The sequence below is a fragment of the Typopeltis vanoorti genome, chromosome 10, assembly GCF_054136105.1.
Source record: "Typopeltis vanoorti isolate ZY-2024b chromosome 10, IOZ_Tvanoo_1.0, whole genome shotgun sequence".
Classification (NCBI taxonomy): domain Eukaryota; kingdom Metazoa; phylum Arthropoda; class Arachnida; order Uropygi; family Thelyphonidae; genus Typopeltis; species Typopeltis vanoorti.
Window position 1 is genome coordinate 83,667,152 of NC_143558.1, and position 275,150 is coordinate 83,942,301.

Below are 275,150 nucleotides of genomic sequence, written 5' to 3' on the forward strand. Positions count from 1 at the left end.
CAATTTGCAGAATAGGTATCTTCAACATGACATCCTATCAGAATGCGTCTTTCAAACTCCGTCAGTTCCGTTCTGGCAGTCATTTATTCGGACACAAGTGCAACGACTTGGGAGCGTCATGTTCTTCCAATTTATACTGGCTATAAACACGTGACTCGTTACATGACATGGTGCACCTTGCCCATGAGGTTTCCGTTGACTTCTTTCTAAACAGTGTACAGCTGATGATCTCTCAATATAGATATAGATATAGGGAAAATTTTGTAGCACAAAGCAGGCGAGGGGAGGAGGTAATTCGGGTCATTCCCCGAATGTAAGTAATGGTATAATCAGGAAATATGTAAGATCCAGGTTTTTTTCATGGCATGGAATGAAGAGTGGAATAAGCAGCCACTGGATATTTTCAGTGCGTCTTTGGGGATTCTTTTCAAGGAAAGATATTTATAGGTATGAACGAATTATTACGCTTTCAAGCGATCTCCTTCGATGAGGCTCTGATTTACTCGATGTGCTTATGATAATAATTCTCCAAGACTGTTTATCTGTGTTCTTAATTTTATATGTAATTCACTGAATTATATTGACATACGTCGGGGAACATCAAATTATCATTTTAAATGCTTCAGAATTAATAACGAGAATTTCTAGCTATATTTTTATTTATTGTAAAAGGAACGAATAAATCAAATGTGTGCTTTCAACTGGAAGAATGTTTTTTTTTTTTTGCTAAACATCTTCTCGACATGTTAAGGACTTGGTGCATTTAAAGTTTTATTCTCGGTGTCTTAATGAATAAAATATGAAACTTAATTACAACGATTTCGTTTAAAAAAAATATTAATTCAATAGCAGTGCCGCGCAGTCACAGTATTATTATAGTAAACCTTATTTATTTGACGTGAAGGTCACTACACATTTCTCATGCATTTTTCTTAGTTTCGAGAAAGGCGGCTTACAAAACGTGTTTTTCTCTCTGCCAGGTGATAATAGAGATTTATTTTAACACATTAAACTGTTCAAAATATGTATTTGAAGATGAATATTATTGTGGCATTCGACACATAATTTGTTTTCATGCATAACTTATTCTGTTTGGCACGTTTTTTAATATAGGTAAAACTTTCTTCTTATGAAATTGTATGCTTCCTGTATAATCGGTTATTATTTGGTATTATGAAACTGCTTGTGTGTCAGATATATGTTAGTCGCGATGCCTCAGTTTAAGTACTTACGATATTGTGAAACTTATTTTACTGTCTTAATACCAAAACCACTATACATCGAAATGACAGATCAGTGGAATTATTACGCTTTTTTTTTGGCTTATTTTGTTTTACATTGAACTTCGATAATAGGACACTGGTAGCTGATATGCTCTTATGATAGATTTGTCCGTTCAGCTGAAAGAAGAGGGAACCAGTGGCTTAGATGTGATGTAAAGGTGTGGACAGGTTAAATTAGGCCAGATGAAGGATAATAACTGAAAATTCTGAGTAAATTTGCTTACGGGAGTAATGCGGAGATTGATATTGGATAGCAGATTTCAGCATAGTATATAAATTGTACTTGATAAGCAATTATATTTTTGTTTCTTGTCAAGTATAGTTTACTTTTTAATCAAGCAAATAATATATTATGCTAATATGGAGTGGAAAGACAGAATGACATAAGGTAAAACACAAATCCATTTTCAGTAATTCTTGAGGTAACAGTTATCTTAAGCAACATGTGGTGGGAACATGAGGATCAAAACTATTGGATTTTGTTGTATATTCAGAGGAATTGATTATGACATCGTTTCATCACTTTGATGAAACAATGTCATAATGTACTTAGTACATTTTGTACTAAGATTTTTTTTTTCATATTCTTATAAATTATATATTGTATGTTTCATTTATTTGTCACATAGCCCAGAAACCAAAATCATGCTCTAGAGATTAAACATGGAGCTTTTTCAAACCACTTCAGTCCTCCATTAAGGGGCAATGGTATCACACTGGGCGATGAATTTCATCGCCCAGTGCGACACATCTGCATACAGTAATCCAGATGCAGTCTTATCAAAGTTTTGTAAAATAGGAGAATAACTTTCTTATATCTGATGAGATGACTTGGTCATACGATCCCTAAATTTTAACACACAGCTTAAAACAGTCTTCAAGTCTCTAGTTTTATTTACTACTCCCAACGAATGCTCATCAATATGATGCCCTGCATGCGAGTCAAGCTTTGTAACACCTTTAATACTTTTAACTTATCTGTCTCTTTTTGGCCACTTTTCCTTCAACATCTAGAGAGTTAATGAATTGGCCTGAAATAATATACCTTATTAAAGTTGTCACTTAATAAACCAGCTATTTCTTGTATATCTGACACTTTTCTCTCATTTGCATTCACTAAGGTCATTCTTCTTTTTATTTTTATCTTATATTTGGCAATAATGAATTGACATTTACTGTCGTTTGCCTATATAACTCATTTATCCCAGTCTATTCAAATCTCTAAATCTTCAATCATTCTCTATCAGCTAACATTTCTTATTAGTCTTCCTAGCTTAGCATCATCAGCAAATAACTGAAGAAATACACACTCAAATGGATGGGTTTTAAAGATCTCCCTTTACCTGGCCTCCTCAGGCCCAGAGTGCAATACACTGCTTTGAATGAAGTCAACAGACACCATGTGAGGAACAAAGAGCCATGGTGTCTCCCTTAATGAGATGTAGGACTCTTTTCACAGCAATGACTGTAGCAATCCTATGGAGCATACTTTTCACAAGCATATGATAGCAATCAATGGAAATATTGAACCATTCTTCCTGTAGGCATGTAATGAGGTCTTGGACTATTGTAGGGGAGACGTCCCTTGACCTCACCTGATGCTCAGTTCATCCCATAGATGTTCAGTAGAGTTGAGTTGGGGCTTTGTGGAGGCCAGTCAAGTGTGTTGATGTTCATGTCCACAAATCATGCAGTCGCAGCAGCAGCAGCCTTATAACACAGTGCATTGTCTTGCTTTCTGTAGAAACACCAAAAAATAAGAGAGCATTACATTGTCCAGAATGTTCAGATACCTCTTGGAGTTAGACTGTTCTTTTTATTTGCTCTATTGTGATAACTTCTTTTGGATTTTTTTTTGGCATTTTGGCTAACTTTACATCATCTGATTTTACTTTCCTCATCATGGCCATCACTCTTCTTGCTTGCACTTTATGGCTTCCAAGTCTCCATTGTTTCATGATTCCCCCCACCCCTTTTTTTTTTGCATCTCTTGCTTTAAAGTATTACCCATCACATTTAACTAATGTAATTAATTCATCCAATTTTGGGGATGCAGTTACATATAGTTTCACAGTTGGGTAAAATAATCACATTAATCAAATGAATGAGTAACACTTTAAAACAGAGATATATATATATATATATATATATATATAAAAAAGGATATCATGAGAAGAGCCGTCAAATCCATAAAGTGCAAGTAATGGTGGCCATGGTGAGGAAGGCAAAATCAGATGATATAAACTATGTGCTACCTCAAGTTGCCATCTCAGTTTATCATAATCACCTTCCTTATAGCTCCATATATGTCCGTTTTTAGTCAAAGCTGCTACTTATGTAGAGGGCAGTTCATTCAAGGCTGTTTGGTGTGAGATAGAGATCAACAAGGCGAAATATGTAATCGGTTGTTGTTATAATTCAAGGGGTATAAGGGAGAATGTAGACAGTACGTATTGGCAAATTAGCAGGATGAGTGAAGGTAGCGTAATCATTATGTGGGATTTTAACTTTGGGACATAGATTGGGAGAAGGGATAGTTACAAGGAACAAAGGAAATGGAGTTTATACAGTTGTTAAGCGATAGCTACCTGAGACAGCATGTAATGGAAGGGACGAGAGATTTGAGAGTGTTAGATCTGGTCATAACATCGGAGAATGTATCAATAAGTAATTTAGTTACAGTCTCCACTTGGGGAGAGCGATCATGTGGTCTTGAACTAGGAGATTGTAAGATGTGCTGAGTATTCTGTTAAGAATGGGTATATGTGGAATTACAAGGCTTGTGATTATGACAAGCTGAGAAGTCAGCTTTCAGGAGTGCTAATGGCATGAGAATTTGTAGAGGAGAGATGTTGATGGTGTGTGGGAAATTGTCAAGGAGTATTTAAAGAAAGCTGTATCAGACTGTATTCACAGAGTCAAAAGGAGAAATCAAGTAGGGATAAAATGGATGAATAATATTATTAAGCAGGAGTTGCAGATAAAGAAAAAAATAGGAGATGAGCATTACCATGAGCAGTACAAGGTACAGGTAAAGAGAATAACCTGTATGGCAGTGTTACTCAACCTTTTTTGGATCATGCCCCACCTCAATGTCTCAAAGATTTTGATGCCCCCCCCCCAGCATAATAGTCAGCCAAATTCTGAAAAAGTATAATATAAATATGTAAATTTTCTAATTGCCCCCCAAAATATTCAAATTGCCCCCCCCCTGTGGGGCATAGGCCCCACTTTGAGAAATATTGCTGTATGGTAAGGAAAGCCAAAGCTAATTATGAGGGGAAGCTAGCTGATGAATCCATAAGAAACCCTATGGAGTTCTTTCACTATGTGGCAAGTAAAAGAAAGAATAACCATGGAAAGATTACTTTAAAAAGTGTTGATGGTAGGGAAATTACAGAAGCAAATCAAATAGTTGAGTTGCTTAGTGATCATTTTGCAAAAGTGTACCATCTTGGTTGTGATATTGCAGTGTGGAATGTCATTGACTGATGAGAGTCCAGAGATAGATGAAATAGAGGTGCTTAATATATTAATGCCAATACTGCCATTGGGTTAGATGGCATATCAGCCTATGTGCTACAAGAATATGCAAGAGAATTAGCACCTCCTCTAACTAGGCTGTTTATTTTAAGCCTCAGTTCTGTTAAAGTACCAATAGAGTGGAAAGAGAGGAAAATAATTTCACTGCATAAGGGAGGCTCCAAGACGGAGGTTGCAAATTATAGACCAATCAATATATCTGGAGTGGTGGTTAAGGTTTTGGAGAAAATGGTAAAAATTAGAATTCAGGACCGGGTGGACAGCAATATGATACTTTATAAGGTGCAACATAGTTTTGTGAAGGATAGGTCTTGCCTCAGTAACTTGATTACTTTCTATAATAAAGTAACAGTGGAGCTGGATAAAGGAAATCCTTACTCAGTGATACTGCTGGACTTTGCAAAGGCATTTGACAGGATTCCACATGGAACTTTGTTGCATAAATTAGAACAAATGGGTATGGATTCGAATCTGGTGATTTGGATTAGAGGGTGGCTGGTGAATAGATATCAAAGAGTGGTTTATGAAGGAGCTGAGTCCAGGAGAAGGCAGGTGACTAGTGGTGTACCTAAGGGCTCAGTGCTTGGTCCTCTATTGTTTATTTTTTACATAAATGATATTGGGGTTACTTTGAAAGGAAATATCCACTTGTTTGCTGATGATGCAAAATTAGGAAGAGCGATAGTCAATTCAGATGATGTAGATATCTTGCAGGATGATTTAATAGGCCGACTGTATGGACCAAGGTAAATGGCTGTCAATTTAACGTAGCTAAGTGTAAGGTGATGCACTTCAGGATGGTCAGATCAAATGCTGTTTACTATATTGATGGAACTGAACTGCAAGAAGTTGACGAGGCAAGGGACTTGGGAATTATTGTGGACAGAGTACTTAAGTTTAAAGGGCATGTTTCAGAGATTGCCAAAACATCACATCAAATTACATGGTTGTTGAAGAACAGACTAACAAGCAGGAATATTGAAATTATTGTTCCACTTTATATTCGGAATAAGGGAGAGGAATTGGTGGCACTGATAGCATCAGCCTGGCCGAAGATTATTGGGATCACAGAGACGTGGTTGAGGGAATAGGATATAATAACAGGAATAGAAATTGCTGGGTACAGCATTTTTCGGCAGGATGGAAGGGAAAGCGTGGTGGTTGAGTACTGCTTATGATAAGTGACGACCTATGTCCTCTAAGAGTGGAGGCTTTGGAAGGCTGTGACACTAATGATTTTGAAAGCATATGGTGTGAGGTGGATGTGGGCAAGACAGGATATTTAGTGGGGTGTTGCTACAGACCAAGGAGCACAGAGAGTGGGGACCAAGAGATGTTGAGACAGTTGAGTGTGGCAAGTACAAGAAGAATGATTGTTATGGGAGATTTTAACTACAACAGTATAGATTGGGGAAAGGAAGATGCATGCAGCAATAAGGGAATGGAATTTCTAGAATTCTTGAGGGACAAATGTCTTAGGCAACATGTAACAGAGGGAACAAGAGGTTCAAGAGTTTTGGATTTGGTTATAGCATCAGACGAGCTGATAATAACTGAGATGACATCTCTCCCATCAGTTGGAGAGAGTGACCATATGGTTTTGACTTGGGAAATGAATAGACATGCAGGAGTATGAAAGAGACATGAATGTATGTGGAATTATAAAGCAGGTGATTATAATAGTCTTAGACGTCAACTTGGGGAAGTTTGTGGAGGGAGGAATTGGAAGGCTGGGATATCATTAATGCTTGGGAAATTGTGAAGAAATATTTGTTAGCAGCAATGGTAAGCAGTATTCCATGAGTGAAGAAGAGGACAATTTGGAGTAAAGTGGATGACAAACAATATTAATTATTATAATTGCATAAACAATATGCAAAAAAGAGGCTATGGAAGAGATATAAGGAGACAGGTGAAGAGAAAATGCATGAAGAATATAAGACACAGGCCAGAAGAGTGACTAGTATGATAAGGAAGGTGAAACTGGAATATGAGAAAAGATTGGTCCTTAGATCCAAGGAAAATCCTAGGAAATTTTTTAACCATGTGGCCAGTAGGAGGAGGAGAAATGACATTGTGGGATAAAAATGGAATAGAGTGACTAATGCAGAGGACATAGTGGAGTTGTTCAGTGAACACTTTATTGGAGTATTTCATCCTGGAGGAGTCAATTTGCATACTAGAGGGATAGAGCAGGTTTGAGGTTTAGAGGTGCAGGAGGAGAGTGTGTTCCACATACTGTGTACTCTGGATGTTAGTAAAGCTGTGGGACTGGATGGTATTTCACCACGAGTTTTGAGAGAATGTGCTAAGGACCTGACAGTGCCTTTGACCTGGCTTTTCAATGAAAGTCTGGCTGCAGGAAAGGTGCCCATGGAATGAAAGGAAGGTAAGATAATGCCATTGCATAAAGGCAGTAGCAGACTGTGTCTAATTTTAAGCCAATTTGTGTGTCATCAGTAGTTAGTAAGATCTTGGAGAAAGTAGTGAGGGACCATATACAGCATTGGACAGATGAGGATAATGTTATCAGTGAGAGTCAACATGGATTTGTGAAGGGGCGCTCTTGTTTTAGCAATATGCTAGCCTTTTATGATAAAGTTACAAGAGCATTAGATGAGGGAAAGGCATATACTGCCATTTTCCTAGACTTGGCAAAGGCATTTGACAGGGTAGCACATAATAAGCTGATATTCAAGTTGCAGCACATGGGTCTGGATGTCAGATTGGTCAACTGGATTCAGGATTGGCTGTCCGATAGGTATCAGAGAGTTCTGTATGGTTGAGCAATATCAAAGAGGCAGAAGATTACAAGTGGGGTTCCACGGGACTCGGTACTAGGACCTATATTGTTTAACCTTTATATCAATGATATTGTCTGTGGATTGCAAGGGGTTATTCGGTTGTTTGCAGATGATGCAAAGCTGGGAAGGGTTATTAGTAATAGTGCAGATGTGGTAGCCCTGCAAGAGGATTTGAATAAGCTAGATAGAATGGGCAAATGAATGGGGGTGTCAGTTTAATGCAGCAAAATGTAAGGTCTTGTGGTTTTGGACACGTCGATGCTACGCTGCATACTCTATGGGAGGAGTTAAACTGCATTAAGTAAAAGAGACAAGCGATCTGGGTTTGATGATTGATAGAAACCCGAAATTTAGGGAACATATTGGAAAGGTAGTGAAGGTAACGCAAAGGATTGTTGCAATAATGAGAAGGACACTGACCTCCAGAGATAAAATGGTTATCATTCTGTTGTATAAGACTCTGATCAGACCACACTTAGACTATTGTTCTCAGATCTGGTCCCCAGGATTTGAAGGGGATAAATTAACTGTGGAAAGAGTACAAAGGCAGATAACAAAGATGGTGTCAGGACTGTACAATATTAGTTATGAGGATCAGCTGAGGGAGTGTGGACTGCAGAGTTTGGTGGATAGGAGGAGGAGGAGGGGTGATATGATTGAGACTTTTAAACTGTTGAGAGGTGGTTACAGGGTTGACACTGGGAAGTTCTTTCGCTTGGTTGAACAGCGGGAAGGAGTCATGACAAGTGGCTATCCGTGGAAGTTACGAAAGGAAACTGAGAAAGAGGATGAGGAGTGGTTTCTTTGCATGGAGGGGTGGATGAACCATGGAATGCATTGCCTGATGGAGTGGTGAGAGTGAGAACAGTCAATGCATTTAAGGAGTGGTATGATAGACTTTGTGTTTCCAAGAGGGACCTCCCTCGATGAGTCTTGATAGACTTGCGTTTCTTAGAAAGGACCTCCCACGATGAGTATTCTGACTCCATGGAGGCCTGAATAATAATAATAATTGTTATAAGACATTAATAAGACCGTATTTGGGCTATTGCGCACAGATCTGGTCACTTGGATTTCTTGGTGAAGAAGAAATGGTGGAGAGGATTCAGAGGTAAGTTACAAAGATTGTTGCTGGTCTGTGGGATGTTCCCTATGAGGATAGATTGAAGATCTGTGGGCTCCAAAAACTAGCTGGCCGACATAGGAGAGGAGATATGATAGAGGCATATAAATTATTAAAGGGATTTTATAGGATTGATATTGATGACATTTTCAAGACCAGTGTAGGAAGGGAGAGAACAAGGGGGGGCCATCACTGGAGATTATGTACGAGTGTGGTTAACAAGGGTGTTAGGACTAGATTTTTTGGTTGGATGATTTGTGAATGGCTGGAATGCATCGCCAGAGGTGGTTGTGAATGCTTCATCTGTGAATGAATTTAAGGAGAAGTATGACAGGTATTGTGTAAATAATGGTTGGTTAGTGTTTCAATGTAGGGTCTCCCACAATGATTCTTTTGACTCCATGGAGACACTGCAATAATAACAATATGGTTCACAGGTCTATTCTGATATCCTGCTCTGTAATAGTAGCCAGTTGTATATTTTGTAGTGTTAATTACTCAGCTATTCAGAGGAGATTGCTCATCTAACGAGTGCCCATTTTTGCTAAAAGCTGGTGTAGGCAGTATTGTGCTCATTCTAATCCTTTACTGGATGAAGAAACTGAGGTGTATTATGAGGAGGTACTAAAGCTGTTGCATAAACTGAATAACATTTTGGCAATAGGGATTGATAGGATATCAGCAAAGATGATGATGATAGAGTTCAGCTGAACTGGCTATTCTTTTAACTAAGCTATATTCTTTTTTCTGAACAGGTAAGATTTCACAGGATTGGAAAGAACGTATGGTAAGCCAACTGCATAATGATGGTGCAGAGACTGATATATCCAACTATAGACTTATTTGTATCTCTGGAGTGGTGAAGATTTTGGAAAGTTAGGGCTTGCATTCAGAAATAGGTTTGATTCAGAAATGAATCTCTACTTAGCAATGAATAGCATAGATTTAGAGGGAAGGTCATGTTCAAGTAAATTATTATTGAACCAGTAACATTATATACTATGATGCTTTTGGATTTTGCTAAGACTTTTAACAGAATACAGCATGAAAATTGTTTAATAAATTGGAAAATTTAGAACTGAATTATAAAATATTGACATGGATAAGAGGATGGCTGACTGACAGATATCAAGAAGTAGTATAAGGGGAATATGAGTCTGAAAAGATGGTGACCAGTGGTATATAATAGGGATCAGTCCTTGGTCCATTGTTATTCAGCCTCTACATTAATGACATTGGGAAGGATTTGACATGCACCTATTTGCTGATGATACAGAGATAGGCAGGGTAATCAGGAATGTGAGTGATATGCAATACTTGCAAGAATGACTTGAATAGAATGGAATTGTTGGCATCTGAAAATAGCTGTCAGTTCAATGTTAGTAAATGTAAAGTCACGACTGGTGTGATGATTATGCTAGAAGAAACTTGGAGTTTTAGTAGATAGGAAGTTGAAGTTTAAAGGCCATATAGCAAAGATTGCAAATACAACTCAGCTGATAATTGCAATGCTGAAATGAACTTTGTCATGTAAAGGTAAGGAAGTCATTTTGCTCTTTACAAGGCCTTGATCTTTACAGTGGGGGGAGAGTGTAAAGGAGAGTATTAAAAATGATATTAGGATTGAGAATATGTAGACTGCAGATACTAGCAAACAGGAGAAAAAGCAGGTGATAAGATTGAGACTTACAAACTTCTGATAGGGTCATAGGGATCATTTTTCATTTTATGGAGGGTGGGAAAGAATGGGAGAGCATCCTTGGAAGTTGAGAATGAAGGCTGTTAAGAGGGAATAAGAGCTAGAATTTTCTCTCATAGAATGTGTGTGATTGGAATGGACTGCCATTGGATGTTTTGTGTGCCAGTAGTATGAACAAATTCAAGAATAAGTACGACGGCTGGCATGAGTGGTTTGTGACCTTTCTCAATGAGTTCATGACTACCTAGAGGTTTCTCTTAATAATTATGAACATGTGATCATGATGTGTGTGGTTGATTGGATAGCAATCTTGTGGGAAAAGAAATTGAATGAAATTACAAGGCATGTAATTATAGTAGACTGAGGCATCAGTTTGAGGCAGACCATGGATGAAAAGAACTTAAAGAGAGTGAGATGAGTAATGCATGAGAATTAGTTAAAAATCTCTTAACAGGATTAGTAAATTGTATCCCTGTATTGAAAAAGGTTTAGAGTAAAATATGTACTAGGGAAATGAAACATGATTGAAGAATCAAATGAGAGGTAAAAAATACATAAGAAAAGAGATTGAGAGCAGTTGTGTATAAGGTCAAAGAAAGAGATCAGTATAATAAGGAAGGAGCAGTTAGTTCTGCAAGGAGACTATCACTGTGGTTCAAAGGAAATTTACATGGGTGATAAACTGTTGAGTGACCAATAGATAAATGATTGTAGAAAACAATAACCTTGATGAATGGAGAAGATAGTCAGGTGTTATTGCAGATAACATGGAAGAGATGTGTAATGGTCACTTTATCAGTGTATTTTACACTGATAAAGAAAGTGGCTTTTATTCCTAGAGGATCACAGATAGAGTTAAGCATTGTAAATTTATGATATCGATATATTTAGAATGTTAAGTATTTTGATTGTCAACAAGGCACTGGGACCAGATGAGTATTTTATGTAACAGGTACTACAATCGACTTTGTTTTGACTTCAGATCTGCATCTAGAAGGGTTCCTATGAAGTGAAAGGAGGACAAGATAAGGCTGTTGCATGAGCATTGGTGAAACAAAGTCATCAAACTATAGACCAGTTTTCACTTATTTTCTGATTAAGATTTTTTGGGGAAAATTAGACATTTTTGTAAGCTAGTATGGATTTGTTGTAGGCCGTTCTTAGCTGCTTAAAAATAAAGCCTGATCTGTAGCAGTATTCAAAGGATCTACATTCCTTCTGAATTAAAGATGCCAAGAAATTATATTGTTTATTCCTTGATCCAAGTATAAGCAAACAAATTGTGAAGTTTGCATGTCTAGGCTCTTTGTATATTATTATTACACCTTCCATGGAGTCGACAGACTCATCATGGAAGGTTCATTCAACTGACAACACATTTATCAATAGAATCTTAGTCTTTAACACTCCTTGCATTAACAACATATTTGGTTAATGCATTCCATTCATGACATTTCTCCATGTAAAAAATCTACTCCTCTGGTTCTTCCCTTCTCACCTCCTACTGTTTTTATAATCCCCTCTGGATTAATCTGATAAAATCCTCTCACTAACTTAAACATCTCTATCATATCACCTCTCTTTTCCTCCAATCCACCGAACTCTGCAATCCACATCTCTTCAACCTCTCCATAGCCACATGCCAAACTCCTAATGTTGTCTTAGTCACTCGTCTCTGGATCCTCTCCAATGTCTCCACATCACATTGAAAAACCAGGTGACCAGATCTGAGCACTGTAGTCCAAGTGTGGTCTGTCCAGTGCCTTATTCAGTGCCACAACCACATCCTTATCCTTGCATGTTAGAGTAATTCTTATCACGGCAGCACTACAATGTGCAACCCTTGCAATATGCCTTCTAAACAGTCTATCTACTGTCAACCACACTCCCAAATCTCTAATCTCATCCACCTCCTGCAGTACGGCACCATCAATGTAGTACACAGCCTTATATTTCTGCACTCCAAAATGCAACACCTTGCACTTATTGATATTAAAACTACAACCCCACTCTTTTTTTGTCCAAGTAAAAAGTCCATTTAAATCTTTGGAAGGGATTCAGCATCAGCAGTGCTTCTTATAATTCTTCCCAACTTTGCATCTTTATCAAATAACTGAAGCTCCCCAGTCAGTCCACATGATATATTGTTTACAAACAAGTTAAACAGCAGGGCCCAAGAACAGAATCCTGGGGCACACCACTGGTTACCCTTCTTTTTTGAGACACTGTTCCATCATACACAACCTGCTGATATCGTTCAGAGAGCCGATCTCTGATCCATCTAACCAATATACTGTCTATTCCCATCCTCTGCAGCTTGTATATCAACTTATCATGTGTTAATCTATCAAATGCTTTTGCAAAGTCTAAGAATATCACTGTATATGATTCTCCCTTATTTAACACACTCGTCACCTTATCATAAAATGCAATTAAATTACTCTAACAGGACCTTCTCTTTATAAATCCATGCTGACCTTCATAGAGAATGCCATGTCCATCAACCCAATTCTGTATTCTTTATTCTTATTTAAATTTTGAGAGTGCATAGTACATCAGCACTCAACTTGGTCCAGTGCAATTAATTGTAGGATAACTTTGAATACTTTAATTTATCAATAAATTGTAACCAAATCTGCATAGAGTGGGGGAACAATCTGTTTGTTTGTTTTAGGATTTATTAGAAAACAACAATGAAGGAAAATGCTCTATTTGGTTTGTGTATTTGAATTACTCAAATGTGAAAATATGTGAATCATCATTTATAAGATGTGAGAATGGGAAAACGAAAGAATAAGCATGAGTAGAAATACTTTCATTAATGGCAAACGAATTATTAATAATTGACATTTGTCAATGTGTGTCCCATAAGTTGCTGGGTAGAGCAAATAGCATGTAATCCCATAAAGTCTAGACATGAATAAGTGAATTTATGATGACATAAGTAAAAAAAAAAAAAAGGGAAAAGGGACAAGGAGAGGAAAAGTGATTTGTTTGCAAAGTATAAGTAATTAATCAATAATAAGCAGTCACCAATACATTTAGTAGTTCAGTTAAAACTATATTTGATTATGCAAAACTAAGGAGGACAATTGTTGATAATGGTGATATGATATCCTGCAGGATAATTTAAATTGGCAGTGTGGGCAAAGGACAGTGGTTATCAGTTTAATGTTACGAAATGTAAGGTAATGCACTTTTGCAATGAAAAGATAACATGGTTTGTTTAATATTGATGGTACCATATTACTGGAAATTGATGAGGTTAGGGATCTGGGTTTTGATGGTGGATAGAGGTTTTAAGTTTAGAGGACATTTTGAAAAAGTTGGAAGAATAGCTCAAAGGATTACTTGGAGGTTATCCTTCTTTATAAGGCTATGATTTGCAAATATTAACTACTGAGCAGAGATTTGGTAATCTGGGTTTATTTGAGACAGGAGGTGGTGGAGAGGGTTTAGTGATGAGTGTTCAAGCAGGTGACATGTCTATGAATGCTTTCTATGAGGATAGATTGAAGGTGTGTGCATTGCAGAGTTTATTTGATAGGTGAAGAGAGGGGGCATGATAAAAACATAAGTTACTAAAGGGATTCTGTAAGATACAAAGGAAGTTCTCCTACTCATATACTGAAAATACATGAGTGAGGGTGTGGTTTGTATGTTCAGACTAGGTTCTTTGCTTGGAGGTTAGTGAATGAGTGGAATGGATTGCGAGATTTAGTTGTGCATGCATAAGTTGATAAGTTTTTAGTTGTGAGTGCAACAGTTAATAAGTTTAAGGAGAGGTATGATGGGTATTGATGGTATTGTCACCATCAATACCTATTTAGTGTGGGTCTTCCACAATGAGTCTTTTGACTGCATGGAGATACTTGTATTATAATAATTCACGTCAGCTCTGCATCATTAGCAAATAGGTGAAGATCTCCAGTGGATCTACATGAAATATCATTAACAAATCAGTTATTATAATTATCATCTGACCTCCATGGAGTCAAAGGACTCATCTTTGGGAGGTCTATAATCTCTCATGCAAAATAGATAATAGATCTCCCACAGATGAGTCCTTTGCATTCCACTCATAAATCCCTCTTCATGCAAAAAAAAACTGCTTCTCATTCCCCTGTTTACATCCTTCTTAAACAGCTTCTAGGGATGACCTCTTGTTTTATCCTTGCCTTTCTCTATGAAAAATCTTAACATCAATCTGGTAACAGCTCGTCACCAACTTCTTTAAAACCAATCTCCAATCCAACAAACAGTATTATTGATTCCCATCCTCTGTAGTTTGTACCCTAACCTGTTCACTTAGCTGATATATCAAATGCTTTTGTAAAGTCTAAGAATATCACTTTGTGAATCTCAAGTCCAATTTATTCATCACCTTATCATATTATTGAAATAGAATTTGTATTCAGTAAGAAGTTAAAGGAAATGAGTGAAATGAGATTCATGAGAAGAACTATAAAATACACATTATTAGACAAGAAAAAGATATTAAAAGATATAAAAAGAACTAAAAATAAAATCAATAGAAGAAAAACTAAACAGTTACAAACAAAATCGGATAGAACATGTAAACAGAATGGCCAATACCCGATATCCTAAACAAATAATAAATTATAAACCAATTGGAAAGAGAAGGCCAGGTAGACCTCAAAAGAGGATATTAGATGGATAATGAGACTGGAGCAAACCATTATGGTCTATATCTGTAATTAGAGTTATGAAGTTAAAGGCTAGCTGTTATACACAACAAGAGAATTATAAGTTACTATTTGTAATTCTGCAGTGAATATTACACTGTTTTAGATGAGTAATAGAGTATTACAATAATGCAGTAATGCATCTAATCTATTTATGTATAATTTGTTTATATTACATTTTTATTTTTTTATATTGGAAGCCTCTTCAATTGTAATTCACAACATATTGATTTTGAAGTCAGTGCATCATAATGGATACATAACTGAGATATCCTAACTAAAAAAAATTTGATTGTAGATATGTTATATTTCCATAACTGATAATTAATATTGTAAGTTAGATAGAAAAGGGAGTTTAACATAACTGGCACATTAAGTTAACGGGATTGGTTTTGACTTCAACTGTATATTTTAAATTCTGGAAAAAATGAAGTGAGAAATTACTGTAATGGTATTGTTGATATAAGTCGTGTATTTTTATTATCACATTGAATCTTAGTCCTTAACACTCCCTGCATTCACAATATATTCTGTTAATGCATTCTATTAACTCACAATGAGCCATATAAAAAATCTACACCTCTTTCTCCCTCCCTCTCTCTCTTTTATTTCATTTTATCTAGACCTAGATAGGGGTGAAATGAAAGAGGTAACTTTTGTTTTTACTTCATCATTGCTATAATCTGGGTTAATCCCTTACTTTCCATTTTACATATACTTCAAAATACATTAAATTATGCATTTTAACAGTAGAAGTATAACATTCATTTTAATACATTCTAATTTCTATATGTTTGGAAACCTCTGTAAAATCGATCTCGAAAATTTATTAATAAAATTTTCCGCGAGAGATTTTACACAACCATATTTATTAAGATTAGGTTGGCTTTTTAAATTCTACTGCTGATTCTAAAAAAGTCTTTTCAAATTTGTGTTTTTTGTGGTGAAACAGTTTTTTTTCTATTTTGATTCCGTGCAAGGTATCCAAAGTATGGTCAGCAAGTTCTGACTGATCATACTTATGGTGACAGATGTATAATTTATGTTTTTCTGGGTGGATGTTAGCAGATCGTGCAGTTTCACCATAATATGATAAGCTGCAGGAATAAGGAACTTCATAATTCCTGGCACTAATAGAGGAGGTAGAGGATCCTTCGAAGAACAGATGAGGGAAGCCAGCTTTAGATAAGGTGTGAATGCTATGCAGAGATTGTACTTTTTTTTTAGAGTTCTGGCTATTTTTTCTGAGGTGCCATGTATATAAGAAACAATGATAGCATTACTATAGTCAACATGATGGGAGGAAAAATTAATTTGTTGACCTTTTTGGCAGTCATTGTAGCCATTAGACATTAGGAAAGTCTGGCTAATAAAGGAGAGTTCAGCGGAAAGATATATTATTATTAACATTTGACCTCCATGGAGTCAGAGACTCTAACTGTGCTTTAAACTGATTCAGTGTGTCTACACTCGCAACACACTCAGGCAATACATTCCATTCGCCGACCACTCTCCATGTAAAGAACCTATTCCTCACTCTTCTGCTCATACCCTCATCATACAGATTCCAGCAATGACCTCTTGTTCTACCCCCCCCTCCTCATTCTATGAAAAACCTCTTCCACGTTGACCCGATAACTCCCAACTAGCTTATATGTCTCGATATCAACCCCCCCCCCACTGTTCCTCCAATTCACGAGGCTCTGCAACTTATATTCTCTCAATCTCTCCTCATACTCCACATTCCAAAGATTACTGACCACCTTTGTGAATCTTCTCTTGACCCTTTCCAACATGTCCTCCTCCTCACCATGAAAAACCCAGTAACTAAATCTGTACACAATAATCCATATTACGCCTGATTAAGGCCTTATAGAGTGGCATCATAACCTCTCTATTTCTGCATGTCTGGGTCCTCCGCATCATTGCCATTATCCAATGTGACATCTTCACAGGCCCCCATCCACCATCACCCCCACTTCCGTTAAAGTTTCCCCATCAAGTGTATACTTTGTATCTCATCATTGATTACCAAATCTCAAAACCTTCTACTCTTGCCCATTCACGTAATGCCTATTCAAAACCTCCTGTAAGGCCACGACATCCACTTGACTCTGCACGTTCTCCCCAGTTCCGCACATCTGCATATCACCAGTTAGACCTATCCCAGTATCATTAACATACAAATTGAACAACAGTGGCCCCAAAACTGACTCCTGCAGCACACCACTAGTGACTTTTGGGATACCACACCCCCATATACAATCTACTGATACTTATCCAACAGTCAGTCACTGATCCAACTCAGAAGTCATATACAAGGGAACCATAACCTCAGAAGAACAGAGATTGGAGTCTCTATTAACCAGGGTTTTGGTAATACCATATTGTTGAGAGGATAGATGACGGGAAAGTTTGTGTACATATCTGTCTGTGTGTAGTTGAGTGTGGCTAAGTAAAAAAAAAAAATTTACCATATGTGCGTTATTAGTTCATTTCCTTACTGTGGAACATGGATGTGCTGTTTGTTTCTGTTTTCATACATTTTCATAATTTTTAGTGTTTGTGTGTTCTGGGATAGAGTACAATCATGACTGAAAAAGAACAGAACTGGGGAAAGTGCAGTAATGCATAAACACATCCAAATTGATCTAGGAATGAAAATTAAAATTATAAAGGAAAAAAAAATATCTAGTACTTATCTGATAATTATCTTTTAAAAAAGTCTGTACTAAATATAGAAAAAGATTATATTTAGTGAAACAAGATATTTGTTTTGTTTTGAGGTTTGCATGTTGCTGTTATTGGCTTTTTTGTATGGTGTGTTTGATTTGCTTTTTTTTTTTTTTTTATCCAAATAAGCCACTATATGTTGGCTTCACTTGGTCAAGTTAGCTTTTGAATGCTGCAGGTGAGAGGCATTTGTTTTGAGGTGTGCATATTATTATCTGAGACCTCCATGGAGTCAGGGAATCATCGAGGGAGGCTGTAAATTACCCAACCTGGCTATCATACCTTCCCTTAAATTCATTTACACTAGATGCACTCACTACCCCTAAGGGCAAATTATTCCACTCACTCACTGCTCTCTGAGAGAAAAACCTAACTCTTACCCCTTTCTTGACTGAGAACAACCTTAACTTCCATGGATGCCCCTTCCCCCGTGTTCTCTCCCTGCCTTCCATATAACAAAAAATTTCATCATTTGAAATGCTATAACACCCATTCAAAAGTTTATAGACCTCTATCATATCACCCCTCTTTCTCCTGCTAACCAGAGTCTGCAATCCACATACTTGCAATTTGTCCTCATAATCTAAATCCCATAATCCGGATATAATCTTTGTAACTCTTCTTTGCACCCTTTCCACAGCTTCTTTATCCCCTTGGAACCCGGGAGACCAAATCTGAGCACAGTAATCCAAGTGTGGTCTTATCAAAGCCTTATAAAGAGGCAAAATTACTTCCTAATCCTTACATGTCAAGGTTCGCTTCAGCATAGAAATTATCCTCTGAGTTGTATTTGCAACTTTTGTTATGCGACATTTGAACTTTAAATTCTTATCCACCAAGATCCCTTGCCTCTTCAGTTTCTGGTAGCATAACCCTGCTAATATAATATGCTGCTGGATCTCTAATCATGCCAAAGTGCATAACTTTACACTTACTTACATTAAACTGGCAGCCATTTTCGTTTGCCCAGATTTCCAGTCTATTCAAATCATTTTGTAATTGCTGAATATCAGTAGAATCCCTGATTGCCCTGCCTATCTTTGCATCATCAGCAAACAATTGCAAATCTGATGATAGACCCTGCTTGAAGTCATTAATGTATAGATTGAACAATAATGGCCCAAGGACTGAACCCTGAGGTACACCAATGGCTACCTTAAATCTGGCAGATTCACACCCACTGTATACCACTTTTTGATTTCTGTCTGTTAACCATCCCCTGATCTAAGTCAATAGATTACGTTCCAATCCCACATTCTCCAGTTTACGCAACAGTCTATTGTGTGGTATCCTATCAAATGCCTTAGAAAAATCCAACATTATCATAGTGTATCCATTTCCTTTATCCAACTCGGCCGTAACATTGTTATAGAATAAGAGCAAATTGCTAAAACACGACCTTCCTTTAGTAAACCCATGCTGTTCCCTGCAGAGTATAGAATGATTGTCTACCCATTTCTGTATGCGAGTTCTTACTAACGTGTCTAAAATCTTCACTACCACACCAGAAATACTAATAGGTCGGTAGTTAGACACATTAGTTTTTGCAATGGAACTATATTACATTCCTTCCATTCCTGTGGTATCATTCCTGAGCTGAGACTCAAGTTATACAATTGTGTGCAAGGCCTAGCCAATTCAGCTGAACATTCCTTTAACAAACGGGCAGATATTTCCATCTGTCCCTATTGACAAATTTTTATCCAGGTTATGCAAAAGCTCTTCAACCTCATTTTCATGAACCTCTAACTCTTCATCCAATGTAGCAGTAGCACTGTGCACCATACTACATACACTTGGTTGGTATATCTTAGCAAAGTGAGCACTCATTAACTGAACAATCTCCTTAGCTTCCGACACTCGTGTACCATTTGCATTCAATAAAGTTATTCTTCCACATTCATTCTTTCTTTTGCTTGCGGCATAACGATAAACTTCTTTTGGATTGACTTTAGCTTACATGGCCAATTTCTTTTCATACTCCGTTTTAGCTTTTCTCACAATACTCGTTACTTTTTTGGCCTGAGCTTTATATATTTCATAACTCCTCTCACTCTTATTCTCATGATACTCTTTCCACATCATCTTCTTTGGATTTCTAGCTTAATAAGGCTGCACATCCATTTCACACTCAACCTATTTACTCTTCGAACACTAGGGATACATTCAGATACCGCCTCGTTCAAGCACTTTTTCAAAGATTCCCATGCATTGTTGACATTTTTTCCATTCAGTAACTGATACCATGGGACCAAAGATAGTATTCTTCTAAGTTGATCATAATTTCCAGCTTTGTAGTTCAGCATGTAGCCTGTTTTAATCGGAGCTTCAATACAAGTAGATACTTCCCAAGAAAGAACAGCATGATCACTGTCACCAATTGGTGGTAAAATAGCTATATCATTGACAGAGATCCCTTCTGATGCTATGAGCAAATCCAACACTCTTTGACCTAGAGTTCCTTCTTTCACATGCTGCATGAGAAAGTTATCCCGCAACAATTCAATAAATTCCTGTTCTTTCTGATCATGAGATTTCTCTTCTACCCAATTAATGTTTGGAAAATTCAAGTCACCCATAATGATCATTCGCTTGGTACCCATAAGGCTTAATTGGCGATGCATTTCTTCGTCCCCTACAACTGAGCTGCCAGGTCTGTTGTTGTTGAAAAATATTTTCCCACATTTTATAATGTGGGTTTATATTAATGAGTAAGACCCTCTCTAATAGAAAAACAATACATTTCTTGCTGTTTTTTGGTCATTTAAGTAGATCAAGGTGTAAATAAAGAAATATGACCTATTTTAAAATAAGTCATAATTTTTATTTTAAATAAGTATTATAAAATGGTAATTTTTTATTTTTTACTTACCCAAGCTGTATAATGACATCAATATTCACAACTGAAGCAAAGTGAAACCTTAGTATTTTTACTCTGATACTCTATTATCCAAGAATTGTTTCATTCAGTTCTGTTCATGGCTTTTTGGTTGCTTTAGTGAAATGAGATGTTTGTTTTGAGGTTTGCATGTTGCTCTTATTGGCTTTTTTTGTATGGTGTTTCATTTGCTTTTTTAGTGAATATAAGCCAATATATGTTGTTGGCTTCACTTGACTTCAAATGGTCAGGTTAGCTTTTGAGCACTGCAGGCAAGAAGCGTTTGTTTCGGGGTGTCCATATTTCTAGTATTGGCTTTTTTGTGGTATGTTTAGTTTGTTTTTGTATGTGGGCTTCACTGACTTTAAATGGTTACGTCTAGGTGTGTGGATTTCTTCCATTGCCTTTCTGTTTCTTTTGCTTTTTTTGTGGAATGTTTTTTGTGATAATCGTGATTTTCCTAAAATTGACAGAAATCACAAAATATGCTTTAATCAGTAAACACGCTTTTACAAGACCAATAATCAGAAACTAAGATTTACTAAATTGTTCAGAGATATGCTTAAAAAAAAAGAAGCAAATATTCCAAAAAAATCCAGTACTAGAAATACGTGATCCTATAAGTAAACATTTCTGACCTGCGATCCTCGAAAGCTAACTTGATCATTAAAAGTTAGTGAAGTGAAGCCAATATACACAAGTATGCACGCAAAAAAGCAAATCTTTCTTTTAATGTTACACAGTGGTCAGCATTCATAGTGAAGAATTTATGGAGATACAACAAACGTGTTAGAATAATTACTTTACTTAACATTAGGAAAGTAACATTTGATGTTTCATCCTGTGCATTGAGGTCATCATTAGGAGAAATGCATATGTATAAGATACAAGCTACATGATACTGCACTATACAAAGGTAAAATGAATCTGGATGCTTGTTAATCTTTTAACCTAACCTGACCTCTTGTGGGGAAAAAAAAATTAAAAAAAATGTTTAAACAAAATATAAATGGAACTACATTAAACATTTCTAAAGTCCTCTCGTATTAAGATTTTCTTCTGTTTGGGCTTGTTCTTGTTGCTATATGGATTGCAGATGAGTCCACATTCTTGGAATGATTAATCCATCATTTTTGTTTAGGTTTGGATAATGTTTCAGCATTTCATAAGCTTCTATGAAATTTCTTTCAAACCAGGTTTTGGTGTAGGGACTTGGTGCCTTTCCAGTCAATTCTGTGGCATGTTTAGAGTGCATGGTCTGATAGGCCTGTTTTACCATAGTGGAGGTATTTAATGTGTCATTTGTGTTCATCTTTTTTGATCGGGATGTTGCATTCTGTTTCCCCTATGTAAGGTAGGTTACAGGTACATTGAATTTTGTAAACTCCTGTGTGGACCAGGTATGGAAGAGCTAAGTAAATTTCTTAATTTTGCCTGGGGTTTGAAGTTGTCTTAATGTTATATTTAAGTAATATTCTATCTATTTTTTCCAAAATCCCCCTAATGTAGAGTATGGCTATGGCATTCTTGTAATCTTTTTTGCTTTTAATGGCATTTTTATGGAGGAACTTGTGAACTGTTTTTTATTGTAACCATTTTTTATAAATGTTTGGCTAATATTTCAAATTCTTGGTTCAGAGCTTGTTCGCTGGAGCAGATTGTTAGGGCTCTATGTTTGAGGGTGCTGATTACTTCTAGTTTTTGTGTTGGATGGTGTATGAATTTTTATGTATGTATTGGCCTCTGTGAGGTTTGCGGTAGACTGTGAAGGAGAGACAGCGTGTTTCATCCATGTTCAAATCTGGTCACTAGGATTTGAATGGGATGAAGTGACCTTGGAGAGGGTGCAGAGACAGATAACAAAAATTATATCAGGACTGTACAACGTTGATTATGAGGATATACTAAGGGCATGTAGACTGCAAAGTTTGGTGGATATAAGGCAAAGGGGAAGATATGATCAAGACATTTAAGCTGTTGAAGGGCTATTAATTAACACTGAGGGACTTTTTCTTATGGTAGAACGAGGGGAAGCAAATAGGAAAAGTGCAAGAACAAGGGACCATCCCTGGAGTTGCAAAAGGAGGTGGTGAGTAAAAGAGTAAGGAGTAAGTTTTTTTTCATGGAGAGTAGTAAAAGCATGGAGTGCATTGCTGAGAGATTGGTGAACATATAGACTTGTTTAAGGAGTGGTTTTATAGACTTTGTGTATTTTACTTGTGTCGACCACTCATTGTGGATGGTCAACACCAGTCATGTGATTCTATGGAGGTTATGGAAGATAACGATTATGAAGAGTCTAAAAAAGATTTTGTTTAATTACAAGTTACCAAACATGTACTTTTTATTCTTAAAGAATGTTATTTCAGGTAATTATGAAACAGTTATTGTTTGCCCCAAATTTAATTATTTGTGTCCAAGTAAAGTTTTCCATTTGTTCTAATTAAGTTTTGTTTATTATTAATTCAAAATCTTAGCTAAAAATTACTTCACAGAATGAATGATTTCTTTCAGCACACACATATATGTTTTATTGTTAGAAAACAAAACAAATCTTCAGCCACAACAGTAATTTAGAATGCTAGATTTTTGGGTTTCTGATCTTTTCAGTTTAGTTTTCCTTTGAAGTCAGTGATAATGCATGGTTATGCTAGCTAACTTTTAAAGGTAGGCTGAGCACTGGATGTTCTGTAAACATTTTTATACTTTCCCACATTTATGATGACTGTTCTGATATTATATTGAAATGTATTGAGAAGGTTCCACTATGCACCAGTTATGACCTCAAGGATGAAACGTCACATTGGGTAATTAATTGATATTCAGTCTGAAGACTTTACTGACTGACACAAAAGCAGCTACTATAATGCTTGTATATGCTAGTAATAACAAAAAAAAAAAAAAAAAAAAAAAAATATATATATATATATTTTTTTTTTTTTTTTTCTAGGTTTTATTACTACTACTACTAGCATTTTTGGGTCATAATAACCTGAATATGTAATGTTTTGCTGAAATGTATAAACAAGTAGATGAATCATAGTAAAACATTATTCCAAAGTACTTTTCATCAAAGTACTACAGTACTTCATAGTTTGGTGCTGTAAAGTTAATAGAAATTCTACACAATTTATTGCAGAAAATAAAATGTAACTTAACATAATTTTTATTACTAAAGGAAGAGCCATAAGGCTTCATTTTGGCAATGTAAAATTACATAGGCAAAGTGGATATTAGATTTAACATTATTTCAAAGCCAAATGTTTGTAGAAACTATGAAAGTTTCGTTAGTTGATCTGAAAGCTTACAAGAATGCAATCCTCGGCATCCCCAAGTTGCCTTAGCTTGTGCTACTTAAGAGACATGAGTGCTGCCCAAGCATTCATATATTCACCTTTTATTAGTGCATTTGCTAAAGGTTTCACTGGCCTGACAGCTGTTTTGAACTAGTTGGTTTTCTTATGAAACTTTCATAGTTTCTTCAAACATTTGGCTTTGATATACTGTTGGATCTAGTATCCCTTCGCCTATGCAATAATTTTTAGTGTCGAAATTTAGGTTAGGTATATTTATGATAATCATTCTTGAATGCAGTTTTTTTCTGCAGGTTAAGCAAAAGATCTTAAAAGGCTTTAGAATCATATCTCATAAAAGGATAAGTATCATTATTTGATATTATTCTTATGTATCAACAGGTAAATAATGGTGGGGGGGAAGCATGTTGCCTTTTTTTTTAATATAAAGCTTGCATTGATAAGCATATTTATTCTATTAATAAGAATGAATAAATAACATATACAAAAATAATATGATTGGGTGGGGACATATCAGAAGTGTACGTTTGTTTGGAATGTGAAATATTAGCTTCTTAAAATTAATAAACTTATTGCTTACAATATCAAATGGGTATGCACACATGAAGAAAACTGAGGTGCAAAAAAACGTCCAATTCATCAATGATAGTTATCATTGATGAATAACTATCATTGATGATAGTTATTCATCAATTTGCCACATTTTTGCATTGTTATTTATTTTCACAAACTGAATGCAATTTAATTTGTGTAGTTGACAAAAATTTACAATAGAAGAAGAAAAATATATTTCTTAACTAGTTTACTTAAAATCTGGGAGTTCCAACTGTAGAAATGAGCATTTCGATGATTTATAAGTCAATTTCACAAAAACTGATTGATGAAATTACTGTCTAATATGTGATTGCCATATTTACTCTGTAAAATCATGTATAGAAGGATTTTTATATAAAAATACCTTATATACTGATTTTACTGGTAAATGAAATTCCAGTCAATATACTTGTGTTTAACTATCAAAATTTGTATAGTTTAGTAATATGGAAATAATATTTTGTGAATTACTGAATAATGTAACACCCAAAAGTTTTTGTAAAAGAACAAAGAAAGTTAAATGTGAATTAATTTGTGTCGCAAGAACGTTCCAGACAAAGATATTTCCAGACGGATTATCTTATTAACTTATGACCTAGGGCGATTACGATCACGAAGGTCAAATATATACGGGGGTTTCCCGCCTCAATGCAATGACCGAAAAAGGTGGCGGGTGCAGAACATCGAAATACCCAGGGGATTAATACGTAGCAGAACTCAAGGTCAACGGAGCCAGATAAATTAAAAAACTGTTCCATTCTACAATGGAACGGGGGACGGTTTTTGCGAGGTCACAGTCATCAACGAGAACTTACGAGGTCAACGACAGTCAAGGAGCTATGCAGTTACTATGTAAGTTACGGCAACGGAGGTGAATGGCTACATAGTCTTAACGGAGCTTTGCCAATCATTTTAAGGTGGAAGGCCACCAGCAGGAGAGGCAGATTTAGATGTGTGTGGCAGAATAAGTTTGTCTTTGTTTCTGTTTTGGATCCCGGTTCAAGATCGGAGCCCTGCATTCCAGCCAGAAGTGCAAGACAACTAATTCAAGTTGTTTTTAGAAGAAAATAGATACCAGAGTTTCATGCTGCCGAGTTTCTGATGTTCGCAAGTAGTAAGAGGAAATCCCACAAATCCTGGAGAAAGGTACCCATATGCGTTGCCAAGATCGGAAGGTAATAGAAGATGATTTGACCTTCAAAAAAACAACCCTTTAATTAGCCAACTGTTGCATGTCAACTGACTTTTGGTAGAGCACTATAATTGTACTTCAATTATCCAACTGTTCAATTATCAGAACTTGCTGGTTTGATAATTGAAGGATTGGATAAATGATAATTAATGTTAATAATAATAAAAAAAAACTTCTATAAGGACTATTTTGGGAAAAAAAATGGGGGAAAAACGAAATGTATAACTTCATTAATAAAAATGATTACTTTGCATAAATTTATTGATATTATCATCCTTATTGTCAATGAGTGAAATTTAAAATTTTTATAGATTTTACCACATAATAATATTTGAAATATTTGGATGTTGAATATAACTAATTTTCCATTGAAACAGAACTTGAAAATTTTGTACAGTTTTATTTAGATGGATCGCTTAAGGAAAAGCTTAAGAGATAGCTTTCGAAGGAGGAGGAGTCAAATTCCAGAATGTAGCAAACCTCACCATTGGCAATCAGATGAAACTGCAGTAAAAGATGGTACTTGCAATTTCATTGTTAAAGTAAGTTTGATCTTAATTTATTCTAAGTAACATTTTATTATTATTATTACACATTCATCTCCATGGTGTCCAAAGTCTTTTGTGTGACAGATTCAGACAGTGCCTATCATGCTTTTCTTTGGACTCATTCACTGAGAAAACACTCCCCTATTTGTAATCCAAAAACCTTCAGTCTGTTCTCATAGGCATTCTATATCCACCTCTCCACCACCATCTCATCCAAATGGACTCTTACAACAGTTGCATAGTCCAGATGTAGCCACATCAAACCTTATAAAGAGAAATAATAACCTCATTGTCAACATATATATACACAAAAACACAAGGTAAAAGAAATTTATTAAATATACTGCCATATATTTCATCTGAAATTATCATACCATCATCAGTGGCTTAAAAAATTTCAGGCTGAAATATGACATTTTTACCTTGATGAACCTGTGTCAGGATTTCTCCATGAGTGCAGGTCATAAAGATACCTCCAACGATCTTGATCTTGAGCCTCTCTCTCTCTTCCATGTTATGCCCATAGATTTCACTAATGGATCTTCCTATCTTGTAGGTTTTCTCTTTATTCTTGGTTGCTAATTGAGTATTCTATATATACATCTGTTATTCCTGAGTCTGGCTATGTGGTCTGCCCATCTCATCTTACTTTTGTATACTGCAGTTGCCACATCTTTTATGCCTGATCTCTTTCTTAGTTCCATGTTTCTAATATATTCCATTTTGCTGATATTACAAATCCTGTGTTCGATTGCATGCTGAGTTATTCTGAGAGTCTCTTCTTTTCTTGTCGTGTTCCATGTTTCTGATTCATATGTGAGTGATGGAAGAATGTCACTATTAAATAGTTTTGCCTTCTCAGAGATGTCATGATTTGGATCAGTAAGTGTTTCTTTTAGTCTGTTGAATGATAGCCATGCAGCTTTCTTTTTGCTAATTCTTCAGATAAATCATTATTCATTTTTATTGTTTGTCCTAAGTAATTCTAGAAGTCGACTTGTTCTATAGGGATGTTATTGATACATAGGTTACTGTTATTTGTGTAGATGTTTTTAATCCATTTTGTTTATTCTAGATTCATTTCTAAGCCTATCTTACTGCTTTTTGTGTATTTTTTTCACCCATTTCTTCTAGGTCTTCTTGGTTGTGGGATATCAGTACTAGATCATAGGCAAACATAAGGATTTGTAGTTTTTCACCATCTGTGCTTATTCCTCCATTTAGGTCTATTTTTTTCAGAATGTATTCTAAAGTGCTGGTAAATAGATTTGAGGAGATCACATTGCTTTGGCAGATCCCTCTCTTTATATTTATAGGTTGATCAAATAGGGTTATTTGTGTAGTCTGATTTTTGTTCATTTCTTTGTCATGTGGATGTTAGTGGGGTTCACACTTATTTCCAGTAAGACACTGATGACTGCATTGTTCTATGATATCAAATGCTTTTTTGAAATCAATAAAGAGGAAACATAGAGGAATTCGGTATTCTCTGCATTTTTCTGTTAGTTGTAAAATGACCTGGATATGATCTATTGTGGAGATGCCTCTTCTGAATCCTGCCTGCTCTCTACTGGAGTTGTCTTCAAGAGTATTTTGGATTCTGTTCAAACACTCTCAATTAGTACTCTGTTCATGATTTTATTTATATGATAGAGTAGGCTGATTGGACAATAATTTTTTAGCTCTTCCTTGTTTCCTTTTTAGAATAGGAGTATGGTTTTTTGAGGTCTTCCATTCCTCTGGAATATTTCTTTCTTTGAAGTACCACGTGAATCTGGTAGCCAAGGCTTTGAATATAGTTGGTCCACCTTGTTGGATTTCTTCAGCCTTAACATGATCAAGTCCTGAGGCTTTACCTTTATTCATTTTCTTAAGGGCATGTTCTATTTCTTCTGGAAGTACATCTGGTATATTGCTTAGTTTTGGAATGATAGATTCTGAGACTTGGCCCTTATTTGTATAATGATCATTATAAAAAATTTCTTCTATCCTTTTGCTGTTAGTTTTTCTCCATTTTGATTTTGTAAAGCAGATGGAATTGACTTTTTAAAATTTAAGTCTTTCTCCATTTTTTTCAGGCTGGTTTTGTCTGTGCTGCTTCTCTTAGTTTTTGTATCCTGAAATCTTTGTAGTCTTCTGGAATTCTTTTCCTTAGTATCTTACAGATAATTTTGTATTCTAGAAAATTTACTTCAGAATTCTTCAGTTCTTCTCTCTTTTTTTGTAGTTTTATAGTTGGAGGTGAGAGTCGTTCTTTTTTCTTTTGTTTCACAGGAATTTCTGTTTTTTTTATTGCACTTGTTGACTTTATTAATAAATTCAATATACTCATCATTTATGTAACAGTTTTAAGAGTCCATTTAGTCTCTTCTATGTACTTCCTGAACTTGTGGTGGTCTGTTTGTTTGGGTTTTCTTTTGTGGTTTGATGTTACACTGATATATTATTATTCGTGACACCTCCAAGGAGTCCGAAGACTCATCGTGGGAGGACATCCACTGTACAACTCTCCATCTCCACTACTACACAGAACCTCTACTACCAATCACCATATGTTGATTGATAGTAGAGGTTTACAAAAATAACAATATGTTGTTCTTTTTTGTGGTCTATTCGTATAATGGCTCTAAGGAGTCTGTGATCAGAATCTATGTTGAAGTATGTTTCACCTATTGTACCAACATTTTGTACCAGTCTTTTATAGTCTGTTAAAATGTAGTCAATTTAATTTTTTTTGTCTCCATTTGGTGATCGCCAAGTCCATCTTCTTCCTGGGCATTTGTCGAAAAAAGTGTTCATGATAAAGAGTTGTTCGGCTAATCTCTCTCTCTCTCCCTCCCTCCCCTCTTCTGTTTCTTTCTCCCATGCCATTTGGACCTATAAACTTTTCTTTTTCTTTTCTGCATCCTATTTTGGCACCAATGAATATGTATGTTGACTTGTAATTTAATGCCTGTTCAAGATTCATGGAAAAATTTTCTGTTTCTTGATTATCAGCTACATATGGAGCGTAGCAGGATATTAATTTTATTGTTCTTTGTTCCAATTAGGAGTACACCTATTCTTTCAGATATGATGTCACAAGAAAGGATCGACTTGGTGAGCTTAGATTTAACAATGAAGCCCACTCCACCTTGTTTGCCATTGCTTGAGGATGCTTCGAGGAGTATCTGTGAAGTTATCAACTTAGATATCCTGCTAGTTCTTTCAATCTTTTTGTTTCATTCACTAGCAGGATATCTAAGTTGATATGGGTTAGTTCTTTGATTAATAAATCTATTCTGTAGTCTCTTGCCAAAGTTCGAGTATTGAGGGCACTGAATTTCAAAAGATCTAAGAGACGGCCTGCCTTCGTCTGTGAGATTCTTAGCACCCCTGGCCTTACTTGGTGCCTTACCACCGCTGTAGAAAGATGAGTATGGGCCGTGCATTAAATAAGACAGTATATTTAATAAATAATACTTTTACCTTGTGTTTTCGTGTATATATTGTATAGAACTATGGCATAAGTTTCTCTAAAAACAACAGTCATTGTCAATATGTTCTTCAGCATTCAGGTAATCTGATGAGCTATTTTGGCCAATTTTCAAATATGCTTTCTCAGCTGCAACTCTATCCACTATTACCTCCAAATCACTAGTCTTATTAATTTCCTTCCAGATCCATCAGTGTAGCACAGCTTGTTGTCTTTTCATCTTATCTTTTTATCTTTTCATATTCCATCTTTACAATATGCAATTAAAATGATTATCATCAACATACTAGCAGTTCATGCAGCATAGTGCTTTAAATAATCCTGCATGATTATTTTCATGTTTTCACATAATCTTTAATAGCTGTTGTTCTGTCAATTTTTGCATTGTCAGCAAGCAATTGGATATCTCTCACGTCCTCAGTCATTTCCTTGTTTGCCATTGCTTGAGGATGCTCCGAGGAGTATCTGTGAAGTTATCAACTTAGATATCCTGCTAGTTCTTTCAATCTTTTTGTTTCATTCACTAGCAGGATATCTAAGTTGATATGGGTTAGTTCTTTGATTAATAAATCTATTCTGTAGTCTCTTGCCAAAGTTCGAGTATTGAGGGCACTGAATTTCAAAAGATCTAAGAGACGGCCTGCCTTCGTCTGCGAGATTCTTAGCACCCCTGGCCTTACTATAGAACTATGGCATAAGTTTCTCTAAAAACAAAAATGATTGTCAATATGTTCTTCAGCATTCAGGTAATATGATGAGCTATTTTGGCCGATTTTCAAATATGCTTTCTCAGCTGCAACTCTGTCCACTATTACCTCCAAATCACTAGTCTCATTAATTTCCTTCCAGATCCATCAGTGTAGCACAGCTTGTTGTCTTTTCATCTTATCTTTATCTTTTTATCTTTTCATATTCCATCTTTACAATATGCAATTAAAATGATTATCATCAACATACTAGCAGTTCATGCAGCATAGTGCTTTAAATAATCCTGCATGATTATTTTCATGTTTTCACATAATCTTTAATAGCTGTTGTTCTGTCAATTTTTGCATTGTCAGCAAGCAATTGATATCTCCTCCCACGTCCTCAGTCATTTCCTGTATTGTTTATGTACAAATTAAATAGCAGCAGCTCTAGTACAGAGCTCTGCAGCATACAGCTGGTCACCTACCCACCTTCTGGGTTATGTTTATCCATATACTATTCTGATATCTGTCCATCAACCTCTCTTATTCATAATATTACTTCACATCCATGCCCATTTGCTCCAATTTAAGACTTTCATATGGTATCCTTTCAAATGCCTTTTGTAAAGTAAAGTCCTTAGCATTATGTAGCTATTTCCTTTATCTAATTCTTGACAGTCACTTTGATTTTAAAAGTTGTGGATTATTAACGTAAGACCTACTCTTCAGAGAACCATGCCACATAGTGCCATATTTCTAGCCACAGGTTTCTGAATTCTAATTCTACCTTTGACCATTCTCTCCATTATCTTAACTATTGTTTTTGAGATGCTAGTCTATCTATAACCTTGCTAAATCCATCTCAAAATCCTCTTTATGCAATGGTGTAAAAATCGCATCTTAATTTATTTATTATGTTTGATTTTTTTACAGGATTAATATACTGATGAAATAATGAAAGTTTTTGTTATATGATAAGATAATATGAAAATATATGTATGTATGTGTTTGTATTTATTAATGCAATTGTATACTTATCATTATCGGAACTGCCATGTAGTTAAAGTGGTATCATAACGAAAGGAGACTTACATGTATTTAACTAGTAAACTTGCTTACCATATGTTGTAATCCTTAAAGATTTACATAGAAATGACGTTACATGTATATTATTGTATGTTTATATGGTAGTATTATTATTATGCCATTTACTATGCAGTATGCGAGCTCTATAGTAATGGCACCTGTGTTGTTGCTTTGAATCTTAGTAATGGACATGCACGTTAGTCATGAATTTTTAGAATAGCTTTTTCTGGGTAATGAGACGCTAGCAAGCAATCTAGTAGGCAAGAGAAGGAGAGCTGGAAAGGAATCAAAAACTACTGAGTTAAGTTCTGTGATCTTAGCAAAGTTTTACATGCATCTTTATCTACTCTCCAAGGAGGAGGATAATAAATTTAGTTTAATCCTTTATCCAAGTGTGAGCAAACAAAGTTTGCACCTAAGTATCTTCAGGTCTGAGGCAACTTGTGGTAAAGGTGGACCAAGCTCTCATCACTCCTTGTCTTAATATCTCCCATAATGCAAAGCACATCTCCTTGTGGACATCTATAATGCTATGCATTAAGGGAAGGGCCACTACCCAGACCGGTTTCAACCTTTATTGAGGTCTCGTCAGTGGGAGCCAGACCCAGAAGTGGGGATACTAAGGCAGAAGCAATGGAAAAGTCATATTTACGTATACGAGTTGCCAAAAGGTGTGCCACCTTATTATTAAATTACTCTGGATTTAGAGAAAGATGTTGGAAGTTTCTTCCCACTTGGTTAGACTATAATAAATTTAGTTTAATCCTTTATCCAAGTGTGAGCAAACAAAGTTTGCGCCTGAAGTATCTTCAAAGGATTAAACTAAATTTTTTATAGTCTAACCAAGTGGGAAGAAACTTCCAACGTCTTTCTCTAAATCCAGAGTAATTTAATAATAAGGTGGTACACCTTTTGGCAACTCGTATAGGTAAATATGACTTCTCCATTGCTTCTGCCTTAGTATCACCACTTCTGGGTCTGGCTCCCACTTACGAGACCTCAATTGCTGTTACCCCTCAGATGAGATAGGAGCAAATGAGTGGCTCTGCTCGGTGGTGGTGGGGTGAGCCTGCCACGGTGTAGAGCCAACTGGTTCTGAGAGTTCTTCTCAATGGCAGGGTGAGCCTGTTACTGAGAGGAACAACACTGAGTTTTTGGAGTTTGACTTGTACTTGAATATTCATAAAGGTCGAAACCGGTCTGGGTAGTGGCCTGGCCCTTCCTTTAATGCATAGCATTATATATGTTCGCAAGGAGATGTGCTTTTCATTATGAGAGATATTGATATGAAATAGAATTTTTTTTTTATAAAAGTAGTGAAGTTGCCAGTGCAAGGGGGGGGGGAGAAGATGCAATTTAGCAAACTGTCAAGCTAGTTTATAAGTAGGACTATCTGTGCTATCAACTATAGGGCATAGGGGAATATTAGATTTATGGAGTTTTAGGTACCCCATAAATATGAGATGATTTAACATGAACAGGTTTTATTTTGTTGATGATATCTTTGGGCCAAGAAGTCACTTTTTTCAATAATTTATGGACTTTTTTCTTTTGAGACATAGTGGGGTCTTGATCTTTCAGGAGATCTTGCATTTTTTTGTTGTAATCCTTTTCATTCTTGATAATTGTGGCATTACCCTTATCAGCTGTACTAATCACAGTATTTTTATTCTAATAACCTTTTTTGAAGTAGCTATTTCATTCTGTTGGTATATTGCTTTTAGGTGGTTTAGATTTGTTTAGGATGCTAGCTATGTCTAATCAAACATTGGCTGTTGAAGGCGGAAGATTGTAGATAACTCGTTCTGTGTTCCTAATTTCTAGGTTTGGAACTTGTTTAGGTGTAATATAAGCCAGTTAATAAATATCTTTCTTGTAATTTAGTTTGTTTTGGTGTTGTAATACCCTTAAAATAAGTTATGAATAACATTCAGCACCTAAGCATGTCTATTAGAATGTTATGTTCAGTTTGTTTTTTTATAGTATTTAATGTTATCTCTTAGAATTGAATTGAACTATGAATCAGAGAATGAAAGTTTTTTTTGCTCATATTACGAAATTCTAAAATGGTCATATAGTTGTCATCTGTATTTAATTACAATTTAAGTAAATTAAAGATACCAAGAAATTATATATTTGGTTTAATCCTTTATCCAAGTGTAAGCAAACAAAGTTTGCACCTACAGTATTTTCAGGACTGGACAACTCGTATACAGAAGCTAATGACTTCACATCACTTGCCTTAGTATTCCATAATTCAAAGCACATATCCTTACAGACATGTGTAATGCCATGCTTTATGGAATTTATAGTATAACCAAGTGGAAAAAATCCAGAGTATTTTAATAATAGGGTGTGACACCTTCTACTCATATGTGAAAATGTGACTTCTGCATTACTTCAACTTTAGTATCACCTCTGGGTCTGCTACCACTGATGAGACCTCTGTGAAGGTCGAAACAGTCTGGGTAGTGAACCTTCCAATAAAGCATAGCATTATATATGTAAGGATATGTGTTTTGCATTATGGGATACTATGACAAGTGATGTGAAGTCATTAGCTTCTGTACATGAGTTGTCCCAGTCCTGAAAATACTTCAGGTGCAAACTTTGTTTGCTTACTTGGATAAAGGATTAAACCGAGTATATAATTTCTTGGTATCTTTAATTTAATGTAAACAAACAGTGTTTGCACAAGAAGTATCTTCACAACTGGGCTACTTGTATATAGAGGCTAATTACTCGCATTAATTGCTTTAGTATCTGATAATTCGCGTGCACGCATACTGTTTAGATGTGTGCGCACACACATTTTGGGAAGGACCACTATCCGGTTTTGACCTTTATTGACATCTCATCAGGCTGGGTAGTGGTCCTTCCTATAATGCATAGTTATCACATCTGAATGGATGTGCTTTGCATTATGGGATACTAAAGCAATTAATGTGAAGTTTCAGATGTGTATAATGCTATGCATTATGGGATGAGACATCAATAAAGGTTGATTCTCGTCTGTGGATACTGGCCCTTCCCTTAATGCATAAGGCCAAATACCAAACTGGAAAAAAAAAAAAAAGGGCTATACCATGCAGCCACCTCCGAATTTCATAGTTGTAGTTATGCACTCTGGTAAGAGACGTTCACCTGGCATCTGCCACACCCACATGTTGGTTTGGGTAATGTGGAACTTGCATATTGTGGTCCTATCATGGAAATCCATGTTGTGAGCTTCAGTTCTGAATGTTTTTCATGTAGATTTGTGTTGCTGTCAATGCCTGGATCTCCCCATTCAACATGTCGGCTGATGAATAGCTGTTTTTACATATTATCCTTTGGAGCACCCTACAATCACGTTTGAGTATGGTGGGTTGTCCACTGTGGATAGCACTTGCAGTCGATTCCCTGCACTTCCATCTCAGTATGGTGTCACTGATTGTTGATCAGGGATGGCCCAATTTGCCAATAAATTGCTGAATAGAATAGGCCTTCAACATGGCATCCTATCACAACACCTCTTTAAACTCTGTTAGTTCCCTTCTTGCAACCATGACACAGTTGCACTGACTTGAGAGCATAATATTCCTCCAGTTTATACCAGCTATAAACATGTGACTCGTTACATGGCATGATGTACCTTGCCCATGGGGATATCTGTTAACTTCTTTCCAAGCAGTGTACTACTCACGAGGTTGCTGCTCACCTTTCTCTTCATATACCATATGTTTTATTTTATTTTTTTTTTGGTTATCATTTTTATTTATTTTTTATTTTTTTTACTTTTTGTCAGCCTGCTTAATGTTGCTTCTCATCTGTCTCATTTGTTTTTATGACCCTGCAAGTAATCCATATCACTTCCTTCATCACTGCCAACAGATTTACCATGGTATCACTCCATTCTGTCTCTTCAATTTGTCATAGTTACCTGCTGTATAGTTATTTTACCCTTTTTAATTGAAAATTCTACATGTTTAGCAACTTTACTCTCCTCCCAGTTGGAGACAGTGTGGCTAGTTGTGGTATCAAAGACAAATCCTCTGTGCATTTGTCAGACTCAGCATTATAAAACCTCAAGTTTCCTCTATGGCAATCTGTCTAAAGTAGCTATGGTTGTTTCTAAGTAGTGATATAAATTTCATTTCTGTCTCTCCAGTCTGTGATCCTATGGTTGAAGCACCTCCCCTCCCACCTATAGCAGCATGCTCATATATTTTATTGCATTAGTCACTAAATGCACTGCTGTTCTGGTGAATTCTTACTCTTTATGGCTGCAGTTCTTCTGCAGTCTTTCCCTCATCTTATTTCTTCCCTGAAAATACTATTTTCCATATGTTTTCTCTCTGTTAACCAAGTCTCATTAAATAATGCCTGTAACCTTTGGCTAAGTTGAACTAACCACTTCCATAAACTTCTCTCCCTTATTCCAGATGCTTCTGGCAATAGTACAAATAAACTGCAGTGTCATTTTGAGTCCAAAGCTATCCTTACATCTTGTACTGAGCTTTCCCATTTGGTATTTTTGATTGTTCTCCATACACTTGCCTACCAAACATTTTCATAGTTCCAAGGATATGTTATATGCTTGTGCATGCAGGCACAACTAAAGGAAGGTAAAAACAGACTGCATTTAAAATGATGTAATTCTAATGTCCTAACTGATATCCTTTATCTTGATCGTTCTGCTGATTGTCTCAAGATGATATCTCCCACGCTTTTAGAGTGAGGCAGCTTAATTTATTTAAATTAGGTGGAGAAGTTTTTCCCTGCAGATACAACTGTGGTTGTGTTTGCATGCATACCCAATCCTTGTCTGTGAAAAATCCCTTGGTGGTTGAGCATGAAATATTGGATAATAATTTAATGCAAAGTTATTTAATTATTATCTCCAGATGTCTGTTTCTTTCTTGAAGCAAAAACATGAATGATAATCAGTTGTCAATTAAGTATATTGCCTATACAACTGTGGTTGTGTTTGCATGCATACCCAATCCTTGTGTCTGAAAATTCCTTGGTGGTTGAGCATGAAATATTGGATAATAATTTAATGCAAAGTTATTTAATTATTATCCCCAGATGTCTGTCTCTTTCATGAAGCAAAAAAACATGAATGATAATTAGTTGTCAATTAAGTATATCACCAATTAAGTATATCTGTTACTGTGAAAGACCGATATCTGGCAAATGTCGATATTCTTCGGTGAATGTCAGCATTCACATAGTCGCTTGGTGTATATACGAAATATTTGCTAAATATCATTATTTCTCACTTACACCAGCAAATGCCGACATTCAGCATGCACTGATGGTGAATGTTGAATAAAAATATTTTTATTACGTTAAGACAAAAATGCAACTTTTTAATATATGATATATGTCAAAATAGGAGAAAGTTTTCCTTTTACAACTGCATTTAGTCGTGGAACACTTCTTTTTGCAATTACAGTGTGTATAGCCTTGTCCTCCACTTCTCGAATTAGTTGCAGCTGCTTCTCTCAGCGAGATTTCTTGAGAAGAAATCTCATCTATGGAAAGTAACTTTTCTTTACAAATTATGAACTGATTACGGGTATAAAGCTGCTTGAGGGTACCATTTTTGTTTGCTAATTTATAAAAGTCGGAGTCTTCTATTCCAACAACAACCGCCAACACATTTTGGGCATCTGTACGACCACGGTCGACATCAGGGACTTGTATTCGTATGGTATCACCAATTTGAGCAGGAGGAAATTTTCTTTTTGAGGTTCATAACATTTTCGTTGCTTGCAGTAGAAGATTCTCTTTCGCGGCTGCTCTTTTTATAGAAATAAACTCGTATTGTTAAGTCAGGGCTTGATATGAAAACGTGGTAGGTTAGGTTAGGTTCTCGGCTTGTTGTTTCGACCGCCACCAGAGCTTATCTGTGCTTGTTGATATATACCGGTGATGGTTCGAATGTTTATTAATATAGCCAAATACGTCGGTCTTTCACCGACGTATTTGGTATGTGTCGACATTCTCTAATTTCGGTCTTTCACAATAAACAGATGTTATTGTAATTAATGTACTATGATAGTAAAAAAAGTATAGTGTTATCTGGAGTTCAGCCTTTGTGAGTATGATGTAGTTTTTTTTTTTTTTTTTTTTTTTAAATTAGTTTCTTTGAAAAGTTTCTCATGAGAAGCATAACTCAGTATGCCAATTAAAGGTTAGAAAACTTATATCAGAACTAGTTATTACAACCCCAAAGATAAATAATGTCATTTTCTACATTTTACATACATCCCAGCACACATCTTCACAGGAATCCACAACCCAGTACTCATGTTCATAGTTTGAGCTGACCAGTTTACATTGTTAATTTGTTATAAGTATCAGCAATATGTATACATATACTGACATGCATCATATTGTTACATTACTTAAAATGAAAACTTTAACATAAGTAAGGTAGTTAACAAAAAAAAAAAATGATGTACCAATGCTTAGTAGAATATTGCATTGCCAACAAGCAGTAGCACCAAGTGAATATCACATGACATGAATTCCAGGCAAGATTGTTTACTAGGAATGATACCACGTTCTTCCTTCAGGGGGTTTATTAATTTGCACTGGTTTGAGAGTGATGTAAACTGTTGTGATAGGCATACAGTCTCATAAATTCTCGAAGGCAAAAATGTTGCATCACAAGGTGTAGGTAATCACTCAGAATGTTGACTTAGCATGCTGCAACCATCTTGTCTTCTTATGAAAACTTAGTGGCTGAGTGTATGACAGGGAAGTATGATCCTCACCTATATGGAATCACCAGAATCTTTTGCTTTTGGGAATTAGATATAGGAGGTGATACTTGCACTCTTTGAGCTGTCTTTATGTGGATCATTGAGTTTTCATGATTATTCAGTAGACCACTTTGATACTTGGCAGTCCACTGCCCAAGGGCATTTCGTATTTCTCACACAGAAGTCATGAATGGTTTGTGTGCCAAGCAAAATTAGCTGGGATATTTTTTTTCTGTCAAATTCTACAGGAGAGAATCACAGTTGAACCATTTTAAATAATATAGAGCTTCTTCAGTCTACCTAGTTAATTTCTGTAGCAACTCTCTTGTTTCGTATAGTCTAATTGATGCTTTGCATTGTACTGATTGTTTACACTTGATGTGTGTGTGTGTATTGTACAACCATCACTTATGTACTTCTGCTCATTGCTGTCCATCAATGTTACTATCTTTTCTTCTTTTCCCCAGGCTGACATTATCTTCAAATAATTATTCATTGAAGTATTTCCAGATATGCACCTGTGATTATATTTCATTCAAAGAGATCTAGAATGAAATAAGTAAGGAATTACAAATACAGGCAATAAATGATAAAATAAAAGAACACCAGAAGAATTGGAGAGAGCATGCACAATGAAGGAATGTTACCAAAGGAAACAATAAAATATAAACCTAAAGGGAAAAGAGATCAGTTGACTTAGGAAGAGAATGAAAGTATAGTCTCCTTTAGAGCCAAAAACAGGCTTTTATTTTGAAAGACGAAAAGAGATTGTGGCCTCAGGCAACCATGCTAGACCTTTTTGCTTTATTTGGTTACAGCTTTTGAAAAAGAGTGAGCTGCTAAAAAAATAAATCTGCATATTTCTCTTTCTCACACATTCTCAAACAGTGGACATGTTTGAGCATGTCCACTGTTTGAGAAACAGACTATATGCAGAAATAGACTATACAGCAATCCATTCAAGGTTCTTAGCATGTTTCAATTACACCAAACTTAAACAGAAATAATGTAAGATATTTATAATGGTGTGAATTATTTTTATTTCAGTATCTTGGTTGTGTAGAAGTTTTTGAATCCCGTGGTATGCAGGTATGTGAGGAAGCTTTGAGAATTCTGAGGGTAAGTTTATTTTATGTATATATATATATAGTTGAAATTTATAGTTTCATCAAATTTGGATTTTTTTCAGTTTGAAATCAAAATGAGTGGAGAAAAGAATGTAAAGAAAGTGAAGATGAGAACGTAAAGAAAAGCATTTCATAGCTACTAAGAATTGGGTGAATAAATAAGACAAGACTGAACCAGAGAAAAGTGAATTAACCTGGCACTGTGTAAAAATAAGTTGTTGTGGAAGAGGTATCATATGACAGTGACAGATGCATATGATTCATATTAGAAACATGATATTGCACAATAAAGAAAGTACAAGGCTAGTTCATGCCAAAAGATCAATAAGTTATTTTTTTCTGGGCATGCAAGTAAGAAGAAGAAGAATTATGAACGAGTGACACTGGTTGTTGATGGTAAAATATCTGCTTCCCCTTCGTGAAATTATTTGCTTGAAGGAGAAATGCATGGCTTGATATTAATTCTCACATATTTTTAGGAATGTGCAAAGAAAGTGGATTTAAACAGTCTTACCTTGCCATAAATACTGTTACAACTTGTCCACACTGTCCACAGAATTGCACATCCTGGTTCTGTTAGTGCTTGAAGTGCTATTACAGCTACACAGTTCTTATAATTTCCCCAATGTATGTTAATCCATACAGCTAGACAAACTCTATATATACTATAAGAACTGTGTAGCTGTAATAGCACTTCAAAAGGTTGGAATGCAACCACCTGTTATTTTCAACATGCTAGAAACATTCGGAATTAGTAGGATGTTTGTGTATTGGACTGTTAACTGTTATAACAATACAGAAGATGTATCTGACTGCTAAAGAACATGTCAGCCATGCTGTATTAGGATGCAACAACTTGTGAGGACCGTGAAGGCATGCCTCTGCTGTAATCCTGTGAGATTGCAGAAAGTGATGTTGTGAGAGATGAAAATTTCACACAGAACAATGTCGTGTACTAACTGATGACCTGGTGGGGGGAGGGGTGAGAACTTATTGTCATTCTACTGGACACTTCCTAACACCACAACTTATGCAGCAGAGGATGATAAAATCAAAGGCACTTCTCTGGTGGTATGCAAACAACAGACACACAGAGATATCCTCTTCACAGACGAGAAGATGTTCACCGTTGCCAAATCTTTAACCACCAAAACAATCCAGTATATGCCTCAAATGGTTGCGCAGTACCTTTCATAGCACCCAGGAGTCAGAGAGGTTTTCATCCTGTGTCGTCGATGGTTTGATGGGGGTGGGGGTGTAATGTATCGGGAGTATCCAAGTTGCATTTCTGTGAGAAAGGGGTTAAAAACCTCCACCAAAGTATATCAAGACCATGCTGGAACCTGTGGTACAGTTCCTGAGCAACACTTTGTTTCACTGTTAGACGGTGGACCTTCCAACAGGACTCAGACCCTACACACAAGGTGAGGACCACACAACAATGATTGGAGGAGAATGTGCCTAACCACATATTGCCATCTGATTGGTTGTGTGGAAGTTTCCAATTTGAATCCATTAGACTTCAAATTGTGGTCGGAGCTTGAGAGAGCAGTATGCAAGAAACGACACCCATGGCAGCATTTCCATTGGATGTTGTGCATGCCACCATCAGTATGTGATCTGTCTCACAGACTTTGAGCATGCATAAAGGCAAAAGGAGGGACATTTTGAACATTGAATGCTGCTATATGCACATTATACATGTAGTTTGTGCCGAAAGCTGTAAATTATTTCCTGATAGATTATAGGTTTATGCATGGTTCAAGTTGTAACAGTATTTATGGCTAGACTAGGTATCATTGATTGTTTAACAAAAACTTTTTTTTTAATTCGATTTTTATGGTGCAAAGCCATCAAAGGTCATACTAGGTCAGGACACAGGTCACAGTAGTATATACTGTAATTGGTTAGTAGGACAATTACAAACATCCATGCCCTTTGTGAGATTCAAACCTGCAGTCTCTTGGCTAGGAGATATGTTAACCACTCAGCCAACTAGTCCAGCTTTAATGAGAACTTTGTAATAGTAAGGACAATGGTAAGGATGCTAGATATGTGGAGGGAAGGAGAAAATGATACCTTGTACAAGACCACTGTCAAAACTGAAGTTTCTAGTTGTAGTCCAGTTTGCATATCTGTAGTTGTGTTAAGATATGGGAGAAGTTGGTTAAGTCTGGAATAAAAGGTTGACAGGCATAGGTTCTCTATGAAGATCACCACAGCTTTGTAAAGCAAAGCTGTGGTTTGCTTTTTCCAGCTGATGTGTGTTTTAAGAAAATTTAACAAATACTAAATAAGGAAGTCTTATATTATTATTATGATTAGGACCTCCATGGAGTCACAAGACTCATTGTGAGAGGCCCACCTTAGAAAATGCAAAGTCAATCCTACTACTACTTGAACCCATTCACTGTTCAAATTCTCACCACTCTATCAGACAATGCATTCCATCTGATTCAATACCCTCAATGCAAAGAAACCACTCTTCACCTTCTTGCTCACAACTTCCTTTCACAACTTTGAGGGATGGCCTCTTGTTCCTGCTCCTTCCCCTTGTTCCACCAAATGACCTCCCCAGTGTCAGCCCTGTAACTATCTCTGAACAGTTTAAATCTCAATCATATCACCTCTCCTGTCTACTGAACTTTGCAATCCACATTCCCTCAGTCTATTCTCATAACTAACATTGTACAGTCCTGATATTATCTTTGTTATCTGCCTCTACACTCTTTCCAAGGTTAATTTATCCTCTTCAAATCCTGAGGACCAAATTTGAGCACAATAGTCTGTCAGATGTGTTATGAACAGAACTACATCTGGTCCTGGTTTATACAATGGAATAACAATGCTCATCTCTGCTGGTCAGAGATAAGCATTGCCTTCTCAGTATTACAGCAATCCTCTGGGTCACTTTCATCACCTTTGCAATATGTTTTCTGAATTTCAGGTTTCTGTCAACCATCCCCCCCCCTCAGATATCTTGCCTATCCCACTTCTGCCAGTACAGTTGCTCCAGTGGAATATGCAGCCTCCCATTGATGTGTCCCAAACTTCAAGACTTTACATTTAGCTGAATTAAATTGATATCCCCATTCATCTGCTCATCTGTCCATTTTATTCAAATCCTCTTTTGAAGGGCTACCACATCTGCAAAGAACTAAATACCCCCCCTGCAATCTATTGACAGTGTCATTGATATAAAGGTTAAACAATACATCAGTATTGAGCCCTGTGGGATCACACTTTTAACCTTCTGTTTTCTTGATACAGTCCCCTCATAAACAATTCTCTGATACCTATCAGACAGCTAATCCAATTCACTAACCTGACATCCAAACCCATGTACTGCAACTTAGACATCAGCTTATCATGGGGCACCCTATCAAATGCCTTTGTAAAATCCAAAAAACAGCAGAGTAGGACATTCCCTCATCATCCGCTCTTGTCACTTTATTATAAAAGGCAATCAGATTACTGAAACAAGAGTGCCCCTTAACAAATCCATGTTGACTCACTCTCACAGATAACATTACCATTACTGCCCAGTACTGTAAATGATCCTTCACTAATTTCTACAAAATCTTAACTCCTGAGGAAATGCAAATTGGTCTATAGTTTGACACTTCCTTTCTACTACACTTCCTTATACAATGCCACTATCTTACCCTCCTTCTACTACTTTGTCACCGTTCCTGCAGCCAGATCAATGGAGCTGTCAGTTCTTTAGCACATTCTCTCAAAACCCCATGGTGAAATCCCATCTAGTCCCATTGCTTTATTGGCATCCAGAGAATTGTGTTTCAACTACTCAGTAATTGAAACACAATTTCTTCTTGCACTTCTAAACCTCGAATCTGTCCCATCCTTATAGTATTAAAACTTACTTCCAGAATGAAATATTCCAATAAAGTGTTCATTGAACATCTGCACTATGTCCTTTGCATTGGTCACTCTGCTCCCATTTTTATTCAACATTGTCATTCTTCCACAATCATTCCTCTTCCTACTGGTGACATGACAAAAATTCCTTAGGATTTTCTTAGATCTCAGAGCCAATCTCTTCTTATATTTCAGTTTTGCCTTCCATCCCATACTAGTCACTTTCCTGGTTTGAGTCTTATATTCTTCATGCATCTACTCTCCATCCCTCTCCTTATATCTCTTCCATAACCTCTTTTTCATCTACAGTTCCTGTTTGATATTGTTTGTCATTCACTTTACACCAAATTGTGTTCTCTTTTTCACTCCTGGTATACAACTTGCTATTGCTGCTAATAAATATTCCTTCACCAGTTCCAAAGTACTGATCATATCTTGCCCTTCCAATTCCTCCATCTATGGAACTTCCTCCCAGCTGATTTCTGAGGTTATTATAATCACCTCTCTTTGAATTCCACATACATTCCTTTCTCTTTGATACTCCTGCATGTCTGTTCATTTTCAAGTCAAAACCACGTGGTCACTCTCTCCAATCAGGGGCAGAGAATTCCACAAATTCCATTCCCTTACTTCATGTAGTTTCCACTTCTCAATTTATACTGCTGTAGTTAAAAAATCAACCTTAACAATCATTCTTTTTGTACCAGCCAAGCTCAACTGCCTAAACATCTCCTGTTCTTCACCCTCAATGCTCCCTGGCTTTTAGCAACACCCCCACTAAATATCCTGTCCTGCCCACCTCCACCTCGCATTATATGCTCTCAAAAGCATTAGTGCCATTAATTGTATCGTCTCCACTCTGAGAGGAACACAACTCATCACTTATCATGTACTCTACCACTGCGTTTGTCTTTCTTAACCTGCTGAAAAATGCTATACCCTGCTACTTCTATTCCTGTCAGATATCTTCTGTCAACCGTGTCCCAACTCATTCCTGATACGTTCCTCTTCTTCTTTCTGCAAGCTATGTACTCTTGCTCGACATTCATCCTCCAATTAACACTATCTTCCAAAACTATACAAACCTACTACACTCCATACTTTTATACTTGCATTCACATGCTGCCCTTTTTCCTCACCCTCAATCACGTTACTTGCCTCTCTCAGTCGTTATTTACTAATTTCTGACGTAACACTGCTGAGGTCCGTTATGCTAATTTCTAAATCACAAAGCTCTCCCCCATTTTCTACATTTTACATAGACATGTATTGCCTTGTCTCTCACCTGTCACATTTCCAATGCGTATATGCTGCAAGCACCACATATCACGAGATCCCGTAGTATCATCATGAAATTCCTCAAAGGGTGTACAGGATATAATAGGACTACATGAAAAATTACATCATCACTAACTTCCCATCTACAATTTTCCTCCAAATCAGTCTGTTACCTATCAAGACTCCAACATTATCAGATCTTATATTTCTATCTTCTAAGGCACTTTTTACTGTATCAATCCACATATTTCTTGGTCTTCCTCTGAATTTTTTTCCTGCCAACCTGGCAGAGAACACTTGTTTTGCTCATCTTTCCTCTCCCATTCTGTTTAAGTGACCATACCACCTGAGATTAGATGTGCTAATGCATTCATGGATGCTCACAGTGTCAAGTTCTTTCCTAATATTCTTGTTTCTTAATATGATATTGCCATTGAAGTGTTTTACTTCTGACCCAGCTCTCGGATTCATAAGTCAAAACTGGTTTGAACACTGTCTTGTATACAGCTAATTTAGTATTCAACTAATTTCTCTCTTATTCCATATGAATTTATTCAATTGACTTCCTACCATACCAGCTTTGTTGATTCTGTTGTCTATTTCCATATTTAATTTACCATCTTTAGTAAAAATCGTGCCTAAGTAGCTGAAATGTTTTACTTGTTCCACAGGTTCCCCGTTCACAACACAATTGACATTATCAACAATTCTACCTATTTTCATTGTCTGTCTTTTTAATGCTGACCTTCATACCATATCTATTACAACACTTATTCACTTTAGTCACAGAATCTTGTAGACTTGTAGGGGATTTATTTACAAGTGTTATACTTCTAATAACATCATCCGCAAAGAGCTGACATTAACATCTCCAATTTCGATATCAGGTTCATTACCACTTTCCTTCATAATGTGATCCATATAGATAATGAATAACAGAGCGGATAATGTACATCCTTGTCTGACACCAGATTTAACATTAAACCATCTTCCTGTACTTCCTTCAATTCTAACCCCTCCATGTGGTACACCTGTTCGTGGTGGAGGGGACCTCCCAGTGATGGTACTAGCCCTTTTCATTCTGGAATAAAGGATAGTGAAAAAGACTTCTCCTGAGTCTTTTTCACTATCCTTTATTCCAGACCACCATCACTGGGATCAAATACCCTGCTGCCGTGTTTGCCGTGCAGTGCGACCCACGGACATCTGGAAAGGGGAATCCTGGTGGTCTTGCATTACCTTGGCCCCTGCTTCGGCAAGGTCATGGATGGCTCAATCAGAATCAGTTAGCTAGTGGGCTTGCCTGCAAGGGTCAGCAGTGTTGCAGTAAGTCTCCCACCCCCCATGGTCCGGGATTGGGATCCTATGCATGCTGTAGTGCCAGTATAGCATCCTAGGTAGCCCTGGCGTTCCACTCCTGAGTGCAGTCATTGCTTGCCAGGCAGTGGGCATCCATGTGTGGCTCCATAATGGTTGGGGAGCTCTGCCGCCAAACCAAAAACTTCTGCAGCGTCTTCAGCATGAATTCTCCATCCTCAAATGTTTCAGGGGTCCTAACAACTGAACCAGGTACTGATACCATAGATACAGCATATGGAAACAGAAGTAAGAAACAAAAGACATATGATGCTAACATAAATTTACCAACATTTTTAATCAATCATGCTACAGGTGAAAAACCAATAGGGAAAATGTCACCCTTCTTTGTTCAAAAAGGTTTAGAGGTACTGGAAGGACCTCCCAAAACTGTTAAGAAATTACGTTCTGGTGATGTCCTTGTGGAAACATTGTATTAGCAACATTCTGAGAAACTACTGAGAGCAACAACAACAATGGGTGAAATAAAAATTACGGTAACACCTCATAAAACACTCAACTCCTCTAGAGGAGTGATATCAGAATGAGATCTCCTTAATGTTCCTGATGAGGAAATATGTTCAGAACTTAAAGATCTAGGAGTGACAGGCGTTAAGTGCATCCTGATATGTAGGGATGGTCGCCTAGTTCCAGTCAAGAACATCATCCTTACTTTTGATACACCTAATCCTCCAACGTCTAAAAAAGCAGGGTATCTCAGCTGACCTGTTAGAATGTACAACCCTAACCCACTGAGATGCTTTAAATGTCAGCGATATGGACATGCCCAGACTGCCTGTCGTGGTTCTACTACCTGTGCTCGACGTGGTAGTAAAGAGCATGATAACAAATCTTTCTGTGCAAAAAAAGCTAAATGTGTCAACTGTCAGGGAGATCATCAAGCTTACTCTCGTGCATGTCAGGAATGGAAAGATGAAAAAGAAATTCATCATCATCATCAAATTCCTGACATTTACCCTCAAGGGGGTGTACAGGATATGATAGTACTACATGAAAAATTTACATCATTACTAACTTCCTATCTACAGTTTTCCTCCAAATCAGTCTATTACTTGTCAAGACTGCAATATTATCATTATCAGATCTTATATTTCTATCGTCTAAGGCACATTGTACCGTATCAATCCACCTATATCTTGGTCTTCCTCTGGATCGTTTTTCTGCCAACCTGGCAGAGAACACTTGTTTTGCTAATCTTTCCTCGCCCATTCTGTTTAAGTGACCATACCACCTGAGATTAGCTTTGCTAATGCATTCCTGGATGCCGACAATGTCAAGTTCTTTCCTAATATCCTCGTTTTTAATATGATATTGCTATTGATGCCATCTGTTCATGCCTATAATCTTTCTCAGGACACATATCTGTGGTCTCTAGTCTTTGTTCAAGTGTTTTACTTCTGACCCAGCTCTCAGATTCATAAGTTAAAACTGGTTTGAACACTGTCTTGTATACAGCTAATTTAGTATTCAACTAATTTCTCTCTTATTCCATATGAATTTATTCAATTGACTTCCTACCATACCAGCTTTGTTGATTCTGTTGTCTACTTCCATATTTAATTTACCATCTTTAGTAAAAATCATGCCTAAGTAGCTGAAATGTTTTACTTGTTCCACAGGTTCCCCGTTCACAACACAATTGACATTTTCAACAATTCTATCCATTTTCATTGTCTTTGTCTTTTTAATGCCGACCTTCATACCATATCTATTACAACGGTTATTCAGTTTAGTCAGGGACTCTTGCAAACTTGTAGCGGATTTATTGATAAGTATAACATCGTCCGCATAAAGCAAAGAGCTGACATTAACATCTCCAATTCTGATATTATGTTTAATACCACTTTCCTTCATAATGTGATCCATATAGATAATGAATAACAGAGAGGATAATGTACATCCTTGTCTCACACCAGATTTAACATTAAATCATCTTCCTGTACTTCTTTCAATTCTAACTGCCGACTTACAACTCAAATACAGACTAAGTATTGCTTGATATAATGCCCCATTGACACTATATAACTGTAGCATATTGAATAGCTTCTCTCTTGGCACCTTGTCATATGCCTTTTCCAGATCGACAAAACTTAAATACAGATCTTTGTTATATTCCCATGCTTTCTCAACTGTGTGTCATAAAGTGAAGATCTGATCCTGACAGCCTCTATTTGGCCTGAATCCAGCTTGTTCTTCACCAAGCTTTTCTTCCACAATTCTTCTCAACTGTTTCTCAAGTATGCTTGCATAGATCTTGCCAGCAACACTCAGTAGAGAAATACCTCTGTAATTCTCACATTTAGTTTTATTTCTATTTTTATATAAGGGTACTATGAGCTCTACTCCAGTCATCTGGAATTCGTCCCTCTGTCCAGGCCTTCTGAACTATGCAGTGCAGCCCCTGTAAGACTTTTATACCTCCATACTTGAGTATTTCTGGTCGAATATCATCTACTCCTGCTGCCTTTCCACATTTCAGGCTTTTGATGGCTTTTTCTACTTCAAGTATGTCTATGTATACCTGACTGCATGCCTGGTCAGTGTTTTTTACCGCTGTGCTGTCATCATTGCTTGTTTCATTTAGCAATTTTTTGAAGTAATAGCTCCATACTTGAAGGATATCTTTTTCTCCTGTTTTTATGTCGCCATTATCATCTCTAATTCCTTTTACCTAGACTCTTTCCTTTATTTCTGAGCTTTAGTTCCATGACTTTTGTTTAGCTAGTTTTACACAGTGTTTAGCTTTCTTACATTTGTCTCTGTGTTCTCTGAGAGCACAAGCAGACTTATTTGCCAGGAACTTTTGATATGCTTTCTTCTTTTCTTTCACTGCCTCTTTAACTCTTCTGTGTTCACCATGGAGTTCTGATTTTTCTATCCTTACAGACAACCTCACTACATGCCTCTCTAGCTGAACCAATCAGTGTTTTCTTCAGGGCTTGCCACTGAATCTCAAAGGTTTGATTCCTGTTCTCAAACTGTTTCATTTTTTCTTCAATCATGTTTGTGTATTTTAGTCTACAGTTCGCATGTGAGGGTTGCACAACTTTTATTTGCTTTAAAACTTTCTTACGTGTTCTTTTTTTCAATATGAAATTCAATTTTATCCTGCTCAAGACTAAATGGTGATCACTTCTTCCAATTTCAAATCCTCTGTACTCTCTGGTGTCCTGCACCAGGGAGAAAAGAGAGGAGGTACCAAGAGAGAAGATATTCGAAATGCTACAATTATATGGTGTCATTGGAGCTTTATATCAACAATAGCATAGTCAATGAGGCCTTTCTTATTCCTTGCCTCTTCTCTCCATGTGAATTTGTGCACATTTTTATGTTGGAACATGGTGTTAGTAATAACCAGTACGTGTCCTGAGCCAAAATCCAACAGGTATTTGCCATTATTATTAGCTTGGTCTTTTCTCCAAATTTTCCTAATATATTTTTGTATGTCTGACAATCATTTTCCTGCTATTTAGATCCCCAACAAGGACCAACTTTTCCTTTTTCATTGTGTCAGTTGCTATCTCTACAGCCTCAAAAAATTCGTCCACTTCTACCTTAGTAGAACCTTCTGTGGTACCATAGGCACAAATAAGTATTATTGTCCAGTTCTCCATTCTCATATTTGCCCACATCATTCTACTTGCGACTGCCTGCCATTCAAGAAGATTAGCCTCGTATTTAGTATTGAATATTATGGCTACTCCTTCTTTTTCCTTGATTGTTATTTCCTGAATATAACATTTTATATTTATCACTCAGAAAGAACTCTTCAGTTTTTGCCTTTTTTGTTTCAGTCACCCCTATTATGTCAATCTGGTACTTATCTAATTCCTCAGCTAGCTCCATTTCTTTGCCATTCAGGCTTCTTATGTTGATAGTACCGATCTTGAACTCTGGTGATGTTGAGTTGAGCTGGGTTTTAGGATTTGTTCCAGTAGCTGACTTTTTGCTGTTTGCCCTGGTTCCCTGGTGAAAACAATGGGGGGGGGGGCCTTGTTTAACTTGGCGACGCCCCAGCCAGCATGAAATTCTGTCATGTTGTACCATCATTTTTTATTATGATTTAAGCCAATAAGAATACAATTTGGTCAGCTAAATCCCAAATTTCCAGCCCATCCTTGTTCATTCAGTATCCAGGTATATACCTAACAGGGTGCACACGAGAAGGTGAGGATTGGACATTAGGTCAGAATCCCTGATCTGCATTCCTTTAAAGGCTATGTGGCGGTCTCCTCTCAGTTATATAGCTTTGACCCTTAAGCACTTCTTCCCGTAGTATGTTATGTAGAATGTAGTCCTTAAATGGTGGAGGACTTGGTGAAAAGCAGTTGGCAAACTGAATTGCAGCTGCCACCATTATTCAAACACTGCACAAAGAATACTAAAAAAATTCAAACTAACTATACTAAAATATTACGTTTAAGTACAAATTTCACCAGTGCAAACTGCCCGCAGACTATATGTTCTGTCTAGCTTAGATTCCCCATAAATTTAAAGTAAAACTCAAATAAATTATAACAAACTCTTTTGTTGTTACTTACTAACATGTCCAACTATAACCTCACCCTCTGGTGGACTCTATAGCAAATTTTTGCATTTTGAAAAGATTGTAACAGATTGAATCATGTTTAGTTGGTTTTCAAGTTGGGAAATAGTGATGTATAATATGAGTGAAGTCAAGAAGAACATGTAGCTATATGATCTAGTAAAGAGATAGAATATTTAATGAATGTAATGAGTGAACAGATATTTTATCGTTGCATAAAACTAAGATAAACTATGGTGATATTCCAGAACATCTGATTTGCAATTATATATTGCAAATGCTGATTTGCAATGCTGAAACGGCAGTTATCTTTTTAAATGCAGATGCATGTGTACTAATTCGAACTAATAATACCATTAAGCATCTAAGGAAGAAGAAGTTATTCGATGTAAATCAATATTATAATTTTCCATTTGGGAATAGACAGTCATTCATCACAGTTATACTTGGATGGTGTAACAAGGCTAAGAACTTCATTTGTGTAAACATTAATGTTTAAAGATGCTTCGATGAATAATTTGGTAAAATTCCAAAGGATACTATAGTTGGTGTTAGCTCTATGCAGGGACTTTCAGAACTTGAGAACTTTTACTAGTCGAATAAATACAGCATTGACCCAGAGATTTGCTTCTCAGAGAATGTGGGACTTGATAAATGCTTAGTACCAGCAAAGATGCAGATATATCTTTAAAAGAGGGACAATTGGTGGTGGATTTTGTTAATAGTTTGAAGGTGTCAGTGAACCAAAAACTATTATCTTGTAATCTGAGAACTCTAGAACCACATTTGGAGGCAACTTGTGTACAACATAAGGATCTGCTGCAGACTTCATCTACTTCATCTTAAGTTAACAGTTGTGGAGAGAAATGGTTCGTTTTTTGGGTTATAACTATTTAAGAATATTCTTTCTTTTAAGGTTACACGGTGATCAGCATTCATATTTATGAATTTAGGGACACAAAACACGCGTATTGAAAAGATTATTTCACTGATTAATAATAAAATAATAACTTGACGTTTCGACCCCTGTACCTGTATTGAGATCATCATCAAAAGGATGCATGTGTATAAGAACCAAGCTACATGCTGTTGCACTCTATACAGGTAAATTACATCTACGTTGTTAACTAATCTTTTTTCTTAGCCTGCCCTCTAGTGATTAAAAAAAAAAAAAAAATACAATAAACTCTGCTAAAGTCCTCACGTACTAAGATTTTTCTGGAATTGTACAGTTTATATTGTTATATGAACAGCAACAGTGTGTAGCTTGGTTCTTATACACATGTATCCTTCTGATGATGACCTCAATATAGTGGTCGAAACATCAAGTTATTATTTTATTATTAATCAGTAAAATAATCTTTTCAACACGCGTGTTTTGTGTTCCTAATTTCATAAATATGAATGCTGATCACCATGTAACCTTAAAAGAAAGAATCATCATAATCCATGGAGATGTGACCCACAAGCAGTGCAGCCTCTATGGTAAGCTAAAGATACGTAGTTCCATGTTAATTAATCAACTAGCCTTTTTGAAACAATGTAGAGACAGCAACTTAATACCCAACTGCATTAAATTAAAGAAGAAATTTACATCAGCTAAAGCACTCGTTGTTAAGAGAACAGATCCACGAGACACGAAAGAACTTAGCATTTACCCAAGCCAAAGTGTTACAATTAAAATTTGAGCTATCCAGTTATGTTAATCCAGAAATTTGGGATATTCTGGACAAGATCACAGATGACTTGGCCACGCATCTATTACTCAAAAACAAAGAACAATTAATAACAAAGTTTCAAGCATTAAAACTACAGGAAAGCACAAAACAATTATGACGCCATAACGAAAGGAGCAGCCATTCACCCACAAACACAATTAGGAGCAACCAACCACCATCGGACCACTGTCTGGTTATCAGCCAATTGGATTACAACCTCACCCAAGGTGAACTCTCGCTACTAGAGAAAGGTTTAAATTACGCCATTGCTCAGAGGTCAGTAAATAAACTAGATATAATCTATCATATCGAGAGAGGTTTAAGATCCCCCCCCCCGCCAATTTAGCTGACAAAATACGGATGGAAACTGCTGTTTACTAAATTCAACCAAAAAATTAAGTAGCAACCTAAACAAAGCTGAAAAACTGGCCCTCAAATCCCTAAAAAATAACCGTGACATTATTATCACAAAAGCAGATAAAGGGAATGCCACTGTTATTTTAAATCAGACAACCTACATAGAAAAAATTAACCATTTGGTATCGGATCACAACACCTACCAAATGGTAAATTACAACCCCACGCAACGCAACAAAAAGAAAACTACTTAAATCAGTTAACACGTGGCCGGAAGAAACGATTAAAAAAAATTAATGTCACAGTATGCTCGTGCACCCAGAATTTATGGCCTGCCAAAAGTACACAAAACACACAGTTACGTCCAATTGTGGATGGAATCGACAGCCCGAATTACCACTTAGCCAAAAAATTAGTGCCCACACTCAAGGAATTGGTTGGCCATTCCCCTTCCTACATAAAAAATACACAACATTTCATAAACAAAATTAAAAACATTACACTCAACGACCAAGATCTATTAGTCAGCTTTGACATAACTTCCCTTTTCACCAATGTCCCAATCAACGATACTATCTTGCTCTTACAGACCATATTTCCACACGACATCGCAGCCCTCTTTGCCCGCATACTCCGCTCTGGATATGTCGTGTGGCAAAACAATTTTTACCTTCAAAAAGAGGGTATAGCCATGGGCTCACCACTTCCCCCCCAATAACGAACTTTTATATGGAAGACTTTGAGCAACGAGCTCTAGAGTTGGCTTGCCTAAAGTCCAAAATTTGGCTCAGATACGTCGACAATATTTTCGCCATTTGGCCCCACGGCCGCAAAGCACTAAATGCATTCCTTAGCCACCTGAACAAACAACACATACTCATCCAATTCACCATTGAAATAGGAAAAAACAACTCTCTTCCGTTCCTAGACACACTTGTCACAAGTCTTCCTTCAGGCTGTCTCTCCTTCTCAGTTTACTGCAAACCTACATACACAAAACTTCTTATCACCACCCAACACAAAAACTAGGGGTCATAAATACCCTTAAACACAGAGTGCAAACTATTTGTTGAAATGAACAAGCTCTTAACCATGAGTATGAGACCATCAAACATACCTTTATAAAAAAAATGGATACAGTATAAAAACCATTCACAAGATCCTCCACAAAGATACCACTATTAACAAAAAAGATTTCAAGAATGCTATTGCTATACCATATGTTAGAGGCATTTCTGAAAAACTAGACAGAACACTACACAAATTCAACATCAAAACCACTATACATGTAACATACCATACATAGGGGAAACAGGGTGAACCATCCCAATCAGGATGAACACAAACGACACATAAAATACCTCCATTTTGGAAAAACCAACATTTCTGGCCACGCACTCCAAACATACCACAGAATTGATTGGAAAGGTACCAAGTCCCTATACCGCACCAAAACCTGGTTCGAGCGGAAATTCAAGGAAGCATGCGGAATGCTCAAACATGATCCGAATTTGAATAAAAATGATGGTCTGTCCTTCACATTCTTGGAATGGTTAGACCATCATTTTTATATAGCAACCATAAAGAAAAATCTCAATACAAGAAGACTTGGTGAAGTGTTTTTCCCTGAACATTCACCTTACTGTACAAATCCAGAAGGTAATCGTATTATAACAATATGAACTGTATAATTCCAGAAGAATCTTAGTACGTGAGGACTTTAGCAGTTTATTGTAGTTTTTTTTTTATCACTAGAGGGCAGGCTAAGAAAAAAGATTAGTTAACAACGTAGATGTAATTTACCTGTATAAAGTGCAACAGCATGTTGCTTGGTTCTTATACACATGTATCCTTCTGATGATGACCTCAATACAGGGGTTGAAACGTCAAGTTATTTTATTATTAATCAGTAAAATAATCTTTTTGACACATGTGTTTTGTGTCCCTAAATTCATAAGTATGAATTAAGAATATTGTTTGCTTAATAGCTGACAATGTGTATTCCCATTAAGCACTTCTGCAAATGAGAATCTCATGCAGAAATGCATAATGGAAATATACATTGTGTGTGTTCGTGAATGGAAATTTGTTTACCCTTGAATTTGTGAGATAAAGGTTATGCAGAAAACTGATACACTTAGCATCAAAGCAGGAGAAAGCAGGGTTTGCTGTAAAAATTCTTCTAGCATAATCCAAACCAATATAATATGACATTAATTCCAGCCTTTTCAGATCATTCTGCATGGACTGCATATCAGCAGAATTCATGTTTATCCTGCCTATCATTGCATCATCAGCAAATAGCTGTATGTCACCAGTGAAATCCTTCTCAATATTAATGTAGAAGTTGAATTACAATGGTCCAAGGACTGATCCCTATGGTTACACCACTGGTCACCTTAGATCTTTCAGACTCGCATTTTCCATATACCATTTTTTGATATCCATCAGTCGGCATCCTCTTATACCCATGTCAATATTTTATAATCCAATCCCATATTCTTCAATTTATGCTAGTCTTCCATGCTGTATTTTGTAAAAAGCCTTAGGAAAATCCAAAAGTATCATGGTATATCCATTCATCTTGTCTAACTCAATGGTAACATTATTACAAAATGTGTTACAATTCTGCCTTCATTCATTAGACTTATTCTTTCTTTTACTTGCAATATAATGATAGAATTCCATGAGGTTGTCTTTAGCTTGTGGAGTTGCTTTAACTTTTCATGCTCAGACTTAGCTTTCCATACAACAGTTGCAAATCTTCTGGTCTACTTATAATTTTTATAACCGACATCATCTATATGCACACAGTATTCCTTCCACATCATCTTTTTCTTATGAATCTCTTGCTTAATAAGATAACACATCCATTTCACTCCTAAGCTATTTATTCTTTTGAGCTCTAGGGACACATTCCAATATTGTATTGTTTGGTATTTTTTGAATGCTTTCCATGCACTGTCAATATTCTTCCCATCCAACAACTGATACCATGGTGCAGAATCCTGCATACTCCTCAGTCATAATTTCCTGCTTTGTAGTTCAGCATGTAACCTTTTCGGAATGGAACATTTATAAACTTAGCCACTTCCTAAGTGATTACTGCATGATTTCTTCAGTGACAAAGGTCATGAAAAATGGATTTCCTAATTTTATGGATGATAGGACTGTTAGGATTTAAAGGTTGAGAACCTTTAAACCCTCACACACACAACTACACAATACATTACATTCATCTGTGTATACATATAAAATTGCATTGACTACTGCCAGTTGGAGTTAATAGGCAACCTTTCTTAGGAACAGTAACATTTTTTTTCTTTTGCAAAATAGCTTTTCATTTCATTCTCTGTGCTTTATTAATATCTTTCTTTTATGGCCTAGATCACTATATTCTCAGTGGTATTGGAGGTGTGTGTGTGAGACAGAGAGAGAGAGAGAACACATCATCAAGAACTGAGTATCTTACACAAAAGTATTTGCCTACCGCTACTGTACTTTTATCAGCTTAGTTTGTTATTCTCTACAAACTGGAAAAGCAAGTCTGCATAACAAAAAATTTTTTCATTGCCCTGATTTTTTTCATCTTACAGAATATTGTTATTAATATCACAGCTATGAGTTATTGCAATAATTAGTTGAATCAGTAACTCTGTATATTGTACTATTTCAGTATTATCTTATATTCACACAGCTTAAGCATCTAAGATTAAACTCCAAAAGTTATGGTAATTAATTTATAGAACAATTTTACTCAAGTAATAGGAACTATTCAACTGTTACTGAAGTACTGAGTTTTCAGACATTTGTCCATGTCTGAAAACAGTGCTAAACTCATTCATTTCTGTCAGCACTTCCATTTTGATCTCTATATTTTGTTAAGCAATGCCTTTTCAACTTGATTTCTTCATTTGGAGAAACAAACAAAAAAAATTCTGAAAGTACAGTAGTTCCCCCCCCCCCCCCCCCCATCATTCGTTTCAGTTACCTGTGATCATCCCAAGTCCAAAAATATTAAATGGAAAATTGCAGAGCGAGCTTGTGAATTGTCATGAGGGAGAAAGAGTTGCAATGTATCCTCACAGAATTACTTTAAACATCTTGATAAACTATAATAAGCCAAATGGCTATTTTACCGGTGACATAAGTTAAAGCGAGATGGTAAATCCCGTTTTATTTTATAGCCAGGTACGAAACTCGGATCGAAATCCATAGAGTTTCATGCCAAAAAACTATCGGCGAGCCCAAGTATAAGTGATCACTTGGGTAGTACAACACCAGGGCACCTCCAAGCAAAGGTGGAGCAAGCTCCATCACTAATTAATATTCTCTCGTAATGTAAAACACAGCTCCTAAGAGATGTATATATATTGTTTTACATTAAGAGAAGAGATCACTACCCAGACTGGTTTCAACCTTTTTTTGAGGTCTCATCAGTGAGTAGGTAGACCTGGAATATCAAGGTTTGACAATTGACATTTATTCTTTAAGGGTGAAGCAAAATGCTTTTCATATTCCCCGCTATCTGTCGTGGTTACAGTGAGGGTAAAATTTATGAGCAGTTTGCTCGCCCTGAATGGGCATGGAGATTATGTATCGCTATAGGAGGCTAATATAGTTTTTGGTCTTCTATATTTAAATATGTCCGTTGGCTCGTATGCTGCAGCTTGTTGAACCAAATCGTTGGGATGTGTGGACGTCTTTAGAAAAAATTTGGAAGCTAAGGATTGTAGATAAGAGAGAATATAGGGAATATTTGTGTCTCTGTGGAGTTGGCTATTTCTAACATACCACGGAGCGTTCAAAATCATTCTCAAGCACTTGTTCTGCACTCGCTGTATCTTAATAATGTTAGTATTAAAGGTGTGGCTCCAGGCTGGAGAGGCATAGCTGATTATAGGACGAATCGTCATCTGGTATAGCTGCAATTTGATTCTGTTGCTGAGTTTGCTATTTCTGTTAATTAGCGGGTAGATCTGAGCTATGGCTTTAGATGCTTTTGCACGTGCAGACTTGATATGTTGGTTGAAAGATAGCTTTTTGTCGAGAATCACACCCAGGTAATTTGTTTCTTTCTGCCAGGGAATTTTAGTATTGAATAGTAACACATCTCCTGCAGGAGACATTGGCCGTTTTGAGAAGAGAACCGCTGAGCTTTTCAGGGGGTTGACTTCCAATCTCCACTTGGAGAACCAACCCTCCAGCTTTAGAAGATTTTCTTGAAGCTTTCTGGTAACGAAGTGGGGTCTGAGAGATCTGGTTAGTATTGCCGTATCGTCCGCATACAGTGCTAAAATGGAAGTCATCGGATTGTGTGGGATGTCTGACATGTATACAGAAAACAGCAATGGAGCCAGTAGAGATCCCTGCGGCACTCCAGCAAAGATATGGCGCTGGGACGATGTAGAACCATTAATTTTAACTTGGATTGATCTATTCTGAAGATATGAACGGATTAGATGAACCATTTTTAGTGAGATACCGGCTGAGATAAGTTTGTGCAGGAGTCCAAAATGCCAGATTTTGTTATCAAGGTTTTAAGTGAACCGAACTTACTTATACCTCTACTATAGAATTGCTGAACTGGTGTACTCCTATATTGTTATTACTACTATAATAAGCCAAATGGCTATTTTACCGGCGACATAAGTTAAATGGAGATGGTAAATCCCGTTTTATTTTATAGCCAGGTACGAAACTCGGCTATTTTTCGGCATGAAACTCTATGGATTCAATAGATTTCAATCCGAGTTTCGTACCCGGCTATAAAATAAAACGGGATTTACCATCTCCATTTAACTTAACTTATGTCGGCAGTAAAATAGCCATTTGACTTATTATAGTAGTAATAACAATATAGGAGTACACCAGTTCAGCAATTCTATAGTAGAGGTATAGGTAAGTTCGGTTCACTTAAAACCTTGATATTCCAGGTCTACCTACTCACTGATGAGACCTCAAAAAAAGATTGAAACCAGTCTGGGTAGTGACCTCTTCTCATAATGTAAAACAGTATATATACATCTCTTAGGAGCTGTGTTTTACATTATGAGAGAATATTAAGGTAGTGGTGGAGCTTGCTCCACCTTTGCTTGGAGTTGCCCTGGTGTTGTACTACCCAGGTGATCACTTACACTTGGGCTCGCCAATAGTTTTTTCGGCATGAAACTCTATGGATTCGATGGATTTCGATCAGAGTTTCGTACCCGGCTATAAAATAAAATGGGATTTACCATCTCCATTTAACTTAATCTTGATAAACTGTTTGAATCATAGTTTGACTTGTCAGCACAAATTCTTTGTAAGTGCTCCTATCCTTTGAGGAAAAAAACAAAAAACTGGGCATCTCGATTTTTTTAAAATTCATACATTTTAATTTTTTTCATGGTTTTGTTGTTATATGTCAGCTTTAACACATTTAACAAGTTTGAGAGGTTTTTGTCCAATTTCTTGCAAATTCATTCTGAGTAATTCATCTAGAACATGTGCAGAATGCTAAAGATCATTCTTATTAAAGTTCTGGCTGAAGTCCTCTATAGTAGTCAAAGACATCTCATTTGAGTGATAATCAGAATGTTCTTTACTCAAACATGACTTGCCACGTAAACCAGATGGCTCTGGTTTATGTGGCAAGTAGTTAGTTCCCAAAACTTTGCAACTTTTTAGGAAGTGGAGAAATGAGAGAAGAAAATGGTGTTGCTGTGTTGCATTATATAGATAGCAGGGAAGGATTTGTACTTGCAGGATCTGAGTGGATTTAGTGATAGGAACCTGAATAAATAGTTGTTCAATGAAAGCATAAATAAAAATAGCGTGGTCACGTGTATTAAGATTAGCATTGTGATTATAATGAGAGAGAGAATTGAAGATAGTGTGGAAAGATATTCTGTCTGACTGGTGGTGACTGTAGGAATGGTGAAGGTAATTTGGTTGAGATATATGCAAGCTACTTGAATGGATGAGGTTTTGATAGTTAATTGAATATCCATCAGTCTCATTGTCAGTTATCATGCATGTTCACTAATACCAGAAGCAAATTGGGGAGGGGGAGGGATTTTTAGCAGTGATAGATGCCCTGCCTATCTTTGTCATGATAGGCAGGGCATCTATGTTATATATCAAGGTAGATATAAAAAAAAATTATTCACATCAGTGAGACCTGGTTGAAGAAGAGAATTATTATTATTACTTGACACCTCCAAAGAGTCCAAAGACTCATCAAGGAAGGGCACCTACTCTACAGCTCTCTGTCCCACTACTCAATTCACCAACTACAACAAACAGCAACTCCACCAACCACCACCACTAGTATTTTCACAGACAATCGCAAACATCCATGCCCATGGTGGGATTCGAACCCCCAGCCTTTTGGCTGGAGAGCGGATATTCTAACCACTCGGCCACCCAGGCCACCATAAATACAGTATGTTCAGGGAAGAAAAGCTTAATAAAAATGAAGAGGAGATACTACTGATGATGGAAATTGAATTGAATCCAGCAGGTGATTGGGAGTGATAGTAACGAGTAATACGACAGTGGGTTTGAGGCTCTTTGTTGTGAAGAAGAGGTTTATGTGACAAAATACATAGTTGGGTGCTGATATGCAGACCAGTATCATCTGAAAAGGAATGTGAACTGCATAAACTGATATAGATTGGACAAAGGAGAAAGTATGCAAGAAAGGAAGAGAATTTATAGTTATCTAGTTATCTACTGACAAAAATTTGTCAGTAAATTATTTGTTTAAAAGCTGATGTTTTTCTAGTTCAAGCTAGCATTATCAGAGGCACTTTAACAGTACACACTCAGTGATTACACAAAACAAGCATGAGCTGGATCACAAGGATAGTCACATGCATGAAGGGCAACAGTTTTTTCATGTTATTAATGATGATGGGTAGATAGGGGAGTGTGCCAAAATCTGTTCACGTGCGCTTGCCTGGATTTTTGTAGAACTGATACTGCTTTTAGGAACAGTTTTTAATTTAAACTGACAGTTGGGAAGCAGGCTGGCTTTCTACCATTTGATGAAGTGGTCGTTCTCCAAGCCATGCTTGACAGTGGTCAACTGGCTACAAAATTGGGCACCCAAAAAGTGGATTCTGTCCATCCAACATACTGAGTTCCACACTAGCAGAGAATACTGTAGACAACTAGAAAAGAGAGAGAGAGAGAGAGAGGATCCTGGAGATCCTTGATTTGGATGTAGATACTTTATTTAGTGATTTGTAAACTCTTCTGTTGTAACTTTAATATAAGGTACAGATATTCATCAGATAGAAGAAAGCCAAGCTACTTCCCAAATCTACGTTTAAATTATAGAATGTTCCTGGAAGCAGTAAAAGTTTTACAAACTCCAGGTAAGTGGAATGGAACTGACTGACAATATGATCTTGTGTAGATTTTGGCACACTGCCTTATCTACCCCTCATCATTAATAACAGGAATCACCACGAGAGTCCCATTGTTGTCCTCCATGCATGTGACTGTCCTTGTGATCCAGGTCATTTTGTTTTATGTCTTCACCGAGTGTGTATTGTTAAAGTATCTCTGATAATGCTAGTATGAGCTAACGAAACATCAGCTTCTAAATAATTAATTTTTGTCAGTAAATAATTTATTTGCATTTCACTGTCTCCATAGTTTCTCTTCCAGAAATTTTGACATGAATCATGGTTCAAGAACATGCTGTTACCAGATTAGATCTGGTAATAATAGCATCCTGAAATCTGTTTGTAAATTGAAGTAACTGTTATGCCTTCTAAATGGCAAAAGTGGTCATTCATTTTTAATTTGGGTGGTAGTTTTGTTTAATCATTCAACTGGCTATGGATATGAAATGTGTCAAATTTCTTTTGTATACATCTTAGTTCACTAAGCTCCAACATCATCATCAAATTCCTGACATTTACCCTCAAGGAGTGTACAGGATATGATAGTACTACATGAAAAATTTACACCATTACTAACTTCCTACCTACAATTTTCTGCCAAATCAATCTGTTACCTGTCAAAGCTACAACATTGTCAGATCTTATATTTATATATCTATCTTCTAAAGCACTTTTTACTGTATCAATCCACCTATATCTTGGTCTTCCTCTGGGTCTTTTCCCTGCCAACCTGGCAGAGAACACTTATTTGGCTAATCTTTCCTCGCCCATTCTGTTTAAGTGACCATGCCACCTGAGATTAGCTCTGCTAACGCATTCCTGGATGCTGACAATGTCAAGTTCTTTCCTAATATCCTCTTTTTTTAATATACGATATTCCCATTGATGCCATCTGTTCACGCCCCTAATCTTCCTCAGGACTCTCATATCTGCAGTCTCTAGTCTTTGGTCAAGTGTTTTACTTCTGACCCAGCTCTCAGATCTATAAGTTAAAATTGTCTTGAACACTATCTTGTATACAGCTAATTTAGTGTTCCGACTAATTTCTCTCTTGTTCCATATAAATTTATTCAGTTGACTTCCTACCATACCAGTTTTGTTGTCTATTTTCATATTTAATTTACCATCTTCACTAAAAACGTGCCTAAGTAGCTGAAATGTTTTACTTGTTCTATAGGTTCTCCATTCACAATGCAGCTAATACTTTCAATGCTTCTGTCTATTTTCATTATCTTTGTCTTGTTATTGCTGACCTTCATACCAAATCTATTACAAGAGTTATTCAATTTAGTTAGGGAATCTTGCAGACTTGTAGCAGATTTATTTAGAGGTATTAAATCATATACATAGAGTAAAGAGCTGAGATTAACATCTTCAATTTTGATATCAGGTTTAATACCATTTTCTTTCATAATGTAATCCATATAGATAATGAATAACAGAGGTGATAATGTACATCCTTGTCCGACACCAGATTTAACATTAGACCATCTCCCTGTACTTCCTTCAATTCTAACTGCTGACTTACAACTCAAATAAAGACTAAGTATTGCTTGATATAATGATCCACTGACATCATACAACTGTAGCATTTTGAATAGCTTCTCTCTCTTTAGGCACCTTGTCATATGCTTTTTCCAGATCTACTAAACTTAAATACAGATCTTTGTTATATTCCCATGACTTTTCAGCTATTTGTTGTAAAGTGAATATCTGATTCTGACAGCCTCTATTTGGCCTAAATCCAGCTTGTTCCTCACCAAGCTTCTCTTCCACAATCATTCTCAACTGTTTCTCAAGTATATGACATAAATCTTACCAGGAACACTCAATAGAGAAATACCTCTGTAATTCTCACAATCAGTTTTATTTCCAGATGTTATTATAATTTCAGTAGACACTCTACATCTATGTTTTTATTAATAATAAATATTCAGCTAGTACATGGATTAAAAAGGGATATATGAAGATGATATTGCATATGCAAAAGTTATTTGACAGGATTACACATGAGAGATTATTATTATTATGCAAATTCAAGGGAATGAGAGGCTATTGACATGAATAAGAGAGTGGTTGAGGCCAGTACAGGGATTAAACAGGGATATATGAAGATGATATTGCATATGCAAAAGTTATTTGACAGGATTCCACAAGAGAGATTATTATGGAAATTCAAGGGAATGAGAGGCTATTGACATGAATAAGAGAGTGGTTGAGTGATAGGTATCAGAGAATGATGTATGAAGGTGCTGAGTCATTAAAAAGAGGGCAAATATTGAGTTATACCACAGGAAGAGTGTTCTTCAACCACTGCTGCTTAATTTGTATTTTAGCAGTGGGAATAGTTTGCAGGGGAATACTTAATTATAGGTCAATGATGGCAAGTTAGGTCAGAAACAGAATCCCTGTCAGCTGACTTTTGTTCAGCTGACAGGGATTTGTTCAGATTTCAATTCTCTATTCTAACATTTGTTCAGAGATCAATTCTCTGAACAAATGTTGAATAAGTATCAGTTTAATGTTGCTAAGCAGTACAAGGTTATTTATTAATTGTGCATTTTGAACTGAGGATGCTGCAGGCTGAGTATTATATTAGTAGGTATTTACTGCAAGATCAACCTGGGGACAATAGTGTTCAGTGGATTAGCTTTAGAGGCCATGTTGCTAGAGTTAAGTCATCGCATCAGATAATTGCAGTGTTCTTACACTGACTTGTAGGATTAGGAAAGTTATTTCCCTTTACAAGTGTTTGAGAAGACTACATCTAGCTACTGTGCTTAGATATGGTAACTAGGCAGATGAGAAAATGGTCAGATAGATCCAGCAAATAACTAAGATGTCAAATTTTCCACATAAAACCATGTTGAAGGAATGTGGGGTGTATAGTTTTAAAAACAGGAGAAGGAAAAGAAACATGATAGAGACATTTATAAAGCAATCTTAGATATAAGGGAGATTTTGAAACAGATAAGAAGTGGAGAACTTAGTCATTCCTGAAAGCTTAGTAAAGATGTGGCTAAGAAAGCATGTGAGGTCCAGATTCTTCTCCTGGCATGTGGTGAGCAAATGGAATAAGCAGCCTGAAGATAAGTGATTTCTGATTGCATCTTCAGTTTTTCAAGGGGAACTGTAATAATTATTCAGCCATTTTTTAACCATTGATTTAACCATTCAGCCATTGATATGCAAAGAGCTTCCTTTCCACTGATGAGGTGCTGATTTCATGGAGGTTCAAATATAATAATAATAAATACTACTTAGACTTATAGTACTTTGAATTTGCTTAATTTGATAGATGTTTTTTTTCCCCCCCTGTTTGCAGTTGTTAATTTGAAGTTTTTTTGCTTGTTACTTAGCCCTTTGAGTAGTAGAAAATGCCAGTCAACAAAAGGCAACATGACACTGACACACATGCATGCATGGACACACACACACAATATATATATATATATATATATATATATATATATATATATCTTATTCCTATTCCTTCCCTCCTCTTTTACCTTGCAGTGTCGATGATTTTCTATTCACTTAACCTCTACTGTATCAAGGATAAGATGGTTAGCCTTATGACTCCCAGTGTGTCTTATGTCTGTAGATGTGTGTGTTCATGGGCTGGTTTGCCTGTTCTGAGAGACAAAAAACTTGAGTTTCCAGGTGAAAAAATCTCCTTATGAGACCAGCTAACTCACCTTTGGTCGAAAGAGACCATGTAAAGGTTCCTCACATCATTGATGGGAATCGAATCCCAGGTCTTTCCGACCAAAGGACTTTGTCTGTACTGACTGAGCTACCGAGGCTCCAATATATATATATATATATATATGAAAAAAAAAATTGCATCATTACTAACTTCCTATTTACAATTTTCCTCCAAATCAGTTTGTTACTTGTCAAGACTCCAACATTATCAGATCTTATATTTCTATCGTCTAAGGCATTTTGTACTGTATCAATCCACCTATATCTTGGTCTTCCTCTGGGTCGTTTAGCTGCCAAGCTGGCAGAGAACACTTGTTTTGCTAATCGTTCTTCACCCATTCTGTTCAAGTGACCATACCACCTGAGAATAGCTCTGCTAATGCATTCCTGAATGTTGACAATGTCAAGTTCTTTCCTAATAGCCTCGTTTTTAATATGATATTGCCATTGACGCCATCTGTTCATGCCTATAATCTTTCTCAGGACACATATCTGTGGTTTCTAGTCTTTGGTCAAGTGTTTTACTTCTGACCAAGCTCTCAGATTCATAAGTTAAAACTGGTTTGAATACTGTCTTGTATACAGCTAATTTAGTATTCAACTAATTTCTCTCTTATTCCATATGAGTTTATTCAATTGACTTCCTACCATACCAGCTTTGTTGATTCTGTTGTCTATTTCCATATTTAATTTACCATCTTCACTAAAAATTGTGCCTAAGTAGCTGAAATGTTTTACCTGTTCCACAGATTCTCCATTCACAACGCAGTTGACTTTTCAACAATTCTGCCTATTTTCACTGTCTTTGTCTTTTTATTCTTGCCCTTCATACCATATCTATTACAACAGTTATTCAATTTCGTCGGGGAATCTTGCGGACTTGTAGTGGATTTATTTAGAAGTATAACATCATCTGCATAAGCAAAGAGCTGACATTAGCATCTCCAATTTTGATATCATGTTTAATATCACTTTTCTTCATAATGTGATCCATATGGATAATGAATAACAGGAGGGGGATAATGTACATCCTTGTCTGACACCAGATTTAACATTAAACCATCTTCCTGTACTTCAATTCTAATTGCTGACTTACAACTCAAATAAAGACTAAGTATTGCTAGATATAATATATATATATATAATGTTTAACTACTTATGACAGTAACTCTGAATAATAACACTTTGCATTTGTTTTCATTTTCCTATTTTATTAAATTATTCAACTTGATCAAAGTCTTTCACTTTTTGTTTTTAATGTTATGTAGAAGTGTATTAAGTAAATTTTTTTTTCTCTTTCAGAATTCCAAGCGAAGACCAGTTAGAGGAACTTTATATGTGACAGTAGATGGACTTCGCATAGTCGATGATGAAACAAAGGTAACTTTTTATGAATAGAAATATTTTTAATTCTAAGTAAATCAGCTAACGCCTTTTTTCTGCTCCCGTCTAGGGAGTAAGCAAGGCCGTTTTAGCTTGACATTGTCAGCAATCAGGAATACGTTAGCAGAGCTAATCTGAGATGGTATGGTCACTTAAACAGAATAGGAGAGGATGGATTAGCAAAACAAGTGTTCTCTGCCAGGTAAAAGACTCAGAGGAAGACCAAGATATAGGTAGATTGTTAGGGTAAAAAGTGCCTTAGAAGATAGAAATATAAGATCTGATAATGTTGGAGTCTTGACAAGTAACAGACTGAATTGGAGGAAAATTGTAGGTCGGAAATTAGTAATGATGTAAATTTTTCATCTAGTACTATCTCGTATCCTGTACACCCCTATCTAACTTTTGGAGACTGAGTGGGCAGTTCACTGGTAGCCATTCAGAGATAGCTGGCCCAAGGCTATCACTGATTAATCAGTACGCAGTGAAGAAGGCGGCTAGCAATTCCGACTTCTCATGGCCCCTAACCCTAACACATTATTTTCAATTTCTGAAAATAGTGTGGGTTCGATGGCCGATTTTCTTGAGTTTACAGGACAAAAACCCTAGTTTCTGAGGAAAAACAACGCTTGCTAGTGCCAGAGATTGACTAACTCGGGAACCAAAAAAGTCTTTTTTCGTGAGGTCAAGCGTTGTAGAGTGCAAATGCCACTTCTACTGAACTACATCCCCTCCATGTGGGGGGGGGGGCACCTCCCAGTGATGGTATGCCCTTTTCATTCCTCTTTTTCTTTGATCTACTTCTTCTGAGTCTTTTTCACTATCCTTTTTCCAGACCACCATGACTGGGATCCAATGCCCCTGCCGCCGTGTTTGCCTTGCACTACCTGGCCCCTGCTTCGGCAAGATGGGTGGTCCTGGATGGCCCAGCCAGGATCAAAGTTGACCCTTGCAGGCTAGTGGGCTTGCCTGCAAGGGTCAACGGTGTTGCAGTAAGTCTCTCACCCCATGGTACAGGGTCAGGATCCTAGACCTGCTTCAGTGCCGGTATAGTGAGTAGCCCTGGCGTTCCACTCCTGAGTGCAGTCTTTGCTTGCCGGGTAGTGGGCATCCATGTGTGGCTCCGTCCGTGGTGGGTGGGGGAGCTCTGTCGCTGAATTAAAAAATTCCTTAAATATAGACCCTAACAAAGTCTCAACCAAGTACTGATAATATAGACATATTATCAGTATGTTTAATCATTCATGCAATAGGTGAAAAACCAATTGGGAAAATGTCACCCTTCTTTATCCAAAAAGGTTTAGAAAGATTGGCAGGACCTCCCAAAACTGTCAAGAAATTGTGTTCTGGTGATATCCTCATGGAAACAATGTGCAAACAACATTCTGATAACAACGACAATGGGTGGAATACAAATTGCAGTAACATCTCACAGAACACTCAATTCCAGTAGAGGAGTGATATCAGAATGGGATCTCCTTGAGGTTCCTGATGAGGAGATATGTTCAGAGCTTAAAGATCAAGGAGTGACGGGTGTGAGGCACATCCTGATACGCAGGGATGGTCGCCTGGTCTCAACCAAGAACATCATCCTTACTTTTGATACACTAGGCCTCCGACATCTGTAAAAGCAGAGTATCTCAGCTGTCCTGTTAGAATGTACATCCCTAACCCACTGAGATGCTTTAAATGTCAAAGATATGGACATGCCCAAACTGCCTGTCGTGGTTCTACTACCTGTGCTTGATGTGGTAGTAAGGAACATGAAAATAAATCTTGCTGTGAAAAAAAAATGTGTCAACTGTCAGGGAGATCATCCAGCATACTCTCTTGCATGTCAGAAATGGAAAGATGAAAAAGAGATACAAAAAATAAAAACAGAACAAAACATATCAGGATGCAGAAAGAAAGCTAGCCACCAATATACCTGTTCTACGATTATGCTGAAAAAGTAATAATTAAAAAAGTGCCAACAGCAACTCAAACATGTATGTCTATTCCACCATTTGATAATTTCACCATATATGAACTTTATGATCACAAGTACTTCTCTGTTGAGCGCATTAATCACAAGACCTATGGCCTTACTCCAGAGACAACTTCAAAAATGGTCCCATTCAATGAAAACTCATCTGTCAAAAAAATTATGGTGGAGACTTCACTCAAAGATAAACCACCAGACACTCGCACAGAAAAAATGGATACCTTGATACCCACTGAAAGCAAACTAAGCATACCAACTGACCCTAACACGTTTGATGTTTTGAACACTCTACCAGAGGAAGAGGTGGACACTGGCCGTTCATACTTCTCTAAAACAGTGGATAAATATAAATCTGACAAAGGTAAGCCCTCAACCTCTCGAAAACCAGACAAGTCAATAAAATCAAAACAATTGGAAAATTTTTACAATGGAACTGTCGTGGAATCTGCCAGAATATTGACGATATCAAGATGTTGGTGCAGAAACATAAACCTTCCTGTTTCTGTCTACAGGAAATTTACTTAAGACCCAATGAGGACCATACCTTTAGGAATTTCACTGTTGTATGTAATGATAGAACTGGAGATGGTCCTGCTTATGGAGGACTAGCTATCCTAGTGGGCAGTCATACTCCTTTCCATCAGGTCCAACTTAATATTTCTTTGAAAGCGGTAGCGATTATGCTTCTCTGTGGGATTCCTTATTACAGTATGTTCAATTTATTTACCACCAAATGCTGAGTTAAATGAAATTGATCTTGAACCCATACTTTTGATGGGTGACTTTAACGGTCACAATACTCTATGGGATAGTGCCAACACTAATAGACAAGGTCGAATCATTGAAAAAATTCTTGATAATAATAACCTTTCTCTTCTAAATAATAAACTCAATACTTTCTTCCATATGCCTACCCATTCATATTCTGCAATTGATCTTACAACATGTTCCCTTTCCATTCTTCCACTGCTCATGTGAGACGTTGAAGAGAACATATATGGAAGTGATCACTTTCCTGTTCTTTGTACAATGTCTTTACAGGAACCATGTTCACCTACACTGATACCTATATGGAAAATGGACCAGGCTGACTGAAACACTTTCTCTCATCTTGCAAAATTTAATGCTGATGCCATCAGTCAAACACCTATCAATGAAGCTGTAAAATATATAACAATGCATTGTCCAGGCAGCAACAACCTCCATACCAAAATCATCATCTCGATTTCCAGTCTATCCAAAGCCTTGGTGGAACGCAGAATGTCAGGCAGCCAAAAAAGAACAACACAGAGCATCGAACATATTTCGTAGATATACCACCACATTAAATTTAATAACTTTCAAGTGTACTCGAGACATGACAAAATTTCATGCCGGCTGGGGCATTGCCCGGTTAAACAAGGCCCCCGTTGTTTTCGCCAAGGAACCAGGACGAACAGCGAAAAGTCAGCTATTGGAACAAATCTGAAAACACACCCTAACTCAACATCACCAGAGTTAAAGATCTGTACTGTCAACATAAGAAGCCTGAATGGCAAAGAAATGGAGCTAGCTGAGGAATTAGATAAGTACCACATCGACATAATAGGGGTGACTGAAACAAAAAAGACAAAAACTGGTGGGATCTTTCTGAACAATAAATACAAAATGTTATATTCAGGCAATAACAATCAAGGAAAAGGAGTACCATAGTATTCAACACAAAATACGAAGCTAATCTTCTTGAATGGCAAGCTGTCTCAAGTAGAGTGATGTGGCCAAATATGAGAATGGGGAACTGGACAATGAGACTTATTTGTGCCTATGGTCCCACAGAAGGTTCTACTAAGGTAGAAAGTGGAGGAATTTTTTGATGCTTTAGAAAAAGCAACTGACACACAATGAAAAAGGAAAAGTTGGCCCTTGTTGGGGATCTGAATAGGAAAGAGTAGAAAATGATTGTCAGACATACAAAAATATTTTGGGAAAATTTGGAGAAAAGAGCAAAGCTAATAATAATGGCAAACACCTGTTGGATTTCTGCTCAGGACATGGACTGGTTATTACTAACACCATGTTTCAACATAAAAGTGTGCACAAATTCACATGGAAAGAAGAGGCAAGGAATAAGAAAAGTCTCATCGAGTATGTTATTGTTGATAGTGATGTTTTCTCCCTTGTGCAGGACACTAAGTGTACAGAGGATTTGAAATTGGAAGTGATCACTATTTAGTCTTGAGCAGGATAAAATTGAATTTCATATTGAAAAGAATAACATGTAAGAAAGTTTTAAAGAGAATAAAAGTTGAGCAGCTCTCAGATGTGAACTGTAGACTAAAATACAGAAAGATTATTGAAGAAAAAATGAAAAAGATTTGAGAACAGCAACCAAACCTTGGAGATTCAGTTACAAGCCTTGAAGAAAACACTGATTGATTCAGCTAGAGAGGCATGTGGTGAAGTTGTCTGCAAGGATAGAAAAATTAGAACTCCATGGTGGATACAGGAAGTCAAAGGGACAGTGAAGGAAAAGAAGAAAGCATATCAGAATACAGAGACAAATGCAAGAATGCTAAACACTGTGTAAAACTAGCTAAACAAAAGTCATGGGAGGATTTTGGCGAGAACATAGAAAATAAATATCAAGAAGGTGGTAAGATATTCTGGTGGGTGTTGAAGAAGTTTAGAAATGGAGGAAAGAGTGCTATAAAAGGAGTTAGAGATGATAAAGGTGACATGAAAATGGGAGAAAAAGATATCCTTGAAGTATAGAGTAATTACTTCGAAAAATTGCTAAATGAAACAAGCAGTGATAGCACAGTGGTAAAAAACACTTAACAGGCATACGGTCAGGAATACATATTCAGACTTGAAGTAGAAAAAGCCATCAAAGGCTTGAAATGTGGAAAGGCAGCAGGAGTAGATGATATTTGACCAGAAATGCTATAGTATGGTGGTATCAAAGTCTTACAGCGGCTGCACTGCGTAGTTCAGAAAGCCTGGACAGAGGCATGAATTCCTGATGATTGGAGTAGAGCTCTCATTGTACCCATATATATAAAAAGGGAAATAAAATTGAATGTGAGAATTAATGAGGTATTTCCCTACTGAATGTTCCTTGCAAGATTTATGCAAGTATACTTGAGAAACAGTTGAGAAGAATTGTGGAAGAAAAGCTTGGTGAAGAACAAGCTGGATTCAGTCCAAATAGAGGCTGTCAGGATCAGATCTTCACTTTCTGACAAATAGTTGTGAAAGCAGGAATATAACAAAGATCTATATTTAAGTTTTGTCAATCTGGAAAAAGCATATGATAAGGTGCCAAGAGAGAGAGAGAAGCTATTCAAAATGCTACAGTTGTATAATGTCAGTGGATATTATATCAAGCAATACTTAGTCTTTATTTGAGTTGTAAGTCAGCAGTTAGAATTGAAGGAAGTACAGGGAGATGGTCTAATGTTAAATCTGGTGTCAGACAAGGATGTACATTATCCCCTCTGTTATTCATTATCTATATGGATCATATTATGAAGGAAAATGGTATTAAGCATGATATCAAAATTGGAGATGTTAATGTCAGCTCTTTGCTTTATGCAGACGATGTTGTACTTCTAAATAAATCTGCTACAAGTCTGCAAGTTTCTCCGACTAAATTGAATAATTGTTGTAATAGATATGGTATGAAGGGCAAGAATAAAAAGACAAAGACAGTGAAAATAGGCAGAATTGTTGAAAAGTCAACTGCGTTGTGAAAGGAGAATCTGTGGAACAAGTAAAACATTTCAGCTACTTAGGCACGATTTTTAGTGAAGATGGTAAATTAAATATGGAAATTGACAACAGAATCAACAAAGCTGGTATGGTAGGAAGTCAATTGAATAAATTCATATGGAATAAGAGAGAAATTAGTTGAATACTAAATTAGCTGTATACAAGACAGTGTTCAAACCAGTTTTAACTTATGAATCTGAGAACTGGGTCAGAAGTAAAACACTTGACCAAAGACTAGAGACCGCGAATATGAGAGTCCTGAGAAAGATTAGAGGCATGAGCAGATGGCATCAATGGCAATATCATATTATAAACAAGGATATTGGGAAAGAACTTGATATTGTCAGCATCCAGGAATGCGTTAGCAGAGCTAATCTCAGGTGGTATGGTCACTTAAATAGAATGGGCGAAAGAAAAATTAGCAAAACAAGTGTTCTCTGACAGGGTGGCAGGAAAACAACCCACAGGAAGTCCAAGATATAGGTGGATTGATACTGTACAAAGTGCCTTAGACGATAGCAATATAAGATCTGATAATGTTGGAGTCTTAACAAGTAAAAGACTGATTCGGAGGAAAATTGTAGATAGGAAGTTAGTAATGATGTAAATTTTTCATGTGGTACTATCATATCCTGTACACACCTTGAGGGTACATGGCAGGAATTTGATGGTGACATTCTTCTCATCCACTCACCATCAAGTAATTTAACAACATCAGTTTATAGAAAACCCACTTTCACTGGACGTTACATTCTTCAACAATCTACACATCATCATCCTCGAAAGACTTCAATCATAAAGTGTTTAATTCAACTAGCTAAGACTAATTGTTCAACTCCCCATCATTTACAGGAAGTCCTCTCAAATATCAAACGATATATGAAATTTAAAAGGCTTTTCAGAAAGGTCTACACATCTGTTTAATTCCCACAAACCTAACCCAAACAACAAGGAATCAATACGTCAAGTTCCAATTCCATACATCTCCTGCATTTCAGAACTGATTTTCATGAATTCTGAAGAAATGATTTAGTAGTGACTTTTATTCCTATTAATGAACTCTCAACATATTTTCTGTTTTCTAAAGATAAACGCTCTCCTATGTCTCTTCCAAGTCTGTACCAAGTTCCATATATGACTGCCATCTTTCCTACTTCAGGCAAACTGGACGCTCAATAGAAAAAAGAATACAAGAACATGAATGATATATTTTCCACAAAAAATCTAATAAATCTAGACAAACCCAACATGGAATAGAGACAGAGCACAACATTCTTTGGTCTGAAATATGCCTTCTACTTTGATGTCGGTTCAAATTTTAACACTTATTTAAGGAGAGTGCTGAAGTCATGCTTCCCTTTCCTAACTTGAATTGGAATGACTGCCTATTGTTATCAAAAATAGGAGAATGTTTGATTAGAATAACACATCATTAAAGGGGTTGTTGTTTTTCTCTCTCTCCAGTTACTATTAAAACCAAGAATGGTATTTTATAAAGACATAAAGTGTTCTCTGCCAGGTTGGCAGGAAAACAACCCAGAGGAAGATCAAGATATAGGTGGATTGATACGGTACAGTGTGCCTTAGACGATAGAAATATAAGATCTGATAATGATAATGTTGGAGTCTTGACAAGTAATAGACTGATTTGGAGGAAAATTGTAGAGAGGAAGTTAGTAATGATGTAAATTTTTCATGTGGTACTATCATATCCTGTACACCCCTTGAGGGTACATATCAGGAATTTGATGATGATATTTGTATATGCAATTTATTTTTAAACTGTTATGATTAACCTTTTCTTTAGTTAAAGCATAGCACTATTGTTGATTTAACATCACAAGGCTCATTCTATTTTGAATGAATCAATTGTTTGCATTCTACCTTGTAACAACTGTTTTTTTAAGCCATTGATGATGGTCTGTTAATTTCAGATTGAAATATATGGCAGTATATTTAATAAAGAATTCTTTTACCTTGTGTTTTCCTGTATATATTGTATAATTCCCTTTTTGGCTTTCAGTAATAAAGCAATTAATACAATACAATATTCATTTGTGGCTTAGAGCTAATTTTAATTTCATACTATGATTTCAGTATTGCATTATTGTTATAGTAGTTATGTATAAATGGATATGATTGAATAAATGTAAATTAATCAGTGTACTAAAGTGCTGCGATTCTTGCTATGTCTGGATGCTAGGTAATTAAATATATCAAGCAACTGAATTAAAATCTTCAAAGATACCTGATTTTGTGATTAACCCATAGTAGCATGAAAAGTCAAAACTGTTTTTCATAGCAGTATCTAAAAAAACTGATAAATGATGAGGAGAGGTTTCCTTGGCAAATTTAAGGCCCTCTGGTATTGGTGGAATGACATCTGAACTTTGTTTTCATATAGTTTTGTATTTTTGCTCACATTTTATCAGTCTGTTAACAGTTACTTCTAGAAGAGAATGCAATCAGGTCAAGGCATGTATCAGTTAAAAATGGTCTGGAATATGATAAGGGGAGTCTGCTAAATGACCATATTTCAACCTAGTTGTGTACGAGGGTGGTCTGAAAAGTTCTCGGCCTAACAATGAAAGAACAAATTCATAATTTCAAAATTATTTTTATTTTTCAACATAATCTCCCTTAAGACTAATACATTTATTCCAGTGATGCCCCAGTTTATTATCCCATCCCTGTAGTGGTTCTCAGTAAGATCTGCAAAATACCTTTCTACAGCTGCAATCACTCCTTGATTCGAAGAAAAACGCTGACCAGCAAGGAAGAGTTTTAGTTTTGGGAAGAGATAGAAGTCATAGTGCAGATCCTTTAATTTTCCCATTGCCAAAACACCTTTGTGGGCAGGTGCATTGTCCTGATGAAAGATGATTTTTTTCCTCTGCAAACCAGGTCTTTTCTCATGAAATTTTTCGTCTGGTTAAAAGATCGGAATAATATTTCCTTGTGATTGTTTTACCCTTTTCAAGATAATTAATAAACAAAATGTCTTTAGCATCCCGAAACACCAATGCTATGACCATTCCTGCTTATGGAACCGACTTTGGCGCTGAACAACCGACCTTTGTCCACTGTTTGACTGCTGTTTGGATTCTGGTGTGTAATGGTGAATCCAGGTCTCATCCATAGTAATAAATCAATGCACAAAATCAGTTTTATTCTTGGTTAAAATGCTCCAAGTACTGTTCAGAGATTTTGATGCGAGTGAATTTTTGATCAGCACAGTATCCATCTTGCGCAAAGCTTTTTCATTTGCAATTCTTCATGCAAAATATATTCTACACGTTCTTTTGAAATGCCTTTTAGTCTCAGCAATTCACGCACTTTGACTTGCCAGTCATCCAATACCATATCGTGCACTTGATCTATGATTTCTGGTGGTGTTACACTTTTTTGGACGTCCTTCATGTGGATCATCTTCAAGGCTGGTATGGCCACGTTTAAACTCGACAGCCCATTTCTTAATTGTTGAAAACGAAGGTGAAACGTGCCTATAAACTTTTATGAACTTCGAATGAATTTCTTTTGGCGTTAAACCTTCTTTTACAAAGAATTTTATAACCGATACTAAATTTTATCCATTTCACGGAATACAGACAACACTTTTGCTTCAGACAGCTGTATAAAACATACTACTTGATAGAATGACTTGCAATTTCACATGGATGCTTATGACAGATGTACCAACTTAGAAAAAAAAAAATCTCTTGCTGATAGTGTTGCCATCTATGGTTGAGGCCGATAACTTTTCAGGCCACCCTCATATGATCGGTGCATAGCTGACATCCATTGTAGTTCTGTCTGAGACAATTGCATGATGTTATTTATGTCTACTTTGGTCCAGCATTCTTGTGGAGCCAATGTCCCAACTAGTTGAAAATATAAGTAAATAAGTTAATAATTATTATTTTCTTATCATTCTGTGTTGTCATCAGTACTATGAAAATAAATAACATATAATCTGAACACATAAGCCTTTCCATGTTTTAGTTGAGAATGTTCTGATGGTTAAATCCATTGCTGCTCATTAGCTAGCTTACCTAATAAATCTTATATATTTGGTATATAAGATGCTATACTATGCAACTTAAAAAATAAACAAATAAAAATATTTAATTATCATATAATATTGTAAGTTTGTGATAATGTAAAAGTCTAAGCTTAAATGTTGGTTATACATGCTAATAAAAAATAAAAAAATAAAAACCTGATGGTTAATTACCAACAAAAGATAAAAAAAAAATTATCTTAATCCAATGTTTTACCTAAATATTGGATTAAGTAACTGCAGCATTTTCATGGATAAAATTAAAAAGATAAAGCAAAATTGAATAAGAACATAGAATTTTTGAATATTTGTTGAATTTCAACAAATATTCAACTATTTTGACTATGCCCCCTGGATCCATTTAAAGATGGCTGTTTTTTTTTTTTTTTTTTCCTATTAAATATTTAAATGGAGAATAACAACAATCTCATCCAAATAATTTGTTTCTGTTTGGTGTGTACTGCAGAGTATAAGGAGATTCTCAGAACTTTTGAAGCTGATTTTTGTCCATATTGAACTAACATGGACATAGTAGAATTGTGGCCCATTTTCTTCAGCATCTTATCCCTAGTAAGATGGAAAAATGCTTCTGTTACTCTGAAGAAGGTGATCTCCATTTAAGTAAAAAAAAAAATATATATATATATATATAATTAATTAAAAAATCCGATCATCTTTGACACTGTAATCAGAATATTTGAATACTTGCTTGAAAGCATTCAAAAATACTAACTTGCTCAAATTTGCATTATCTTTATTATTTTTATCCTTGAAAATGCTTTAATTGCTATAGGAGAAATTGAATTAACAAAATCTTTTTACCTGTTCAAACCTTTCCCAATGATATTGGGAAAGGTTTGAATTGGTGATATTCAGAATTGAGAACTATGAGGAGTAAAACAGATGTACACTGTATGAATGGACAAGTGAGTTTGGGATTGTAGTTCAGTGCTACAAAGTGTAAAGTTTTTAATGGTTTGAAGCAAAGAGAGGAGGTGGAAGAGATAGGAGTGCTGGAGGTGATGGCAGGTAAGGACCTAAAATTCAGTGAGCACCTTGCTAAAATTGTGAGGACTGATGTGGAGAACACTGACATGCAGAAGCAACAAGATTGTTTCATCAATTTGCATGTGGATTACTGTTCACAGATTTGGTCATCACTTTGTTTTTCAAAAGAATGAAGAGATATTGGAAAGAATCCAGAGATGACTGAGATGGTTTCTGGCCTTTTGAATGTTGCATGTGAGGAAATGTTATTTGCAGTCTAGTGGATAGAAGGAGTTATGTTATAATTGAGAATTATAAGTTGGTAAGGAGTTGTTACGAGTTTAGCAAGTAGTTTTTCATAGAATGGGGATACAGATGGAGAACAAGAGATCATCTCTGTAAGCTATATAAGAAGATTGTGAGCCAGGGAGTGTGGAATAGTTTTTTGTACAGAAAGTGGTGGGTGGTTGGAATGCATTTCCTGAATGAGTGCAGAGATGCTGAATGCATTAAATATGAAGCTATGTTTGTTGACCGCAAGACCTCCACGATGAGTATTTCGACTCCATAGAAATCTGATGATGATAATAGTAAAGCTATCAAGTCTTATTATCATATAGTGTAAGTTGCTGTTATTAAATACATTGTTCTAAATTTCATTAAATGTTTGCTGCTCCTATTAGGGACTACTTTTGGATCAAACAATTGAGAAAGTATCATTTTGTGCACCATGTAGAAATTACGATAAAGGATTTTCTTACATATGTCGTGATGGAACTACTAGGCGGTGGATGTGTCATGGATTTGTAGCCATAAAAGATTCTGTGAGTCATTTTCTTTTTTAAGATATTTTTGAAATACCAGTGAAAGTTTTTTATATCTGAAAAATTTTAAATCTTAAAACTTCTATTGTAATTATTCATTAATTTTTATGCAAAATAATTGTCTCATACAAATTATTAGCATCAGGTGCTAGGAGAGGATCAGACGAATGATTACCAGTGAGACTTGTTTGAAATCTGATTTGGTTTTGCTGCAGCCATTATAAATTTAGTACAGAGTTTGCCACAAAATATTTATCTTTACCTCTACCTTCAATGTTAATTTTCTACCTTCAGTTATATAACAAAATATTCAAAATATTTTTAGATCAGTTCTATTAGAAATGTCTGTGCTAACTAAGATGATCTTCATAATTTATGTTCATTTTCCTTGTTAGTCTACTCCTTTCACTCCTGATTAAGCATATAAAGTAGTTCTTGACCACAATATAGACCTTCATTCCATTCTAAACTGTTTTCCAATATCCCAAACTTAATTTCCTTCAGCAAATGCCTGGAAATTTCAAGATAACAGGCTGCCATTTGTGATTGGTATATCACAAATGGCTTGAAATAAAATCTCCAATTTCTTTCTAAGTTTATCCAAGTAGATTTTCCTCTGCCACATCTAAAACTGTTTCTTTTTGATTTTGTCTTGAAACATTCTGATGTGAAATCAAATGAAACACAGTTTAGGTGTGATAGAGGAAATTTTGCTTAGATAATCAGTGCTTTGAAGTATGATACCAGGTAGTTTGATTTAAACTTTAAGATGTTTGAAGTAGGCTTAATGCAAAACCGGTATAAAAAAAATTAAACAGAAGTGATAATAGGACAGGATCAGACAGTTCCTTCAATTATGCTGAAATCGTGGTCTAGAATAAACCATTTTCTTAGTTGCCTTTTTATATTCTCTTTTCCATTTGTATATATACTGCAACTTGGTAGTTATTCGTATCCAGCTTGCTGATTAAAAAGGACACTAATTATTATTACCAAATTCAGTGCATCATTACCCTGATCTCATTCATTAATCAAGTCATGGTGGTTTGAAGCTAGTGCTCAGTAGAGAAAGTGATTAATTAAAATTGCCCTTAAATTTTTGAAATCACAAAGGCATTTAACCGATTATTGCATGGCAGATTGGTGCACAAGTTGAAAGAGAGTTGAGGATAAATAAGACTAGCCAGATGTATAGTGAATTAATTGTGTGAAAAATACCAGCAAGTTATGTATGGTTGCACAGATGCATTTTAAATAAGGGAAAGTATGGCAGTTCATGAGACACTGCTGTTCAGGTCACTTGCTAATGATATTTCATGCAATTCAGTTGTTTGTTGATATGCAAAATTCAGATAAGTTATAAAGAGACATGGTTATGTCATGTCCATTTAAATGAACTTTTAGCTTAGACAGATAAAATGGTGTTTGTTACTTTAACATTTCAGTCCAGGATGTGACTGAAATTTGGAATCTTACGATTGAGAAATCTGAACTGTATGTTGCTTTTGGCAAGCTTATTTATCCTCTTCGTTCCCATGGAACAAAGGGAATAATGACAAACAAAAGAAATTAAGGAAATAACACAAAAGAAATTGCAGGCAACAGAAAAAATTAAATCCCAAAATATGAAAGAAATCAAAGGGAATCATACAGAAGAAATTGCAAAAAACATAGCAAAGAAAATCACCAGAAATAGAATTACAAGAAATAAAAGAAATCTTTATGGGAACTAACACTACTTCTGTTGTGTTAGTTCCCATAAAGATTTCTTTTATTAAAGAAATCTTTATGGGAACTAACAGGATTTCCTCAGAATTTCCTTAAAAACAAAGGAAATCCTGAGGAAAGAAATCACAGGAAATAACACAAAAGAAGTTATTGGAAACATAACAAAGGAGATTGCAATCAATTAAATAAATTACTGGAAACAGAACAAAGGAAATCACAGGAAATAAAAAACAAATCATGAGGAATGGAACTACAGAAATTGTACCTTGGAAATTGTACCTTGACGAAAGAACACAAAGGATTCACAGGAATCATACAAAAAAGCACACAGAATGACAACATGAAAAGTACAAATGGAAAAATAATAATGGGAGATAAAGAACTAGAAAGATTATCAAAATGAAAATCTGGAATTATTAAATTACCAAATGTTACATTAGCTTAAATTAATGACACTTATTTGAAATCTTCATAAAGTGTTAGATTCAATTATAGTGTCAAAGATAGTTTCCGTTAAAGACATATTCTGCCTCTGACTGGTGACAGTGATCACGTATTACTCATGTGGGAAGTGACCAAGTTTTTGAATGTTCAATTCAGTAAAGGTTACATGCTGAACTACAAAGCAGGAAATAATGACCAACTGAGGTGCAGTGGTATTGGTTGCTGGATGGGAAGAATATTGTGACAGTGCATGGGAAGCATTTAAAAATATTTAGATGATGTAATATCAGAATGTGTCCTGAAAATTTGAATAATAAATAGGGTAGGAGTCAAGTGGATGTGTAATCTTATCAAGCAAGAGATTTGTGAAAAAAGCATTACGTGGAAGGAATACCATGTGCATAACGATGATTTCCATTAAGAGAATTATAAACAGCATGCTAGAAGAGTTACAACGGTTGTACGGCAAGCTAAGTCTGAGTGTGAAAAAAATTGGCTCTACAAGCTTAAGATAACCCCAAAAAATTTTATCGATATGCTGCAAGTGAAAGAATGAATATGAAAGAATAACAATACTGATGAGTATTGTTATTCTTGTATTGTTATTGATGAGTATTCATCTGAATAACAGATGGTTTCAGGGTGATGACAGATGCAGAAGAGGTTGTTCAACTATTCAATGCCCATTTTGCTAAAAGCTATCAACCCTGTATATGCAACATTGAGTTCACTGCTCTCTCCCTCACTGGATGAAGAAACTCAGGTGTATGAAGAGGAGGTATTAGATCTGTTGCACAAACTGAATAAGAATTCAGCAATAGGAATTGAGGAGATATCAGCACAGGTGCTAAAAGAGTGTTCAGCTTAACTGGCTAATTTGAGTGTCAGAACAAAGAAGATTCCACAGGAGTGGAAAGAATGCATGGTAATCCCATTGCATAAGGGTGGTGCAAAAATTGATGTATCCAACTATCGACCAATCAGTATCTCAGGAGTGCTGGTGAAGATTTTGAAAAAGGTTGGCTAGGCTTGCATTCAGAATTGGGTTGACAGAGATTTTTCTACATTGCAATGAACAGCATGGGTTTACTAAGGGGAAGGTCATGTTTCAGCATCTTGCTCACATTCCATAATGTTATCCTCGAGCTAGACAAGGAAAATGGATACACCATAATACTTTTGGATTTTTGACAGAATACAGTATGGAAGACTTTTTCATAAGTTGGAGAATAAGAGATTGGATTATAAAATAATAGCATGGATAAGAGGATGGCTGACTGACAGATATCAAAAAGTGACATATGGGAGATGTGAGTCTGTAAGATTTATGGTGACACAAAGATCAGGTCCTTGGTCCACTGCTATTCAATCCTTCCCAATGTCATTAATGTTTGGGAAGGATTTAACATACAGCTATTTGCTGATGATGCAAAGATAGTTAGGGCAATCAGAATTGTGGCCCATATGCAGTACTTTCAGAATGATTTGAATAGGCTGGAATTGTGTACATAGGAAAATGGATGTCAGTAAATGTAAAGTCATGCCCTTTGGTGTGATCAAATATCCAATGTCGTATTATATTGGTGGAATTAATGCTAAAAGAAAATGACCAGGCTATGAATCTTGGCGTGTTAGTAGATAGGAAGTTGAATTTCAGGAGCCATGTGCCAAAGATTGCAAATAAACTCAAAAGATGATCGCAATGCTGAAATGAACTTTAACATGCAAAGATAAGGATATCGTTTTGCTTCTTTACAAGGCTCTGATAAGACCTTCCTTGGACTATTGTGTAAGGTCTGGTCTCCTGGTTTCTGTTGTGATTCTGATATATTGGAGAGAGTACATAGGAGAGTGTTAAAAATGATATCAGGATTTGTAATACTGATTATGAAGACAGATTGAGGATTTGTAGACTGCAGACACTAGCAAAGAGGAGTGATATGATTGAGACTTACAACTTCGGAAAGGGTCATACAGGATTTTGTTTGATGTAATTTTTCATTTTATGGAGGGGTGGGGAAAGGACAAGAGGACATTCTTGGGAGCTGAGAATGCCACTAAGAACGGGTGAGATGTAGATTTTTCTTTCATAGAGTGCTGTGTGATTGGAATTGATTGCCATTGAATGTGTGTGGGTGCAAACATTGTCAATAAATTCAAGAACAAGTATGATAGTTGGTGCATGTATTATGTGGCCTCTGTCAATGAGACCCTAACTTCCTGGAGGTCTTCTCTCTTAATAATAATTATAATAACATGTGCAATATTTGCTATTAAAATCAAAAATAAACTGAAAACTTAAGTACTCCAACTTGGCCTCCTCAAGTTAAAAAGAGAACTGGAGTGTTGAACATAAGTCTAAATGAGTTATCCTGCATTAGTCAGCCTGAGAGGATAGGAAAAGTGATTCTCTGTTCAGTCAAGAATCTAACACAGATGGTGTCAGGATTCCTGACTGAACAGAGATCTTGTGTACTTTGTTATACTTTTTTCTTAGAACCGTAAATTAAAGCAATATTGCATAATATACATTATTTCTTTACTTTAAAGTTTACAAGTTATGAATTTTGTCTGGGTAGTAGCTCATTTTGTGTTTGAAGGACTTCATCTATATGATAAAAAAAAAAAAAAATTCAAAATTTCTGATATAGAATTTTTGATTTTAATTGTAAAAATGTAAATTTTTACAATCTGCAGATATTTACAATAGTTTGTTATGAAGTTTTCAGGTAAGTAAAATTGATTTAAAGTAGCGTAACTAACTTTTCAAAATGTATACATTAGTTCTAGATTTTTCTTACTTTCATGTTCAAGTTCTCTCTTATGTCTCCTATTATTGTTTTCATTTTTACTTTCTTTTTCATGTTGTTTTGTGCACTTTATGTGTGGTGCTCTTTCCAATCCTTCATTCTGTTCCTCAGTGTACAATTTTCTTTGGGTATATTTCCTGGGCATTTTCTTTTGTCTCCTAATTGTGATAACATATGCCAGGAAATTCAGCTTCCTATCATGAAGGTTTTCTGCTATTACTATTTACAGTAGTGAGCTTAACATGACATTTGTTCTATGTAACTTTAGCTAAGATTTTTCATAATTCATTACAGTGCATCTTTTCATTATAGCAATGTTTACTATAGTATACATACATTCTTCTATCAAAATGTAGGATCTTTTCCCTCACTAACCAAGAAAAGTTTTTATATTGTCCTTTCACTGTAATACCAATGACATCAATAAAAATTATCAAAAATATTGGAGGACCTTTCAGTGAAGTATGCTTCAGATTCCCTTCTAATAAGTAAATAAGAAGGTTGATGTACTGTAGCACAAAGTTTTGATCAGACTACAAAGCTTTGTGTTGACTGTTATACAAAAAATTTGGGCACCTAGTTTACAGTGTACCATCATTTTTTATTTTTTGGTGGTACACTTATAGTGATGTTTTCTCCCTGGTGCAGGACACCAGAGTGTACCAGAAGATTTGAAATTGGAAGCGATCACTATTTAGTCTTGAGCAGCATAAAATTGAATTTTATATTGAAAAGATAAACATGTAAGAAAGTTTTAAAGCGAATAAAAGTTGAGCAGCTCTCAGATGTGAACTGTAGACTAAAATACACAAACATTATTAGCAAAAATGAAAGAGTTTGAGAACAGGGAACCAAAATCTTAAACAAAATCAAACCTTGGAGATTCAGTGGCAAACTCTGAAGAAAAGCCAGAGAAGCATGTGGTGAGGTTGTCTGCAAGGATAGAGAAGTCAGAACTAGATGATGAACACAAGAAGTTAAAGGATCAGTGAAGGAAAAGAAGAAAGCATATCAAAAGTTCCTGGCAAATAAGTCGGCTTGTGCTCTTCGACAATACAGAGACAAATGTAAGAAAGCGAAACACTGTGTAAAACTATCTAAACAAAAGTCATGGGAGGACTTTGGCAAAAACATAAAAAATAAATATCAATAAGGTGGTAAGATATTCTGGAGGTTGTTGAAGAAGCTTAGAAATGGAGGAAAGAGTGCTGTAAAAGGAGTTAGAGATAATAAAGGTGACATGAAAACAGGAGAAAAAGATATCCTTGAAGTATGGAGTAATTACTTCGAAAAATTGTTAAATGAAACAAGCAGTGATAGCACAGTGGTAAAAAAACACAACAGGCATACGGTCAGGAATACATATCCATACTTGAAGTAGAAAAAGCCATCAAAGGCTTGAAATGTGGAAAGGCAGCAGGAGTAGATGATATTCGACCAGAAATGCTGAAGTATGGTGGTATAAAAGTCTTACAGTGGCTGCACTGCATTGTTCACAAAGCCTGCACAGAGGGATGAATTCCCGATGATTGGAGTAGAACTCTAATAGTGCACATATATAAAAAGGGAAATAAAACTGAATGTAAGAATTACAGAGGTATTTCCCTACTGAGCGATCCTGGCAAGATCTATGCAAGTATACTTGAGAAACGGTTGAGAAGAATTGTGGAAGAAAAGCTTGGTGAAGAACAAGCTGGATTCAGGCCAAATAGAGGCTGTCAGGATCAGATCTTCACTTTACGACAAATAGTCGAGAAAGCATGGGAATATAACAAAGATCTGTGTTTAAGTTTTTTCGATTTGGAAAAAGGCATATGACAAGGTGCCAAGAAACAAGCTATTCAATACGCTGCAGTTATATGGTGTCAATGGGGCATTATATCAAGCAATACTTAGTCTGTATTTGAGTTGTAAGTTGGCAGTTAGAATTGAAGGATGTACAGGAAGATGGTTTAATGTTAAATCTGGTGTGAGACAAGGATGTACATTATCCCCTCTGTTATTCATTATCTATATGGATCACATTATGAAGGAAAGTGGTATTAAACATGATATCAGAATTGGAGATGTTAATGTTAGCTCTTTGCTTTATGCAGACGATGTTATACTTATCAATAAATCCGCTACAAGTTTTCAAGATTCCCTGACTAAATTGAATAACTGTTGTAATAAGGATATGGTATGAAGGTTAGCATTAAAAAGACAAAGACAATGAAAATAGGTAGAATTGTTGAAAATGTCAACTGTGTTGTGAACAGGGAACCTGTGGAACAAGTAAAACATTTCAGCTACTTAGGCACGATTTTTACTGAAAATGGTAAATTAAATATGGAAATAGACAAACAGAATCAACAAAGCTGGTATGGTATGAAGTCAATTGAATAAATTCATATGGAATAAGAGAGAAATTAGTCGGAACACTAAATTAGCTCTATACAAGACAGTTCAAACCAGTTTTAATTCACCAAAAACTAGAGACCGCAGATATGAGAGTCCTGAGAAAGATTATAGGCGTGAACAGATGGCATCAATGGCAATATCATATTAAAAACAAGGATATTAGGAAAGAACTTGACATTGTCAGCATCCAGGAATGCGTTAGCAGAGCTAATCTCAGGTGGTATGGTCACTTAAACAGAATGGGAGAGGAAAGATTAGCAAAACTAGTGTTCTCTGCCATGTTGGCAGGAAAACACCCAGAGGAAGACCAAGATATAGGTGGATTGATACGGTACAACGTGCCTTAGACGATAGAAATATAATATCTGATAATGATAATATTGGAGTCTTTACAAGTAATAGACTGATTTGGAGAAAAATTTTAAATAGGAATTTAGTAATTATGTAAATTTTTCATGTACTATCATATGCTGTACACCCCTTGACGGTACATGTCAGGAATTTGATGATGGTGATAATGATGATATTGGAATCTTGACAAGTAACAGACTGATTTGGAGGAAAATTGTAGATAGGAAGTTAGTAATGATGTCAATTTTTCATGTAGTACTATCATATCCTGTACACCCCTTGAGGGTACATGTCAGGAATTTGCTGATGTTTCCAGTGTATTGAGGAAGGCATGGAAAAGGTTCACAGATGAGAACATGAAGTGTGCAGATTGCTGGTTATGGGGAAATTGTTGAAGAAATGTAAATTGCAGAATTTAGTGGATAGACAGGGTTATTATTTTTCAATTTCTGTCATGTGAACAAGGGGCTAAAGAAGGAACCTATCGATGTGTTTTTTCTTGAGCAGCTAAAAGTTTGGGAAAAATTGTGTGAGGAAGGCTGTTTTCGAATGAAGTTGCTTCAGCAGATTGGAAGACTGAACTATGCACAGATATTGATTAGCAACTGCATGTTTTTTTCATGCATACAGACAAAGTAGTAGTAAAGCATCCATCAAAAAAATAGAAAAGGCAGAAACAGAATGTCTGTAAAAAGTGATTTGAGTGAGTCTGAAGAGAGCCCATCTGTTAAGTGGACTGCTTTCTTCAGATAGAACCAAGCATTTTTAGGATGGTTTAGGATGCAACACTACTTGAAATACAAGAATAATATTGTAAGATTGGATGAATTATTGAACCATGCTATTAAGGATTTCTATTGAAAGATTAGATGAGATGTACAATGAAGCGTTTGCATACCTCATTTAATCTATGGGGGGGTGGAGTAGCGATTTGCTTTTATCTGTTTTAGAATTGGAGCAGACAGCAGAAGGTCAGTGTTCTGATTTATCCTAGTTTCCATGGTACCATTTGTGTATGTGTGAGAGAGAGAGGAGGGGGGGGGGGGATAGAAGTGGCATCCAATAGGTGTGATGTGAGACCAGAACAGCACGACCCATTGAACAGGAGGCAATCGTGTTCTGGTGTTTTTGTATTTGGGCTTTTCAAAGTTTTTTTACAAATGTTAAAAAAAATTACAGGCTATGATAATGTAGGTTGAAATAATGTATGATAATGAAGCTGAAGTTTTTGTCTCCAGTCAAATAAGAGAAATAATCCTAGTGGAAGTTCTTCTGCTAGAGTTATTTCATTTATTTGATTGTAGACATCACAGGGTCATTGGTACCATTGTAGTGGCAAAGAATATGAGAGTGAGAATTGTCGTGTGCAGGCTTTTCTATGGAAAAGAAGTCGTAAACAAGGTTACTGAATATTCAAGACGAGAGCAGATCTATAGTATATTCAGAAGAAGAACTGATTAAGAAAAGGTCCAGAGCATTGGGAGGATGATGAGGATTTTCCCATATTCTGTTGGGTAGATAAGCACATTGTGAAAAGAAATTGCCAACAACAAATATCTCAGCATCTCTTACAACTTAATTAATGGAATGAGACAAGCGGAACTAATTTGAGTTATAAAAATTGACATCTTCAAAGATGACCTATTTTTTTAGTTATTTAGACTGAACAAAATCAAACTTAAGAAACAAAAGAAAAATATTGAAAAGGAACAGTAATCAGAATTTGCAAGTGATAGAGATGTTGAGTAAATGCAGCTGAATGGTTCAAAAAATTTCTCAATAAAGAGAAAGAGAAGAAATTTTTGATGTGATGTTCTCTAACATGGATGTCAGATCTGACAAATGTACTTATTATTATTACATGGGCAACTTTGATGATGCAAAGATAGGTAGGGTAATCAGGAAATTCTGGTGATATGCAGTACTTGCAGAATGATTTGAATAGGCTGGGATCGTGGACATGTGAAAATGGCTGTGATTTCAATGTTAATAAATGTAAAGTCATGCCACTTTGGTGTGATTAGATATCCAATGCCATATTAACATTTTTCGGATTATGCTTGATGAAACTGATGAGGCTAGAGATCGTGGAGTTTTAGTAGACAGAAAGTTGAAGTTCAATGGTCATATATAGCAAAATTTGTAAATACAACTCAGGAAAAAATCTAGCCTTAACATCCCTCTTGACAGCATTCATTCTAGGCTTTCATGGATGCCCTCGCATCCTTTCCCCACCCCTCCATAAAATGAAAAATTCCATCTGCTGAAATTCTGTATAACCCTTTCAGAAGCTTGGACGTCTCAATCATATCACCCCTCTTTCTCTTGTTTGCTAATGTCTGCAGCCTACAAATTCTTAATCTGTCTTCATAATCTTTATTCCACAATCCTGACATCATTTTTGATGCTCTCCTTTGCACTCGCTCCACTTTATCAGAATTACCACAGAAACCAGGTGACCAGACCTGCATGTAATAGTCCAAGTGATGTCTTATCAAGGACTTGTAAAGAGACAAAATGACTTATCTTTACATGTGAACGTTCGTTTCAGCATTGCAGTTATCTTTTAAGTTGTATTTGCAATCTTTGCCACATGACCCCTGAACTTCAACTTCTATCTATTATCACCCCAAGATCCCAAGCCTCATCAGTTTCTTCTAGCCCAATCCCACCAATATAATACGACATTAGATATCTAATCATGCCAAAGTGAACGACTTTACATTTACTGACATTCATTTTTCCCATGCCCACAATTCCAGTCTATTCAAATCATTCTGTAAGTACTGCATTTCAGCAGCATTCCTGATTACCCTACCTATCTTTGCATCATCAGCAAATAGCTGTATGTCGCTTGTCAAATGCTTCCTAATATCATTAATGTACACATTGAATAACAGTGATCCAAGCACTGATTGTTATGGTACACCACTTGTTACCTTAAACCTTGCAGACTCAGATCCCACGTATACCACTTTTTGATATCTGTCAGTCAGTCATCCTCTTATCCATGCTAATATTCTATAACCCAAACCCATTTTCTCCAATTTATGTAAACGTCTACCATGTTGTATTCTGTCAAAAGCCTTAGCAAAATATAAAAGTATCATGGTATATCCATTTCCTTGTATAGTTCAATGGTAACATTGTTATAGAATGTGAGCAAGTTGCTAAAACATGACCTTCATTTAGTGAACCCATGTTGTTCATTGCAAAGTAATTCAAAGTGATTCACTGTCAACCCATTTCTGAATGCGAGCCCTAACTAATTTTTACAAAATATTCACCACCACTCCTAATTGGTCGATAGTTGATACATCGGTCTTTGCACCACCCTTATGCAATGGAATTACCATACATTCCTGTGGAATCTTCCCTGTTCTGAGACTCATATAAAACAGCCTTGTGAAAGGAATGGCCGGTTCAGCTGATATTCCATCAGTCCCTATTGCTGAATTCTTATTCAATTTTTTCAACAGCTCTAATACCTTGGCCTCACACACCTGTGTTTCTTCATCTAGTGAAAAGGTAACAGTCAGCTCAATCACCCTTTATCCATTCTTACACTTGGATAAAGGATTAAAACAAATATATAATTAGTGATCTCAATGTTGCATTCATCAGGTTGATAGCTTTTATCAAAATGGGCACTCATTAACTGAACCACCTCTTCTGCATCAGTAATCCTCATGCCATCTGCACCATGTCATTTGCATGTTATCTATCATATTTTGCTTTGAAGTTATTCACAGTCAAGATACCCACAACAGACTCTGGCAACCTATTCCTCCACTCATTTACCACTCCCAGGTTAAAAAAAAAAAAAAAAAAAAAATGTAGTCCTCACATCCTTCCTAACTACACATTTGTTCAATTTCTAGGGATGACCCTAGTTCTTCTACCACCAGATGTGTTCTGTAATTTGTATGTCTCAATTATATCGCCCATTTTCCACCTGTCAACCAATTTCTGTAACCCACAAATCTTCAACCTGTCCTCATAAGCTGCATTCATACACCTGACACCATCTTAGTCACTTGCATCTCCATGTCCTCCTCATCCCCAAGAAACTCAGGTGATGATATCTGTACACAGTAGTCATGATGAGATCTCACCAAGGCCCTATAAAGATGTATAATAACCTGCTTATCTCTGCTCTTCTGGGTCTATCAATACAGCACACAGTTGGTAATCTTTTCACCCCAAAATGCATAATCTTACAAATTGCCCCACTAAACTGATATCTATTCTCCTTTTCCTGTACTGCCGTCTATTTCATCCTGCCAATTTTTAACATCTTTATTGACTATTGCTGTACACAATTTTGCATCATTGGGAAACAACTGAATAGTTCCTTTCTGATTATTTCCTGTATCATTCAAGCACAAATTAACTGCCACAGGGCTCTAAGAACAGAGCCCTGTGGCAGTTAATCCATCCTCTTATCCACTTCAACTTAATATCCATTCCCCATGTCCTGTAATTTATTAATAAGAATTCAATGCAGTAGCCTGTCGAAAGCCTTTCCAAAGACTAGCAGTATCACTGTAAACCCCATTACTTTTATCCAACTCTGCTGTCACCGCATTATAAAAGGTGAGCAAGTTATGAGGCATGACCTACTCTTCACAAAACACAGCTGGTAATCTTTACAAATACAACTTTTTGCAAATACAACTCTAAAGATAATTGCTATGCTGAAATGAATGTTCACATGTAAAGATAAGTCATTTTGTCTCTTTACAAGGCCTCGATAAGACCTCACTTGAACTATTGCATGCAGGTCTGGTCTCCTGGTTTCTGTGGTAATTCTGATAAAGCGGAGAGAGTGCAAAGTAGAGCAAAAATGATATCAGGATTGTGGAATACAGATTATGAAGACAGATTGAGAATATGTAGGCTGCAGACATTAGCAAACAAGAGAAAGAAGGATCATATGATTGAGACTTACAGACTTCTGAATGGGTTATACAGAATTTCAGTAGATGGAATTTTTCATTTTATGGAAGGTGGAGAAAGGATGTGAGGGCATCCATGGAAGTTGAAAATGAATGCTGTCAAGAAGGATATTAAGGCTAGATTTTTCTCTCATAGAGTAGTGCGTAATTGGAATGGATTACCGTTGGATGTTGTGTGTGCAAGTAGTGTAAATGAATTCAAGAACACGTATGATAGATGGTGTGAATAGCATGGCCTTCCTAGAGTTCTTGACTCCCTGAAGGTCTCTTAATAATAATAATAATAATAATAATAATTATTATTATTATTAATATTATTAAGAGACTCCTCCAGGGAGTCCACATATTACACACACCAGCTATCATACTTATTCTTGAATTCATTCACACTGCTTGCACTCACAACATCCAATAGCAATCCTTTCCAGTCATGCACCACCCTCTGAGAGAAAATTCTAGCTCCCACCCTCCATAAATTGAAAAATTCTATCAATTGAAATCCTGTAGAACCCTTTCAGAAGTTTGTAAGTCTCAGTCATATCACCCCTCTTTCTCCTGTTTGCTAGTGTCTGCAGTCTACAAATTCTCAATCTGTCTTGATAAAATAATATCAGAATCCTGATATCATTTTTATCATTCTCCTTTGTATTCTCTCCTTTTTTCATATCAGAATCACATATCAGAATATATCAGAATCACAACGGAGACCAGACCTGCGCACAATAGTCCAAATAAGGTCTTATCAAAGCCTTGTGAAGAGGCAAAATAACATCCTTATCTGTACATGTGAACGTTCATTTCAGCATTGCAATTATCTTTTGAGTTGCATTTGCAATCTTTGCCACATGACCCCTGAACTTCAACTTTCTATCTATTAACACCCCAAGATCCTTAGCCTGATCAGTTTCTTCTATCCCAATCCCACCAATATAATACGATATTGGCTATCTAATCACGCCAAAGTGAATGACTTTACATTTACCGACATCCATTTTCCTGTGTCCACAATTCCAGCCTATTCAAATCATTCTATAAGTACTGCATTTCAGCAGCATTCCTGATTACCCTACCTATCTTTGCATCATCAGCAAATAGCTGTATGTCGCTTGTCAAATGCTTCCCAATATCATTAATATACACATTAAATAACAGTGATCCAAGCACTGATCCTTGTGGTACACCACTTGTTACCTTAAACCTTGCAGACTCAGATCCCACGTATACCACTTTTTGATATCTGTCAGTCAGTCATCCTCTTATCCATGCTAATATTCTATAACCCAAACCCATTTTCTCCAAGTTATGCAAAAGTCTACCATGTTGTATTTTGTCAAAAGCCTTAGCAAAATATAAAAGCATCATGGTATATCCCTTTCCTTGTATAGTTCAATGGTAACATTGTTATAGAATGTGAGCAAGTTGCTAAAACATGAGGCTTCACTTAGTAAACCTATGTCGTTCATTGCAAAGTAGAGATTCACTCTCAACCCATTTCTGAATGTGAACCCTAACCAATTTTTCCAATCTTCACTACCACTTCTGAGATTCTAATTTGTCGACAGTTGGATATATCGGTCTTTGCACTACCCTTGTGCAGTGGAATCAACATACATTCCTTCCATTCCTGCAGAATCTTCCCTGTTCTGAGACTCATATTAAACATCCTGGTCAAAGGAATGGCATGTTCAGATGAACACTCTCTTAGCACATGTGCAGATATTCCATCAGTCCCTGTTGCTGAATTCTTATTCAATTTTTGCAACAGCTCTAATGCCTCGGCCTCACACACCTGTGTTTCTTCATCTAGTGAAGAGGTAAAAGTGATCTCAATCATCCTTTATCCAAGCTTACACTTGGAGTAAGGATTAAACCAAATATATAATTAGTGAGCTCAATGTTGCATTCACCAGTTTGATAGCTTTTATCAAAATGTGCACTCATTAACTGAACAACCTCTTCTGCATCTGTAATCCTCATGCCATTTGCGCCTTATCTATCATGCTTTGCTTTGAAGTTATTCACATTCAAGACACCCACAATAGACTCTGGTAATCTATTCCTTCACTGATACTCTTCCAGGTTTAAACCTGGAATAGTATCACTCTTCAGGTTTTTAAAAAAAAAAAAAAAAAATGTAGTCCTCACTTCCCTCCTAACTACACCCTTGTTTGATTTCTAGGGGTCGCTCTAGTTCTCCCACCACCAGATCTGTTCTGTAATTTGCATGTCTCAATCATATCACCCCTTTTCCACCTGTCAACCAATTTCTGTAATCCACAAATCTTCAACCTGTCCTCATAAGGTGCATTCATAGGCCTGACACCATCTTAGTCGCTTGCTTCTGTATCCTCTCCAGGTCCTCTTCATCCCCAAGAAACTCAGGTGACGATATCTGTACACAGTGGTCATGATGGGATCTCGCAAGACCCTATAAAGATGTATAATAATCTGCTTATCTCTGCTTGCCAGGGTGTTATATGATGAGCTGTTTTATCCACTTTTGCAATGGCCTTTAAACTTCATCTCCCTATCCACTAACACCCTCTAATCCCTCGCTTCATTAATTTCCTGGAGTACATTTCCATCAATACAGTACACAGCTGGTAATCTTTTCACCCCAAAATGCATAACCTTACATATTGCCACACTAAACTGATATCTGTTCTTCTTTGCCTGTACTGCCAGTCTATTTAAATCAAGCCAAATTTTAATAGTCATCTTTATTGACTATTGCACTACACAATTTTGCATCATCGGGAATCAACTAAATAGTTCCTTTCAGATCATTTCCTATATTCAAGCACAAATTAACTGCCAAAGGACTCTAAGAACAGAGCCTTTGGCAGTTAATCCGCCCTCTTATCCACTTCAACTTAATATCCACATGTGCTGCAATTTATTGATAAGAATTTCATGCAGTAGCTGTCGAAAGCCTTTCCAAAGATCAGCAGTATCACTGTAAATCTCCCATTACTTTTATCCAACTCTGCTGTCACTGCACAGTTGGATTAAATGGCCCTAGAAATTGAACAAGGGTGTAGTTAGGAGGGATGTGAGGACTACATTATAAAAGGTGAGCAAGTTATGAGGCGTGACTTACTCTTCATAAAACTGTGTTGCCCCTATATAGTATCCTGTTCCTGTCTACCTATTTCTGTATTTTGCTCTTAACCAATTTCTCCAATACCTTGACTACGACTTCTGTTATGCTGATCAGTCGTGGATCCTTCTTTATACACTGGAACTCTTCACCCATTGGAACTAAAGCAGAGCTGAGACTTTAATTAAACATTGTGGTCAAAGGCAACGCCATTTGCCTACTACCTTCTTGTAAAACTTGAGCTGGTACACCATCTAATTCCACTGCTCTATTCACATCAAAGTTTTGTAGTATTCTTTGTATGCACCTCCAGTTCATTTACTCTATTTCCATGTTAAGCTCTTGTATTTTGTGTTAGTACAATATCTCTAACTGAATGATATGCTCTTGCAAAGTGTCACTTAGTAATTCAACTATTTCATTTGATTCAGTTACCTCTCTACCATTGGCATTCATTAAAATTATTCTGCCATCAACATACAATATATTGTCCTTAAAACAAGAAATCAGTGTGGTTTGGATAGTTTAGGTGTCTGCTGCTTCAGGTTCATTGAGAAATATAGAAATACAGTTTTGATACATGTAGCATCTCAGAATTTTTGTTTGCATTAGGGCCACAATAAGATGTAGAAGAGTTTTTTTCATAGACATGTCAAAACCCTCATTGCATATAAGGTGGGTGAAGAGTAGATTTGCGCATAGAGAGTAGTGGATGATTGGAGTGAGTTACCATAGGGGTGTGTGTGTGCTGAGTGCGCAGACACCGAATGCATTTAAGGCATGGTTTAAGAAATTATGCGAACAGTGGTAGACTGTATGTCTTTCCCCCCCCTCAAATTCTTGCTTTGTTAATCTTTTATCTTCCATGACTTTTTGTATGGTTGTCTTCCTTAAAAATGTTTCTCATTTGAATTAGTTAAAATACCACTTTTCAGAATGTTTTTAATTAAAATATAAAAGTAATGTAAAAAATGGGCATCTTCATTTTGACATTTAGTTTTCAACAATGTTGAAGCTGGATTCACTAATCAAGTTTACAAGATTCCAGAGAATATTGTAATTACTGCAATATGGATTCCCAATTAGTGTTCACTATTATAAAATTTAAGTGTAAATAAATGTTTAATATTTAAATAATTGGTATATCACACCAAGACAAATAGAGGCATATGTTAAAACAGATAAACAATTAATCACAATTGGTAATATGTATTATTACTAAACTTTTAGATTGATTTTGTACAGTCAGCCTAAAAATATACCAGCCAATGAAAGTCGCATTCAAACTGAAATTTTGGTGATTGTGTTTTTGTGAAATTACTCCTTCACATCTGATCTTTATTTTATCTTTGGATATCACAGATATATATTTCAAAGATTATATCATTCACAGCTATAAATATAGCTGTGAATGATATAATCTTTCACAGCTGTCCCTTCCACTGCCTCTTTGCATTCAAATAGGTCTATCTCACTATTACTGACAGAGCTAAAACTAATCTTTTGGCTTTTTGCTTTTACTCCAGCACTTCTGCATTGATGAGCTAGGTAATTCTCCTTCTACTATTCCAGTTATGTAATAATACTCATTGCCCCTTTTAATTTTTTCAGCAGAAAGGGATCAGATTAATCTTGACCAATTTCAGTTAAACATTTTTTAACAGTATTTCATCACTTGTATAGATGACTGTTTCATAGTTAATTTCTGTATTGTTACTTTTTTTTTTTTTTACAGTCGTATTCTGCTGACACCCAAATGTTGGAAATGAGCTAGCACTTGCTAAGATAGCAAACAAATTCATACCATCAAGTGACTGTCCCTCACTTTTATCTTTTCTAAAGTAATGGAGTAATCACTGGCAAAAAAATCTCTCAGTTTAAAAATAATCAGTCATGCCATATGTTAATCCACAAGAAATTTGTGTGTGTGTGTGTGTGTGTGTGTGTGTGTGTGTGTGTGTGTGTGTGTGTGTGTGTGTGAGAGAGAGAGAGAGAGAGACTGAAAATCCTGCTCACAATTGGTTGTATACCTCTTATATGTCATGCACCCTTGGACAAAAGGACATGGAAATATTTACAGAAATTTAATATATCAATGTAAGTAAACATGCTTAAATTAAAATATCAGTACAATGGAAGACTTTTATTAGAATTTTCAATTGTGTAAAATTTTGCCTAAGTATCATGGGCATCATTAGTATGAACTAAAAATTAAACAAGGCACAAGTAACATAATGAAGACTTAACGATGAGAATGTAAAGTAGAATAGCAATGTCCAAATTTCTCTAAATTCTTTTATATGTGTGAAAAGAAATTAACCAGGGAGGGCTGTGTGAAAAACAGTTTCCTATAAAGGAGATAGATATCTGAAGCATTGCAGATTCATTCAGATTGGGTGAGTATTGTTACTTTTGATGTATATTCACAGCTTTCTTTATACACCCACTTCACAAAACATCTTTTATTCAGGATGTTAATCTTTTCCCTAGAATCCTTTGTTGGGAGGAGATGGCATGTTCAATAAGTACAGATTGTTCTGACTTATGGAATCATCTAATATAGTCTGGATGTTCATAATGACGAACAACTACAGATCTCCCAGTTTGAAGTATTTTAAATCGCAGAGAATGTGATAGGTAGACCAAAGGGAAAAGTTTATCCTGTACAGAGCTTAGAAAGTAGGAAAGTTTATTGTGCAAAAATCCACTATGAAACCAATGGATTTGAGTAATTTGGAAATCTGTTTGTTCATAGAAACCTTTTACAGGTAGTTGATGATATGGTTGACGTCTACTTGGGAGACTTAAAAAAAAATTATCCGGTAAAAATTCTGACATAAGTCGTCCACTGTATTGATTTTTTTTATTTAAGAAAAACTTAATGTTTCTCTAAGCATTTCCATAATCTCTCTAATAATATCTCCAAAGTATTGAGTTCCTTTCTACTTGCCTGACTGCTGTCTTTTGTATTTGGTTACTAATTTTTCTGATAGTTACACACTGTGTGATGGAAGACACTGGATAATATCTTTATTTGCAATCCTTTCTTTTAAAGTTACTTGGTAATCAGCATTCATTTTAATAAAATTATGGAATCTACTACTGTGCTAATTTTAAAAAAAAGTCAGCAGATGCCTTTTATTCCCTTTTATAGAGAATAGACAAGTCAAAAGCTAGCTTTATCCAACTTTTGAAGATCGAGTGGGCAGTTCAATCTCCAGAGTTAGCCATTCAGAGATAGCTGGCCCAAGACTATCACTAATTTTAAGCAGCATCCAGTTTTGAGATGGCTTACAACTGCTGCCATCTTATGGTCCCTAACACAATATTTTTAATGTCTGAAATAGTGTGGATTCTGTGGTCAATTTTCTTGAGTTTACAGGATGAAAAACCTAAGTTTCTGGGAGAAAAAAATGTTCCAGAGATCAACTAAATTGGAACTGGCTAAAGAAAGACTTAGAAAAAGTTCATCTAGTAGGCGACTAGAATCGAACCTAGGTCGTTCTTCAGGCAGCCTAGTGCTGAGCAGTGCAAATGCCATCTCCACTGAGCTACATTGGCTCTTCCATATTAGGAATAATGACTTTAATTTCCTGATATTTTGACCTTCATACTAAGGTTATCATCTGACGTACACACATGTATACACATACATGCTACGTTACAGTTCAAACAGTATGTCAAAGGTCAAAGTGACACTAATTGGATCAACCATTATTCTACTAGGTAAAAAAAAAAACCATCAAAGCTATATCCTGTTTTTACTTGGCCAGAGAACAAATTCACATTCAAATTAAAAAAAATAATAAAAAAATCACAGGTATTGAAGTTAATAACAAGAATCACAGGTTAAGTTCCTTCGATATGTGGCAAGTAGAAGGAGAAAAATGACTGGGAGGTTGATGCAGGTTGATGATAGATTGGTAACCACTGCAGAGGATATAGCTGAATTATTGAATGATTGGTTTATCTGTGTATTTCATCCTTGTGAAAGCAACATTAGGAGAATGTGGAGGGTATGGCAGAGGAGCGATTGATGGTGAATGAGCAAAACGTATACAAGGGATTTGACAATATATTGCCATATATCTTGAGGGAATGCCTTACGGAATTAATGGCACCTTTGATACAACTATTTAACATAAGTCTTGCAACAGGGCGAGTCCCGAAAATGGGAAAGTGGTGAAAATTGTTCCAATTCATAAAGGCTACAAATTATAGGCAATTCTGTGTGTTGGGGATTTTTGTTGGAGTATCAGAGAAGTTGGTGAGGACTAGGATTCAGAAGTGGATTGATAATAACAGTATTCTTTATAATGGTGATCATGGACTTGTTAGGGGGAGGTCATGTTTCAGCAATCTGCTTATAATACAGCAAAGTGACACATTCACTTGATAAAGGAGATGTATATACAGCAGTGTACTTGGATTTTTCAATGGCCTTTGATAGACTGCCACATGACAAGCTAATTGCTAAACTGAAACGAATAGGATTAGATACTGGTAAATTGGATAGATGATTGGCTGTCAGACAGGTATCAGCAAGTTGTATATGGAGGAGCAGTATCCCAAAAGAGGAAGGTTGCTAGTGGAGTGCCAGAGGGATTCATTTTGGGACTGACTTAACTATAGATGTGCAGCTGTTAGCCAATGATGCAAAGCTGAGAAGGGCTATGAGAAGTAGAGCAGATGTTGTGGCCTCGCAGGAGGATCTGAATAGACTGGACAAATAATTGGAACTGTTTAATGTTGGAAAGTGCAAGGTCTTGAAATTTTGTAGGCAGGTTTGGTATGCATAGCATACAATTAATGAAAAAATTATGAAGGAGGTGGAGGAGATGAAAAACTTGGAAGTTTAGGGGTCACGTTGCTAACATTATAAGAATATCCCACCAGATTATGGCAGTGAGGAGGACATTGACTTGCAGAAGCCAAGATGTTATGTTCCCTTGTATAAGGTTTTGATCTGCCACATAATAGACAACTGCACATAGAAATGATCACCTAGTTTCCAGGAAGGGGATTTTGAAAATGTATTGGAGAAGATCCAGAGAAGGTTTACTGAGTTAGTGTTAGGTCCACGGAATGTTAGATAGAAGGAGATATTGAGTGAATGCAACTTACAGAGCCTTGTGAATAGGAGAAGATTGGGTATATGATTGAGACATATAAGTTGGTGAGGGGGGGGGGTTTGCTACCAGATTAATGTGGAGAAGATATTTCATAGAGTAGTGGGAGGCAAAGGTAGAACCAAATGCCATCCATGACAGCTGTATAAGGAAGATGTGAGCACGGGAGTGAGAAGCAGGTTCTTTGCATGGAGAGTGATTTGCGAGTGGAATGCATTGCCTGAAAGCGTGATGAGTGCAGAAATTGTGAATGGGTTCAAGGCATAGCTCAATTATCTTTTGGCATGAGTGAATATAGACCTCTGAGGAGTCCTTTGACTCATCTCAAAAATCCCAAAGGAATGGAAAGTATCTATGAAAATTCCATTTCACAAGGATGGTGCAAAGACTGATGTGTCTTGTTTTTGTTATAAAAAAAAAAAAGGTGCAAGTATTCGTTCTTTGCTAGCAGAAAAAATTTAAAATTAATAGAATATGAAAAGAACATTGATGTTGATATTTTTATACTTTACAGTGTGATAATGTTTTTGGAATAAGAACAGCAAATTTAAGTACATAACCAACAGTTTACTAAGCATAAATTTATGGTAGACATATAAAAAATAAATGAAATGTGCAGTCGAACTCAGCTATAACGAGCACAACAAAACTGGCAAAATTTCCTTATTATAGCTGTTAGTCACTATATCAGTGATGAGTTAAATCTACCTCTTATATTTCTTTTCCTTCATGCTTACACAGTGATCAGAATGCATAATGAAAAATTGTGGAGACAACTATCATGTTAGAGCAAAACTTTAGTTTAATATAAACCAAAATGAACACTCAATGTTTCGACCTTCATATCAAGATCATCATCTGGAGCATACACATATATACAAAGAAACAAGCTGCACTACAATCTACCTGGTTTGCTAAAGTTACTGACCAACCATTACAACAATTATTGGTCTGACCTCTGGTGAGGGAAAAAAAACTTTACGACATAAAGCTAGAGTCCTATTATTATTTGATATATATATAAACCATGTAAGTATGCATATAAATTCCAAGAAACTAGTATGGAATAGTTTTTCCAATAAAAGCTGAAAATTGCTTCAAGTATGCTGGAAACTAAGTAGGCTGAATATGTGCCATCCAAATTCTTGGAATTTTTATTTTTACACAGAATTTTTATGCTACCATTATTGTTGAGATTAGGGTGGTTAATCAGAATTTTGCAGGTTTCTTTAAAGTTTTGTTCATACCAGGTTTTTGTATTATGTAAAGAGCAGGTACTTTTCCAATCAATTTGGTGTAGGCTGTTGAGAGCGTGATATGAGAGGCCTGCTTCACCCAAATTGTTATATTTATTGTCTTTTGTGTTTTTTTTACGTATAGGGATTGTACGTCCAGTTTCACCAATATAAGATAAGTTACAGGTGCAGTAGATGCAATAAACTCCAGGATGTGCCATTGGGAGGAGAGGATCCTTAGAGGAGTTGAATATGTTTTTTAATTTTATAGGTGGTTTAAAAGTGGCATTAAGATAATGGTGAAGGATTCTATTGAGTTTTTCTGATAACCCTTTAATGTATGAGATGGCTGTTGGTTTACTGTAATCTATATTCTTTTTTGATCAAGTTTTATGAAGAACTTTATTAATAGTATTTTTGTTATAGTCATTATTTATAAATGTGTTGCTAATAATCATTAATTCTTGTTTAAGAGACAGTAATCTTATTTCTAACTGCATCAAGCTGAAAAAGAAATTTACTTCCACTTAAGCACTTTGTATCTATGCATGCTTGCACAGAGAAAGCAATATTTAGAAGGCAAATTCAAACAGTCCACAAAAATCTAGCAATAACTTAAAATCAGGTTTTAAATTTATAATCTGAACTCTTTTAGTTATTTGAATCTAGATATTTTGAAAAAAAATCAGTGACAGTTCAGCTAAACATATTCTAGAAAGTAATAAAGAAAAACTTTATTTTTTTTTTAAGAAAAAGCCAAGTTTCATAGTTTAAAACAACGGCAAAATTGGAATGCCAGTCATATGAATCCAACTAATCAGGATATCTCTTCTCCGGTAAACAACTCCAACAGTGAACAACAAACAAGTGAGACAAGGAGTGACCAACCACCTGCAAGCAATAGTCATGTGATCAACTAGCTTATCAAGCCACACCTTAAATAATGGTCAATTTGCATTACTTGATAAAGGCCTTAACTTTGCAGTAGCACCAAGAACTGTTTAATAGGAATTAATAGGAAGACTTAATGCCACATAGAAAGAGGCATTAAGTCTTCCTATTAATATAGCTGATAAAACTCGTTTAGAAACAGGAAATGTTCTGAATAAAAAGAAAACCTTTTTATTTTTGTAAGATATAGCAATCTTACAAAAACAGACCTAGCAGCAATCAAGTCATTAAAAGCTAATCAAGATATAATTATAACAAAATCGGACAAAGGTAATGCCACTGTTGTCCTTGGCAGATCAACTTACATTCATCAGATGAATCAACTAGTCTCCGATAACACCTATCACCTTGTAAACTATAATCCAACTAACAGAATAAAGAAAAAAAACTGAGAAATTACTTAAGTCACTTCTTGGCCATCAGATGCTGTTAAAAAACTTATACCCCATTATGCCTGTTCTCCCAGAATATATGATGTTCCTAAAGTACACAAATGAAACGTTCCACTTCGGCCGATAGTTGAAGGAATAGACAGCCCTAATTATCACCTAGCCAAGAAATTAGCATCAACACTAAAGAAGTTGGTAGGTCATTTCCCCTCCTATATAAAGAACACGCAACACTTTATAAACAAAATTAAAAACATAATGCTAGGTAAAGATGATTTACTAGTCAGTTTTGACGTTTTTGCCCTTTTTACAAATGTCCCAATCAGTGACACAATTCTTCTCCTATGGAACAAATTTCTGCCAGACATTATGGCCATCTTTGTCCACGTACTACATTCCGGTTACTTCGTGTGGCAAAATAAATTTTACCTACAAAAAAGAAGGTATGGCCATGGGCTCACCACAATCCTTCCCTCCCCCATTGCTAACTTTTATATGGAAGCTTTTGAGCAAAGTGCTCTTGATTCCTGTACTCTGAAACGTACAGTGTGGCTTAGATAAGTTGACGATATTTTCGTTATCTGGCCACACGGTCAATAAAAATTGAAATACACTGGCAATCTATTTTTCACAGTTTACCACAAACTGACACATAGTGGCCAACATATCCATGCTAACTCATATCACCACCCATCGCAAAAATTTGGGGTCATTAACACACTTAAAAACAGAGCTATAGCAATTTGCTCTAATGAACAAGCTCTTAAACGAGAATTAAAGATTATAGATTACAGTAAAACCATAGTCATCCCGTACATTAAAGGGTTATCAGAAAAAATCAATAGAGTCCTACACCATTATAATCTTAATGCCACTTTTAAACCACCTATAAAATTAAAAAGGGGTGCTTAGGAGCCAAAGCTGTATAACTGAGAGGAGACCTCCACACAGCCTTTAAAGGAATGCAGAGAACCGACCAGGGCTTCTGACCTAATGTCCAATCCTCACCTTCTTGTGGTGCACCCTGTTGGGTATCTACTTGGATACTGAACAAACGAGGATGAGCTGGCAATTTGGGATTTAGCCGACCAAATTGTATTCTTATTGGTTAAACCAAAATAAAAAATGATGGTACAACATGACAAAATTTCATGCCGGCTGGGGCGTCGCCCGGTTAAACAAGGCCCCCATTGTTTTCGCCAGGGAACCAGGGCGAATAGCGAAAAGTCAGCTACTGGAACAAATCTGAAAACAAACCCCAACTCCACATCACCAGAATTAAAGATCGGTACTATCAATGTAAGAAGCCTGAATGGCAAAGAAATGGAGCTAGCTGAGGAATTAGATAAGTACCAGATCGACATAATATGGGTGACTGAAACAAAAAAAGACCAAAACTGGTGAGATCTTTCTGAGCAATAAATACAAAATGTTATATTCAGGCAATGACAATCAAGGAAAAGAAGGAGTAGCCATAGTATTCAACACAAAATACGAGGCTAATCTTCTTGAATGGCAGTCAGTCTCAAGTAGAGTAATGTGGGAAAATATGAGAATAGGGAACTGGACAATGAGACTTATTTGTGCCTATGGTCCCACAGAAGGTTCTACTAAGGTAGAAGTAGAGGAATTTTTTGAGGCTTTAAAAAAAGCAACTGACACAATGAAAAAGGAAAAGTTGGTCCTTGTTGGGGATCTAAATAGCAGAGTAGGAAATGATTGTGAGACATACAAAAATATTTTGGGAAAATTTGGAGAAAAGAGCAAAGCTAATAATAATGGCAAATATCTGTTAGATTTCTGCACAGGACATGGACTGGTTATTACTAACACTATGTTCCAACATAAAAATGTGCACAAATTCACATGGAGAGAAGAGGCTAGGAATAAGAAAAGTCTCATTGACTATGTTATTGTTGATAGTGATGTTTTTCCCATGGTGCAGCACACCAGAGTGTACAGAGGATTTGAAACTGAAAGTTATCACTATTTAGTCTTGAGCAAGATAAAATTGAATTTCATATTCAAAAGAATAACATGTAAGAAAGTTTTAAAGTGAATAAAAGTTGAGCAGCTCTCAGATGTGAACTGTAGACTAAAATACACAAAGATTATTGAAGAAAAAATGAAAGAGTTTGAGAACAGGAATCAAAAATTTGCCACTGAATCTCCAAGGAATCAAACCTTGGAGATTCAGTGGCAAACTCTGAAGAAAATATTGATTGATTCTGCTAGAGAGGCATGTGGTGAGGTTGTCTGCAAGGATAAAAAAAATCAGAACTCCCTGGTGGACACAGGAAGTTAAAGAGGCAGTGAAGGAAAAGGAGAAAGCATATCAAAAGTTCCTGTCAAATAAGTCAGCTTGTGCTCTTAGAGAATATAGAGACAAATGCAAGAATGCTAAACACTGTTTAAAACTAGCTAAACAAAAGTCATGGGAGGACTTTGGCAAGAATATAGAAAATAAATATCAAGAAGGTGGCAAAATATTCTGGAGGTTTTTGAAGAAGCTTAGGAATGGAGGAAAGAGTGCTGTAAAAGGAGTTAGAGATGATAAAGGTGACATGAAAACGGGAGAAAAAGATATCCTTGAAGTATGGAGTAATTACTTTGAAAAACTGCTAAATGAAACAGGCAGTGATGACAGCACAGTGGTAAAAAAAAACACTGACCAGGCATGCAGTCAGGAATACATATCCATACTGGAAGTAGAAAAAAGCCATCAAAGGCTTGAAATGTGGAAAGGCAGCAGGAGTAGATGATATTTGACCAGAAATGCTGAAGTATGGTGGTATAAGAGTGTTACAGTAGCTGCACTGCATAGTTCAGAAAGCCTGGACAGAGGGACAAATTCCCAATGATTGGAGTAGAGCTCTCATAGTACCCATATATAAAAAGGGAAATAAAACTGAATGTGAGAATTACAGAGGTACTTCCCTACTGAGTGTTCCTGGCAAGATCTATGCAAGGATACTTGAGAAACGGTTGAGAAGAATTGTGGAAGAAAAGCTTGGTGAAGAACAAGCTGGATTCAGGCCAAATAGAGGCTGTCAGGATCAGATCTTCACTTTACGACAAATAGTCGAGAAAGCATGGGAATATAACAAAGATCTGTATTTAAGTTTTGTCGATTTGGAAAAGGCATATGACAAGGTGCCAAGAGCGAAGCTATTCAATACTTCTTTCTACAGTTATATGGTGTCAATGGGGCATTATATCAAGTAATACTTAGTCTTTATGTGAGTTGTAAATCAGCAGTTAGAATTGAAGGAAGTACAGGAAGATGGTTTAATGTTAAATCTGGTGTGAGACAAGGATGTACATTATCCCCTTTGTTATTCATTATCTATATGGATCACATTATGAAGGAAAGTGGTATTAAACATGATATCAAAATTGGAGATGTTAATGTCAGCTCTTTGCTTTATGCGGATGATGTTATACTTCTAAATAAATCCGCTACAAGTCTGCAAGATTCTCTGACTAAATTGAATAGTTGTTGTAATAGATATGGTATGAAGGTCAGCAATAAAAAGACAAAGACAATGAAAATAGGCAGAATCATTGAAAATGTCAACTGTGTTGTGAATGGAGAACCTGTGGAACAAGTAAAACATTTCAGCTACTTAGGCACAATTTTTACTAAAGATGGTAAATTAAATATAGAAATAGACAACAGAATCAGCAAAGCTGGTATGGTGGGAAGTCAATTGAATAAATTCATATGGAATAAGAGAGAAATTAGTCGGAACACTAAATTAGCTGTATACAAGACAGTGTTCAAACCAGTTTTAACTTATGGATCTGAGAGCTGGGTCAGAAGTAAAACACTTGACCAAAGACTAGAGACCGCAGATATGAGAGTCCTGAGAAAGATTAGAGGCATGAACAGATGGCAGCAATGGCAGTATCATTAAAAACGAGGATATTAGGAAAGAACTTGACATTGTCAGCATCCAGGAATGCGTTAGCAGAGCTAATCTCAGGTGGTATGGTCACTTAAACAGAATGGGCGAGGAAAGATTAGCAAAGCAAATGTTCTCTGCCAGGTTGGCAGCAAAACGACCCAGAGGAAGACCAAGATATAGGTGGATTGATACGGTACAAAGTGCCTTAGACGATAGAAATGTAAGATCTGATAATGTTGGAGTCTTGACAAGTAACAGACTGATTTGGAGGAAAATTGTAGATAGGAAGTTAGTAATGATGTAATTTTTTTTCATGCAGTACTATCATATCCTGTACACCTCTTGTAGGTACATGGCAGGAATTTGATGATGATAAAATTATAAAACATATTCAACTCCTCTAAGGATCCTCTCCTCCCATTGGCACATCCTGGAGTTCATTGCATCTACTGCACCTGCAACTTACCTTACATTGGTGAAACTGGACGCACAATCCCTATACGTTTAAAAAAAAAAAAAAAAAAAAAAAAAAAAAAAAAAAAAAAAAAAGCAAGCACATTAAATAACAATTTTGGTGGAGCAGGCCTCTCAGATCATGCTCTCAACACCTTACACCAAATTATTGGAAAAGTATCTGCTCTGTACATAATACAAAAACTTGGTATGAACGAAAATTTAAAGAAGCCTGTGAAATTCTGATTAACCACCCTAATCTTAACAGTAATGGTGGCATATAGAATTTGGATGGCACATATTCAGCCTACTTAGTTTCCAGCATACTTCAGCAATTTACAGCTTTTATTGGAAACTATTCCATACCAGTTGGTTGGAATTTATATGTATACTTACATAGTTTATATTGGGTTGGCAAATAAGTTCGTTCGGTTTATGCGTTAGTACAAGTTTACGTTGCTCCGTCTGTCGCTATTGCGCAGTTGAAAGGTGACATTTCACATAACCTATCGGTGAATTTTTGTTCGGTCTACTTAAGTTGTGTGTGTGTAACATATTTTTAGAAATGGAAGGAAATAACGTACTTTACCGGCATATTTTGCTTTTTTGTTTTAAAAAAGACAAACGAGCTGCGGATGCTCATAAAAAAAATATGCAGCGTATATGGGAATGGTGCCTTAACATAATGCGTTTGCCAAATTCCGTTCTGGAGATTTCGACGTCAGTGATGTGCCTCACGCTGGTCACCCGACTGAGGTCGATTCGAGTGTTGTGAAGGATATAGTTGACAAAAATCCGTCACAAACAGTGCGGGAGATTGCTGCAGTACTGAACTTATCCCATACAAGCATTGAAAACCATTTGCACAAGCTGGGATATGTGTCAAAACTCAATGTTTGGGTATCACATGTCGACACCCAAACATTGAGTTTTGACACCCTGAATTGACTGAGGCCAATATGACTGCTCGCTGATTCGCTGCGACGTTGCCAAGAAAATGACCCATTTTTGAAGCAGATGATTATGGGAGATGAAAAATGGGTCATGTATGATAACGTGGTACGTAAAAGATCATGGGGCATGAGAGTGAACCGCTGCAAACAACTTCAAAAGCGGGATTGCCCCCAAAGAAGATAATGCTCACTCTGTGGATGGGATTATAAAGGTATTGTCCATTACGAGGTGTTACCGTCAGGCAGAATGATTGATTCAACTGTTTATTGCTCACAGTTAATGTGACTGGCCCATACAATTAGCACAAATCGGAAAGGAGTTGACTTTCACCACGACAACGCCAGGCCCACACATTAACAACCCAGAGTAAATTGTTACATCTTGACTGGGATGTTTGCCGCATCCTCCGTATTCACGGGACCTGGCACCTTTCAATTACCACTTATTTTGATAGTTGCAGAATTCTCTGAACAGGAAAACCTTCACTAATGAGGAGGCTGTCAAAAGACACCTGGATCAGTTTTTTGGCAGTAAACCCCAGGAGTTTTATAAATGCGACATTATGAAGTTGGTGGACAGATGGCAAGAGGTCATTGATATAACTGACTAGTGTGTATTATGTAATAAATAAAATGTGTTTCATTCCACTCTGAAAAACCGAACAAATTTATTTGCCAACCCAATATATATGTAATTTATATATAAATATAAAAATTTATTATTATATAAAAAGTAATAATAATATATATAAATAATATATAAAATAATAATAGGACTAGCTTTGATGTAAAAGTTTTTTTCCTTACCAGAGGTCGGGCCAATAATTGTTGTAATGGTTGATCAGTAACTTTAGCAAACCATGTAGATTGTAGTGCAGCTTGTTTCTTTGTATATATGTGTATGCTCCAGATGATGATCTTGATATGAAGGTTGAAACGTTGAGTGTTTATTTTGGTTTATATTAAACTAAAGTTTTGCTCTAACATGATAGTTGTCTCCACAATTTTTCATAATGTATTCTGATCACTGTGTAAGCATGAAGGAAAAGAAATATAAGAGGTAGATTTAACTCATCACTGATATAGTGACTAATAGCTATAATAAGGAAATTTTGTCAGTTTTGTTGTGCTCATTATAGCCGAGTTCGACTGCACATTTCATTTATTTTTTATATGTCTACCATAAATTTATACTTAGTAAACTGTTGGTTATGTACTTAAATTTGCTGTTCTTATTCCAAAAACATCACACTGTGAACTATAAAAATATCAACATCAATGTTCTTTTCATATTCTATTAATTTTCAATTTTTTCTGCTAGCATAGAACGAGTACTTGCACCTTTTGTTTTATAACAAAAACAAGACACATCAGTCTTTGCACCATCCTTGTGAAATGAAATTTTCATAGATACTTTCCATTCCTTTAAGATCTAAACATTTCAATGGCCTAGGCAGTTCAGATGAACAGATGGGATACACCTGCTGATATCCCATCTGTCCCAATTGCTGAATTCTTATCCATATTATACAGAAGTGTAGTAGTAGTGCTGTGCACTGAGCGCAATGTTGCATGCATCAAGCTTGCAACATTCTGACACAAGGATACTATCTGCATTCAGTCAAGTTATTTTTCCATATTCATTCTTTCCTTTATTTGCAACATAATGATAAAATTTTGCACAAAATTTTATCATTATTTGGGTTGCCTTTATTTAGTCTGTGCAGCCAATTTCTTTTCATACTCCAACTTAGTTTTTTGTACTGGTAACCTCTTATTCTCGTGATATGTCTTCCACATCATCTTCTTTTTATGGATCTCTTGCTCAATGAGTTTATGAGGTTGTGCATGCATTTCACTCTCACCTTATTTATTCTTTGAACTCTAGGGACACATTCAGATACGGCCTCATTTGAGCATCTTCTCAAATTTTTCCATGCATTGCTAATATCTTTTCTATTCAGTAACTGCTACCATTGAACTATAGGTGGTATTCTCCTGAGTTGACAACTAAAGATAGTATTCTCCTGTCATAATTTCTAGTTTTGTAGTTCAGCATATAACCTCTCCTAATTGGAACATCCTTATAGTTGGCTACTTTCCAGGTCAATACAGCACGATCACTGGCGACAAAACATTCGTATCCTTAACTGAGATACCTTCTGATGCTGTGACCAAATCTGACACTTTTTCGCTTTGAGTTTCTTCTCCTTTCACTTCCTGCTTGAGAAAACTGTCTTGGAACAGCTGAATAAATTCTCCTTTATTTTTGTCATGAGTTTTCTTTGTTACTCAATCAGATAATTTAAGTTATCCATTTAGTAGCCAGCAGTTTAATTTGGCAATGCATTTCTCCATTCCCAGCAGCTGAGGTGCCACATCTGTAGCAACATCATTGCAGACGACAGCACATTGCACTTCTCCCTTTCTTTGATAAACCTTACTCCATACAACTCACCTCAACCTACAGAACATCAACCACCACTGCTCTCATTTCTGATCTCCTAGCCATCTGCCAATGGATCTCAGATAACCTAGTCAATTTCAATGCTAATAAAATCCAGTACTGTCTTATTTCTCATAAAAAAGAACCATTTTCTCCCAGTATTATTTTTGACAACACCCAAATTTCCAGACAATTTGAGATTTCTCTTCTTGGAATTACTCTGACATCAGGCCTCTCCTGGCATAAATACATAACAACCATTGCATCCTCAGCTTCTAAAAAACTAGGACTTCTCTTTCGCTCAAGACATTACTTCATCCATGAACAGTTGTTAACCTTATGTAAATCACAAATCCTCCCAGCCATCAAATACTGCTCTCACATATGGGGTTGGGCCCCAAAAGCTCCCTCAAAATGCTTGACTCAATACAGAGGAGAGCAATCAGACTTATTAATGACCCATCTCTTACAAACTCTCCCCCCCACACACACTTTCATACAGACGATCAGTCTCCGCACTATGTGCATTCTACAAGTATTTCCATCGAAAATGTTCATCTGAAATAGCATCAATAATTCCTCCACTTAGTACTAAGCTCGTTGGAACACGTGTAGCTGCCGCTCAAGATCCCTACACAGTGCGCCTTGAAACCCATAGAACATGTTTCTTCTCCTCTTCATTCATCCCTGCAACTGCTGTACTGCTCTTCAAGGAATTCAATATACAGTCATTCAAATCAAATGTGAGCAAGTTCCTTCTTTCCCAACCCATCACCCATACACGGTACTAATGTACTATAGGTTGATCAACCAACTTCTCGTGTATGGGCTCAACATATAAAAAAAAACATCCTACTCTATATTTCATCCTGTTAGCTTCCATTTCACACCAGATAGCCTCAGCTCACTGCTATATAGGACATTATTACCATTATTGCTTTCATGAGCTGCTATCTTAACTAGACAAAGTCAGTTTGATATCATTAGTACTCTCTGTCCTCTTTTGATCTCTTCTGCCATTCCTTAAAATACTATACTCTGGATTCCAGTCACTACATCCTACCCTAAGAGCCAAGTTTTACTAATGCCAATACTTTTAGGCTTCAGTGTATTCACAAAGTAACAAATTCAACCACCTTGTCTCTAATGTGCTAGCATTTATGTATAGACATAAGTTACCTCCTTGCTTTTCATATACTTACATCTGCAGTCTACTTGGTTCATTTTGGTAACTTTCTCTTTTCTGTTTCCATACACACTCAAAATGCCTGAACTCATAAAGCACAGTCCATCCCTTCACAAGATTCATTATCTTGTTCATTGTCATTCACATCATTATTATGTCTACACCCCTAGTTTGAATTTACATGCATGCACATTCATGGCATTCCTCCTAAGATGATTTAGTTTCCTTGACTTGCTGCATTAGGTCTGACTCCAATAAATAATTTCTCTAGATACTGTATGCCAAATCCATTCAGGTGTAGATCCTTCTTATACAAGTAGTTTTTACCATCAAACTTGTTCCACATGTTCAAAAACTTGCATCCATTTCCTTAGTCTGCAGTTGAAGCATTTGCTGTCTTAGCCCTCCATCTTAACCTTTTGTATTTAGATAATAAACTAGCAATTTTGCTTTCCAACGTTTTTCATCAGGTCTTTCATATCCTCTCTTATACTTTATCATTATTTAAATCATTAGTTCCAACAAGCACTATCATCTCTTTTACTTCTCTGTTTCTCTATGGCAATCATTGCATCCTTTATATTAGTTCCTAGAAAGCTTGATGCAATGACTCCATCTTCCAGTGCAAATTTAATTATAAAATCACCTTATCATATCACTTTTTTTTTCTTACGTTCTCATTGACTTATCTCAGAAGGAACAGGATAGCAGAATGGGTTTTGCTAATGATAGTAGAGGAACTGAAGCCAAGAACAGTAGTAATATCCCAGGAAGACAGGGATGCAAAGAACAGTTCATTTGAGGCTATCCGGCATGAGATAGAGGCCAATAGGATGAAATATGTAATTGGTTGTTGCTATAACACGGGGGGGGGGAGGGTATAAGAGAAAATTAGTTGACATGCATTGGCAAATTGGAACAATTAGTGCAGATAGAGTAATTATTACAGGGAACATAGATATGGAAAGGAATGGTCACAGGGAGGTAAGGAAATTGAACTTATACAGCTGGTGAGAGATAATTACCTGAGGCACATGTAATGGAAGGAACACAAGGTTTGAGAGTGCTGGATCTGATCATAGCATCAGAGAATATAGCAGCTAACCAATTTAGCTACACTGCCTCCACTTCGGGGAATGTGATCATGTAGTTTTGACCTGGGAGATTACCAGACGTAGAATTTTCTGTTAAGAAGGGATACATGTGGAATTACAAAGCAAGTGATTATGACAAGCTGAGGAGTCAGCTTTCAGCAGAACTAATGCATGAGAATTTGGAAGGAAGAAATGGTGGTAGTGGTGCATGGAAGGTGGTCAAGGGGTGTTTAAAGAAAGCATCATCTGAATGTATACCTAGAGTCAGAGGTATAAATCAGGTAGAAGTTAGATGGATGAATAGCATCATTAAGCAGGAATTGCAGGCAAAGAAAATGTTATAGAGGGAATATAAAGAAAAAAGTGATCAGCATGGTAAGGAAGGCCAAAGCTAATTATGAGAGAAAGCTAGCTGATCAGGCCAAAAGTAATCCTGAAAAGTTCTTGCGCTATGTGACAAGTAAAAGGAGGAATGACTAATGGAAGGACTACTTTAAAAAGTGCTGATGGTGGAGAGTTAACAGAAGCATACCAAATAGTTGAATTACAGAGTAAACATTTTGCTGAGGTGTACCATCTAGTTGATGTTATGTGACATCGACTGATGGGAGAATAGAGACTAAAGTAACGAAGGTGCTGTGCTTAAAATATTTCAGAACCTCAATGCGAACACAACCATTGGATTTAACATTATATCAGCCCATGTATTATGAGACTGGCCAATGGAATTATCAGCACCTTTGGTCAGGCTGTTTATTTTAAGCCTCAGCACTAGGATGGTGCCAAATAGAGTGGAAAGAGGGGGAAATATACCTGCCACATAGAGGATTCAAGAGAGAAAAGTATTGGAGAAATTTGTGAAGAATAGAATTAAATTTGTGTGGATAGGAATATGATACTCTATAAGGGACAACATGAATTTGGGAAGAGTAGGTCTTGTCTTAGCAATTTGCTTACTTTTTTATAATCAGTTGACAGTAGAGTTGGACAACAGAAATGTCTGCAAAGTGATATTGTGATATTGACAGACTTTGCAAAGGCATTTGATAGGATTCCACATAGAACTCTGTTGCATAAATTGTAGCAAATGGAGATGGATATGAATCTAGTGATTTGGATTAGAGGGTGGCTGATGGACAGATATCAAACAGCATTTTACGGAAGAATTGAGTCCAGGGGAAGAGGCTGGTGACCAGTGGTGTACCACAGGACTCGGTATGCGGTCTTGTATTGTTTAATTTGTACATAAGTGATATAGAAAATGAGCTGACAGGAAATATTCAGTTATTTGCTGATGATGCTAAACTTAGAAGAGTGATGTCGAAATCCTGCGGGACTACTTAAATAGATTAGCAACATGGGCAAAGTAAATGGCTTCAAGTTTAATGTGGCCAAATATATGGTGATGCACTTTGGGAAGAAGAAGAGATCACATACTGTACTAACTATATTGATGGAATTGAATTGATGAGGACAGACTTTGGGGGGATGATTGTGGACAGGGAGTCAGAGTTTAGAGGGCATATTGTGAAGGTAGCCAAAACAACACATCAGATTTCATGGTTGTTGGAGAATGCACTGACATACAGAGATAGAGAAGATTTTGTTCTCCTATAAGACTTTAATAAGGCCACGTTGTATGCTGATCTGTACACCCAGATTTCGTGGGAGAAGATCCAGAGGCAAGTGACAAAGATTGTGGCTGGTCTATGGAATTCTAATTTATCGGAATAGATTAGATGATCTGTGGTCTTCAAAAGCTAACTGATAGGGAAAAAAGAGGAGGCATGATAGAAACATGAAAGTTATTAAAGGGATTTTATAGGATTGACACTGAAAACTGTTTTCAGTACATTACAGGAAGGGAGAGAAAGAGGGATCACCCATGGAAATTGTTTAAGAGTGAGAGTGTGATTAGCAAGGAAGTTGCAAGTGCTTCATCAGTGAATAAATTTAAGGAGAGGTATGATAGGCATTGTGTGAATAATGGATCTTCCATGATGTGGCATCTGACTCTATGGAGATATCTGTATAATAATAATAATTGTAATTATTATTATTCAGTGGTTCTTGTTAAACCTTGTGTTATTAAGCTGTTTGGATGGAAAGTGGCCCTTCCATCAACACCTTCAGCATTTCCTGTAACATTGATGTTTTTTATATGATTTTTTACAAATAGTGTATGGGTTGCCACAGGAAGTTGCAAGTGCTTCATCAGTGAATAAGTTTAAGGATAGGTATGATAGGTGTTGTGTGAATAATGGATCTCCCATGATGTGCCATCTGACTCTATGGAGATGTCTGTATAATAATAATAATTGTGATTATTATTATAAATTATTATTATATATCGCCTAACATGCAGCGGCTGTATTACAGGTTACAGAAAGGTCTTAATACACTTTGGCAGAGGTTTTGGCCCTTTTATCACAGAAATGCAACTTGGATACTCCTGATATATCACCACCAAACTATCAGTGACATGGAATGATCACCTCTCTGAATTCTTGGTGCTATAGTACATGCTGTGCGACCATCTGGAGCATATACCTGATTGTTCTTGCAGTTGAATGAGTCGTCAGTGGTGGAGACCTTCTCATCTGTGAAGAGGATATTTCTTTGTCTGTTGTTTACATATTGCTGGAGAAATGCCTTTTGATTTTATCACCCTCTGCCGCATAAGCCATGGTGTTAGGAAGTGTTCAGTAAAATGACAATAGACTCTCACCCCCAGGCCATCAGTTAGTACATGTGACATCATTCTCTTTGAAATGTTCATTTCTTGAAATATCGCTTTCTTCATTCTCACAGGATTATGGTGGAGGAATGCCTTCACAGCCCTCACAAGCTGTTGTGTCCTTATGCAGTGTGGTTAACTTGTTCTATGGTGGTGGTCAGATATGTCTTCTGTATCATTATAACAGTTAATAGTCTGATACAGAAACATCCTGCTAATCCTGAGTGTGTTTAGCATGTTGAAAACAACAGGTGGCTGCATCCCAACATCATGAAGTGCTATACAGCTACACAGTTCTCATAATCTCCCTGCTGTATGTTGACCCATACAGCTAGATAATTCTCTCTCTCTACTGATAAACACATTAATGTTCACTGTGCCTGGTGCCATTAATGGAACCAGGCTTGCACGATTCTGCGTGCAGCATGGCGGGTATGCGGAAGTTGTAACAATATTTATGGCAAGGCTATGTTGTTATTGTTATATGGGCACCTCCATGGAGTCCCGAAGATTCATTGCAGGAGATCCAATCTATCCACACAATCGATCATACCTCTCCTTGAATGCATTAATAGACCAAGCACTCACAACTGACTCTGACAACCCATTCCACTCATTCACAGCTCCAAGCAAAAAATCTAGTTATACACCCTTACTAGCCACACCTTTATTCAACTTCCAGAGCTGACCCCTTGTTTTTGTCCCTCTAGCCAATGGCTGAAACATTTCTCCTGCATCTCTCTCCTATAAAACCCTTTAAGCAACTTAAATGTTTCTGTCATATCCCCTCTTTTTCTTCTATCAACCAACTTCTGCAATCCACACATCTTCATTACACAGGCCACTCACCATCTTTGTCACTTGCCTCTGAATCCTCTTCACTGCTTCCTCATCTTCAAGAAACCCAGGGGACCAGATGTGAGTGTATCAAGTATTTATAAAGAGGAATAATGACTTCCTTCAATACCCAAGTAATCTTATGGGCTACCTTAGCAATATGTCCTCTAAACTTTCTCTGTCTATCACCACCCCTAAACCTCTAGCTTCACCTATTTCCTGGAGTAAGTAGAAACGTTTTTGATCAGTATTATTAATATTAATTATTAATGTCAAATAAAAACTTCCGGCATGGTCTAGTGGTTAGGATACCTGGCTCTCGCCGAGGAGGCCTGGGTCCGATTCCTGGTACCGGAATAAATTTTGTAGCCTGTGTAGCTCAGTAGAAGTGGTGTCTGCACTCAGCGCTAAACTGTCTGAAGATAAGCTTCAAATTCAAGTCTAGTACACCGACTAGAGGAACTTTTACTAAGCCTTTTTTCGACTGGTTCCCAGGTTAGTTGATTTCTGGCAAGGGCAAGTGGTTTTATTCTCCCGGAAACTCGGGTTTTTCATCCCGTAAACTCAAGAAAATCGACCGTAGAACCCACACTATTTCATACATTAAAAATATCATGTTAGGGACCACGAGATGGTGGCACTTGTCATGCTGTATCTTCACTGCGAGCTGCTTAATTACTGATAGCCTTGGGCCAGCTATCTCTGATTGATTACCAGCGGAGATTGAACTGTCCTCTCAGTCTCCAAAAGTTAGATAGGGCTAGAACTGCCTTGCCTACTCCCTATGCAGGAATAAAAAGGCGTTAGCTGATTTTTTTTGAATGCTAACAAATCTGCAAATAATAAGCAGATGATTGCTTTTTCTTTTGTAAAATAGTTAACTTTCTTAACCTAGAAAATTTCACAGCCTATATAGAGTCGAAAATATGAAGAAACTAAAACTATGAAACATAGAAAGATCACTCTCAGCATGTATACTGGATGTTAAGAAAATAATACAAGAAAAATCAAATGTTAATTCTAAACAGAGGAACATTGCCATGATAAATACTGCTATGAACACACACAAAATCCCACGAACAGATTATTTGTTCTCTATACAGATAATTTAAATGTACTGGTGTTCAAAACCTAAGGATGAACACTATTTCTAAAGATTATGACCACAAATTCAGACGAATCAGCCTGTGGCAATTTGTATCACTGCGATTTTGAGTAAAAAGTGAGTGCACTTTCAGATTTTCAAATCATGAGCAAAGGGATCACGTGGTGGGCACTCAGCAGAATAAAAGGCAAAAGGCTGCACTAAGCAGATTGTTTGTGTGTGAAGGAAGCTCTTTTCATTTCATCATTGGATTTCTTGTAATGTCACAAAGACATCATCTAGAGGATTCCACATGGGGAAGAATTATTGAAAAGCTTGAAGGCCACCGAATTACTGATATTGCAGAGAGTTTGGAATCTCACATAGTATTGTATCCATACTCCAGGCAGCATTTCAAACCAATAGAATGTGTTCCAGATGTTTGCTAAGAGATTGCTATTGCTCTACCACAGAGCATGAAGACAGATTTTTGCTTATAACAACAAAATGTAATCAACGCACCCCAGCAAGTCATCTTGCAAGTCTGCTCTATGCAAGCACAGGCACATGAATATCTTGACAAACTGTGGCAAGATGTCTGCAACAAACAGGCCTATACACCCAAAGGCCTGTAGTCTTGCCTCCTTTTATCCACAGCTCATCGTAGAGCATATTTACAGTGGTGTTGTATCTATAAAAATTGGACAAGACATCAATGGGCTAATGTACTCTTTTCAGGTGAGTCATTTTAGTCTTTCCTCCGCTTCCAGATGACACCTGATGTGGTGTGAAAGTTACACTGCTTACAATCACAAGAATGTTCCTGAAAGGGATAGACTGTTGGTGCTGGGGTAATAGCATAGGGAGGCATTATGTTTAATGGACACACCAAGCTTCAAGTGCTGGAAAAAGGAACTATAACTGGTTAACATTATTGCAACACGGTTCTTCAATGGCATGTTCAATTGTTCTGTGGTATTTAGGTGAAGAATTCATTTTTATGAATGACGCTGCCACACCACATCAGACACGCACAGTGGAGATACTTCTGGAGACCCAAGGATATTAATCGAATCGATTAGCCAGCATGCTCCCCCAGATATCAGTGTAATAGAACGTGTTTGGGATGCAATAGGAAGATTCATTGCTGCTCAAACTTCCCCTCCAGAAAATAAACAAGGCCTTATCCTTGCTCTGAAGGAGGAGTGGGTGAGTTTACCTTAAGAATTACAACATCGTACCTAATGAAATGTATCTCTGAATAGTTTTCTGTAAGTGCTGTATGTTGATTTCTTAACTACGTCCTAAGGGAATTTGTACCTTTTGCCAAAAATGTATTGCAATTTAATTTGTATGAAATAACACTTTTTTTGTGTAATATAATTTTATTAGTATGCCGGCAATAAGTTTGTCAACATTTGACTTTAGTCATAAAATTTTTTTCATATACTGGTAAAAATATAGTTTGTCTTTAGCTTCTGTACACAAGCGTATAACAGATATATTTGTATATATCTGTTATATTTAAATATTAATATATACATACATTTATGACATGTCATTAATGACATACGTTTATTAACATATGACCTCCATGGAGTTCAGATGCTAAATATTGGCCATTACTCTATAGCATTTTTTTTTAATAGCATAAAAAGATAAGATAAAAAAAGTTACTCCTTTAAGCCATTAATTTTCATTCCCTTAATGTTAAATATTTCTCCCTTCTGTTGTCTTTTCAATAAGGGAGAACGTCTTAGTCATGCTGTTGGTTGTGCTTTTGCTGCATGTTTGGAAAGAAAACAGAAGAGAGATAAAGAAACAGTTGTAATGACATTTGATCCAAATACTTCAAGCTTTACTCACACAGGATGCTTTCGCCAGGCTTCCCTTACAGAGAGGATGCAGGATCCTCAAGAATGCAAATTATCAGGTACAAGATTTACTATAGATTCATAGTTACATGAAATACTTTTTAAATTTGTCTTGTATTGATAACAGGCTTTTCATGGTGGCATCCTTAAATATTTTACATGTCCTCTAGTAATTTCTGCATTTAGATTCCAAAAACTGTACCCTTTTCTATTTTTACATAAGTAATTTTCATTTGTAATGTTGATTGAGTCAGCTATCTCATGCTCATTCCATTTTTTTTTTGATGGAATTCTCTTTCTTTCTCAGGTCTTTTTATAATTTTTTATTAGCAGATCTGAAATTGATAATTTCTGAGCTGTTGACAAGGAAAGATAATTTTTAAGTTAGTGATTTTGAAGTCATTTTCCAGTTTGCTTCTAGTAGTTAGCTTTGTGGAAAGATGCTATGAGCTGTCAATGTACTGGATAAATGTTCTGATTTATGTTTTTATTTTTCACTAGTCAGACATTATGTAAATATCTAGATTTTTTTTTTTCTCTTATATAGCAAAACAGACTGAACATTAGAGAATTTGTTGAAAAGTGTGATGTGTACTTTGAAATTTACAAACTTGACTGCTACAAACATTGTGCTTCAAGGACAATGTTTGTAGCAGTTGTGTTGAACTGAGACTGTGAACCAGAGATAATAAAAAACATTTACCTTTTGAAATACCAGTTATCTAACATGAGCTTTAGGATGCCATAGAAGTGATGCTATATTTGCTCACTTGTCCAAGGATGAACTAAAAATTAAAAAATGTATGTTTTTTATTTAAACCTTCAATCTGCATTAAGACCTTTTACTTATGGACTTGATTTATCTATATATCCTCCACTGGACTCTTGATACAGTTGGTTAACTAATGTCAGTAAAAATGATGATAGGAATTTTTAACCTGAAATATTGATAAGCCCTGCCCCTTCATAAAAAGTGAGTACTTAATGAGTTGCTGTGGTATTTGCATCTTCTGAAGGATTCTCTAATGATTTTGAGATTTAGACTTAATAACTTTCCTACTCCAGAAACATCATTTTACTTGTACCAAAATCAGAGAAAAGAGTTCATGTCCTTATTTCTCAAGAAAAATTATCGGTTTATTGTGATTGAATTTTTGAATTAGTGTATTTCTGAATCTAAAGGAAGATTTACATTCTCCATTCCATGTCAATGGAGATTGTTTTGTGAATCATTATTATTATTTACATCTGACTTTCATTGAATCACAGATTCATCATGGGAGGTACACACTGCCACACACAAAACTCATCCAGCCATGTCTTAAACTGATTCACTGTATCATTCACAACACACTCAGACAATGCATTTCACTCACCAACCACTCTCCATGCAAAGAACCTTCTCCTCATTCATCTGCCCAAATCCTCTTTATACAGTTTCCAGGGATGGCCTCTTGTCCTCCCATCCTATGAAATTTTTCTTTCATATCAACCTTGATATCTCTGAAATACTTAAATATAAAGAGCCAATAGGCTTCATTTCAGCGATATAAACATTATTAAATTAAGGGGATATTAAATCCCACATTGTTTTAAAACCGAATAAGAAATTCAAAGATTGGAATCAGAGAGTTTCATGCCGAATATAGTAAACTATAAAAGTATTGGCGATTACTAGCATGGCTAATGCAAGTAGCCTTTGATATCTATTTGGTCTAGCTACTCACTGATGAAGCCTCAAAAAAGGCTGAAATTGGTCTGGGTAGTGACCTTCCACCATAATGTAATAACAGCATACATTTCCTAGGAAATGTGTTTTTACATTATGGAAAATACCAAGAATTGCGATCAGAACTTTACCACCTTTGCTGCGAGTTGCCCGAGATACTACGTACTAGGACTACTTGCATTAGCTCACGCTAGTAATCGCTGATACTTTTATAGTTTACTATATTCGGCATGAAACTCTCTGATTCCAATCTTTGAGTTTCTTATTTGGTTTTAAAACAATGTGGGATTTAATGTCCCCTTAATTTAATAATGTTTATATCGCCGAAATGAAGCCTATTGGCTCGCAGAGTATATAAGTTCTTTTTGCAATACCCTTTGGTATCTATTTGGTCTAGCTACTCACTGATGAAGCCTTAAAAAAGGCTGAAACCGGTCTGGGTAGTGACCTCTCACCATAATGTAATAACAGCATACATTTCCTAGGAAATGTGTTTTTACATTATGGAAAATACCAAGAATAGCGATCAGAACTTTACCACCTTTGCTGCGAGTTGCCCAAGATTGTACTATGTACTAGGACTACTTGCATTAGCTCATGCTAGTAATCGCCGATACTTTTATAGTTTACTATATTCGGCATAAAACTCTCAGATTCCAATCTTTGAGTTTCTTATCCGGTTTTAAAACAATGTGGGATTTAATATCCCCTTAATTTAATAATCTCTGAAATAACTTATGTCTCAACCGTATCATCCTCCACTTCCTATTCATGAGGCTTTGCAATTTATTTCTCTCAATCTCTCCTCGTACTCCACATTCCAAAGACTACTGACCACCTTGTGAATCTTCTCTGGACCCTTTCTAACCTACATCACCATGAAAACCTGGTTACCAAATCTGTGTACAATACTGCATGTGAGGCCTGATCAAGGTCTTATACAATGGAATCATAACCTCTTTATTTCTGCACATCAAGGTTCTCCACATCATTGCCATTATCTGATGTGACAACTTCACAACCTGTGCAATTTGGCCCCTGACTTTCAGGTTCTTGTCCACCACCACTCCCGGTTCTCTTATCTCCTCTACCTCCTTTAAACTTTCCCCACCAAGTGTATACTTTGCATCTCATCATTGCTTATGAAATTTCAGAACCTTACACTCTGCAACATTGAACTGATATGTCCACTTATCTACCCATTCATACAGTCTGTTCAAGTCCTCCTGTAAGGCCATAACTTCTGCTTAACTCTGCATTGCTGTCCCGAATTTTGTATCATTTGCAAACAGTTGAATATCGCCAGTTAAATCCATCCCAATATCATTAATATACAAATTGAACAACAATGGCCCTAATGATGCAGACTCCTGCAGCACACTGCTAGTGACTTTCCTATTTTGGGAGACTGCGTCCACATATACTTGTTGATACTTATCTGACATCCAGTCACCGATCCAACGTGCTAGTCTGTTATTCAGTCCCATCCATTTTAATTCATTTAACAGTTTGTAGCAATGGCAGTCTATCAAAATTTTTTGCAAAATCTGAGTATACCACTGTATATGCATATCCCTTGTCCAAGAATCAGTTAGTAAAACATGATCTCCCTTTAAATAAACCCATGCTGACAGCCACAGAGAATATTGCTGTTATCAACCCAGTTTTGTATTCTACTTCTCACCAATCTCTCCAGTACTTAACCACAATTCCAGATATACAAATTTGCCTATAATTTGTATCCACAGCCTTATCACCACCTTTATACAGTGGAACAATTTTACCTTTCCACTTTTTTGGAATCTATGCTGTTCTAAGATCTATTAAACAGGCCAGTTCCATTGAACACTCTCTTAAGACACATGGTGATATGTCATCAAATCCTGTCGCCTTATTGGCATCAAGCTTAATTTTTTCCTCATATACCTCCTACTCACTCACAATTAAGCCATTCTCTCCTATGTTCTCTACACTCAAGTTTTTCATGATTTCACCCTGATGAGTATGAAACACCTCTATAAATTTTTTGCCGAACAACTCAACAATGTCTTCTGCTGCAGTTACCAATCTACCATTTTCATCCATTAACATCATCTTACCATAATTATTCTTCCTTCTACTGAAAACTAGGATTTTTCTTGCCCTGATTTGCTAATTTCTGCTTATACTTAGTCGGTTTCCTAGCCTTTTCTTTATATTTTTCATACAATTGATTGCCACCATTATTCATCTTATGCTGCCTCCACATCATCCTCTTCTCCCAAATTTCATTCTTAATCCATTTGACACCTACTTTGTTCTTTTGGTCAGTTCGCACACTGCATTTATCTCCCTCCTGCTTACACCTCATTCCATGCTATAGCTCCAGACTCTCTCCTAAGCTTTTCATAATCGCCAGCCTTGTAATTCCACATATATCTTTTCCTCACAGATTTCTTCTTATGGCTAGCCACAACCCAGCTGATTACTTTATGATGACTCTGACCAACTGGACAGAATTGCAAAACTCCACCCACAGTCATGAAATGGTCAGATTTAGAACTCACAAGCCTCGTGTGCCCTCCTTTACATACTGACTAAGATAGTTGTCTCAAGAATTCAAGATATTCATTTTCCTTATTCCCAAATCACTCCTAATAATCACCCTTCTGTTGTTCACTAACCAAAGCAACCCCCCTCTCCCATACCTTCTTGTCCTTTCTATCCTCATGGAAAAACATCATACTCCTCCATTTCTATTCCCCTCAGGATATTATCCTTATCTATCCTTTCTTCTAACATAATCCCACATGTAATATGACAATGGATATATCCGATCATACCGAAGTGCATGACTTTACATTTACTGACATTGAACTGATATCCATTTTCCCATGCCCACATTTCTAATGCCCTAACCTATCTTTGCATGATCAGCAAACAGATGTATGTTATCTGTCAAATCGTTTCCAATGTCATTAATATATAGATTGAATAACAGTTTACCAAAGACCAATCCTTGTGGTACACCACTAAGTTACCTTAAATCTTGCTGACTCACACTGCTCAACACCACTTTTTGATGTCAGTCAGTCAGCCATCCTCTAATGCACAGTGATATTTTATGGTCTAATCCCATATTTTCCAATTTGTGCAATAGTCTTCCATGCTTTATCTCGTTGTCAAAAGCATTAACAAAGCCTAAAAGTATTGTGGCATATCCATTCCCCTTGTCTAACTCAGCAGTAAAATTATTATAAAATGTGAGCAAGTTGCTGAAACATGACCTTCCCATAGTAAACCCATGCTGTTCATTACAAAATATGGATTCTCTGATCTACTCATTTCTGTATGCAAGTCCTAACCAACTTTTCCAAAATCTTCACCACCAGTCCAGAGATACTGGAAGGTTGATAGTTGGATACATCAATCCTTGCACCATCCTTTTTCAATGGAATTATCATGCATTCTTTTCACTCGTGGAATCTTCCCTGTTCTGAGACTCAAATTATATAGCACTAGAGGAACAGCCAGTTCAGCTGAAGACTCTTTATGCATCTTTGCTGATATCCAGCAGCTCTTATTGTCAAATTCTTATTCAGTTTGTGCAACAGCTCTAGCATCCTCCTCATACACTTGAGTTTCTTCATGCAGTGAACTCAATGTTGCATATGCCATGTCGACTAATAGGCACTCATTAGTCAAACAATCTTTTCTGCATCTGTCACTTGCATACCATCTACATTCAGCAGAGTTATTCTTTCATACTTATTCTTTTTTTTTTCTCAACCTTGCAGAGCTAGTCTTTTTCATACTCAGACTTATTTTTGTGTACAACAGTTGTAACTCTCCTGGCCTATTCCTTATAATTCTTATAACTAACATTATCCTTATGCAGATGGTATTCCTTCCTCATTATCATCTCTTTGTTATGAATCTCCTACTTAATAAGATTACACATTCATTTCAGTCCTTCCCCTATTTATTTATCAAACTAGGGACACATTCCGATATTGCATCATTTAAGTACTTTTTAAATGCTTCCCATGCACCCCTTCGATATCTTTCCAAGTCAGTACCACATAATCACTGTCACCAACTAAAGTCACTTTAGTTACTATTTTAACTGAAACCCCCCCCCCTTTGATACTATAATGAGATCTAACACGCTTTAACCTCAAATTTCTTCTCATGCATGCTGCTTGAGTAAATTGTCTATCAACAGTTCAATAAATTCAGTTTCATTCTTCTCATGAGATTTTGCTGCTGCCCAGTCCTACATTTTGATTACTTGTTTCACTCTTATATTTATTTGGTAATACTTTTTTTTCCCCCTAAATCTATGTATTTGATCTCGTTAAATTCTACCTCACAACAGATGGTTTCAACCTCACTGCTGCATGGAAAACTCTTACTAGTATTGCAATAATAGGTGTCAACTCTAACTGGATTCAAATTATCCAATATTGTTAGCAGCATACCTCCTATTCTGTCTATCCTTCCTAAAAATATCGTACCCTTTGCACTTGATACCAGTTAGTATGTCTGCCTACGATAGCCAGGTCTCGCTAATGCCGGCAATCTAAGGTCCCGGTGTATTCATCAAGGCAACATTAGCATTCATGTACAAACATAAGTTACCTGCATGTTTTTTTTTTTTTTTTTTTTTTTTTTTTGTATACTCTTTCTGTGATACAGTTGAGCACTTGCAGATATCTTTTCTTATCTAGTATCTTACTTATGCATACATCCTTGCACATGCTTGTTAAGACTAAACTAGACAAACACAAAATTGTTATTTCCTCATAATCATTTCCATGATAATGCCCATTCCTATCATTAACACAGCTACACAATATTGTCCCTCTTGCATACAGATTCTTATCCTGGCATAATTTAGTTTCCTCAACTCTTTGTGTTAGGTGTCATACCAGCAGTTAATCATTTCTCAAGACTCCTGATACTAAATGCATTCAAGTGTAGGGTCTTCCTCTTATTTTTTTTTGGAAGGTTTATTTTTCACTTGGTTAGACTATAATAAATTTAGTAAATTTAGTTTAATCCTTTATCCAAGTGTGAGCAAACAAAGTTTGCGCCTGAAAATATCTTCAGAACTGGGGTAAGGTAGTACAACACCGAGCAACTCGTAGCAAAGATGGACCAAGCTAACATCACTCCTATCTTATCTCCCATAATGCAAAACACATCTCCTTGTGGATATGTATAATGTTATGCATTAAGGGAAGGGCCACTACCCAGACCAGTTTCGACCTTTATTGAGGTCTCTTCAGTGGGAGCCAGGCCCAGAGGTGGAGATACCAGGCAGAAGCAATGGCAAGGTCATCTTTACCTATAGGAGTGGTCAAACGGTGTGCTACCTTTTTATTAAATTACTCTGGATTTAGAGAAGGATGTTGAAGGTTTATTTTTCACTTGGTTAGACTATAATAAATTTAGTTTAATCCTTTATCCAAGTGTGAGCAAACAAAGTTTGCGCCTGAAAATATCTTCAGGACTGGGGTAAGGTAGTATATCACTGGGCGAATCGTAGCAAAGGTGGACCAAGCTAACATCACTCCTATCTCAGTATCTCCCATAATGCAAAACACATCTCCTTGTGGATATGTATAATGTTATGCATTAAGGAAAGGGCCACTACCCAGACTAGTTTCGACCTTTATTGAGGTCTCTTCAGTGGGAGCTAGGCCCAGAGGTGGAGATACCAGGCAGAAACAATGGCGAGGTCATCTTTACCTATAGGAGTTGCTTCAGGCACAAACTTTGTTTGCTCACACTTGGATAAAGGATTAAACTAAATTTATTATTGTCTAACCTGATGAAAAATAAACCTTCAACATCTTTCTCTAAATCCAGAGTAATTTAATAAAAAGGTGGCACACTGTTTGGCAACTCCTATAGGTAAAGATGACCTCACCATTGCTTCTGCCTGGTATCTCCACCTCTGGGCCTGGCTCCCACTGAAGAGACCTCAATAAAGGTCGAAACTAGTCTGGGTAGTGGCCCTTCCCTTAATGCATAGCATTATACATATCTGCAAGGAGATGTGTTTTGCATTATGGGAGATACTGAGATAGGAGTGATGTTAGCTTGGTCCACCTTTGCTACGAGTTGCCCGGTGTTGTACTGCCTTACCCCAGTCCTGAAGATATTTTCAGGTACACACACTCTTGGATAAAGGATTAAACTAAATTTATTATAAACTTCCTCTTATACAAATCCATTCTTCCCTCATACTTGCTCCACACAACCAAAAACTCGTATCCTTTCCTTCTACACCTATGCATTGAATCGTTTGCCGTAATAGCCCTTCTTTGTATTTTATTTCTGTCATATCTAGGTAATATACTTAGGATTATCACTTTCTCACTCTCATTTCTACCAACAATCTTTTCATATTCTATCTTATATTGAAGTTATTGCTAGTTAAGTCATTTGTTCCAACAACTAGAATTATAATCTTTTTTGCATTGCTTTTCTGTTTTTCTATTGCATGTGCTATATTTTTAATTTTTGCTCCAGGAAAACTTGGAGCTTTAACCTTAACACGTAATATCTTAACACGTAATTCTATCATAAAATATGTCATTGACATATTTTATTATAGAATCACCATAAGTAATATCCTTCATTTTTACATCTGACTTTACTTACCTGATTCTGTGGCTTTGTTGTTTTTCATTTTGTTGCTTAATTTTCTTTTCCTTCCTATATTCCTTTAAACACTGCTTGACTTTCTGTAATTTCCACACCATCTGTCTAATAATCTGTTTTAACTTTGAGAGTTTGAAGGTTAAATCATTTTCAGTATCCTTAAGTTTGTCTTTAGTGATGCAAGCCTTCCTGTTCTTTACTTGTTGTTTTTGTTAGCATTTTATTTTTTGCAGCCATTTTACAGCTCTATTTAATATCACAATATCTAAATAAAAGTGTGTTATGACTAAATATAAATACACAAAAATCTACACTAATTATTATTATTATTATTATTATTTGTCACCTCCAGGAAGCCTAAAGACTCATCGAGGGAGGGCACCTACTCTACAACTCGGTTTCTGCCACTCACAATACACCAACTGACTGCATCTACACCAATGCCATTTACCGTTGAGCACTAGTATTTCCACAGACAATCACAACATCCATGCCCACAGCAGGATTCGAACCCTCAGCCTTTTGGCTGGAGAGCGGATACACTAACCACTCAGCTAGCCAGGCTGGCATTACTATAAGACACTAATTTTCTAAGGTTAAAAATGCACTGATATATTACTAATGCACTGAATATAATAAATATACTAAGAACTACAATAATATACTTAAAGATACACCAGTTAATTTATGAAAACTCAAAAATCAGAAAATTTAATCAATTTTATAGCAGCCTCCTAAAAACATGACCCCCACAATAACTTCGACTCCAATTTATTTATTAGACATTGAATGTTTTCAATGTTTGTTTGTAATGTTAGAAAAGCAGATTTAGTATTAAATACTGAACTGTGATATATTAGGTGAATGGTAGAGTATACCCATGCTAACATCTGACTAGTCTAGTGAGATATTTGCCTGGTCGCTGAGCCAGCACAAAATTTTTCAAGCTCTGGTTATGATGCATCCAGTATTACCATTTAATTTCACACCATAAAACAGTGAATGATTATTTTCACAGCCCAGTTATAAGAGTAATAAAATCCTTGTGATAATGAATTGTTAGCAAGGGCTTTTTTTCCCCTGAAAATATAAAAAAAAACTGATTTCAGAACATAATGTAGGTATGACATAGGTACCTCACAAGGTTGTGGCATTAATCAAATTAACTACTACCTTCTTAAATGTGCTTTGTTATTGTTTAACAGGTGAAAACCGTGTATAACATAGAAATGTTTAATGACTAAATTCATACATCAAAATTAGAAAAAAGTATTAACAGAGAGAGAAATTTCTAAATTAGTAACTGTTATACATCAAATGAACTTAAACCAGATGTTGAATATAGCAATGAGATGTCAAGACACATGGCTTGTTACAGTATACTAACTGTGTAGATTTTTGATATATGCTGACTGAAAAAAGAGAGCCTGTGTAGCTCAGTAGAAGTGGCGTTTGCACTCTACAGCGCTTGACTGCACGACGAAAGGCGTTCAAATCTAGTCACCGGCTAGAGGAACTTTTTCTAAGTCTTTTCTCAACCGGTTCCAGAGTTAGTCGATCTCTGGCAAGGGCAAGCGGGTTTTTCATCCCGTAAACTCAAGAAAATCGGCCATCGAACCCACACTATTGTCAGGCATTAAAAATATTGTGTTAGGGACCACCAGATGGCTGACTGCACTTACTAGCCGCCTCCTTCACTGCGTGCCGATTAATTAGTGATAGCCTTGGGCCAGATACCTCTGATTGGCTACCAGTGGCGATTGAACTGCCCACTCAGTCTCCAAAAGTTAGATAGGGCTAAAAAAACGGCCTCGCCTACTCCCTATTCGGGAACAAAAAGGTGTTAGCTGATTAGCTGACTGAAAATTGTTCAAGATGTGACCTTTTATTACATTGGATTGGACACTGCAGCATTTTGAAGGCCTCTTTACATCTATGAACATGGGTGTTGAATTCAGTGTGATATCTTTTGTTTAATACCCTTTTTTCTCTAATTTTGTAATTTAATCTGAGGATATGCATGACAGAACGTGCAAAACTAGTCATTAAGCACTTCTCTTTGTGATTATGTTGCAATATAGTTCTCACCTGATAAATAACAGTGGAGATATTTCACACAGTAGAAACCTCAATTCAGTGTTTTGCATTAGTTTAAAGCACATATTAGCATTTGTTTTGTCTCCAGTCTGATTATAAGACAGCTGGTCTGGGAAGATGGATTTGATGAAATCTGTAGTTTTAACAAATATACACACAAACCTGCTTATATATTATGTTTTTCAGCCTGAAACATGAATTAAAAGATAAAATAACTTATACCTTTCATCAATGATACATGAACATTTGTTGTTTATTGAGCAATCATGATGATCATCATCATATAGAATTTAATGTAATTAGGATTCATACAAGAAGATATCATTCGTAAAGAAAATACTTGAGGTGATTTCTATGTTTACATTGTATTAAAGTGTAATGTGTAAGAAGCTGTCAGCAGTGAGTGTAATATTTGTGGTTGTCTAATATGGTTGTTTTATATCTCTCCTTCTTTCTAGCATTTTTTGTCCCACTTAATGCAGGGTCTGCTATCTTTCCTTATTGCAACTTTTCAAGAAACCCCAACTGGCTTGTTGCAGAGTCTGGCATTGGGGGGGATACATATCCTTGTGTGCAAAGAAGCCGAAAGACACTCACAAACAACCATGCCCCAGGCATTCTCCATCCTGCAGGTTGGAGAGTGGATGTGCTAACCACTCGACCAACCAGGCCTGCATACTAACATACTTGCTGAACAACCCAGTTATTTTCAGTGCATCTGGCTATATATATATATATATTTTTTTTTTTAACTAACTCCGTTTCATAATCTTATTTGGCCTTCCTCACCATGATGGCTGTCATCACTCATAGCTTCTCATAATATTAGGTCGACAATATTCTTTTTTTTAATATACTCATGCTTTAAAATGTTATTTATCCATTTAACTCCCATGAGATTAATTCTTCTAACTGTGCAGATGATCAGACAAAGCTTCCTTCAGACACGCTTTGGCTGCGATCTAATAAATGCCAGTATGTAAACCACATAGAACTAATTCGTAGTAAAATTATATTTACTTAATTTACTTAGTTGCTTTTCACTAATCACTTATATATTTAATTTAGGTTATTTAATTGCAGAAACTTGACAGTTGTTCCTTTGAAGAGCAGTAGTTAATCCTGTCAGCTTACCTCTAACCGAAACATGAGCTAGTAAGCGCGTGGTGCTTGATTCATGTTCTGAATGTAGTTGCTGGTCATTTTCCCTGATGATGTTAGTGTTACAGTAGATGAAATATATTCTTCGTTTTTTTTTTTTTTTTCTTTTAAATTTCTTTTATTTATTTATTTTTTTGATAAAGTCTATTTTAAATACATGTAAACCATATAAGCATCTAGAAATAAGTACAGGTGATCTTGTGTATGCTAGTTTTTTAACAGTCAGATGGGGAAATTTTGGAGGCCTAAGAAGACATCATCATCAAATTCCTGCCATGTATCCTCAAGGGGTGTACAGGATATGATAGTACTACATGAAAAATTTACATCATTACTAACTTCCTATCTACAATTTTCCTCCAAATTAGTCTGTTACTTGTCAAGACTCCAAGGAATTTAGTCAAGGAATCTTGCAGACTTGTAGCGGATTTATTTAGAAGTATAACATCGAGCTGACATTAACATCTCCAATTTTGATATCCTGTTTAATACCACTTTCCTTCATAATGTGATCCACATAGATAATGAATTGCAGAGGGGAAATGTACATCCTTGTCTCACACCAGATTTAACATTAAACCATCTTCCTGTACTGTCTTCAATTCTAACTGCTGACTTACAACTCAAATATAGACTAAGTATTGCTTGATATAATGCCTCATTGACACCATATAACTGTAGAAAGAAGTATTGAATAGCTTCTCTCTTGGCACCTTGTCATATGCCTTTTCCAGATTGACAAAACTTAAATATTAGATCTTTGTTATATTCTCATGCTTTCTCGACTACTTGTTGTAAAGTGAAGATCTGATCCTGACAGCCTCTATTTGGCCTGAATCCAGCATGTTCTTCACCAAGCTTTTCTTCCACAATTCTTCTCAATCATTTCTCAAGTATCCTTGCATAAATCTTGCCAGGAATACTCAGTAGGGAAATACCTCTGTAATTCTCACATTCAGTTTTATTTTCCTTTTTATATATGGGTGCTATGAGAGCTGTACTCCAATCATCAGGGATTCGTCCCTCTGTCCAGGCTTTCTGAACTATGCAGTGCAATCACTGTAAGACTTTTTATACCACCATACTTCAGAATTTCTGGTCGAATATCATCTACTCCTGCTGCCTTTCCACATTTCAAGCCTTGGATGACTTTTTCTACTTCAAGTATGGATATGTATTCCTGACTGTATGCCTGTTGAGTGTTTTTTACCACTGTGCTATCACTTTTTGGTTCATTTAGCAATTTTTCAAAAGTAATTACTCCATACTTCAAGGATATCTTTTTCTCCTGTTTTCATGTCACCTTTATCATCTCTAACTCCTTTTACAGCACACTTTCCTCCATTCCTAAGCTTCTTCAACAACCTCTAGAATATCTTGCCACCTTCTTGATATTTATTTTCTATTCGCCAAAGTTCTCCCATGACTTTTGTTTAACTTTCTTACATTTGTCTCTGTATTCTCTCAGTGCACAAGCTAACTTATTTGCCAGGAACTTTTGACATGTGTCCATTATGGAGTTCTGATTTTTCTATCATTGCAGACAACCTCACCATATGCCTCTCTGGCTGAATCAATCAGTGTTTTCTTCAATGCTTGCCACTGAATCTTCAAGGTTTGGTTGCTGTTCTCAAACATTTTTTCATTTTTTCTTCAATAATCTTTGTGTATTTTAGTCTACAGTTCACATCTGAGAGCTGCTCAACTTTTATTATCTTTAAAACTTTCTTACATGTTATTCTTTTCAATATAAAATTCAATTTTATCCTGCTCAAGACTAAATAGTGATCACTTCCAATTTCAAATCGTCTGTACACTCTGGTGTCCTGCACCAGGGAGAAAACATCAATATCAACAATAACATAGTCAATGAGACTTTTCTTATTCCTTGCCTCTTCTCTCCATGTGAATTTGTGCACATTTTTATGTGGGAACATGGTGTTAGTAATAACCAGTCCATGTCCTGAGCAGAAATCCAACAGGTATTTGCCATTATTATTGGCTTTGCTCTTTTCTCCAAATTTTCCAAAATATTTTTGTATATCTGACAATCATTTCCTATTCTGCTATTTAGATCCCCAACAAGGATGAACTTTTCCTTTTTCATTGTGTCAGTTGCTTTTTCTAAAGCATCAAAAAATTCCTCCACTTCTACCTTAGTAGAACCTGCTGTGGGACCATAGGCACAAACAAATAAGTCTCGTTGTCCAGTTCCCCCTTTTCATATTTGCCCACATCACTCTACTTGAGACTGCCTGCCATTCAAGAAGATTAGCGTCGTATTTAGTGTTGAATACTATGGCTACTCCTTCTTTTCCTTGACTGTTATTGTCTGAATATAACATTTTGTATTTATTGCTCAGGAAGATCTCACCAGTGTTGGTGAGATCTTTCTGAGCCTCGTTTAACCAGGTGCCCCCCCCCCCCCCCCCCCAGCCAGCCAGCCAGCCAGCCAGCATGAAAGTTTGTCATGTTGTATCATTATTTTGTATTTTGGTTTAAGCCAATAAGAATACAATTTGGCCTAAGAAGACTTGAAATCTTATTGAGCAGGAAAAGGGCAACTTTAATCCCGTGTTTACGCATTATCTTCAAAATCTTGTCTTTATTGTTCAAATGTATGGGGGGGGGATACTGCTCTTCTAATCTAGTTTTCCTTGTTTATTTGGTGGCCTAGGATTGCTGTAAGATTTTATTAACAAATGTTGTAACTATTCTTTGGTAGGATGGAACTGAGATATTCAATTCAGGTACTTGATTTCTTTTGTCTTGTAACACTGAAGATTTTGTATGTTCTGATTCTTAGGGCTCTTACAATGCCAGTTTTTTTTTATGCCAGATAGTGATGTGATTTGCCATACAAATATCTTCTGGTGGGAGTAAGCTTCCTCTCAGCTGAATAGCTTTGTTTGTTTTGCTTAGATACATCTGTGAGCATGTATAAAAACAGTAAAGGTTTTTAATGGTTTCTGTTGGTTTCTAATTCAACAGTGAATTTGATTTGAGGATGAATGTTAACTGCTGTAGCTGCCATTGTTCACAACACAGATGTACTTAAAGCAAATGAACAGTTGGCATTGAAAGATATTCACTAAGCTGGTTTGATGTAAAATCAGTTGTTAATCATCTCCATTCTTATTTATAATACATGTGGATACATTATTAAGGGAAAGTGTATGAAAGTCATTATTGATGATGCCCTTTAGTTAGCAAGACTTGGGATCAAATCCTGTCTAAGATGCAAGTGTCGTGACGTGTTCTCTTGACGTTCGAATCCGCCATCTTGCTAAAAGTCACTTTCATAAAATAAAGGAAAACTAATTGCAAATTAATCACTGATCTAAGGGTAGAGAAATTTCTATTATACTGCGCCACTCTATCCTTAGATAAGTCTATATGAATTAGTAGGATCAATTCAAAATTAGTTAGCAGTCTTTTCACTCATTCAGGCCGAAGTATTTATTTTCTTTCTGGGATTCCCGCTAGATTCGAATTTTTGTGAACGGTGCAGTAAAAGGAAATTCAGGCAAACACAATATTTAAATTAACAAACAAAACATTTAATATATGGTTGTATAACAAATACATGAATTCCACTTCTAAATATGACTACTCAGTCAAGTTAGTACATCAGGTCAAGTCATTCATATTAATTCAATCTTCCAAACCTTCACATACAAATTCACAGTTTCAGAATCACAAAGTTTCTTTACTCAATTTATTACAATAGAATTTCTTATTTAATCAGTTTCACACACTTCTCAGTCATGCTATAAGTTCAAAATATCGCAGGCACTAATAGTTGAAAATAATCTTTCAAACAATTCCTATCTCCAACTCTCAGTTACGAAGGGTTTCCACAGTTAAAGTTAACAATTCACTATGATAGACCTTACCCGAAATGGTTCCTAGAACATCTATTATGTTGTGAGCAAACTTCTGGAATTCACTTATCACACTTAAAGAATAAAAACACATTTACAAAACTTGTCCGCAGTTATACTTAAAGCACTATCAATTACGCTTCAGAATTCTTGACATCAATTAGGGCACTTCAACTATCGTTATTACCACTCATAAATTAATTAAAACACTGTGAGGTTCTCTTTAGGGCAAATCGGAAATAAGCTGCAATACTAGATCAGCTGGGTTTATTCAGAATTCTTCCTTGAATGTTCAGCTTTTTACTTTATCCGATTGTAGCTTTAAATTTCCTTCTATTACTACTGCTGATTTCAATTTCAGCTAACTATAAAATTCGTTACGTTCTTGCTCATTTATAAAAATTATCCACTTAACTCCTACCCTAAGAACCTTTTATTTACTTCTACTTCTCTAGTTTATCCCCTTGCTACTTTTTACTTCCAAAATTCCATTCCGACTTCCTACTACGTATATATTTTCTCTTTTATTTTGCCCACGCTCCCTTCACTCGCGCTCATTTATTTCACGCGTCTCTATGACAACCGATAAACGTAAACATTCTCGCGAATGTTACATTAGGCTATACAACTACATTCAGTTATTACATAACGTTAAACTTTCACAAAAAAGAATAAATAGAATATTTGCATTTCAATAAGTGCGTAGTTAAATTACAAATACAAGTTCTTATAATATTGACATAACAATAAATAAATTAGTTTAATAATAATTAATACAGAATCTATTTACCATTAATACATTTCTTTGATTAAATAATTAAATAATTGATATAATTAAGGCAGTTATATGATATCAATTATAATTTATGTTATTTACATTAAATAATATTTACAAATATAGTTCTTGTGACGGAAAATCATGTTGGATTCTGAATCAAATAACATTTATTCTAATTTCTACATAATCAGAATCCAACACAAGGAACCTTTATCAGGACTTTTCAAGTGAAGGTGAGTTAGCTGGTCTCATATGGAGATGACAGGGTTTTTCATCCTGAAAAACAAGCAAACCAGCCAAAGAATACACAATTTACAGATATAGCAGACAGAATTAACCGATCTGTTATAAGCATTAAGCAGGTTTTTAAGAAGCAGAGTCACTTTACTTGATTTTGGCAGGTTATCAAGTCTAACACAAAGAAGATGAGAGTGATATAAAATCCAGTGTCAGCATAAATTTTTTTTATGCTTGGTTCTTTATGTCATTGATGTATATGATTTAAACTGCTACAAGTCTTGAAGAGTCTTTAGCCATGTTGTTTAGTGCTCTTATGCTTATTCTGTCAAATACTTAGTGTGCTTTGGATTAGAGCTAGTTGTAGAAAATTTTTCACTTGGTTATGAATTAAATTATAATTGCCAAGAAATTATATTCTTGACCTCAGTAAAGGTTGAAACCAGTCAGGATAGTGGCCCTTCCCATAATACACAGCAATATACACACCCAAAAGTATGTGCTTTGCATTATGCCTCTATACATCGTGAAGATACTTCACACACAAACCTATTGTGTTTATTTGAATCAATATTCATGTAACAAATTATGTAAGTTTTGCTTTTTTTAACATTTTAGTTTTTGTTTATTTTTATTCATAATAATAAAAATGTTTATGTTCTAATGTTTTGGCATATCCCTTTTTGGGATATTTATACAGTCAACTCAATAAAGAACTCACTTAAAGAGCTTTTAGGACCCACAGGAATAGTTTGCTATAGTGAATTTTTCTTTACCTCAGCATTGTGCCTGTGACTTTGGTCTGGCAATTTCACTAGTTTGTTATAGCAATTTTTTGTATAATGACATTTTTGCAGTTATGAGAGTCGACCATAAATAGAGAATTCCCGATTCCCTAGCTACAAACACAATAAATTCCAAAAAAAACTATTTTATTACCCATTAATTTTTTTTTTTTTTTTTTTTTTTTTTTAATAGCAAATTCAATCATGTTTCTACTTCAAAATATTTCGTTTCATACTTAGTGATATAACATCACGCGGCATGTTCTAATTTCAACGATCTATTGTTAGTATTCTAGCTTGTATATTTTTTAAACTGTTCTTGTAATACCACCGACGATGGTCTGCTATTTCCAGACCGAAATATTTGGTTAAATAAATATCTTTCTTGTGATTACGTGATTATATCATTCAAACTATTTTATGTTATTACCTTTTTGATGTACATCATTGTTCTAATACTTATACATAAAAATTTTTGATCTTTCTTTTATTGTTTATTTCCCTATTATATTTGCCATTATCTCATACTTCAGTATTAATTTTATTTCAGTATACTTAAGTATTAATTTTATTTCAGTACCAGGAAGAAATCTAGTGATATTCACTCACGACAAGGCATTTCTTCAATAACCTATTCAGGATTTTCTGATGACTTAATTTAATTTAATGGAATAATCCTGAACATGTTATTGCAGAAATGTCTAGTGGTGAAAATATACATTAATCTCTCAAAATAACACAAAACTCATAGCACTGGATACATTATAGAATAAATAAAAAGTTCAGATGGAAATTCATCATCCTGGATATTGACAGAAAATGTGAAAAAGCAAAGATTGTTCTGTATTCACATTTAAACAGAATGGGCGAAGAAAGATTAGCAAAACAAGTGTTCTCTGCCAGGTTGGCAGCAAAATGATCCAGAGGAAGACCAAGATATAGGTGGATTGATACGTACAAAGTGCCTTAGACAATAGAAATATAAGATCTGATAATGTTGGAGTCTTAACAAGTAACAGACTGATTTGGAGGAAAATTATAGATAGGAAGTTAGTAATGATGTAATTTTTTTCATGTAGTACTATCATATCCTGTACACTCCTTGAGGGTACATGGCAGGAATTTGATGATGATGTTCTGTATTCACCTGAATATTGATTTAATAAACACATTGAGCTCTTTGAATAAAGGATGTGCAGTTAGGCAAAGAACGCTTGAAAATAGGTCTTTTAGAAGAAAACTGCATTTATCATCAGAATGGATATCATGTTTGGTAATTGCAAATGAAAAAAAGGACATTTCTTTTATTTGGGAGGGGAGATTAAAAAATTCAGATCATTAGAGATATTTAAATTTAAAAAAATATTTGAAGCTTATAATACAAAAGCAGTTCATGTCTTCTTATGGTCAAGATTTTTAATATGATTTATAGTTTACTAAAAAAATAGCTAGTGTCTGATATCTGCATTAGAATTACAAGAAAAGGTGATAACAATGTTGGAAATTGTTTGCATTCCAGATACATTTCAATCAGATTGTTGAGCATATTGCAAAACAGATTAAAATTATTTTGAATTTTTGCATTAACTCAACCTTGTATCTCTTTTGAGTCTGGTTCCCATTGATGAAACTTCATTAAAGGTCATAATCTGAGTAGTAACCCTTCCTATAATGCATAGCAATATACACTTCTGAAAGGAAGTGTGGTTTGCATTATGGGATGCTAAAGCAACTGATATGAAGTTATTGGCCTCTATATACAAACAGCTTAGTCGTAAAGATATTTCACGTTCAAACTTGGTTTGCTTATGCTCGGATAATGGATTAAACAAAAATATAATTTCTTGACAAGTTTAATTTCTAACCAAGTTAAAAGTTTCTACAATCTTAGACATTAGATCAAATGGATGGAATATTGAATACATGCAGGAATTGTGAAAATAAACTTCTTGAAAATAAACAGTAATATTACCGGATCCTTTACTTTACCCAGAAAGTAAAGGATCTGTTGCTCACCAGTAGTTGGAGTAGAGACTATAATTCTTTTTCATATTTTCTCCATCTCTTGTAATAGCAATTGCCCTTTTCTTGAGCATGTGCATGATACCTTGTGATATGCGGTGTAAAGACGATAGTAGGTAACAACCTGTTACCTTTTTTTGAAACAAAACATCTAGGAAAGCTGGTTTTCCTTCCTTTTCAAGTTCCAAAGTGAATTTTATTTTATGGTGGAAGGAGTTAATCGACATAAGAAAATAATGCAGCTCAGTGCACTATTTTCAGATGATAAAGACATCATCTGCATATCTCCACCATATTGAAGGTTTATTATTTGAAGACATAATGTTTTGACTTCCTTCACTCATACATTTTCTGAGTAGTTAAAACTCTTAAATTCAAAATAAAACGAAAACACTGTAACCAAACTTCTAAATTCACTTCAGAACTTGAAAAGGGAGGAAAACTACCTTTCCTAGTTGTTTTGATTTCAAAAAAAGCCGATCGCAGTCCAACTCTCATATGTTTTTAACTATTATCCCCTTTACACCATACATTACATAAACTAGGTATTATATATACACTCAAGTAAAGGGTAATCTCTATTACAAGAGATGAAGAATATATGAAAAGAATTAGTCTCTACTCCAGCTACTGGTGAACAACAGATATTCTAAGAAAATGCTACAAAGAATACTATTCTCTATCCTGCTTCACCATAAAATTCCAACATTTTCTGTTCTTTACAGTTCTGTTTCCATCCCTTATATTGGTAGACTATCTCTCTCAAGATTCCCAACTTCCTCAAATATCATGACATGATTGACTTTCAACTCAATTTGACTATACAAGGTTCATTACACGTCACCTAAAACCATAACCCCTTCGACAAACATCCTGGGGTTTATAATATTCCATGTTCTTTCTTACAAAGGTCAGATAACTAGAAGCTTGGAAATCAGACAAAAAGAGTATATTGAAGATGTCACTGTCATTGAAGATGATTTTTCAAAGGCATTTGACAGAATATCATGTGGAACACTGTTACACAAATTAGAACAAAATGGGGATGGATATGACACTGGTTAAGTGTTTAAGAGGGTGACTGCTGGACGGATATCAAAAAGTGGTATATGGAGGAGCAGAATTGAGGTGAAAACAGGTGACTAGTGGTGTGCCACAAGGTTCAGTGCTGGGACCATTGCTGTTTAATTTGTATATAAATGATATAGGAAATGACCTGAAAGGAAATATTTAGTTGTTGGCTGATGATGATGCGAAATTAGATAGAGTAATAGTTAAGTTGATGTGGAGAACTTGCAGGAAGATTTAAATAGGCTGTCAGTATGGACAAAAGTTAATGGGTGTCAGTTTAATGTAGAGAAATTTAAAGGTATGCATTTTGAGATAAATAGATCACAAGCTGTGTATCACATTGATGGCACTGTACTCCAGGAAATAGATGAAGCTAGAGATTTAGGAGTGGTGGTAAACAGAGTTTAGAGGGTATGTTGCTAAAGTAGCAACATGCACCCATAAGATTACTTGGCTATAGAAGAACACATTAACAAGTAGATATAAGGAAGTCGTTATTCCTCTTTATAAGGCCTTGATACACCCACATCTGGATTACTGTGCTCAAGTCTGGTCCTCTGGGTTTCTTTGGGATGTGGAGGCAGTGGAGAGGATTCAGAGGGGAGTGGCCTGCAGAATGTTCCTTATGAGGATAGATTGAAGGTGTGCGGATTGCATAAGTTGGTTGATAGGAGAAAAAGAGGGGATATAATAGAAACAAGGGATCATCCCTGGAAGCTGAATAAAGGTGTGGTCAGTAGGGGTGTGACGACTATATTTTTTGCTTGGAGAGTGGTGGATGAGTAGAATGGGTTGTCGGAGTCAGTTATTAGTGCTTTGTCATTTAATGGGTTCAAGGAGAGGTACTATAGATTGGGTTTCCCACAGTGAGTCTTCAGACTCCATGGAGGTGCCCGTATAATAATAATCAAAGAATGCTGATATTCAGGAAACAGAAATAATAAGTCTTTCATTTAAGGGATTATCCATCTTCTTTCTCAATTAAAGAAATTCTCTCTCTCTCTCAGGTTAATAGGAGAGAAAATTTCTAAATTGAATTGAAATGCAAAATAGAAATACTAGAAATAATTTCTGAGATTTTTTTGACCTGTGTATTTATCACATTCCTTACCTGATGCATTATATATGTGTGTGTGCGTGTGTATATATATATATATATATATATATATATATATATATATTTTTTTTTTTTTTTTTTTTTATTCAGTATATTTTGTGATGCAAGCTTGGCTACAAGTAACATTTTTGAGCTCTACACAGTTGAAAAATTCCTATCCCAATATTTTGGGTATGTTTCAAAGTTGTTTTATTTTATTTTTATTTTTTTTTTTTTATTTTCAGTTTCTTTGTTGGTTACACACTGAAACTGCCTCAAACAAACTTTGAACTTCTAGCCTGACAGACCAAAATATTTATCCCTGATAAAACATTTTAATTATCATTCACTCACTCATACTTTACCAGCCTACCTATATATAATTTTATGTAATTTTTTGAGATTATTTTTCTTATTCTGATGAAAAAAAAAAGCATATAGTGTGAATGGTTGTATTTTTATTATTAGAACCTCCACCTCCTGTGAAACCAGCCTTTAATCCATATGCTATTGAAAGGCCTCATGCAACAGCTGTAATGATCCAGCGACAAGGTTCTTTCAGGGGTTTTAACACACTGAATCAGACATCGCCTTTCAAGAGGCAGTTATCATTACGTCTTAATGAATTGCCATCCACACTAGAAAGACAAAGAGAGATGTCTTTAGAAGGTGGTGACACTTCTCAGAATTCTTTTTCAGGTAAGTATTATGATAAAGCAAGATTTTTGTCAAGTGGATAAGAATGCCTTCTTCTTTTTTTACTACTAATCGTAAATGCTTGTAGTGCCTCCATTTTCAACGACCATCCCCATCATCTTTTTCCTTGGTCTTTCTCTTTTGCTTTGGTATCCAATTATTTACTTTCTTTGCCTATCTGCTATTGCATTCTTTCTATATGATTTTTCCATTTTTGGATTCAGTCATTTATTAACTATAGTTCACATTTTGGCTATAGTTATAGATCTTGTAATATTGTTACACTTTCAATTTTTCTTAATGTTTTAATCTCATAGTTTCATTAATTTGTCTAATTTTTGTAGTTGCTGCAAAATATCTTCTGTTTTCTGCTACATATGTTAGTACTTCTGTATAGATTCTGTATAAGAATCTATACAGAAGTAATCTATACAGAAGTAATCTATACTGATTACTTCTGTATAGATTCTTATTTTTGTTTTTATTCTTATGTTCTTATTCTTCCAGATGAGACTATTGGGACATTCAGTTATTCAGCTAGTTTTTATTGCTTGTTCTTGTACTTCATTTTGTGTTAATGCCATAATTGTTTTTTTCTATTCCTAAATATTTTATCTTACTAACTTGTTCATTTATTTTTCCTTTTTTTCTAATTTACATCTTATGAATCCCTTGGCAACTGACATTGTTTTAGTTTTTTTTCTGTTAATATCTTCATAATTTTCTTTTCTGCTGCATTATTGAATGTATTTAATAAAATTTGTAGGTCATCTTCATTTTCTGCTAGCATAATTATATCCTCAGCATATCCAATTATTCTTAATTTTTAATTTGTATTCTCTGCATTTTTTCATTTTGGTTACTTTCTTTATTAACTTATCCATCCCTAAATTAAATAAGGTGGGACTTAATGAATCACCTTGTCTAATTCCTTTGGTTATTTTAATTTCTTCAGCCTGTTCCTTGTTCTGTATTTATTATAAAACTGTTATTTACATGTCTTGTTTGTGTACCGGCAAAGTGTTAAATTAGGCATTCTATAGAATGCCGAAAGAAGGACGTCAAAGTACGAAACGCTTAGAATTTCACACATTTCCTAGGCATTCTATAGAATGCCAAAAGGCAAATCGGCAAAGTATAAAATACTTTTTCTCTCTAGTAATACATTTCAGTAATACATTCTCGTAATATACTCATAACATACACACGCGCAGCTACTCATGACCTTCATCCTAAAAGAATATTCATGGTAGCAATTAGCATGTATATGTCAAAACATATGCCCCATAAGGGGCAATCATCTTGATTGTAAGGGAAGCAGCACTCCCATGGACCCCTAGCTGGATCTATCCTCTCCTTCTTCTACTTTGAGGAAGATCCACTTACTTTAATCTTTCCTATAAGGCCTTATCAGCCAACTCTTCTTACTTTATGACCCTTATGCTATTAGAGTACTCGAGGGCCATGGGGTCTTTTCATTTCTGGCCTTACAACTATGCCCTCTCTATAAACCTTACTATATTTCTTCTATAATCTACTCTTTCCCCTTCAATATACCCTACTCCTCCTCCTATGGGTTTAAATTCGGAAGAAGGCTAGTTCAGAAGCCTTAATTTAGCAGCCCTACCACTGAACTATTCCATCGTCAGGCTAGTCCCCTGACATGGAGAACATAATCCTACTTGTAAGCTGACAGAAAAAGATAATCAGATTGAATCTATGGAAAACGACCCTGGAATGGAAAAGGGAAAACGAAAATGGAAACGACAAAATATAATACACATAGCAAACTGGAATGTAAGAGGAATAGCATATAAAGAAATAGAATTAGACCAGTTACTAAATGAAAGAAATTTTAAAATAGCAGTAATCACTAAAACAAAAAAGAAATTAAAAGGAACTATGAGAACTGAAAATTTTAATGTGATATACAGTGGAATCGACAGAGACCAAAGAGCACAAGCAGGAGTCATGATTTGGATTCATAACTCCCTTTCAAAACAGTTAAAACATTATAAATTATGGAATGAAAGAATAATAGAAGCTAGAATAAAAATAGATAGAGGCTATTTAACAATAATTTGTTTATATGCCCCAGAAGAAGGAAGAGAACAGGATAATATTGATTTTTATAATCAGCTACAAACCATATATAATAAAATAAATAAAAATGACTACATAATTTTAGCAGGAGACTTAAATGCAAGAATTGGAAACACGAAAATTAATAATAATATAGGAATACACTCTAAACAGAAATAGTAAAAAATTGATTGACTTTGTAGTTTATAATAACCTAAAAATAATGAATTCCTTCTATAAACATAAAGACATACATAAATATACTTGGGCAGCAAGAGGATGGAAATCAATATTAGATTACTTCATATTAAATGAAAAGACATCAAAATTTTCACTAGATGTTAGAGTTCACAGAGGATATGAAATAAGCAGTGACCACTTCCTTGTTAAAATAAAATTAAGATTACCACCTAAATGGCTACAAGTAACAAGAACAGAAAGAAAAATTGAAACATTTGCTTATAAAACTAGACTATTGAATGACACAAATGTACAATGGCTATATGAACAAAGAATTAACCAATATCTAGATAAAATAAAACAAAATGAAGAAATAGAAATAGAATGGCTTAATATAGAAACGATACTAAATGCAGAAGCAAATGAAAGCTTAGGAAAGACCAAAAAATTCAATAAAAGAAAAAAACTGAAAATCTGGGATGATACAATCAAAGAAATAATTAAAAAGAAAAAAGAAGCCTATCACAAATGGTTAAGCAGTAAAAGATTAGAAGATGAAATAGAATATAAAAGAATAAGAGCCATAGCTAAAAGAGAAGTCAGAAAAAGACATAGAGAATCATGGAATAAATTTGTTTCTAATTTAGAACATAATTTATATAAAATAAGACCCAATGTATATAAGATTTTGAAACACCTAAATGCAGATACCAAAGAAAACATAAAATTAAACACTGAATTAAAATTAGAAGAATTTCTAAATTACTACACAGAACTGTGGACAGACAAATATTTTAAAAAAGACAACTGGCAAACAATTAATGAAAATGAAAAGGAAATAACTGAAGAAGAATTAGAAATCAGCCTGAAAGAAACAAGAAATGGAAAATCACCTGGAGAAGATAAGCTAGGTTCAGAACTATATAAATATGCAGGAACAAGATTCAAAAAAAGACTTATTATTTTTAAATAAAATTTACTCAACTGGTATCCCCCCAATAGAATGGAAAAAAGCAATTGTGATTCCTATCTTTAAGAAAGGTAATAGAGATGACCCTAAAAACTATAGAGGTATCAGTATACTAAATTCCTGTTACAAAATATATAGCAGAATCTTAAATAATAAACTAATGAAATATTCCGAAAACTTTATTCTAGAAGTACAGAATGGATTTAGAAAAGGACGATCATGTATAGACCCAGCCTTTTGCTTAAAATTAATAGCAGAGAAAAGAAGAGAATATAATTTGGAAACACATATTGCATTTATTGACTTTGAAAAAGCATTTGACAAAGTTAAAAGAAACATATTATTTAACATATTAAAAGAAAGACAAATACCAAATAATATCCTAAAAGCTATCACAAGTATATATGAAAATAATGAAATACAAATAAGATTAAATCACAAGCTATCATATACAAGAGAGATAAACCAAGGGGTCCGACAGGGATGTCCCCTCTCAGCAACTCTTTTTAATATCTACTTAAATGAAATAATAATAAAATGGAGTAAAAATTTACACCAAGGAATTAAACTTTCACCTACAGTTAACTTAAGCACTCTCCTCTTTGCAGACGACCAAATAATAATTACAAATTCTGAAGATAACTTACAGAAAGCTATTTTAAATCTAAATGAGATATCCAAAAATTGTGGTATGATAATATCAACAGAAAAATCAAAAACTATGGCCTTTAAAGGACCAGATCCAGCAAGAACTAAAATAGTAATAGATAACAAGATCTTAGAACAGGTGAATTCATTTAACTACCTAGGATGTATGATCACATATAAAAATGAAAAAGATATAAACGTAAAAATTGCAAAATATTTAAAAATAACAGGAGTAATTAACTCTATATTTAAACCAAACCTAGTTCAAAAACAAACCAGGCTAAAATTATACTATACATTAGCCTTACCGGTCTTAATGTATGGAAGCGAAATCTGAACAATAAAACAAAAAGACAAACAAAGATTAACAACAGCAGAAATGAAGTTTATGAGAAAAACTGCAAAGTATACCCTATTTGATCACAAAAGAAACGAAGATATTATGAAAGAATTAAACCAAGAACCAGTAATTGAAAAAATTAAAAAATATAAACATAGATGGATGGAACACGTTCAAAGAATGAAAACAGAAAGATTACCAAAACAAGCCTTAAAGTACAAGCCATTAGGAAAAAGAAAACCAGGACGTCCTCTTAAACGATTCAACGATGACTTCTAAGGCCAGAACAGGCCATGCTAGGCCTAAATTCTTGATATGTATGATGATGATGTCAAAACAGATATGACCTCCCAAGTGTTAATGTCACAAGGTGAGTCACATGACTATCTATGCTCAGCTCAAACAGAGTCAGAACTGCGCAAATAATGGCCGAGCAAGCTACATTGTCTGGGCAGGAATCACGGCATGTTAACATGGAATGACGATTCTACGAAGAACTCTAAAGTTCGAGCCAATGCTGCTAAAAACTGCGTTTTTTTTTAACTGATACTACCTACCAAAAGTTAGTGAATGATGTGAAAAATGCTAAGATGGCTTCTAAGAAGATACCACGTGACTTTTCACTTCTGAATTGCTATGATGTGATGGTCGTAGAAAACAAAAGTAAGTTGATTTATCCTGTTAAAGAAGGCATCAGTGAAATCCAGTTTTACGTCACAGATTCTGAGTTATTTAAAGTACTTCATGAAACTTCCAAACAATGCGACTATGGTCGCATTGATTGGAGTGAGGAGAGGACACACGGGAGGAAGGAATTGGATTTTATGCGGTTATTAAGGGATAACTATCTGTGACAGCATGTAATGGAAAATACTAGGGGTCAGAGAGTACTTGGCCTAGTAATTACATCTGAGGATTTGGCTGTAACAAATATGACCACATTGCCACCAATCGGTGAGAGTGATCATAGGGTCTTGACTTGGGAGGTGGCTAAAGGTGTAGAATTCTCAATTAAGACAGGGTACATGTGGAATTATCGGGCTGGAAAGTATGACAAGCTTAGGAGTTTGATTGGCTCAGTGCCATGGCATGTACAACTGCAAGGACTAGAAGTTGATAGTGCATGGAAGGTGGTTAAGAAGTACTTGCATGAGGCAATGGCTGACTGTATACCTAGAGTCCAAATAATAAATCAAGTATATCATCCAGGTGGTGACATTGCAGAAACGAATAAACCAGTAGATTATACGGGAATTCTGGTGAATGAAGTGGAAGTGAGTAGTCTATTGCATAACCTCGATGTCAATACATCTGTGGGATTGAATGGTATTCCAGCTCGTGTAGTATGAGAAGCAGCTAATGAATTGTCAGTACCCTTGACCATTTTGTTTAATATGAGTCTCGGGTCTGTGTTAGTCCCGAGCGGGGGGAAGGAGGGGAAAATAGTTCCACTGCATAAAGGTGGTTCCAAGACCACTGTTATAAATTACCGACCGATTAGCATATCAGGAATCATTGTCAAGGTCTTAGAGAAATTAGTCAAGAAAAGAATACAGGATTGGATAGATGAAAATGGACGTTGTATGGGGGACAACATGGTTTTGTGAAGGGTAGATCATGCCTCAGTAACTTGCTCACGTTTTATAACACAGTGACAGCTGAACTGGATAGGGGTAATGGGTTTACAGCGATACTACTGGACCTTGCCAAGGCCTTTGACAGGATACCACATGGAACCCTAATCAGTAAACTGGAGCAGATGGGGATAGATATAGGGTTGGTAAGATGGATAGGAGGGTGGTTGAAGGAGAGATACCAGAGAGTGGTTTATTCAGGAGTGGAGTCAAAAAGACGTCTTGTGACTAGTGGAGCGCTGCAGGGCTCTGTTCTTGGACCACTGCTTTTCAATTTGTTCATCAATGATATTGGAAAGGATTTGAGAGGAAGTTGTCACTTGTTTGCTGATGATGCAAAGTTGGGTAGAGCAATTGTGAGTGCACAGGATGTCAAAATTTTACAGGATGATTTGGATAGTTTGGAGGACTGGGCTAGGAAAAATGGATGTCAGTTTAATGTGGCAAAGTGTAAGGTTATGCACTTTGGTGTGAAAAGAATAGCAGCAGTATATCGCATAGGTGGAACCGTACTCCAGGAGATTGATGAGGCCAGGGATTTGGGAGTGCTGGTGGATAGGGAGTTGAAGTTTAGGTGGCACATTGCAAAAGTAACTAAAACAGCTCACCAAATCACTTGGCTTATGAAAAATACTTTAACATGCAGAGAGAAGCAAGTTGTTGTTCCTCTGTATCAAGCCTTGATAAGACCCCATCTGGACTTCTGTGCCCAGTTATGGGCACCAGGGTTTCTTTGTGATGGGGAGGAAGTGGAGAGGGTCCAGAGACGAGTGACCAAGATGATAGCAGGTCTGTGGAATGAACCTTATGAGAATAGGTTGAGGATTTGTGGGTTGCAGAAATTGGACGATAGGCGAAGGAGGGGTGATATGATTGAGACATTCAAATTACTGAAGGGTTTTTATAAGATTGATCCAGAAGATATTTTTGAAAATATGACTGGTGGTGGGAGGACTAGCGGCTATGCATGGAAGCTGGGCAAGAGCGTGGTTGACAAGGGTGTTAGAGCTAGGTTTTTTACTTAGAGAGTGGTGAATGAGTGGAATAAGCTTCCAGAGTCTTTTGTGGGTGCTATGACCGTGAATGAGTACAAGGCAAGATATGATAGATACTGTGTGAATGTTGAATAGTTGTTCCAGACATGATATTAGGGCCTCCCTCGATGAGTCTGTCGACTCCTTGGAGTTTCCTGGAACAATAATAATAATAATAATAATAATAAAAGCTCATTTGGCCATTGGCCATGGAGGACGTGACAGAATGTTGAAAGAAATCTCACACAAGTACAAGAACATTACTCGTCATGACATTGAACTGTACATTCACCTTTGTGAGCCGTATCAAAAAAAAAAAGTGTTAAAAAGGGTGTTGTAGTGAAGCCTATGATTTTTTCCGAGTTCAATTCCCGTTGTCAGGTTGATGAGATCGACTCAATTCATTCTGGGATTAAAAGAACACCATATGAATCTCTCTTTGGCTGCAAAGCTAAAGTGGGTCTCACAACGTCTTCCTTACCCCAAGATGTTTTACAAGATATACAGACTGAGGAGCAACTGGAAAAAATGACGGAAAACATCCAAATAATACAAGACGAAACAGATCACCCTATCCAAGAGAAATAATCTATTGCACAAAACACAGACGAGACTGTAGTCCACGATGGTAGAAAGGAAAATGGTGATGAATAGATGCCTACTGAAGAGGCTTCCGGTTCTGCTACCTGCTGCATTTGTTTGAAGGTAACCAGTGGTGCCCATACTTGCAGAAACTGTCATCGAAATGTTTATGCCACCTGTGGACATGAGAGTAAAGACGATGGAAGTGAGAAAATAGAAGGTGATGATATTAATATTTTGTGTACTCTTTGCTTCAATATTGAGGATGCCGTCGAAGGTAAAATTTGATCTAAATTGAATCTGGAAATACAGGCCGAAAAAATGAAAATGGATTCCGACAAAAAAATTTCCTCCTGCAGCTTTGGGGGCCACTGTGCGAGTTCCTATCCCACACATCGACAAGGGACAGGGAGACTCGTGCAATCTGCTGGCGGTTGTTATGAGTGTGACAGATGATGGTTTTTACCGACTTGGAACTGCTGAAGGAATTTTAAACCAACTCTATGTCAGATCACAATTCACTTTATGTCACAAGGACTTACTGAGAGTTGGAGACGTGCCTGACCATGAAATTGCTCTCCGGTCATCTGCTTCTGCTCAGTCCATCGGTAGCAGCCAGGGATTCGTGAGGTGTAATTGCAAGACCGAGTGCCGAAATTTGAAGTGCTTTTGTATGAAAAAGGCAGTTAAGTGCAATTCAAAATGCCATTCCAGTCTACCTTGTAGCAACAAGTATTTCAGCATTGGTCTTTTTCTGTTTTTTGTAATTTGTAATTGTTCAAAATCTGTAATTTTGTAATTATTATCTTTTTTCAAACATTTGTCATTCTATATAATGCCTAGGTATTCTATACAATGTCTAGGGAAAGTATGTAAAAAAATAAAAAGAAAACAGACATGTCATACTTTGCCTAAAAACGCCACGCATTCTATAGAATGCCTGCTTTTCACATTTTGCCGGTAACATATATATATTCTTAATTAGCTCTAAAATTTATTTTGGTATTTTTTTTTTTTTTTTTTCATTTTTAATGTGGTTGTCTTTTAACTGTATTCTATCAAATGCTTTTGTTAAATCAATAAAGCACATGTAAAAAGGTTTATTGTATTCCAATGATTTTTCTATTATTTGCTTTTAATTAGATTGCATCTATTGTTGAATTATTTTTTCCTAAATCCTTGTTGCTCATCACCTAATTGAATTATTTTTGTGCATAATTTTAATGCAGTGCAGGGCAGATTTATTCCTGTTTAGTTATCTGGATTTGGCCTGTCTTCATTCTTAAAGATTGGTGTTGTTAAACTCTTTTGCCAATCCTTTGGTATTTTGCTTTCTTTACATAATGTGACACAGTTCTTTTGCTAATTGTTTCTCTCCATATTTTAAAAGTTCATTCTGTATCTTATCTATTCCAACAGATTTCCTGTTTTTAAGTTCTTAGAGTTTGCTCAACATCTTTTTTCTGTTATTTCAGAAGTTAAATTATTCTCTGTGTAAACATCATTGTTGTGGATTGTATTCTTTTTGTTCTTTTCTGTGCATAGATTTAGAAAGTAATCATTCCATTTATCCAATCCAATATTTGTTAGCTTTATACTTTCATTTAGTTCTTTGTCGGGAGTTTGTATTATTTTTCCAGATTCTTCTTTTGAGTTATCATAATTGTGTTCTAATAAAGTGAATGATTCAATGTTTGTCTTGTATACAAATTTGAATCATTAAGTTCCATCTGCAAATTTTGTATGATTTGAATCGATGGTAGTCTCTCTCTTTGGACTGCACACTCCCTGAAGTAATTGATCTTGTGCATCTTTATTGTGCACATTATAGAAGATGCCCATTAAAATTGCATTAAAAATCATGTGGATAAACGAATTTAATGTCTTGAAGTGTCAGTATTCCCCTTCCCTTCTTTTAGCAAGAACTTCTGGTCTCAATAAGAGGTTTATTTTTTAATTCATTGTTGTTGTTATCAGTATAAACTAAATGTGTCTGTACATTGTAATACTTGTGCAATATACAGAAGTGGGGAAAAAAAAATTGAGCATTTCCACTTATGCTACTGGAAGGAGTTTAGAAATTTTTCTTTCTCTCAGCACTCTCACTGGTATTGATTAGAATTTAGGTCTAAGTTTTTACAACTGTCGATGCAAAGGCAAATTTTTAGACTCCTTTTTAGTACTGGTAAGATATTGGAGATTGGGCTGTTATAACGATTATGGTGGTATAAAATATATTCTTATATTTAATTTAGGCTATCTCATATTTTTGGAATTAAAGGAAATATAGATACCTAGAGAGCTGAATTTATTTAACAAGTCACAGGTTGCATTGCTTTTTACTCCACTTCAATGAGTGAATTAACATATTATCTTGGGGAAGGAGAAGTTTGATCTTTAGAGCCTTAGGCCACCTGAAGAAAGACTTAAGTTTAATTCTTGTCACAACTAGAGGAACTTTTTCTAAGCCATTCTTCAACTGGTTCCTGAGTTAGTCAATCTCCAGCATGGCCAAGCGGGTTTTTTCATTCCATAAACTCAAGAAAATTGACCATAGAACTCACACTATTTCAGACAATAAATAGTGTTAGATTAGAGACCACAAGATAGTGGCACTTTTTCGCTATTTCTTCACTGGATGCTGTTCATAGACAATGATAGTCTTGGGTCAACTATCTCTGATTGGTTGCTGGTGGAGATTGAAATTATCTCAGCCTCCAAGAGTTAGATAGGGCTAAAATGGCTTCGCCTACTCCCTATAGGGCAATAAAAGGCATTAGCAGATTTCTTTTATTTTTTTAATCATATGGTTAACAAAATATACCTCATGACGGCAGCATTCTGATCACAGAAAAATAAAATAGACAAATGAAACTTTTTTTTTTTTTATAAATAAGCAAAGGTTCATTAAGTATGTTTGAGTTATTGGAGTTAAAATGATAAATGAATAATAATAATAATAATTAAAATATAAAAACTAAAAAATAAATATATGAAATAAATTTACAATCCTAGAACGTGGAAGAGAGTCGGTATTTTGTTATATTCTATCCATTCCATATTTATGTTTGTTTTGCATCATTTTGAATTTTTTAGCATCATTTTACCAATAAAGAGCTGGTATTTTGTTCATCTAGCTTTTTTTTTAAAATTTGTTATCTTTTAAGTTATCTGATAAGTAATGACAAGCATATTATTGGATGATAGGTACCTTGAGTTTGCCCCCCCTTGTCCTTATTAAAACGTATACCTCAAAATTATCAATTCTTTGATGGAGCCTGAATTACAACAAATAATTAAATTATGGTGCAATTTGATTATATAGATTGATTATATGCTTTTACCAAAATCAGTATAATTCTGCCTAGTGCACTGAAGTTGTTCAATTTTCAGCTTGTGCATGACCATTACTGCATATATAAGTGTATGTATTTATTAATACTTTTATTAGGCAGACTCCTCTAAGGTGTCAAGGACTCATTGAGGGATGGCCTCTACCAGGTCTTACACAGTGCCCAAATAGCTCTCATATCTTTATTTAAAAACAGTCACCAAAAATATGCTCACATCATAGTCTCCCATTCCACACACACATCACATACTTTGTAACCACACCTAGACGTAGTCGTAAAGCAACTTCATGACTAGTTAGTTCATTTGTATATAGAAGTTGTTGCAGTCATATCACCCCCTCTCCTGCTCCTTCTGTCCACTAAGAATTTGCATTCCCTTAATATGTCCTCATAATTAACATTTCAGAGACCGGAAATCAAAATCTTAGTCAATCGATTTTGAATCTTTTCCAACATCTCTTCATCCTTTTGAAAACCAGGTGACCAAATCGTTGTGGAGTAATCCATATTGGTCTGATCGGTGTTATATTTTTGTATGTTATGAAATCATAACATACTTACCTCATGTCAGTGTTCTCCATATCATTGCCATAATCCAATTTTTAGCAGAATGTCCTCGAAATTTCAAGCCCTACTACTATCACCCCCCTGATCTTTCATCTCCTCCACCTCCTCTGAGATATCCCCACTAATCTTATATTCTGCATCCCCATCTTTACTTCCCAAATTTTAAACCCTTACACTCTGCTACATTAAAATGGTAGCACCACCACTCATTTGCTCATTCACTCAGTCTGTTCAGTTCCTCTTGCAAGCCTACAACATCAGTCTATTCCTCATAATTCTTCCCAACTTTACATCATCTACAAACACCTGTATATCACCATTCAAGCCTTTTCCCAATGTCTAAAAATTAAACAACAATGGCCCTAAAGCAGCTCCTTGGGGGCACACCACTAGGGACTTTCCTCTTCTAGGATATTGTTCCTCAACATATAGCTTGCCGATACCTATCAGACAGTCTCCAATCCAATATAGTAATTTACTATCCAACCTCATCTGTTCCAATTTAATTACCATCTGGTCATGTGGCAATCAATATTTCCTCCAATTTTTGCTGCCTTATGTGCATATGAAAAACATTTTGTGTGCACAAGTTCCAGTTTCAGACTCAATATGCACAGTAGCCTGTGTTTGCAATAATGAAAGTCACAACCACAAATTTTTAATTTAATATGCCTAAAATTGGTGATCTTGTATATTGCATGTTAAATATTTCTATAAGAGCAATCTGAGTGCTTATTTCTTAGTGATTGAAATACTGCATATATATAAACAAATTATGTCGCATTTGTTCAGCTGCTCAAACAAATTTGCAGTTCTTTTCTACTTTAATTCAACATTGATATTTTGAGTTTTTATGCTAATGTAATATTGATGATATTAATGGTGCCCTTTTTTTGTCTAGCCATAACCTGTAAATTTGCAAGCGCTAAATTAATTTTCTTAAATCTGTACAGATACAAAAATCCATCACTGTTTGGAGGAGTTCGAGTGACTGTAACATCTCTATAGGAGACACATTAAACAACAACAAAAAAACAGCCTGTGCATCTTGCTGACAGCATCACTTCACCAGCACAGCACAGGCTAAATGTAACTAATTAGGGAGTATCAAGTTGAAATGAGTTAGTCAGGAGTGAATACATTAGAGAAATTACTAAATAAAATAAAATAACTGAAACACAAACCTATTTGTTTCTGTCTGCTGTTCTGGAAGCAGTTAAAATTCATCATTTGTAGGGTTTCTTATCATAGTATATTTACCACCAGGTTATGAATTAAATGAAACAGAACTTGATAATCTCATTTTGCAACTGCTTCGACTCATACTCCTAATGGATGACTTTAATGGGTATAATATTCTGTGGAGTAATGCCAACACAAATAGATGAGGTCGTATCATTGAGCGAATTCCTGACAACCATGACCTCTCCCTTATTAATAACAGGGCAAATACCTTCTTCCACACCTATCTGCTCTTATTCTGCAGCTGAGCTTACAATCTGCTCCCCTGCTATTTTTCCACTGCACACATGGGATGTTGAAGAAAACATATACAGAAGCAATCATTTTCCTCTTAGCTATATCTTTACAAGATCCATGTCTTACATGGATGCCCATGCTGAAAACAGACTAGGCTGACTGGAGTACATTTCCCCAACTTGCAAAATTTAATACTGATGCAGTCAGCCAAACCCCTATCAATGAAGCAGTGAAGTATGTAACAAGTTGTATTGTCTGTGCAGCAGTTCCAAAAACATCATCCCAATTTCCACTCTATCCAAAGCCTTGGTGGAACCCAGAGTGTCAAGGATCTAAAAAAAAAAAAAAATCAAGATAGAGCATGGGGTATATTTCATGATACCCAATCACAACAAACTTAATAGCATTTAAACATGCTCAGGCCATAGTGCGTTACGTGAGATGTCAGAGTCAGAAACTACTCTGAATCCAATTTACGTCATTGATTAATCAAACAAGCAGTGCAAAAATTGTATGGGATAAAATCCAGAACATGGTAGATACAGAACATACTGATTATCTACCTTGGAATCCATTAGATGTATTGTTGCTGATCCCAAAGCTGTTGTAGACACTTAGGGAGAAAACTGCCAGAATATCAGTGACAGTTTCAGATCCTCCTAATTTTTTAATATTGAAAGAGCAAAAAGAGAAGTGGCTAACCTTTTGTACTAGGTGATAGAACCATACAATCGGTTTTTTGATAAGGAGGAACTCAAAAGACCACTGCTCCTCTCTCTCTCAAGCACAGTACACTTATCAATTATGACATCCATTATGAGATGATTCAACACCTCCCTTAATCTTCTGTGGATCTCATTCTCTTACTATATAACAATATTTACAGAGGAAGAGTTTCTGGAATTTTGGCATAAGTCAGTAGTCATTGCCATCCCAAAATTTGGCAAGGATCCTGCACAGCCCAACAGATGCTGTGCAGGATCCTTGCATCAACAGTTATTGCTCTGACTAGCTGTCTTTGTAAGATCTTGGGAACAATGATAAATGGAAAGCTTCTCTGGTACTTAGAAATAAACTTCTTTCTGACACACAATGTGAATTTTGTAGACACTGATCAACTTTGGACTATCTGGTCTATTTAGAAACATGTATAAGAGACCCCTTCCTGAAACAAGATCAGGTCATTTCAGTGTTTTTCAACATGGAAAATGTCTATGGCGCAACTGGAGATATGCATATTAAAATACCTGTTTAATCTTGGTTTGAGGGAATGCCTTCCTGTTTTTATTAAGAACTTCCTATCCAGCCAAGTCTGAGTGGGAAGCACATTATCTCAGCCATATCATTAAGAAGAGGGAGTTCCTAAAGGCTGTTTTAAGTGTGACCCTCTTTATTATCAAAAGTGGATTCAATCACTGAACAGCTTCCTCCTACAATAGGCAATTGCCTTTATGTCGATGACTTCACAATTCACTGTCACTCCTGCAATATGAGGGTCATTGAAAGGCAACTTCAACAAGCAATCAATCGTGTCCCTTCATGGGCTCTTTGTCAGGATACAGGTTTTCTGCAGAAAAAACTGTTCGTGTACACTTCTGCTAAAAATACATTTTTCACCCCAATCCTGAGTTATGAATGGGACAAACTATTATGTGAGTAACACCAGAATACGTTTTTAGGACTCATGTTGACAGAAAGCTAACATTTTTCAAGAAAAGTGCAAAAAGCATTGAATATCCTCTGCACTCTATGCTCTACTGCATAAGATGCTGATCGATGTTCCTTGCTCTGCATTTATCATACACTGGTGCATTCAAAGCTCGATTATGGATCCCAGGTTTATAGTTCTGCAAGGGAGAGCATGCTCTGGTGGATCCTATCCATTATCAGGGTCTCTGAATAGCTACTGGTGCTTTTCACACATTTAAAGTCTTTATGTTGAATCAAATGAAGCCTCCTCTATCACTTATATGAAAACATTGTTTCTTGATTATGCACTAAACATAAAAGTCCCTTCCAGATCATTCTACATGGACTAGTATCACACATGTCAGACTGCCATCTGCCCTTTTGGTATGTAGATTAAAGAAAAGAGTTTATGGAAGATATTGGCATGAGTGTTAACAACATTACCTGCACCAAATGAAACATCATTATTTCATGGCAGGCCTGCACCCTATCTTGCAACCTCTCACTTTGTCAACTACAGAAGTCTCATACACCCTCATCTGTCTACCTTCACTTGGTCAATGCACACAGAGTAGCACACTCTGATTTCTTGCCCATCTATACCGATGGTTGAAGATCGGAGATCCCTGTTGGCTGTGCTGCTCTTTCCTGATTGTGCTGTCTCCAGCCAGATTCCACTTGATTGTAGTAATTATACAGTGCAATCGCATACCATTCAGCTTGCATTTGTGCACATAAAAGAACCTCTACCAAAAGTGTGTAATTTATACAGACTCTTTGAGTTCTTTACAGACTATTTCCTCTATGTATAATCCACATCCAGTGCTTTTTGAGTGTTACAACAGTTGTGCTGGATTCCCAGCCACGTTGGAGTCATGGGAAATGAAATTGCAGCTGCTAGATCAGTTCATACTTTTTCGACATACTGTTTAACGTTCCCTTATACTGACTACACCTAGTTTATAAAATCGAAGTTAATTGACCAATGGCAGTACTCCTGGCAGAAAGCACTGATTGCACAAAATTAAGCCTGAAATTAAGCATTGGCAGTCTAGTCAATGTAGAAACAGAAGAGAGGAAGTTGTTCTTGCTAGGTTCCACATAGGTCTGTCATCTCCCACATCCTTATTTACTGAGGATTTGATAACCCACCTATGTGTGAGAAATGCAACACACATCTTACCATTATTCATATTCTGGTGGAGTGTGAGCACTACACGCAACAGGGAAATGGCATTTTTACTTGTATGATTAGCTCTATACACTCAGACAGATGTTATCTGATTCCGACGAATTGCACGACTTTTTCTGTTTTTACAAATAATTAATTTATTCAGGAACATTTGATTTTAAATTTGTATATATGTAGATACTAAACCTTGTACATAGTTTTTATTTATTCATTTATCTTTCTAAAACTATTTATTAATACCTGGTATAGATATCAATTTCCTGATATGTACTCTTGAGGGGTGTTCAGGTTACTATGACAGCATTACATGATTAAGTTGACATTGTTATTAATCTTCTATTCATAATTTTCCTCCAAATTAGTCTATTACTTGTGAGCACTTCAGTAATGTCACATCTAACATTTTGTTCTTCAAAGGCAGTTCTGACTGAATCATTCCACCTAGACCTTGATCTTCCTCTGGGTTCTCTTTCTTGGCATCAAACACCTGTTTTGCTAACCTTTCTTCACACATTCTATTTAGGTGGCCATGCTACCTTAGCTTAGCTCTGCTTACACATTCTTGAATACTAATAGTGTCAAGTTCCTTTCTAATCTCTTCATTTTTAATATGATTCTGCCATTGATGCCATTGGTTCACTTTCCTAATTTTTCTCAGAACCCTCATATCTGTGGTCCCAGTCTTTAATCAAGTGCTTTTTTTCTAACCCAACTCAGATGCATAACTTAAAACTGGTTTGAACACTGTTTTGTATACTAGTTTGGTGTTTTGGCTAATTTCTCTCTTATTCCATATAAATTATTCTGCAGGCTACCCACTATATCAGCTTTGCTTATTCTTTTGTCTATTTCCAGATTTAACCTGACATCTTCACTAAAAACTGTGCCTAAATAACTGAAATATTTTACTTGTTCTATAGCATTCAGAATGCAGCTGAAGCTTTCTATGTTCCTGTCTATTTTTTATAGTTTTGATCTTTTTATTGCTGATTTTTATTCCAAATTTGTTGTTACAGCTGTTATTCAATTTAGTCAGGGAATCATGCAGACTTATACTGGATTTATTTAGAAGTATAACATTATCTGCATAAAGTAAAGAGCTAAGTTGGACATCTCCAATTCCAATATCAGGCCTAATGCCACTTTCTTTCAGTAATGCGATCCATATAAATGATGAATAAGAGTGGAGATAATGTGCATCCTTATCTTACTCCTGATTTTACATCAAATCATCTTCCCGTATTTCCTTGCTGACTGACAACATAAATATGGACTATGTATTGCTCTGTATAATGTTCCATTCATCTCCATATAATTGTAATGTTTTCAAAAGCTTTTCTCTGAGCACCATGTCATATGCCTTTTCCAGACCTTTTTCTACAAAACTTAATTACAGATCCTTGTCATATTCTACGATTTCTCAGCTATTTTTTCTTAAAGGAAAAATCTGATCTTGACAACCTCTGTTTGGCCTGAACCCAGCTTGTTCTTCTCCAAGTTTCTCTTCCACAATCTTTTTCACCCGCTTTTCAAGTATGCTTGCATAAATCTTACCTGGATCACTCAGTAGAGAAATTTCTCTGCAATTCTCATATTTAGCGGTCTTCCCTTTTTTTATAGATGGTTACTATGAGAGCTCTACTCCAATCATTAGAAATTTGACTTTCTGTCCAAGCCCTATGAATTACAGGTATCCCTTGCTTAACATGGATTTGATTATTGCGGCGAAATTAATTGCAGCAATCCCTTGATATACGTGGCAAGAGTTTTGATTAATGCACCTTCAAATTTACCATTCAAATTCATGCTCATGCCACGAGGCTGCTAGCCTCGTGGTCATCCAAATTCTCTTAATGATCTGTGTGAGAATGTGAAAGTTTTATTTTTCTCGCCAAATACAACATCATTGTTACAACCTATGGACATGGGAGTCATTGCAACTTTCAAAGCCTATTTTCTTAAAAAGACATTCTCAAAGGCAGTTGAAACAACAATGGGTGAAAATGTGATTATGCTCCATGAATTTTGGAAAAATTTAACATTAAACACACAATTGAGAACATTCTTGACTTGTGGGAGCAAGTGTCTTCTAGTTGCATGAAAGCTGTTTGGAAAAACCTTCTGCCAGAATGCGCTAATGACTTAGGTTGTTTTCAAAATCCTGTGAACAACATGGTCAAAGAAATCGTTGCAATTGGTGAAGTTTTGATGGTGTTGATGCAGAAGATGTTAAAGAATTATTAGATTCATGTTCAAAAGATTTCAGTAACAACGATCTTCTTGAAATTGAACAACACACATGTGAAGACAACGAACAAATGGAATGTGAAGATAAGGTTCCAAAGGAAATAACAGTCAAAGAATCGGATGGAATATTTCGCAGTTTAGAATCGCTTAAGCAGCAAGTAATGGATATGGATCCAGATGTTAATTGAAGAATGCTTGTTTGTCGGGGTCTGGAGAGTCATTTTGCTTGTTATCGTAGAATTTATGCCGATAAGAAAAAAAAAACTAAAACTGTTCAACGACTCTTTATAACTTCTTTTGATTAAAAAAAATTGCAGTAATTAATGTAGGTACAAGTATTTATTAAACATTTACTTTGCATTCATTTTTTATCTTTTCTAAAAGAGTACCATATAAAATGAATTATTAATACAGTAATCGATCAGGGATGAATTGTACTTTTTACCATTGATTATTAGATTTGATATACCCAGTAACATCGAGGGATTAATTAACCGCGTTAATAGAGGGATACCTGTACTTTTATACCTCCATACTTAAGCGTTTCTGGTCGAATATCATCTACTCTTCAGCAACCTTTCCACATTTCGAGTTTTTGATGGCTTTTCCTATGTCAAGTATTGATACATATTCCTCTTGAAAATTTTCTAGTGTGGTTCTGTCACTGCTTTGCTCATTTAACAGTCTTTCAAAGTAATTACTCCAGACATCTAGGATATCCTTATCTTCAGTTGTTATGTGACTTTTATTTCTTTTATAGTACTCTTTCCTCCATTTCTAATCGTCTTCAATAGCCTGCAGAACATTCTGCCACTTTTCTGATATTTATTTTCTACATTCTTACCATGACTTTTATTTAGCTACTTTTACACAGAGCTTAGCTTGCTTATTATTCTGTATTCCTTTAGGGCATCTGCTGACTTATTTGCTAAGAACTTTGGGTATGCTTTCTTCTTTTCTAGGACTGTTTCTTTAACTTCTTGTGTCCACCATGCTGTACTTATTTTTTCTATTCCTTGTGGACAACTTTATCATATACCTCCCTGGCTGAAATAATCAGTCTTCTTCAGAGTTTGCCAATAAGACTCCAAAATTAGGTTCTTGTTTTCAAACTGCTGTAAATTTTTTTCGATAATGTTTGCATAGTTGAGTCTACAATTTACCTTTAAAAGCTGCTCAACTTGAATTATTTTTGAAACATTCTTACATATTGCTCTTTTCAATGTGATATCCATTTTTATCCTGTTTAGTACTAAGTAATGGTCTCTTCCAATTTTGAATCCCCTGTACACTGTTGTATCCTGAACAAGTGTTATGATATCACTATCAACAATGACATAGTTATTGAGGCTTTCTTATTTCCTGTGTCTTCTCTCCTTGTGAAATTGTTGAAACATGGTGTTAGTAATGACTAGTCCATGTCCTGAGCAGAAGTCCAGTAAATACCATTATTATTAGCTTTGCTCTTTTCTCCAAATTTTCCCAAAATGTTCCTATATGTCTGGTGAGATTCATTTCCTACTCTGCTGGTCCTGTTAACCTCCAGAATCACAAAGTTAAAACAGATTATTAGACAGACAGTGAGGAAATTACAGAAAGTAGAGCAACATTTAAAGGAACATAGTGAGGATAAGAAAGTTAAGCTGCAAAATGAGAAACAGTGCAGAATCAGATAAGTTAGTGCATAACAAAAATCAGGTGGGTAAAGTTGATTGTAAAAAGGATATTATTTGGTATGGTAACTCTATCACTGCCACTGATGAGCAGGTTATAACTTCAAGTGTTCCTGGAACAAAAATATTAAAAATATGGCACATGAAACTGAAAACCGAAAAAAGGAACATAATTCTAGTGGGTTCAAATGACTTAACTAGAGATAAGGTCAGTGCAAGAGAGGATGTTGGAAGAAGCAAGAGTGAGAAAGTGAAAATTGCAAGTATATTACCTAGATATGGAAATGAATTATGAAGAAGGGCTGCAATTGCAAACATTTTGACATAGGCTGTGTAGAAGGAATGGATGCAAGTTTTTGGATGTGTGCAATGAGATTGAGGAAAGAATGGATTTAGAGAAGAGGGGTGGCTAGACTGTAATGCATTTGGTATCAGAAGTTTTGAAAAACTATAAATTTGTATGTGCCCTAACACAAAGTCACAGGAATGAAATAATGATGGGACGAGTAGTGAGAATTTGTAAGAGTGGCAATGTTATGTAATTGTGTTGATGGGAATGGGCGATATCATGGAAGTAATTATGAAGAGAGGACGAATTTGTGTTTGTCCAGTCTTGAAAGTCACAGGAATGAAATTATTATGGGACTAATAGTGAGAATTTGTAAGAGTGACAATGTTATGTGATCGTGCTGGTGGGAATGGGCGATATCGTGGAAGTATGAAGAGAGGACTATTTTGTGTTTGTCCAGTTTTGATCAAGCATGTACAAGGATGTCTGCATAAGTAAGGCACTAGATAAAAAAACAGATTTGCAAGTTGTCCAACTTTGTCATGCAGACTACAGAGAAGAGTATACAAAAAGCATGCAACTGTTGTCTGCACATGAATGCTAGGAGTATAAGAAACAAATGGGTAGAGTTTGTTGCCTTGGTGAATATATTGGGACTCAGATTGTAGGCATTAGTGAGACTTCGCTATCAGAGGCAGACTTACTAAGTGGTATAGAATGTAAAGGGTACAGTATTTTTAGGAAGGATAGAAGAGGAGAGGGATGCTGCTAATGATATTGGATGACTTGACTGCAGCTAGTAACAGTTTTTCGTATGGCAGTGAGTTTGAGGCCATCTGATGTGAGATGAAGTCTAACAAGATCAATACATAGTTGGGGTGTTGTTATAGACCTAGTGTATCAGTTGCTAGTGATGAAGAAATGCATCACCAAATAAAGATGATGGGTGCAAAATGAGTAATTATGATTGGGAGGGGTGAAGTGACTTTAATTATCTAATCATTGATTGGATAGCTGTGAAATCTCATGAGAAGAATTAAACTGAAATTATGGAGCTGTTGTGAGACAATTTCTTTAAGCAGCATGTGGTGGAAGAAATTTGAGGGCAGAGAGTGTTTAGATCTGATTATGGTTCCAGAGGGGGTGGGGTCAGTTAAAGATGTAACTATTCTGCCTCTGGTTGGTGACAGTGATCATGCTGTACTCAGTTGGGAAGGGGCTAAGTTTATGAATGTTCCATTCAGAAAAGGTTGCATGCTGAACTACAAAGAAAATTATGACTAATTGTGAGGAGTATGCTGGGTTCTGCACCATGGTATTGGTTGTTGAATGGGAAGTGTTTAAAAATAGAGTTATGCTTGATTGAAATGGATTGCCATTGGATGTTGTGTATGCAAGTAGTGTGAATAAATTCAAGAGCAAGCTGGTGCGGGTAGTATATGTCTCTCTCACTGAGTCCCTGACTCTCGAGGTTTCTCATAATAACAATCATAAAATGAATGTTATCTTATCTCTTCTTCTTGTTGTTATTATTATTTATTGACTTCTCCTTCTTGGAATGTTTCTCACAATGGGAATGTTCTCCAAACAATGATACAGCACTACTAATCATTTTATGGTACTCCTTTGAATACCTATTGGAATATGCCATTAAAAAATGGGGGCCGGCGCCTCATGACTGGGTAAATTTTTTTCATGGTGAGTAGGATTTGCATAATGTGTCAAACCATGGACATGCCTGTTGTGCAAGTACTAGTTCTGATTTAACAATCATTCACATTTTAATTAACTGTCCTCATTTTGCTAATGAGCAGTCATTATTTTAGCACTTCAAATAATCTTTCTGAACCTTATTACAAACTCGGGGAAATTTTATCTACATTTAAATTTATCTTGTGTGTTTAATTTTTTTTTTTTTTAATTTTTTTTTTTTTTTAATTCACTTTGAATACATGTATATAGATATATATTTATATACATGTATTCACACTGAATTTTTTAATATAAATCAATTTTTTATATATAAAGAATTTTTTTATACAGTCTTTTATGTGTTACCTTTTTAACCTTAGATATGGTACATAGCCTTAGATGCTTAATGCACCTATAAAAATCTAAACAGCAACCTTCTCTTGTCAGCCACAAATCCTATCCAATAGTTCTGCTGATGACAGTACATTCCATTCATCTTCTTCATTTGACAAATAATGTAGTACTCAAATGATGCGAGCTTCAGGATCTTCTGTAACCAGTTAATTCCTTGCCATTCTCCAGCAGGATGAGGAAATTCTAGTAAAGTTCATCACTTCTAAAATGCAGTCCTATTTCTTGTAAGAAAAATCTCAAATTCCATTTACTTTTGATAATACCAAGCAGAAAGTAGATTTCTTTTTCTGATTGGTTTACACTTGTAGCCTTTCCTGGCTTAAACTCATCACATCTATAGCCTGCTGAGCCTTTCAAACAGATTGTATCTTTTTCTGTTTGGTACAGTACTTTTCATCTGCACAACACTTGACATGTTAATATTTATCCAACTTTAGAATACTTTTCTCACATTTGGAATGGTACATCAAAATATGCTTGGTGCTGTCCACCTAATAAGAAGAGGGCATTTCACTTAATAGACAATCCCTCTCTCACAGACTCATTCCACTGTCTTTTTTTATGGACATTCTTGTTCTGCCTGGTCCCTTTTGTATAGATATTTTAAGCGATTGTTACCCCACCTGAATGGCTGCCATCATCCTTCCACTTTCCTTTATGCAAGTAAAAATGAGTAGCATTTAGTCAATATTCATAATAGTTCAGCTTTCAACTTATTGAAGTTGAAAGCTGAATTGTGTTTGAATTCAGAGATATTAGATATATGTTTTTTTATATCTTCAATCTCTGTTCTTTGAAGCATCTTTTTCTCAAACCATTTTCCTCAAGCCTTATGACATTACTCTTAGCTGTCCAAGAACCACATCACCAGGCTCCTTTTTTCTTAACTGCTTTCCAATGCATACACATACATACATATCTGGTTTAACAAACAAGTTCAAAGAAAGTTCTTTCACTCTCTGACTTTGCACACGTAAATTCGTTCAATTCTGAAGGATGACATCAAACAATATACAAAACAAACTGAACATAGCATTCAGGTGAAATTTTTGTATTTTCACTTGACTGTATTTAAACTTCCTTTGCAGCATTTTATCACTGTCCTCTTTGTCTTTTTTTATTTTATTTATTCTACTCACTCACTCATCCAGTCTCGCTCTCTCTCTCAAATGCTTCTTAATACAAAAAAAAAATTAAAGATCTCACTTTACTAGTATACTTGCATATGTCTTTTGCTGAGCAGGTTTCCTTAATGCATCTTTTCCTCATTTTGCAGAAGTAGTCATGAAGAATAATCTCTACAGCAGTAAGAATACATTTAACTGAGCCGTTCCATCTTGCTCCTTGGAACACATTATTATTATTATTACAGGTATCTCCATGGAGTCAGTAAACTCATTGTGGAAGACCCAAACTATCAAAACAATATCTATCATATCTCTGCTTGAATTCATTTACAGAAGAACTCACAACTGAGTCAGGCAATGCATTCCACTCATTCACCACCCTCCAGGCGAAAAACCTTGTTCTCACGCCCTTGTTAACCACACTTTTCCTTAATTTCCAGGGATGACCTCTTGTTCTTCCATCACTATCACACAGCTGAAACATTTCCCCTGCATCAATCTTATAAAAACCTTTTAGTAATTTAAATGTTTCTATCATATTCCCTCTTCTTTGCCTATCAACCAACCTCTGCAATCCACTAGCTCTCAATCTACCAATGTAGGAAGCATTTTTTACATCATTCACCAACTTAGTCACTTTCCTCTGAACCCTCTCTACAACCTCCTCATCTCCAAGGAATCCAGGTGACGAGACCTGAGCACAGTAATCCAAATGTGGAAGTATCAACACTTTATAAAGGGGAATAATAACCTCTTTATGTTAGTGTGTTAGTGTGTTCCTCAATAACCAAGTAATCCTATGTGCAATCTTGGACACCTTAGCAATATGTCCCCTGAACTTCATCTCCCTATCCACCAACACCACGAAGTCCCTAGCCTCATCAATCTCTTGGAGTACTGTTCCATCGACGTAGTACACAGCTGGTAATATCTTAATCCCAAAATGCATAACTTTACGCTTTTCCAAATTGAACTGAGATCCTTTACCTTTTGCCCATTTTGTCAGCTTATTTAAATCATCCTGCCAACTCTCAACATCAGCTTGATTTTTTATTGCACTTCCCAACTTTGCATCATCAGCAAACAACTGAATATCTCCCTTTAAGCCATTTCCTGTATCATTTATGTACAAATTAAACTACAATGGCCCAAGCACAGAGCCCTGAGGCACACCACTGGTCACATGCCTCATCCTGGACTCTGCTCCTCCATACACCACCTTCTGGTATCTCTCCCCGAGCCATTCTCCTATCCATATCACTAGTTTAGTATCCATCCCTATCTGCTCTAATTTGCACAACAGTATTCCATGGTGTATCCTGTCAAAAGCCTTAGCAAAATCCAGAAGTACCACTGTGCAGCCTTTTCCTTTGTCCAACTCAGATGTCATTCTATTATAAAAAGTTAATAAATTGCTAAGGCAGGATCGACCTTTAATAAAACCATGTTGGCCCCTATAGAGTATCATATCCTGATCCACGCATTCTTGAAGTTTGTCTTTAACCAACTTTTCCAATACTTTTACCACCACTCCCGAGATGGCGATTGGTCTGTAATTAAGTACCACAGTTTTAGAGTCACCGTTATGCATAGGAACTACTTTGCCTTCCTTCCACTCCCTAGGGATCATACGAGAGTTCAAACTTAAGTTAAATAACCAAGTAAGAGGCATCGACAAATTCCTTTGCACATTCACGCAACACCCGAGCTGATATCCCATCTAAACCTACAGCAGTGTTTGCATTTAAATTTTGTAATATACTAAGTATCTCTGATTTCTTAACTTCAGTTCTCACATTAGTTATTGCTACAGGTATAGAGATATCTTCACTTGGGCGATAGACTTTTGAAAAGTGATCACTCAGTAACTGTACTGTTACATCTGAATTTGTCACCTCAATACCATCAGCACCCACTAAAGTTATTCTTCTGAAATATCACTTGCTTTTCATTAAACACAAAGCATTCCCACTAATATATGATGGCTTGATACATTATACTGTCCTCAATTATTAACTTCACAGTTCCTCCTTGAAGAGTAGTTCAAGATGCATACAAAAATTTTTTTCTCAGATCGCAGAACTTAATTTGGTAGTTTACTTTTCCAGTTCTCTTCCTTCTTTACTTGCCTACTTTTACCTATTGGCCCCCCACTTTTAGTCATCATTCTTGTTATCCAGTGACTACTGTTCTAAAAACTCACAACTAACACCCATTTATGTTGCTGAGATTCAAAGCAAAACTAGTGAGAACATGAACTGCTATTGCTACAGCATTTGCATTGTAATAGTATACGGCATAATAACACCACTATAGACAAATACACTCAACATTATTTCCATGTTCATCTGAGGATTACAGCCTGCCCGGTTGGCATAGTGGTTAGCATATCCGCTTTCCGACAAAAGATCATGGGTTATCCCGCTGCTGGCAGGGATGCTTGCGATTGTTTTACCTTTTTACTGCTTTAACCTTTAATATGGCAGTATGACTTTTGCTGTCCTTACACCATTAAAAATCATTATCATCATCTAAGGATTACAATATATGGCAAGCAAGTTTACTACTTAAATGCATTTATGTCTCCTTTATTATGCTACTGGAAGTTAGTAACGATGTAAGTTTTTCATGTAGTACTCAGATCTATTTTGTACACCCTCTTGAGGGTATATATCAGAAATTTGATGATGATATTATGCTACTGCTTTACCTTGATGGCTCCAATAATATAAGCATACAATTGCATTAATAATTGCCAACACATACTTGTTTTTAAAGATTCCTTTATCACATAACAAAAACGTATTCCTCATTAATGAAATTTTCACTCAGTATATATAATATTGTAAAAAAATGAAACATAGTAAAATGCTTGAGTTTTTTTACATGGAACGTTGTATCTAGCAATACATAGTCTATATTTCAGTTGTAAGTCAGCAGTTAGCATCAAAGGAGGTACATGAAGATGGCTTGATGTTAAATCAGATGTGAGATAAGGAAGCATATCATCTCACTGTTGTACATCATCTATATGGATCATATTATGAAGCCATATGGCATTGAGCCTGATATCGAATTGGAGATGTTAATCTACTCTCTTTACTTTGTGCAGATGATGTTATGCTGCTTCAGTACAAGTCTGCAAGATTCCCTAACTAAATTAAATAACTACTATAATAAATTAGATATGAAAATCAGCAATAAAAAGACAAACTATAAAAATAGGCAGGAATATTGAAAACCTTAACCGTATCCTGAATGAAGAACCCATAGAACAAGTAAAATTTTCAGTTTTTAAGCATAATTTTTTGTGACTATGGCAAATTAAATATGGAAATAAATAGTAAAACAGCAAAAAATCTGCTACTGGAACAAATCTTAAAACACATCCCAACTCAACATAACCAGAGTTCAAGATCGTTACTATCGACATGAGAAGCCTGAATGGCAAAGAAATGCGACTAGCAGAAGAATTGGATAAGTACCAGATTGACATAATAGAGATATGCGAAACAAAAAAAAAGACAAAAACTGGTGAAATTTTTCTAACCAATAAATATATATATATATATATAAAATGTGATATTCAGGCAGTAACAATCAGGGAAAAGAAGGAGTAGCTATAGTATTCAGCACTAAATATGAGGCTAATCTTGTTCAATGGCAGGCAATATCAAGTAGAGTGATGTGGGCAAATATCAGAATGGGGAACTGAAAAGTGAGACTTATTTGTGCCTATGGTCCCACAGAAGGTAGAAGTGGAGTAATTTTTTGTAAATTAAAGATGCCAAGAAATTATATTCTTGGTTAATCCTTTGCCAAGTGTAAGCAAACAAAGATTGCATGTGAAGTAATTTAAGCACTGGGCAACTCGTATGGAAAAGCTCATGATTTCACATCACTCCTCTTACTTTTTTTTTTTTTTCACTATATAATTTAAGGAAATTACAATGTACTAGGATATACATTAAAATAAATTTTAATATACTTCAATATTTCGGCAACGTCACGTTGCCATTTTCAAGAACTTAAGTAAAAGACACGTGCACGCAGGCACAACAAAACAGTAAGTGAGGAAGAAGTAGGAAGCTATTATTTCTCCTAAAGTCCTGATGGTGCCCCCTAGCAGGCAATGTTGGTATTCTTGTTGCGATTGGGCTGAAGGTCTTCTGAAGTAGGTTTCCCAAATTTGAGCCAGTCTCATGCAGCCAAATTTGTTGAGGTTTGGATCGTTTCTTAGGGCTGAAGCTGATTCCATGAAAAGCCTTTCATATTTGTATTTGCTATGGTGTATTATCCTGGCTTTCTTCTATGGCAGGTATCCAGCACATGGTCAGCAAGACCGGAGTGGCTGTATTGCTGAAAACAGATGTAGTCATGTTCTGAAATTCGGTTATTTGCTGTCCTGCCTGTTTGGCCAAAATAGGACAGCTTACAGCTGCAAGGGATCTTGTATACACCAGGTAGGTCTGGGGGGAGGGGGTTGGTCTTTAGTAGAGCGGATAAGGGATGCCAATTTTTTATATGGTCTGTAACACGAAGTTAAGTTATGTATTTTTAGGATTTTTTTGATTTTTTCCGAGGTGCCTTGGATATAGGGTATGGTGATGGATTTAGAATAATCCTTGTTGTGTGAGGGGGGGGGGTTACTGGTTTCAATTTTTTGGATTCTTTTGGGGGGTGGGTAGCCATTGGCTGAGAAAGTGTTGAGAATGTGGTTTAGTTCTGTGGTTAGGGCATTGTCATTTGAACAGATAAGTTTAGCCCTGTTGTGTAGTGTCTTAATGACTCCATATTGTTGTGATGAGGGGTGGTGGGATTTTTGGTGAATGTATCTGCCTGTATGGGTGGTTTTTCTATAGAGAGAAAACCAACGTTCCATCAGGTTGGCGGGTGACTAGTGTGTCTAAGAAGACTTTTGAAGGGAAAGCCTAAAACTCTTCCCCACAAAAACCAACCGTTTGGCTTCACTATGTTGATGATATGTTCGCTATTTGGCCACATGGCTCTGATGCACTCCTCTCCTTCTTAACGCACTTAAACAACCAACACCCCAGAATCAAATTCAGCTTGGAAGAGGAAAAAACAACTGCCTTTCTTTCTTAGACACACTAGTCACCCGCTAACCTGATGGAACCTTGGTTTTCTCAGTCTATAGAAAACCCACCCATATAGGCAGATACATTCACCAACAATCCCACCACCCCTCCTCACAACAATATGGAGTCATTAAGACACTACACAACAGGGCTAAACTTATCTGTTCAAACGACAATGCCCTAACCACAGAAGTAAACCACATTCTCAACACTTTCTTAGCCAATGGCTACCCCCCCCCCCCAAAAAAAAAAAATCCAAAAAATATTGAAACCAGTAACCCCCCCCTCACAACAAGGATTATTCTAAATCCATCACCATACCCTATATCCGAGGCACCTCGGAAAAAATCACAAAAATCCTTAAAAAAATAACTTAACTTCGTGTTACAGACCATATAAAAAATTGGCTTCCCTTATCTGCTCTACTAAAGACCAACCTCCCCACCCCAGACCTACCTGGTGAGGACAAAATACCAAAATAGGACAGCTTACAGCTGTCCTATTTTGGCCAAACAGGCAGGACAGCAAATATCAGAATTTCAGAACACAAGGACTACATCTGTTTTCAGCAATACAGCCACTCTGGTCTTGTTGACCATGCGCTGGATACCTGCCATAGAATACAGTGGAAGAAAGCCAGGATAATACACCATAGCAAATGCAAATATGAAAGGCTTTTCATGGAATCAGCTTCAGCCCTAAGAAACGATCCAAACCTCAACAAATTTGGCTGCATGAGACTGGCTCAAATTTGGGAAACCTACATCAGAAGACCTTCAGCCCAATCGCCCAAGAATACCAACATTGCCCACTAGGGGGCACCATCAGGACTTTAGGAGAAATAATAGCTTCCTACTTCTTCCTCACTTACTGTTTTGTTGTGCCTGCGTGCACGTGTCTTTTACTTAAGTTCTTGAAAATGGCAACGTGACGTTGCCGAAATATTGAAGTATATTAAAATTTATTTTAATGTATATCCTAGTACGTTGTAATTTCCTTAAATTATATAATGAAAATGCATAACCAACATCTAAGCCTTTCCACAAGAATCACTCCCCTTAGTATCCCATGATGCAAAGCACATATCCTTATGGGCATGTATAATGCTATGCATTATGGGAAGGGTCACTACTCAGTAAGTTCCTTATTATTAAAATACTCTGGATTAGAGATAGATGTCGGAAGATTTTCTACTTGGTTATACTATAAATTAAGATGCCAAGAAATTATATTCTTGGCTTAATCCTTTGTCCAAGTGTACAGGTTGTACGAGTTGTCCAGTCCTGTGCAAACAAAGTTTGCACAGGACTGGACAACTCATATATAGAAGCTAAAGAGTTCACATCACATATCCTTACAGATATGTATAATGCTATGCATTATGGGAAGGGTCACTACCCAGACTGATTTCGACCTTTATTGAGGTCTCATCGGTTGGAGCCAGACCCAGAAGTAATAACAAGGTTGAAGTAATGTAGAAGAAATATTTGCATTATAGGATACTAAGGCAAGTTATGTGCCTTAATCATTAGCTTCTATATACGAGTTGCTTTGTCCTAAAATTACTTCAGATGCAACTAAAGTAATTTACACTATGAAGTAATGTGGAAAAACTTCCAACAGAAATTTTTTGAGGCTTTATAGAAAGCAACTGACACAATGAAAAAGAAAAAGTTGGCCCTTATTGGAGATCTAAATAGCAGAGTAGGAAATGATTGTCAGACATACAAAAATATATTGGGAAAATTTGGAGAAAAGAGCAAAGCTAATAATAATGTCAAATATCTGTTGGATTTCTGCTCAGGACATGGACTGGTTATTACTAACACAATTTTCCATCATAAAAATGTGCACAAATTCACATGGAGAGAAGAAACAAGGAATAGGAAAAGTCTCATTGACTATGTTATAGTTGATAGTAATGTTTTCTTACTGGTGCAGTACAATATGGTGTACATAGGATTTTAAATTCGAAGTGATCATTTATTCTTGAGCAGGATAATATTGAATTTCATACTGAAAAGAAGAACACGTGAGAAAGTTTTTAAAGTGAATAAAAGTTGAGCAGCTTTCAGATGTGAACTGTAGACTAATATACACAAACATTATTAAAAAAAAAAAAAAAAAAAAATGAAAGAATTTGAGAATAAGAACCAAACCATGGAGATTCAGTGGCAAGCCCTGAAGAAAACATTGATTGATTCAGCCAGAGAGGAATGTTGGTGAGGTTGTTAGCAAGGATAGAAAAATCAGAACTCCATGTTGGACACAGGAAGTTAGAGGCAGTGAAGGAAAAGAAGAAAGCATATCGATAGTTCCTTGCAAGTAAGTGATCATGTGCTCTTAGAGAATACAGAGACAAAGGTAAGAAAGCAAAACACTGTAAACAAAACTAGCTAAACAAAAGTCATGGGAAGACCTCGGTAAGAACATTGAAAATAAATATCAGGAAAGTGGGAAGATATTCTGGAGGTTGTTGAAGCTCAGAAATGGGGGAAAGAGTGCAGTAAAATGAATTAGAGATGATAAAGGTGACATGAAAACTGGAGAAAAATATATCCTTAAGTATGGAGTAATTACTTCGAAAAATTGTTAAATGAAACAAGCAGTGATGACAGCACAGTAGTAAAAAACACTGATCAGGCATGCAGTGAGGAATACATATACATACTTGAAGTAGAAAAAGCCATCAGAAGCTTGAAATGTGGAAAGGCAGCAGGAATAGATGATATTCGACCAGAAATGCTCAAGGGGGATATAAAAGTCTTGTAGTGGCTGCACTTCATAGTTCAGAAGACCTGGACAGAGGGACGAAGTCCAGATGATTGGAGTAGAGCTCTCATAGTACTCATATATAAAAACGGAAAATAAACTGAATGTGAGAATTAGAGGTATTTCCCTACTGGTAAGTGTTCCTGGTAAGATTTATGCAGGTATACTTGAGAAACAATTGAGAAGACTTGTGGAAGGGAAGCTTGGTGAAGAACAAGCTGGATTCTGACCAAATAGAAACTGTCATGATCAGATTTTCACTTTATGACAAATAGTTGAGAAATCGTGGGAATATTATTATTATGTGACACCTCCAAGGAGTCCAAGGATTCATACTCTCCATCTCTACCACTCAGTCCACCAAGTACTGCGAATCACATCATCTACACCAACACCATCTACTTCCTACCACCACCACTAGTATTTTCACAGACAATCACAAACATCCATGCCCATGGTGGGATTCGAACCCACAGCCTTTTGGCTGGTGAGCAGATATGCTAACCACTCAGCCAACCAGGCCAGGTGGTTTGTGTATAACAAATATTTGCATTTAAGTTTTGTAGACCTGCATAAGGCATATGACATTGTGCCAAGCCGTTCAAAATGCTACAGTTATATGGTGTCAATGAGGCATTATATCAAGCTCTACTTAGTCGTTATGTGAGTTGTAAGTCAGCAGTTAGAATTGAAGGAAGTACAGGAAGATGGTTTGATGTTAAATCTTGTGTCACAAGGATGTACATTATCTCCTCTGTTATTCAATATTTATATGGATCACGTTATGAAGGAAAATGACATTAAATATGGAAGTAGATTCAGAATCAGCAAAGCTATCATAGGAAGTCAATTGAATAAATTCATATGGAATAAGAGAAATTCGTTAAAACACTAAATTAGCTGTATACAAGACAGTGTTCAAACTAGTTTTAACTTAAGGATCTGGGAATGGGGTTAGAAATGAAACACTTGACCAAAGAATAGAGACCACAGATATTAGAGTCCTGAGAAAGATTATAGGCATGAACAGATGGCATCAATGACAATATCATATTAAAAATGAGGATATTAGGAAAGAACTTGACATTGTCGGCATCCAGGAATGCTTTAACAGAGCTAATCTCAGGTGGTATGGTCACTTGAACAGAATGGGTGAAGAACGATTAGCAAAATGAGTGTTCTCTGCCAGGTTGGCAGGAAAAAGATCCAGAGGAAGACCAAGATATAGGTGGAATGATACAGTAAAAAGTGCCTTAGAAGACAGAAATATAAGATCTGATAATGTTGGAGTCTTGACAGGTAACAGATTGATTTGGATGAAAATTATTGATAAGAAGTTAGTAATGATGTAAGTTTTCATGTAGTACTATCATAATATCCTGTACATCCCTTGCATGTCAGGAATTTGATGATGATAAATAGTAGATATAACAGATCTGGTATGGTAGGAAGCCAATTGAATAAACTTATATGGAATAAGAGAGAAATTAGTGGAAAGAGTAAACTAGCTGTATACATGATAGTGTTCAAACCTATTTTAACTTATAGATGTGAGAGCTGAGTTAGAAATAAAACACTGGATCAGTGACTGAAGGTACAGATACGAGAGTTCTGAGAAAGATTAGAGGGAGTGAACAAATGATTAATTGCAGAGTCATATTAAAATTGAGGATATTAGAAAGTAAGTTGACATTGTTAGAATTCTGGAATACGTGAGCAGACTTAATTTTGAATGGGTGGCTGTGGTCACTTAAGCAGAATGGGAGAGAAAAAAACCCTGTTTTTTGTTTTTGATTAATTCAATGATATGAAATGATATAATATGAACTGAAGTCATGTTTATGGAGCATAAAACATGCAGAGCTGGCCTGTTAACATCTTTTGTCACTAGATTTGGATATAAGGAAGCTAAGACTTCACATAACTTTCCTTAGTATGCGAAGTCTTAGCTTCCTTATACGAGTTGCCCCAGTCCTGAAAATACTTCAGGCACAATCTTTGTTTGCTTACACTTAGATAAAGGATTAAGCCAAGTATATAATTTTTTTGTATATCTTTATAGTATAACCAAGTGAAAAACTTCCAACAACTTTTCTCTAATCCAGAGTAATTTAATAATAAGGTATGACACCTTTTGGCAACTCTTATATGAAAATATGACTTCTGCATTACTTCAACCTTAGTATCACCTTTTTTTTTACATTTATTGTTCTTTGATGACGGTTGTGGATTTTCTTCTCAGTAGAACATGTTAATCAAATATGAGAAACTTTGGTTTTGTAGTGTAGCTGGATTAACTAGCAGAGATTTGATTAAAGTTATTAAATTACGGATTATACTGTATTTAAGAACAGCAGCAAAGGTAAGTGGACTGTAATTGCAATGAGGGCGATTCGTTAGGCCTAACAGCCATTAGAATCGCCATTGTTAGCACATCTATTTCAGATCCATATATTTGCAGGAATTACTTGTGTTTATATGCAAATCATTAATGATGAATGTGTTAGATTTGGATGCCCTCACAGATTCTCTGGATGAAGAGCCAGCGCTTATTCTTGTAAATAAACTTCAAAGGAAGTTTAAGCTCAAATGGCCATGAAACATTATAGATCCTGACATCATTATGGACTCTCTAGATAAAGGACTGGCATTCAGCTTCATAAAGAAACTCCTTAAGAAGTTCGAGCTTGAATGGCCTGGCTTCTTAAATTTTTACTCTTTACCCGAGACTGATGAAGATCAAAATGAAGATACGCTCTTCAAATGGAGGAAAAATTAAATCTAGTAATCTCGGACTCTACTCATTTAGATCAAGGAGAGACTCACGTGTGCAAAAAACGCAAAACTCTCACCTCGGAGTCAGCAAACGAAAATGGCATGGATGAATATGCCCCCAACACAGATTCCTCTGCCTCCACCAATGAAAAGGTGCCTCCAGTCATTCATAGGGAAAAGCAGAGATGGACAGCCTTAAGAACCACCATGGCCAACCTACAGATAAATTACTCCACTGCCAAGAACACAGAGGAGGGCATCAAAATTCAGCCTGCTACAGTGACTGACTATAGAAATTTAACCAAGGAGTTGGATGTAAGAGGTATACAATACCATACCTTCACACTTACCGTGGAGAAAAATTTAAAAGTGGTACTCCAAGGAGTATCTGAAGACATTGAAACAACTGAAGTAGCTGCTGACCTCAACATGCAAGATCTGCCTCCCATAAAGGTCAGCAGAATGTACAGATCAAACAAGACCCCCCATGCCTCTGGTATTGGTGGAAATACACCATATCTATAAAAATATAAATTGAAGACAATCTGTGGGCTTAAGGTCTCACCGGAGCCACTTAGGAAGAGGGCCTCTTCTGGGCAGTGCCATAGATGCCAAAAATTTGGTCATGCCCAGAAGTTGTGCAAAGCTTAATACAGATATTTAAAATGTGGTGACACCCACCCCACACACACACCTGCTCCAAGCCAAAAACCAGGGTGGGGGCCACCACAATTAGCGCACTTGGTGCGCTAATTGTGGTGGCCCCACCCTGCAAATTACAGAGGGTGCATTTGCCACCCAATAAACAGGCAAACTGAGTTAATCAGTCAATCTATCTCACTATCAGAAATGAGAGAAGTCATTAGCCTCTATGTATAACTTGCTCCTGTACTGAAAATACTTCGGGTGCAAACTTTGTTTGCTTACACTTGGATAAAGGATTAAACCAAGTATATCATTTCTTGGTATTTTTAATTTTATGAAAAATTATTTAATTAAAAACAATTTAACTACAATTATTTCAGTTTGCATATCTTGGATCATCATCAGTGTAATACAGTTGGAAATTAAAAAATTTAAACAATGAAAGTATATGGTGAATAGAATCTCTCCTTATATGCAGTCGTGAGACAACCAGGTAAAAACTGATACTATTAGGATCAACTGAATTGTGCTTGCATGTGATTAAAAAAATAATAAAAATAAATGAAGTATATGTTATAAAAACTTATATAATTAATCAGTATAATTTGTAATAATTTCCCAGATTTTTGACATGGAGATTTCATTAATGAGATACAAAAGTACTTCAGAACTTTCTTTAAAGTGATGCTCATATTTGAACATCAGTCCTATATTATCCAAGAAACATAACAAATCGAGTCCAGAACATAGAATCATAATACTAGCCACAGGATCCTTTGGATTACTACATAGATGTTTCCACAAATTATAAGCATCTCTTTAAAGAAAGCTCCAGAGTACTTCTACATTGCCCAAATCTTAACCTTAATGATGGCTTCTCATGACAAAAATCTGGGAAATTATTAAGAACTATACTGGTTAATTATATAAGTTTTTATTACATATAAACACATGCTTCATTTTTATTTATTTATTTTTAATGGCACACACACTTCAGTCGATCCTAATAGTATCAGTTTTTTTCTGGCTGTCTAACTATTTAAAATTATAAGCCTATCCCATTTGTCTTCATCTTTTCTCTGGTTGTCCAGGCATTCATCTTCATATAGATGCCACTGGATTATTGCTTTGTCCATCTATCGCTGTTCATCCATGCAGTATGTCCTGCCCATCTTCATTTTAATTTTAAATTCTCTTCCATATGTCCAGCACTTGTTTCTTTTCTTATACAGTATCTCCATTCCTTATTTTGTCTTGCAATTTGATGTTTGTCATGTTTCTCTCCATTCTGCACTTACTTTCTCTCATTCTGTCCATTAGTTGTTTGGTTATTGACCATGTGTTTGATCCATATGTGTCATATTTGGGATGATGCATTAGTTGAAAAGTTTTACTCTATTTTCTAGTTTTATTTTACTCCACAGGAATTTTTTTAGTTTGCCAAAAGCCATCCAGCCTAGCTAAATTCTCCTTTTTATTTCTTCATAAATGCTTCTTTTTCCTAATGTAAAGGTTCTTCCATTGTATACATATTCTCATACTTGCTCTATTTTGTTATTGTCTACTGTTATTTATTCTTCTGGTATCTGGTTTCCTTCAATTTATTCCTTCAAATATTTTAGTTTATTATTATTATTTTTTTTTTTATAGTTTATATATAATCCTACTTTATTTGATACTGCCTTTAATTTATTCAGCATTTCTTCTAGTTCTCTTTCGTTGTTTGCTATTACTACAATATCATAAGCATATCGTAAATGATTGTTTTTTACCGTTAATGTTAAACCCTTTGTCATGACAAATTAGTTCATTAGTTCACTCAGGGCATATTCTGATACTGCATTGAATAATTTTGGTGAAATAGTATCTGCTTGAGAGCCTCCATAGCTCAGTCGGTATAGATATCCCTTTGGCCAGAAAGATGGGTTCGATTCCCGTCCATGACGTGAGGAAACTTTATCTGGTCTCTTACGGAGGTAGAGGGTTTTTCATTCCTCAGAACAGGCAAACCAGCCTGAACACACACACATGGATTACAGCCACGAATACTTATGTCCCAGTCATAGGTCTGATTCACCAGCTATATGCTGGCTCCAAGCGTGGATGAAATGGGGGAGTTGGCGGAAAGCAATGGTGAACTACCCTGTAAAAATCTCACCAGATATACTTTGTGGCAAGAACATTTGCCTCAAAGTTACCAAGTCAGATATGACTGAAGAGTTAAATCATCATCAGTATCTCCTTGGCAAACTCCTAGATTTATTTATTTGGAATGGGCTGCTGTATTGGTTTATAAGGATACTATCAGTTGCTTTTTCATATATTTTGTTTATTAGCTGTATATAATTTTGGCTTGCTCCATGTTTCTATTAGGATTGCTTGTTTTTCAACTGAATTGAAGGTTTTTATAATCTGTAAAACCTAGGTACAATGATAAGTTGTATTCTCTTAGCTGACTCAATATCTGCAGATGGTCGATTGTGTTAAACCCCTTTCTGAATTCATCTTGTTCATTAGGCTGAACTTCATCCAATAATTTTATGATTCTGTTTGTCATTATTTTTGTAAACAGTGTATATACATGTAACCAGTACCATTGACAGGGTGTAGCATAGGGGCAGCCTACCTCATGGCGCGGCTTAATAAGGGCACTTGTTCAGCCATATTGCGGTAGGCGCCGTCGCTACACTAACAATTCTTGCTAGTGTAGCAAGTGTGGAAAGAAGTTTTTCCAAGCTTAAACTGATTAAAAATTATTTACAAACAGCTGTGACCCAAGAAAGATTGGTTGGTCTAGCAACTGTATTGATAGAGATGGATATAACTTATAATTTAAATTTAGAAGAGCTTATAAACAGTTTTATTGTGCAATATCCCCATAGAGCAAACATTTAATTAATATCATTATGTAATGGTTTGCATTATTGTTTCTCTTGTAATAAAAACAAAATGGCAATTGAAGATTTTCTTAAATTTTTGTCTTATAATCCATCAGGGGCGATATTTAATTGTTTGCCTCAGGGCACGATCTAATCTGGCAATGGCCCTGCTTGTAACAGCAAGTTTATAGGTCTTTCTTATTACCTTTTTGAACAAGAGTGTCATGTTAGCATTGTTCTAGCTTTTGGTATATCTTTCTCTTCTAGTCATTTATTAAATGCATTTTTTATTTTTGTTAACATTTCTCCTGCGGCTTTCATCATTTCTATTATAATTCGATCTTTTCCTGGCATTTTATCATTTTTCATATCTCGAGTTCTTGTTCATTTTCGAAATTTTGTATTTCTGGAATACGTTCTTCATGTTCTTCTGGCTTCTATGTAATAGTGTTTTCGGTAGTGCTTATGGTGTTATGCAATTCTGAAAAATATTGTCTGGCCGTTTTTACTATGCCATTTTTATTTTTAATCTTTAACAACTCATCCCTTTTCATCTTCTAATAGTAGTATTTCTGTTTTTTTCCTTGTATCGTTTTATAGTACTTTCATATTTTTGTTATCTGTTGTTTCTGGTATCTTTTTATCTCCTTGAATATTTTTTGATTGTTTTTATTTATTTCTATAAGTTTTATTGTATTCTTTTTTCTTTCTCTAATTAGTTGTCTTCTTTAATCCAACGAAAAAGTTTTTAATTATTTTAATTTTTTTAATTCCAACTGAGAAAGTGATTTCCAACTAGAAAGTAAAGAAAATGAATTTCTCGAGTTTTTGAGGGATAACTACCTCAGACAGTATGTAACAGAGGGCACCCAAGGATCGAGGATCTTGGATTTGATCATGTCATCGGAGGATCTCATTATAAATGAAATGTCAAATCTTCCTGCAGTTGGTGAGAATGACCATGAAGAGATTACCTGGGTGCTTGCCAGCTGTATGAGGACTTCTTGTGAGGAAGAAGATATATGTGGTACTAAAAGGCTAGTGATTATGAGAAGCTCAGGAGACAGCCTGCAGCTGTAGTATGGAATGAGAAGTTGGGTGGAAAGGAGATCGATGTCGCTTGTGTTCTGTTTAAGAACTATCTAGTAGAAGCAATGTCTAAATGTATTCCAAGAGTCATAAGGTTAAATAAAGTATGTGTGAAATGGAATCATAAAGAGATCAAGCATGCAGTATAGAGAAGGCATCGTTGGAGGCAGCAGAAGAGGAGTGGTAATAATCAATTCTTTGAGGATTACAAAGAACAGGCAAGGAAAGTGACAGTTGGTAAGGGTAGTAAAAGTTCAGTATGAGCAGTAGCAGTTAGTTAATGAAGTCCCCCCCCCCCAAAAAAAAAAAAAAAAAAAAAAAAAACTAGGGAGTTCTTTCAATATGTATCCAGCAAGAAAACAAATGATTATGGTAGGATGACATTGATTGGAGAAAATGGTATAAGGACAACTGCTGCAGAGCATAGAGTTGAGATATTTAATTTTAAGCACTTCATAAAGGTTTTAATCTTGTGAACATGACATCGTGAATAGTTTTGACCAGTGATTAAGGAGTAGGAGAGATTGACTGTGACTGAGCAAGAAGTGTATTCTGAAATTCTGAGCAAACTTAATGTTAATAAGGCTGTTGGACTTGATGATATATCACCACATATTTTGAAGGATTATGTCAGGGAGTTGACATCTTCCTTGGCATATTTGTTTAATATCAGTCTTACATTGAGTGAAGATCCAAATGGAGTGGAAGGAAGGGAAGATTTGCTAAAGGGACACCACAGATTTGCTAAAGGGAGGTCATATTTTAGTAATCTACTTTTCTTTTCTTTTTTTTTTTTTATGTTGCCCACCCAGGAAAGATTATTTAGAAATCTATAGTATATTTTGTACTGTTGGTGGGCTAAGAATTTTTTTTTCATTTTTATCAATTTTATTTTTTTTGTATTGTTAATTAAATTTTTGCACAATCTGGAAATCTTACTTTAGAGACCAAACATGAATTTTTTTCAAGCCTTTAGGCCTCCAATAAGCACTACAGTGGTCTCACACCATGCATTGAAATTCATCTACCACCTAAAGACAATCACAAACATCTATGCCTACAGCAGGATTTAAGTCCACACCTGTTGGTTGGAGAACAGGTATGCTAACCATTCAGCCAACCAGTCTAGCAAATTATTATTACACTTATTTCAATAAGGTAACAGCTGCATTGGACAAAGAAGAGATGGATACACAGTGGCGTACTTAGATTTTGCAAAGCCTTTTGATAGATTACCACATAATAAGTTGATAGTCAAATTAGAGCAGATATTAGAGTAGTGCACTGGATTGGAGATTGGCTATCTGCAAGTTTTGTATAGGGTAGCATCATCCTAGAAGAGAAGTGTCATAGTGGTATATCACAGGAGTCTGTTTTAGGGCCATTGTTCTTTAATGTGTATGTTAATGATACTGAGGAAGATATGAATGAGGATAATCAGTTATTTATAGATGATGCAAAATTAGAACTATGAGGGGTAGAGCAGATGTTGTGGATTTACAAGAAACTTAAATAGACTGAGTGAATAGTTGGGAATACCAGTTCAGTGTTGTGAAATGTAGGTTTTAAAATTTGGAAAACAAGGATGGGATGTAGAATTTACTCCTAGTTGGGATATATTGTTGAAGGTGGAGGAAATCGGAAATCTTGGGGTGGTGGAAGATAGGGATATAAAATTTAGAAGATACAATGCCAAAATTGTGAGAACAACACAACTAATTCTGGAAATCATGCTGAGGACACTGATTTGTAAGGAGATTCTGGTTCCATTGTATAAGGTCTTGATTAGGCTATGTATGAACTACTGTGCACAGATTTGATTACCTGGTTTTCAGAAAGATGAAGAGATGTTGGAGAAGGTTCAGATGCAATTGACCAAAATAGCCTCTGCTCTTTAGAATATTGAGTATGAAGAAAGGTGGAGAAGATGCAATTTGCAGAGTCTATTGGTTAGGAGGAAGAGGGGTGATATGAAAGAGATGTACAAGTTGGTAAGGGGTTATTATAGGATTGACATAGAGCCTTCAGTAGCTCAGTCCATATAGATGAAGCCCTTTGGTCAGAAAGACCTGGGTTCGATTTCTGTCCAAGACTTGGGGAACCTTTATCTTGTCTTTTTCGACTAAAAGGTGAATTAGCTATTCTCATATGGAGGTAGAGGATTTTTTCACCTGGAAACTTGGGTTTTTGCCCCCCCCCCCCCCCCCGAACAGGCAAACTGTTCCCGTGAACACACACACAGATCTACAGTCATAAAGTACATACTTAAACTATCATTAGGAAGGCTCAACCCATCCTAAGGATATCTCCATACGAAATAAATAAAATAGGATTCACATTGAAGATGTTTTTTCATAAAATGGTGGAAGAACAAGAGGTTATCACTGAATGCTGTATAAGGAGGGTGTGAGCAAGGGAGTAAGAATCAGGTTTTTTTTTTGCTTGGAAAGTTGTGAATGATTGGAATGCATGCCTGAGACTGGGGTGTCTGCAGAGAATTTGAATGCATTTAAGACATGGTATGATGAGCTGTGTATATGACAAAAGGACTTCCTACAATGAATCTTTGACTTCAATGGGGGTTAAAGATATTGCAGATCACTATCAGTGTATTACACTGACAGTGATCTGTGAATCGAAATATTTGTAGTTAATCTATCATATTACATAACTTTTTAACTATGTCATTGTCTGTAGAATATCAGGTATATGAAGAGAGATTGGGATAACACCAGTTGGGGGATTGGGGTTTGATGAGCTTTGTGTATGATGGTGTGTCCCCCCCGATGAATATTTTTACTCCATGGAAGTCTAATGTTAAGAATAATAATTCTTATTAATCTTTCTTTTAATAAAACAGAACTCTTACAATAGTAAACTTTAAGGAACCAAAGGAATAGTATGTTGTTTTGCTACAAAATTTCATTTAGAATGGTATTGATTCCGTGGATTTGTGGGTTGAGACTGCTTGATAGTTTCTTATAGTGAGAGTCAACTGTATGTTTTGTTTTTACTTGTTTACATTTTGTGTGAAATTAATGGTTCTAATTCAATAATATTTGCAGTTGCACCAATCCCAGAAAGTTCACCTATAACAGATACTTCCAGTAACATAAATATATGTCAAGAGTTTACTTCTCTCAGTTGTAAAGATAGTTCATTTGATTCTTCTCGTAAAATGCCAAGCCATCATGGTGATTTTACAAAACCAATAATTACAAATAGTAAGTATCTGCTATATATATAATCCTAATTTCAACAATATATATATATATATATATATATATATTGCATATAGACTGAAAATATATACTCTGTTGCAAAAATTGTGGTCTGTCCATCCGTTTCCTGAATTTCTTGTGATCAAATGTTTTATCATAATAAACCTCACTGGAATGTGGTCTAAACCAGTGTTTCTCAACCGCCGTGCCGCGGCCCGGTACTGGCCCTGGCTTCAATTATACTGGACTGCGAGAAGTTCTCCTGGAATTTGTCATTTTAGTTTTTTAAGCAGTTTTCATGAATAAATATTTTATAGTGGAAATATTCTGAGGAGAAGAATATTCATGAATGTGTCCAAAAGCTCAGACCCAGTATGCTTAAATAACATCTGCGTAGCAAATGTCAGTGACCAAGCCACGTATTTTTAAACATGGAAGTATTCATGAATTATCAGGAATGGAAATGGAAAGCTATTCTTTGTTGATGGAACTGACAGTTGTCAAGTAAAAATGCTGGAACATCCATACAGTTATGAGTGCTGGATAGTTGAATTTTCTGAAATAACTCTTAATGTTTTTGGTACTTGTTTTAAGTTGTAACTGAATATGCTTGAAGTAAGCCATATGTTGAAGACATGGGTATGAGGTTGTCATTTTCTTCTGTGATTGTATGCAAGAAAATTTGTTACTGCTGTTTCCCTTAGTGCACTTAAGGATTGATCAAAAATTTGTGTCTTGATTTTCCAGAGCAAGATCAACCTATGTATTTGGTGTTTCAACATAGTAAAACACCAAATACATAAGCCTAGGAAAATAACCTGTAAAAGTTAGGATAAAATATATACATAAACTTTTTTTTTAAAAAAAATTAACAATATGTTATTATGTTTAGGCTTTATTAAATCATCAAAGTTAGAATAATGCATTTTCTAATGTTGTTTCATGAAATCTATTCACAAAATTTCCTGGGGCTTCTGTATTTCTTGGCTGAGGTGGTATCCTTTATTTCCATCATCGGATAATGTTGCTTATAGTTGATTTTAAAGTCAAAAACAATGTCAGGAATGTATAGGTCACTGATATGACATCTTATGATAACATCCCTTTTAAAATCCCAGTTTTTTTTTTCATGTGCCGTTGACTGTGTACAGATCTACATAGTATAATCCATGTGTGATAACAGAAACTCATATATCAGTATGTTCATTCTAAAACAAGGTATTTAATACTTATTTAAAGTTTATATCAATGCTTTCTGAATGCAGATGATATTTTCTGGTTTTTGATTGCCTTCTGAAAAGGACAATGATATGCAGAAGAGTGTGATATAGAAATCTTGGCAGTGTGTGGAAGCAGTCAAGCAGAATTTCAGAAAGTCTGCACAGTGGATTCAGTTTAGTAATAGGACATGATGTGATGAGCTGATAGTTGCCTACATGAGCAGCTGCTACACATAAACCAAATAAACCAAAAATCAGCTGTGTCAATCAACATCGCAAACTACTAGTATCAGGAACATTGTGACCGCTCCGTAGAAGTGTTAATGTCTGTGATATGGAATAACAAATCATACTAAACCAGTTCCTTGAAGGATGAACTTCAAGAGATAAGCCATACTTCTGGATAATGCAGTATTTCATGTATTATGGGAGTTTAATGGAATGGTTCTGTGTACTTTTCAATGTGATAATGCTTCATGTCATACTATAGGTGTGCTATTGTGTGATGGTGTGATGAAAATGATATGAAAATTTGACTGGGTGTGCAGAATACTAATCTCTACCCAACAGAGAATACCTTTGGGATGAGCTGAAACTTTGGGTATGGACTAGACCTACTCATCTGGCAACAGTATATTCTTCCTTCAGCATGCGTAGTCATGCTGAAGAAAGAATAATCAAAATATTTTTCTTAGTCTTTCCCTCAGTATACTTGCCCTGTATACTTGACTGGATGATAAGCCAGTCATGAACTGGCTTATCATCATATTTTGTACAGAACACAAACAATCAAACTGAAGAATCCTTTAGTCCTTTCAAATTAGTTGATTTGCAATAAAATATCTTTAAAGAAAGTAATTTTAAGAAACATTGTGTTCATAGTAGTTGAAATGAAGTTGTCTGGACTAGTGGGTCCAACAGCAGTAGATACAGTCACATTGAAGGCAGATCGTGATCATTTTCATACATACATTATTTCATTAATGAAATACATTTTCATTTCATGTATGCCATAAAGGGTATACATATGTGTGCCCTCATGGCATGTGAACACGTTATGACAGTCTAACACAATTAATTTCATGACTAGTTTCAGATCAGCAATTTTCTTTCACTTTGGCTGGCCGAGTGGTTAGCATGTCCGCTCTCCAGTCAAGAAGCTGCAGGTTCGAATCTTGCCGTGGGCATAGATGTTTGTGATTGTCTGTGGAAATACTAGTGGAGATGGTGGTCGGCGGTAGATTGTGAGTGGTGGAAGCAGAGTTGTAGAGTAGATGCCCTCCCAACGGAGGGCATCTACTTTGGACTCCCTGGAAGTGAAAAATAATAATAATGATAAGGTATTTGGTTTGATTATCTCTTATTTTAAGGCACTCCTAATTTTCACCGGTCTGCCATTTTTGCCCTAGTCGTTTTGTTAATCTTTCATCTTTTGTTCTGTTTCACTGACAATAGTTTCTTAGATTAACCTCACTTACACATTCTTGAGTATTAATAATGTCAAGTTCTTTTCGTGACTGCAATTTTCCTCAAAATTGTTACTCCTGATTAGTCATTTTTGATCAGCTGCTTTACTTCTGTCCCAGCTCTCCAATTTATATTTTAAAATTAAGAGCATTGCCTTGTGCTGCTAGTTTGGTTTTATGACTAATTTCTTTCTTGACCTGCAGAGATGAAACAGTTATCATTCCATTGTATAAGACCCTGATCAGTCCTCACTTAGACTATTGTTCTCAGATTTGGTCCCCAGGATTTGAAGGGGATAAATTAACTGTGGAAAGGGTACAAAGGCAGATAACAAAGATGGTTTCAGGACTGTACAATGATAGTTATGAGGATTGGCTGAGGGAATGTGGACTGCAGAGTTTGGTGGATAGAAGGAGAGAGGTGATATGATTGAGACTTTTAAACTGTTGAGAGGTGGTTACAGGGTTGACACTGGGGAGTTCTTTCGCTTGGTTGAACAGTGGGAAGGAGTGATGACAATAGGCCATCCCTGGAAGTTACGAAAGGAAACTGTGAGCAAGAGGGTGAGTAGTGGTTTCTTTGCATGGAGTGTGGTTGAACCATGGAATGCATTGCCTGATGGAGTGGCGAGAGCGAGAACGGTCAAGGAGTGGTATGGTAGACTTTGTGCTTCTTAGGAAGGACCTCCCACGTCTTTTGACTTCATGGAGGCCTGAATAATAATAATTATACTTTTTCAGCTAGCTTCTCACTATGCCAATGATACAATTCTCTTTTGTTATCTCTTTCCAGATTTAATTTATTGTGTTCACCAAAAATTGTGCTTAAATGGCTCAAATATGTAATCTCTTCTATAAATACAGCACTGAGAATTATATTGGTCTTTTCTATTTCCTTACTTGTTTTCATGGTTTTGTGCTTCTATTGCTAATTTTCATAGGAAATTTGTCATTGCAAGTGTGATATTCAAATAACTACTATGACAAATTTGCTATGAAAGTTAGCAATAAAAGCATGAAACTCTGAAAACAGGCAGAGATATAGAAAACATCAGCTGCATTCTCATTGATGTATTTATAGAAGAGATTTCACATTTGAGCTATTTAGGTACACTTTTTTTAGTCAATAGAGTAAATGTGAAAAGAGAAAACAGAAGAGAATTATGTGTGGTTGGCATAATGGGAAGCTAGCTGAATATGTATATGGAATAAGAAAGAAATTAGCCATAAGGCTAAACTAGCAGCACAAGGCAGTGCCCTAATTCTGGTTGGTGAGCAGAATATTGTCAAAAATGAGAGAGAATTGCCTTTTGGTTGTATTGAAATTGACCAGGTTATCCTCACCCATCTGGAGAATGACGACATCAGTGTTTAAGGCATTGGTAAAGAAGAGTGGAGAATACTGCCATAGCAAAGCTATAAATAGAGTGACTGCACTGCATAGTTCAGAAAGCCTGGACAGAGGGACGAATTCCCGATGATTGGAGTAGAGCTCTAATAGTACCCATATATGAAAAGGGAAATACAACTGAATGTGAGAATTACAGAGGTATGTCCCTACTGAGTGTTCCCGGCAAGATCTATGCAAGTATACTTGAGAAACAGTTGAGAAGAATTGTGGAAGAAAAGCTTGGTGAAGAACAAGCTGGATTCAGGCCAAATAGAGGCTGTCAGGATCAGATCTTCACTATACGACAAATAGTTGAGAAAGCATGGGAATGTAACAAAGATCTGTATTTAAGTTTTGTCGATCTGGAAAAGGCATATGACAAGGTGCCAAGAGAGAAGCTATTCAATACGCTACAATTATATGGTGTCAATGGGACATTATATCAAGCATTACTTAGTCTGTATTTGAGTTGTAAGTCAGCAGTTAGAATTGAAGGAAGTACAGGAAGATGATTTAATGTTAAATCTGGTGTGAGACAAGGATGTACATTATCCCCTCTGTTATTCATTATCTATATGGATCACATTATGAAGGAAAGTGGTATTAAACATGATATCAGAATTGGAGATGTTAATGTCAGCTCTTTACTTTATGCCTATGTTGTTATACTTCTAAATAAATCCGCTACAAGTTTGCAAGATTCCCCAACTAAATTGATTAACTGTTGTAATAGATATGGTATGAAGGTCAGCAATAAAAAGACAAAGACAATGAAAATAGGTAATATCATTGAAAATGCCAACTGTGTTGTGAACAGAGAACCCGTGGAACAAGTAAAACATTTCAGCTACTTAGGCACGATTTTTACTGAAGATATTAAACTAAATATGGAAATAGACAACAGAATCAACAAAGCTGGTATGGTGGGAAGTCAATTGAATAAATTCATATGGAATAAGAGAGAAATTAGTCGGAACACTAAATTAGCTCTATACAAGACAGTGTTCAAACCAGTTTTAACTTATGGATCTGAGAGCTGGGTCAGAAGTAAAACACTTGACCAAAGACTAGAGATCCGAGATATGAGAGTCCTGAGAAAGATTAGAGGCGTGAACAGATGGCATCAATAGCAATATCATATTAAAAACGAGGATATTAGGAATTAACTAGACATTGTCAGCATCTAGGAATGCGTTAGCAGAGCTAATCTCAGGTGGTATGGTCACTTAAACAGAGTGGGTGAGGAAAGATTAGCAAAAAAAGTGTTCTCTGCCAGGTTGGCAGCAAAACGACCCAGAGGAAGACCAAGATATAGGTGGATTGATACGGTACAATGTGCCTTAGACGATAGAAATATAAGATCTGATAATGATAATATTGGAATCTTGACAAGTAACAGAATGATTTGGAGAAAATTGTAGATAGGAAGTTAGTAATGATGTAAATTTTTCATGTAGTACTATCATATCGTGTACACCACTTGAGGGTACATATCAGGAATTTGATGATGATGTTCTCAGTGACAAGGGAAGCAAAAATTACCACAGTATTCATATTGTGAAAATAATTAAGTGGTCTTTAGTGCATAAAAGGGTCTTCCTCAGCCATAGTCAAGTTAGCTGGTCTTGGGTGCGGGCAGTGAGATTTTTTCTGCTAGTTTATCTGCCATTTTTCATCCCGCAAGCAGGCAAACCGGCCCCGTGAACACACAGGCTACAGTCATAGGATATAGTACGGCAAGGAAGACAACGGGGAAACCACCTTGTTCATAATCATTTCCCTAGATGGTGGCATATATAGCTACCCACAGACAGCTGTAAGGCTAAATACTGTCAGTGCATAAAAGTTGCTTAGTTATGTTTCCAAGCATGCACAGAAGTGAAAGGAATGTTATTGGATGTTGCTAAGTGTTCAGCTGTTCGGAAGTAATAAAGGAACACAGCAGGTAAAAAATGTGGAGTTTGTGTGTCTTCGATATATGAAAACTGTACAGAAATTAGAAGAGTTAGAAGTGGAAGACTTGGAGAGGATATCCTTTAAAAAAGAGAGAAGTTGAACTTTTGGTAGAAATTAATCCATATGGGATTTAATTAAGTTAAAGCTCAAAAGAATTTTATTGCTCTCCAGTTCATATAGAAATGGGCCCAATAAAGTTTGTTAAATTCAGAATTCTCAGTTCGATAAGTGATAACAGTTGATGTAGTTGTAGTTATTTCTTCAGAAGCTTTTATGTAGAAGGCAAAGTTGTTCTGTGATAAAACTGTTGATAAGATTTTAGTAGTTTATTCAGTGGAGTTTGTTACTTTCGTATAGAAAGTGAAGTTATAGAAATATCTTGGATAAGACAAAATATTGAGAAAATTTGGAGTTGTGATATGAAGAATACATTGTGCTTTCATAGTTAAGTTCAGTAATTGCCAGCCTGATTGGCCGAGTAGTTAGCACATCCACTCTCCAGCCAAGAGGCTGCAGGTTCGCGGCCTGTCTGGGGGGCATGATTGTGATTGTCATCCTCCTTCTTCTTCTCACACAAGGATAGGTACCCCCCCCCCCCCAACGCCACACTCTGCAACAAGTCATTTGGGGTCTCTTGAAAAGTTGCAATAAGGAGAAATAGTGGACCCTGCATTAAGTGGGACAAAAAATGCTAGAAAGAAGAAACTAAGTTGAGTAGTTGATTTAATATTGCATATATTTGTTATTTGTAAATTAAAGATTTTTATTTTGGTTATAAGGTGTGTGAAGACCCAATCTCTTAATGGTTTAATAGTTACTGAGTTAATTTAGAAGATAAGATTTTTATATGAGATCCTGGATATAAATCTGTATAGTTTAGATTTGTAGTTCAGTTTCAGGTGTGTCTTTTTATTTTGAAGTTCAGAGTTAAACCACTCAGAGTGTGAGGGAATGAGTAAAAATACATCCACATGTTCACATAAATCTGGTTATTTTTAGAGGTAGGGATGATTTCAGTATAATACTGAATTTAAATTTTAGCTGAAAATTAATATATGAGATTGGAAAAAAACTTGGAAGACTAATGCATGTGCATGGAATTGTGATTGAAGCATGAATAAATGAATTAAAAGACAAAGAATCAGAACTGTGAATTATGAAAAAAGTAAGAAATTAAAAAAGTAAAAAGCAAGAATTATATGTGGCAGCCAGTAATATGAAGGACAGTGTGCTCTTATATCATTTTTATCATTCTTCACCACACCCAGTTCATTCTAATTCAAAATAATATTTGTGGAGGCAAAATTGAATGCTGCATGTTTGAAAGTGATAGCATACATCTTATCAATGAGTGCTAGCTCACATATACATACTTTCCTTTGTAAACAGTATCTGTATTTTGCCATGGTAACATCATAACCATTTCATATAAAATGATTATAGAGACAAAAGATTATTTCTCAAACTATGGTATGTATATGATATGGCCAGCCTGGCTGATCACGTGGTTAGCATATCCGCTCTCCAGCCAAAAAGCTGCGGATTCGAATCCCACCGTGGGCATGGATGTTTGCGATTGTCTGTGGAAATACTAATGGTGGTGGTCAGCAGTAGATGGTGTTAGTGTAGTTGCGGTCAGTTGGTGGATTGTTGTAGACAGTTGTAGAGAAGGTGCCCTCCCTCGATGACTCTTTGTACTCCCTTCAGCTGTCTAATAATAATACTACCAGTTGTGTGATGTCTCTTATGCTAACTTACTGCAAAGCATCAGTCACTATATCTTTACATTGATAATTCATCTTATATATATTAAAAATGAATGTAGAAATGAACCGAATGTTGATCCTAATTTAAGACTTCAGTACCTCTTTCAATTTGGCACATTGAAAAATATTTAAGGGGTGCTTAAGGGTCAAGCTGTATAACTGAGAGGAGACCTCCACATAGCCTTTAAAGGAATGCGGAGAACCGACCAGGGCTTCTGACCTAATGTCCAATCCTCACCTTCTCGTGGTGCACCCTGTTGGGTATCTACTTGGGTACTGAACGAACGAGGATGGGCTGGCAATTTGGGATTTAGCCGACCAAATTGTATTCTTATTGGTTAAACCAAAATAAAAAATGATGGTACAACATGACAAAATTTCATGCCGGCTGGGGCTTCGCCCGGTTAAACAAGGCCCCCGTTGTTTTTGCCAGGGAACCAGGGCGAACAGCGAAAAGTCAGCTACTGGAACAAATCTGAAAACAAACCCCAACTCGACATCACCAGAGTTAAAGATCGGTACTATCAATGTAAGAAGCCCGAATGGCAAAGAAATAGAGCTAGCTGGGGAATTAGGAAAGTACCAGATCGACATAATAGGGGTGACTTAAACAAAAAAGACCAAAACTGGTGAGCTCTTTCTGAGCAATAAATACAAAATGTTATATTCAGGCAATGACATTCTAGGAAAAGGAGTAGCCATAGTATTCAACACAAAATGTGAGGCTAATCTTCTTGAATGGAAGGCAGTCTCAAGTAGAGTAATGTGGGCAAATATGAGAATGGGGAACTGGACAATGAGACTTATTTGTGCCTATGGTCCCACAGAAGGTTCTACTAAGGTAGAAGTGGACGAATTTTTTGAAGCTTTAGAAAAAGCAGCTTACACAATGAAAAAGGAAAAGTTGGTCCTTGTTGGGGATCTAAATAGCAGAGTAGGAAATGATTGTCAGACATACAAAAATATTTTGGGAAAATTTGGAGAAAAGAGCAAAGCTAATAATAATGGCAAATATCTGTTGGATTTCTGCTCAGGACATGGACTGGTTATTACTAACACCATGTTCCAACATAAAAATGTGCACAAATTCACATGGAGAGAAGAGGCTAGGAATAAGAAAAGTCTCATTGGCTATGTTATTGTTGATAGTGATGTTTTCTCCCTGGTGCAGGACACCAGAGTGTACAGAGAATTTGAAATTGGAAGTGATCACTATCTAGGCTTGAGCAAGATAAAAGTTGAGCAGCTCTCAGATGTGAACTGTAGACTAAAATACACAAAGATTATTCAAGAAAAAATGAAAGAGTTTGAGAACAGGAATCAAACCTTGGAGATTCAGTGGCAAACTCTGAAGAAAACATTGATTGATTCTGCCAGAGAGGCATGTGGTGAGGCTGTCTGTAAGGATAAAAAAAATCAGAACTCCCTGTTGGACACAGGATGTTAAAGAGGCAGTGAAGGAAAAGAAAAAAGCATATCAAAAGTTCCTGTCAAATAAGTCAGCTTGTGCTCTTAGAGAATATAGAGACAAATGCAAGAATGCTAAACACTGTGTAAAACTAGCTAAACAAAAGTCATGGGAGGACTTTGGCAAGAATATAGAAAATAAATATCAAGAAGGTGGCAAAATATTCTGGAGGTTGTTGAAGAAGCTTAGGAATGGAGGAAAGAGTGCTGTAAAAGGAGTTAGAGATGATAAAGGTGACATGAAAATGGGAGAAAAAGATATCCTTGAAGTATGGAGTAATTACTTTGAAAAACTTCTAAATGAAACAAGCAGTGATTACAGCATAGTGGTAAAAAACACTGATACAGTCAGAAATACATATCCATACTTGAAGTAGAAAAAGCCATCAAAGGCTTGAAATGTGGAAAGGCAGCAGGAGTAGATGATATTCAACCAGAAATGCTGAAGTATGGTGGTATAAAAGTCTTACAGCGGCTGCACTGCATAGTTCAGAAAGCCTGGACAGAGGGACGAATTCCCGGTGATTGGAGTAGAGCTCTCATAGTACCCATATATAAAAAGGGAAATAAAACTGAATGTGAGAATTACAGAGGTATTTCCCTACTGAGTGTTCCTGGCAAGATCTATGCAAGTATACTTGAGAAACGGTTGAGAAGAATTGTGGAAGAAAAGCTTGGTGAAGAACAAGCTGGATTCAGGCCAAATAGAGGCTGTCAGGATCAGATCTTCACTTTACGACAAATAGTCGAGAAAGCATGGGAATATAACAAAGATCTGTATTTAAGTTTTGTCGATTTGGAAAAGGCATATGACAAGGTGCCAAGAGAGAAGCTATTCAATACGCTGCAGTTATATGGTGTCAATGGGGCATTATATCAAGCAATACTTAGTCTTTATTTGAGTTGTAAGTCAGCAGTTAGAATTGAAGGAAGTACAGGAAGATGATTTAATGTTAAATCTGGTGTGAGACAAGGATGTACATTATCCTCTCTGTTATTCATTATCTATATGGATCACATTATGAAGGAAAGTGGTATTAAACATGATATCAAAATTGGAGATGTTAATGTCAGCTCTTTGTTTTATGCAGATGATGTTATACTTCTAAATAAATCCGCTACAAGTCTGCAAGATTCTCTGACTAAATTGAATAGCTGTTGTAATAGATATGGTATGAAGGTCAGCAATAAAAAGACAGACAATGAATATAGGCAGAATCATTGAAAATGTCAACTGTGTTGTGAATGGAGAACCTGTGGAACAAGTAAAACATTTCAGCTATTTAGGCACGATTTTTACTGAAGATGGTAAATTAGTCCTGAGAGTCCTGAGAAAGATTATACGCGTGAACAGATGGCATCAGTGGCAATATCATATTAAAAACGATGATATTAGGAAAGAACTTGACAGTCAGCATCCAGGAATGCGTTAGCAGAGCTAATCTCATGTGGTATGGTCACTTAAACAGAATGGGCGAGGATAGATTAGCAAAACAAGTGTTCTCTGCCAGGTTGGCAGCAAAACGACCCAGAGGAAGACCAAGATATAGGTGGATTGATACGGTACAATGTGCCTTAGACGATAGAAATATAAGATCTGATAATGTTGGAGTCTTGACAAGTAACAGACTGATTTGGAGGAAAGTTGTAGATAGGAAATTAATAATGATGTAATTTTTTTCATGTAGTACTATCATATCCTGTACATCCCTTGAGGGTACATAGCAGGAATTTGATGATGATGATGAGAAATATTTATGATCATTCTATTATAAACATTTATTACAAAAATATGCAAATAAAAGAAAAATTGATTTTTGTAGTGTGACCTAATTAAATTTCTATAGCTAATCAAAAATTGTAAAGATTCTAGCATACCATTATTAACAGTTGGTCCGCGCGGTTAGCCTAGTGGCTATGCGCTTCGCAACCATATGCCTGGGGAAGGAGTGTCCTAGGTTCGATTCCCGTCGGTGACGTGAGGAGCTGAAGGATCTTCCTCAGCCATAGCCAAGTTAGCCAGTCTTGGGCGTGGACAGCAGGGTTTTTTCCCCAGTTTATTCTGGGGTTTTTCATCCCGCAAAGCAGGCAAACTGGCCTTGAGAACTCAACACTACAGGCCATAGGATACACAGGGGCATAAGGCTTGACCACCTTATCCTGTAAAAACGGAGTGAGGTCCGATGATCAATGGACCCTCAACACTGCAAGGTAAAAGAGGGTATAAGGAAGATGATGATGATGATGATGATGTAATTGCTGTAGAATAAATTTTTATGTATATTTGAAAAAATAAGCAATAAAAAAGGGATTTTTTTCCTTTATTTGGAATTATATTTCTTTGCTTATGTTAAGAAATATTCTTAATGAATGGCAATCAATATCATTGCTATACAAAGAGGGAAAAAATTAAAACAAAAAATGGAATTTTGTTCATTCATACTACAGTTGAGTAAAACTAAAACAAATGCTCATTAATATATAGTTCATTTATGTTAATATACATTAGACATTTGATAGATACCAATGCAACATAACCTCGTTCTTTTTTTTTATAATTTGGTCTGCTGTTACAAAAACAAAAATCATATTTCAAGCATTTTAACTTTGTAAGATTGTAGTTTCAAGTTTGTCGCTTCTATCTTCTGTTAAAACTTACTGTGTAAATCATTAGCTAGTCTCATACAGAGGCGACAGGGATTTCCCTCTGAGAAACTTGGATTTTTCATCCTGAAAAACAGACATACTGGCCAGATGAATACACGCAACTCATAAATTAAATATTAGTTCCATAATTTGGACTACAATGATGACACATCCAGAATGAAGCAGTTGATGTTTGTTAATTTGGGCAGTAAATCTCAGTTACACGAAAAAATTTTGATTTATGTCCAGTGTATGTAATAGAGGTATATTCAATAAGAAAGTGAATACTTATCTGTTCATTGTCTTTATTTTTCTGCTCAGAAAGCATGATAAACCAATTTTCTGCTTCAATTCTATAAAGAGAGAAATTCAATTGGGCACTCAGCACCAATATTGCTATTTTCTCTCTCACATACACACACATTTTCTTGAGGGGCCTAGCTGTTTTGCATACAATGAATACAGTGTCCATTATTTTTGATAGCATAAACAATAATACCACAAAACAAATCTGCATTACTCATAATTCCATATAACACTACAGGATAGAAGTTTCTGATTTTACATACCACAAAAACTAAGCATTCTGCCAGTTGCTGCTCTGTTTCCAAATTACATAAGGTGTTACTAATTCTCATTTGCTATATCAATACACCTTTGTTACATAAATTTCAAATTTGTTATGTCTTTTGTTGCTCAGTTACAGGCACAAGATATTGAATAGCTGTTTGTGAAACAGTATCTTGTACAGTATATTGAATTTTTTTTTTTTTTTTTTTTTCATCCTGTGCTATTATTTCATTTTATTACATTTGTTGTCAGATTAATTTACTAATAAATAGTTATAATAGCAGTTCATTAAATTTTCATAAGTGTTTTATTTTTTTTCCATGGTGAATTCATTAAAGTTTCATAACAGTAGTTTCTTTCCCATGGTGCTTTAAGTTTATTTTTAACCCAGAAAGATTCATATCAACTGTACTGAATGGTTAGTCAATATATAACACAGAAATTCTAGTTTAATGTATAACACTAGTTTTATTTTTTATTTATTTCATATAAATATTTAAATTTTTTATACATTTTTATGCCCCTTCCCACACATGGAAGATTTTAATTAGACCTATAATACGTTAGTACTGTGGATGGGCTAAGAATTTTTTTTCTATATATATATATACATACACTGCTTGGAAAGAAGTCAAAAGACACCATAGTGTGAGGAACAAACAGCCATGGCATGCATCTACTTAAGATGTAGAACCTCCTTTAGCTAACGTCCTACAGGGCATACTTTCCACAAGTGTATGATAGTGATCAATGGGAATTTTGGAATATTCTTCCTGTAGGCATGTAATGAGATCCTGGACTTTGTATGCTGGATGTCCCATGACCTCATCCAACTCTCCAATTAATCCTACAGATGTATAATAGACTTGAGATCAGAGCTTTGTTGAGGCCACTCAAGTGTGGTGAACGTTCATGTCCACAAACCACTCAGTTACAGCAGCAGCCGTATGACACATTGCATTGTCTTGCTCTAATAGACAATAGTCAGTTCCATAGAAACTCTACAAAATAGGAAGCATTGCATTGTCTAGAATGTTCAGAGACCTCTCGGTGTTTAATGTTGATGGCATCACAAACAGAGGTCTGAGGCAAATCAAGAAAAATAGAACTGTACCATGACACTGCCACTTTTGAATTTCATAGCTTGGGGCTACGTAATTTGGCAAGAGGCATTCATCAGGCATCTACCACACCCATACCTCTCCATCTGCTCAGTAGAGGGTGTAGCGTGATTTGTAACTCCATAACACAGCTTTCATTTACACTCTCTTTGTACCACTGACAATGCTACTGCATGTTGATTTGGGTAATGTGGGACTTGCATATTGTGGTGCTATTATGAAAACCCATGTTGTGAGTCTTTGTTCTGAATGTTTTTGTGCAGATTTGTGTTCCAGTTGATGCCTGGAACTCTACATTCAATGTGTCAGCTGATAAATGGCTTTTTTTATATTTTCTTTTGCTCACCCTACAGTCACTTTTGGTGAGTGTGGTGGGTCGTTCACTACGGGTAACACTTCCAGTTGACTCCCTGCACATCAATCTCAGTATGGTATCATTGATTGGTGACCTGGGATGGCCCAATTTGTCAAAAATTTGCTTTCTCATAGCCATTTCACCTGGACGTAGTTGCACTGACTTGGAAGCATCACATTCCTCCAATTTATTCTGGCTACGAACATGTGACTAATTACATGGCACGATGCACCTTTCCTGTGTGTGTGTGTGGGGGGGGGGTTGTTGACCTCTTTCCAAGTAGTGTATATATTTATATTTTTCTTATTATTTTTACATCTACTGAGAGCCTAAAAGGCTTCATTGGCATAGAAGTTGTCTTGGTTTGCACTAAAAAGACATGAAGTCTGCACAGGAAGTCCACATGTTCACCTTTTATTAGTGCTTAGGTTTAGGTTATTAGGTTTCACTGGCCTATTTTCAAATTTCTGTTTAAGTATTGCTAACCAAGGAAGTATCTTATTAAAAATGAGAATATTAAGAAAGAATTTGACATTGTTAGCATTCAGGAATGTGTAAGCAGATCTAATCTGTTAGTATGGTCACTTAAACAAAATGGAAGAAGAAAGGTGAGCAAAACAAGTGTTCTTCTTTTCTAGAATTGCAGAGAAGAAGAAGAAAAAACTAGAGGAAGACAAAATCTAGCTGGATTTATATAGTAAAAAGTGCCTTAGAAGATAGAAATACAAGAGCTGTTAATATTGAAGTCTTAAAAGATAACACATTAACTTTAAAATTGCCATTAGGAAGTTAGTAATGATATAACTTTCTCATGTAGTACTATCATATCCTCTATATACCCCCTTCAGGATATATATCAGGAATTTCATGATGATGATCATAGTTACTGAATTTGTTTTTACAGATTTATAATATTCTTATCTGTTCACAAGGATTAAGTATTGTAAACAAATTTACATATTGAATGAGTGTATATGTCATTCTTTTGCCATGTTAAGCAAAAGCAAAGAATACCAAAGTTTTGAATTGTTTAACAATGAAACATGGTTTTGTCTTCAGTGGAAATTGCAGTATTTTTTTTTTAGCATTCTGCATCTAAAAATTATTTAACTCTTAATGTCTGAACAGATAAGTATGTTATATGTTTGTGAAAACTAATGAATTGGCTCAACAGTGAGTGCTCAACAGGACTAACAAATTAATTGGGATAGACCTCTCATAGTACCCATCTATGAAAATGGAAATAAAACTGAATATAAAAATTACAGAGAACTTTATTTCCCCTTCCCACTGCTATACTAAGTAAGATTTATGCAAGTATACTTGAGAATGGTTGAGTTAGAGATCAAAAGGTTAAGAAAAATGGATGAAAATAACTTAAAGGAAGAGTATGCTAGGTTTGGGCCAAGTTAGGATTACTAGGACCAAATTTTTACTTTGAGGCAAACTGGTAGCACAGGTTAACCTAGGGTTAGTGTATCTGGCTATCTTCGTCAAGCACAATATAGAACATGATTAAATTATAAATCCCACCACCACCACCAACATAGAAGGCATTGGAGTAGAGGTCCAACCCACAGATGCAGGTCTCCTTTAAATATATTCTGTACATAACTCTCTAAACAAAGAATTACTGGGTGCAGACAACTGAAATTCTAGACACAAACCAAGCAGTGCTAATAGCAGGAGACCTAACATCAAACACACAGCTTGGAACAGCAGAGCTACAAACCACAGCAGTAGAAACTTTGACTTTGTTGACATCAGCAACATACATAACCCACATACCATAACCTGACAAGACTTTCTGATGTCCTTGATATAGTGATACTAAAAATATTACATGCCAGTACTCCAAATAAGGGCAAGTAATGATGACTCTGACCACAACCTAGTTTTACTCCAACTGGGCTCACAACATGAAAATATCCCAAATTGGCTTTCAACTGGACAAAACTAATGATTGCTCTACATGAGCAGTCATTAGTTTTGTCCAGTTTCAACCATTGACTCAAAGAAAAAACTGGCTCAATTTCAAGCTTGGGAAAAGCAAATAAATGCATTGACAGCTGTCAATGGTCTGATTTGCCATGTCACTGACAAATTTGAAGGTTTTGCTGACAACCTATAAAAGCAGCATAATACAAACTACACCCACGTTGATATGAACTGCATCAGTAAAGTACATCTCACAAACTCTTACTGACTTATGGACAAGATTAAAAATATCATTCATAAAAAGAACAGTCAGTCAGGCATTAATAGCACAGAATGCTGGCCCTAGCTCAACAGGACTATGAACAAAGTTTGATATGTGTTTAAAGACTATCCAAATCAGTGGTGAGAGACAAAACTTCAGTCCTTTAAACACAAAGAACCAGACACTCCAGAAAATAGACTGCAAACCTCTTTCACCAATCCATGATGAACATGGTCTGATTTACCATGCCACTGACAGAATTGAAGGATTTGCTGACAGCCTACAAAAGCAGCATAATCCAAACTACACCCACACTGATATGAACTGCATCAGTAAAGTACATGCTTGGATGCATTGTATACTACAATGCATAGACTACAAAAACCCTCATCCATCTGATGTCCTCTTCTGAGGTGCACAAAATAAGCACCAACTTAGAATAGGAAAAGACCAGACCCAGATAGGATTTCTAACAAAATCATGAAACACCTGCTGCATAAATCCTTAATGTACATTTTTGTTGCTTTCCAGCATGATGGAAAGTAATGTATGTAATCTCAATCCTAAAACCAAGAAAGAAGCAGCATAGTTCCTTCAAAACTATCACACAGTAAGCCTGCTCTCCTGTCCAGGGAAAAATATCCAAGAAGGTAATACTAAAAAATAACAGAAAGTCACTAAACAATTAAATATCATTCCCAATAAATAATTTAGATTCCAGGAGAACCATTCCACTGAACACGTTATCAGTCATCGAAAGCATCATTGTAGGTTACAGCCGAAAGAAGCATAGGTGATCTTCCGGGATGTTGCCAAACATTTGACAAAATATGGTACAGTAGTTTCTTTTCAATCTCCTGGAGGCTAAATTCCCCCTAGGACTAGTTAAACTTATCAAATCGTACCTCACCAATTGCAAACTCAGAGTGAAGCCTCAGGGAATCAGATCATCTGAATGTAAAATTACAGCAGGGATCCCTAATTATCACCCCTTGATTAGGTCTTCCCTCCATCTATGTGACTGACATCCCATGCACAGGTTGCCACCACATAGCCCTATATGTCCCTTCTTCTAGATTAACAGTTGAAATGCTGCAAAACACAATATTGGAAGTAGAACAATTGTTCAAAAAATGGTGAATTGATATCAATGCAAAACACTATAGTGCTATTCAGAAGAAGACAGGTATCCCTAGATGTCAAAGTCGTCATGTTTACCCCCATTTCATGGCAACTAGTAGCCAAATACTTAGGGGTACAACTAGATAACCTACTTCACTTCACTACTCATGTCAGTTATGTCTGCTCAAAAACAACTAGGGCAATAGGACTGCTATATTGTTACTAGCTGACATAGATGGCTATGCATGAAACTTCAGCAACTTCTATACAAGATGCTGACCAGGTTAGTCCTAACATTTGGCTCACCTGCCTGTGATCACTGATGGATTCAGACAAACCATGCAGTATTCCAACATCCCAGGCTACAAAATCATCTACAACCATTGCCTTAAACATTGATCTTCATACTATCCTTCAATAGGGCGAGGACAACCTTGTCATGCTCATTGCCACCAAAACAGTTGCCTTTCCTCTCGCAAAAGAGATCCCAGCCCACCTGTGTTTCAGCATTGTGTCTATTATACAGGTACTTCTATGGTCACTGCCCCAGTGAATTGGCAACTATAATTCCTTCACTTTCAGTTGCACCTGTTAATACAAGAGTAGCTGATGTCCAGCATACTTTTACTGTGCAACTGCAAACACACTGAACCTGCTCCTCCTCTTCCTCTTTTATTCCATCTCTATGTCCTCTGGAACAGCCTTCCCTCATGAAGTATTCCCAAACAATTAGAACTTGCAGCTCTACAAAAAAAACATCAATAAACTTCTATCTCAGTCCTCATTTGTATCCCCCACACAGCACTGATGTGCTTATAGGTCTCTTGACCTTTTGTGTATGGGATCATTATTAAAATAAAAAGACATTAATAAACTAGAGGTAAATTCCAAAACAAAAGTTTGTAAATAGTGTTCGGTGCACCATAGTTCATAAGAAACATACAGCTTCACTGAGAAGCTGGTATATCCCTGAGATTAGATTTGTATGTGAAAAGGCTGCCAAATTCTGTGTGCAGTTGATGCCATCCAACTTAATTCATTAATACACCAAGCAGCAAACTACAGTGAGCATGACCCTGTCAAATGCTTCAAACTGTACTGAACAGGTAAGTGTTTTAAAATCACTGCCAGACTGGGCATACCAAAATCCAGTAATATCCCAACTCTGTTTTGGTCTACTCCGTAGTTGTAGACTACAACACATGAATATCTTGGGACAAACATTCCAAAAAAAAACCCACAGCAAACAAGTTTTTTTTTTTTTAAAATTATTGCTAAGAACAGCTTACAATGGGTGAGCAAGGTGATCAGTAATCACCCTTAATCAAACCTATTTCTTTGCAAATCCAACAAAAGTATAAGTGACCATAGTGATCATTCCACTTAGCCAGAATAGCTGTCAATTAACCTCATTATCTTCCTGGTCTAGTTTCCACCATTGAGACCTCAGCAAAATCAGAACCAGTCTGAGTTGTCAGCCTTCCCATAATTCATAGCAGTATACATACCTAAAAGGAATACTGATGTAATTTGATATGAAGTCAACAGCTTCTGTATACAAATAATGAAGATACTTTACATGCAAGCTTTTGTTTGCTCGTGTTTGGGTAAAGGAATAAAACAAAAATATAATTTTTTTTATACACCAAATTAGCAGTGTCAAAAACAGTATTTAAACTGATTTTAACTTATGGATCCTTAGTTTTATTAATCCAAATAAATATGGTTAGAAATAAAGCAGTCAAACCAATATGAGATATTTGAGGAATTAGGACACAAACAGAATCATGAGTTTCAGAATCATATTAAAATGGTCGGTGTATCTAATTAAAGGTACTATGGTTGCTTGAAGAGAATGGATTTTATTTGATGCCAAGATAGTAGAAAAAAGAACTAGAAGATCAAAATCTTGGTTTAAAAAATATGAAATATAAATTTGGAAATCTGACACAAATTAATTTGGAAGACAGTTGTTGTTATGAAGCTAGTAATAAGGTAAACTTAATTATGCAGTACTATTATAAAGTATTTAATATTGTTAATTACCTATATATCTTTATCAAAAGTTCCTGGCAAATAAATCAGCTTGTGCTCTTTGAGAAGACAGAGACAAATGTAAGAAAGCTAAACACTGTATAAAACTAGCTAAACAAAAGTTATGGGAAGACTTTGGTAGGAACATAGAAAATAAATATCAAGAAGGTGGTAAAATATTCTGGAGGCTGTTGAAAAAGCTCAGAAATGGAGGAAAGAGTGCTGTAAAGGAATTAAATGATAAAGGTGACATGAAAACTGGTGAAAAAGATGTCCTTGAAGTATGGAGTAATTACTTCGAAAAATTGCTAAATGAAACAAGCAGTGATGACAGCACAGTGGTAAAAAAACACTTATCAGGCATGCAGTCAGGTATACATAGACATACTTGAAGTAGAAAATGCCTGAAATGTGGAAAGGCAGCAATAGTAGATGATATTCTACCAGAAATGCTGAAGTATGATGGTATATTGAGAAGGGTTGGGGAAGAGAAGCGTGGTGAAGAACAAACTGGATTCAGGTCAGATAGAGGCTGTCAGGATCAGATTTTCATTTTACGACAGATAGTTGAGACATCATGGGAATATATTAATGATCTGTATTTAAGCTTTGTAGATCTGGAAAAGGCATAGATCTTGACAAGGTGCCAAGAGAGAAGCTATTCGAAATGCTACGGTTATATGGTGTCAATGGGGCATTATGTTAAGCAATACTTAGTCTTTATTTGAGTTGTAAGTCAGCAGTTAGAATTGAAGGAAGTACAGGAAGATGGTTTAATGTTAAGTCTGCTGTCATATAAGGATGTACATTATCCCCTCTGTTTATTATCTATATGGATCATATTATGAAGGAAAGTGGCATTAAACCTGATATCAAAATTGGAGATGTTAATCTCAGCTCTTTACTCTATGCATATGATTTAATACTTCTAAATAAATCTGCTACAAGTCTGCAAGATTCCCTAACTAAATTGAATAACTCGTAATAGATTTGGTATGAAGGTCAGCAATAACAAGACAAAGACAATGAAAATAGGCAGAAGTATTGAAAATATCAAGTGCATTTTGAATGGAGAATCTATAGAACAAGTAAAACATTTCAGCTACTTAGGCATGATTTTTAGTGAAAATGGTAAATTAAATATGGAAATAGACAACAGAATCAACAAAGCTGGTATGGTAGGAAGTCAACTGAATAAATTTATATTGAATAAGATAGAAATTAGTCAAAACACTAAATTAGCTGTGCACAAGATAGTGTTCAAACCAGTTTTAACTTATGGATCTGAGAGCTGGGTTAGAAATAAAACACTTAACCAAAGACGGGAGACCACAGATATGAGAGTCCTCAGAAATATTAGAGGTGTGAACAGATGGCATCAGTGGCAATGTCATATTAAAAACGAGGATATTTGGAAAGAACTTAATAGTTTTAGCATCCAGGAATGTGTTAGCAGAACTAATCTCAGGTGATATGGTCATTTAAACAGAATGGAAGAGAAGATTGGCAAAACACGTGTTCTTTGGATTGATTTGGAGGAAAATTGTAGATAGGAAGTTAGTAATTGTGTATGTTTTCATGCAGTACTCTCATATCCTGTACACCCCTTGAGGTGACATTGATTTTGAGGAAAATTGTAGATAGGAAGTTAGTAATGGTGTATGTTTTTCATGATGTACCATCATATCCTGTACACCCCTTTCGAAATCTTCGAAATCTTAGATTTCGAAGATTATCTATAGAAATCTAAGATTTCGAAAAACGAGCCATAGACTCAGCCCCACTCAAACCTTCTATCTGGCTAAGATATGTAGATGATGTGTTCTCTATTTGGCCTCATGGCCCAGACACGTTAGAGTCCTTCCTTGGTCATCTCAATAGCCTACATCCAAGAATCCAGTTTACTATGGAAAAGGAAAAGAACAATTGTTTACCCTTCCTAGACACCTTAGTCACGCACCTGCCTAATGATACACTTGCCTTCACTGTATACAGAAAACCCACACACACAGGCAGATACATTCACAAACTCTCCCACCACCACCCCTCACAACAATATGGCATCATTAAAACCCTTACCAAGAGAGCCCACAATCTTTGTTCCAGTGGAACCGCCCTCACTACTGAGCTTAACCACATACACAGAACTTTCCTCTCCAATGGCTACAGCGAACACAGTATCAAAAAAATAATCAATTCCTCCCCCATTCCCCGCCCCTCTCATCAACAAGAATTTAAAAATGCCATCACCATACCCTACATCCGTGGCACTTCGGAAAAAATAGCTAAGATACTAAAAAAGTATAACCTACACACAGCATATAAGCCCTACCGCAAACTGGCTACCCTTATCCGTTCTACGAAAGATCAGCTCCCTCCTCTCTCTCTGCCTGGAGTTTACAAAGTACCCTGTTCCTGTAAGCTTGCGTACTTTGGACAGACAGGCAGATCAGCATCCATCCGCCTAGAGGAACACAAGTCGTACATCGTTAAACACAACTATGGCCATTCAGGCTTGGCTGACCATGTTTTGGACACCACCCACAGAGTATCATGGAAAAAAACCACCATGCTCCACCACAGCAAATTCAAGAAAGAGAGACTTTTCTTAGAAGCAGCAGCAGCTCTCAAAAACCAACCAAATCTTAACAAATACGGTTGCATTAAGCTTCCGAAGATTTGGGAAACAGTCATCGCCAGAGGTCCCACCTTACATTCCAGGCCACCTACAACTGCCCTTAGAGGGCGCTCCACCTAGATAGGACTTTATTGTCACCCACGTGGTTGGGCTTAGTATTGTAAGTTTTTGTGTGCATGTTACATTAATTGTCTTTGTAATCCCCGTAGATGTCCTAGTGACTAGGACGAAATATAGGAATTATTAAATTCTATTTTAATTCTTTGTGAGTGCTGTAAAAAAGTCCATTAAACCTCCAACATAATGATTAGTAAAAGAGGTATTGGATGCCAGAATAGTAGGGAAAAAAAAAGATCTGGAAGATCAAAATCTTGGCTGGATTGATGCAGTTAGGTTCTTTAAAAAGTATGAAATATAAATTTGGAAATTTGACACAAATTAATTTAAAAGACAGTTGTTGTTATGAAGCTGAAATGAGATAAGCTTAATTATGCAGTACTATTATAAAGTACTGCATAAATATTAATTATCATCATACTGACAAAGTTCATTTGGAGATGTATATAGAAATAGATGGAAAGGCAAAGTGTCATTATCCATAGTATAGATCAGGGGTCGCCAAACTTCTTTGACCATCGACCCCTTCAAGATTTTCTTGACTTTTTATCGACCTCTATTTTACTATTACGTAATTATAATAGGACAAGCAAAAAAGATGCTTATGTGAGTTTTTAGATTGTTTATTTATAGTTACAGTGTTTCTTGTATGTATAATATAGTATATATTATTATATTGGCTTAACGTCAAAGGGATACGTTTTGTTTTTGACGTCCTTCTTAACATTACATATTTGATTGGAGGGATAAATAATATATAAAATTTAATTTAGATAACAAAATAACAATAATACATTCTTCCTATAGGTATATATAGGATGTACAAAATTACAGGCCTGCTCAACACTTCAAAATAGAGAAGTTTAGTTCGTGAATGAATAACGATTGAATTATCATACGTACGTTGATGAATTTTAGAGCATTAATGCTCACTTGTATGTCGATGTGCAAAAATGAGACTGGGCATTAATGCTCACTTGTATGTCAATGTGCAAAAATGAGACTGGGATTGAATACATGTAAGTATAAGTAAATAAGCAACCACGCACTTGTTGCAATCTCACTTCCCGCTGCGCCACCAGGTTGGAACCGCCGACATCCGTTTATTGGTAAATACGTCATTTTGGCCTACATGATGGGCCTTCGTAAATGTTTTCATGACCTTGCTCCATCTTACAGGTCCTATTCATGTCACTGTTCCCACAATTCACTCTTAATTGCGTTGTCATTCAGGATGGAGGTAATCCAAGTTAACAGAATTAAATATTACCCGTACAATGATGTCTTATATTTTTCTATCGACCCCCAGGGGTCAATATTGACCACTGGTATAGATGTATTAATATTCTCATAGTCTAGTATAAGTGTAACATCTTGTAACAATATTTCTGCTACCATAATGGTAGACTGCCAGAAGAAAGTCCATTATAAGTTCAGTTGTAGTCATCGACCCTGCAGCCTAGAAAAAAAGTTACTATATATCACTAATTCAGGCAGTAGTACAAGTGTTGGGTTTACAATCACAAACATGGTGGCAGTAATTTGTCATACTTCCATCTCCTGTGCCTCTAAAAATCATTGAGAGTCATAAGATCAAGTATTGATGATAGTTAAGAGTTGAACCAGCTTCATACTGATTTTCAAAAGTTAGAGCTAAAAGATCTGCATACTCCCTTTTGGGAATACAAAGGCATTAGATGATTTATTTTCATTTTATAGCTTAGTATATGTATAATAGTGAAGCATTATTTATGTCTAACTGTTAATAAGAATACTTAAAACTGGAAGCCATGATTGGTTTGAGAAAATTTTGGATAAGATTGTAAAATATATGGTGTATACGAGGGTGGTCTGAAAAGTTCTCGGCCTAACAATGAAAAAATGGATTTATAAGTTACTTAAATATAAAGAGCTAATAAGCTTCGTTTCGGCAATATAAACATTATTTAAATTAAGGGGATATTAAAAATGTGTTTTTACATTATGGAAAATACCTAAGAATAGCGATCAGAACTTTACCGCCTTTGCTGGCAGTTGTCCGGTATTGTACTACGTACTGGGGTCACTTGCATTCACCCTAGTGATCACCGATACTTTATAGTTTACTATATTCGGCATGAAACTCTCTGATTCCAATCTTTGAGTTTCTTATTCGGTTTTAAAACAATGTGGGATTTAATATCCCCTTAATTTAAATAATGGATTTATAATTTCAAAATTAATTTTGTTTTTCAAATCTCCCTTAAGACTAATACATTTATTCCAACGATGCTCCAGTGCCATTATCCTGGTTCTCAGTAAGATCTGCAAAATATCCCTCTACAGCTGCAATCACCTCTTTATTCACTGACCATCAAAGAAGAGTTTTAGTTTTGGGAAGAGATAGAAGTCAGAGGGAGCCAATTCTGTGGAATAGGGTGGATGTTCCAACAATTCATTGTGCAGATCCATTAATTTTCCCATTGCCAAAACACCTTTTTTGGGTATGTGCATTGTCGTGATGAAAGATGCTTTTTTTCTTCTGTAAACCAGGTCTTTTCTCACAAATTTTTTCATTTAGTCTTGTTAAAAGATTGGAATAATATTCCCCGGTTATTTTACCCTTTTCAAGATAATTAATAAACAAAATGCCTTAGCATCTCAAAACACCAGTGCCATAACCTTTCCTGCTGATGGAACCGTCTTTGGTGCTGAACAGTCGGCTTCTGTCCACTGTTTGGATTCTGGTGTGTAATGGTGAATCCAAGTCTCATCCATAGTAATAAATCGATGCACAAAATCAGTTTTATTCATGTTAAAACGCTCCAAGCACTGTTCAGAGATTTTCGTGCAAGTGCATTTTTGATCTGCTGTGCGCAAGCACAACACCTATCTTGCGCAAAGCTTTTTCATTTGCAATTCTTCTTGTAAAATATACCCTACAGGTTCTTTTGAAATGCCTATAGTCTCAGCAATTTCATGCACTTTGTCTCACCAGTCATCCAATTCCATATCGTGCACTTGATCAATGATTTCTGGTGTTGTTACACTTTTTGGATGTCCTTCATGTGGATCATCTTCAATGCTGGTACAGCTATGTTTAAACTTGGCAGCCCATTTCTTAATTGTCGAAAATGAAGGAGAAGCGTGCCCATAAACTTTTATGAACTTCGAATGAATTTCTTTTGGCGTTAAACCTTCTTTTACAAAGAATTTTATAACCTCACGATACTCAATGTTATCCATTTCAAGGGACACAGACAACACTTTTGCTTCAGACAGCTGTATAAAACAAACTACTTGATAGAATGACTTGCAATTTCACATGGATGCTTATGACAATTATACCAACTTAGAAGAAGAAAAAAAATCTCTTGCTGATAGTGTTGCCATCTATGGCCGAGGCCAAGAACTTTTCAGACCACCCTTTTACTTTTGCAAAAGATAAAGTTCCTATCATTCCTTCTAGGACATATTGTGGAAGCAGAGCAGTTTAGTCTAATTAAATATGTATTATTCTAAAGTGATGTGCATTTCATTTTCTGATATAAGATTTTAATATCAAGTCATCCCAAAAGTGGTGTCACTTTTTATACTGTACTTTTTAAAATGTGACTCAGCTTGTCTAAACATGAATTTTTACAACTTTATAAATACCACTAAGCTGAAGCATTTTCATTCTAAGGAAAACAACCTTGCAAGAACATCGTAAGTTTTTGTTTAATATTGTTAATAAGTTTGTTAATAACCCTTTATTACTATGGAGGTCACTGAAGAGCACATCATGCTTTGAGTTCAAAAAAGACGACAATGCTGCTGCACTGTAAAAAAAAAAAAAAAAAAAAGTGTATCACAATGTTTTGAATGTGCAAAAGTGCCAGCGATGGTTCCAAAAATTTCAATAAGGGGGACTAGCTTGAATGACTTCCCTCGCTCTGGGTTGGTCTCTCTCGATAATGATATGCTGGAAACCACTATTTCAAGAATTGCCAATGCAAATATTGAAGATTTAGCAAAAGATCTTAATTTATCATCATCAACCATCCATCGTCATTTGCAAGAACTTGTAATATAGTCTAAACTCGGCAAGTAGGTTCCTCACGAACTGACGAACAACAATCGAAGGGAGCATGTCAACATCTGCACTGCTTCATTCTCAAGAGGTTCAATCTCCGTTCTTGAGTGGTGTAGTCACCATTGATGAAAAAGTGACTACTTTACAGGAATGTTAAGTGCAGAAGGGAGTGGGTTCATTATGGGGGGAACAGGCTGAGCCTCAGACAAAACAAGACCTTCACCCTCAGAAGATTTTAAGTGTTTGGTGGGATATGGCTGGTATTATACACTTTGAACTCTTGCCATAAAACCAAACAATCACAGCTGAACTGTGAACAACTCGATTGATTGAATGAAAAACTGAAGGAAAAGAGGTTTCTCTGGTCAGTTGAAAGGATGTTTTTTTTTTTTCACCATGATAATGCACACCCTCATAGTGCAAGAATCACCTGTACCACAGAGGCACTGAAATTGAGCCTATGCAACTTCTTTGCCTGCAAACCTCCTGAATTCTATTGAAATCACATTATGAAGCTTTCCCAACATTGGAAGAGCATTATTAATTCATATGGAGAATATATACTTGATTAAATTAGCAAGTGATTTATCTTTTATATCCTTTCAAAACTTAATGCTAAAAACGACATTACTTTTGGGATGACCTGATATATGAAGAATGAGTATAATATGTACTGCAATTATTTCACATTTTAAGAAATTTGTATGACGATATTTTTCTTTTTTCTGTAGTTAAAAGAGCATATTATTGCTGCATGGTCTTATAATATTTGAGTTCAAGAATTATTATTAATAGAGATTTAGTTTAAAATGTGGTGTAAAGAATTATTTAGGAGGATTCCCTTCATGTAATAACATGTTGCCTCAAACAAACATGATAGATCTACCATTTGAAATTCATTTTATCAAATGAATTCGCATCCATTCATTTTACCTCATGGATTAATTTAATATTTCTGTGTGTGTGTGTGTTTAATTCATTTCAACAGTTAGCATAATTAAATTAATAAATTTTGTGATTTTCATAATTTTATTCTTTTGATTAGTTTAGTAAATTTTTGTAACATTATATTTTGCAGAATAGAGTTATTTCATATTATCTTTCATACTTGCAGCTGGTAATCCATGGCCGGATGGTGGAACTTGTGTAGATACAAAAAATTGGACATTAAGTGAAAATGCACCACAAAATATCATGGAAGCAGATTCTGCCTCAAATACCTCAGTGGTGAACACTAATTCTCATTCTACAGAAGTAGTAGTTAGTCCACAAGTGTACCGTACAACTTCACAGCCCCTAGTGCCACCTAGACACAGAAGCCCTAATTTTTCGCAGTTACATAATCATTCTATAGGATCTGAAGTTACTGATACCATCACCAGCAACACAGATAACAAATATGACTCGACAAAACATTCAAATTCTATTCATCAAAATTGCAGTTCTATACAGCAGTGTCCATGGGTAGATGGAAACCTGGTGCAGTCATCAAAGGATTCTGAAATAACATTTAAGGACCCATTTGATGTGGAGTGGGCATCTCTTAGTCACGTACATCCTGGAAATACAAATCCTTTTGTTCAGCATTCCATCAAAGCATTTGAAGTGCATATGTAATTAGTGTACAAAATGACATCTTTCATTAAGGCAGATTTCAAAGCAAATGTACACATACTGATACCTAAATCTCTTGTTTATAGTTGATATATCATTAAAAAAAAAAAAAGAAAACTTGGTTTTAAAAAGTAAGTTTAATAGAAGAACAGAATTACATGAGAGCAGTAATTAAGTTTGCTTTTAAGGATTTTTTTTTTTCTTATCAAGTATATAAAAAATTTCAACTTTAATATTTTCTGTTTAATTTCATATAAAGTTCAAAATTCATTGTTAGTATTTTTATATAGAAAGGATTGCTTTTGTGTTAGGCACAATATGAGCATCATTTGGAAAATCTGTCCGGTCTGCAATTTCATTCATTCATTCCTTTAACCATATCTTTACTGCAACATTTGAAGTAACTATAGTTAAGAGTCCACATGATCTACTTTTTTTTTCAACTCTTCTCTTTTTTCCCACCACGTCACTTTTGCTTTTGGGAACATAATAAAGGACTGGAAGTACGTAGTCTGGAGAAGAACTGTAATCTGAACTAAGCATGAATTCAGGTGAGCTCTAGCAATTGAGCCCCCTGTAGCCCACTTTGTAATGATTGATGATGCCCTTTGGTTGGAAAAATTTGGATTCATATTCTATTTAAGATGCAAAGAACTTTTATAAGGGCTTTTTAACTGAAGATGATTAAGCCAGTCTTGTATGGAGATAGCAGGGCTTTTTCCTCCCAAAAAATGTAATCTCACAAGATAAACAACTGGCCCAAAGGACAAGCACATTTAACAGACATAAGCTGGCCTTATAGCCTTAATTGCTTCCACATTTTATTGCTTCACCAATTCCAAACAACTCATTCCCATCAGTTTGGCGCATTGGAATAATGGAGTGATCATACTGTTCAAGTATTTGTGAAAAATTGGCCATTTAGTCAGGTGTGGCCATACCATTTTAGCATTTTCTTTCATAGCTTTAGGTTATTTTATCAACCTTTTTTCATATTACTAGTCTTTGAAAATTATTACATCATACTTTCTTTGGTGTTCATTCTTATACTACCTCACTACAGCAACATCAAACACAAGACATTTAATATATAGATGTATTCGAACTAGCCAGATTGTGCTTACTCTGCCAAAAAACACTACATGGCTCTTTAATATATCCATTTATTTCATTTCACAAAGGCTTAAACTTAAGATTGATTTGATAACTATGATGCTAATTGACTTAATAGTGAGTGTATAAAGTTCTGATTTAAGGAATGTATTTTCTGTATGCATTTCCCCCTAGGAAGTGGTACTGCATCAAGTTGTTGGTAGTCATATTTAAAAATAAATAAAAATAAATTTTTACATATGTTTATTGATATAGAAAAATAGTAATTTCCAAATAGCTTCTTGATATTCACAAGATTACTGTAAATATCTAGAAGCCAAGATCAATATAAAGAATGTTACGATTAGTGACGTCTTATAAGATGACATAATTTCTTTAGTATTATGTGAAACTGGGTCCATAACATTGAACAGTTCAACAGTTTTAGGTCTATTATTTAGCATGACCCAATCATCTTTTTCTTTTTTTTGTGTGTGTGTGTGTAATGTGATTTTCATTTAATAATCTTGCATTCATGTTTTATATACTATGCTATTATTTTGTCTCTTGGAAGTTACTTAAACCCTACAAACTTGGTCCCTTTGAAAGCATCATTCTATCATTCCATTAAGTTTATTTTCATGTATACCAGAACCATCTTTTAATTCTATTAAAAAAAATTAATAATTTGTTTGATTAGTTGATATGTCTCTGTTAAACTAATTTGTCTCGTTTGCAGTGCATTTGATAATAAATGCAAAATCATCCAAAATGCCAGCCTTTTAAAACTATTTTGTTTTTGTTTTTTTTTCATGTCAGAAAATTTCTAATTTTTGGAAAAATAAACATTACAGAAAAAGCCAATCATGAACCAAAAACACAGCCTGCTTTAGTAATTTCAGTTTACAGTTATTCAGAAATTTTTTCAAGTTCAAAATGACTTTTATTAAACTATTAAAAAATTACATAATCATGCCAAAAAAAAAAAAAAAAACGTCTTGAACTGACTAATTTTGTTGATATCATTTATAACATCATCTAAAACCATCTAGAAGATGTTTGAAATGCTAAATTATATTATTTAGAAAATTTTGAATCATCCTTGTAGCAACTGCAGATTCAAGTCCAACATGGTGCTTACCCTATCATGACAAAATCTGATTAAATTTTTCTTTAAATATCCTGTGTCAAATTATCCATTAATGTGTTTTTCCAAAGCATTATAAATATTTTCTGTTGTTGATTCTGATTCTATTAAATCAAGGAAAATTATTGATTAAGAATTTTCTAACTCATATTTTCCAATAATAACAAATTCAGCTGTGCTTGAGATTGTGGAAGTTTCATCAGTAATAATACAGATCTTTTGAATTTATTCTGGTGATTTTATTAAACAACAATTTTTTTTTTCAATTCAGCAGTATGCTGTACAGTTATGATGGGTAGAAATAGAGAATGGAGGCAAGTCCCAAATTCTCTTATATTCTTAATCCACAGTTCTATTTCATTTTCATTATCTAATCTAGGCTGGTTTCTTTTCACTGTACTTTTAATTGCTGGTTATTGCAGTATTTCTTCAGTGAAGTTTATCAACCATTGTAGTGAGAATTTTTTTTAGATTAATTTAAAATATTTCTAACTCTTCAAGATTGATTTCATTTTTTTTATTTATTTTTATTTTTTAATGAAGCTTGTTGAACTTTATTTCTCAGTTCCATATGCCTTAATTATACATGTATGTCATTCCAATGGAATGTTTTAAGATTTTATTCGTTTTCTACCCCAGCAAAAGGAATGCATATACACAGTGGAAACAGGCAAGTTTTTTTGTTTTGTTTTTTTTGCCTTCGGTTATCAAGTCATTAAATTTCCTTAAAAAAATATTGCCTTCTCAGAAGTCCAGCAACCAGGTACTAAATTTTTACAGTAATTTAAATCCTCATCCATTATGAATAGGTAATTCAAAATTATTGTTTTCATCAGCATTATCTTTGTCAACATTTCAGTACTTTATTATTTACACTGCTAGAACTACTGATTAATGATTATCATTTTATTAGAAATCTAATCACTAATTATTTTCTAGTGTTTCATTATGCAAGGTAAATAACATGAATTAAAAACATTACTCTTTGAATGACAGTCCAGTTAGTATTACACTTCAAAATATCAGTATACTAGGAACAAACAGACTGACTGACTAATAGATAGACTTAATTTAATAATTTAAATATATTTTAAATATCATGATTACGGTAATGATTAAAAGCATTGAAATAAATAATATAATCATTTTTAAGTATGAAAAAGATAGCAAATATAATACAAAAAATGGCACAGTATTATTTTTAGAATTTTCTCAGTAGATATTCATCTCACATTGGGATGAACTTAGATGTGAGTCTCTTATGACATTAAAGTTTCTTTTGTTCACAATTTGCTCTACGCACTTTTTATAAGATTGTCCTTTTATAACAGCATATTTTCTTTTTGTAGAAATTTTTAACACGATTCTAAAACTGCTTCAGAATTTAACAACCAATTCTTGCAAATTGGCACAAGCCATCTGCATTTCATCACTAATATTCAGTGTTTTATTATACTGTTGTCAGGAAAGTAACAAAGGTTATTAATGAAACCAGACACTATATTAGCATATTCCTCACTCTGTCTCCCAGGTTAGGTGAAGACTTCTGATTTTTTGTCCTTCTCTGCACTTTATTGTTATCAAATTATCTATAAAGTTTACTCTTCTCTTATATAAAGTTTGCTCTACTCTTCCATCAAACTAATGGTTGGATGGAAGAGTAGAGCAGAAATTCTTGGTTTTGTGTATTTGTTCCACCTGGATGTTTTTGTCTGAATATATTCTAAATCTGTAGAACTAAACAAAAGCAAAATTTTTATATAATACTACAGCTGCTGCTGCTTATTTTAGCTATGACCAAGGAATAGAAAGAGCAGGTTATAAGGAAACAAGTATAGCAATAGTGCAAAATAATTGTCTTCTTCTTTGAGTGCCATCTCCTATTGGAGATAGGCGACCACCTTGCAAATTTTGAGCGATCCTGAGCCACTCTGAACAGCCCCTCAAAGCTCATGCCAGTCCACTGTCTGCCAGCCAAGATTTTCTTCGTCTTCCTTGTCCTCTTCTTCCATTTATCTTCCCCTTTATAAGCAATTGAAGTATTTTATATTTTTCTTTACGAAGTAGGCCACCAAGATTTGCAGTTTTCCTTCTTTTTATGGTATCTAAAAGTTCACATGATTTCCCCATTTGTTCCAATACTTCATGATTGGACGTTTTTGCTGTCTGTAGGATTTTTAACATTTGTCTGTATAATCACATCTCAAAGGTTTCAATTTTTTTTTATTGATGTTGTCTTCAAGGTCCAAGTTTCTGCACCGTACAGCAGTACAGACCATACATAGCATTTAACCATGCATACTCTCTAAGCTCTAAATTTAAATTGTGGTTTATACGGTGTTGATTTCATCAGGAGAACCTTTTTTCTTGCCATTTCAGTTCTAACTTTTATTTCCATTTCTGGATTGCATTCTTTATTTAACCAGCATCCGAGATATTTAAACTTTGTCACTCTTTCTATTTGTTTCCCATTTAAAGAAAGTTCTGAATTAAGAATTGGTTTCTTGCTTATGACAATGAATTTAGTTTTGGTGATATTTATTTTTAATCCCATTTTTTCACTCTCTTTGTTCACTAGTTCCAGAAGATTTTAAAGATCCTGAATATTGTCAGCCAGGAGAGCTGTGTCATCAGCATATTGGATGTTACTGATGATTTCACCATTTACATTAATCCCTTCCTCTCTTTTAAGATTTTTTGAAATATGGCTTCTAAGTATATGTTAAAAAGAAGAAGTGATAACGCACATCCTTGCCTTACTCCTCATTTGATGTTAATGGAGTCTGTAATAATTTCATCAACTTGAATAGATTCCTTTTGGTTCCAGTATTTCTGTATATTCTTTTTTGAATTATTTTCAGAAACATTTTGAGAACATGACTCATTAGGCTGATCATTCTATAGTCATTACAAGTTTTTGCATTTTCTTTTTTTAAGTAGCATGATGAAAGTCGACTGTAATCAGTCTTGAGGGATTATGCCTGTATCGTAGATCTTATTAAATAGCTTTTACTAATATAATAATGTTGTCACCTTTTGATAATGTTACTATTTCTGCTGGTATTCTATCAGGGCCTAAGGCTTTACCATTTTTAGCTGAGTTCAGTGCACATCTGCCTCTGATCTTAGAATGCATGGACCTTCCAAACCTTTTTGTTTCAAAGGATACATAATTGTTTTTTTCTTAAATATGCCTGAGGTCTCTTTCAGTTTTTTTGTGTAGATTAAAACTGTCATGCTTTCCTGTAGAATTTTTATTTCTTTACATTTTTCATTCATCCAGAATTCTTTTGTTTCTTTGATCTTGCCCTTAATAATTTTCTGAACCTCTTTATATTTTGTTGGACTATAATTTTTATATGATCTGCAGTGATTCATGAGAGAAGGAATTTCATCAGTTATCCAATCTTTTTTACTGCTTTATCAGGACACCAGTATTGGTACATTTCTCTATGAAGACAGATTTTAATTTGTCCCATGATTCATCAGCCTTCATGGCGTCATCATTCTTGATAAGTGCCATCTCTTGATTCAGATCTTAACTCAATTTGTTTCTTATCTCTGGATTTTTTTAACTTTCCTAGATCAAACCTTTTTTTTTTTTGTTGATGTTTCTTAAGTATAGCTTTCAGTCTAAATTTTAACTCTGTCACCAGTAGATTATGATCATAAGCAACATCCGCACCAGGATAGGTTTTGTACTCTTTATGGAACTTCGAAATTGCTGATTAATAAGCTAGTAATCAATTTAGTTTCTGACTATATTTGCATTATTATCCTGTGGTAATTGCCAAGTATATAGCCTTCGGATTGGCAGCTTAAACTATGTATGTAGGCTGTTCAATAAGTAATAAGACTATATTTATACAGAAAACAGATTACCTTTAATCATCATCATTTACATGGTCTTTTTCGAAGTAACTACCGTGAGACTCAATGCATTTGTCCCAACGTTGCGTCCACTTCTTAAACGCGTGAGAGTCCGTTTTTTGAGAGTTCTTTCAAAACTGCCTCCACAGCTTTTACACATGCTTTGTTGCTTTCAAAATGGTGGCCTCTTAGTGGTTTCTTGAGCTGAGGAAACAGCCAGAAATCGCACGTGCAAGATCAGGACTGTATGGAGGGTGTTGTGGTAGGATATCTGTGTTGTTCTTCTGCAAAACGTCCACTACACAACCAGCAATATGTGGCCTTGCATTATCGTGGTGCAATAAGAAGCCATTCTTCAGCATTGGACGCTTCCTTTTGATGTGCTTGATGATTATCGCTGCTGTGTTGATCATTGTCTCTGTGATGGACGTTGAAGGTCTTCCCTCATGTTCAAGATCTTCCACATTTTGCCTTCCTTCCTTAAAAGTTTTATGACAGCGAAGAACACTTGCCCTCAACATTGCTTCATCGTGGAAAGCTTCACGCATCATGTTAAAAGTGTCCGATGCCAATTTTTGCAAATGCACACAAAATTTAATCACATAACGCTGTTCCAAGGACGCTTCCATTTCGAAGACTGGTCGCGCCTCATAGGCACGCTGATGAGCACTTGCGTTTAGTCACGTGACACTCTGGTACATCAGCCCATATACACCATCTATCAACCTCTTTTGTTAATACAGACAGCAATATTTCTTTATTCCACAGAAATTAATATTGTGTTGAGTGTTTTCGCCACAGTAAAATTAGTCTTATTACTTATTGAACAGCCCACGTATGTTTGATTATTAGCGCCTCTTCTTGGCAGAATTGAATAAGACTGTCTCCTCTCTCATTTTTTCTTCCCAGTACATGTTCACCAACTATATCTCCATTTCTATTTAGCATTGAAATCACCCATGATGATGTTAATATCATGTTTCTTTGTGTTTTTCATTAGTTTTTTTAACTGATCATAAAATTTTTGATCTCAGTATCACTCTTGTTAACAGTAGGGGCATAGACCTGTATAAAATTAATATCTAGTAGTTGACCTTTCAGTTTTAATGAAATCATCCTATCTGAGTAGAGATAAAGCTGAAACAGTAACTTATTGACATCTTTGTTTAATATTATTCCAACTCTGTTTTGATGGTTTTTTTCACTACTTCCAGAGTGGTACATTGTGATCTCATTAACTTGACATGACAATGTCAAGTTAATGAGAAATTAATGACATGACGTCATTGTCATGTCATTAACTTGACATGACAAAGACATCATGACATAAATTCCCAATTGCAAGTCTTTTCATTTCCTGGATAGCATTTCTTAATTCACCTGCTTCATACAGAGTTCTGATATTCCAAGTTCCTAGTTTTAGAAGGACACACCATTTTGAGCCTGGAGATTCTTTGCATCTCTGTCCCGTTTAAGGGACACTGGGAACTCTGGACCATTTGTGTAGATTTGGTTGTCATGGTGGTTAATCTGGAGAGAACAGAGTAGTAGTTTCTCCATTTGCTTTCTGCTCTGCAGTATTACAGACGTACACAATAAACTGTATTGCCATCTGCAGTTTTCTAATCACAAGCTTTACTGTCATCAAGACCTCAACCTTGTGTCAGTACTGACAAAGCTGCTTCCCTTTGTCAGAGGATTGAATCCTTTAATTTTCCTTGTAACCCTAGGAAAATTAAAATGTAACCCTAACCTTGTAGGGGCCCTAACCAGATACTGATAGCTGGAGCCAGCTGAGCCCAGGTTGTTTATAGAGGTCTGCTTCTCAAGATTCTTCTGCACATTTCACCACTGGGATATGAATTGTCTTCTGCTCATATGTTCATTAGCATTCTTGTAGGGAGTGTAACCTATGGAAGGTCCCAGAGAGCACGACGGGGACGTGGACTTGCCTCACTCCCCAAAATAATTATACTTCTGTTTTTGGATTAAAGTGTAGCCCTACTCTTACTGCAGTACAAGGACCATAAAATAGTTATTATAGTGAATTTCCTTTAGAATAACATTGTATTTTTGGCCAAGACTTTTTTATAGTTTGTTACAACAGTGTTTGCTATAGTGAGAGTTAACTGTACTCATTTCAGTTGTGATGCTAGGGTTTCTCCCATGATACTGGCTAACTCACCCTCATTTGTAAAGTCTTAATAAAGGATCTTCACAGCCTGAGATTTCAAACCCAGGTTTTGATGTTCACAGTGCATCATTAATAGCAACTGAGTATGAAGGTTCTGTGAGTTAGACACCAAAGGATTGTCTGCTTGGTTTAACATATAAACCAAGCATAAACACTCTAGAGTATATTTTCTTGCAACTGTCTTGCCATTATTATACAATCCAACCAAACAAACACATTTATAAATACTGAATCAATTTAAACTGATTTTACAGTTATAAATTGTTTTCCTCCTAAGTGTGTAAATATTGCAAGAAATTATTATTATTATTATTACATAACACCTCCAGGGAGGGCACTCTATAACTCTGTCTCCTTTGCTCAATCCACCAACTATCATCAACAACACCAGCGGCATCTACTGCCATCATCATCACTAGTATTTTCACAGACAATCGCAAACATCCATGCCCATGGCGGAATTCGAATCCAGAGCCATTTGGCTGGAGAGCGGATACGCTGACCACTCGGCCAACCAGGCTGGCAAATAAGTAGGAATCAGGAGTTACATTGTTCTCATGCAATAGAACTAATTTTCAAAGTTCTTAAAAATTCTGTTTTGCTGTTTTCTGCCATTTTCAGCAATTAAAAAAAAAAAAATATATATATATATATATATATTCTATTATTCTTATAGCCAAGTAACAGAAATTCACAAATCTTGATTGGTTTGTTGCTTGCATATAAAGAACTAGCAGTTTATAAATTGTCTGGAAAATTAGTTTTTTTAAAAAAAAATGCATTCTTTATTCATAAAAGGGATGGCAAGGATTGAAGGATTAGAAGTGAATGTATTTAGAATGCTTAGTGTCTGGATGCAGCGAGACTGGATGAGATTTTACCATTTGTATTAAGAGAATTTGCTAAGAACTGATGGCATTGCCTGGCTGTTTGATGCAAGTCTTGCAAACTGGAAAAGTCCTTAAAGAGTAGAAGGTGGGTAAGATAGTGCCATTACATAAATGCATTAGTAAAATTAGAGACACTTAGAAACTATAAATTTCCTCTGTGGTTGTTAAGATTTTGGAGAAATTAGTAAGCACTTGTATGTAGAATTAGTTAGATATGTGTATGTGTTATGTTAATATTGTGTATGGGACATCAGCATGTATTTTCTGAGGGGTATCCTTGTTTCTATAATCTGGTTGCCTTTTATTTTTATTTATTATTATTTTTTTTAAGGAACGTGAGTAATTGATGAGGGAAATTCAAAGCATTTAAAAGATTGCCACGACATGTTGATATATAAACTTCACCATAATAGTTTAGATATCATGCTGCTGGGATGCAGTTTGCTATCTCATAGATATCAGAGCATTGTGTATAGGGAAATAATATCAGGAAGAAGGGGCCACTGCTGTTTTGTCAATGATATTGCTGCTGGATTGCATGAACATATTCAGTTGTTTGTAAATAGTGTGAAACTTGGGAGGTTTATTAATAACAGTGCCTGTATCATAGCTCTTCAGGAGGATTTGAATAAGCTGGAAAAGTGGGAAAATAAGCTTTGGGGTCACAAATGGAAAGCTGCTACTCCTATTAGCAGAACTGTACTGGAGGAAGTGTTGAAAAGTTTTTTATGGTAATGATAGATAGAAATTTGAAGTTCAGAAAATTTATTGCAAAGGTGGTATAACCTACAGGATTTCTGCAACACCAAGAAGCATGTTGACCAGCAGACTATGACGATGTTTCCATGGTATAAAACACCCTGATCAGATCACCTCGGGATTAGCATGTTCAGATCTAGCCACCAGGATTTAGAAGAAATGAAGAACTACAGAGGATACAAAGGTAGATAGCAAACATTATATCAGGACTGTGAGTTGGATGTGAGGATAGATTAAAGTATGCAACCTTGCAGAGTTAGATAGAAGATGAAAGGGTAATATGTTTGTGATTATTGAGCTGAGGAGTTTATTAGATGAATACTGGGCAGTATTTTAAAATGGTAGAACAGGGGGAAAGAGATAAGGGTAAGGGGCCATTCCTGCAAGTTACAGAAGTGGTGGTGAATAAGAGAAGTATTTTTGCATGTTATGTATTACTCTAGAGGGTGATGAGAGTGTAAACAGTAAATGATTTTAAGGAGTTGTATGACAGACTTTGATGTCTAAAGTAGGCTGAATGAATATGAAATTGGCTTGATCTTTCAGTTGTAAATGTTGACAGACATATATTAATATGAACAAAATATAAGGAAGAGACATGCATGGAGGCAGCTAATTCTGTTGGTGCATGTTCCGCTTGTATATAAGTTTAGCTTTAGCTGCTGGCTGTTTTTTTGCAGCATCATTGGATGAGTATCTCTGATACTTTTGGGTTTGAAATTAGCTATACATGTTTTTTCAGAGCTTCAGCCATTAAATGGTCTTTGGATTTACTTGTAAGGATGAAAGCTTTTTCTTCCCTATCATTGGGTTTATTATCCCATACACAAGTGGTTGTTCAACCTGTAGTCCACTAGTATACCATGCACAGATAAAAAAAAAAAAAATCTAGAGGAAAGAAGAAATCTGTCATATTAGATTTGAAAACCTGTAGATTTCAGAAAATACCAATTTAAGTTTCACATGTTTCTTTATAAAGATATTCTTTTATGAAGGACTCTTGTCTTGTTCCAGTGAACTCTGTGTTTAGTGTTGATAGCCTGCTCCTCAATTCAGCCTGTTCAGACCAGGTTTCAAGTAGCAATTCTTAAATTACTTCAAGAAGAATTTCCTTCAGATGTTGTTAAACTATTTCTCCTACTATTGCCAACTTCTTGGAAGACTTTTGAACAACATGTTTTTGATAACATTTTCCCTATACCTACATACTGGTGCAGATATGTGGATGATATTTTTGCAGTTTGGAATAGCTCTTCCTTTGAGTTACAGCAGTTTCTTTTTAAATTAAATACACTTCATCCCAGGATCCAGTTCGCCTTAGAAGAAGTAAATAAATGATTAGTTTTTTTTTAGATCTTCTAATTCTTTGTCAACCAGATGGTAGCCTATATCTTTCAGTTTTTTGGAAGAAGACTCATACAGGCATAATCCATGCTGAATCTCATCACCATTCTAGTCAGAAGACTTGAACTATTAAGACTTTGGTACATTGTGCCCATTCTTTATGTTCTTCAGATAAACTTTTACCGAAAGAATTAAGACATATTAATTCCACCTTTTTATCTAATGGTTTTAAGAATTCTTTCATCAAAATAACTTGCATTCCTATTACTTATGTGCATGGCATTAGTAAACACATAGGAAAAGTTTTAAAACTACTGAATATGTCTGTTGCCTTTCACCCCATCAGAAAAACCTCCACCTTTTTCGCTTCTCCTAAGGACAAGCTTCCACCTCTCGGTTATCCCTGTGTCTACCAGATTGCTTGCTCTTGTTGTGAGTTATCTTATTTTGGACAAACAGGAAGATTTGCTTTTATTTGTCTAGAAAAGCACAAGTTTTATATTAAATACCATGAGCCTGAACAGTCTGGACTTGCTGAGCATGCTATTGACACTAAACAAAGAGTTCATTGGAACAAGACAAGATTCCTTCATAAAAGTCATTTCCTCATAGATATTTCCTAATTTTCCTCATAGTCATTTCCTAATTTCACACATTTCTTTATAAAGAAATGTGTTAAAACTTTACTTCATTGTTGTAATTTAAACATATCTGATAGTCTACATCTATCCTCGTTGTTGGGAGATAGTACTTTTTAATTCTGCTAATCTTTCCTAACTTTATATTGTCTATGTATATATTTATATAATTTTTTTTAAATAAGTTAAGAAATTATTGAACTTTTTTTGAGTTATTTTAGTTAGTTAGCTACACAGGTGGTGCTTTACTCCAATAAAGTTTTTTACATGAGTGTTCATCCATTTTTATAATTCTTTTCATTATGCCAACTCACGATATTTCATTATTGAAACCATATGGCTTCAGAAAAAAGAAAAAAAAACATTGAAATTATGTGTATTTTTTTGCATTCTTCCAATTTGATGTTTCCAAAGTTCCTCATCTTTACCAGAACAGACCACTTTATACATTTTGCAAAAATTAAGGGTATAAATGATATTTAGAAGAGTAAGACAATAGCATCCAGTAATGTGATAGCAGAGCTAATATCAGGTTGTATCACTTAAAAAGAGAGGAAAGATTAGCAAAACAAATCTTCTCTGCCAGGTTGGCAGAAAAAAAACCCAGGGGAAGACCAAGATATAGGTGGATTGATACGATAAAAAGTGCCTTAGAAGATAGAAATATAAGATCTGACAATGTTGGAGTCTTGACAAGTAACAGACTGATTTGGAGGAAAATTGTAGATAGGAAGTTAGTAATGATGTAATTTTTTTCATGTAGTACTATCATATCCTGTACATCCCTTGAGGGTATTTGATGATAATCACAAAAGCAGCTATTTTTGTAATAAATTCTGTGGAGATAAGTATTTTTTAAATTATTTTTTTGTATATGCTTCATATAACAAGAAATGGTGAACCTTTGTATTTTATTGTCAATTGGGAGATTTCTCTTCACTCACAAAATGTGGAATATCCGAGAACCCTGTTGGAATATAAACATGGTTTTTAAATACTGTTTCAAACTTCCATTAAACAGTAGTGGTGTCTCACTGGCCACTTAGACTTTTTGAAAAGTCATAATCAATTTGCAACACTAGAAAGAGTTTTTACAAACATCCAAGTTGCATTGGAATTCAAACACACACAAAGTTCCTTGGTGGCATAAGATGTTACTAATTTGACTGCTGAGCTGTTCATTGTTTTTAATTCTATTTCCTAACTCTGATTAAAGCTTAATATGGACCTGTATTCTGATAGTGAACTTACTTTGCTGTACCTTATTCCATTAAGTAAATATAAATAAAATTTTTGTACTTATTTGCAAACAAATTACTTTAAATTCAAAATGTTTACAATTATTAAAAACTGAAAAGTTGTTTAATACTTAAAAAGAAACACTGATAGCTATTAATTCTCAAAACCATTATGAATAATCTGACTGTTAATGAAATAATTTTTAAAATTATTTCCTATTTTTTATGATTCATTGATCAGTCTGTCCATAGATTCATTTAACATCATCAGATGCCATATGATCACTCCATTCCTCAGTGATGTGCCATGCTAGTCCTTGCTAGGTTATCCTGTTGTATGCTTTTCTGGAGACCAACTCTCTGAAGACCAGAGCGTTGAAGTTTATTACTGTTTGAGAAGTCCTCCTTCCATTCTTTCACTGTGTCCAAAGTATTTCAGCTGTCAACACCCTTAACGTGTCTTTAAAATTCCATTGAGAAAAGGTCTGATAAATGGTGTGAATATGTAACCTCCTTCAATGAGTCCCTAACTCCATGGAGGTATCTTGTAATAATGATAATCATAATAGTATTAAAGTGCTTTTGAAATACTGGTTATGTTTATTACTTTATCATTTTTTTTTATTAATTAAGCTTTTTTAACCCATAACTGCATATGCTGAAGAAATGGGGAGGAGATTAATTGATATAGAATAATGTGTAAAATGATCATAAACAACACTAGAATATATTTTAAGTAGTCAGGATTTTTATTCATGAATGTCAGTATAATAAGGTCAGTAGTTTTAAAATATATGATCAAATTATCCATTCATTATAGCCAGATAAGTTTAATGCTTGTACCATTGAAACTTCAAATGAAGTTTCTAAAAAAAAATAAAAATAATAACCAATATTACAGTTGTTAGAACACGCAATTACAATACCAGAAAAAAAAAGAACACAAGTGACACACTAAATTTCACAATTTTGGTAAATCAGCCTCTCTGATCACACTCTTAATGCCCTACACCAAATTGATTAGAAAGTAACTTATTCCAACATTGTACTAAAATGTGGTATAAACACAAATTGAAGGAAGCCTGTGAAATTTTAATCAACCACCCTAATCTAAACAATAGTGGCAGTTTAAAAATAACAAGAATATGAATTGCACACAATGCTGCCCAATTAAACATTTTTTGAAGTTCTTCAGCAAATGCTCACTTCAGAACTGTAATCAATAATTTCAGCTCTATATTGGCCACCACCAGTATTGTTTGTTTTAATTTATCTGTTAGTAGTCTCTAGCGAAACAGATAACAGGACTCTAGTTATGATTAATTTTTTATTTATATTTTCCACCATGGTTGACCATATGAATGTTACTTTAGCATATACAATATGTACATGTAGCTTGTCTCTTTGTATGTGTGTGTGTGTGTGTGTATATATATATATATATATTGATATGAAGGTCAAAATTATTTTTATATTAAAGTTATAACACAGTAATGTGTATAATTTGATTGTAACAAAAGAAAAAGTTATTGATACAGCATATGTAACTGCTGTGGTGCTTTCTTATGTGAGCACCACAATTAATAAACAATGAAATGGAACAGTGATATGCATTTGTGGCGATAGCTACCCTTAATTAGGTTAATAAATGTCAATGAATGATATTATTAGCATTTACTACTCAATAAATTCCTTCCCCCCTTTCCCTGGTGTTCGTTTCTCATGCATAATAAGATTTCACCATTTGAACTGAATTTTTGGGTTTGCTGTGAATTATTTCTTTATGGTGAGGGACTTCTGAATGTGGTATGATGAACACACAAAACTGTGATCTTGTTCTCTGCATTTTACTTCATTGTTTCAGCTTATCCACTTTTTTTGAATGAAGTGAATAGTAACAGTTTACTGTAGCATACCTGTAGTGATTGCAGAAGTAAATTGTTATAGTGGATAGTTCTCTGTAGTGAAGTTCCTTTAGAATAACATTATGCATATGAGACTTTGATTTTGACTATTTAGCACTTGTTATAGAATGCATTCATCATACTGTAGTACTTTCTTCTATACTTAAAAAAAAAAGTAATTTTTTTTCATTAAAAACAGTAATTGATTTACATATTATCAAAAAAAAAATAAAGTGTCCCTGATTTGGCTAATTTAAGCCTCAGCACTAGTAGAAGCAGTAGGGAATAGAAAGAGAGCAAGATACTTCCTTGTGCTTTTAGGAGACTTCAGAACAGAGGTGGCAAATTATAGAATGGTGGGTGAGTGGTTAGGGTATTGGTATCTGGGGAGCAGTGGTTAGGGTATTGGAAAAGTTAATTAAATACAAAATTCAGGAATAGCTAGGTAGGAATATGGCCTGGGAGGAGGGCACTGAATGAATACAGTGACAGTAGTGAGTAGAGTTGGAAATGGTTATACCATGATAGTACTAGACTTGGATGGCATATGAAAAATACATCACAGAATCCTTTTATGTAGGCAGAAACAAATTGAAATAGATATGAAGCTGGTGATCTATTTTAAAAAATAGAAACATAGACATAATTGAAACAATATATTATAAATGGATGACATATGTGAATTTTTCCCCAAGTATCAAACATATTACTATCACCTTTTTTCACTGACAGACAAATGCTTTGCCATGCTGCTTCCATTTCGACTGATCTCCACCATAAATGGCCCTAACATATTTTTAGCTCAACATTGGTAAATTGTCTTTATATATATCTATATAATGGTTAAAACTTTCCATCATGTTATTCTAGCTGAAATTTCATTATGAAGTTTGTGGTCATTCCTAATGATTTGTCCTAGATATTTGTATAAACTCACTATTTCAGTGCTTGATTTGATTGATTTCTTTGGGGTTTTTTCTCTATACATTATTTTTGATATTTGTTCATAAATATTTGCAGGGCTATCTCCAGACTTACTTCATTTTATTCAATAATCATGTGTTCTAATTCTTTTGATGATGCTATTAGCATGGTATCATCAGTGAATCGTAGATTACTGAGTATTCTCCATTAATATTCAATGCTCTTTTCTCCCAGGTCAGTATCTCATATCGTATTCAAGGGCTGTAGTGAATAATTTTGGTGAGATAGTCTTCCTGTCTTACTCCTCATTTCATTTCGATTTCTTTTCCATTTAAATTTATTACCACTGAACCTCTATCATATATACAGGTATCCCTCGATTAACGTGGTTAATTAATCCCTCGATGTTACCGCGTATATCAAAATCACATTAATCAAATATAACAATCAATGCTAAAAAGTACAATTCATCCATGATCGATTACTGTATTAATAATTCGTTTTATATGGTACTCTTTTAGGAAAAGATAAAAAATGAATGCAAAGTAAATGTTTAATAAATACTTGTACCTACATTATTTACTGCAATTTTTTTTATCAAAACAAGTTATCAAGAGGCGCTTGAACAGTTTTAGTTTTTTCTTATCGGCATAATGACTCTCCAGACCTCAGCAAACAAGCAATAAAACATAAAGAAAAAACACTGCAAATATAATACATGATAGTACAAATTAAGTGGATATTGAATCCAGCATTATTTCATAGCCGAATATAGAAACTACAAGAGTTTCGTGCCGAGTATATAGAAACTAAAAGTTTCGGTGGATGCAAGCATGAGCAACCTTATGGGCAACTCTTAGTAAAGGTGGTGTAAGCTCCAGATCACCTTCCTTAGTATTTTCCATAATGTAAAACACATCTCCTAGAGGACATGTATGATAAAGCCTTTGGCTTTCTATTTCAGTAATACATGATGGTTTATTTATTTTCAGTTACAATCTAAAAATTTTTGAACAAAGAATTAAAAAAAACTAAACCATACTATAGTGACGTTGGAGGTCGCGGTATCTCTCAGATAAAAGTTACTGGCAAATATCACAATCCTTTACATAACGTGTTAAACGAAACTGCAGCAAAAAACAGTGCAGAATATCACTCGTAACATGTGCTACACACTGAATTGCATAAGAATATTTATATTAAGCATTTTGCATGTATCTGTCAGATCAGCTGCAAGCTCACCAGGGTTAAAGGCATGTTAATCAAAACTCTTGCCGCGTATATCAAGGGATTGCCGCGTTAAGCAAGGGATACCTGTATGAGTTATTATATTAATATAAATATTGTCTATTTCTATATGTTTTAAAGCTTCTAGCATTTTACATAGGTTTGTTGAATCCAAGGCTTTTTCATAATCTATGAAAGCCAAAGAAATTGGTATATTATATTCTTTTTTTTTTTTTCCCATTACTTAAAACTTGTAAATGATCTAAAGTTGAGAAGGATGTTCTGAAACCTGCTTGTTCTTTTGGCTGATGGAAGAATATATTTAATATATTGTTCATTCTGCTATCCATGATTTTTATTTAAAAAAAAAAAAAAAAGTTTATAAATGACTCGGAGAAGAGTTATAGGTCTGTAATTTTTCACATTTTTTTTTTTTTTTTTTTTTTTATGGAGAACTAATATTTGTATATAATTCTTGATAAAGTTTAGCTATAATCTTTAACATGTTTGTTCTGTTTGTAATTGACATTCCATTTTCAGCTTTTACCCTGTCACATAAAGATTATATCTGCATTATAAAGAAGTTTTCTTTATGCTGTTATTTTCTGTTTCTTATCATTTTTGTATTGAAATGTCGTATAATCATCTCTTATCTTTTTTTCCTATTGTTTTGCAGAGTTCAGTATATTCTAGATTTCTCCAGTTAGAGGTTTAATGATGTGAAACAGCTCTGAGAAAGGGTTTAAAATGAGATTTAATTTTTCCAATGTTTTGGCTGTACACTGAGACATCATCAGGGAGTACAATATGAGACTTATAACACACACACACAAATGCACCATAAAACTAATGAAACATGTGGATGAAAAACTAGTCTTAACTATGTGGATTGCCCTCTGCAGGAGGCTGTCACCAGCCTAGGAACTCAGAATTAGTGTTTTTCATATTTTGAGAATTTTTATGCTACCATATTTATTCCAGTTAGGGTGATTTTTAAGAGCTGCTGCAGATTCTAAAAACAGTCTTTCTCTTCTAAATTTACTGCAATAGAATATGGTGGTCTTTTCCAATTGATTCTGTGAGCCATATCCAGAGCATGATCTGCAAGGCCCAACTGATCATAGTCATGACTGTAGACGTATTATTTATGTTCTTTCATACGGATGGAAGAGATATTGTGTCCCCTGATGCTTCTGTGACTGAGACAAAATATTGGAAGAAATAAATATTATTTTTAATCCTTTCTCAGTGTGCTGTTTCATTCCATTAAACCTCTAGCATGAGTTTCTCCTGGCATGTAAGCCTTAACACTCGATATTCTGTAACTTATCTTTCTTACACCAATGTGCATCCTGTTTCATGTTTTTTCTTCTTTCTATCAGGGCTTTAGTTTCTTTTTTTACAGATTTTCACTTTAAGACAAATAGTTGAGAAATCTGTATTTAAATTTTGTAGATCTGAAAAGCATACGACAAGGTGCCCAGAGTAAAGCTTTTCAAAACACTACAGTTATATGGGGTGAATAGAATATTTTCAGCATTCCTTATCATGCTGTTAGGATACTCTTGGAATTTTCAATGTTCAATATTGGGTCCATTTTTTTAAATTTAATTTTAATTCATTTCCAATATTTCTAAGATGTTTCTAATTTTCTTTTTTATTAGTTTTTGTTTTTCCATTCCTAGGTTTATTGCTATTTGGCTTTATCTTATTTTGTTTATAATATTTATATCTTGTGACATATATGGTTTGTCTGTTAATATATAAAATCAGTTTCATTCTTGTTAGTTCCATCTGGGTGTCTCCAGATTCATTTGTTTTAAGGTTTCTTTTTGAATAAAGTGTTCATTACATTAAGATTTCTTTCTTCTGCAAATTCCACTAACATTTCTAGTGCCAATATTATTAATTCTCATAGATGATCCATTTGGATTTTTCTTTTTTTCTACCTTTGCATTGAAATTTCTCGTCAAAATATTAAAATGTTTACCATTTTCTAGAAGGTGACGTATTTGGTTATAACAAATTCTACTTAATTTGTGTAGCTACTTGTAGGTAGATAAATTTGCACTATCCTTAAGATATATCTTTTATTTTGGCAGATTATTTCTGATATGAATTTTGCATCGAACTTTTATTTTATTGTTAATTAAAAAAACTGACACCACGTTTACTCTCATCTTGTTTCTTCTTTTCAAATAAAATAAGCATAAGTTACAAAAATGTAGATTCAGCAATAAGAACATGTGAGCTACTTAGAGGCACGGTCTCGGGTACTTTTCAGGTCTCAGCAGCATTTTTTTAAACATATCTAAATTATTCTTTGAGACCTCCAAGGAGTCAAGGACTTATTGAGGGAGGCTATAAATTACCCAAACCAGCTGTCATACCTTCCCTTAAATTCATTCACACTAGATGCACTCACTACCCCTAAAGGCAAACTATTCCACTCACCCACTGCTCTCTGGGAGAAAAATCTAGCTCTTACCCCTTTTTTGACTGCAAATAAATTTAACTTCCATGGACGCTCCTGCATTCTCTGGTCTTATCAACCCACCTTCCATATAACGAAAAATTTCATCAGATGATATCCTGTAACACTCATTCAAAAGTTTATAGACCTCTATCATATCACCCTTCTTTCTCCTGTTAACCAGTCTGCAATCCACATACTCACAATCTGTCCTCATAATCTAAATCTCATAATCCGGATATAATCTTTGTAACTTCTTTACACCCTTTCCACAGCTTCTTTATTCCCTTGGAACCCGGGAGACCAAGTCTCTGCACAGAGTAATCCAAGTGTGGTCTTATCAAAGCCTTATAAAGAAGCAAAATGACTTCCTTATCCTTACATGTCAAGGTTCACTTCAATATTACAATTATCCTCTGAGTTATATTTGCAACTTTTGCTATGTGACTTTTGAACTTCAAATTCCTATCTAGCAATATGCCAAGACGCCTTGCCTCCTCAGTTTCTTGTAGCATATTCCTGCTAATATAATATGCTGCTGGAACTGTAATCCAAAGTGCATAACTTTACACTTACTAACATTAAACTGACAACCATTTCCGTTTGCCCAAATTTCCAGCCTATTCAAATCATTTTGTAAGTGCTGAATATCAGTAGCATCCCTGATTGCCCTGCCTATCTTCACAACATTGGCAAACAATTGTACATCTGATGTCAGACCCTGTCTGATGTCATTAATGTACAAATTGAACAATAATGACCTAAGGACTGAATCCTGAAGTACACCACTGGTCACCTTAAATCTGGCAGATTCACACCCACTGTATATATACCACTTTGATATCTATCTGTCAACCATCCTCTGATCAAAGTCAAGAGTTTATATTCCAATCCTATATTCTCCAGTTTATGCAACAGCCTTTTGTCTGGCGTCCTATAAAATGTCTTAGAAAAATCCAACATTGTCATAGTGTATCCATTCCCTTTATCCAACTTGGCTGTAACAAATATGACCTTCCTTTAGTAAACCCATGCTGCCTATCCATTTCTATATGCGAGTTCTTACCAGCTTCCTCTAAAATCTTCACTGCCACACCAGAGATACTGATGGGTCGAAGTTAAGACACATCAGTTTTTGCACCCTTGTACAATGGTGTTGTGTCCCAATTTGCGATTTTTATTCTATCTAATTATTTCCTCTTGTCTATGTTCTTCTATTATCCATGCTCGAGATATCACCAAAATTTTTACTAATACTTAAGTTATTTCTCCCCTTAGTACCCCTAATATTTGTATTTATACTGCGCCTTTTGGGATATTTAGTTTGAGATATTATATACAAAAACAAGGAGAAAGAACTCAAATATGTCTGAAAGTGTAACTATGTTGCAGTCGTGACACTTTATCTCGTTTCTTAACACGTTAATTTCCCGCGTGATTAGGTTCGTATTTTTCAAGTGGTGCATTGGACAGTAATTTCAGACAACTGTTTTATCATTGGACAAAAGGTTTATTAAAAATTTTAACATGGTACAATTCAATTTTTGTTATTACTCAATTCAATGCTAAACTAAATACTTACAGACTAACATTAACTTATTACAAGTAATTAGGCTATGATCCAATAATGGGTATTATGATCATGCCACCATACACATTCAACACATAAATTCATTTGACACGGACATATAAGATTAATTCACACTATTTAACTATCCAAACTTAAGTAGATTAACTAAACCCTTTACTGCACTAACACACATCTATGACATTTTAACTTTCCTGTACATTACAATAGACATGCAAAATTCTCAGGACACTTAATTATTCATATAACATTAACACTAGCCAGTTTACTTTTAATATATTCTGTCAGATACTAAAGTCCTAGTATAAATTTTCCTTGGTCACTTCAACAGTTCCGTATTAGAATAATGATACCTATTACAGACAAATTTTAGTTAACATTAGATATATTTTACAGTACCTTTCTTTCTTGAGTTTTTCATATGGGCCTTTACCTTTTTCTGATTGAACTAGCTTGGTATAACCACTCCGATAATCTGCTACTCCTACATTCCTTTTGGAGTTGAACTATGCTTACACTGTCTTAAACTTTTGTAATTCAGGACACACTTTGAATCATCTATATGACACCTGTGCGACTCGCAACGTGGATATCGACATCTTTACAGCTTTCCCTTTCTCGTGGTTGTCACTGAAGTTGAAACACAAAGAATATGTTTCCTTTTCTTTGACTCTATGGCATTCTTCGCTTCTTACATAGGAAATCCGGAATCGAAATCCTGCTCACTTTTGTTTCCATGTTGTGACGACGGAGATATAACCCCAATCTCCACTCAGGGAAAACTGCGTGAAACTTATGCCACGGAGCTCGTAGAGAACTCCTCGGAAACAGAACCAAAACAAAAACCAAAAAAGCCTTGTGGGGGGGGGGTTTCCAACCCTTTTATACCTACTCTCCTAACGGCACCCTCTTTAACTTCTTTTCTCTGCCCCTACTTGTTTTTACTTCACCGACCAATTAGGGTGGCATTTTTTTTTTTTTTTTGCCAAACGTCCTTTGGTCGGCGAGCCAAACGATGTCTCAATCCGGGAATCGGCCCTGAGCGATAGTCTGTTGTTTTTCTTCTGCTAGCCTCTAACTTAATCCCCTTTCAAAATTTTTCTATGAATTCACTTAATATTTTAATCTCTAGCCTCTCACATACTGTCTCTTATGACTAATCCTTTTCTGTCTTATTTAGTTAAATTTTCTCTTTTATATCATATTACAACATTAATATATTCTTTCTTTTTGTTAGTTAGTTCAACAAACACCTTTATATTTTATTGGATGCAAGAATATTTCTTTTTCTTTTAAAGAATTCATCTATTATTATTTTTTTTTTTTTTGCAGGGTTTTTAATTTATTTATTCTTCATGTTACACCATGATAGCTGAGAATTCTACATTCTTAAGATATCAGGTGTAACAATGGAACTATCATACATTCCTTCCATTCCTGAGCTGAGACTCAAGTTATACAAGCATATGAAAGGCCTAGCCAATTCAACTGAACATTAGATATATATATATATATATATATATTTTTTTTTTTTATTTTAAAAATCACTGAGTCCTGTTAACAAGATAAGTGGTTATGAAGTTTATCAGTTGCTTAGCTCCCAAGAATTATTAATCATGTAGTCATTCCTTATATCAGAGGTATTTTTGAGAGGATTACAAATCTACTTAAATCTGTTAAACTCATCTGGTTAACATACTGCTTCCTTTTTAGGCTCTACAAAGGATAAGCTTCTGCCTCTAGCCTACCCTGCTGTTTATCAAATACTCTTCACTTGTGGGCTATGTTACTTTGTTGGCTGTTTGTTGTAATGAACATTTTGGTGATGTCAGATTCCATAAACCTGAACAGTCTGGACTTGCTGAACATGCACAGTTGGTACATCTTCACCAATCATTGGATCCTTTGGGAAAGGACATGTCCTAAACAGAGGCAGTTTTCTTAGAAAATTTTTGGTATTGAGACCACATGTTTTTAGACATAATCAGTTTAATAAAATAAACATTATAGCCCTACAAATTTCGTAAGTTGTAGTACTTAAATCATCTGGGGTATTAGCAGATGTTATCAGAACTTCACAGTTTGTATATTCAAACAAGTAACCAGAATAAAAAAACATTAAATTAATATCTCTATATGTGTTGGAATAATTATTATTATTCGTAACACCCCCAAGGAGTCCGAGGACACCTAGTGGAAAACTCTCCGTCCCCACCACTACCGAACCTCTACTACCAATCAACTACATCAGCACCATTCACCACCACAACAAGTATCTTTTGTCTGTAAATTGCGTGTTCTGAAGGGCCGATTTGTCTGTATGCGGGATGAAAAACCTGAGTTTCCGGGAGAAAAAATCCTGCTACCTCCATATGAGATCGGCTAACTCATCTTCAATTAAAAAAGTCCATATAAAGATTCCTCCCGTCACAACAGGAATCGAACTCAGGCCTTAAAGTACTGTCAATAATGCTAACTGTTACTGTCATGTTCTGTAGTAGAGCACATGTCATATTTCCTGTCCACAGTAGCTAGATTTTTAATGTAAGTAGACCACACTTGGTGTAGGATTAAGTTGATTGATGTTACATTATGTGTGGATCCACAGCATTTAGAAGCTTCCTTGAAAACTTTCCTATAAAACAGTTATGATTAATATATGGCATTTTTGTTTCTTGTCTAACTGCTTGAGTCTGTTTGTTATGGGATACCAAACCTGATTTATGTTGTCTTCTTTTTTCATTATCTTGTGTGTTCAGACTGCTTTCTTTTAGAACAGTTATACAGAGAAAGCTGTGAAACCTTATTCTTTATCCATCCTGCCCTAAAGCAATAATTTTTTTTTTTAAATATATATATATATATCTAATTTCAATTTGTTTTCAAAAAAAAAATAGTCTATAGATATCAGACCACCCAGTGCCAGCCTGGTTGGCTGAATGGTTAATATATCCACTCTCCAACTGCAGGCTGTGGATTTGAATTCCTCATTAGGGCATGGATGTTTGTGATTGCCTTTAGGTGGGAGATGAATGCATTGCCTAGTGTGAGACCACTGTCAGCTTATTGAAGAACTGAAGTGGCTTGAAAAAGTTCCATGTTTGGTCTTTAGAGCAGTGCTTCTGAACTATGTAAAATAAAAAAGAAAGTCATTAGGATCTGAAAAGCGCATGAGACCATCTCTCTCTCATTTACTTGTAACTCGCATGTTCTCATTGTCCAGTCTTCATTTTTGTTAGTTATGCTTGTAACTATTTTTGTAATATTGCTACTTGGGTGAAAATTTCATGGGGAAAAAAAAAACTCGTATCCTCTGATGTTTGTTATTGTGCCAAAGCTGATGACAATTTGTACATCAGTGAGATAGGGATTGGGGAGAATATCCAATATATATATATATATATATATATATATATTTATAAAATCTGAGGAGCAGATTTTATAAAGAAAGGTGATGTAAAGCTTGTAGGATTTTCAAGAAACTGACGTTGTGAGAAAGTGTAAGGTGGGCACTTGGAGATTAAAATGTTATGAGTAGTGTATTACACTGATGAAAGTGGACTGTAAGGAATTAATGAGGCCTGGACTGAGAGTTGAAGTTTAAGAGGACATATATTACAAAAAGTGGGGAAATAAACTTGAATGTTTCAAAATAAACTGACAAGGGATAAGGAAGCTATCCTTTGTTATAAGGCTTTGAAACATTGCTGTGCACCAATTTGGTCACCTGGGTTTAATAAGGAAACAGTGGGTAGAATTCAGAGACAAGTAACCAAATAGTGACATGGGCAATATTTATCTATAAGGATAAATTAAAGGTTTATGGGTTAAAAATTTTGGGTTTTAGGTGGGGAAAAAAGAAGATATGCTAAATGTAAGTTACTAAGGGAATTTTATATGATAAATAGTAGAAATTTTTCAGTAGTTGGTTGTGTGTGAGGGGAAGAATCATCAGTTACCCCTGGAAATAGTCTTAAGAATGTGATTAATGAGCATGTAAGGACTAAGTAGTTTTTTGGATAGTGCCATGAGGGTAGAATTGGTTACCAGAGATGCTTTTGTTAGCAAATGAGTTTAAGGAAAACTTTGATAAGCATTGTGTGAATAATGGTTAGCAAGTTTCCTATGATGAGTCTTTAGTTTTTGTGGAGATGCTGATAATACTTCATTGTTGTTAAGTATTGAAAAATCATGAGTTCTACATATGGCTTTAATTCTTTTGTTGCATTTAATAGCTTATGTGTATTAGTTTGCCTACATTATATATCATGCAAGGTTTTGGATTAATTATATAATTTACTAAATTATTGGCTAGTTAATATCTAGAAAGTTTGTAGATACAGTTGATATTAACAATTAAAGTGATTGTTATAGTGATTACTTTGATGTTAAATTAATCAACTAGCTGCAATGGATGAAACATATCAACTACCTTATGATTTTTTCCACTGATAAATACAGTTGAATAAATATATGCATATTAGTTTGCCTACATTATGTATCATGCTTTGGATTAATTATATAATTTACTAAATTATTGGTTAGTTAATATCTAGAAAGTTTGTAGATACAGTTGATATTATTTAAATAGTGATTACTTTGATGTTAAATTAGTCAAACAGCTGCAATGGATGAAACATATCAACTATCTTATGATTTTTTCACTGATAAATACAGTTAAATAAATAAATATATATATATATATATAATGCATCAAAGGCTTCCTTTCTTTATCTGCACTTATATTTCTTGGATTGTAATCTTTTAATATTTTATCTGTTTTCTGTATGTTAATTTAGTTTTTGTTCACAAGAGATATACAAATAATATTACTCTGGAACTATATTTACAAAAATAAATAAATTATATTTTCAGATATGTGATAGGAGATCAGGTTCAATGATAAATGTATTTATTTTTTATTTTACAGAAAATAGTGAATTTGCAGAAATTATTTGCTCTCTGATCACCTGTTTGCTTTGAAAATAAATATGTTTATGAACAAATATTATTAAATAATATTTACTGATAGGATTATAAAAGGATGTTTTGTTTAGTTGGTGACCTAAAGTTTAAGCCCAAATTGAATGTCATCAAAGAGAGAAATGGAGCAGTACTGACAATGAAAACTGGAAATAAAATAACAGATGGAAAGAATACCATGAGGAACTGTACAGCAAATAAGTAAATGTGAAATAATAATACAAGGATATGTGAAACACAATCATGGCCTAGACTGCAAGAGGTCAGTTTTCATACCACTACATAATAAGGGAGATGTGAAAGATTGAAAGAACTATGGAACTGTTGTTATCGATTTCACAGTATGATATGAACACAGATGGATAAGAAAATAACTATTTATTAACTTAGAAGCTAATATTTCGCTGGTATTATATCCAGCATCTTCAGAGCACACAACACAAAGTTTGTTACAAAAGCAAGACAACCGCAATCCGGTGTAACAGTGGGGGTAGTATAAGTAATTGGAGCGTGCAACACAAGACTAAAGTCCTAATATGGCCATCTAGGTATTAAAAAAAAGAAAAAATAAGTTCAAAGTTTTGAAATAGTCCAAATGATAGTCTTAGAAAGTTTAAAAAATAAAATAAAATAAAAGTGATAAATATTAATTTGGTTTTAGGATGACTGTCTCCCAGATCTTTGGTAAATTTATACAGCCATACTTGTTAAGGTTTGGAGTATGTTTTAAGGCTTCTGTTGACTCCAGGAACAACCTCTCTGACTTGTAGAAGCTTCTGTGCATTACTTTTGTTTCTTTCCAATTGATCCTGTGTGCAGGGGTATCCAAAGCATGGTCTGCCTGACCCGACTTGCCATAGCGAAAGTGTCGGATATATTTTTTGTGTTCACTGAGGCGGATGTCCACAGTTCTTCCTGTCTGTCCGTAGTAGGCTTGATGGCAAGAACAGGGCACTTCATAGACTCCTGGATGTGATAAAGGAGTGCATTTTTCCTTAGGTGAACAGATGAGAGTTGCTAATTTTATATAAGGTTTGAATACTGTGCGTAGTTGGTGTTTGTCAAGCACCCTAGATATCTTTTCAGATGTGCCTTTAATGTATGGGATGGTGATAGTTTTGTTGTAATCTTCTGTGGTAGAAAGAGGGGATTTCTGGGTAGCATTTAGTATGTTATCTATCTTATGGGGATTATAACCATTGGTTAAGAAGGTGTGACGTAGGTGAGAAAGTTCAGCAGTGAGAGCAATGTCATTGGAACAGATTGCTCTAGCTCTATGGATTAGTGTTCTTAAGATACCATATTGTTGAGAAGGGTGATGGTGTGATTGTTTGTGTAAGTATCTCCCTGTATGTGTGTGTTTTCTATAAACTGAAAATGATAAGGAACCTTCTGGAAGACGTGTGATCAGTGTATCCAGGAAGGGCAGGCGGTCATTGGCTTCTAGTTCCATTGTAAAGTGGATTTTAGGGTGCTGGCTATTTAGATGCACTAAAAATGTATTCAATGTGTCTAGGCCTTATGGCCAAATAGCAAACACATCAACATAGCATAGCCAGAGACTAGGTTTGAGAGTGGCTGTGTTGATAGCTAATTTTTCCAGATGTTCTATGTAGAAGTTGGCTAGGGGGGGGGACCCATAGCTGTCCCATCTAATTGTTTGTATATTTTCCCTTTCCATGTAAAATAACCTGCCTGTACTGTGAATTTAAATAGCTGAAATATATCTGGGGGAAATTGTGAATTTAGTAAGTTAAGTGTTTCAATCAGTGTTACATTAGTGAATAATGAGGTGATATCAAAACTCACCATTAGGTCTGAACTATTTAAGGTGTGGTTTTCTAAAATACTTTTTAGGTGGGTAGAATTTTTAACAAAAGAGGGAGAATTGTTGTGCAAGTGGTTAGTAATTTGGCTAAATGTTTAGCTAGTTTATATGTAACACTGTTTATACTATCTACAATAGGATGCAAAGGCGTACCTTCTTTGTGTATTTTAGGAGCACCATATAATATTCTGGGTGTTTTAACGTGCAAGGGTTTGAGTTCTTTGACAATTTCTTTTGGCCAGGAAGTGACTTTGTTCAGTAACTTGCACACCTTATTCTTTTGTGAGTTGGTGGGATCTCGATCTATGATTTGATATGTAGCGGTCTTGGAGCAGTGCATGCATTTTGCTTTCATTGTAATGTGGTTATTATTGTGTAGTTCTTTTAGAGCTATTATTTTTGGGAGGCTTAGAATGGATGAGGATATTGGCCACGTCTAACCTAATATTATTGGCTATAGCTGGAGGCAAGTGGTAAATCCCACATTCAACGGAAGCCATTATTTTGGTTTTAGGCACATCTTTAGGAGTAATGGCAAAATTGTGTCCAAGACTTAATGCACTCATGACCTCTTTGGATAAGGTTGTCGATGATAGGTTCACAACGACGCCATCTTGATGAAATTGTGGCCGCTGCGTAACATTGCGTTGCTGGAGGATTTCAAATTTTTTCCAGTGTCAGTTTTTAACTTTAGCAAATTATTTATTGGCTGTCGAGTCGGAGATTTTATCCAAGATATCCCATAGCTGTGGGTTCAAAATGTCAGATAATATATCACATAGTACACTGATGGAGGAATTTATTTTTGAAAGTTCTCGGCGAGTAGTGTATACCTGTTCTCGTAATAGTGCTAAACTCACTCTTTTATAAATACGTTGGGCTTTGGCCGAGTGAAACTTGTTCCTAATTTTTATATAGTTTGGTATCAAATTGGTATCTCGGCACCTTTTTAAGAAGGCTAACCTGTTCAGTTGCTGCGCCAATTTTACTTTTGCCAATTTTTTTAAAATTTAATTTTATTTTATTTTATTTATTTTTTTTTTTTTTTATACCTAGATGGCACCATATTAGGACTTTAGTCTTGTGTTGCACGCTGCAATTACTTATACTACCCCCACTGTTACACTGGATTGTAGTTGTCTTGCTTTTGTAACAAACTTTGTGTTGTGTGCTCTGAAGATGCTGGATATAATACCAGCAAAATATTAGCTTCTAAGTTAATAAATAGTTATTTTCTTATCCATCTGTGTTCATATCATTCCATGAAATCGATAACATGTCTGACGAACACATAAGCCTATCCACGCGTATAACTATGGAACTATTTTAATCTCTCATGCAAACAAGATTTTATTAAAGATCATTCTAAATAGCATTGAGGCCAATGTTGAGGAAGAGATGCGTGAAGAACAAGCAGGTTTTAGGAAAGGTAAAGGTACCAGAGTATAGAAAAGTATAAAAAATGTAGACTTCCTATGGTAATGTGTTTCATAAACTACTCTCCATAGATCTATCTCCACAGGAACAAAGTTGAGCATTATGGAAGCAGCTGTTTTTCCAACATTGACTTATGGATGTGAGACTTGGAACCTAAAGAAGTCTAATACGGAAAGGATAGCTTCTTTAGAGATGTGTTGCAGAAGGCTGTTGAGGATATCGTATACTGAAAGGTGGACAAACGTATGGGTGCTAGAAAGGATTGGCCGAAGTTTAAGGCTCTTTAAGGATATTGATAGAAGAAAGTTGAAATACTTTGGACACATTGGAAGAAGGACTTCTCAAAACAGTAATAGAAGATAAAGTTCCTGAGAAAAGAAGAAGGGGTAGACTGTCAATGAGATGGATGGATGGTGTGACTGATCTTCAGAGAGTTGAAGCCTACAGAAAAGCATACAACAGGGACCACCTGTTGTTGGAAGTTTTTTCACTTGGTTATACTATAAATCAAAGATACCAGGAAATTATATACTTGGTTTAATCCTTTATCCAGGTGTAAGCAAAAAGTTTGTGCCTGAAGTCATACCACCTTTACAATGAGTTGCCCCAGTCCTGAAAATACTTCAGGCACAAACTTTGTATGCTTACACTTGGATAAAGGATTAAACCAAGTATATCATTTTTTGGTATTTTTAATTTATAGTATAACCAAGTGAAAAAACTTCCAACAACTCTTCTCTAATCCAGAGTAGGTGTGACACCTTTTGACAACTTGTATATGAAAATATGACTTCTGTATTACTTCAACCTTAGTATCACCTCTGGGTCTGGCTCCCACTAAAGAGACCTCAATAAAGGTCGAAACCGGTCTGGATAGTGACCCTTTCCATAATGCATAGCATTATACATATCCACAAGGAGATGTGCTTTTGCATTATGGGATACTATGGCAAGTGATGTGAAGTCAATACCACCTTTATCACGAATTGCCCCAGTCCTGAAAATACTTCTTGTGCAAATTTTGTTTGCTTACACTTGGATAAAGGATTAAACCAAGTATATAATTTCATGGTATCTTTAATTTATAGGATCACCTGGTGAGGACATTATTCTCAGTCATTAAGTCCTGTTGGCTGTTATCTTAAGAATTTTTCAGTACTTTAAATCATGACTGTAAAGAAGCCAAGAGGTGGTAAGAGCAGTGAACCCACTCATAAACACTGTGATAAATTTAGGAATGAATGAGCTAAGTTTGTCATGCAAGGCATCTGCAGTGAATATTATAGCCAAGGATAAATATAAAGAGTATGTGAAAATATCTGCACCATTGAAGGCAGTGATTATAATGAAATAATACTCTGGAGCTACTCTCATGAAATGGAAAAGCCTTTAATTATGTGGATGATAGACCAGATATAAAGGCATTCTCCTTCAAACTTGATAGCACTTTAAATGAAGGCTTTATTGGTGATGTTAAAACCATCTACCAAGATACACCCAAAAACATTATAGCTGAAGTGAAGGATTTAATTAGTATAAAAATCATGCTTATTTTCATAATTTAAGTTGAAAGTGTGTGTAGTAAGGCTACTAGTTGCTGAAGCTGCTGGAATATATCTGAATGTGCCTTTAAATGTATTTAAAAGAAATTATTGTTGAATATGGATTTGCAGCACAACAGGTCTTTAACATCAACAAAAAAAGGCTTATATATATATTATTTAGAAGGGAGGAGAAATTCCACAATGCATATACATTTTTTGAAACAACCAAAAAGGAAAAAAACTGCCAAAGATACTCGCTCTAATTACATTGGTATTAACACCTGGTGAATAATGACTTAAACTGCTTTGGTTTATGATTCTTTAAATCTCCATGTATTAAATGTGAGCCAGATCTTTCTGTTTACTGTCATTTCTTCAAAAAGTTGGGGAAACATTTTAACTGTTTCATTTCTAAAGTCAAAAAAACATTATGTAAGTAGCAGTATTCCTTTCAGTGTTTATCTTGTCTCTGGTGTCCCTTGTCATTTTTTGCATTTGGTTAATTTTCATCTAAATGTCAGTCATGTTTCTATCACCCTCCATAACTTTGCTTACACAGCCCATAAACCAGTCCCTAATTACAAATTCAAGGCTCATTTGTATATGCATTCATATAACACAGAAACTTTTGGAAACAGATTTCAAAAGCATGACAAGAGATGATACACATTGTCTGAATTCTTAATGGAAGGCATGTCCTACTTTGTATATTGTTTCAGAAGTTACAGGAAGGATAAGATTTATCCTTCCTGTAACTTCTGAATTTATTTACATAGTAAATAAATTCAGTTTTATTTAAAATTTATTTACATAGTAAATAAATTGTAAAGTTGTATTTACATAGTAAATACAGCTGTAAAGCTTGCTAAACAGCTGTAGTAAGAAATAAGTGAAAACAACGTAGAAAAGTTAATGTAATGGAGAGAGATTCATAAGTGATATATCTGCTGGGTGATTTGAACAGTGTTTCATTGAGAAAATGAATGTCAGATGTTGCTAAGTTCACGGTTATGCATTTTGAACCAAAGACACTGCATATAAATTTATATATAATATGTAATTTTTATTTATTTTTTTAGAATTTTGATTCAGGGAGATCACTCTAATTGGAAATGGCAATGTCACTGTTTTTTGAAGATGCTTACAGATATATAAAAGGAAAATAGTTTGAGCCTGGAATATATAGAGATGATCCCCCCCCCCCCTCACATATTAGAAAATGAAGCATGTTAGGAGGATGATCAGCCGACGCTTTGCGTGGAAACATCCTAATTGTTTTATTTTCCTAGTTGCAAAAAAAAAAAAAAAAAAAAAAAAAAAAAAAAAAAAAAAAGGAAGCTGCAGGGTTTTTTTTTCAATGAATTTCGGACTTCTTATACAACAAAATATGTAGTAGGTCCAAGAAACGCCATTTACAGGTTTTACAGACAAAATGAAATGGTTTCATTTTTTCTGTAATTTTCATTAATCTAAACCTACAAGCAGAATGATCAAGTTTTTATGGGGAATCTGTAACTGGCTAATAACAATTGATTTCATTTACTTAAATATAAAGAGCCAACAGGCTTCATGAAGGTTATTTTCTTGATCATAAATTAGTAAATAATAATATTTTTTGGTTTACCGATCAAGTGTTGATCAATTTTATTAACTGAACCAACTAGTTTCGCCACACTTATCTGTTGGCATCTTCAGGGCTTACATAGAGGTTTAAACAATCTCGCAATTATGCGTAACTGCAAACTGACAAGAATAATTGTAAAACACTGACTAGAATAATTACAAATAAAATAGTATCGAACGTGAGTGAAACACGTATCGCGTGTACAAGATCAGCTAGCTGTTGCTGAGGGACTTTCAGTAGTTTGTATTAAAGTTCATTTCTTCCGTTTTTAAGGTTCTGATTAGGGTTTTCCATATCTCTGGGAGTATTAGGCCTTGATTTCTGTTAAGGTTGACAGTAGAACGGGCGACTGTGGCTGCCTCTTCGAAAATTCTTGAATGGTAATCTTCCTGGATGATTAAAAACTATACGAAAATTTCGTGAAGAAACTGAGAAAAAAAAGCCTTGGGGGGGGGGGGGTTCCTAACCCTTTTATATGCATGGCTCCTATCGGCACCTTCTTCTATTTCTTTTCTTCCTCTCCCCCTACTGGAGTCGATCTCACTCACCAATTAAAATAGTGTTTTCCTGCCCAAAACATGCTACGGTTCGCTTGCACGTGAGGACGTCTCACTTCGGAAATTGACCTTGAGCGAACGTCATTTTAAGCTATCCTCTATACTAAATTAATCCTCTTTTTAGAATTTACTTCAATATTTTAATCTCCTCTTTTCGAGTGTTAAACTAGCCTCTCACATACAAATTCTTATCTCTAATCTTCTTTGTCTTACTTTTTCCATATCCATTTTTTTTTTTTTTTGTAATCCTTTTTTATTATTTAGTTAAACAATTTCTGCAATAATTAATTTTCTTGGATGCAAGCATGTTTTCTGTCTTTAAATATCTTGTATTAGCTACTTAGGATTTTATATTTTTATTTTCTTGCTGCACCATGATAACTGAAATTTTTACATTCTTGGTTATCAGGGTGTAACAGTAGTACGTAGGACTACTTGCATTAGCTCACGCTAGCAATCGCCGATTCTTTTATAGTTTACTATATTCGGCATGAAACTCTCTGATTCCGATCTTTGAGTTTCTTATTCGGTTTTAAAACAATGTGGGATTTAATATCCCCTTAATTTAAATAATTGATTTCATGTTTCTTTTCGTATAATGAATTCATAAATGGGTGAGCTTAATTTGCATGAAGAAATCCTTGTTCAGGAAGTTCAACATCAATAAAAAGATAAACGAAGATAGGATGTTTCGAATGTTTTTTTTCAAGATGTTATTAAGCAACATATCCTTTTCAGTCTTGGCTACCACAAGATTGCTGCTGGTGAACTATATCTGCAAGTTCTAAAGAATTTAAGTGTTAATATATGTTTTTATATTCAGCATATTGGTAATCAGTATCAAGCAATACAGTTGCATTATATTGATAAATTGTTTATTTATCTGCATGATACATGGTGAACTGGACCTTATTAAAAGCTCTAACTATTATGCATAAAGCATGATGTATACAGATAACAGGGTGTGAAGAATCTCCGGGCTCAAAATGGTGTCCACTTTTAAAATTGCAACTTGGAATGTCAGAACTCTGTATGAAGCTGGCAAATTAAGAAATGCCACAAGAGAAATGAAGAGGCTGGGCATCCGGATTTTGGGAATTTGCGAGACAAGATGGCCAGGATCTGGAAAGTGTCAACAAGATAATATGACATGTATTACTCTGGGAATGATGAGAACAAACATCGACATGGTGTAGCTGTAATAGTAGATGAAGAAATCAATAAATCTGTAATAAATTGGATTCCATTTTCTGAAAGGATAATGCTGTTACAACTTAAGGGAAACCCCGTTAACATAAATATCATCCAAGCTTATGCACCCACAGCTGACAAAAGTGAAGAAGATGTTGAAGAGTTTTATGAACACCTAAAAGAGGTTAAAAACCTAACAAAGAAACATGATATAAACATAGTGATGGGTGACTTCAATGCAAAAGTGGGAAGAGGGGGTGATGGAGAAATTGTTGGCGAACATGACTTAGGCACCAGAAATGACAGAGGAGATCGCCTAGTCCAATTCTGTCAGGAAGAAGATCTAACAATAGCAAATACCTGGTTTAAACTTCCACCCAGAAGACTGTACACTTGGAAATCGCCTCAAGATAACCAACATAATATTGTCAGAAATCTAATTGATTATATACTGATAAATAAAAGATTCCACAGTAGTATAAAGAGTGCAAAAACTTATCCTGGAGCAGATATCTCATCAGACCACAATCCCATAGTTGCAGAAGTACGTCTTAGATTAAAATCAGCTAAAAAATCACAAAAGAAGAAAAAGAAAATTGATGTAGAAAAACTGAAAGACCCGAACATAAATAAAAGTGCCAAGACACAGCTTAACCTGCGATTACAACAGATTAACATAGAAGAAAATAAAACTTTGGAATAGCTTAAAGAATGCCATCGTAACAACACGTATTGAAGAAGTAGGTTATGTGAATAATATAAAACAACAGGAATGGATGACATGAGATTCTTTCTCTTATTGATACAAGAAGAATGTATAAAAACAAAGACCTAGCCAGGTATACAGAAACACATAACATCATCAAGAAAAAAAATAAAAAGCCAAGGAAAATTGGATTAAAAATTTATGTACTGAAATTGAACTGCTTCAGAAACAACATGATAATTTCAATCTGTATAAGAAAATCAACGAAATTTCCGGAAAACTGAGGAAAAAGCAAATAGTGTCTCTAAGAGACGAAATTGGAAAAATAGTTCTAGAAGAAGAGAATAAAGCACAGATTTGGATAAAATATGTAACAGAACTTTTCAATGATACTAGACAGAAGCCTATAAATATAAAAGATACATTCAAGGACCAGCAGTCATGAAATGCAAAATAGAGAATGCTATACAAACAAGTAAAACAGGAAAAGCCAGTGGACCAGATGGTGTACAAACAGAATTTTTAAAATTAATCGAACCAGATAACATCGAACTTCTTGAAAAACTATTTAATAAAATATATGAAAGATGAATTTCCATCAGATTGGCTCAAATCTACATTTATCACTATCCCAAAGAAACCCAAAGCGAATTCCTGTGGTGACTTCAGACTTATTAGTCTAATGAGCCAAACATTAAAAATATTTTTGAAAGTAATTCAGAATCGCATTTATAGAAAAAGTGAAGAAACACAATTCGGCTTTCGGAATGGTTTTGGTACTAGAGAGGCCCTTTTCTGTACCCAAATATTGATACAAAAATGCATAGAAAAACAGAAATCTGTCTTTATGTGTTTCATAGATTTTGAAAAAGCATTCGACAAAGTCAGACACACCAACTTAATAGAAATCCTTCAACAAATAAGGCTAGACGAACAAGACATAAGACTAATAACAAATCTGTATTGGAATCAGTCAGCTACCGTTCAATTAGACAACATTACCACCAGTGATATTAACATCAAAAGAGGAGTGAGACAAAGATGTGTGCTCTCACCACTCCTGTTCAACATATATGCAGAGGTAATCTTTAAAAAAGCATTGGAAGAATGTCCAGAGGGAATCACAATAAATGGAAAGATTGTTAACAACCTATATGCAGAGGTAATCTTTAAAAAAGCATTGGAAGAATGTCCAGAGGGAATCACAATAAATGGAAAGATTGTTAACAACCTATATGCAGAGGTAATCTTTAAAAAAGCATTGGAAGAATGTCCAGAGGGAATCACAATAAATGGAAAGATTGTTAACAACCTATATGCAGAGGTAATCTTTAAAAAAGCATTGGAAGAATGTCCAGAGGGAATCGCAATAAATGGAAAGATTGTTAACAACCTACGATAAGCAGATGACACCGTGCTAATTGCAGATAACATTATGGATCTCCAAAAACTCGTTGACAGAGTATACATAGAAAGCCAAAGAATGGGAATAAATATAAACATCAACAAGACAAAATACATGATCATCAGCAAACATCCAGCCTCATCAATGAAACTGACACTCAATGGGAAAAATATTGATTAAGTGTCAAGATATAAATATCTTGGTTGCTGGCTTAATGAACGGTGGGATCCAGAAATAGATATAAAGACAAGGATTGAAGTTGCAAGGCAGTCCATGAAAATGAGAACACTTCTGCAATAAAGACCTAAACATGGAAGTCAGATGCCGAATGCTGAAATGTTACGTGTGGTCTCTTCTGCTCTATGGAGTTGAAACATGGACATTGAAGGCGACAACCATCAAGAAAATCGAAGCCTTTGAGATGTGGCTATACAGAAGAATGCTAAAGATATCATGGACAGAAAAAATTACCAATGAAGATGTCTTAAAATCCATTGGCAAAGCTAAACATCTTGTACAAATAATCAAGAAACAAAAAACATATCTTGGACACATCATGAGAAACAGCAAATACCAACTTCTACAAACTATTTTGGTAGGAAGAATTGATGGCAAAGGAACTAGAGGAAGAAAAAGAATATCATGGTTTGACAACATCAAGACGTGGACAGGAAAGAGCAGTGCACAACTGCTCAGATTAGCACAAGAGCGCAGTTTGTTCGCCAAGATGGTCGCTGACCTTCGATAGAAGATAGCACAATAAGAAGAATACAGATAACTTTTGGAAGTCATCACATGCTAGTTCGGGCGGCTTTCCCAATCTACTTGACAGCTGAAAACAAATGCAGCCCTTTTTTTTGAGATTAGCTTCTATTTACTGTCTGCCATATAGAACAGGAAGTTATGTAGGACAAAATTTCCTGCAATAAGGATTTTGTTGGATTGATCAGTGAGGGATGCCAAATGCTCCTCTACTTCTTTGCTGGATATTCCCACTGTTAATTTATTGTGTTCCCTAGTAACTGCAGCCTTTTGGATTATCTGAAAAGGGACATTGAGAATTGATGTGCCCCTTAGCTTCTAGTCTATCATGGTGGATGTATGCAGTCCAGTGTGTGCACTTCTATATCAGAATATTCTGTCATTTAATGAACTATTCACAGTTCAGTTAGGTGCCGGCTAGTTTAATGTTATTCTTAGAAACAATTTTCATTGTTATTTTCTTTAGGTTATCACACTTCTGTCCAGTGTTAGACCTAAACAAGTCGAATTGAAATAAGCAAAGAGCCATTCTTTTCCACTGTTCTACCAAATAACAGAATGATAAACTCAAACCTTGTTCAAAAAAGGATTTACAGCAAGAAAATAAAAGAACTTGACACTAAACATCACTTAAATAATCCAAACCATGTCATTTTCTACATTGATGGGTCATCTGATGAAGCACTCAACCAAGGAGGTTCAGGGGTTTTTCTAACTCCCTGGAGGCGAAGAAATGCGAATCAAAATCACAGCTGGCAAAAAGACGTCTGTGACACGTCTTTTGTTTATTGCACCAAAATTGATTTTGAATTTTGGTTTCACATATAAATACAACCGAATATAGACGCTAGACAATCTTGTGCCTATTTCCTTTCAACCGAGAAAAGTTGCCAACGGCGTGTATCGGCTATTTCGTTTGCACAAATTCATCATTATTTGAAAAAATGATGAATTTGATCCAGCAAATCACCCTTGCCCAAAAAAAGTGGCAGAAAAACGACCGCTTTCTGATTTTTAATTGGTATGTTAAGGGGTTAGCAGCCATACAAACAGCTTTGAAATTCTATCTCTCAAATCCAGTAATAAACATTACATAAAAAATAACCATCTATAGCGACTCAAAATCTGCACTTGAGACTTTAAAAAATGGAAAAAACAAAACTCACAGAATGAACGACTAACATTCTTAAATTTGAAAAATAACTGCACACTGCAATGCATAACATACCAGCCTATTTAAATATTGAAGGCAGTGAAAGAGCAGACAGACAGACTAGCCAAAGAAGTAAGATACCTCAAAAATTACATCCACTATCATTAACTGATGCTATAGTTCGCCCACCATTTCTAGATCCCTTCTTGGCTTGATGCCAAGAATGGTCGATTCATGCTGAAGGGGAGAAAGAAATGAAGGATGTACGAATTGGTCGCCAACATGCGAAATCACGTGCTTTCTTGTCTGTCGCTGTACTAGTACTAGCTTGATTTTTGTTGTTCTCTTTTTGCATTATTTTTTATTATTAATTTGTATGATGGATCCAGTACAGTCAACAAGTTCTATTGTTACACGTTTCAGTAGCTCTTGCAAAAGAATATTGAATAATGTGCTGACATTCTGCGAAAAAGAATCGTCTCCTTGTTCCCCTTTCTCAAGTCATAAAACGTGCAAGTGCAATTGCGGGCGTATCGGGGTCGACTGTTAAAAGAATTCGTAGGGAATCAAAAGGTGAAGGTAAGCCAAAATTTAAATCTCCTAAAAAAAAGCGCCAGAGAAAGAAAACCATCGAAACCGTAGCTTTGAATGATTTTGATGTAGATGTTATAAGAAGAACTATTCACGAATTTTACGTGGTCGAGAAAAGAGTGTCAACTGTTCCGAAATTGATTCCTGTGCTTAAAGAAAATAAATTTCCTTGGAAAAGAGAAACTTTAAGGAAAATACTTCATGAAATCGGATTTTGTTTCAAAAAGTCCCAGAATAAAAAGAAACTTATCATCATGGAGCGAAGTGACATTGTTTTATGTAGAACGCAGTATTTGCACGCATTAACACCCTACGTACATTTTTCCAACTGTTATACAAGCAAAATAGTTACACTTTAAAAACAGCAATGTTCGTAAAAGAAAAGCTAAATTTTCCGACCTGTAATAATAAACAAACTCAGTTTGTTTATTATTACATCCCAGAAGACAGACTGATTACCCTATTATCGGAATGGATTCTCCTTTTTCTGACACGAGCAGAAGTGTCGAGGGACCTCAAATCGGTGGGCGAACTATAACTCTGTTGCCAAAATAAGATTGTAAAACAAACTCTCAAGAAGAAGAATGCAATCAGTGAAAATAAAAAAATAACCACAATCATCAACAGACTAAGGACGGAACATTTTAAAGGAATGAAAATTCAGCCAGAATGTGGTAGGAGCTATGAAACATGCAAACTGTCCAGGAGTTGAAATAACACCTGTCCATATTTATTCTTGTCCAGCAATTGCTGTTGCTTTACAGAAAAATTGACAATAACCCTAGAGAAAAGCTCTACTCCAAAGTTCAACAGATTGCTAAAGCAGTTCTACAGATCCACGGTCATATCTAGAAGCTCTTCGATGGAATCGACAACAACAACTCCTTTCTCCTTTTCCCCCCTCCCCTCCCTTGGAACTTACCGACTTGAACAATGTGGTCAAAGGCACTGGCAATTCCTTAGCACCTCGTAAACTCGAGCTGGCATACCATCTAATCCATTATCTGTATTCACATTAAGGTTCTGTAATATCCTATGCAGCTCCAGTTCATTTATCTCTATTTCTATATACGAGAAGGATCTGGAAAGTTCTGCTCAGAACTTCCCAGACTCCCTCTCGTATACAGTAATATCTCTCTCTCTCGTATTACTACAGTGCAAAGTATTCACTTAGTAATTCTACTATTTCGCCTGATTGTTACTTTCCTATCATCGGTATTCATTAAAATTATTCTGTCATGAACATTCTTCCTTTTACTTGCAACATAATGAAAGAACTCTTTGGGATTATCTTTGGCCTGTACTGCTAATTTCCTTTCATACTGTTCTGTCCTGTGCTTTGTCTTCACATATGCCTACTGGTCACCTTTTTTTTTTCTCCTCTTAATGATGGTATTCCTCCATTTAACTCACGCTTGATTTATTCTCCTACCTTTCGCTATGCAATTTGCTATTACTTCCCTCAAGCGCTCCTCTACCACTTCCCATTCACTATCAACATCAGGCCTTGCAGTTTCACATTCCATAGCACTGATAAAAGCAATTTCCTAAGTTTGTCTTACCAACCCCTGTAATAATTGCATATATACTTACCTTAAAAAAAATAAAAAAAAAATCGGCTAACACTTTTTTGTTCCCGAAGCGAGGCAGTTTTAGCCCTATCTAACTTTTGGAGACAGTGGACAGTTCAACCTCCATTGGTAGCCAATCAGAGATAGCTGGCCCAAGGCTATCACTAATTAAACAGCACGCAGTGAAGAGTCGGCTCAACAAGTGCCACCATCTCGTGATTCCTAACCCTAACAATAATTTTAATGTCTGAAATTAGCGTGAGTTCTTCGGTCGATTTTCTTGAGTTTCCGGGGAGAAAAACCCGCTTGCCCTTGCCCTTGCCAGAGATCGACTAACTCGGGAATCGGCCGAAAAAGGGCTAGAAAAATTTCCTCTAGTCGTCGACTAGATTCGAAAGCAAGTCTTCCTTCGTGAGGTCAAGCGCTGTGGAGTGCAATCGCCACAACCACTGAGCTCTTAACTCAAAATTACACGTTTAGCTGCCACCTACGTCAAGACCATATGATCACCCTCATCAGTTGGCGGTAGTGTGGTCATATTGGTTATGGACAAATTCTCAGATGCAATTACTAGGTCTAGCATTCTCAAACCCTTAATACATTCCATCACATGCTACTTCAGGTATATTTTTTAGATGCTGGAACTGTGTTAATTGCTCCTCACTAATGTTTGGAAAAGGTACAACACATGGCAAGAATGTTTTCAAGCCGTCCATCAGAAATTTTTCCAAGCAATATCTTTTCACTTTACGATTGAAGGTCTAGTTAAAAATAACTCGTATCATTTACGTGTTCTTTCATAGACAGTAGTTTTTTTTAGAAAATCAATGTAACTCATGTAGAGGTGAAGGAGTATTAATGAAAATTACTGGTTCTATCGAGCACTGTTATGATCCAAATGAAGAGAGGTTTAAGAGGTAGATCTCATTGTTGCATGATAATGTTCATTTTAAATCAACAGTAAAACTGATCAGTATTATTCTTCTATGCATGGTTAAAGTTGAAACAATAGTGTAAAGCAGCTAGAACTGTGATATCGCTATACGACATTTCCAACGTTTCATTCGCAATGCATGTGGTATGTCAGTAACTTTAGCAAGTGGCAGCGTTAGAGAAAATGTAGATTTTCTATATTTATTTGAACGCGGATTGGAATATCAACGCAAGTTAGGGTCTGGGAGTTATGGCAGTGTCATTTCGATGCGTGACCACCACCGTCATTTAAATGTTGCGTTGAAATTTGTTAGCAAAATTTCTCAAGAAGAAGTATTACATTGGCCTTATCTTTTGCATCCCAACATTTTGCCATTGCTGGAAACATTCACTCTAGATAATGGCATTACTGTGTTTATTTCTCCCGAGAAACCTGCAACGCTGTATCGATTCATAACTTCATTTTCCTTCTACAATGAGTATTTCAGTTTTGAGTTGATAAAGAAATGGATTTACCAAGCACTCTGTGGATTAACCTACTTGCACACTAAAGGTTTATATCATTTAGATTTGAAACCTGACAATATTTTAATATCTATTCATAAAAATGCGCTTCTGTGTGACTTCAGTTATTTAACGAACAGTGATGTGATCAGCAAGTTTAACAGAATGGGCATGCCGGGCCGTTTCCTTCCCCCGGAAGTATGTAAAGAAATGATATTACACGAAGCTAGCAAATATACGTTTGATTCAGAAAACCTGGACATCTGGGCATTTGGCATTATTGTTTTGGACAGTTTGACAAGATGCAGTCTGCGTGCAATATATAAAAAATGGAGACATAAAGTCAATAATTTTCGAAGAGGCCAAGTATGGTTCGCAATTGTTTATCCATTCTTAAAAAATATAGAGGAGGATGATAATTTTTTCTTCAATTTGGTACAGAAAAGTTTCGAAGGTGTGGAAATTCAAGGTCCCGAACTTCAGAGGAGCCTGAAATTCTTAAGAATATTTTTAAACGAATATCCAGAAAGACGTGGGCATGCTATACAAGGAGTTCGTCATACCTTTCTTCAACCATGGAATCAATTTCATTTTCATCGACATCGTGCAGCACCGCTGATTCGTCCCATTTTAGGTAGGTTAAATCATTCCATAAATATCCATAACGAAAACACTTTTTTTTCTTTTTTTTTTTGGTATTTTGGGGACTTTAGAACAAATATACACAAATTACATATATTTCAGGTGGCAAAATAATTCTCGATGATTGAAAATATTTCAGAGATAAAACGTTCATCAAATTGCGAATAAGTACAGTTTGGATCTTTTAGAAACACCTGCATTCATATTTCATCTGGAACGAGAGAAACATTTGCAAGTGATTTTTCAGTTGAGTAGTCTCTCAAGGAGCAATAGGATTCTTTCACCCTTTCCCACACATACACCTGGAAATTCGAGTTTTTCATCGCGCACACAATACGGCCTAATAACATTCGCGATTAACCAAACATTTCCAACTAACGTAAATGGAGTTTTAGCTTCTTTAAATTAGAAATTCTCATTCCAGATAAGAACATCAAATATTTGCACTAGCCGTTTGGATTAGTATGGCAACTATCGTTATGATTCGTCGATGTGCCGAGGTGTCCTGTGAGTCAGCTAAACACCATATGTGATGACTATGATAACCCACAGGAAGCCTTAAAAGTGAGACATCGATATCTGTTGGATAAGTCTGAATTATTACTTCGTTGGTAAATTTGAGAATCCTTAGAAATGGCATCGATTCAAAACAAAACACCTGAATATAAATCCTAGTATCAACTTGTTAGAATACATCTTAACCATATCTAACCAAACAAGTGTACGTGAATGTGTAAACACGCACAATGCACTTAATAATGCAACATATAAGTAAAAATAGATATTATTTTTGGAAAATTTTCCATGTTACTCCTCTAAATTAATATTAATTTTTATGGTTACGTCGCCTACTATTTTTCTTTAGGAGTATCCCTTCTATGATATCATTGGCTTTTATTCAATCTTTAGAGCATTGTTGATGTTATAAAGACAGATACATGGAGAATATTATAAGGAAGGAATAATTATGGACATACCTCTGTAGGATGTTCCTGGTTGTCTTCTTCTGGAGTAGCATCAGGCGTATGGAGATAAACATTATTATACTACTGCTGAAGTATTACTTAAAGCATCGGTTCCCAACCGGTTGTACGCGTACCCCCGGGATTACGTGCCGGGCCGTTCAGGAGTACATGAAAAATAATCAGTAATTGCGGAAAAACAAGTAAAGTAAACAAAATGCAAAACGTTAGTTAATGAACAATAAATATTAAGTTTGAATTACTGCTAATGGCGACACTTCAAAACTAGCTCACATTAGCGAATGATGATTGGTGAGGGCGTGGCTATGAACCCGCCCCTTTTTCCCCAAACCACTCTTCTATCAATCATTATGCACAGTTCATGCATAGACTTACCATAAATTTTTTTATCGAACCGGGACATTTTTAAGAGTTTGCTCAAAACAGAAAGTAACGCCTTCTATGCTAAGTACTTATGATTCAAAAGGCTAAATAACGGAGTGGTTAACAAAAAACAACATTTCGTAGTAATAATTTTTAATTACTCTTAACTGAACATCACTTATTATTAAAAAGTTATTAATATTTATCACTAGCGTGAACTTTCTTTAAAAATTCTTTGCTATTTTTAATCGCGTCGAAAGATTCACTACTATTTAGTTCACTATTAAGTTTGCAGCGCAATACAGCTTTTACTGTTGATTCAGCCATTGTACTTCTTTCTTCAGACCATGTGTTATTCATTATTGAGAATATCCTTTCAACAGGTGAAGATGTGCCTGGCAGGCTGAAAATGTATTCTATAATTTGGACAAGATTGGGCAATGAAATATTCTTTTCTTTGAAATGACCGAATAGTTGTATCCATTTTTCTTCGCAACTTGTATTTTTCAAAATGTCATAGTTTGCCGACCAAAATGTTTTTGCAATCATCACTTCATCAAACAGTTCATCCATATTGATTGCATTATTTGCAACAGTTTATTTTTTTCACCTGAAGATTCAATTTCCGACCAAGTTAATTCCTTGTTGTTTATCCAAGTAAATGATTCTCTCCACCAAAACTGTTTCCCCAAAGCTCAATGTAAGAAAGACATCAGTCCTAAAATTTTGTAAACTCTTGTAGTATTGTATTAATATTAATACTTCCATTATTTTCCAGTATTCTAAAAAGATTTTTTTGCTTCTTGAGGTATAAATTTATTATCACGCCTTTCCTCAAGGTTTGTTTTTAATTTTCTAAGTTCAATCTGTTGCACTCGCTTTTGTACTTTCCATAATCAAGACAGATTTGTTAAACAATTTTTGAGTTGCCCGTGCACAAACCACAAATACATTTCACCACAATCATTATCAAAGAACTGTTTTATCATCACCGGACAGTATTCTTGTGAAATAAAATATGATTTCAGTCCCTCATAGATTTCAAGTATTCTGTCAATAGCAAAAGAAAACGGGTGTTGCTATGATGAAGAACCTTTTTATACTCTACATAAAAATTCACAGAACGCTTTTAGTTGAGTGAACTAAAAGCGTTCTGTGAACTCGAACCGTATAAATGTGGAAATATTTATAAATTTTGACTACTAAAGCTTCTATTTCAATAGGTAGAACATCAACTGCAGTTTGAAGACAGTTGCGAACGATGTGAGCTCCGCAACCAATGCCCACAATATTTCTTCCTAGTTCCTTCTTCAATCGACTGTAAATATTGTTTTCTCCTCTCTGTTTAAACACCCAAAATTGGTATTGCAATTATCTCCACAAAATCCAATAATTTTTTGTTATATTATGAGTTTTCATAACTGACATTAAATGGTTTATCAGTATTTCTGCAGTTTCACCCGGAACTGATTTAAAGTCTAAAAGTTTAACTATTACTCCACAATCTGGTGCAAAATATCGCACAACACATAGCACAATTTTAATTTCTTTCCTGTTGGAAGAATCGATTGATATCATCACAAATTTGTTTTGTTTAAATCTTCACAAAGTTGCTGAAATAACAGTGGCTCAATCACATTAACAATGACAGCTTCACATTTTGTTATACCCAGTCCAAATTTTGTTTCAAAAAGCTTTGATATCAATTTAGATGAACAATCGGCAGACTTAAAGCTGAGATTGTGAATAGCAACATGAAATGCAAAAGTTGCTTCTTTAGCAGCTATTAAAAATTCTTTGTCACTTGGATCGGCACCTTTAAAATATGAAAATATCTTTGAGGAAGTTCCTGCCGTTGCTAGACTAGCCTTATGTTTCGCACATGTCAAGTGAATTTTTATGTCCGAACGCCCACCATGGGCCACAGAAAATTCTGAAGAGCAGTGTTCACATTTCACTTTGTCAATACGACCACAAATGTTTTTCAAAAACGTATAATCCTCTTTAATTCATCTGTGAACACAGTTTCTTTTTGGCATTTTGGGGTTAAATTAATTCAATGAAGTAAAAAAAATCATAAGCAACACGCCGAAAAGAAACACCGACTCGCAATCTAAACTCAAGTACGATTGCGCATGCTCAACAATGACTTGCGACGCAGCGTACAGGCCAGAGTTAAAGTGGGGTATTCGTGTTGCCTAATCGCCATTTTCCGAGGCTGCAATTTTTTTTACTGCGTGTATATTCGGCACTTTTAATTTTTTACCAAATAACCGGGACAAAATGACTAACTGGCCGGGACGGACCATACCTTCAAACCGGGACGTATGGTAAGCCTATTCATGCATCACTTTTGACGCCCATCTTCCTTTCCTGAACAATCGCGTGTTACTAAGAAATGACCTTTGCGATAACGAACCTTCCATTTGCGACGTTTCTAGAACTTCTCCAAAAATATATCCCTAGCCTGACTGTTTGATCAGTTGTTATTGAGTATAAGTAAGTGCGTTGTCCTTAATTGTGATTCTTTTCAAGTAGGTTTTTTATTTAATGTTTAACGTAGTTTCAGTTATTATTGTCAGTGATTTTTAAGCATGTAAGTTATGGATCAGTGATTGAAAACAGGAATGGTTAAAAAACCAAAACTTGATGTGGATTATAACTCGTCGCCCAGTACTTCTCAACACGTGTCCTCAGCTACGAGTACACCCACACCGAGCGATAGTAGAAAGGTGCGTGCCTCGGGTACGACACAGAAGAAAAGGAAATACTGTGAAATGTATATTAAACATGGGTTTTCATTTGTAGGGTATGATTACCATCGTAACTCGTTGTGTGTGTGTGTGTTGGGGGGGGGAGTATTATGAAACGGTTGCATGAAACCCTCTCTACTCATGCGACATTTAGAAACTAAACATTCTATGTATAAAAACAAAGAAATTCATTATTTTCAGCGCTTAGAAAACCGTCTAAATGTAACTTCATACATGATGTCAGGAAAGAAAGAAAGTGAGAATGCAATTGAGGCTTCCTACCGTATTACTTATCGCATAGCTAAATGTGGTAAAAACCATACCGTAGCTGAAGATTTAATTTCTCCTTGTATTAAGGATGTCGTTTTTTGTATGGTTGGAGAAGAACATGTCCGTAAAATCGTTATTATCTCTTTTTCAAACAATACAATGTCTCGAAGAATTCAGGATATCTCTGACGGTGTTGACGAGGTAGTAGATATCCTGAAATCTTAAAGTAAATTATTTTCCATCCATGTCGATGAAAGTGTAGATGTTGTTGATTTATCTATTTTTCTCGTCATCGTGAGGTACAGAAAATGAAAGTGAGAAAAACCTGTTGATTTGTTACCCACTGACAGAGCGTAACACAGGCGAAGATATTTTTAATGTGATCGATGGTTATTTCATTGAAAAGGACATTAGTTGGTCGAATTGTTGTGGTGTATGCACTAACGGAGCCAAGTCTATGTCAGGTTGTTTTATAGGCCTGCGCGGCCGAGTTAAAGAAGTAGCTCCCTGTAGGAGTCACTGCTGCATTCTTAGACAAACTCTTGCATCCAAACCTCTTTCTAGTGAACTGAAAGACGTTCTTGATGAGGCTGTAAAAGTCGTAAATTTTATTGAGTCACAACCACAAAACTCCAGATTGTTTAAAGCGCTGTGTGAAGAAATGAACAGCCTTCATAGCACATTACTTTTGCATACGGAAGTAAGGTGGCTATTTCGTGGTAAAGTTCTTACACAGGTGTTTGAACTTAGACATGAAGTCTAGGTTTTTTTTTTGAAGACCATCATTTCCATCTTGCTCCAAAGTTTCATGACAGTGATTGGCTTCAATGTCTTTAATATTTATCAGATATTTTTCTATAAATAAACAACTCAACTTGGGACTTCAAAAAGCTTAATCGCTATATTCAAAGTAACCGACAAAATTGAGTTAATGATTAAAAAAACTGGACTTTTGGACGCTTGTAGTGAAAGAGTTCAGCCTGAGGTGTTTGAAACTCTGCACAACTTCTTAGCTGAGAATGACTTGCACCTATCCCAAAACATGAAAGAGAATCAAAGTGTCCTTTTATAAGTACTTCCCTCGACGTGAAAAAAAAACAAAAAATAATAAAAAAAAAAACAGTCGGATTGATTATCCCTTCAATTAAGAATTCTTCAAAGAAGCTAAACTATCAATCAATGAAAAAGAGCAGTTAATCGAACTTTCAGCCGATTTTTCTTTAAATTCTGATTTTAAAAGAAAGCATCTTATTGCCTTCTGGGTAAATGGCAGTGAGGAATACGAACAGCTCAGTGAGAAGGCACTGGAATACCATTTGGCATTTACTAATACTGAACTAGTGGAGAGAGAGAGAGAGAGAGAGAGAGAGAGAGAGAGAGAGAGAGATTTTTCTTCTTATACCTTCATAAAAAATAAGTACCGCAACAAGCTTAAGGCTTGTTTGCGATTAAAGGATTTAAGACCGTATCTTGCATCTTTTGAGCCTGATTTCAAGAAACTAAGTGCATCAAAGCAAGCTCAACGATCTCACCAACGATGTTTCAATCGGCTAGTGATCTGTATGCCAATTATTAGAGACCTTCCAGATAACGCAAATAAATAATATTAATAATAATAAATCAAAAGTTTGTTAAATACTTGATCATCATTATCAATATTTAACATGAAGCTATATTTATTTCTGTGTTACTAATATTGTAAAATTAAACCTGTGATTTGTACTTTTAGTGTAGTAATTTTCCTTTCCCAACTTATTACGTCATTTCCACTATTTTACATGAAGGAAGATAGGCACTGAACAAATGAATCAGTATTTAAAAACAAGGGGGTACAACTTATAGAAATGGGTTTAAAAGGGGTACACAAGTGGAAGAAGGTTGGGAACCACTGACCTAACGGAAAGGGGGAAGGTGTAAATGTGGAGATAGAAAGATGTGGGAAAAATGTTGGATAAGATAAAGGTTCGTGAAAGGTCCTAGGGTTTCAAGAGTGGGCTGTGAATTCTTTGGGAAGAAAGGTGAAAGATAAAAATTTTTTGGGAAAAAAGAATGGATAGAATATGATGACACAAGGCTATGGGTGGGAGTAACGGGGCGTGAGTCGTTTGCACAGACACTCAGTCGCTGATGAAAATAGTGGGGGCCTTGTTTAACCTGGCGCCGTCCCAACCGCCATGAATTCTGTCATGTTGTATTATCATTTTACATTGTGGTTTAAGGGAATAAGAATACAATTTGGTCGGCTAAATCCTAAATTTCCAGCCCATCCTCGTTCGTTCAGTGTCCGGGTAAATATCTAACAGGGTGCACCACGAGAAGGCGAGAACTGGACATTAAGTCAAAAGCTCTAGTTGGTTCTCCAAATTCCGTAAAAGACTACGTGGATGTCTTCCAGTTGAACAGCTCTTACCCTTAAGTGCCGCTAATATAAATAAAAAAAGTATACAAGTTAAAACAATTATCATTCAGGAATTAGGAATATAATTGAAGCTGTGGAGTTGAAGGGGATAGAGAGAGAGAGAGAGATTATCGTAGTTGCGGAAACGAATGATCTAGGTAATGAAATATTTGATAATTTTATTAAATGTAAAGAGTGAGCGGATAGATCTTAATTCTGCTCTAAAAGTTTGATATTGAGAAGAGCAATTATAGCTAATCGCTAATAATGATATGATGTCAACATTGTACAAGATCTTTTGCAAAGAAATGAAATTGATTATTCAATTTATGAATGGTTGGAATGAGTTTGATGAAAAGAAGTAATTTTTAAGTGACAGTGCGCACTTAATTGTTTATGCCTTTGTCATTTAGAACATCTATTGATAAAGGATAGAGTGAGGAGGGGAAAAAAAGGGAAATGTAAATTGCTAGGGAGGCAGGCGATTTAGTCTGCTAAATAGTATTAAAATCGATGTTCATGCGGGTTTAAATGTTGTCATAAAGAAATCTTACCACCACGGGATATTGTGTAAAAGAATAAGAATGAAATTCTCTCCTGTTCTTAATTCTGTTGCAGTGGTTCCCAAACTTTTATCGGTTCACGGCTCCCTTACTATATCAGGATTTTTCCACGGCGCTCAAAGTCAGGATTCTGCTTTTGAGTTTTGATGAGAATGGACGTGTTATTTTAGACTGAGCCTGATTACATTGCATACAAGGTTTCTCAGTAATCTCACATTGCACTGGCGGTGACACAGTTTAATTCCTGCTGTCTCCCCCTCTGCACGAAACATGCCAGAGGTCAAATGGCCGGCAGGCCCCCACCTGCAATGAGGACCAGTGGTAGATTTAAGGTTTTATGGGGAGGTAGGTTTCTAAACTGTGCCAAGTGAGAGATTGATACTCTTTTTCCCCAATTAGTAGGTTGCAACAAGACTTAATTTGCTAGTAGACGAACTCAGTCTACAGGACACTTGCCGGCAGGCTTCAAGCCCTGCGGGATTATATACTGCTAGTAATCCATCTAGGTCTACAAGATACTTTGCTAGCAGGCCCCTAGCCCTGCGGGATTATTTATGCTGTTCTCAACCAATTTCTGCTGGGAGTAAATCGCCACTTTGACATGGAAAACATCAAAGAACAGATCCAGATCCTTAATAAGAGCAGTCTCTAGAGGTACTGAAACTCATAATAGGCAAGCTAGAATCTGACTGGCCAGGATTTATAAAACAATACATTCACTCTAATGATCAGGATGGAGAGGAGGAGGAGAATGAGATTTACAAGATGAACTCATTGCTGCTCTGTCACCAAAATCCTCCTGTCAAAACAACTCTCAGGGAGAGCACTCTAACAAAAGAAGAACTATAGAAGACCAGGTGGACGAAGACATACCAAGTTTCAGATGTCCCGAGGAACACCGAAAAGGTTCCACCGGTTATACTAAGGGATAAGGACAAATGGACCACTGTCACATAGCCCTTAGGGAACATAAAATATCATATTCCTGGGCTAAAAATCAAGATGAAGGAGTCAAAATCCAGCCAGCCTCAGTCACTGACTATAAGCAGTTGACAAGAATAATGGAAAACAAAAGTTTTCCATTATTCTTGTCAACTGCTTATAGTAGTACTTCGCGGGGTAACCGAAGGTGTCACCTGTAAAGAAATCACTGCTGACCTTATGAGTCAGAGCCTAACACCAGTGAAAGTGAACAGGATGCTCAGGGCAGATAAATGGGCGATGCCACTGGTACTCGTAGAAATTGATAAGGCACAGAAAGAGATATATGAACTGACAACGATCTGTGGCCTCAGAATTTCTACTGAACCACTAAGGATAAAGTCGACAGCTGGGCAGTGCCATAGGTTTGACCATGCCCAAAAACTTTGCAAGGCTAATTACAGGTGTTTAAAATGTAGCGAGGGCCATCAGACCGTCATGTGTACAAAGCCAAGATCCACACCAGCTAAATGCGCCAACTGTGGAGGACCTCACCCCACCAACTACAAGGGATGCATTACATACCCAAATAACCGGAGGTCAGCAAAAACTACCCTTCCAACACATTTCATTCTCAAGACAGCCGTGCAAGTCGCGTCCCGGTCCAAATTATCTCCAGCTTGACAACTCAGGAAAGGAAACAAATGCCCAAAACTTATGCAGAGGCAGCACGAACAAAGGCTGCTCCATCTCGTGATCAAACAAACTCAAATCTAACATCAGCACTAACTGCTTCACTAGCTACCATGTTACAAGAATTCATTATGAGAAATCCTTCGCCATCCTCCAAGAAAAGATTCCTACAAGGTATCCGCTCAATTCTGACAGCCCTCAATAATGAATAAAAGAAAATTCCATCCAAACTCTCTCACGATCACTGCATGGAATGCTAATGGACTGAATAAAAAAATCCTAGAACTACAAGAGTTCACTCATAGACACAATCCTGACATAATACTAGTAAATAAAACACATCTCATGCCAGCTAATAACCCCAAATTATGGAACTATATTATGTACAAAACAGATTGACTCACTAGCAGTGGAGGAGGAACATCCATATACATTAAAAACTACCTAAGCCACAATGTTCTGACCAATCCACAAACCAAGAACCTAGAGATAACAGGCATTGAAGTTCATACCATCAATGCTGGCAGTATCAAAATCTATGCTGTATATAATTCACCCTGCATTCCATTACTGGTATCTGACTTGGACACCATTCTCGACTTCACAGACTCCATCATCATGGCTGGTGACTTTAACACCAAACATACAGCCTGGCATAGCTCCACAATCAACAACAAAGGTCGAACTCTAAATCATTACTCAACACAACATTATATTGCTGTAACCGGAACCACGGAACCCACCCACCACAGCTCAGCTGGAAGTTCAGATGTACTTGACATAGTCATCCTCAAAAACATCAGATATCAATATCAGCTGAAAACAATAAATGAACTTTCGTCCGATCACAAACCTATTCTGCTTCAACTCGGTACACAAGAACAATTCTCCCCTCCCCACTCTTTCATATCTTGGGACAAACTCTCCAGAATCCTACCTGATCACACTGGCCCAGTTCCTGCTATTCACAGGAAGAGAAGATAGAATTGGCTGCAAACAACCTTATCAGTCAAATCAAAAAAGCAATAAAGTCAATTATCCAAACTACAGTCTTTCACCCAAGTGGTCGGATCACTGAGGAAATCATGGATTTAATCAGACTGAAAAACAAAACCAGAAAGAGGTACCATAACACAAGAGCCCCTCAAGATAAAACAGATTTGAATAAATTAAACAGACAAGTCCGAGAATCCCTCCAAAAACATCGAAACCAAGAATGGGAATCTAAGCTAACGAAATTAAACCCAGAAGATAACTCCATTTGGAAGTTCCTGAGAACCTTCTGCACTAAAAGGAAACTTTTACCCCCAATTCAGACCACGAAGGGAATAGCCCATACTAACAAGGAAAAGGCAGAGGCACTGGCAGACAGTTTGGAAACTCAATGCAACCCCTCTTATGAAAATTTGAACATCAATCTCATCTACAAGATTCACCGCCGAGTCAGGCAGAAATAACACAACAAAAATATGACCGAGAACCTCTCATACCCACTTCTCCAACAGAAGTTATAAATATCATAACCCACCTGAACAACAACAACAACAAAGCTCCAGGTTCAGATGGAATTAGAAACAAAATAATCAAACTACTCCCAGAGAAGCCATTGTACATCAAGTCAACATAATTAATGCCATCCTCAGACTCAAGTATTTCCCCTTAACATGGAAGATAGCAGATATCACGCCAATCAAAAAGATTGGAAAAAACACCCAACTCCCTGAAAGCTACAGACCTATCAGTCTTCTGTCTAACCTTGGAAGGATCGCAAAAAAAAGTAATCCTTACAAGACTTCAATCACAAACGGATAAGCAAGGTATAATCCCAAATGAGCAATTTGGATTTTAAAAAAAACCACTCCACCGTTCAACAGATCCATAGGCTGATCAAATTCATCTCCGAAGGCTTCAACCGGGACCATCATACAGCTGCAGTCTTTTTAGATGCTGCAAAGACTTTTGATAAGGTTGGCATCAGGATCTTCTCTACAAGCTCATCACATTCAATATGCCTACTAATCTAGTTAAAATAATTCACTCATACCTCAGAGAGAGATATATGCAAGTCAAAATGAATGAAATTGTGTCAACCAGACGCAAGGTTCTGGCGGGAGTGCCGCAGGGCTCACTCTTGGCCCCCTTGCTGTTTTCTATCTATATTGCTGATATCCCTCAAAACCCAAGCTCAACAATCACTGCATTATATGCAGATGATACTGCATTATTAGCAAGATCTCTCAGCCGCAAACTAGCTATCAAAAGACCACAAAACAGTATTCACACACTAGAGAAATGGTTGATGGACTGGAGAATCCAAGCCAACCCACAGTAGAATTCAGCCATACTGTTCACTAGAAAAAAAAGCCTCAAATCAAGGAAGATATACATTTACTAGGAGTTAAAATACCATGGCAGAATACAGTCAAATATCTCGGCGCAATTCTCGATAAAAAACTACAATTCACCAAACATAGAAAACATAAGTTCAAAGACATTCAAAGTAATAGTGCAGCTCTACCCAATGATAAACAGAAAAAGTAAATTCGATACTCAGAAAAAACTACTCATATACAAGATGGTAATACGCCCAGTCATCACTTACTCATCTCCTGCATGGAGTCATACCTCGAACACAAATATTCAAAAGCTGCAGAGAATGCAGAACAAATGTCTGAGAATGAGTTTGGATGCCCTGTGGTTTATCAGAAACTCCCAGATTCACAGAGAAGTCAATATTCCCTACATCATATCTTTCCTTCAAGACCCAGCTGAAAAGTTCTTCATCAAGACAATTAATCATCCGAAACCACTGATCAAGCAAGCTTCAGACTATAATGAAGCAGATTTCTGCAAATATACAAGAGACCCCAATCAATTCTATGCTCAGCTGAACACAGTTGATCGCACTGTCCTATTATTATTATTATTATTATTATTATTATTATTATTATTATTATTATTATTATTATTATTATTATTATTATTATTATTATTCAGGTCTCCATGGTTTAAAAGACTCATCGCGGTAGGTTTAGGCCTAGCTAACAGTTGAAGCACGCAGTATCATCGCATTAATACATCGATGGTCTGATTCTAAAACTACATGGGTTAAGTGTCATTTCAGTGAACATTTTAAAATATTTCTCTGCGCCACAGGGCGCCGCCGCGCACAGGTTGGGAACCACTGCTCTAATGGGTTAATTAATGCACAGGGATATTAATGGGATTTTGTTGTTTATGTACACTAATGCCAAAAGTATTTGAAATAAGGGCGATGAGACTTTGGCATTCGTACAATTTTTTGATTATAAAGAAACCTGCGGAGAATTCATGACTAAATAAACACACGTAAAACCACAGTGATAGGTTTTTTTTTAATAAAGATTTCGACCTAAGTGTCTTGGGACATCATCAGTACAGTTCGAACAATTCTAGGAATTACATACAGTTAGCGTGCATGAATACAATGGAATCCAAATGCGTGTAGCAGCGCTTCCTAGCGGAAAAAGACCAAACTTCTACACAGATCTTCATATAAACATGAACGTTTATATAAAGAAAGTGCTGAAGCCCTACTTCACAGACCCAATCTAAACCGCAATAATGTCCTTGCCATTCCTAAAGTATGGGAAATTGTCATACAAAATTGTGTAAAATAATCCGATTTTAATTTTAATGTAATCTTAATAATCTAATTTTTTTTTTTTTTTACGCTAGAAAGTGCTGCTGCACGCATTTGGATTCCATTGTATTCATGAGCCCTATCTGTATTTTCCTACTATTGTTCCTAACTGTACTGACGATGTCCTAAGACACTTAGTCAAAATATTTATTTATTAAAAAACTTTTTAGTACAATTTGACCATAAATTATAGGTATTAATGAGACTTGGTTGACTAAGAATGATATAGGAACAGAATTGGGGAGTGGGGTTTTGTAATGATAACTGAAGAACTGAAGCCCCAGAAAGAATAGAATTACAATAGAAAGGCAGGAATGCAGAAGGTGTTTCATTTGATGTTATTTATTGTGATATAGACATCAACAGGATGGATTACAAAATTGGTTGCTGCTATAATCCGTGGGTATAAGCGACAATGTAAATGGTACCATTAACAAAATGAGTGCAGGTCGAGTAATTATTATATATGATTTTAACGATGGGACATTGATCGGGAGAAGGAATGGTGACAGGGAAAAAAAATCAGCTAATGCCTTTTATTGCCATATAGGAAGTAGGTGACACTGTTTTAGACCTGTCTAACTTTTGGAGACCGAGTGGGTAATCCAATCTGCACTGGTAGCCAATAAGAGATGGCGGACCCAATGTTATTACTAATTTAAGCAGCCAATAAAAAAGAGACAGCTCCACAAGTGCCGCCCTCTCGTGGCCCCTAACCCTAACACAATATTTTTAATTTCTGAAATAGTGTGGGTTCTACGGTTGATTTTCTTGAGTTAATGGAACGAAAATCCAAAGTTTCCGCGAGAAAAAACACGCTTACCCGTGCCAAAGATCAATTAACTGCGGAACCGGTCGAAAAAAGGCTTAGAGAAAGTCCCTTTACTCCGTGACTAGACTTGAACTTAAGTCTATTTTTGGACAGTTCAGTGCTGAGGAGTGTATCACCACTTCCACTAAACTACACAGGCTCTCGTGATCACAGGGAAGGAAGTGCAAGTTATACAATTGATAATTATCCGATAGCATGTAGTGGAGGGGACAACAGGCTTCAAGAGGATTGGATCTGCTCAAGGCATCAGAACACGTGACAGTAATCAATCTAACCATACTGTTTCCACATGGGGAAAGCGATCATGTTGTCTTGACCTGAGAGATTGCTAGACATGCAGAATTTTCTGCTGAGATGGGGTATATGTGGAATTGCAAAGCTGGTGATTGATTATGACAAGTTCAGGAGTCAGTTATCAGTAGTGCCATGGCATAGAATTTGAGGGAGAGAGATGTTTGGAAAGGAGGTAGTAAAGGGATGTTTAAAGAAAGCAGTATTAGACTGCATACTCAGGATTAGGAGAATAATCAGAATTTAGGTGGATGAATGGCATCATTAAGCAGGAGTTGCTGATAAAGAAAAATTCTGTGGAAGGAGCATAAAGAAAAACATGATCAGCATGTCCAAAATAAGTACAAGGCACAAGCAAGAACGACTACCTGTATGGTAAGGAAGGTTAAAGCTAATTATGAGAAGAAGCTAGCTAATGTGGCCAAAAGAAATCCTAAAGAGTTCTTCTGTTACCTCTCTATTAGCGATTTAGAAAGCGCTAATAGAGAGGTAACAGATGCAAATCAAATAGATGAGTTAGTAAGTGTCATGTTTAGAGTTTACCATGCGGGTTGTCATACTAGATTGTCGGATGGAACACTGACTGATAAGGGAATAGAAGTTGAAGAAATAGAGCTACTTACGATATTACAAAACTTTATTGCTAACATGCCCATTGAGGTAAGATTGTATATCGACTCCTGTCTTACGAGAATGTGCCAGAGAATTAAACCTCTGATCAAGCTATTTAATTAAGCCATAGTTCAGGGAAGGTGCTGAAGTGGACAAATGGAAAATTGTTCCTCTCCATAAGGGAGACTTCAAGACAGAAGTAGCAAATTATAGGCCAATCAGTATCTCAGTAGTAATGGTTAAGGTTTTTTTTTTGCAGTAATAAGAAGTTGGTAAAATACAGAATTCAAGCCTGGACATGAATGTGATACTTTATATGGGACAACATGGTTTTGTAAAGGTTAGATCTTGCTTTAGTAATTTAGATACTTTATATATATAAAAAAAGTAACAATGAAGTTGGATAAAAGAAATGGCTACTCTGTAATACTGCTGGACTTTGTGGAGGCTGAGAGAATTTCACAGCGAATGTTGTATAAATTGGAGTGAATGGCATGGATATCAAATTAGTCATTTCGATTAGAGGATGGCTGATGGGCAGATGTCATAGAGTGACTTATGGAGAAGTTGATTACAGGAGAATGCAAGTGACTAATAGGATGTCGTAGGACTCAGTACTTGGTGCTGTGTTGTTTAATTTGTATATCTGTTATATAGGAAATGGTCTGACAGGAATTATTTAGTTTGCTGATGATCATGCTAAACTGAGAAGAGCGATGGTAAATAAAGATGATGTTGATCCTGCAGGATGTCTTGAACAAACTGGCACTATGGGCAATGATAAATGTCTGCCAAAGTGATTAAGCGTGAAATTTACTATATCGATGGAAAAGAACTGTAGGAAAATGACGAGATCAGGGGGTTGGGGAAGATTGTTGATAGATCATTGAAGTTTAGATAGCATATTGCAAATGTGGCCACAACCGCACATCAGATTACGTAATTATTGAAGAACATACCGACAAGAATTGATAGGAAGGTTATTCATCCCCTTTATGAAGCTTTAATTAGACCACATTGGGTCTATTCTGCACAGATCTAGGAACCTGGATTTGTGGAGATGAAGACGTGATGGAGACTATCGAGATGTGAGTGGCAAAAGATTGCAGCAAGTCTATGGAATGCCTCCTTCAGTCAATTCTCATAGGGGGCAATCTTTTTTCATAGTAGCCAATCAGGTCTAATTGGATAGAATACCACTCTCCGACAACAGCTAGAGGAATCAGATCCTGGTCTGTGGTTTAATGCTTGTAAAAACCTGCTCTGGATGACCTTGTATGGCTCCTTGAGTATATAATTATAATACTTTTTTTGCTCAAAAATGCATATAAGTTTTTAAAGGCGTTTTATAGGTAACCACTGATGACTTTTTAAGGTGCATTGTTGAAGGAGAGAGAGAACAAGGAGTCACCCTTGTAAACTGCACAAGAGTGGTTAACAAGGATGCTATGGCTAGATATTTTGCTTAGAGGGCGGTGAATGGGTAAAATCAGTTGCTAGACGTGGATATGAGTGCTTTGTCAGGGAATGAGTTTAAGAAAAGGTGTGATAGATATTGTGTGAATAATGGCTAATGTGTGAATGAAGGGTTTACTGACTCAATGGAGATAACCGTATATGATGTGTGTATGTGTATTTTATCATACAAATTGCATCTCATTAAAATATTATGTGTGTGTGTATCCTCTTATATTCATTTCCCATAAGTTTTACCATTCATATAAGAGGAGGAATCTTTATATAGGATTTTTCAATTGAAGGTGAATTAGTCGATCTCATACGAAAATAGCAGGGTTATTTCTCCCAGAAAGTCGGATTTAAATTTAAAAAAAATTTTTTTTTTAAATTTAATTTTTCATCTAAATAGGTAAATTGGCCTTGAAAACATACGTAATTTACAAACAAAAATACTGGTGGTGGCTGGCGGTAGATGGCGTTGTGAGTTGATGGTAGCAGTGTCCTTAAGTAGTTGGAGGATTAAGTCGAGGAGATGGCGAATTGTGTAGTAACATATTGTGCCTTCCATGATGACTTTTTAGACTCCTTGGATGTGTCACGTAATAATAATAATAAGACATAAGGCTAAAAGATATTAAGGGGAATATAAAATCAGGTTTTTTTTATTTTTGGAGTAAATTAATTCATACAGGGAATTCCTTTTGTTTTCTTTGCTCTGGTTAGAAGTCAAATATAAACCTTAATTTAAATTAAAGTCCACAACGATATTGGGGACTTCACAGATTGTTCAGTACAAGTTATTATTGTTGTTGTTATTTTCTTAACCACTCGGGAAAAAAGTTTGTGTATACATACAGAACACAGTTTTACTGGATAAGCACACCACATTCCATGTTTTTACATCTGCTAAAAAAAATAAATCATCTAACGACTCTTTTTCCCTAATAGGGAGTTGGTAAAGCCTTTATATCCTATCCAGCTTTTGGAGACTGAGTGGGCAGTTCAATCTCCACCAGTAGCCAATCAAGGATAGCTAGCCATGTCTATCACTAATTATAGGTGGCTACCGATGAAGAGACCAGCAAACAAGTTCTGCCATCTCTTGGTGCCTAACCCTAACAGGATATGTTATTGTCTGAAATAACGTGGGTACTACAGTAGATTTTCTTGAGTTTTCAGGACGAAAACCCGTGTTTTGGGGAGGAAAAATCGACTAACTCTGGAACCGGTCGAAGGTAGGATTAGAAAAAGTTCCTCTAGTTGGCGACTACACTTGAACCTAGGTCTAACTTCCAGCGGCCAAGCGCAGAGGACGCAAGCGCCACTTCCACTGAACTACACAGGCCTTTTCAAATATAATTTATTTACAATAAATAGCAAATAAAAAGAAATTAACTAACTCCTGGAGAAGTAGGCGTGAATCGTAACTACCTTATTTTAGGAAATAGGAATATAGGAACCTAACTATCACGAATTGCTTAATACTAATAAATGTTATTCATATTGTATTTAATTCTCTCCAACAGACAAAAAATATTTATCCGTATCAGCAATAGTAGACAGACCTCGTCTGTTATCCACTTCATATCCAGTAAGTTCTCAGATTGAGATACCACAATCTATGTTGGAGCAACCAGCTAGGGTTAAAGGTGGGTTGTTAATTACATATATACCGCAATTACTTAACTAAATTGCATGTTATGGATTGCATCCTGTAATTATAACTTGCTGGAAATCAGTTAATTATAAACAGATCTCCGTTTATATTGTACATGCTGCAGTCTTTTAGTAAATTTTTATACCTCACTATTCTGTGTTGCAGCATTCGGGACAATTTTTGTCTTTATGGTGTGCGTGCATTTGTACCCGAGCGAAAATTGCTTAATTATGTTATTCCTTTAAATCAACAAATTAATTGTGTGTTTTCTCTCTCCATCTCAACATGCAGACTACAGTAATGATATCATTGTTCCTTATATCTGGGACACGTCAGAAAAAACAGCTAGAATTCTAAAAAAGTATAATCTCTGCATAGCATGCAAACTTCATCTGAAACTGGCTGCCCTGATCGGCTCTTCCTCCCAAGAATCCTCTGTCTCCTTACTGTATTCCTGGCGTTTACAAAATTCCTCGTTCTTGCAATTTATCATATTATGGTCAAACTGGGAAATCTGCTAAGATCCGCCTAGATCTTAGAAACTTGAAAGACCTTTTTTGTTTATTAACAGCATATTTAAAAACATCCAAATGGCTGCATTAACTTTCCAAAGAGCTGGGAAGTTTTAATTCATCCCCCCCCTGCCAACAGCATCCATAGAGGGCGGCCCTCGTAGGACATCAGATTTTCAGCCTTATTTTTTTACTTATAGTTTTGTGCATTTTTGTGTGTTTTTGTAATTTTAATATTGTTCTCTGACGATGTCTTTGTGACTAATGCGAAATATAGGATCGACTAAAATTGTGTTTAATTATTTATATGTGCTATTTTCATTTCATTAAACCTTATGAGTTTGAACCAGCACCTAAGTATAAATAGATGTTATTCATCATGTTAAAATGTTCAATGGATCAGAGGTCAAGAATATGAGTTCCGGAAAATTGCATACCCTTTTCATTTTCTCAGATAGAATAATTTGGAGCAGAATCCATAGATACCAGAATACTTATATCAGTGTCACACTTGCAATTTTACTTTGGAACCGTTGAAATGTTCTACTTCGTCCTAGGCCAAATCAAGGAATTAATTTTTATATTCTGAAGCTATTCAGTTCATTTTGAGATCCAATATCCTGGAATTCGTTGTTTAGAAATTGCAGTACTATACTCTCTGTATTCTCGAAAATAGAAAAAAAACTTCTTTTTGTTGGGGAAGGGCTGCAAGCAGTATGATATTTTCGCGTCCCTACCCTTCACGAAATGTGGATTTTCCTTTCGCAAGCACCTTCATAAAAACAAACGAACAAAAAAATACTCTTCGGAGAACATTAACAAAATTAGGATGGAAGAGTTGTGTATATAGTAACTAGTGATAACATCGTACATGTCTTAGTTTTCATGATTTTGTAGAAGCCATACTTGACTATTGCATGCATGCAGCATAAATTATTACTTCTCCAATGCTTATGAAGAAAGAATTGCAGATTCGATTGCGCTCATACCTCTAGAATGTAATTTTCAGAAAATACACAGAGCGTGTCCTAAAGAATGCTATCAATTAAAAAAAACAACAAAGAATTTATTTCGTAAACTATAAGTGTATTCGTAGCACAGTTGCAAGGCCGTCACTACGTGTGTCACTAGGAAGCAAGGAAACTTTCTATGGGACTTTTTCATTTGGAAGTGAATTGTCGATTCCTCAATGGATGTGGAACGGTTTGGCTAACACAAACTTAGGTTTCTTGTCTTGCACGACATGCAAACTAACCGAGAACATGCAAAATTAAAAGACGATATATTGAACCAATAGACACATTATAATTCAGAAGTATTTGATTTAAACTACATTTATATGCACATTTTGCATATCGGATCATAATGAAAATTAACGACTTTTTTACTGAAAAGAATCCCTGACCATCAAAAAAAGAAAGTCACATGCAGAAATTCATTTATTCGTTTGTACTAAACTGCACTTATTCATTAGAATTTCCTGTATTTTATAGTGAAATTTCATAACTCGATTTCGTGAGCATTGCGTAAGAGGAGTACGTCAGCAAAAGAGTCAGTAGTCGTAGTTGGCACGAATGATTTGACTGATAACAAGAAGAATGTCAGAAGCGATGTCATAAGGCTGTTAAGGAGAGTGAAAGAAAACAGTGTGGTAGGTAAGGTAGTCAGGATGTTGCCTAGGTATAATAATGATGAGTTGAGAAGGCCAGAGAAGATTATGAATGGTATGCTAGCACAGTTCTGTGAGGAGAAAGAGGTTCATTCTGTGAATGTGTGGGATGAATTTAAAGATCGAAGTAGCTATAAACAAGAGATGAGCTACATCATTTACACGGACTTGGTGTGCAGCTGCAGAAACTGTTGCTTCAAGAGAAAGTAATCACTAAAGTGTATGGAAGACCTGAGGAAGCAAGAGGTGTGAAAAGATAGGCGACTACAGTAGGCAATATTGTGAATAGAGAAGTGAGTGGTGGCAAAAGTGGAGAGAACGAGAGAGAGAACACAGAGTGGACAGGGAAACGGGGAAGGTCAGGATGAACAAAGGGATACTGCGTGAAAAGTGTAGATGATGGTTTCAGGAGTAGATATGTGAATGCTAACGGAAGGGTTAAGATAGTCAAAGAAGAGGGGGTGATATTTACGTCTGGGAAGGAGTGTAATATCAGTGAGGATAGACAACAAGACCAAGTTCATGTAAATGTAGGACACAGGGGTGTGCGGAGGAGTCATATTCAAGAAGTGGGGTATAAAACTTGTTATAGAAATAGAAATGAGTGTGTATGTTTACAAATGCTAGAAGTATTCGAAACAAGTGGAATGAAACTGTAGCTTTGATAGAGTTCATTCGCTCAAAAATTGTTGGTGTAACTGAGATACTGTTGAAACTAGGATGACATTCTGACATGAATAGAAATGGAGGGATATGTAGTCTTTCATGAGGACAGACAAGGCAAAAAGGGAGGAGGAAGGTTATTGATGATGGCAGAGGAGTTGTGCCTATCTTGAGTGGAGATGTAAGGAGCAAATAATGACAGTGGTTTTGAAGCAGCCTGTATAAAGTGGAGTTGTACAGGGTAAAATGTTTAATAGATGTTGCTATAGACCTGGTAATGTGGAAGACAGTGAGATGGAAATGTTAGACAAATTGGTCTGGCTAATAAGAAAATCGTGATCATTATGGACTCTTTTAATTATGGTAATATAGACAGGAATAAAAATCAACATCCGGAACCAAAGATAAGGAATTTCTTGTGTTTTTAAAGGAAAACACCGTAAGCAGCCCTTAACAGAGGTCACACGAGATAATCAAATCCGAAAGTCTCGGATTTGATTATCTCATCAGAAGATATTGTTGCAAATGAAGTGTGAAGTATCCCATCTTCTTCCAGTTGGTGGAAGTAACCATGAAGTTGTCACTTGAGTGGTGGCCAGCTATATCCGGACTTTTGTGAGAACTAATAGGGCAAGTGATTATGGCAATCTCTGGAGAGAGCTTTCAGCGATATCATGGAATGAGGATTGCACGGGAAGGAAATCATTGCTGCTTGATCTCTACTAAAAGTATATAGCAGAGGAAATAACTGAGTGTGTTCCAAATGTCAGGGGATTAAATAAACTAGATGTAAAATGGATGGCTGAAGAGAAGACTCATACAATCTGAAAGAAAAAGGAAATTTCTCCTGTGGAGGCAGGAAATTATGAGTTGTGATAATTAGTTACATGAGGAGTACAAAGAGCAAATAAGGTGATTCACTTAGTAAGAGTAGCAATTTCGATATGTGGTCAGCAGAAGGAACATGATTATAGGAAGATGATAAACACCGAGTATGATATAGTAGAAGTATTTAATGAGCAGTTCATTAAAGTATTCCATCATTGCAGCATAATGTAACATTTTGCAAATGTAACAACTGTGATATTATGCAGAACTTGAGAGCAGTGAGAATGGGGAGAATCCAATGATAGTGATTGAGCAAGAGGTATATGAGGAATTGATAAATGTGGTGTCAGCAAGGCCATTGGAATTGATGGTATATCACCGCATGTCCCGATGGATGTTCCATGTAGTTAACAACAGATTTAACTAACAGTTTTAGCGAATCTTAGATTAGCCAAAGTTCCAAAGGTGAAGAAAGATGTCACAATTTTTCTACTACATGAAGGGGGTGATGAGACTAAAGCTTCGAATTATACGCCAATTTGTTTGTCTGTATTTGTTGGCAAGATGGTCGAGAAATTAATCAGTACACGGATTCAGAACTGGGTTGGGAGCTCTCTTTAATGGACAGCATGTGTTTGAAAGAAATATCGTGTGTTTTAGCAATCTGCTTACTTCTTATAACAAAGTGACAAATATATTGGACGAGGGGGGGGGGGGGATGCACATACTGTAGTATATTTAGATTTTCGAAAGGCTTTCGAGAGATTACCACATGACAAATTAGCAGTGAAATTGGAACAGATGGGGTTGGATACTAGATTAGTATTTTGGATTTCGATTTGGATCTCAATTACGAACAATAATCTATTGTTCATAATTGAGCTTATGCATATCAGCCTTACAACGTTTTAGCCTTACAAGAGGACTTGAATGGGCGAGGGTTTGGGAATATCAGTTTAATGTTACAAAGTGTGAGGTTGTAAAATTTGGATGCAAAGATAGGATGCATAGTACAGGATTGGTGGGAATATTTTAGAGGGGATGATGGTAGATAGGGAATTCAAATTTCTTGGTCATTTTACTAAACTTGTGAGGACAACACAGCGGATTATGGGGAATGATTCGGAAAATACTGACGTATAGAAGTAAGGATGTTTTGATTCCATTGTACAATACCTTGAGCAGGCTGCATATGAATTACTGTGCACAGATTTCGTCGCGAGCTTTTCAAAAGGAGGATGAGATGTTGGAGAGGGTTCATAGACGATTGACTAAATTGGTTTCTGTCTTTATACAGACAGATTGAGAGAATGCAAATTATACAGCCTAATGGATAGATGGATAAAAAGAATAGGGGACACATGAGTAGGAAGTGGGTAGTTACCAGATCAATGTGGATGAGATTTTTCATAGACTATCTGGAGACAGAGGGAGAACGAGCAGTCATCCTTGGAAGCTGTATAAGGGGGGGGGGTTAGGAGTAGATTTTTTTTCATAGAGAGTAGTGGGTGATTGGAATGCATTGCTTAAGTCTATAGTGAGTGCATGGAGAGTGTGCTTTGAAGTCGTTATGATGAGCTGTGCATGTGAGAGTATGACATCTCATGTTGAGTCTCTTGACTCCATAGAGGTCTGTTGATAATAATAACGATGATAATAATAACAACAACAACAACTCGTCTACAGCTAAAATATTGGAATTATAGCAGTGAGACATGTTCATAGATATTTTTATGGATGAAATATGCAATGATCCAATTTCTAATTCATTACAGAAAATTCCTTCCACCTGCAGATAAAAATTA

General features: G+C 35.7%; 2 protein-coding genes across 7 annotated transcripts; both read left to right on the plus strand.

Moving 5' to 3' along the window:
* Window positions 1-333: 333 nt before the first annotated feature.
* Window positions 334-234,114, plus strand: numb (NUMB endocytic adaptor protein). 6 transcript variants are annotated; one of them, XM_090398947.1, is made up of 10 exons: window positions 334-447; window positions 26,267-26,411; window positions 39,470-39,541; window positions 66,111-66,188; window positions 77,656-77,796; window positions 117,736-117,922; window positions 139,843-140,073; window positions 181,587-181,745; window positions 208,979-209,609; window positions 222,892-224,185. In XM_090398947.1, the coding sequence occupies exons 2-9, from the start codon at window positions 26,277-26,279 to the stop codon at window positions 209,479-209,481; spliced, it is 1,506 nt and encodes a 501-aa protein (XP_090255073.1). In that variant the 5' UTR covers window positions 334-447; window positions 26,267-26,276; the 3' UTR covers window positions 209,482-209,609; window positions 222,892-224,185. The 6 variants fall into 6 exon arrangements, with proteins under 6 accessions (XP_090255073.1, XP_090255071.1, XP_090255070.1 ...); XM_090398945.1 differs by lacking the exons at window positions 334-447; window positions 222,892-224,185 and adding exons at window positions 812-980; window positions 232,480-234,114; XM_090398944.1 differs by lacking the exon at window positions 334-447 and adding an exon at window positions 812-980.
* A 17,084-nt stretch (window positions 234,115-251,198) lies between these two features.
* Window positions 251,199-259,674, plus strand: LOC150102552 (aurora/IPL1-related protein kinase 2-like). Its single transcript, XM_090398701.1, has 2 exons — window positions 251,199-252,189; window positions 259,583-259,674. Exons 1-2 carry the CDS (start codon window positions 251,199-251,201, stop codon window positions 259,672-259,674), a joined length of 1,083 nt encoding a protein of 360 aa, XP_090254827.1.
* The last annotated feature ends 15,476 nt before the right edge of the window (window positions 259,675-275,150 follow it).

What these genes read in the sequence shown, in the direction of transcription:
- numb (XM_090398947.1), top strand. Translation starts at nt 26,277, where the DNA reads ATGGATCGCTTAAGGAAAAGCTTAAGAGATAGCTTTCGAAGGAGGAGG. An exon ending in TCAAGAATGCAAATTATCAG is followed by an intron (nt 117,923 to 139,842) that starts GTACAAGATTTA and finishes TTTTATTATTAG; the next exon opens with AACCTCCACCTCCTGTGAAA. An exon ending in AAAACCAATAATTACAAATA is followed by an intron (nt 181,746 to 208,978) that starts GTAAGTATCTGC and finishes TCATACTTGCAG; the next exon opens with CTGGTAATCCATGGCCGGAT.
- LOC150102552 (XM_090398701.1), top strand. Translation starts at nt 251,199, where the DNA reads ATGTCAGTAACTTTAGCAAGTGGCAGCGTTAGAGAAAATGTAGATTTT. An exon ending in GCTGATTCGTCCCATTTTAG is followed by an intron (nt 252,190 to 259,582) that starts GTAGGTTAAATC and finishes ATTCTGTTGCAG; the next exon opens with TGGTTCCCAAACTTTTATCG.